The 288,358-nt window shown below is 43.0% G+C and overlaps 3 protein-coding genes across 13 annotated transcripts; all 3 read right to left on the minus strand.

Moving 5' to 3' along the window:
• Positions 1–15,067: 15,067 nt before the first annotated feature.
• Positions 15,068–56,885, minus strand: LOC130284475 (lipopolysaccharide-induced tumor necrosis factor-alpha factor homolog). The gene is made up of 6 exons (XM_056534862.1): positions 56,725–56,885; positions 33,034–33,125; positions 24,390–24,473; positions 18,718–18,783; positions 18,455–18,605; positions 15,068–17,174 (listed from the first exon to the last, which is right to left on the minus strand). Exons 2-6 carry the CDS (start codon positions 33,110–33,112, stop codon positions 17,066–17,068), a joined length of 489 nt encoding a protein of 162 aa, XP_056390837.1. The 5' UTR covers positions 33,113–33,125; positions 56,725–56,885; the 3' UTR covers positions 15,068–17,065.
• A 192-nt stretch (positions 56,886–57,077) lies between these two features.
• On the minus strand, positions 57,078–171,779 carry LOC130284734 (lipopolysaccharide-induced tumor necrosis factor-alpha factor homolog). 11 transcript variants are annotated; one of them, XM_056535414.1, is made up of 11 exons: positions 171,721–171,772; positions 103,337–103,399; positions 88,547–88,732; positions 86,999–87,111; positions 86,403–86,480; positions 84,768–84,911; positions 81,478–81,560; positions 66,316–66,384; positions 65,595–65,711; positions 59,390–59,516; positions 57,078–57,673 (listed from the first exon to the last, which is right to left on the minus strand). In XM_056535414.1, exons 7-11 carry the CDS (start codon positions 81,542–81,544, stop codon positions 57,565–57,567), a joined length of 489 nt encoding a protein of 162 aa, XP_056391389.1. In that variant the 5' UTR covers positions 81,545–81,560; positions 84,768–84,911; positions 86,403–86,480; positions 86,999–87,111; positions 88,547–88,732; positions 103,337–103,399; positions 171,721–171,772; the 3' UTR covers positions 57,078–57,564. The 11 variants fall into 11 exon arrangements, 10 of the variants coding, with proteins under 10 accessions (XP_056391389.1, XP_056391391.1, XP_056391398.1 ...); XM_056535416.1 differs by lacking the exon at positions 86,403–86,480 and having other exon boundaries at positions 88,590–88,732; XM_056535423.1 differs by lacking the exon at positions 86,403–86,480 and having other exon boundaries at positions 65,595–65,687.
• A 619-nt stretch (positions 171,780–172,398) lies between these two features.
• LOC130284735 (lipopolysaccharide-induced tumor necrosis factor-alpha factor homolog) lies at positions 172,399–213,428 on the minus strand. The gene is made up of 5 exons (XM_056535424.1): positions 213,350–213,428; positions 177,302–177,373; positions 175,170–175,229; positions 174,457–174,619; positions 172,399–172,599 (listed from the first exon to the last, which is right to left on the minus strand). Exons 2-5 carry the CDS (start codon positions 177,354–177,356, stop codon positions 172,491–172,493), a joined length of 387 nt encoding a protein of 128 aa, XP_056391399.1. The 5' UTR covers positions 177,357–177,373; positions 213,350–213,428; the 3' UTR covers positions 172,399–172,490.
• Between the last annotated feature and the right edge of the window lie 74,930 nt (positions 213,429–288,358).

A 288,358-nucleotide genomic window follows, 5' to 3' on the forward strand; every position in this document is an offset into this window, starting at 1 on the left:
CTTTTACCCTTTTTAAAAATGTAAAATATTTGGGAAAAGAAGAATTTTAGGTAAAAAAAATATTTTTTTTTACATATGCAAAAGTCGTGAAACACCTGTGGGGTTATTAAGGTTCACTTAACCCCTTGTTACATTCCCCGAGGGGTCTAGTTTCCAAAATATGCCATGTGGGTTTTTTTTTTTTTTGCTGTCGAGGCACCATAGGGGCTTCCTAAATGCGGCATGCCCCCAGAGCAAAATTTGCTTTCAAAAAGCCAGATGTGACTCCTTCTCTTCTGAGACCTGTAGTGCGCCAGCAGAGCTTTTTTCACCCCCATATGGGGTGTTTTCTGAATCGGGAGAAATTGGGCTTCAAATTTTGAGGGGTATTTTCTGCTATTACCCTTTTTTGAAAATGTAAAACTTTTGGGAAACCAAGCATTTTAGGAAAAATTTTTTTTTTTTTTTTTTTTTACATATGCAAAAGTCAGATTATTAAGGTTCAGTTTACCACTTGTTATGTTCCCCGAGGGGTCTAGTTTCCAAAATGGTATGCCATGTGTTTTTTTTTTTGCTGTTCTGGCACCATAGGGGCTTCCTAAAGGTGACATGCCCCCCAAAAACCACTTGTCGCTCCTTCCCTTCTGAGCCCTCTACTGTGCCCGCCGAACAATTAACATAGACATATGAGATATGTGCTTACTCGAGAAAAATGGAGTTTCAAATACAAGTAAAAGTTTTCTCCTTTTTACCCCTTGCAAAAATTCAAAAATTGGGTCTACAAGAACATGCGAGTGTAAAAAATGAAGATTGTGAATTTTTTCCTTCACTTTGCTTCTATTCCTGTGAAACACCTAAAGGGTTAAAACGCTGACTGAATGTCGTTTTGAATACTTTGGGGGGGGGTGCAGTTTTTATAATGGGGTAATTTGTGGGGTATTTCTAATATGAAGACCCTTCAAATCCACTTCAAACCTTAACTGGTCCCTGAAAAAAAGCGAGTTTCAAAATTTTGTGAAAAATTGGAAAATTGCTGCTGAACTTTTTAAGCCCTCTGGTGTCTTCCAAAAGTAAAAACTCATACATTTTATGATGCAAACATAAAGTAGACATATTGTATATGTGAATAAAATATATATTTTTTTTTTGGAATATCCATTTTGCTTACAAGCAGAGAGCTTCAAAGTTAGAAAAATGCAAAATTTTCTAATTTTTCATCAAATTTGGGGATTTTTCACCAAGAAAGGATGAAAGTTACCATAAAATTTTACCACTATGTTAAAGTAGAATATGTCACGAAAAAACAATCTCGGAACCAGAATGAAAACTAAAAGCATTCCAGAGTTATTAATGTTTAAAGTGACAGTGGACAGAATTGCAAAAAATGGCCGAGTCATTAAGGTGAAAAAGGGCTCAGTCCTTAAGGGGTTAAAATTAGGTGCGTCTTATATGCCAGAGCGTCTTATATGACGAAAAATACAGTATAATATAATCATTACAAAATGTCTCTAATATGGGGGTACAATTTTTTGGGAATGGGCTGTCATGGGGTACTCAGGCAAAAAAGGTTGAGAACCACTGCTCTAGTGCACCCAAAGAGCACGTTACAGTCACATATGAGGTATTTCCTTACTCGAGATAAAATTAATTACAATTTTTTTTTTTTTCCTTTTATCCATTGTAAAAATGAAAAGAATGGGACTACAATAACATTTTAGTGTAAAAAATGTAGTGTAAAAAGAGATTTTGATTTTTCTCCTCCATTCTCCGAGAATCGGAATCCACACGAACCGGCTGCCCAGTCAGGCCAGTCTGCGATACGGAGCCTAGCGCATCAGGGGCTTCCGTCCCAGGTTCCCGATCTCAGCGGAGCGGTGAGTGGTGCAGAAGCACTAAAAACTTATCTGATAATCATCTTTGTCTCCTTCTTTGGATTACAAATATCGGTGCAAAAGCACCAAAACTATATCTGACAATATCTATTTTGTGCCTCTGTGGATTACAACATCTATGTATGAACAATACTAAATATTTGTCCACAAAACTCACAGAGGACTACATACAAGCCAATTTTTGGGTGACTGCTATGTGAATTTTATGCATTTATTAGCTTTATTTATTTATTTATTTAACTGTTTTAATCTACTAGTAGATCCCTAGCAGGGGCCCTGCTTGGACTACTTATTAACCCCTTAAGGACGCAGGGTTTTTCAGTTTATGCATTTTCATTTTTTCCTCATCACCTTCTAAAAATCATAACGCTTTCAATTTTGCACATAAAATTCCATATGATGGCTTATTTTTTGCGCCACCAATTCTACTTTGCAGTGACATTAGTCATAGAGATGAGCGAACTTACAGTAAATTCAATTCGTCACGAACTTCTCGGCTCGGCAGTTGCTGACTTATCCTGCATAAATTAGTTCAGCTTTCAGGTGCTCCGATGGGCTGGAAAAGGTGGATACAGTCCTAGGAGAGAGTCTCCTAGGACTGTATCCACCTTTTCCAGCCCACGGGAGCACCTGTAAACTGAACTAATTTATGCAGGAAAAGTCATCAACTGCCGAGCCGAGAAGTTTGTGACGAATTGAATTTACTGTAAGTTCGCTCATCTCTAATTAGCAGTGGCGTTGCTAGGGTTGGTGTCACCCGGTGCGGTAGAAAATGGTGTCACCCCATACCTCCCCCCAGTAATAATCAGATATACCAGTTGCCACAGAATGGGAAAGTGTTAAAGAAGTTTTCACCATTTAAATATACAGCTCCCAGAATTACTTAAAGGGGTACTCCACTGGAAAACATTTACTTTTATATCAACTGGTGCCAGAAAGTTAAACAGATTTTTAAATTACTTCTATTTAAAATCTTAATACTTACAGTACTTATAAGCTGGTGTATGCTCCACAGGAAGTTGCGTAGTTCTTTCCAATCTGACCACAGTGCTATTTGCTGACACCTCTGTCCATGTCAGGAACTGTCCAGAGCAGGATAGGTTTGCTATGGAGATTTGCTCCTACTATGGACAGTTCTTGACATGGACAGAGGTGTCAGCACAGAGCACTTTGGTCAGACAGAAAAGAAATTAAAAAAGAAAATAACTTCCTGTGAATCGCTTATACAGCAGCTAATAAGTACTGGAAGGATTAAGATTTTTAAATCTGTTTAACAAATCTGTTTAACTTTGTAGCACCAGTTGATTAAAAAAAATGTTTTCCAGTAGAGTACCCCTTTATGCAGTGGTGAGGTTATGCTGGGAGTTGTAATTTCACTGACCATAACTGTAGAACTGACAAGCGACTACAGCTCTGATAGGACATAGTGAGGAGAATACGCAATGATATCAGTGACTACAGGTGACGTCTTCTCTATAGTGAGGAGAATACACAATGATATCAGTGATTACAGGTGACGTCTTCTTTATAGTCTTCCCTTATCTAATTCAGATGGTACATACCGCCTGGTCCAGCTAAAACTTCTGTCTGTAGAATGTGATGCCCAGACGTTTCCTCACTATGTCAGCGCATTCTCATCCTCTATATGAAAACAATTATTATTATAAACCTGCCAGACACAGTATCCTCTAAATATAATACTACTATACTCTTTGATTATAAACCTTCCATACACCATACCCACTGAATATAATACTACCACACACTGTACATTCTGAATATAATACCAACACATACTGTACCCTCTGAATATAAATCTGCCACATACTGTACCCCTGAATATAATACTATCACATACTGTACCCTCTGAATATAATACTACCATATACTGTACCCTCTGAATATAAATATGCCACTTGCTGTACCCCTGAATATAATACTATCACATACTGTACCCCTGAATATAATACTATCACATACTGTACCCTCTGAATATAATACCAACACATACTGTACACTCTGAATATATTACTACCACCCACTGCGCCCTCTGAATATAATACTTAGAGATGAGCAAACTACAGTAAATTCAACTCGTCACAAACTTCTCGGCTCGGCAGTTGATGTGTTTTCCTGCATAAATTAGTTCAGCTTTCAGGTGCTCCCGTGGGCTGGAAAAGGTGGATATTGTCCTAGGAGAATCTTTCCTATGAATGTATCCACCTTTTCCAGCCCACCGGAGCACCTGAAGGCTGAACTAATTTACGCAGGATAAGTCATCAACTGCTGAGCCGACAAGTTCGTGACGAATCAAATTTACTGTAAGTTCGCTCATCTCTAATAATACTACCACAAACTGCGCCCTCTGAATATAATACTACCACCCACTGTGCCCTCTGAATATAACACTACCACAAACTGCGCCCTCTGAATATAATACTACCACAAACTGCGCCCTCTGAATATAACGTTGCCATACAGTGCACCCTCTGAATATAATACCACAACCGCAGTAACACCCCTCAACATCCGTTAGCTGATGCTATTACCACGGGAGGGGGGTATTGGTGGTGTTGCTAGTGGATGATTGGGGTGCTACTACTGGGGGGGGGGTGTTGCTGAAGGATGATGAGGGTGCTACTGGCCATCCCCCCTGGCAGTATCACCCCCATCATCCATCGGCAGGATCATCCTCCTGGCAGGAGCACCGCCATCATCCACCATCAGGATCTGCTGATGGAGGTGCTGCTGGGGGGGGGGGGGGTAGTTGGCGGATGATGAGGGTGCTACTGCCAGGGGGGGGGGGAAGCATTAGGTAGGCAGCAGTTCCCCCACATTAGGTAGGTAGCAGTTTCCCCACATTAGGTAGCATCTTTTCCCCACATTAGGCAGCATAGATTCCCCACATTTGGTACCAGTTTCCCCACATTAGGTAGGTACCAGTTACCCCACATTAGGTAGCAATTTCCCCATATTAGGTAGCACAGATTCCCCACATTAGGTAGCAGTTTCCCCACATTCGGTAGCACAGATTCCCAACATTAGCTAGCATAGACTCCCCACATTAGGTAGCATAGACTCCGCACATTAGGTATCATAGACTCCGCACATTAGGTAGCATATACTCCGCACATTAGGTAGCATAGACTCCCCACATTAGGTAGCATAGACTCCCCACATTAGGCCGCAGGTTCCCTTGCAGGTTCCCCACAATGCGTCAAAGTCTCCCCACACACACACACACACGCACACACACACAAAAAAAAAATACACATACAACACAGAGAGACACACACACAAACACACACAGTCAGAGAGACACACACTCACAGACAGACACACAGAGTCACACAGTCACACACACACAGAGTCACACACACACACAGAGTCACACAAACACACAGTCACACACAGAGTCACACAAATACACAGAGTCACACACACACTCAGAGAGTCACACAAACACACACAGTCACACACACACACAGAGTCACACACAGAGTCACACACACACACAGAGTCACACAAACACACACACACACACACACACACACAAACATAGATAGAGACAGACACACACACTCACCCATCCAGCGCAGCGATCCTTCTCACCGGGCGCAATGCGAGTGACGTAACTGACGTCCCCCTGCGCGGCCATGCGGTGTGACGTCAGGCCGGCGCAGACGTGGGAGCGGAGGCCGGGCACAGTACTGGTGAAGGTGAGGGGGGGGGCGTGATGACGGACGGGCGCACTGAAAGGGGGGGGGGTTGCTGACGGACGGGCGCACTGAAAGGGGGGGGGGGGGTTGCTAACGGACGGGCGCACCGCACACACAGCACAGGGTCTTGGTGTCACCCCATTAGGTTGGTGTCACCCGGTGCGGGCCGCACCCCCCGCACCCGGGTCGCAACGCCACTGCTAATTAGTCATTTTACCCAAAAATCCACAGCGAAAAGGAAAAAAATTCAAAAAATTCCCCCCAAAATTTCATTTTGTAAATTTTGGGGGCTTCTGTTTCTACGCAGTGCATTTTTCGGTAAAAATAAAACCTTATCTTTATTCTGTAGGTCCATACAGTTAAAATGGTACCCTACTTATATAGGTTGGATATTGTCGTACTTCGGGAAAAAAAATCATAATTACAAGCAGGAAAATGTATATGTTAAAAATTCTCATCTTCTAACCCCTGTAACTTTTTTATTTTTCCGCGTACGGGCCGGTATGACTCCTTTTTCGTGCCGTGTTCTGAAGTTTTTATCGGTACCATTTTTGTATTGATTGGACTTTTAGATTACTTTTTATTCATTTTTTCATGATATAAAAAGTTACCAAAAATGCACTATTTTGGACTTTGGAATTTTTTTTGCTAGCACGCCATTGACCGTGCGATTTAATTAACGATATATTTTTATAGTTCGGACATTTTCGCACGCAGCGATACCACATATGTTTATTTTTATTTACACAGTTTTTTTTAATGGAAAAATGGGGGGGTGATTCAAACTTTTATTAGGGAAGGGGTTAAATGACCTTTGTTAACTTTTTTTTTCACTTTTTTTTTGCAGTGTTATAGCAACCATAGGGATGCCCTACGTCTTTAAGGAGTTAAACTGTGTAATAATAAACATTTATTTTTATATATTGCTAGTATTCTATACAATTTAATACCACATTTCACATACACTTTGTTTACTCAAATATACACCTTGAGGTCTGCATTCATTCATTCTATTTTATTGTTTCCATTTTTGACATACGTGAAACCTCAGTATATATTCAGAAATATATTCAGAAATATATTCAGAAACCTCGGTATATATTCATCATATATTAGTGTGAGCCCCCAACCTCCTATTTATTGATAAAGTAGAATATGTCGCGAAAAAAAATATCTTGGAATCAAATTTATAAGTAAAAGCATCCCAGAGTTATTAATACATAAAGTGATAGAGGTCAGATTTGCAAAAAATGCTCCCGTCCTTAGGGTTATAATGGGCTCCGTCCCCAAGGGGTTAAGAACAAAAGAAAAAAACCTTAGCCATTTAAATATGTATATACTGATCATGTTCCCCTATTCCTGACCAAGCATATGTTTTTTAAATTTTTTTTATATAGTTTCTTTTTAGAATTTACACACTATTACTAGAGATGAGCGAACTTACAGTAAATTTGATGCGTCACGAACTTCTCGGCTCGGCAGTTGATGACTTTTCCTGCGTAAATTAGTTCAGCCTTCAGGTGCTCCGGTGGGCTGGAAAAGGTGGATACATTCCTAGGAAAGAGTCTCCAGCCCACCGGAGCACCTGAAAGCTGAACTCATTTATGCAGGAAAAGTCATCAACTGCCGAGCCGAGAAGTTCGTGACGAATCGAATTTACTGTAAGTTCGCTCATCTCTAACTATTACTATTGACACTTACCGCAGAGCTCATCTGAGTCTGCTGACCTGCAGGGATAATTGATTGCTGTATATATAGTAATTGGGAAGACAGGGGAAGACTCTATGGGGGACATTTATCAATGTTTGCTTATGTATTCCTTTTTTTTAGTTCTTTTCTCTTCTTACTATTTTCTTTGCTTATGTGCGACTTATTTATCAACTGGTTTCAGCCTGTTGATACATTTTTTTCACATTAGCAATTTGGTAGTGGCTTTTTCTGCTGCTTTTTCGTGATGTCACGACTACGCCCCCATGTGACGTCACCCCCGCTATGCAAGTCTACGGGAGGGGGCGTGACGGCTGTCACGCCACCTCCCATAGACCTGCATAGCGGGGGCGGGGGGTGATGTCACACGGGGCGGAGATGTGATGTCACGATACTCTGGCCCTGTGCACCGTGGCGTGCAGCTCAAACAGGTGGGTGGCGAATACAAGATTGCAGGGGTCCCCAACAGTGGGACCCCCGCGGTGAGACCTCTTACCCCCTATCCTTTGGAAAGGAGATAAGATGTCTCAGGGCCAGAGTACCCCTATAAAGTGGACCTGTTGCCAACCCAAAATAGTTTAGATTTTACTTTCATTAGATTGCTTAGGGTGACCTGATCACACACATTTTTAACAGTTTCTTGATATACCTTTCCATTCCTGAGATATGAGGGTTTATAATTTGTCTGACAATTCAAGAATCAGTCAGATGGGTGTGAACTAAATTTTAATAATGAGAATGATCAGGTGATAGGTGGGATTATACAGTCAGGAGGTGTGAATGTTGTACATTGAGGAGCATGTATGCCTAATACATACCCCCTGACTGCATAATATTTCCGAAGCAGAAGGGTGTATCAAGAAACTGTAAAAAGGTGTGTGATCAGGGCACCCTAAGCTATCTAACCCATATAAGGACCAAGGGCATACCTGTACTCTGCTTTTAGCAGCCAGGACATGCCGTTAATGCCCAGGGCTGGTGCAAGGATTTTTGCCGCCCTAGGCTAAAGTAAATTTTGCCTCCCCCTTGACCCCGCCCACTGGCTCCGCCCTTTGATGCACCCAACCTTACTACTGGGGTGACACACTGTAACAAACCTCCTCCTCATGTAATCTCCTTACTACTGGGGTGACACACTGTAACAAACCTCCTCATCATGTAGTCACCTTACTACTGGGGTGACACACTGTAACAAACCTCCTCCTCGTGTAATCTCCTTACTACTGGGGGGACACACTGTAACAAACCCCCTCTTCATTTAACCCCTTAAGGACCGAGCCCTTTTTCACCTTAAGGACCGGAGCGTTTTTTGCAATTCTGACCACTGTCACTTTAAACATTAATAACTCTGGAATGCTTTTAGTTATCATTCTGATTCCGAGATTCTTTTTTCGTGACATATTCTACTTTAACTTAGTGGTAAAATTTTATGGTAACTTGCATCCTTTCTTGGTGAAAAATCACCAAATTTGATGAAAAAAATGAAAATTTTGCATTTTTCTAACTTTGAAGCTCTCTGCTTGTAAGGAAAATGGATATTCAAAATATATTTTTTTTGGTTTCACATATACAATATGTCTACTTTATGTTTGCATCATAAAATCTATGAGTTTTTACTTTTGGAAGACACCAGAGGGCTTCAAAGTTCAGCAGCAATTTTGAAATTTTTCACAAAATTTTCAAACTCGCTATTTTTCATGGACCAGTTCACGTTTGAAGTGGATTTGAAGGGCCTTCATATTAGAAATGCCCCATAAAAGACCCCATTATAAAAACTGCACCCCCTAAAGTATTCAAAATGACATTCAGTAAGTGTATTAACCCTTTAGGTGTTTCACAGGAATAGCAGCAAAGTGAAGGAGAAAATTCAAAATCTTCATTTTTTACACTCGCATTTTCTTGTAGACCCAATTTTTGAATTTTTGAAAGGGGTAAAAAGGAGAAAATTTTTACTTGTATTTGAAACCCAATTTTTCTCGAGTAAGGACATACCTCATATGTCTATGTTAATTGTTCACCGGGCGCAGTAGAGGGCTCAGAAGGGAAGGAGCGACAAATGGTTTTTGGGGGGCATGTCACCTTTAGGAAGCCCCTATGGTGCCAGGACAGCAAAAAAACACACATGGCATACCATTTTGGAAACTAGACTCCTCAGGGAACGTAACAAGGGGTAAAGTGAACCTTAATACCCCACAGGTGTTTCACGACTTTAGCATATGTAAAAAAAAGTATTTTTTTTTACCTAAAATGCTTGGTTTCCCAAAAATTTAACATTTTTAAAAAGTGTAATAGCAGAAAATACCCCCCAAAATTTGAAACCCAATTTCTCCCGATTCAGAAAACACCCCATATGGGGTGAAAATTGCTCTGCTGGCGCACTACAGGTCTCAGAAGAGAAGGAGTCACATTTGGCATTTTGAAAGCAAATTTTGCTCTGGGGGCATGCCGCATTTAGGAAGCCCCTATGGTGCCAGAACAGCAAAAAAAAAAAAAACACATGGCATACCATTTTGGAAACTAGACCCCTCGGGGAACGTAACAAGGGGTAATGTGAACCTTAATACCCTACAGGTGTTTCACGACTTTTGCATATGTGAACATTTTTTATTTTTTTTTACCTAAAATGCTTGGTTTCCCAAAATCTTTACATTTTTAAAAAGGGTAATAGCAGAAAACACCCCCCAAAATTTGAAGCCCAATTTCTCCCGATTCAGAAAACACCCCATATGGGGGTGAAAAGTGCTCTGCTGGCGCACTACAGGTCTCAGAAGAGAAGGAGTCACGTTTGGCTTTTTGAAAGCAAATTTTGCTCTGGGGGCATGCCGCATTTAGGAAGCCCCTATGGTGCCAGGACAGCAAAAAAAAAAAACACATGGCATACCATTTTGGAAACTAGACCCCTCGGGGAACGTAACAAGGGGTTAAGTGAACCTTTATACCCCACAGGTGTTTCATGACTTTTGTATATGTAAAAAAAAAATTTTTTTTTACCTAAAATGCTTGTTTTCCCAAAAATTTTACATTTTTAAAAAGGGTAATAGCAAAAAATACCCCACAAAATTTGAAGCCCAATTTCTCCCGAGTACGGCGATACCCCATATGTGGCCCTAAACTGTTGCCTTGAAATACGACAGGGCTCCAAAGTGAGAGTGCCATGCGCATTTGAGGCCTAAATTAGGGATTGCATAGGGGTGGACATAGGGGTATTCTACGCCAGTGATTCCCAAACAGGGTGCCTCCAGCTGTTGTAAAACTCCCAGCATGCCTGGACAGTCAGTGGCTATCTGGCAATACTGGGAGTAGTTGTTTTGCAACAGCTGGAGGCTCCGTTCTGGAAACAGTGGCATACCAGACGTTTTTCATTTTTATTGGGGAGGGGAGGGGGGCTGTGTAGGGGTATGTGTATATGTAGTGTTTTTTACTTTTTTTTTTTTTTTTTGTGGTAGTGTAGAGTAGTGTTTTTAGGGTACAGTCACACGGGCGGGGGTTCACTGTAGTTTCTCGCTGGCAGTTTGAGCTGCGGCAGAAAATTTGACGCAGCTCAAACTTGCAGCCGGATACTTACTGTAATCCTCCGCCCATGTGAGTGTACCCTGTACGTTCACATTGGGGGGGGGGGGGGAGAAACATCCAGCTGTTGCAAAACTACAACTCCAAGCATGTACGGTCTATCAGTGCATGCTGGGAGTTGTAGTTTTGCAACAGCTGGAGACACACAGGTTGTGAAACACCGAGTTTGGTAACAAACTCAGTGTTTTGCAACCAGTGTGCCTTCAGCTGTTGCAAAAGCTACAACCCCCAGCATGTACGGACAGCAGAAGGGCATGCTGGGTCTTGTAGTTATGCAACAGCCGGAGGCATACTACATTGGCTGGGGATTGTAGTTATGCAACAGCTGGAGACACACTGGTTTACTACTTAACTCAGTGTGCCTTCAGCTGTTGCAAAACTACAACTCTCAGCAGTCACCGACAGCCAACGGGCATGCTGGGAGTTGTAGTTATGCAACCACCAGATGCACCACTACAACTCCCAGCATGCACTTTAGCTGATTGTGCAAGCTGGGAGTTGTAGTTATACAACAGCTGAAGGTACACTTTTACATAGAAAGAATGTGCCTTCAGCTGTTGCAAAACTACAAGTCCCATCATGCCCATAAGGGCATGCTGGGAGTTGTGGTGGTCTGCCTCCTGCTGTTGCATAACTACAGCTCCCAGCATGCCCTTGTTGCATGCTGGGAGCTGTTGCTAAGCAACAGCAGGAGGCTGTCACTCACCTCCTGCTGCTGCTCCACGATGCCGTCGCACAGGTCAGTCCCTCGTCGTCTCCGCCGCCGCCGCTGCTCCTGGGGCCCCGATCCCAACAGGGACGCCGGGGATCGGGGTCCCCAGCACCGGGGGTCGTCTTCCCGCACCCGCTCACTTCCTCCGGAAGAGGGGCGGAGCGGGTTGCGGGAGTGACACCCGCAGCAGGCGCCCTGATTGGTCGGCCGGTAATCCGGCCGACGAATCAGGGCGATCGTGAGGTGGCACCAGTGCCACCTCACCCCTGCTGGCAATGGCTGTTCGGGGCCGTCTCTGACGGCCCCGATCAGCCAGTAATTCCGGGTCATCGGGTCACTGGAGACCCGATTGACCCGGAATCTGCCGTAGATCGCTGGACTGAATTGTCCAGCGATCTGCGGCAATCGCCGACATGGGGGGACATAATGACCCCCCTGGGCGATATGCCGGGATGCCTGCTGAACGATTTCAGCAGGCATCCGGCTCCGGCTCCCCTCCGGCTAGCGGTGGGGGCCGGAAATGCTCAGGGCGTATCCATACGCCCTCGGTCCTTAAGGACTTGGAAACGGGGGCGTATGGATACGCCCTATGTCCTTAAGGGGTTAATCTCCTTACTACTGGGGTGACACACTGTAACAAACCTCCTCATCATGTAATCACCTTACTACTGGGGTGACACACTGTAACAAACCCCCTACTCGTGTAATCTCCTTACGACTGGGGTGACACACTGTAACAAACCTCCTCCTCATGTATTATCCTTACTACTGGGTTTACACACTAACAAACCCCCTTCTCAGCCGACAATATCACACATAGAGGGATTAGATCAATGTTTCCCAACCAGGGTGCCTCCAGCTGTTGCAAAACTACAACTCCCAGCATGCTCGGACAGCCAAAGGCTGTCTGGGCATGCTGGGAGTTATAGTTTTGCAACATCTGGAGGCACCTTGGTTGGGAAAAACTAATATAGAGGTATATACCAGCTGTATACCATATAAGTGATTCAAATTATATTTAGGGTCTCACAATCTTTTCTGGTCAGCGTCGTCCTATTTCCTTTTCTTCTCCATCCGGCTCAGACCACCATGATGTCTTCTTCCAGCCAAAACTTCTTTTCTTCAGCATCTGTGGGACAAACATGTTAGACCCTGCATTTTTCTCCCTCCTTCCCCAGTGGCATTTCATTGACCCCCCCACCCCCTCCTCCCCCTGTACCATTTCATTAACCCCTCCATCCCCCTCCCCTTGCAATTTCATCAATTTCACAGAATATATACACCCACATATACATAGATTCACTTGCTCACATATATAGGCACATACATAGAGATACACACACACACACATATATATACACATCATACAGACACACTGACCTACAACACTTACATATATACACACAGTCGCTTATACTAAGGGCCCAGCCATACCTCTCTGCACAAGCACATACAAAGAGATACACACACACACACACACACACACATATATACACATCATACAGACACACTGACATACAATCACTCACATATATACACAGTCACTTACACTAAGGCCCCAGCCATCCCTCTCTGCACAGGCACATACATAGAGATACACACACACACACACACACATATATACATACACACACACTGACATACAATCACTCACATATATTTACAGTTACTTACAGTAGCTTCTCTCTGCCTGCTCTGCTCCTGTCATCTCCGTGTGGAGAGGAGCAGAGAAATAGCTGATAATGACAGGGTGAGTGGCGCCCCCTTCCTGCAGGGAGGGCACAGCACCCTCCATTAAACTCCAACTCCCCAGCAACGGATCCTTTTTACTGCACCTGTCACCCTGAGTCTGTAGCTCCTTTTGTGAGGAAGCCCCCTTTTACCCCCATGTGTGCACGGGGGGGGGGGTTTGCTGGTGGAGGATGAGACCATGGGAAGCGCGGCTGCAGTGTTACAGTGTGGGATAAGCTGTGGCACCGGGTCGGCGCTCTAGGATATAGGACAAACCGGGCTTGTTAATGCCAGACATTAATGGTTGTTAATGCCAGACATTGCTGATCAGGCCAATGGCCAGTATTAACCCATTAGACACCACAATCAAAGTGGATTGCGGCGACTAAATGCAGAAATTAACATTGCTGGTTAGATCAGGGAGCTGATTGGAACATCCATGGCAAAATTGCGGAGTCCCATTTAGCTGAGTGGACATAGGAGGGCCCTTAGCTGCCTCCTCGTCATCTGATCGGTGTTCTACAGCATCATCTAGCTAGCTGAGCCAAAGCTTAGCATTGAACAGTATGCCATTGCAAGATTGCATGTTATAGCCCCCTATGGAAACTAAAAAAAAACTAAAATCGTTAAAAAAAAGTGTTAATAAATGTGAATTAACCCTTTCCCTAATAAAAGTTTTAATCACTCCCCTTTTCCTATTTTTTCCCTAAATAAAATAAACAAAAATAAACATAAACATATGTGGTATTGCCGCATGTGTAAATATCCAAACGATTATAATATAATGTTAATAAAATTGCACGGCCGATGGTGTACACGTAAAAAAAGTCCAAAATTGCGCACATTAGATGGGACTTTTTGATCACTTTTTTAGGCATGAAGTGACCAAAACAAAGGTGGTACTGATAAAAACTACAGTTCGCGGCACAAAAAATTAGCCTCATACAGCCGTGCATGTGGAAAAATAAAGTTATAGCAGTCAGAAGAGGACAATTTTAAACATACTAATTTTGTAGTTATATATTAACTTATATATAAGTAGTAAAATAAAATAAAACATATATAAATTGGGTATCCATGTAATTGTATGTACCTAAAGAATTAAAGATAAGTTGTCATTTTGTACCAAAAAGTGCACTGCATAAAAAAACAGAAGACCCAAAGAGTTACAAAATGACATTTTTCATGCAGTTTTCACACCAACCACTACAACCACTAACAACAGTTAGGCTAGGTTCAGACTACGGAATCTGAGTGCAGCCAGCGCCGGCTGAATCATTCGGCGCTTGGACCGCGCGGACACCGCAGTCTCCAATAGACTGCAATGTGTTCCGCATGGATTTCCGCCTGAAGAAAGAGCACCGCCTTTCTTCAGGCGGAAATTTCCAAGCGGATTGTCCGTTCACAAATTCCGCTTCACAAATTCCAAAGTGTGAATTTGTGAACGGAAAATCATTCACTACACTATACATTTTAGAAAGCGGAATTTCCGCCTGCAATTTCAAAGCAAAATTGCAGGCGGAAATTCCGTAGTCTGAACCTAGCCTTAGATTCCTTTTCTGTAGAGACAACTTTTCAGCAGTCATCTCATCATCACATTCAGGATTACAATGGAAGGTAACCTCAATTGTATAACTGGAGGCAGATAACACAGAACCTAGTACTGATAATAGGAGATGAACACCTCTGTGCACAGTGACCTCTACACCTAGAAAACACCCTCAAAGAAATAAGTGAGCCATCTCCAGACACCAGTTTCATATGGTCCTTTTATTTGCCATAAAGCATATATCTGAACTGCTGTAAACAGAACAGCTACTGAGGTAAAACGAATGCCACAATAATCATGTACAGTAGAAAGAATAAAAATAAAATCTACAATATGCAGGTAAAAATAGATTTGAAAATAATGTTTATTATGTGTTTTTAATAATTCTAAAAGATTTATATACACAATACATTTCCTTTACAGAGTTCATGACATATGTTACTTGTTTTCCCTATGATATAACCATTTGTCTTATGTCATTACTTGTTAGTTCTCCTGGAAATGTTTGAATGGTGTCAATTATTATTTTTTATGGAGAATGTATTTACTAAAACAGACATTTTAGGTACAGTACATATTAGTTTTGCTTATGTTAATTTTTTGAAGTTACAGCGTCATTTAAAGTTAATTACAAACACCCTAATACAGTAAAAAATAATATATATGTATTTATTTATTCAGAAATGACTTATTTCTATTTTCTTAGCATCACTCGGAAGCATACCACCCATCATTTCAGATGATCAGACAGGAAAACACCCGGCTCATGCTCCCCTTTTCATGAATAACAATACTCATATATATAGTAATATATACATAAAAGTTTAGGTGAATATAGAATCTTAAATGCTATTGTTAAAGTTAATGATGTAGTATTCGATAATGAAGTTAAGAATCGACAATGTAGTTAATATATTCATAAAGATCTGTTGATCAATGATAATATAGGGACTAGTGTTGCTCGCGAATATTCGCAATGCGAATTTTATTCACGAATATCGCATATTCGCGAATTCGCGAATATAGCACTATATATTCGTAATTACGAATATTCGTTTTTTTTTTCCACAGTACACATCACAGTGATCACCCCTCTCTGCTTCCAGCTTGTGTGGTGTAAAGAAGGCTCTAATACTACTGTGTGAGACTGGCGTGCAAATTTTCGCATATGCAAATTTTTGTATATGCTAATTTTCGCATATGCTAATTTTCGCATACGGGAATTTTCGTATATGCGAAAATAAAACGGGAATATTACGAATATGCGAATTTAGCGAATATATGACGAATATTCGTCCATATATTTGCGAAATATCGCAAATTCAAATATGGCCTATGCCGCTCAACACTAATAGGGACTCTAAAAGGAGAGAGTCAGTGTCATAGTCCAGACAAGACTAGTATGCTAAATTGTGCCTAGTCCAGGGCCTAAGTATAGTGCATGGCACTGGGATTTACAAGATAACCGAACAACCCCTGTGATATGCACATGCCCATCAGGCGTTACACTTCACATAACCTAGGATTTGTTTTGTTCTCTTGAATGGGACAACGCTGCAGTACCTTGCATTGCTGCTACTTAAAGCATGGTGATGGATTTTCTGAGCATATGTAAACCTTAAAGAGGCTGTGGCACTCGTATGAATGCTGGGGACACTTCAAACAGATGATCCACATGGGTGCTGGGAGTCAGACCCAGGATTAGAAAAACAGAGCAGATTTTCTCCAAAAAACAGCACCACAACTGTCCTCAGGTTGTGTGTGGTATTGCAGCTCAGTTCCAATAAAATTAATGAAACTGAGTTGTAATACAACACACACCCCAAGGACAGGTGTGGTTCTGTTTTTGGAATGAGTTAGCTCTGTTTTTCTATTCCTCGATATCCCCTTAAAGCCCTCGATATCCCCTTAAAGCCCAGATAAACACTTTAATACTTCAGACACTACCCCCATTGTGCATGATAACTGCAGGTTGAACACTGTGACAGGTTCTCATAATTTAAGAAATACCTGAGTAACTGGAAGCCTTGCTTTTCCTTCACCCAAGTCAGTAATTAGTAGGGCATCTTATAGGTCCTTCAATTGAAAGAGGGTCCCTCAAATTATAGAGGTATTCCATTAAATGTTACACTTTATTACATGCATTCTTAAGCAATGATATCATGTTGTATTTATTTATTTCATTTACATCTGGCTACTTTAATGCCTATAAACGCTTGTATTTGTAGATGAGGTTTTTACAGTTGGGACAGTAATGGTTCACGTCTTTGCAACTTTTGATACAGCAAGGTATTAGGAAGCAACCTAACACACATCTGAAACAAAGAAGATAAAGTGACCTTAAAACATATAAATCTTCATTTAAATCCACATTTGAGGTCTATTCACATGAACGGTATCCTGCGCAGATTTTAAGCGCATCAAATATGCACAGGATGCTGTACGTGTGAATACACCCCTAAACATCTATTAACAATTACGTTTGAAATCATACAGAGGTTGAAATCATCCCTTTTCATTACTTTTAGTCTAATGTGTATTGGCACCTTAAATGGGTTCTCCGGTGGAAAACATTTTTTTTTAAATCAACTGGAGCCAGAAAGTTAAACAGATTTGTTAAATACTTCTCTTTAAAATCTTAACCCTTCCAGTACTTATCAGCTGCTGTATACTAAAAAGGAAGTTCTTTTCTTTTTGAATTTATTTTCAGTCTGACCACAGTGCTCTCTGCTGACACCTCTGTTCATGTCAGGAACTGTCCAGAGTAGGAGAGGTTTGCTGTGGGGATTTGCTCCTGCTCTGGACAGTTCCTGACATGAACAGAGGTGTCAACAGAGAGCACTGTGGTCAGACAGAAAAGAAATTAAAATAAGTTGATTTAAAAAAAAAAAAATTCCACTGAAGTACCCCTTTAAGATAAGTGTTAGGTGAACTGTATAGGGAGTCACTTTCCTTCCGTCTCAGTGTGAAGTTGGCATAGGCACATGTGCTGTATACTTTTTAGATCCTCATAGACGTATAAAAAAAATAAAGATGGCTCCTATGTTTGAGTGTATAATTAACTGGGTGTTCCTATATGGACATTATATTTTCCATTAAACTTAGAAAGTAGCATGCATGTCAGTGCCCCAGATGTCTTCAGAACCAAAGGGCATTTCTAGTGTTATTTGACAAAGCTTATCAGTGTTTTACATACATAACAACATGTGACTAAATTTCCTTCAATAAAAACTCGCTAGTCACCAAGCCTTATCACTTGTACAGCAACATGTGATTATATTACAGTGTGCATTAAAGGGATACTCCCACCCTAGACATCTTATCCCCTATCCTTTGGAGGGGACGGGCGTGACATCCCACGGGGGCGGAGTCCTGACGTCACGGACTTCCGTTCCCAGAGTCGCGACTCAGACCCTCCAGCGGTTCCGGTGTGAACACAGGTGGGTGCTGCATGCAATAATGTGGGGGTCCCCAGCAGCGGGACCCCCGCGATCAGACATCTTATCCCCTATCCTTTGGATAGGGGATAAGATGTCTAGGGTGGGAGTACCCCTTTAACTATTGTACTGCCATACAGATTAACTAAACTACTTACCCAAAGAAAAACAAAAGGCAGCATAAGAGGGTAGTTAAGCAGCCAGATTTGTGTTCAATGGTTGTTGTGCATGGCAGGTTGCAGGCAGGGCACACAGCCAGTCCTGGGCTATCTGTCAAGTCAGTCTTGAAAATGATTTGAGGAACAATAACTGTTTAGGATGTAAAATTACAATTTAGTAACATTTACTGTAAAAAATCAGATGTTTTTTTTATAAGCAATAGATCAGGGTTTGTGTTTATATTTGTGTAGTACAGACTTACCGGGTTGTGTCTGCATTCCCGTTTCATTGTATGGTGGTGGTGGGGGGAAAACCGCTGGATTCCAGCCTTTGACAGAGATACAGAATGTCACGTGTCTTGTTATAATCAATGCTAAAGAAATGACTGAATCATCAGCCAACCCCAAAGTTTACTGTTGTGTGAAAGAGGTGTAACACAATTATGCAGTAGCCTTAAAGGGGCACTCCCATGGAAAACTTTATTTTTTAATCAACTGGTGCCAGAAAGTTAAACAGATTTGTAAATTACTTCTATTAAAAATTCTTAATCCTTCCAGTACTTATTAACAGCTGTATATTACAGGAGGAAATTCTTTTCTTTTGGATTTCTTTTCTGTCATGATTAAAGTGCTCTTTGCTGACACCTCTGTCCATTTTAGGAACTGTCCAGAGCAGCATATGCTTCCTCCTGCTCATGACAGTTCCTGACATGGACAGAGGTGTCAGCAGAGAGCACTGTGGTCGTGACAGAAAATAAATCCAAAAGAAAAGAATTTCCTCTGTAGTATACAGCCGCTAATAAGAACTGGAAGGATTAAGATTTTTTTTTAATAGAAGTAATTTACAAATCTATTTAACTTTCTGGCATCAGTTGATTTGAACAAAAAAAAAAAAAAAAAAGTTTTCCACCGGAGTACCCCTTTAAAGTGGACCTGTCAGCAGGAAAACAGGTGTAAAGCCCATGGCTAGAGGATGATTCGAGGCATACCTTTTTATATTTCCATATTACCTCACAGACCCTTTTTGTCTTTTTGCTAATTTGTAAATGAAGATCAAATCCCAGGGGTTGTTCCCAGTAAAGTGAAAGCCTAGGCAAGTCCAGCCCTTATCCTCTTGTTAACCACCTCTGTACCCGTTTGTATGAGTCTACTCTATTATACTGACATCTTCTAGATAAAGAAAACATGGGCTTACCTGGGCCCTTACTGTGCTGGGATACTCCCCTGGGCACTACATTTACATATTAACAAAAAGTCTTCTATCTTATCAATAGAGAGAACTAGTGAAATACAAAAGGCATGCCCATAATCATAACTATCCCTATCTAACATGGGCTTATTTACACCCGTTTTCCTACTGACTTGTCGGCTTTATGCAGAGCCAGATTAATGTAATTGCTCATGGAGCTCCTAAACACTACTCGAGTGCAGTGAGGGGCCAATTAATACTATTAACCAAACCCCAGGGCCGTAGCCTGGGGTAAAAAAAAAAAACCTCTATAAACAACCCTTGAATCAAAACTTTTAATTTGTTACTAATATAAAATGTAATTCCCAACAAAAAGGTGTGTTAAAACTGATGCCGGAGTTGGTCAGGATGTAAAAATGAAACGTATTAAGGAGTAAATATCTCCCTTAATGAAAATGCATGGCCCTGTAGTTGCCGCAATAATGCTTGACCGATCCAGTTATCACTTATAAAACTTCTCTATTGCCAGCCCCTACATGTTTCGCCTTAACAACGGGGTTCTCAAGAGGCAATAGTGGCAATGGCTGCTCAAAAATGGCGGTGGGAGTATTTATAACCATCCGTAGTGACGTCACATTTGGTTGCCCATCTACAAGGTCCAATGGTGTTGTCCATTACAAAATACCTGAAAGAACATACCAATCAGGTACTAACGACAGTACCTATCACCTGTGCCCGTATCTCAATGCTCCAATGAAATGCTGCTCCTGTGTCTGCATCAGTATTGATCAACCGGTCATATCCCTGCATCATCTTCTTGCGCCGTTTCAAAGCGCCGCTGTCATATATCGGCGCTGGGAAACTTAAACTCCGCCAGCTCATACTCACCCTAATACGCAGACACCGATTTGTAAATTACTTCTATTAAAAAATCTTAATCCTTCCAGTACGTTTTAGGGGCTGTATACTACAAAGGAAATGTTTTTCTTTTTGGATTTCTCTTATGTCACGACCACAGTGCTCTCTGTCTCTGCTGACCTCAGCTGTCCATTTCAGAAACTGTCCAGGGCAGCATATGTTTGCTATGGGGTTTTTCTCCTGCTCTGGACAGTTCTTAAAATGGACAGCAGATGTCAGCAGAGAGCACTGTGGTCATGACATAAGAGAAATCCAAAAAGATAAACATTTCCTCTGTGGTATACAGCCGATAAAAAGTACTGGAAGGATTATGATTTTTAATAGAAGTAATTTACAAATCTGTTTAACTTTCTGGCACCATTGAGCTAAAAAAAAAGAAAAAAAAAATTCCACGGGAGTACCCCTTTAATGACTGTTTAACTTAATGCCTCATTAGCCATCTATCCTCACGTGATATAAACATAGGAGGAATCAGAAGGGTAAGATAGGATAATAAGGAGACCTATCAGAACACATATGACAGCATACATTTTCAGTAAATAAGTTCAGATATTCATGTATATCAAGCACTGTAAGATGTTACATTTAGCTCAACTTGAGTTTGCTGCATTCAACGATCTCAATGTATCAAACTCTTATGTATGTAAACCAACTACCAGCTATTACCACATTGGACACTATTTATTTATATACTCCTTAATACGTTTCATTTTTATATCCTGACCGACTCCGGCATCAGTTTTAATACACCTTTTTGTTGGGAATTACATTTTATATTAGTAACACATTAAAAGTTATGTTTTAGGGGTTGTTTATAGAGGTTTTTTTTATTTTTACCCCAGGCTACGGCCCTGGAGTTTGGTTAATAGTGCTCATGGAGCTGTATCTCAAGAACCCTAAAAAAAAAAATAGGCCTAGTCACAGGATTGATTCGGAGAGCAAAGAAAAGATTGGCGCTCCGCTCAGGGATGCAGCACACATACATCCTAGATTCCTAAGCAAGCACAGCTCTTTTATCTTTGTGTGTGCCTTTAAAGGGGTACTCCGCCCCTAGACATCTTATCCCCTCTCCTATTCCCTATCCAAAGGAAAAGGGAAAAGATGTCTGACCTCGGGGTCCGCCACTGGGGACCCCTGTGATCTCGGCTGCGGCACCCCAGACATCCGGTGCAGGGAGCGAACTTCAGGCGGAGGCTTGTGACGTCATGGCCAAGCCCTGCTCATGACATCACGGCCATGCCCCCTCAATGCAAGTCTATTCGAGGGGGCGTGGATAGGGGATAAGATGTCTAGGGGCAGAGTACCCCTTTAAGTTGCATACAGAGTTAAAACACAAGGCTGCAGCAACTTACAGGCAGAGGCGAACTGGCAGGTCGGGCACTTGGGCACTGTCTGAGGGCCTGGGCTAGAGAGGTGACCTGCCTTTCCCAAGTTCTTTTTTTTTTTCTTCTTTCTTTTTAGTGATATCACAGTGGCCTGTTCTGTCGGCACATCTACTTTGATGTTGGTTCACACATGGGTAGGCACACAGGGGCCCCACGATCCTCTATTGCAAAGAGGCCCCATGAGTTGTAAGTCAATCCCTGCTTCTGGGTAGGCAGCGTTTGTATCACACATTGCTTACACCAACAGGTGATTGAGGAAGATGACCACCAGGGATCTGAGCGACAGCAGGACTTCGAGGAGCTACTGGGAATCACAGTTGAGTATTGTCTTTTTTTCATGTCAACATGAAATGAGAGCCTTATAGTGTATGGGAGTATGTACTATATAGGAGCACAGTAGGGGGCCATTGTACTACTTAGGAGTATTGAGGGCGCCTTATAATTTATAGGAGCACGAAGGGGGCCTTATACTATACAGGAGCAATTAAGGGGCCTTATACTACATAGGAGCACAGAAGGGGGCCAACTGTACTATTTAGGAGCACAGAGAGTGCTTTATAATTTATAGGAGCACATAGGGAGGCCGTATATTATACAGGAGCAATGAAGGGGTCTTATACTATATAGGGCACAGAGGCGGCGTTATACTATTGGGAGCACAGAGGGGGCATCATTATATATGTAAGCATGGGGGGGGGTCTTATACTTATGGAGCAGGTAATACAGATGGGAGCATGGAGGGGTCTTGCACTATATGGGGCAGTGTAATACAGATGGGAAGTCTGTATAGAGGTGAGGATTGTGCTGGAGCAAGGAGCCTAAAATGTGTGCTCTGCAGATTTTGTGGAGAAGAGTCCTAGCCAGGAGAAGTCTTCATGATGGACAGATTGAAAAGAAAAGCAAAAGTGACTTCTAGGTGTCCCAGCATTTGGACCCCCTGCGATCAGAAACTTATCCCCACATATTTCCTTTAAGTGAAGAAAAATCAGCAATTCTGTCCGTTGGTATTTCTTTTTACATTTACGCCATTGACCGTGCAGTTTTATTAACATTACATTTTCATAGTTCGGACAATTATGCACGCAGTGTTACCAAATATGTTTATTTTTGTAAACTTTATTTGAAAAAGGGGGTGGGGAGAAGGGGGCGATTTAAACTTTAATTTAGGGGGAGCGCTTTTTTTTTTTTTACGTTTATTGACTTATTTTTTACAAATAAATGTTTATATTTTTGTCCCCATAGGGCAGTGTTTTACAGTGTCTCTCCAGTTGTTGCAAAACTACAACTCCCAGCATGCCCAGACAGCCAAGGGCTGTAGGGCATGTTCGGAGTTGTAGTTTTGTAAAAGCTGGAGAGACACAGATGTACTTTTTTACTTCTGGACACTGATCAATGCTATTCTATAGAAGCCTTTAGCACAGCACTGATCAGCGTTATGGGCGCTCCATTACTACAGGCTGCTAAGGCCTGCATTATTGGAGCACTGATCAGACAGGACAGACGAAGGTAAGGACATCCGCCCGTCCTCTCAGCTGATCGGGACCCCACAAGTCCTCCGATCAGCTTCACTGAGCTACCGCAGATTCTTTTCGGCATTTTAGACGCTGCGATCAACTTTGATTGTGGCGCCCAAAGGGATAATGCTGAACATCACATGGATCAGTGATGTCTGGCATTAGCCAGTATGAAGTGAGCTCAGCTCCTGAGCTCTCTTCATACGCCCGCCACACGGTGGTCAGCCGTATAATGGTTATGTCCCCTCTTCCCAGCGCTCGGAACTGCTTGGAGGAGTAACAGTGGGCCCGTAATGGAGGGCCTGGACCGCGCTGCATGAGACTGGGGGGGGTGTAGGGGGGTGTTACCTGGAGCAGGGAACAGGGAAAATAAGGCAGTGTAGCGGTGTGAGGTGCCTGTGTGCAGTTCTTCAACTCACACCAGAGATTGTAAGTTGAAATCCACGCCCCTATTTTAGGCCACACACACTGACATTATTGGCAGGAAATCCCCTTAACCGAAAAGACCAAAAGGGGCATTTTCAGCCGATGATTTTCGGTGGCCGAAATTTCGGTGCAACCCTGATATTATAATATATATATATATATATATATATATATATATATATATATATATTGCACAATTTTAACACAGCTGCGACTTGGGGTGGCGTTACAAAGTGGTATTCTGAAGTAATTTACAGTTTTTTGCTTATTTGTGGTAAAAAAAAATGGTATTCAAAGGTGATGTATTGTTTTTTTGCTTATGTGAGCCAAATTTATGAACCCCCTGTGATAGTATGATAAATGTGTCATACATAAACAAAACTAAAGAAAAAGAATGACTACAGAACTCACTTACCAAAGCAGCGATGATAAATGTCCCTGCAAAAGTATACCTGTCAAGAAGAGATTTTATATTTCTTTATTGTATGTTTTGTATATCATACCTGCTGCTTGATACTGGTAGTTTCCATCTTGAGCTGCATATGGCGGAGCTGTCAAATTTAGGGGTTCTGAAGCAGGATTCTGAGCTAAGCAGAATAAAAAAAAAGGATATTTGTTTATGTTAAAATATAGATTTCTCTGTATTCTCTTTTAAAAGTAGTCTGTCAGTATACCTATCCTGCCTATCACAGGAACAACTAAGTATTACTTTGCTTTATGCTTTTTACCACAGCATTTCAAAGCCCTGCCACCAGGTAAAGTGTCCAGGAGGCTGTCTCCCCAGCTCCCCGCATGGTCAGCTTCATAGACAGGTCTCTCCTTATGTGCAAAGCAAGTAGAGACCTATCAATCACGATGAGTTGGTGGTTGGAGGGGGGGGAGGCACCAACACAAACACTTCTCTGGTGCACCGGCTTGGCTATGTACAATGTGCTCTACTCTTTTGTAAAATTCTCTTGATGCTTCCTTGAAACTATTAATATACAGACTGATTATCACAGCGAGCGCTCCGGTCTCTACCTCCGGACCGGAGCGCCCGCTGCCTCTGTCCTACGTGCTGGGGTCCCGGGATCTCCCGGTCAAAAGCACTGACCGGGAGCGCGGGTCTCTCTGTAGCAGTCTCTCTGCTAGCGTGGCGGCTAGTCCCCACTCACGCGCCGCGTCCCTGTTCATCTCACTTGCTCCTTGCGCGGCGTTCCCTGCTTCTGGGTCGCGTCCCGCGCGGCCCCGCTCTCTAGGTCGCACGTGCGCTGGCTTCAGTAAATTTAAAGGGCCAGCGCACCGGTAATTGGTGCGCTGGTTCCTCACCTCCCACTGTGATTTCCCAATATAAGGCACCTGCCCCTTCCTGCCCTCGCCGGATCTTTGTGCCTTGTGCCTCTGAGAATGCGTTCCCTACTGTGATTATTGCCTTGCCAGTTGCCGAACCCCTTGCTACCATTTACTCGCCTGTGAACCCTTGCTGCCTGCCCGGACCTCTGCTACGTCCGACTACGATCTTGCCTGCTCCCTGTGTTCCACGCCATATCAGCTACCAGAGAGGTTGAGTTGCTACTGGGGGACACGACCTGGTGGTTACCGTCGCAACAAGTCCATCCCGCCTTGCGGTGGGCTCTGGTGAAAACCAGTAACCACTCAGAACCGGTCCTCTGGTACAACCCGCGCCATCGCCTCTCTGGTTCAGAGGATCCACCACCAGTCCTGCTGGTACGTGACACTGATTTTGTTTCTGACAAGATACAATCCTGTTCCTAACACAAAATATAACAGCTATACAAGATATCTATGCGTTAATAATTTACATAAGTCAACACCCATTAGTCTGTTTTAGAATACAGTGACCCCTCGACCTACGATGGCCCCCACATATGATAATTTCAACATGCGATGGCCTCTCAGAGGCCATTGCATGTTGAAGGCAGCATCAACATGATGCTTTTTTTTATGTCGGGCCATCGCATAAACGGCTATCCGGCAGCGCTGACTGCTTCAGCTGCCACCGGATAGCCGTTTACGGTGCCCCGTGAGTTCCGGTGATGGTCACTTACCTGTCCCCGGGGCTCCGGCGTATCCTCTTCGGGATCCTCTGCATCGTCGGCGCTCTCCATCGTCGTCAACTTTCTCTAACAGTGGTCTACAACCGGCTGTCCGGGCATGCTGGGTGTTGTAGTTTTGCAACATCTGGAGGTCCGCAGGGTGTAGACCACTGTCCTATACTTTACATTGCACGGATCCCTCAACATACGATGGTTTCAACAAACGATGGTCCGTTTGGAACGGATTACCATCGTATGTTGAGAAACCACTATATTATTTGGCTCGCAGCAAACAGTCAGATTGGTCAGGGCAGCCACTACAAGGGAGATAATAATGCTGCATATGGCAATTTAAAGGGGTATTCCGGCTTTATACATCTTATCCAAAGGATAGGGGATAAGGTGTATAAAGCTGGAATACCCCTTTAATCTAAATTTGCATTGATCTGAGTCCACAAGATTGGCAGGCAGATATACTAGTCTATAAGGCATATTAACTGATGTACATACAGTTCAATATTTAGTGAGCTTTATAACCATCTAAATGTACCTGCCCTTTTTAATGGAAACATGAGAAAACTATCAATGGTCAGTAACTCTCTGCAAACTATTAGGAGTTACAGTACAGGACAAATGTATGCTAAAAGTTACTTTCCATGTTTAGTTTTCTTCCAATGCTAAGAAACTTGATTTTTGGAAGATATTATGAATCCTGCTGCCTACTTTGTGCCCACTTTTGTTTTTTAGCCACACTTTTATTAGCACTAAAGACTTCAACTACAGGTCTAAGGTTTCTCTTTTTCCATGATGTTTTGAGGGAAACTGAGATTTTCCTTTTGTGTCTCCAAGTAATTGTAAGTAATTGTAAGTAACCCTATGGCATAAAGGAAAAAAAAATCTGTTATTGACTTATAGTGTAAAGTATACCATAGTATGGTAGCATACGGTACATTTTTCTATATACCAGAACATCTTTCCTTATAAACTATTGGGCACTGCCAAGTAAGAGACTTATAGGTGGCAGGCATGATTAAAATCACTGCTTACAGGCATGATTGCCTCTTGTATATTTTGTGCAATTAAAGAATTCAGTAGATGAAGATTAATTTATAAAAACCCAGGGCACAAAGCCCGGGGCACAAAATCCCCTTCTTAACCCCTTAAGGACCGAGCCCTTTTTTGCAATTCTGACCACTGTCACTTTATGCAATAATAACTCTGGGATGCTTTTACTGTTTATTCTGATTCTGAGATTGTTTTTTTCGTGACATATTCTTATTTAACATAGTGGTAAACTTTCATCGTTACTTGCATCCTTTCTTGGTGAAAAATTCCAAAATGCCATGAAAATTTAGAATTTTTCAAGCTTTGAAGCTCTCTACTTGTAAGGAAAATGGATATTCCAAATAAACTTTATATTGATTCCCAAATACAATATGTCTACTTTATGTTGGCATCAGAAAGTAAACAAGTTTTTACTTTTTGAAGACATTAGAGGACTTCAAAGTGTAACATCAATTCTCAAAATTTTTAAATCTGAATTTTTCAGTGACCAGTTAAATTTAAAGTGGATTTGCCTGGCCTTTCTGTGAGAAATACCCCATAAATGACCCCATTATAGAAACTACACCCCTCAAAGTATTCAAAATGACATTCAGAAAGTTTATTAACCGTTTAGGTGTTTCACACGCAAATTAGAATTTGATTCCTCATACAGATCAATGGGATTACATACAATCCCATTGATCTGCGTGCTCTGCGCTCGATTGATAATAGCTGGCCACGGCGATCGCGCTAGCATGTCGGCTATTAACGCTGGCCCCCAGCTACAGGAATCAGCTGGGGGCCAGCCTGTACCACGCGGGCTCGAGTCGAGAGGCCGCGTCATACCCCAGTAACGGCCATTGGATGAGCATAGACGTCCATGGTCGTTATCGGGTTAAAGCTGATGAGAGACTCATGAATAGCGACCTCCTGCCCAGGGACATAGGCCTCCCAAAATTTGGGAGGGAAATGCCGCATTATCAGCATGATGCAAACATTTCCGAATGGCCTCAAACCATGGACGTGCCATGGCCATACTGTAGAGCGGGGTCTGGTAGAGGACGTCCCTGACACTGGGCTTTTAAACTAGACCCATATGCAGCACAAGGCCCCAAAAGGTCCTCATTTCGGCTGCATTGACTGGATACCACTCATTGGGTAAAAGGAGCCCGGGTTTGCGGCGACGAACGGTTGGGCATACAGGTTCGTCTGGTCAACCATCAGATTGACAAAGTCGTCACTGAAAAAAAAACAAATAGTTCATTTCAGTGAACCCAACAATGTCAATCTTGATTCCCGAGTTGCCAGCAAACACAGAAATCACGTGCTTGTGGTCCGCTGGCTGAGTCCAAACAAGTTTGCTGGTACGGGGCACCAGTAAGCTTGGCTGGGGGGGCTTGACTAGTATGTGCTCCAGGGGGAATCATACTAACATGGGGCACAGGGTCAGGAGCATAGGAGGATTGCAGCGTCTCCGCCGCTTGGTGGCTCATCATCAGAACTAGATGATGAGGAGGACGAGGAAATAAGGAAGCTGGGGTCATCTTTGTCCTCTGTGGCGCTTTCAGAGTCTGAGGCTAGTAAGGCATATGCTTCCTCCGCTGAAAACGCCCTGCGGGCCATTTCCCTGCTCTAATGGGGGGTGAAGTGTATATATAAGTGGGGGGAAAATTTTATTGGTGTGTGTGCTGCGTGTAGTGTGGTGCGAGACTTCCTACCCTAACCTAACTAACTAACCCACCCTAAGAACTAAAATATAAAAATATTAAATAAAACTAATCTCAAAAAAGAGAAAAAAAAAAAAAAAGACTTCCAGCAAAAAAAAACCTGCGGCAAAAAAAAGCGTTTACCTAATCAATGGTGTGCACACTGATTAGCACTTGGTGGCGGCAGGGGGTGCAGAAGTCAGTGGGGGGTCTGGCCACTCAGCCAAGAACAGTGGCTAGTGGCAGGTATACAGACCCCCACACAAAAATCCCGAAAAATAAGATTAAACAAACTATTAAAACTCAGAAAAAAAAGCACCCGCCTGAACCCAAAAAAAAAACGCTGATCAGTGATAAAAAAAAAAGAAATCAATTGGGAGCAGACCGCAGCGACCCTGTAGGCCCAGGGTCACGCAGCTAAAGGTGCTGCGGACCTGCGGACACCTACAGATGGTACGCTAAAAATAAATACATTTTTATTTTTAAATAAATTGTTTTTTCCCCAAATTTTACATTTTTACAAGGGGTAATAGGAGGAAATGTCCCCCAAAATTTGTAACCCCATCTCTTCTGAGTATGGAAATACCCCATGTGTGGACATCAAGTGCACTGCGGGCGAACTACAATGCTCAGAAGAGTCACATTTGGCTTTTGGAAAGCAAATTTTGCTGAAATGGTTTTTGGGGGGCATGTCACATTTATGAAGCCCCTATGGGGCCAAAACAGCAAAAAAACAAACACATGGCATACTAGTTTGGAAACTACACCCCTCAAGGAACGTAACAAGGTTTACAGTGAGCCTTAACACCCCTCAGGTGTTTGATGACTTTTCATTAAATAATAACTCTCATTAAAACACATTTTTGCTATTGCACTCCTTATGATAAATAAAAAAATCTTTCTAATATACTTTGTTTAAAAAAGATGAAGTTTTCTATGTTTTATTTGTGCTTAAAAAAGCTCAAGAGCACATTTTTCCCCCATCTCTTACACAGACTTTGGACTGAAGCCCAAACACAGGAAGTGTAGCCTGGAGTGCTGAGGGGGGGGGGGGGGGTGTCCCGCCTCATCCAATCGTAGCTCCACTCACACTTAACTGCCATATGCTGTTGGTTGGACACCCCCCCCCCCCCCCCTCAGCACTCCAGGCTGCACTTCCTGTGTTTGGGCTTCGGTCCAAAGTCTGTGTATGAGATTGGGAAAAATGTGCTCTTGAGCTTTTTTAAGTACAAATAAAACATAGAAAACTTCATTTTTTTAAACAAAGTATATTAGAAAGATTTTTCATTCACCATAAGGAGTGCAATAGCAGACATTTGTTTTAATGAGAGTTACCATTTAAAGTCGGATGTGTAAATGAAAAAATAAATGTTTTCACTAAAATGCAGTTTTTCCCCAAATTTTACAAGGGGTAATAGGAGGAAATGCCCCCCAAAATTTGTAACCCCATTTCTTCTGAGTATGGAAATACCCCATGTGTGGATGTCAAGTGATCTGCTGGCGCACTGCAATGCTCAGAAGAAGAGGAGCGCAATTGAGCATTTGGAGAGAGAATTTGCTTGGAATAGAAGTCGGGGGCCTTGTGCGTTTACAAAGCCCCCCGTGGTGCCAGAACAGTGGACCCCCCCCCCACATTTGACCCCATTTTGGAAACTACACCCCTCACAGAATTTAATAAAGGGTGCAGTGAGCATTTACACCCCCTGGCATTTGACAGATCTTTGGAACAGTGGGCTGAGCAAATGAAAAATTACATTTTTAGTTTTCACAGACCACTGTTTCAAAAATCTGTCAGACACCTGTGGGGCGTAAATGCTCACTTTACCCCTTATTAAATTACGTACGTCATGCGCCGCGCCGTGCAGCGCATAGCAACGATGCAGGGGACGCACACCGGAGGCCTGAAGCAGCGCGGACCCGACCCCGGCAACAGGTAATTATGCAACCGGGGATGGGGGGAGGCAACGGGGCAGCGGCGCCGGCAATGAGTGCCGCTGCCCCTTCTCTCCCCCTGGCTGTCGGCGCCGCTTCTCTCCCCCTGGCGCCGGCACAGATAGTCAGGGGGACAGAACGGGCAGCGGCGCCGATAGCCAAGGGGAGAGAAGGGCCGGCATCAGGGCTCTAGACCCCAGGAAAGGCAGGGGGAGAGAAGCGGGCAGTGACGGCCTCTCTCCCCCTGCCTTTCCTGGGGGTGTATCGGCGTATGACACGCACATAGACTTTAGGCTAAAAATTTTAGCCTAAAAAGTGCGTGTTATACGCCGATAAATACGGTATGTACCAATTTATGATAAAGCTTAGAATACTACTTTGGCTTTGGGTTAAAAATATTTGTTATTGCAATAATCTCATACTAAAAAACTTTAACCCCTTAACGACGCAGGACGTATATTTCCGTCCTGCGCCGGCTCCCGCGATATGAAGAGCTGACCGCCGCTGACCGCCGCTTCTAAAGTGAAACTGAAAGTGACCCGGCTGCTCAGTCGGGCTGTTCGGGACCGCCGCGGCGTCCCGAACAGCTGACCGGGCAACGGGAGGGCCCTTACCTACCTCCCCGGTGTCCGATCGACGAATGACTGCTCCGTGCCTGAGATCCAGGCAGGAGCAGTCAAGCGCCGATAATGCTGATCACAGGCGTGTTAATACACGCCAGTGATCAGCATAGGAGATCAGTGTGTGGGACCTATAACACTGCAAAAAAAAAGTTAAAAAAAAGGGTTAATAAAGGTCATTTAACCCCTTCCCTAATAAAAGTTTGAATCACCCCCCTTTTCCCATAAAAAAAATAAAAGTGTAAAAAAAAAAAAATAAACATATGTGGTATCGCCGCGTGCGTAAATGTCCGAACTATAAAAATGTATCATTAATTAAGCCGTACGGTCAATGGCGTACGCGCAAAAAAATTCCAAAGTCCAAAAAAGCGTATTTTGGTCACTTTTTACAACATTAAAAAATGAATAAAAAGTGATCAAAAAGTCCGATCAAAACAAAAATCATACCGATAAAAACTTCAGATCACGGCGCAAAAAATGAGTCCTCATACTGCCCCGTATGTGGAAAAATAAAAAAGTTATAGGGGTCAGAAGATGACATTTTTAAACGTATACATTTTCCTGCATGTAGTTATGATTTTTTCCAGAAGTGCGACAAAATCAAACCTATATAAGTAGGGTATCATTTTAACCGTATGGACCTACAGAATAATGATAAGGTGTAATTTTTACCGAAATATGCACTGCGTAGAAAAGGAAGCCCCCAAAAGTTACAAAATGGCGTTTTTTTCGATTTTGTCGCACAATGATTTTTTTTTCCGTTTCGCCGTGCATTTTTGGGTAAAATGACTAATGTCACTGCAAATTAGAATTGGCGACGCAAAAAATAAGCTATAATATGGATTTTTAGGTGGAAAATTGAAAGGGTTATGATTTTTAAAAGGTAAGGAGGAAAAAACGAAAGTGCAAAAACGGAAAAACCCTGAGTCCTTAAGGGGTTAATAAACTAATCAGTCATTCCATCATTACCAGAGGACAGGGGTTAGATGCAGAGTGGAGCTCAATTCTGCAGCATAGAATCAGCATAGATCATCAGAAATGGGGGGGCATTTCCTATGAAGATTCAAGCTGGATGTCACTGGGGAACCAGGGCTTGAGAACACTCCACGTGCACCAAGCTCCTGCATTAGCAACTGGTGCCAGAAAGTTTAGCAGATTTGTAAATTACTTCTATTAAAAAAATCTTAATCCTTCCAGTATTTATTAGCTGTTGAATACTACTAAGGAATTTTTTTTTTTTTGGAACACAGAGCTCTCTGCTGATATCATGACCAGAGAGCTCTCTGCTGACATCTCTGTCCATTTTAGGAACTGTCCAGAGCAGCATATGTTTTCTATGGGGATTTTCTCCCACTCTGGACAGTTCTTAAAATGAACAGAGATGTCAGCAGAGAGCACTGTGGTCATGATGTCAGCAGAGAGCTCTGTGTTCCAAAAAGAAAATAATTTCCTCTGTAGTATTCAGCAGCTAATATGTACTGAAAGGATTAAGATTTTTTTTATAGAAGTAATTTACAAATCTATTTAACTTTCTGGCACCAGTTGATAAAAAAAAAAAAAAAAAAGGTTTCCACAGGAGTACCGCTTTAAAGGAAAAGAGCAAAATTGGCCAAATGGAGCCACAATCTGGGAACAGTGAATACAGTTGTCATCAGCATCGCCCGCACTACAACCCTATACCAATAAATATAACAGATTCCTTTAAGCCTGTTTATTTTTCCTGCCTTAGTTCAGCACATTGACTTTAGTAAATATGCCTTTTACAGCATGGACTTTTACATAAAAGATATATACATAAAGAACAAATACCTGTTTGTGGAATTTGAGATGAGTTATCCATAGTAATGGTTGTTGCTGGAGCTGCGAACGGCTTTCCTTCAGACGACATGTTTACAAAGATACTGGGGACAAAATGTAATTATTAAATGAGGGGGCATTTCTTTAAAGGTTAACTAAGCAATGACTTAACAAAACAGAATGGAATTTATTATCAGATCTAAAAGAGGAGAAATAGAGCAACCACCCAATCCTCTAATGAGATAGGAGGTGAGCTTTAGACTTGTCCTCACCACAGACAAAGCAACTAAACTAGGTTTATGGATCAAAGCTGTACCCTAATCCAGAACAGCGAACCACAAACAACCTATATAGTGACTTTTTTAGACTACTTTGCAACTATTTCATATGGGCACTGTCTTTTCATACAGCTTACCTTAATTTCATTGCTTTTGTGATGTGTAAATAACATTTGTAAGGCTATAACACTGCTGTCGGACTCTGCTATTTGGAGCTCCGTCTCCGCTATTCGGAGCTCCGTCTGCCACTCTGTCAGAATGACGGGAGTTTATCAGAAAAAAAATAGTGCATGCTGTAATTTTTTCTCAACGGACCCTGAACCGAATGGATGCCAATGGCAGTGTGAAAGCACCCAGTCACTTAATTTAATAAAAATGCTCAATAGTCTTAGCCACTAGGTGTCTCACTTCTCCGCAATCTGCTATCCACTGCCTGTTATGTCAGTATGTCTATAGTAACAGAGTGACCAAGACTGAACACAGGAAGTAGGGGTTCTGCCTAACTTGTGCTATGCAGTAGTAGTATTATGTGTGCATGCATAATGGGCCTTTCTGCCTACTCTAGAGTATTCACATGGTATTCAAGGTAAAATTGAGGCAGCTGTTTATTAGCAGCTGTTCATTGCTTAGTGTAACCCATTCCTTGCTGTGCTGCTTGCTTGTTTGTTTCTTTCCTTTCTGCTCATATAGAGGGACATTTATCAATGTTTGCTTATGTATTCTTTTTTTTAGTAATTTTTTCCTTACTTTTTTTTTGCTTATGTGCGACGTATTTATCAACTGCTTTCAGCCTGTTGATAATTTTCTTTCACGTAAGCAATTTTTCCTTTTTTACTTTGGTAGTAGCTTTTTCTGCTCCATGTTTGAGCTGGAGTAAATTTAGTCAATTTTTAACGCTGTTGCGACTTTTTTTTGCGCAGTTGCGACTGTCGCAGTTAATAAATACCTGACTACCCATAGTCCATTTTAAAATTATTACTACATAGTAAATTTTAGGAAAACTTGCTTTTCTCGCTTTCCAGTCAAAATGTCGCACGAAAAATCGTGTAGTCGCAGTTGCGACAATTTTGCGACAATTATAGTAAAGAAAACCTGACTAAACCCGTTGATAAATGTCCATAATAGTACCTTGCAACTGCAGTGCATTATAGACTCCTTTCTTCCCCTTACATGCCATTTATAGTATTGTGTTGTGCAAGTCATTCCCCATGTTTTAAAAACCTTTTGCAACAACAGTTACGCTTAAAGCATTTGTATAGAGATACCTTTGTCAAATAAGTAATAAATCACATGGAATTAGTTATGTGCAGCTACAACTGGAGGATTTACGAAGAATTGAATTTCCCTTCATACAAATGCCCCTCCTATTTTCCTTGATTCATAGATTAGGCTAAAAGGATACCAGGATCTCGTCACTGTAATTACTACCCAGGAAGGGAGGGGCAAGGTTGTGTGGGTGATGTACTTTTTGCAAGCATAACAAATAAAAGAACAAATCACTACCTGATACATTTACACACACACACACACACACAGTATATGGTAAAGACATATACATGTAAATAACAGGAATAGTTCAAAACAAAAAATGATAAGGAGATAACCTAGTGTTAATGAGGGGGAGGGCTTAGAATTTTTCCAGGTATTAAAACACAAAACGAATTTCTTCCAAAAACAGCACCACCTCTGTCATCAGGTTCTGTGTGGTATTTTTGTCTCCCTTCTATTGAGGTAAAAGAAGCCAATATATGTAATACCACACAAAACCTGAGGACAGGAGTGGTGCTGTTTTTGAAAGAAATTAGCTCTGTGTCTCTTTCCCTGGATAACCCCTTTAAGCTACTAACTGAAGACAGAGAGCATTGGTTCAGGGGAGAGGAGCACCAGGGCCCCAGACCCTATTAAAGGGGTTGTGCGCTGCCCTGCAGTTCGGAGCTCCGCTCACAGCGTCCGGAAGTTCATTACTCCGAACGCTGTGTGCTGGCTTCCCTGTTCGCAGCCGCCGGGCGTGACGTCACGCCCGGCGGCTGCGAACACGGAAGCCCGCACACAGCGTTCGGAGTAATGAACTTCCGGACGCTGTGAGCGGAGCTCTGAACTGCAGGGCAGCGCACAACCCCTTTAAACTTAGCTAGACATCTTCTATTCTTGTATTCTACTAGTGAGAAAGGCAAAACATAATTTACTAATTTCTTGTATTTAGTAAGGGTCAAAGGTCTCGGAACCATCCACCTGAGAGCAATCACCTTTCTTACCAGAAACAGCACCCCCCACCCATATGAAGGTGCGCACCTGGTGGGTCCATGTTTTGTCTGACATAACAACAAATAAACAAATGATTGAATAAAGAGGTAGGCCCAAAAATATGTTGTGGTCTCCCGGTACCGTATTGCATACCATACCTTGGTTAGGGGCCCCCAAAGTCAGAGTTCCTAGTAACTGTGGGGTTCTGCTTCTTTAGTCATCCCCTAGTCACCCCTCCAATAGTTAATATATTGCCAATTTAAATGTAAATACTGTATAGAAAGTGTATACTTACCTTGCATAGTGTCGCAGGACCTGCGGGTCATGTGACTGTGGTTTAGTCTCTATGGTAGGTAAAAGGACCTTTGGAGGTTCTGGGTCAGGTGATACCCACAATGCCTTGTAAAGCTGATTGACAGATGGTGTGGACCAATCCTAAAACGTCCAGCCCCTGCCCATATAAGGGAGCTGCAGCCAATAGACGCTCTCTTGGGTTCCGGATCGTTGGAGAGTCAAGATCTGTGCAACTTACAACGACAAATACTGGGCCAAAGCCTGCCGGCCTTGACCTGAAACGAAACAGTGAGTTCTTACAACTTCCCAGCTTATGCTATCGAGACCTCTGGACCTAAACATAACCCTAAATCCAGCAGATCTGCGCATATTAAATCCTACTAAGCTAAAGAACTTACAAAAGTCCCAACCATACGTCAATCTCAGCTAAGCTGTACATAGACTTTGTTATAAAGACTGTTCCTGTATTCACATGTTACAGAAAATCTTCAGTAAAGTTTACGCAAGTTTTCAGCGAAGCTCTGGTTGTGGACAATACTTTATTCTGCATCTACCTATCGCTCTTGGGAAGGTTGGCGATAGGCCAAGCATCATAGTATTAACCCTCACCCTGGCGGCAAGACTGACAAGAGTTAATTATAACCGTGATATACCTTACAGCAACACCCCAACTGCCATACACCCCCCCCCCCAAGGCACCACAATGCCACCACAATGCCAAAAGCCCCCTCGGGGTGTATAGCACCTATGACAAGCATCTGAGGCAGGATGACCTGTTCTAGTCAATCTAATGGGCGTAATATAATGTGATAAATCATATACCATTTGATCAGTTTGTTCTTCGCAGCAGGTGAAACACTGGTGTGTGAGGAAATCATCTCCCCCAGTCCTCTCCTGAAATAGAAGGTATGTATGATCGCAAATACTGTTCAGCTGGTAGAGGAGACCAAGAAATCTTGGTCCAAATAAGGTGTGTATAGAGAAAAGGACACCTCTAGGGCCCTATTATTTCAAAACCCCTATCAACTGGTAGTCAGAGTTAGGAGGCCCAATGCCTGGGAACCGATCATTGAGTGTGTACCTTAATTGTAGGTATTTAAAGAAGGCTTCTCCAGGGATAGCATAATCTGCCTGAATTTGGAGAAATGAGTCAAGTGTACCCATAAGGTGAGAGAAACTTGGGTTGTGTCACAAAGGGAGATCATCTGATTAAGAATGGATGTTTGGTCGCCATCCATACCTGGATAGTCAATTTATGTAAAGGGAGAAATTCCCACCACCAGCAGGAGAGCCCTCCAGTAAAGGGCATAAAGATGGCAGATAAACCAAGCAAGCAAAGTCTTGTTCTGCCTCAGGCATAGGGTCCAACATTACCTAATGATGGATGTACTGGAGTCACTCTGACAAATAGTAAAGGGGAGGTAAGGTAGGGTCGCTCGTAATGACAGTTTGGGGGGTTGTAAGGTGGAGAGACACACATTAGGTCTATTAGAACCCCAAATAAAAGGGACTGGGCACTATCAAAGAAGGACTTCGTAAACGGGACCAAAGAGTGTTTAAGAACATACAGAGGAGCGGGGATAGCAGACACCCCTGGCTTGTGCTATGTTCCAAGGAAGAATGGTACGGAGCAGATGTCGTTGACCAATACCCGAGCTTTAGAACTACCATATAAATTGGATAACCATTCCATAATATTAGGATCAAACCCCAATCTATGAAGGACCTCCAGCAAATAAATCCACTCAACCCTTTAGATGCAGCAAAGGCCAAAAGCTATCTGTACTCTCCTGATGTTGTTGGAGGTAGAATTTCTGAATGTATTATAGAAAGCATAACATGATTCAACGTATTGGCTAAAATTTTTGTCAATATCTTGTATTATAAATTAAGCAAGGATATAGATGAGTATGGCCCACACTACAAAGGGTCTTTATCTGGTTTCAAAATTATGACTATGGCAGCGTTGTATAGGGAATCTGAAAGAGCCCCCACAAAATGCTACACAGAGTACATATCTCTAAGGATCAGGAGGGGATTATCTGAGTACTGAAGGTATATCTCCAAAGGGAGGCCATCAGGAAGGTGCCAAAAATAGCCTCCTTAGTCTTGTTAAAGGGGTACTACAGTGAAAAATTTTTTTATTTTTTTTTAAATCAACTGGTGCCCAAAAAGTGTACATTTTAGTCCTTCCAGTACATATTAGCTGCTGAACACTACAGTGGAAATTCTGTTCTTATTGGAACACAGTGCTCTCTGCTGAATCACGAGGACAGTGCTCTCTGCTGACATCTTTGTCCATTTTAGGAACTGACCAGAGCAGCATATGTTTGCTATGGGGATTTTCTCCTACACTGGACAGTTCTTAAAATGGACCGAGATGGCAGCAGAGAGCACTGTGCTCCTGATGTCAGCAGAGAGCTCTGTATTCCAAAAAGAAAAGAATTTCCTCTGTAGTATTCAGCAGCTAATAAGTACTGGAAGAATTAAGATTTTTTAATAGAAGTAAGTTACAAATCTATTTAACTTTCTGGCACCAGTTGATTAAAAAAAAAAAAAGGTTTTCATCGGAGTACCCCTTTAACCTCTTAAGGACGCAGGGCATCCCGGCATATCGCACAGGGGGGTCACAATTCAGTCCAGCGATCTGCGGCTATTCCGGGTCAATCGGGTCTCCAGTGACCCGGTGACGCGGAATTACTGGCTGTTCGGGGCAGTCTCTGATGTCCCCGAACAGCCAGAGCCTGCAGGGGTGAGGTGGCACTGGTGCCACCTCACGATCGCCCTGATTCGTCGGCCGGATTACCGGCCGACCAATCAGGGCGCTTGCTGCGGGTGTCACTCCCGCACCCGCTCCGCCCCTCTTCCGGAGGGCGTGAGCGGGAAGACGACCCCGGGTGCTGGGGACCCCGATCCCCGGCGTCCATGTTGGGATCGGGGCCCCAGGAGCGACGGCGGCGGCGAGGGACAGTCCTGCGATGGAGCAGCAGCAGGAGGTGAGTTACAGCCTCCTGCTGTTGCTTAGCAACAGCTCCCAGCATGCAAAAAGGGCATGCTGGGAGCTGTAGTTATGCAACAGCAGGAGGCAGATCACCACAACTCCCAGCATACCCTTATGGGCATGCTGGGACTTATGGTTTTGCAACAGCTGGAGGCACATTTTTTCTATGGAAAAGTGTACCTTCAGCTGTTGTATAACTACAACTCCCAGCTTGCACAAACAGCTAAAGTGCATGCTGGGAGTTGTAGTGGTGCATCTGCTGGTTGCATAACTACAACTCCCAGCATGCCCGTTGGCTGTCGGTGACTGCTGAGAGTTGTAGTTTTGCAACAGCTGAAGGCACACTGGTTGTGAAACACTGAGTAAGGTCACAAACTCAGTGATACATAACCAGTGTGCCTACAGCTGTTGCAAAACTAAAACTCTCAGCATGTACAGTCTGTCAGCGCATGCTGGGAGTTGTAGTTTTGCAACAGCTGGATGTCCCCCCCAATGTGAATGTACAGGGTACACTCACATGGGCGGAGGCTTACAGTAAGTATCAGGCTGCAAGTTTGAGCTGCAGCAAATTTTCTGCAACAGCTCAAACTGCCAGCGAGAAACTACTGTGAACCCCCGCCCGTGCGACTGTACCCTAAAAACACCACACTACACTACGACAAAAAATAAAATGAAAAGTAAAAAACACTACATATACACATACCCCTACACAGCCCCCCTCCCCTCCCCTCCAGCCGTTGACTGTCCAGGCATGCTGGGAGTTTTACAACAGCTGGAGGCACCCTGTTTGGGAATCACTGGCGTGGAATACCCCTATGTCCACCCCTATGCAATCCCTAATTTAGGCCTCAAATGCGCATGGCGCTCTCACTTTGGAGCCCTGTCGTATTTCAAGGCAACAGTTAAGGGTCACATATGGGGTATCTCCGTACTCGGGAGAAATTGTGTTACAAATTTTGGGGGGTATTTTCTGCTTTTACCCTTTTTAAAAATGTAAAGTTTTTGGGAAAAGAAGCATTTTAGGTAAAAAATGTTTTTATATATATTTTTTTTTTACATATGCAATAGTCGTGAAACGCCTGTAGGGTATTAAGGTTCACATTACCCCTTGTTACGTTCCCTGAGGGGTCTAGTTTCCAAAATGGTATGCCATGTGGTTTTTTTTTTTGCTGTCCTGGCACCATAGGGGCTTCCTAAATGCGGCATGCCCCCAGAGCAAAATTTCCTTCAAAAAAGCCAAATGTGACTCCTTCTCTTCCGAGACCTGTAGTGCGCCAGCAGAGCACTTTTCACCCCCATATGGGGTGTTTTCTGAATCGGGAGAAATTGGGCTTAAAATTTTGGGGGGTATTTTCTGCTATTACCCTTTTAAAAATGTAAAACTTTAGGGAAACCAAGCATTTTAGGTAAAAAAATTTTTTTTTTTTTACATATGCAAAAGTCGTGAATCACCTGTGGGGTATTAAGGTTCACATTACCCCTTGTTACGTTCCCCGAGGGGTCTAGTTTCCAAAATGGTATGCCATGTGGGGTTTTTTGCTGTTCTGGCACCATAGGGGCTTCCTAAAGGTGACATGCCCCCCAAAAACCATTTGATGCTCCTTCCCTTCTGAGCCCTCTACTGCGCCCGCCGAACAATTAACATAGACATATGAGGTATGTGCTTACTCGAGAGAAATTGGGTTTCAAATACAAGTAAAAATTTTCTCCTTTTTACCCCTTGCAAAAATTCAAAAATTGGGTCTACAAGAACATGCGAGTGTAAAAAATGAAGATTGTGAATTTTCTCCTTCACTTTGCTGCTATTCCTGTGAAACCCGTAAAGGGTTAAAACGCTTACTGAATGTCATTTTGAATACTTTGGGGGTGCAGTTTTTATAATGGGGTCATTTATGGGGTATTTCTAATATGAAGACCCTTCAAATCTACTTCAAACCTGAACTGGTCCCTGAAAAAAGAGAGTTTCAAAATTTTGTGAAAAATTGGAAAATTGCTGCGGAACTTTGAAGCCCTCTGGTGTCTTCCAAAAGTAAAAACTCATCAATTTTATGAGGCAAACATAAAGTAGACATATTGTATATGTGAATAAAAAAAAAATATTTGGAATATCCATTTTCCTTACAAGCAGAGAGCTTCAAAGTTAGAAAAATGCAAAATTTTCAAATTTTATCAAATTTGGGGATTTTTCACCAAGAAAGGATGCAAGTTACCAAAAAATTTTACCACTAAGTTAAAGTAGAATATGTCACGAAAAAACAATCTCGGAATCAGAATGAGAACTAAAAGCATCCCAGAGTTATTAATGTTTAAAGTGACAGTGGTCAGATTTGCAAAAAATGGCCGAGTCCTTAAGGTGAAAAAGGGCTCAGTCCTTAAGGGGTTAAGTGTAATGTCCAATTGAATTATCTAACAGTATTTGTCATAAAGGTAGGAAATTGTACAGCACCCAGGTAGAAACTAAGCTGGTTAGCATCATATTGTACCAGTAAAGCATGTGTGTGTGTGTATATGTGTGTGTATATATATATATATGTGTGTGTGTGTGTGGTGTGTGTATATATATATGTGTGTGGTGTGTGTGGTGTGTGGTGTGTGGTGTGTGTGTGTGTTGAACTGAAAAGCTGTTTATTTTAAATTTTTTAATTTTACACTCATTTTTTCACTGAGCACCAACATGTTTTGAAGGACAACTGTTTGAGCACAGACAACCCTCAAGTAGTTTCAAGCATGCTGGGTAGACCATTGAGTATGCAACACCTTTCCCTCTTAGTATAGTTTTAATGGCAGCAAAGCTGTCCCTCCTTCATTGTCGATCAGAAGAAAAATCTGGAAAGATGGATACCATGGTATGTAATATTTTGCAGCCAGAGTGCAGACTGTAGAATCAGGTCACTGATTTTATTTACTTTCAACCCCCCAGAGAACCAGTGACGTAAATGTACATCAGGGTACCCACTTATGCTTGCATTTAATCAGTTAGACGCCGTGATAAATGTTCATCATAGCATCTAATACAGTTACAGCTACACATCAGACCACCCACATGCCTTCTTCCTACTCTCAGAGGATCTTTTAGTATGGTGTGACAAGCTAGACAAGTAGATCACCATTTGTACTGATCAGTGTATGTCAATGCACAGCACTGAAGAGTAATAGTAATCAAAAGATTGTTATAAATAGTCCCCTGTTGGGGACACACACACACAAAAAAAAAAAAAAAAAAGTGCAATTTCACAAATAAATTATCTAAAATAAAATCTTATTTGGTATCGCTGTGTGAGGATATATTGTTGATGATCACAGATGGTGAACAGCGTAAATGTAAAAAATTAAAATAAAATACCAAAAAAGTTCAAAAGTGCCGATTTTAGATCACATCCCAGAATTTTTTTTATAAAAACTAAAATTTAAAAAAAAGTCACATATACATAAAAACTACAAATCATTGCCTAAAATACGAGCCCACATTTAGCCCAGTTTACGGAAAAATAATGTTTTAGGGTATCAAATAGGGCAATTTTAAGCATACTAATTTTCTTAAACTTTTTTTTTATTTATTTTTTTAAATAGTACAGTAAAAGGACAAGCATATTAACATTAATATTGTTTTAATCAACCATAAATTGCCCTGCTTAAAAATGAAACCTTTCATTTTATCATAAAAATTATAGAGATGTCTATACAAAGTGAAATCGGTTGCTCAAAAAAACAGGCCGCTGTATCGGTCTGTGGATGGAAAAATAAAAGAAGTATGCCTTGTAAAAGGAGAAAAAGCGAAAAATGCTAAAATTTAAAAAACTATCCTCAAGGCCAAAATAGGCTGTGTCCATAAGGGTTAAAAATGTAAAAAAAAGTGTTTGTTTTTTATAAATTTTTAGTTGTTTATTATTCTCATTTCAAACAGGAAAACAAAAGGTTTTTTGTTTTTTTTATTTAGTTACACAATAATTCTGCACACTAAGGCAGGGGACACATTTTTGAATTTCAGACCGGAATTCAGTTTAGAAATTTCGGTGCAGCAGAATGCTATTGCAGACAATGGGATTCCGCTGCACAGTGCACGCTGCAGAGTTTTCAAAACAGATTTTCCAGCCGGAAAATTCAATCCAAAAATTTCCACTCCACAGACATCGCCATCTATGGGGATGCCATTGTCAGTGCGGTCCTATCGCTGACTAATTCAGTCAGCTCTGGCCGCACTTGTTATCTCCGGCCAGCCTTGCAGCTGTTATCTCAAAAGCTTTATGATATCTTGCCAGAAATGTTAATGATTAACAGTATAACATGCTAACATTGCTTGAAGAGGACAGGCTTTTGCAGCATACTTCACACCCTGTATACAAACCTTCCATGCTTCTGGCCTTTTAACAGCACCATTCTACTTGCTACCTGCCACTACCCCTGGTACCCTCAGAAGTTACCCCCTCAACAAACTGTACCAAACAGGAAGTGCCCTAGATGATAACAGTGCTCCTCCTTTGTACCCATGTGGTAACAGCCCCTTCTTTGTGTCCACATACAGTAATAGTGCCCTCTTACTGACTCTAAACAGTAATCATGCTGTGGCACAGAAAAAGTACCACCTTAATGCCGGTCACAGTAATAGCACCCCCTGCTGCCATTACACAGTAATAATTCTACTTTGTGTCCTCACAGTAATAGGGCACCTTACGGCTTCTATACAGTAACGTTATTCTGGTGCTTTCCTAAAATTTATAAAAATTAAATTGTTCCAAAGTAACAGTGCCCCCACACAGAAAAAGTTCCCTCTTATTGCCTCTCCATATTGATGCCCCCACATAATTAGGGTGTCGTTATACAGTTAATGTGCCCCTGGGTGCAGGGATGTTACTCTATCACACTGGCCTGCTTTGAGTCTTGTAGGAAGCAAACCTAAAGTGCCTGTGGCCTACAAGGGTATGGTGGGCCAGGCAGCCAATGACCCAGTACTTGTCATACAATTCAACTACATCTCCATCCTAAGAACATGGATGTAGTAAAAGACGGGCAAGGGCCAATTGTTACCATACAATGAGTAGGTCCCACCATTTAATTGGAAAAGGAAAAAACGAGGTGCGCTCCTAGTGGAGGATTATTACGATAGAGCAAGGTATGCGCAAAGATTTCGCACCTTACCGTGGATGGTTGTGCTGAGGGCACAACGTCTGTATTCGCCTGTAGACTCGCTGGAGCTTGTAGTCCTGATACGTGGGAGGAAGCCTCTGCGTCCTTCACCGTGACCGCCAGGTAGCGATGTAGTCAAGTAGAAAACAGTAAAAAAAAAATTGGAACGCATGAGCAGGCGCCAAAATCTCAAGAACGACCAATATGCCAAAAGTATTCCTTCAAAACAATTTGGCTTTTATTGGCAATAGAAGGGTGCCCCCTTCTATTGCCAATAAAAGCCAAATTGTTTTGAAGGAATACTTTTGGCATATTGGTCGTTCTTGGGATTTTGGCGCCCGCTCATGCTTTCCAATTTTTTTCCTATTTTCCACCATTTAATTGGGGCTAGGGCTTCTGCTGTATTATATTTAGAAATTCACAGGATATTCTGTGAAGAATATTTTTATGGTGTGCAGGCAGGTGCTATAAAATAAAATTGCTATACATATTTTTCTTGCTTCCCTGCCACCGTGGTATCATAGTGCTCCAGTGCCACACTTTCAGGGTTAGGCTCGGCCCGTTGAATTGTCCACTAAGTGACAACCAGTCCTTTCTTGATCCTTCCACACCCCAACAGAGCCTGTCCATTAATGTTAACTGCATTAATTGTGATACCGACGGGAGAAATACTTATTTAGGGTACATTCACACATGCATATTTTCTGCTACAGATTTGCTTCAGCAGATTTTGCTGCCCACTAAAGTCAATCAGTGTGAACAAAGTTATTTGGAATCACCCCTTTGGTTTTTATTTTATGTGCAAATGTTCTTTTTAACTTAGAAGATACACACATATAGCAGTTCTGTATTTTTGTTCTGTTAACATATAATGCTGCAATTAAACAGATCAGATTATAAGGCAGGAACTGGATTTGTGGAATACATTGGTGTTTATGACATGATTACTGATTGTGAATGTTTTGAACATATAGATGAGTGGTCTTCAACCTGCGGACCTCCAGATGTTGCAAAACTACAACTCCCAGCATGCCCGGACAGCCGTTGGCTGTCCGGGCATGCTGGGAGTTGTAGTTTTGCAACATTTGGAGGTCAGCAGGTTGAAGACCACTGATATAGATTATATTATCTCTAAAATATATCCTTATATTTAGCTTTTACATTACCATTAGTTGCTCATTTATAATTATTAAAAACTCCCATTATTCATTCGCTATATTACAACAAAATATAAGAGAATTGTTACAAGGAATGAATTACAAAAAGATTTGCACCTGCTGTATTCCAGATCTTCCTGCTGGATCCAAGTTGGCTTCTGAATAAACTGTGCAGTCAAACTTACATACCATAAAGCAATGGAGAGACAAGTCAAAGTCTAACCTCCTAATCAAATGACTTAATACAGAATGGAAAGAGTCATTCGGTATGATGCGTTTTATTACAGTGCTATCACAGGTCATGCTTTGGCCACTATGGTAGCTAGGGTGGTGAATGGAATTTTAAAGTTAAAGGTTGTATGGCTTTTTGGGGGCATGCAGCATGTTTTGCTAAAGCACATGCCCCATTGGTTTCTACAGGCAAAACTAAATAAATAAAGTTGCTCCCTTTAAAAAGGGACCCTGTCAGCACTTTCATGTGGCCTGAACCATGTGTCACTGGGGTGGTCTCTATGGGTATCTGCCTGCCTTCATGGATAAAGCTCTCTATAATGTGGTAGCTTGGGGGCGTAGGGTGTAGGTGGTGTAGCTGTGCAGTGATGAAAGGGTGATGGATTAACCCTTAACTGTCGTGATGCCAGGGTGCGGGTTCTTCCTCAGTGTATATATATCCTACCGCCACCCGTCCCAGAAACGATAGGGAGGAATAAAGGATTGTCCACAACGGGAGGTTTAGTAAACTGTAGATAACTTTACTGAAGCTTTTATGCAGGTTGATAAGGCAAACAGTCTATACAGAAGAGTAGTGTCAGGATCCGGGTACTGTGAGGATACTGGTGGTGGATCCTCTGTGTCAGTGGGGTGATGACGTGGGCCGTACCAGGGGAACGGAGTCTAAGGGGTTACTGGTATTCACCAGAGCCCGCCGCAAAGCGGGATGGACTTGCTGCGGCAGGTAACCCCCAGGTCGTTCCACTCGATAGCGACTTAACCCCGACTGACTGCTGAGATAGGCGCGGTACAAGGGATTAGGCAAGAGCAAGGTCGGACGTAGCAGAAGGTCAGGGCAGGCAGCAAGGATCGTAGTCAGGGGCAACGGCAGGAGGTCTGGAACACTGGCTTGGGACATACAAGGAACGCATTCACTGGCACAATGGCAACAAGATCCGGCAATACAGTGAAGGGGAAGTGAGGTGATACAGACCAGTGCACAGGTGAATTCACTAATTTGGGCCAGGCGCCAATCAGCGGTGCGCTGGCCCTTTAAATCGCAGAGAGCCGGCGCGTGCCGGGACTGAACAGATGGGGAACGGGTATGGTAAGCAGGCTGGGATGCGAACCGCGAGCGGGCGCGTCCCACATCGCGGATCGCATCCCTGCTAGGGATACTATCGCAGCGCTCCCGGTCAGCGGGTCCGACCGGGGCACTGCGAGCAGGCAAACGCTGCGAGCGCTCCGGAGAGGAGCGGGGACCCGGAGCGCTCGGCGTAACAAGTAGTCTGTAAGTTCCTCACAGTTGGTTGGGACCTTGTAGTATATAAGCTCTGAGTCTGGAATTACGCTGTTCCGCTGGATTTAGGGGAATTGTTTAGGTCCAGCAGTCATGCAGGATTAACAGGATTTAGATTTGGTAAACTCATGGTTAGTAAGTTACAGCAGTGATAGGCTTCAGGCCTAGGCCTCTCTTTAGATTTGTGCTGAGCTCCGCTCGCTGTCATATCTCAGGGAAAAGAGAGCGAGAGATTGGTTACAACTCGCCATGTACTATGGAGAGGGGCAGGCTTAGAGCTTATTGGTTCCCACCAGCTGTCAGTCCTTTCACAAAGCTTTATGGTACATCATGTGACCACATCATGTGCCTTGTAAGGTCCTTAAGCTTAACTTAACATTAGACTTAGTAGTCATGTGACCTAAGGTCCTGGAAGTACTATACATATAATAAAATATATACACATCAAACGCAATAAAATTAAAGGAGGAAGAGGTGACAAGGGGTTATCCCACCAGGATGATCATACCGGAACTCTGACTTTGGGGACTTGGCACACAAGGTACGGTACCAGTACACCACAATAACACTCAGTGAAGGGTGTATAAATCAATTATGGTGGGGTGGGGAAAAGCTGCTGAGGACCCCCTCATGGATTAGCTGGCACAAAAGTGATGACAGGTTTCCTTTAAGGATGGCTGGACATCAAGCAGAAAATATCCACTAAAGAAGGAGAGAAGGCTGCTTTTCATACACATGACAAATGTAACCCAGGATGAAAACTCTTTGTATACTTTTGTCCAACAGAATGGGAAGTTATATTATACAGGTTTACCTTTTATTTGTATCAGATGTATGACACAAAGTAGTGTGGAAAAATCCTCTGGTACAGGTTTCTAAGGGTCAAAGGACACTTGATATAGGTGTGTCAGCTTTACACAAGTACGGCTACCAGGGAAGCAGGCGAAGCATCTGTCATGGGGCCCCCCCCTCCACTCAGATAAGGTAAGGCGTAGCTAGTGATAACTAAAGTACAGAGAGGACAAATAGATGCAGATCTGTCAGAGACTAAAACATGAGGAAGAGACACAGGAGACAAAGTGGGGACCAAAATAAATTATAATGAGGTGAAGCCCTATTGTCCCATAGCTACTTGTTACTCCAGTGCTGAAACTCTGTAATGGCCCAGGAAGGGGATGAATGGCCCTGCTATCAAACCTGCCTTTAGTCCTATAAAAAGCCAGGACCAATAACAGGACCTACAAATTCCTTGACTAGCTAAGTCTCACAAGGAAGTTTAACTATTTCCTGGATTACCCATTTTTCACCCAGCTTTTCCTGGAATGAGATATGCACCTCCTGAAACCTGGTATCCAAATACAAAAATGTACCTTGGGGAAATATAGCAATCCCCGACAACCGTTCCTGTCTTACTTTCACATGGGCTGTTTATTAACTTAGGTGCAGACATTTTTACAATAAAAGACAATAGGAAACTTATGCAACATTCTGTAAATGTAAAATTGCATTTACATGGGCCAATGATGACATCTAGATAGGGAACAGAGAAATAGGTGGAGCAACAAGAGAAACAAATGCACCATAAAGCGCACACCCAAATATTTTAGGATTATAGCAGTCTTTATTACATGATTACAAAAAACAAAAAGCCAAAACAGACAGGACATTTTAACACATTTAAAAAGGCCTAAACACCATTCCACAATGGGGAGGAGCCCCTAGGGCACATGTACTGTCCGTATCTAATGCACTATCCCAAATGGCCCAACACCAACTTATCCAAAACAATACATATACTCTTCCCAGAGGAAAGAGGAATAAATAAAACCTGTAGAATATCAGTCCTATGTACTAGTGTGGTGACACAGAGTTGACACAGTTCCTGTAGGGAATTTATTGCACTGAATCCCAGGTTTTATCCGATTATGTCCAGGACCCCGGTCCTGGAACATTTCCAGACACTGGTTGAAAAAGTTGTATAATAGCTCTAAAAATACACCTCCGGTCAAACACAATTTATGCTATCGGGAGAGAATGGCCCTACAGGAACTGGTGGAAAGCAGGGCCGGGCATGAGATGGATAACGGCTGATGTCACGTCACTATATTCCGTGATACCTCATGATAAGGCAATTCTTTCTTTGAGATGGTTTTTGACTACCTATGCCTCATACTCCGGTGATCTGCAGGAATACATTATACTAGTGGTAGATTATCTTTTGAAACACAATTTTTTTATGTTTGATAAATGTTACTTCCTGCAGATCACCGGAGCTTCTATGGGAGCCAAATTCTCACCATCCCTTGCGAATATTTACAGGGCGTGGTGGGAAAAAGAATCTGTTCTCCCATAGCAACGCCTTTGCGGACCACATAGTCTGGTATGGCCGGTACATAGACGACCTCCTGTTTATCGGGGGGGTCGTCTATGCCGGCAATACATGAGTTTGATGCTTTTCTCAATGACAATCCCTATGAGCTCAAATTTACAATAAATTGTGAATATGAGGAAATTTGTTTTCTAGATCTAACACTGAGTGGTAACTTGGAACAGGCCAAAGTTGTCACCAGGACATTTCGCAAGGAGCTGGCAGCTAATTCTATATTGCAGGCCGAGTCATGTCACCCGCCCCATGTAATTTTTAATCTCCCTGTTGGAGAAATGATAAGAGCTAAACGTAACTGTTCTTCTGAAATCTTATTTGAAAAAGAGGCTGGTGACATCACTAATCGCCTATTAGCCAGGGGCTATAAAAAAATGGACCATGGAGAGGGCTAAAAACATTGCTAGACTTAAAAATAGAAACACTCATCTATGGGGAAAACTCCAGTATTGTCCATAAGAACACCAACAAACAATTGGTTTTCTCCACTACCTATAGTCAGAATTATAGGGCAGTTTGCAACATAGTACATAAATATATTCCCATGCTTTCTAATGATAATCAATATGCAAAAGTGTTTGAAAACGGGTACAAATGTGTTGCTAGACGAGCCAAAACAATAGGACAATCTGTTTCCCCGAGTTTCTATATTTCTAAAACATCATCTACCAGAACATGGCTAGACACTAATGGCAGTTTCAAATATGGACATAATAAATGTATTGTTTGTGGTATTATGAAGAACAGTAAAAAACTTTCACTTCCATGGTTACTAAACAACAATACAATATTAAACATTTTATTAACTGTAATACGGCGAATGTCATATATTTATTAACCTGTGAAAAATGCCACATACAATATGTGGGATGCGCCACAAATGCTCTTAAGGTTCGGATTAGGAAGCATCTGTCAGATATCCCACATTTTTTGTCCCGTCATGTTTCCATGGCCACCAAACATTGCGTTGAGAAACACGGGGGAGATTTCTCCTCCTGGTCTCTCCTCGGCATTGAAAAAATTACTAACCCTATGAGGGGAGGGGGTGTCAGGCAGAAGTTATTGGACAGGGAAGTTTTCTGGATAATAGAGCTCCAAACTAGATATCCGAACGGTATGAACCTAAGACAAGATGTCATTCTCCACTATTAATGTCTTCAATTTAATTCAATTAATTTTTCATATTTACATGTGTATTATTTTTGTATTTGTTTTTTGTTATAGAAGACATTTATTGTGGACGAATTTTATATATATTTTGGATGTTCTAAATAGATTTTGTCTAATTTATACTGGAAATTACAGATGTGTCCTACGAGTTTATACCCCCCCCTTTCTGATTTTGACGTGTATTATTATTATTATTATTATTACATGTTCACATTTTTCTTCTTTTTTTTATATTAGTCCTGTTTGTTCGTGCGCTCCCATTTATTTATTTTTCCACTGATAGAATGTATACATTTATTTATATACCCTTTTGATTTATTTATTTTTCCACTGATAGAATGTATACATTTATTTATATACCCTTTTGTATATTCATTCAAATAATTATATTCCTTTTCTATTTCTCCTCCTTATTCCCAGTTTTCTTTCTCTCTCTTATATGTAGCGCACATGGGCATACTATCCCCGGATTTTCCCGAATATGGACATCTGGAATATTTTCCTGATATTATTCAGCTTGAGGAAAAAAGTAAAAATTATACAAACAATATTTTTTCATATGCTCATGTGCGATATCGGAAAAGACAGAAGAAAACAGAGGGAACGTTCAAATCCAATATCCAGATCGACTTCTCAAGTATGGAAGATAACATACAAAACCATGTTGTTTGATATAGAAATATTTCTTTTTTTATATATATTTTATATTTAAGGTGTTTATATCCATGTTTACATAGCAGGGTCTGGTGGTATTAACCCTGTGGGGCAAGGTGTTAACCCCCGATTTGTCGTGACGCCAGGATGTGGTTGTTTTCTGTTTAAAGGTCCTGCCGACAACCAACCCAGAAAAGACAGGCAATAAAACAATGTCCACAGCAGGAATTGTGCAAATAACTGGAACTTTTACTTAAACTTCTTACGGCACAGTCTTTACAGTTAAGCAGTTTCTTTAGAGGCAAACAGGATGCAGGATACCTCGCAGGCTTGCAGGGACTTCTAGTACTGAGATTTATGCAGGCCACTGTGCTACTAATTGTATACTTGAGTTGAGTAGTAGTCACTAGAATTGTAGATAGAGCTTGATAACTCACATTTTTTAGTGGCTGCAGGTTCCTTAGGCTTTGGCCTAGATAAGATGAATTTAGTAGTATATGCTGATTGTGCTTGCTTGAGTGCCAGGAACAAGAGAGAAGAGAGAGAATTTAGAGACTACAGCCCCTTATATACTAGGGGGGCTGGACTAATCCCATTGGTTGTGAAGCCTGGAGGTCCTGTACTCTGGGAACATCACATGACAGCATCACATGACCCAGGAAGGTCCTATACATTTTATACATTTGTACAACCTTTATACATACTGAACATTATGTACAATACACTTATCAGTTATTGCTTCAGATAAATTCATTGTAAGGGGTGAAGCCCTGCAGGAGAGCCCTATGGACTGCAGGGACTCTTCCTGAGGGGACTTAAGGCAGCAACAGGACAAGGTCCTGTACCGGGACACCACACTAGTATACCAATTAGACACTGGGAGATAGTGGAGCCAGGGACAGCAAATAGAAGTTATGTGCTTGAACAAGTGCCCTCCTGAAACCCATTAGAAAACTGTGAAGCATGTATGTATAAGTTGCACCTATGGCTATCAGGTACCACCCACTGCTAATTAGACAGCATAATATAATATTATATATATTATATAATATATATAATCCACTGATGTGTACTGTTTCCTTACAGTTGAAAATGAAGGTCTCCCAGAATTTTTAGAATAGATAAAGAAGCATAGGGAACCTTTTAAAACTTTGCTTTTATTGTCACACTTTAAAATTGTTAAACACTTGTGGTACTTCCAATTATGTTTCTGCCATCATGCACTACCTTTAGCCACCTTCAATATTGCACCTATAATGTTATTGCCACACTATAGTCCATATATTGCACTGGGCCGTATTTACACTATAAGGTGAGTCCATTTTTTCATAGGATCCTCTAACATCAGTATTATTTCTTGTTTTCAATAGTCTATGTAATATTCCATTGTACTCAATAGGTGATTATACCAACTTTCAAAGTGCATTCAGTGCCCAGTGCATAAAGTGCTATTAGTGTCCATATGCGTTTAACCCCTTCCCGCAGAATGTCATATATAAACGCCGGGTTGTGCAGTGCGTTCGCGCATCCCGGCGTTTATAAATGACATTCAGTTAACCCGGCGATGCGCAGCATCGCACGGGTTAACTGGCAGAAGTCCCACTGTTTCCAGCAGGGGACAACTTCTGCTTCACCCCCAGGACCATCCATTGATGGTCCTGGTCAGTGATCACTGTGATTTGGTCCCTGTGGACCAATCACAGTGATCTGGGGTGAAAGTTCAGATCCCCCTGCGACATGGGGGGGGGAACATCAGGGGACCGGCGGCCTTACCTGGCGGGACAGAGGAGCAGCGACGGGACCGGCAGGTAAGTATATGGTCCTCAGAAGCAGCAGTGAAGATCTCTAGGAGTCTGAAAACTACAACTCCCAGCATGCCTAGACAGCCTTTGGCTGTCTGGGCATGCTGGGAGTTGTAGTTTTGCAACATCTGGAGGGCCCCAGTTTGGAGACCATTGTATAATGGTCTCCAATCTGTGCTCTTCCAGCTGTTGCAAAACTACAACTCCCAGTATGCACTGACTGTCCAGGCATGCTGGGAGTTTTAGTTCAGCAACATCTGGCCCTTCAGATGTTGCCGAACTACAACTCCCAGCATGCCCTTCAGCTGTCTGGGCATGCTAGGAGTTGTAGTTTTGCAACAACTGGAGACACACTGGTTGTGAAACATTGTCTGTTTCTAACTCAGTGTTTACTAACCTGTGTGCCTCCAGCTGTTGCAAAACTATAACTCCCAGCATGCACTAACAGACCATGCATGCTGGGAGTTGTGGTTTTGCAACAGCTGGTGCACCCCCCCCCCCCCCTGTGAATGTACAGGGTACATTCACATGGGCGAGGCTTTTACAGTGGGTTTCTCGCATCTTGAGAGGCAGCAAATTTTGCGCCGGGAAGCTCGCTGTAATCCCCCGCCCATGTGACTGTACCCTAAAAACACTACACTACACTAACACAAAATAAAATAAAAAGTTAAAAACACTACATATACACATACCCCTACACAGCCCCCCTCCCCCAATAAGAACGTCCGGTACGCCACTGTTTCCAAAGCAGAGCCTCCAGCTGTTGAAAAACAACAACTCCCAGTATTGCTGGACAGCCGTTGACTGTCCACGCATGCTGGGAGTTTTGCAACAGCTGGAGGCACCCTGTTTGGGAATCACTGGCGTAGAATACCCCTATGTCCACCCCTATGCAAATCCCTAATTTAGGCCTCAAATGCACACGGCGCTCTCACTTTGGAGCCCTGTCGTATTTCAAGGCAACAGTTTAGGGCGACATATGGGGTATCGCCGTACTCGGGAGAAATTGCGTTACAAGGTTTGGGGGGGGGGGGGCTTTTTCTTCTTTAACCCTTCATGAAAAGGAAATGTTGGGGTCTACACCAGAATGTTAGTGTAAAAAAATTTAATTTTTTACACTAACATGCTGATGTTGCCCTATACTTTTCATTTTCACAAGAGGTAAAAGGGAAAAAAGCCCCTCAAAATTTGTAACGCAATTTCTCCCGACTACAGAGATACCCCATATGTGAGTGCAAAGTGCTCTGGGGGCGCACAACAAGGCCCAGAAGGGAGAGAGCACCATGTACATTTGAGGTGATTTGCACAGGGGTGGCTGATTGTTACAGCCGTTTTGACAAACGCAAAAAAAACTAAACCCCACGTGACCCCATTTCGGAAACGACACCCCTCACGGAATGTAATGAGGGGTGTAGTGAGAATTTACCCCCCCCCACAGGTGTCTGACGGATCTTTGGAACAGTGGTCCGTGAAAATGAAAACTTGTACAGCCCACTGTTCCAAACATCTGTCAAACACCAGTGGGGGGCAAATGCTCACTGTACCCCTTGTTACGTTCCTCACGGGGTCTCGTTTCCAAAATGGTATGCCATGTGTTTTTTTTTTGCTGTTCTGGCACCATAGGGGCTTCCTAAATGCGATATGCCCCCCGAGCAAAATTTGCTCTCAAAAAGCCAAATATGACTCCTCTTCTGAGCATTGTAGTTCGCCCATAGTGCACTTCAGGTCAACTTATGGGGTACCTCCATACTCAGAAGAGAAGGGGTTACAAATATTGGGGGGTATTTCCTGCTATCAACCCTTGCAAAAATGTGAAATTTGGGGGGAAACACATTTTAGTGAAAAAAAATAATTTTTTTTTACATATGCAAAAGTCGTGAAACACCTGTGGGGTATTAAGGCTCACTTTATTCCTTGTTATGTTCCTCAAGGGGTCTAGTTTCCAAAATGGTATGCCATGTGAGGGTTTTTTGCTGTTCTGGCACCATAGGGGCTTCCTAAATGCAACATGCCCCCCAAAAACCATTTCAGAAAAACATACTCTCCAAAATTCCCTTATCGCTCTTTCCCTTCTGAGCCCTCTACTGCGCCCACCGAACAATTTACATAGACATATGATGTATGTGCTTACTCGAGAGAAATCGGGCTACAAATATAAATGTACATTTTCTCCTTTTACCCCTTGTAAAAATTCAAAAATTGGGTCTACAAGAACATGAGAGTGTAAAAAATGAAGATTGTGAATTTTCTCTTTCACTTTGCTTCTATTCCTGTGAAACACCTAAAGGGTTAAAATGATGACTGAATGTCATTTTGAATACTTTTGGGGGTGCAGTTTTTATAATGGGGTCTTTTGTAGGGTATTTCTAATATGAAGACCCTTCAAATCCACTTCAAACCTGAACTGGTCCCTGAAAAATAGTGAGTTTGAAAATTTTGTGAAAAATTGGAAAATTGCTGCTGAACTTTGAAGCCCTCTGGTGTCTTCCAAAAGTAAAAACTTGTCACGTTTATGATGCAGACATAAAGTAGACATATTGTATATGTGAATAAAAAATGTTTTTATTTGTAATAAACATTTTCTTTACAAGCAGAGAGCTTCAAAGTTAGAAAAATGCAAAATTTTCAAATTTTTCATCAAATTTTAGGATTTTTCACAAGGAAAGGATGCAAGTTACCACAAAAATTTACCACCATGTTAAAGTAGAATATGTCACGAAAAAACAATCTCGGAATCAGAATGATAACTAAAAGCATTCCAGAGTTATTAATGTTTAAAGTGACAGTGGTCAGATGTGCAAAAAACGCTCTGGTCCTTAAGGCCAAAATGGGCTTGGTCCTGAAGGGGTTAATATGCGTTTTTTTTTTTTACAATCATCTATATCCATGTGCGTTTTATGTGCGTATCTAGCAGTATTAATGTCCACATATGTTTCCAGCAGCATTGGTGGTTGTCCCTTCTATTTAGATTTTTACTGTCACTGGGTTATTGCACATATTACACACTGCACATTTTCTCAACTTGTTGCCATTCACTGAGTTATTGCACATTATTTATATTGCACATATAGTACTTATCTGTTTCCAGGCTTTCAGGTAGTTTGGTGCCTTTCATTGGGTAGGAGTCTTTTCCTGTGCAGATAGGTACCGGTCCAACGTGTTTCTTCTTGCGATTCTTCAGGGACCTCTTTCTGGTTACTGCGCTCCTTGCATCTCCGTTTTTTATGCGGCTCTGACAGCGGCCGTACTTCAAATGACTTTTTAGATCTAACTCCTCCTATTCCGCTTTCACTTTTTCTTCCTGGTCCAATCACCGTCTTTTACATCAGGGCTTACCCATTCTGTGTGCTTGATGACTGTGACCGGATCTTCCAGGTGTGTTGGAATAGGGAGTTTTGTTAGTAGAATATGGCACTCCTGATCAACGTAGGTGCACAAGTAGGATCCCACTCCTTAAATTCCTAGAACAATGAGACTTGGCACTCAAATATTGCAATTAAGATGATTTATTTCATATGCAAGCCATAAGGTAAATAGATAACGTTTCGGTCAAACACTGACCATCAGATCCAGGATTGCTGCGGAGAATGGAGACATCGGCCTGTAGCCGTGAGGTTGGATGCGACACCCGTCGCTGTACGAGTTGTCTCGTACAGCGACGGCTGTCGCATCCAACCTCACGGCTACAGGCAACAACTTTGCTCTTGGTCTGCCAAGACATGTAGAATGCTAGGTCAAACATCAATTTGGAGATTCCTAGTCACATGATAACTCCTTTTATAGATAAAGTAATATGTACTTTGCACATCCAGATAACAGAAACACTGTTGGTACACAAAAAGGGTACTGAATGAAATATATACATAGATGCATTCTGGGAGGGATTACTTCCTTCCTCTGTAGCATTACTGTGTGGTTAATGACTAACTTTTTTTGCAACTCAGTAGTATCCCCCCTGTAAGGTGATTGGTTCATAATCCTTATAGTTAATGTAAACACTGAATTACAGTTGAGGTCCACATTGTTGGCACCTCTAAATATCAGGTACACCATGCAACATATCTGCCAAAATATATAATAACTCACAAGACAGAAAAACAAGCACCGACTTCTCCTGGCTCGTACTCCTGATCGGCAGAGGCTTTTTTTCCCCCTTCTTCTTCAAAGTGACAGGTACACTTACATTCTGGCTACAACAGATAAAGTTTATCGAGAAGTCTACTACTTAAGGAACAGTGAAGAACCTTCTAGGACATTGTGAAAATAAGAAAGAAAAAGAAAAGAAAAAAAAAAAAAGGAAAAAAAAATTAAAAAGAGAATCCTATGAAAAGTTGATTTGAAATGTTGCAAAGAAACCATAGACAACATTGAAAGAGCTGACTCAGGGACATTTTCTGCTAAGAACAAGCCAGAACATTAAAAAACTTATTGTTCTTTTATTTACATGACCAAAAAAAGGGAAAGTGCAGTATACAAAGGAAAGTGCAAAATCCTTTGCAGCTCTTTCATCAATCTGTTAATATATTTATACTTTAAACATTCCATTTACAACAGGTTATATACATATTCACCAGAAACCCCCCAAGTGACACTTAGTGCTTAGGCTTTAAAATATATAAATAAATTCTAATAGGCTATAGATAAACAAACACTTATTTACATAAATAAAAAGCTACACAGCTGTCTGGATTGGAGTGTGAATGTGGGAGATTCGTAGGATAGTTTGGATATGAAGAGTGCTGTAGAAGTGACATTAATGTGAAGAAATTCTTACAAAAACCATCATAGGTGTCCATAGCCATTAAATCCTTTAATTAAAGTGCTTTGAGTCTAAGTAAGGTTTGTGTTTAGTTTGTGTTTATAACGTGAAAGTGTCCAAAACATTTTATTGTGTTTCATTCAGGCTTCAGTTTTTGAGAACTTTTGCTAGAGCCTTTTGTACTTGAAGAGGTGACATTCGCAACGTGGGCAAAAATGATCCACATCTTTCGTAGCGTTCATACAGAAGGGAATCAAGCAGCATCCAGCCACGAGCCTAGGGCCAGATCAAAGCCATGATTATTTATTGTAGCATCATTAAACTAAGATATACCATCCAACTGGTCAACTCATACATTTTCTATAGAAGATGGATGGTAGGAAAAAAAAAAACAACACATGGTCCATCTTGTCTGCTCTTATATTTCTTTTTATTTTTATCTTAAGATATATGTAGATTTGTCTCAGACATGCCTAAATTCACTTGCTCTGGATTTACCAACCACATCTTCTGGAAGTTGCAAACATTTACCATATAAAAAAAACTGAATAGAAAAAGATTATCTATAAGTGAAATGAACAGGGTTACGAAACATTTGCTATTTAACTTCCTTTTTACTTCCTAATGCATGGTACTTTTACATTCTAGATGAAAATCCCTCTTTAGACAGCCTTATTTTTGCATCTGTATTACAGCTGCAAATCCTAACCCAACTGCCGGTCTAATTGAAGTTATCATAGATCTCTATGATGTCTTCAGTTTAGGTCTCCAGTCCCATGGGTGGGACAAAATTCTAGTTCTATGGTTGGGTGGCCATATTGTGCATGTGGAATATCAGCCTTCAGGCAACCGTGCTAATGATGTCACACCACTCCATTCATGTCTATGGAAGGGGGTGTGGTGGCTGTGTACTTCTACTACACAGCTGTCACGCCCCTTACATAGACATGAATGGAGGGGGCGTGGCGTGATGTCATGACCACGGCTGCCCGAAGCTAGTGTTCTGAACATAAATCTTATCCCTTATCCTTTGGATCCTTTAAGGTGCTTATACACCTTAGACTAAAGTAGTCTGAAATCACCGACTTTGGTGCATACGACTAACTGTCTTAAAGGGGTACTCCGGTGGAAAACTTTTTTTTAACTGGTGCCAGAAAGTTAAACAGATTTGTAAATAATTTCTATTAAAAAAATCTTAATCCTTCCAGTACTTATTAGCTGCTGAATACTACAGAGGAAACTTTTCTTTTTGGAACACAGAGCTCTCTGCTGACATCTCTGTCCATTTTAAGAACTGTCCAGACTAGGAAAAAATCCCCAAAGCATACATATGCTGCTCTGGACAGCTCCTAAAATGGACAGAGATGTCAGCAGAGAGCACTGTGCTCATGATGTCAGCAGAGAGCACTGTGTTCAAAAAAGAAAATAATTTCCTCTGTAGTATTCAGCAGCTAATAAGTCCTGGAAGGGTTAAGATTTTTTAATAGAAGTAATTTAGAAAATCTGTTTAACTTTCTGGCACCAGTTTATTAATTAAGTGTATGGTGGCCTTCTGACTTTCCACCAACAGATAAGGTTGGTGGGGAGAATCTTCAGGTATGTTGGATTTTCACCACCCAACCCTATTGTTCTGTAAGAGATAAGTGGATGCCAGAGCTGTCAGGCTGCAGCTTACCCCCTAGAGAAAACAATGTTTAGCTGTTCAGGTGTATGGGTAGGTCAGGAAAATTCATGTTCAACCCACGGTTATTAAATGTATATTGCTGTATTTGAGGTGCTAAGGTCTCTTAACTGCTGGATATGAGTGGTTACACAACAAGGATTTGAATTGTTTCTGACCTCTGCCAATGCTTTGTTATATTGACTATCTGTGCTTCTAACATACATGTCTGGTCCTTTAAAACGAAAGATTTTAAAACATTTTAACCAATATGCATTCAAAACTGGATTTTATATAATTATAATCATTTATTGAGATAAATATAAACTCACCCCAAAAACATAATTGCTACACATAAAAGCCAGGTAAGAAGTCCTGAATGGAAGGTAACTCTTGTCACTACATTCTCATGGCATGAAGGACATGTTGCGGGGCTTGGGGAATCAACCAGACACCTACCTATGAGAATTTCCAGCCAAATATTAGTACATTGGAAGTTAGAGCAGTAGACAAAAAAGTCTAGTAAGTTTGTTTTTTCTATACCCCAGTCAAATGCAAGGGAGAACTAAGAGGTATCTCCTAGTATTGGAAGACCTCTTTCTTGGCATTTTAAAACCAAACATTCGATTACAATAAAAAATATCTGTGTAGACTAGTGAGAGCTCACTGAATACTGATCTTGAAGTTCCATGGGGATCTGTAAATCCTTATGCACCAAGCTCCATCCAGTGGCAGGGAGGCAATATTATCATAACTAGTTGGTTGTGTCAAGGGAACCAGTGCATGTGGTGCTCCAAAATCTATTAGAAATCTGGACTAATAAAGATTAAATTATAAGTACAAAACATTAACCTCTTTACTGTCATAGGTGAAATAATAAAGGGTAAAAATATATTGTGCTTCCACTAAAACACCATTGTACACCAAAGATAATAAATAGTAACAACTATTATAGACCACCACCAATAATAGATAATTTTAACCACTTCATTACCCTAGATACTAAATTCTAACTACTAAGCCATGCTAGACCCCTAGGGAACCTCCAGGAATTCTTACTAACTTCTAAAGCACCCTGTATGAAAATGTGTAATGCAATGCTAGGTAGACAAGTTGGCAAACTGAGTATAACTGAGGGGTGAAGGGAGGGAAGATTTTAGTTTTTGTTGTGGGCATATATTAAAGTCCAGCATTAACTCCATTTGTTATATCCAATGATGATCTTGCTGCAATGTAAAACATTATACAACAAATTGATAGTAATGTCAGAAAATTATTATTGGAAGACAAATGAGGCCAATATTACGCTTTACCGTTACCTCTCTTTTTGTGTGGTCAACCTTTCTCATACAAACTAGGTAGGGTTCATACTGCTATATTTGCCTCCGAGGCACGGATACGTGGGGAGACTTTTAGAATGACAGGCCGACATATCCGTGCTCAGACAGGCATGGACCCAATTTATTTAAATGGCCAGCTAGTCAGCTAGTCACTGTGTTTGGGTAATTTATCAAATGTATCATAATTTTGCCACAGACTGAGAATCTCAGCATTTTTAAATTTGAGCCAAAACTCGGTTACACTTAGAAAATGACCCAAACATGATAACTAGCTGATTATTCGGCCATTAAAATGGATGAGGCCCGTGCCTGCCTGAGCATAGATACTTCAGCATGTCCTTTTGACAGTTTCCTCCACATATCTGTGCCTTGAAGGCACAACTCATGGTCTGAAAGAAGCCTTAAAGAAGCACTCCCATTTTTTTTGTATGCCCAGCACGAAGGTGCCAGGTTTACTCATGTCAGCAGGTCTATCTTTAAAATAAAAAAACACAAAACATGTTATGTTGTTATTTGCTTGTTATGATGCATTTCCGATCGCTTTGAATTCCTTTGCTGTAGACTGGAAGTCAATATTGAGAAGAGGCTAAATGAGCCAGTCTACAGCAGAGACACTGTAGATTAGGACCTGGTCATGTGGGCATTCACTGGGACAGTAAAAAGCAAATAACAAGGCACTTTGAAAGATGTACCTCCTGACATCAGCAAGCAAGGAACACAAAAAAACTAAATAAAATGCCAGAAAGGTAAACAGATTTTTTAATTAAACATTGACCAACCCCTCAAGACTAGTATCAGTTGCCTGATACATGGATGAATATTGGAATAATTTTATAGATTGGATCGTGCTTCAATTCTAGGATGCAAAATTATAAAAATATTTTATTAAAATATAAAATATCAAATACTACAATTTATCCTCATGGCACAGGGCCCTTGTGCCGATGAAAAATAGTATATAAAATACAATTAGAACATATTATTAAATTGAAAACATACACCGATAGCTAGCATTAATAAAATATTCGCAAATTAATGTCATGATTATCCGGCATCTGGTGATCCAGAAATAAAGTCCCGTATATTGAATGGGTTTCCAGAATAGTAGATGTATGGAGAATGGAATAGAGTTACCAGCTTGATGAAAGTGCCAACATAGCGTCACCTGAGGATAGAAGGTGAGATCCGCAACCTTTGGATGGTGCAAGACGCTGGCATGCGTCACCGTGGCGGTCTGCCTGCCATAGTCCAGTTTGAATAGAAGCCTCTTCCAAGATGTTTTGCTGTAGATGGTATCGAGAGATGTATTGGTGCAGACCTTGTGGTATCCTGATGGCGTGTGACATCACAGGCGCTGGGCAATGCTGCCTGGAAGTTTGATTCAGATTAGAACTGCTGGTTTAGCCAAGATATACAAGGCTGGATCAGAATCTTCCGGTAAGTAGTTGGGTATCAGTGGTGTAAATATAACTTAAATACACCTAGATGTGTTTCAGGGCTCTCATATGATAGACACGGCCCTTTCCTCAGTAGGCATATAATATTTTTTGGAGCTACAGATCCTGTATATATTCTTCCAGTCATAATCAAATAAATTACACAAAGATGTTGCTTGGGATGAACAGAAAATTTGGCACGGATCCTTGCAAAAATGCTTGATTTGTAAGACCCAACCTGGCATCTGGATCAGCCGATCGTTAAATAGGTGCTTGCGGGGTTTTGCCGCATCATGTGTATAAGCATATAAAATGGAAATAGCAGAAAGATTACAGACATCATAGACTAGTAATTATGCTATACTGTATTTAATTGATGAAACTACACAACAGTATGGGGATAAGAAAATAAAAATGCAAATAAGAATGAAATAAAAATAAAAAGAATAATGAAACAAAATAATTAAAAAAAATGAAAATAAGGTGACAAAATAAATCAATACGAATAAAAATATGAAAATAAACATGAAAGTGGAAGAAAAATAAAAATATAAATAAAAAATAGTAGAAATAGGATAACGTTAGAATATAACATAATGATCAATGCTAGATTACCTAATAACCCTACACATTTATAGTACATAACTTAAATACTTCTACAACCTTACATATTTTACAGTACAAATCTAGGATGAATAGAAACAACTCACATATTACATATAGCTTCCTTGAATAAAAATCTTGATGCAATGTATATGAAGAGTATTTAAGTTATGTACTATAAATGTGTAGGGTTATTCGTTAATCTAGCATTGATCATTGTTATCTTATATTCTAACGTTATCCTATATCTACTCTTTATTTTTATCTTTATTTCCACTTTCCCGTTTATTTTCGTATTTTTATTCGTATCGATTTATTGATATATTCATTTTTATTTTATTGTCAATTATTATTTACATTTTTATTTTCTTCTCATCCCCATACTGTTGTGTAGTTTCATCAATTAAATACAGTATAGTATAATTACCGTATTTATCGGGGTATAACACGCACCCTCATTTTACCAAGGATATTTGGGTAAAAAAAAAAAAAAGTGTGTGCATGCGTATACCCCGATACACCCCCAGGAAAGGCAGGGGGGAGAGGGGCCGTCGCTGCCCACTTCTCTCCCCCTGCCTTTCCTGGGGTCTAGAGCCCTGCTGCCGCCGATTCTCTCCCGCTGGCTATCTGCGCCGCTGCCCGTTCTCTCCCCTGACTATCGGTGCCGGCACCCCATTGCCGGCGCCAATAGCCAGGGGGAAGAGAAGCGGCGCCGGCAATGGGGCAGCGGCGCCGATAGCCAGGGGGAGAGAAGGGGCAGCGGCACCCATTGCCGGCCCCATCCCGGTTGTATAATTACCTGTTGCCAGGGTCAGGTCCGCGCTGCTTAAGGCCTCCGGTGTGCGTCCCATGAGTCGTTGCTATGCACTGCACGGCGCGGTGCAATGACGAGTGACGTCATTGCATCTCGCAGCGCATAGCAACGATGCATGGGACGCACACCGGAGGCCTGAAGCAGCACGGACCCGACCCCGGAAAAAGGTAATTATACAACCGGGGATGGGGGAGGCAACGGGGCAGCGGCGCCGGCAATGGGTGCCGCTGCCCCTTCTCTCCTCCTGTCTGTCGGCACCGCTGCCCCATTGCCGGCGCCGTTTCTTTCCCCCTGGCTATCAGCGCCGGCAATGGGGCAGCGGCACCGGTAGTCAGTGTGAGAGAACGGGCAGCGGCACCGATAGCCAGGGGGAGAGAAGCGCCAGCAGCAGGGCTCTAGACCCCAGGACAGGCAGGGGCAGAGAAGCCGGCAGCGGTGGCGGTCTCTACACCTGCAAAGCCGCTGCAGTTCATTGATTTAAAGCGCCCGCTTTAAATCATTGAACTGCAGCAGCTTATCGGCGTATAACACACACATAGACTTTAGGTTAAAAATGTTAGCCTAAAAAGTGCGTGTTATACGCCGATAAATACGGTACTAGTCTATGATGTCTGTAATCTTGCTGCTATTTCCATTTTATATGCTTATACACATGATGTGGCAAAAACCCGCAAGCACCTATTTAACGATCGGCTGATCCAGATGCCAGGTCGGTTCTTACAAATCAAGCATTTTGGCCAGAAACCGTTCCAAATTTTCTGTTCATCCCAAGCAACATCTTTGTGTAATTTATTTGATTATGACCGGAAGAATATATAAAGGATCTGTAGCTCCAAAAAAAATTTATATGCCTACTGAGGTAAGGGCCGTGTCTAACATATGAGAGCCCTGAAACACGTCTAGGTGTATTTAAGTTATATTTACACCACTGATACCCAACTACTTACCGGAAGATTCTGATCCAGCCTTGTATATCTTGGGCTAAACCAGCAGTTCAAATCAGAATCAAACTTCCAGGCAGCATTGCCCAGCGCCTGTGACGTCACACCCATCAGGATACCACGAGGTCTGCACCAATACATTGCTCGATACCATCTACTGCGAAACATCTGGGAAGCGGCTTCTATTCAAACTGGTCTGAGGCAGGCAGACCGCAGCGGTGACGCATGCCAGCGTCTTGCACCATCCAAGGGTTGCGGACCTCACCTTCTATCCTCAGGTGACGCTATGTTGGCACTTTCATCAAGCTGGTAACTATATTCTATTCTCCATACATCTACTATTCTGGAAACCCATTCAATATAAGGGACTTTAGTTTATTTCTGGATCACCAGATGCCGGATAATCAAGTGACATTAATTTGTGAATATTTTATTAATCCTAGCTATTGGTGTATGTTTTCAATTTATTAATATGTTCTAATTGTATTTTATATACTATTCTTCATCGGCACAAGGGCCCTGTGCCATGAGGATAAATTGTAGTATTTGATATTTTACATTTTTTAATAAAATATTTTTATAATTTTGCATCCTATAATTGAAGCACGATCCAGTCTATAATATTATTCCAATATTCATCCATGTTTCAGGCAACTGATACTAGTCTTGAGGGGTTGATTATTGTTTAATTTTACTATTTCAAACCTCCAACACCAGGTGTAGGTGTACAACCTCCTTACCTCGGCTTGAGCTACACATCCCCCCCTTTTGTTTCTATACCCAGAAGTGATTTACAAATCTATTAAAAAATCTTAATCCTTCCAGTACGTAGCTGCTGCATGCTCCAGAAGAAGTTCTTTTCTTTATGAATTTCCTTTCTTTCTGACCACAGTGCTCTCTGCTGACACCTCTGTTTATGTCAGGAAGTGTCCAGAGCAGGAGAGGTTTACTATGGGGATTTGCAGAGAGCACTGTGGTCAGACAAAGAAAATTCAAAAAGAAAAGAACTTCCTGTGGAGCATACAGCAGCTGATAAGTACTGGATGGATTAAGATTTTTAATTGGAAGTAATTTACAGATGTTTATAACTTTCTGGCACCAGTTGATTTTAATAAAAAAAAAAAAAAAAAAGAAGTTCGCCAGCAGAGTACCCCCTTTAAAGGGTACTCCACTGGCCAGTGTTCCAGCTGCATTTGGAACATTTAGTTCTGAACGCTGTGCTCGCACTGCGGGGGTTGGCCATGCCCCCTCCCATAGACTTAAATTGAGGCACGAGGGGGCGTGGCCGACCCCTGCAGTGCGAGCACAGCAATCTGAATTAAATGTTCCAAGCACAGCCCGAACACAGGCCAGTGGAGAACCCCTTTAAGGAACAAGACACAAGTTCAAAAGGTGGCACTTACCAATCGGATGTGTTCCGGTCTCCACAATGCAAACAGGAACCGGTTGGTGATAGATCACTTTAGGTTGACACGGAGTGACAATGTGAGAAATAGCTAAGCAATAACAAAAGTAGGTGGCTGGAAGATTAATGCATATAAAATTTCAGATACATGGAAGCAATCTAAGCAAAATGTACAGGTAAGAGATTACATCATACATCAGTCTGGCGCTTCTGTGGCTGTCCATGTGGCAGACTTAGAAATCAAGCAAGCTCCAAAATGGTGTTGATTTTAAAATATAATTCATGCTGGTTATGGCTGTAAATTTTAGTAAATCTGGTGGGTTGCATTGCCCCTGCCCCCTTTGTTGTAAAGCCCCATCAACTTAAAAAAAAAAAAAAAAAAAAAATGTCTGGCAGGCATTGGGGGTCATAAAAAGGGCACACTAGGTTTGGCCTGGCAAGTTCCCTCAGGTGCCATAAGTCCAGGAGTATTTTTCTCCAAATCAAAAGTACAATTATACATATGAACACGATAGGAAAAACAGGGATTATGTTTTACAAAAGACATGGGCCTCATTAATTCTAATGTCCTTAGTGTAGTCAGCTAGAGACTGCCATCAGGTCATTTTCCAAACTTATTTAAATGTTATCTCTTAATGCCAATTTCCTGTGATTTTTCAGTATTAGTATGTCAATTTTATACAGAACCATATACAACAAAGTAAATGAAATCTTCTTACCTTGTGGATGTGTCATAGTGGGCACTGGCTGCAGGCAGTATTGTGGAGTAGACAAGTATGGAGTAATTGCTGAAATTGAATTCCAGTAAAAGTAGTTCATTTGCTAACATTTAGGATTAATTTTAAAATAGAAAAGCATTTACACATCATCACACAGGACAATTTATGGAAAGTGGTCATTCTGCAGAGGTCACCGGAATCAGATCATTGGGAGGTAGGCAGGAATACCCATAAAAAATGCGGGGACATCTGACACAATCTATATGCAAATAATGTATCACAAATAAGCAAAGGAATCATATATAGTCAGTATTGCCACTAATCAGAGTGCAAGTACAAATAACCCCCAAATCTATCTAGGTGCTTCTATGCTATTTGGCACTATATATAAAAAGGGTTGACAGGTAGTTATGACAATGGAGAGCCCATTGAGGAAGTAGCCGAAACAGCTGTAGGGGTTGCGGAGGCCTACTGATACAGTCCCACATGGGTAAGACTATTATGCTATGTTACAGCAATAAGACTTTGTTATAACAAACTGTCAACTCTTTTATGTATAGTGCCGAATAGCAAAGAAACACCTAGATAGATTTGGGGCGATTTGTATTTGCACTCTGAATAGTGGCAATACTGACTATATGTGATTCCTTTGCTTATTTGTGATACATTATTTGCATATAGATTGTGTCAGATGTCCCCACATTTATGGATATTCCTACCTTAAAAAATTTTTAATATGATTGTTGGTGCAATATTTTGGAATAAAGTTTGTGATAATTTGGAATCATTACTCTAGGGAGTGTTTTCTGTGTACAATGTTATATATCTAGAGGATTATATTACTATAGCAGAGTAGAGGACAGCTTGGTAGAGATGCATAGTCAGCATACCTGTCCTGTGAGACCTTTGTGTCTAATACCTACATCTAAGTAGTGTACTATTTTGTACCTGTTAATCTGTCAAGGGCCTACATACTGTGAAAGACCAAGCAAAAGTACTCAGCGGCTGGTGTTCTAGACAAATACTGTTTTTAGCGTAGTGAAGCGTATTGTACTCCTCTCATATACGCACTAAGTATGTCAGGCAGAGAAGTGCCAGGACGTGCACAGGGAGAGGCTTAAATTCATCAGGCGCAGGTCTCAGCAGACTAGGGGCGAGTGGCAGCAGGAGTTGCAGCGAGAGGCCTGAGCTCCCAGTATCAGCTAGCGGTCGTGTCTCGACCAGCAACCCATCTGCCGTCATCGATTGGTTAACATGGTCATCCACTTCACCACAAGTGACATCTGATACCTCCAGTAGACAGTCGGTGGGTTCCTAAGACACGGCATGGCCCGGGAGCCGTCCCTGTCCTCCCATTGTCTCTGTCCTATGCTGTTCCCTCCCCTATAGAAGTATATTATGCTGTGGGTTCAGCTCCACTATTCACTGAGGACGATCTAATAGAGGACAGTCAGCAGCTACTGTCCAGCCAAGAAGGGGAGGAGACATGCGCCGCTTCCTCCGCTAGGCGGGCAAGTAGTGATGAGGACAGTGGGGCGGTGTTGCCAGGGTTCAGGTTCCTGAAGCAGACACTGTTGAGGAACCTGGAGGAGGACATCAGTGACGTGCACACACTACTTGATGATCATTAAGCCGATCGCAATTGGGAGCCTAGTGCAGAAGGCGCTTCATTATCATCAGAGAAGAGAGTTGCATGTTGCCCGTGAGGCAGCAGGTGAGCCAGCAAGGTGGTAGCATGGTTGGCAGTCAGCATGATGGCAGAAGTGGAAATTCTGGAGCCAAAACGTGCCCATGGGAGACCACCTGCTTCGCGGCAGCCTACCTTCTCGGAAGGTAGTGGAACAGGGGTTCCTGGAGACGGCTGCAGTAGCAGTCAATAAGTGTGGACTGTTGGTGGGAAAAATCAGCTGTTGGCACCATGGCCCTGCGTCAACATATGCTTCACCACCATAAAGTGGCCTGGGAGAACCGTGGCTCCGCTGTAGTGGTTCAGCCTGCTGCATCACCCAGTGGCACGCTGCTCCCTCTGTTAGCCAGCCAAGGCTCCACCACCTAGGCCAAAGGGAGCTGTGTGTCATACCCATATTCTGTCGTTCCAGATGCTCCTGTTCCTCCTACTTTTAGTCAGTCATTCCACCAACAAATCCATCGGTGAAGCCATGTCCAAGAGAATAGTATTGCCCACTCATCCAATGGCGAAGAAGCAGAATGTGCTCCTGTCCAAGTTGCTGGTGCTGCAGTCCATCCCTTTTCATGTGGTGGATTCTGCACCTTTCAGGTGACTGACAACGGGAAGAACATCTTGCCTGCGCTGCGACTGGGAAGGCTGAGCCATGCGTCCTGCATGGCACACATGTTCAATCTGGTTGTGAAGCAGTTCCTGAAGTATTCCCCCCATTTGCAAGACATCCCAACAATGGGAAGGAAACTTTGCATGCACTTCAGCCACTCGTATACCATAAAAGGGACACCATCCTTGAGCTGCAGTGTCTGAATGGTATCCCCCAACATAGTCTGATTTGTGACGTTGCCACACATTGGATTTCCACCTTCCATATGTTAAACTGACTGTAAGAACAGAGAAAAGCCACAGATTTTTTGATCAAGCTGATAGGGGTAATCTTGTGTGTAACTTCAATGTGAACCAGTGGCAGCTCATACGCGACACCTGCTGTTTGCTCAGGCCCTTTGAGGAAGCCACATCAGTAAATTGCCAGGATTACGGCGTGAACAAAGTCATTCCACTGCTCCATTTCTTAAAACAGGTGTTGGAAATGGATGGCTGGTCAGGGCACTGGAGACGTGGCGCCTACATCGCACGGCCACATGAGGAGGGGGGGGTGCACAGTGGAGCACAGTTTAGGTTTCACCAAATGGGTGGTTTTTCTAGTAATTGACAGGAGAGGAGGAGCCGGAGATGCCAGAGGAGCTAGAGGGTTATGAGGAAGGCGAGACAGAGGTCCCAGACACCGTGGCAGTATGCAGTGGAGATGGAGGCAGGGAGTCCCTCCGAGTCACTTGCACAGATAGCATGATGCATGTTCACTTGTTTGCGTAGTGACGACAATTGTTTGCGTTTTTTTCTTCCACCCCCATTGAGGGGGAAGACAAAGTGACCTACTACAAAGGCATCCTATGTAGTCAGTTGGCCAATGCCTATGGGTGCCATCGTCCATCCTTTCGAAGGTCTGAATCGGGGGACCCCCTGCACTCGCCTTCCACTGCCATGGCTGCTGGGGAGGGGTGGGGTGGCAGGAGCAGTACCATCGCCATCAGAAGCTTGAGTCTACAGTCGCTGATGAGTACCTTTCTTTACCCGCATAGTGAAGCAACTCATCAGCAGCAGGTACACCTGGAGCCGGACCTGAACCAGCAGGTGGTGGCATACCTTGACATGCCCATGCAAACACACCTTGAAGATCCGCTGGACTTCTGGGCAGCCAAACTTGATTTGTGGCCGCAACTAGCAGAGTTTGCCCTGGAAAAGCTGTCCTGCCCGACCAGTAGTGTGCCATCAGAGTGGGTGTTAAGTGCATCGGGGGCCATAGTCACCCCTAGGAGAACTCGTCTGTCCACGGAAAATGTAGAGAGACTGACCTTTGTGAAGATGAATCAGGCATGGATCAGCCAGGATTTCAAACCACCAATGCCTGATGCATGAGAGTAGATTGACCTTGGTGCCACACCAATATGGATAGTGCCAAACAGATTTAAGGCGCTGCTCCCCAGTTACAAACATTCCTCCGCATTAGACCTTTTTTACCCACCTTTGTCATCGGCTACTGGTATTGCCACCCACCGCACCACTCTGTCACCGGGTCACGTTCAGGACTCCTGATGCTGCTGCTTTCACCTCCAGGCTGTCTCATTCAGCCACTATATGGTCTCATCTCATGCTTCACCCAACTCCAGGCTGTGTCATTCAGCCAATATAGTTTACTGATGCTGCTGGGACTGGGCCTAAAAAATGTTATGGTAGCACTAGCTACCATAAATCTTCAATTTAAATTTCAAAAATGTCTCTTTTAATCTTGGGGATTGTGAAGCCTTAGTGTCTGCTCATGCTACTGCCAGCTCCAGGCTGTGTCATTCAGCAACTATATGGTCTCCTCATGCTGCCAACACCTCCAGGCTGTGCCATTCATCCAATATGTTTTACTGATGCTTCAGCCACCTCCAGGTCTGTGTCATTCAGAAACTACATGGTTTAGTGATGCTGCTGGGCCTAGGACTATTACCTATGTATATTTATGGTAGCACTAGGTACCATACATCTTCAATGGAAATTTCAAAATTCATCTTTTAAAAATAGGGGGACATTTATCAATGTTTGCTTATGTTTTAATTTTATTTTTTCTTACCATTTTTTTGCATTTTTTATTTTTTTGCTTTGGTAGTTTTTTCTGCTCCATGTCTCAGCTGGAGTAAAGTTTTTTCATGCCATGCGACTTTCGCACTTGATAAATCTCTGACCACTGCAAGTCAAAAATCACTTTTTGCTATGGTAAGCAAGATTTTCATTTTTTGCTTAGGACACTGCACAAAAAGTTGCAGAAAAAAAAAGTTGCACTTTTTTTGCGACACTTTTAAGCAAAAAAAAAAAAAATTATTAAAATCTACTAAATGCTTTGATAAATGTCCCCCTTAGAGATTGTGAGGCCCTATTGTCTCCTCATCTGCCGCCAACTCCAGGCTGTGCCATTCAGACACTATATGGTCTCCTCATGCTTCAGTCAACTCCAGGCTGTGCCATTCAGCCAATATATGGTTTACTGATGCTGCTGGGCCTAAAAAAAATTTTATGGTAGCAGTAGCTACCATAAATCTTGAATTTAAATTTCAAAATTTATCTTTTAACCCTTTAAAGGGGTTATCCAGCATAAGGTTATTTTAGTACATACCTGGCAGACAGTAATGGACATGCTTAGGAAGGATCTGCGCTTGTCTTGGGCTATGCTGTGAGATTACCATAACACTGTGGCTAGCTTTCTGTGAACTTGTATTTCCTGTTTTCAGTTTTCTTGTTTGCCTACAAATCCCATGAAAACCATTTTCCTTCTTCCCACACATCAGCTACCCCACCCATTGAAACAAATGAGCTGCAGACCTGTGGTCTTCAATCAGGATGCCTATAGCTGTTGCATTAGTTGCAGATTGATCCCTCCACCCATTGAAGCAGACAGGCTCCCTGTCATCAGCTGACTAGTGAGTCAGGTCTCAACAGCATTGCAAGCTGCGAAAAATCCAAAACCGCAGTAATTTTGTATGCCGTTAAAAAAAAATATTGGGGTGAAAATCACATAAGAATTGTGAGAAAACCGTCACACAGGTAAAGACACTATATTATGAACTACACTAACTTTACAGCCCCTGTAGCATAGTCAAATTAAAAAAAATTCCTGGAATACCCCTTTAAGGACTCAGCCCATTTGGGCCTTAAAGGAGAACTCTAGACCATAAAAATTGTCCCCCATAGTGGCAGCAGTAAAAAAATAAATATGTACATACCTTCCTCCGCTCCCCAAGGGGCCTCTGGTAACCGTCTCCGGTCTCCGCCGCAATCCACTTCCTTGTTGACGGTGGTCGGATGAATCAGCCAATCACCAGCCGCAGCGCAGTCCGACGATAGTGTGTCGGCCGGCGATAGCGTGAGCGCTAATGCGCATAGCATTGACCCGAGAGGTCGGTTACATCCCCTTCCCGCCCCATACAGTTCTATGAGAGAGCTGCCTCCTCACCTCTCCCATAGAGTTACGCAGCCCCGTGCAGGAGATCGCAGGGGCCCCAGCGGTCGGACCCCCCCCCCCCCCCTCTCGATCCAGCACTTATCCCCTAGGATAAGTGTTTTCTACTGCAGATGTCCTTTAAGCATATATAAACATATGAAACAGTTGGTGAGCTACACCACCCGACAAATAGAGCGAGGTCCCAGCAGCTTTCAGAGGAGATATGCGATCTGGGTAACAGTACAGCGATGCAAAGAGACGTTCTTCCTAATGCTTGCAGACTGGCACGGACATGCGTCCGACCTGAAAAGTTAATCTGCGGCTCCGGAGATTACTGCTTGTCGCGATCTGATCTTGCTGCAGGATAGCACAAATGTGCATCCGGCCGTAATGGAAGTGGCTGTAGTTGGTAGCAGTAAGGAGTGGTGGCGTCCTCGTGCAGAGGATTGCGCATGTGGTACCTAAGTAGTAAGGTTCCAGCAGTTTCAAGTGAAAAAAATTATTTTTGTTGGTAAAAATATCTTAAAGTTCATATGCAGGTGGTCTAATAGTATTGGGGTATACAGCAATGCCAAATGCATTTTGGGGGTCCCCTTCCTCATTAGCGGTGTGTAGTAGCTACTTTTTTTTATTGTTATTTTTTTAACTCTATTAGTACATTTAGTAGTGTATGCATACTTAGAGGGCTGTATCCAGTCATGTAAAGTCTCAGTTTTTTGGCACAAGGGGTATTGTGCAGCACAGGGACCTCGGTATACATCAGGGGTCTCAAACTGGCGGCCCTCCAAAACTTCAACTCCAAGCAAATGGCTGTCTGAGCATGTCCAGGCATGCTGAGAGTTGAAGCTTTGCAACATCTGGAGGGCCGCCAGTTTGAGACCCCTGGTATCTGTTGTATTTTATAGTGTGAGCCACCCACAACCCAATGTCTTTAGACTTATTTTGTGTCTAGAAAATGCGCAAAAAAAAAAAAAAAAAAAGTGCAAGCAGGGTTTATTTGTGCCTTTTGGTTTACACATTTCGGCTTATTTTGAGTTGCAATCCACATGATAGGGAAGGGTTTTATGAACTGCGCCTTTTTGTGAAAAGGCGCAAAGCCACTGAAAAGTCTCTAAAAGCTACACCAGCCCAGACTTCGCTTTGAAGAGAGAAATTTCAGAAAATGTGACCTGCACAAAATTTATCAAATGCTCTGTGACCATTTAATAAATTTGGTGCTCCTATACATCACCAGCACACAAAAAAGGTGTAGAAAAATGCTTCACTTATACCTACAGTGATAAATGCCGACCAAATTACACATTAATAAAAATCAGACATGTTCACTAGTTTTCTATAGTCAGCTGCTATTATTTTACTGCCCAGCTCCTGATAATTGTTCCCTGCTTTCCAATGAAAAAAAGTGTTTTTAAAAATGTATTCTCTACAGTTTCCTGTATCCCTTCTGCGTCACTATTATTATTATTTTTTATTATTATTGGTACTGTGGTGGTGGCGGCAGGGTGTGTGGTGCAGGGCAGATGTTTTTACCCTAGGGGAAGATTATATTAACTCCTTGTGTTCGTGATGCCAGGGCGTGGTTAAGCCTTAACCACCCGAAGGTATACTGCTGGATCCTGGGCTAGGCACACACCAACGGCAAGTTACGGAAAACAGTAGCTTTTCTGGAGGGTAGACAGGTGTTACAGTCTATACAGTTCAGCCAGGGCCCAAGGAGGTGACCAGTGACACAGAGACCTTATAGGTTTGCTGGGACTTGTAGTAGACAGGATAATTTAGTGCAGGCCACGCTGAGTAGACAGAAGACTTGACTGACAGGACAGTGACTTTAGCTTACTTGCACTTGACTCGAGGCCTCCACTGCTCTGGACACACACTATAGGCACAACTTTACTAAACTGGACCTCAGCACAAAGAGAGAGAGAGAAGCTAGCTCCACCCAGGGCTTCTATGGGGGAGACTAGCTAGTCACTAGTGTGGTGTCCCGGTACAGAACATAGTTCTGTACAGTCCTTAAGTCCCCACAGGAAGAGTTCCTAAGGTCCACAGGGCTCTCCTGCAGGGTTACCCCTAGGTTATATGGTGTTTAATGCATTGTATATTCACTATGTACATTTATTGTATGTGTTCTACTGAGAATGCCATTATGTATGAAGTTGTACAGATTGTATAAAATGTATAGGACCTTCCTTGGTCATGTGACCTGTAGTCATATGATTTACCCAGAGTTCCAATGGCACAGGTACCCCAGGCAACCAGCTACCAATGGGCTTTAGTCAAGCCCCCTAGTATATAAAGGGGCTGTAGTCTGTATATTCATTCTCTTAGTTCCTGGCATTGAAGAAAGCACAAAGTCCTGTACTTTCCAAGTTCATCTCAGCTAGGCCAAAGCCTAAAGACCAGAAGCCACTTCTGAACTTTAAGTCAAAACTACTTCTACAAATCAAGTGACTACTACCCAGCTAAAGTAAAACTAGTAGCACAGTGGCCTGCTGCATTATCACAATAACTATAAGTCCAAGCAAGCCTGAGAGGTTACCTGTGCCCCGGTTACCCCTGTGGAAAGTGCCTAATTGTAAAGACTGTTATCCACCTATTCTAAGTAAAAGTTCAAGTTGCTTAAAATCCTTGCTGTGGACCATCATTCATTGCATGCTGTTTTTGGGCTGGTTGTCGGCGGTGCCCTATATCAAAACAACCACATCCTGGCGTCATGAACTCTGGGGTTAACAACATCTTGCCCCCGGGGTTAATCCCGCTACCTACACTTCAACACCCCGTGGTCACCACACTAGTGTCACGATGCCGGCTGGCAGGTAGTGGATCCTCTGTGCCAGAGAGGGATTGGCGTGGACCGTGCTAGTGGATCGGTTCTAAGTCACTACTGGTTTCCACCAGAGCCCGCCGCAAAGCGGGATGGTCTTGCTGCGGCGGTAGTGACCAGGTCGTATCCACTAGCAACGGCTCAACCTCTCTGACTGCTGAAGATAGGCGCGGTACAAGGGAGTAGACAGAAGCAAGGTCGGACGTAGCAGAAGGTCGGGGCAGGCAGCAAGGATCGTAGTCGGGGGCAACGGCAGGAGGTCTGGAACACAGGCTAGGAACACACAAGGAAACGCTTTCACTGGCACAATGGCAACAAGATCCGGCGAGGGAGTGAAGGGGAAGTGAGGTATAAATAGGGAGTGCACAGGTGAACACACTAATTGGAACCACTGCGCCAATCAGCGGCGCAGTGGCCCTTTAAATCGCAGAGACCCGGCGAGCGCGCGCCCTAGGGAGCGGGGCCGCGCGCGCCGGGACAGGACAGACGGAGAGCGAGTCAGGTACGGGAGCCGGGATGCGCATCGCGAGCGGGCGCTACCCGCATCGCGAATCGCATCCCGGCTGGAGACGGTATCGCAGCGCACCGGGTCAGTAGAGCTGCCCGGAGCGCTGCGGTAGCGAGAGAGAAGCGAGCGCTCCGGGGAGGAGCGGGGACCCGGAGCGCTCGGCGTAACAGTACCCCCCCCCCCTTGGGTCTCCCCCTCTTCTTAGAGCCTGAGAACCTGAGGAGCAGACTTTTGTCTAGGATGTTGTCCTCAGGTTCCCAGGATCTCTCTTCAGGTCCACAGCCCTCCCAATCCACCAAAAAGAACCTTTTTCCTCTGACCGTCTTGGAGGCCAGTATCTCTTTCACTGAGAAGACGTCAGAAGAACCGGAGACAGGAGTGGGAGAAACTAATTTGGGAGAGAAACGGTTGATGATGAGTGGTTTAAGAAGAGAGACATGAAAGGCATTAGGAATACGGAGAGAAGGAGGAAGAAGAAGTTTGTAAGAGACAGGATTAATTTGGCACAAGACTTTGAAAGGACCAAGATAGCGTGGACCCAGTTTGTAACTGGGGACACGAAAGCGGACATATTTAGCGGAGAGCCATACCTTGTCTCCGGGAGCAAAAATGGGGGGAGCTCTTCTTTTCTTATCGGCAAACTTTTTCATGCGAGATGAAGCCTGTAAAAGAGAATCTTGGGTCTCTTTCCATATGGTGGAAAGATCACGAGTCACTTCATCTACAGCGGGCAAACCAGAGGGCAAGGGAGTAGGGAGGGGGGGGAAGAGGGTGACGGCCGTACACCACGAAAAATGGGGATTTGGAGGAAGATTCAGAGACTCTAAAGTTATACGAGAATTTGGCCCATGGTAGAAGATCTGCCCAATCATCCTGGCGGGAGGAAACAAAATGTCGTAAATAATCACCCAAGACCTGGTTAATTCTTTCTACTTGTCCATTGGATTGAGGATGATATGCAGAAGAAAAGTTTAATTTAATCTTGAGTTGTTTACAGAGAGCCCTCCAGAATTTTGACACGAATTGGACGCCTCTATCCGAGACGATCTGTGTGGGCAACCCGTGAAGACGAAAAATGTGTACAAAAAATTGTTTAGCCAACTGAGGCGCTGAAGGAAGACCAGGAAGAGGGATGAAATGTGCCATCTTGGAGAATCGATCAACGACCACCCAAACAACAGTGTTGCCACGGGATGGGGGTAGGTCTGTAATAAAATCCATACCAATCAGAGACCAAGGCTGTTCGGGGACAGGCAGAGGATGAAGAAAACCAGCGGGCTTCTGGCGAGGAGTCTTATCCCGGGCACAGACAGTGCAGGCTCGCACAAAGTCCACGACATCCGTCTCCAGAGTCGGCCACCAATAGAAGCGAGAGATGAGTTGCACAGATTTCTTGATGCCTGCATGACCTGCGAGATGGGAGGAGTGACCCCATTTGAGGATTCCGAGGCGTTGGCGTGGAGAGACGAAGGTCTTTCCTGGAGGAGTTTGCCTGATGGAGGCTGGAGAAGTGGAAATCAGGCAGTCAGGAGGAATGATGTGTTGCGGAGAGAGTTCAACTTCCGAGGCATCCGAGGAACGAGAGAGAGCATCGGCCCTAATGTTCTTATCGGCAGGCCGAAAGTGAATTTCAAAATTAAATCGGGCAAAGAACAGAGACCACCTGGCCTGGCGAGGATTCAGCCGTTGGGCAGACTGGAGATAGGAGAGGTTCTTGTGATCGGTGTAAATAATAACTGGAAATCTTGATCCCTCCAGCAGATGCCTCCATTCCTCAAGTGCTAATTTAATGGCTAGAAGCTCTCGATCCCCGATGGAGTAGTTCCTCTCCGCCGGAGAGAAGGTCCTAGAAAAAAAACCACAAGTAACAGCATGCCCGGAAGAATTTTTTTGTAGAAGGACCGCTCCAGCTCCTACAGAGGAGGCATCAACCTCCAATAGGAAGGGTTTAGATGGGTCAGGTCTGGAGAGCACGGGAGCCGAAGAAAAGGCAGACTTGAGCCGTTTAAAGGCGTCTTCCGCTTGAGGAGGCCAAGACTTGGGATTGGCATTTTTTTTGGTTAAAGCCACGATAGGGGCCACAACGGTAGAAAAATGTGGAATAAATTGCCTGTAATAATTGGCGAACCCCAAAAAACGTTGGATAGCACGGAGTCCGGAGGGGCGTGGCCAATCTAAGACGGCAGAGAGTTTGTCTGGATCCATTTGTAGTCCCTGGCCAGAGACCAAGTATCCTAGGAAAGGAAGAGATTGGCATTCAAACAGACATTTCTCTATCTTGGCATAAAGTTGATTGTCACGAAGTCTCTGAAGAACCATACGGACATGCTGGCGGTGTTCTTCTAGATTGGCAGAAAAAATCAGGATATCGTCCAGATATACAACAACACAGGAGTATAAGAGATCACGAAAAATTTCATTAACAAAGTCTTGGAAGACGGCAGGGGCGTTGCACAGGCCAAAGGGCATGACCAGATACTCAAAGTGTCCATCTCTAGTGTTAAATGCCGTTTTCCATTCATCCCCCTCTCTGATGCGGATGAGATTATAAGCACCTCTTAAGTCCAGTTTGGTAAAGATGTGGGCACCTTGGAGGCGATCAAAGAGTTCAGAGATGAGGGGTAGGGGGTAGCGGTTCTTTACCGTGATTTTATTAAGACCGCGGTAGTCAATGCAAGGACGTAGAGAGCCATCTTTTTTGGACACAAAGAAAAATCCGGCTCCGGCAGGAGAGGAGGATTTACGGATAAAGCCTTTTTTTAAATTTTCCTGGATGTACTCCGACATAGCAAGAGTCTCTGGGGCGGACAGAGGATAGATTCTGCCCCGGGGTGGAGTAGTGCCCGGGAGGAGGTCAATAGGACAATCATAAGGCCTGTGAGGAGGTAGAGTCTCAGCTTGTTTTTTGCAAAAAACATCCGCAAAGTCCATATAGGCCTTAGGGAGACCGGTTACAGGGGGAACCACAGAGTCACGGCAAGGGGTACTGGGAACCGGTTTTAGGCAGTCCTTGAAACAAGAGGGCCCCCAACTCTTGATCTCCCCAGTGGACCAATCCAGGGTTGGGGAATGGAGTTGAAGCCAGGGTAGTCCAAGGAGGATTTCGGAAGTGCAATTGGGGAGGACCAAAAATTCAATCTTCTCGTGATGAGGTCCGATGCACATTAGAAGGGGCTCCATGCGGAAACGTATGGTACAGTCCAATCTTTCATTGTTTACACAATTGATGTAGAGGGGTCTGGCGAGACTGGTCACTGGGATGTTGAACCTGTTGACGAGAGAGGCCAAAACAAAATTTCCTGCAGATCCGGAATCCAAGAAGGCCATAGTAGAGAAGGAGAAGGCAGAGGCAGATATCCGCACAGGCACAGTAAGACGTGGAGAAGCAGAGTAGACATCAAGGACTGTCTCACCTTTGTGCGGAGTCAGCGTACGTCTTTCCAGGCGGGGAGGATGGATAGGACAATCCTTCAGGAAGTGTTCGGTACTGGCACAGTACAGGCAGAGATTCTCCATGCGGCGTCGTGTCCTCTCTTGAGGTGTCAGGCGAGACCGGTCGACCTGCATAGCCTCCACGGCGGGAGGCACAGGAACGGATTGCAGGGGACCAGAGGAGAGAGGAGCCGGGGAGAAAAAACGCCTTGTGCGAACAAAGTCCATATCCTGGCGGAGCTCCTGACGCCTTTCGGAAAAACGCATGTCAATGCGAGTGGCAAGATGGATGAGTTCATGTAGGTTAGCAGGGATTTCTCGTGCGGCCAGAACATCTTTAATGTTGCTGGATAGGCCTTTTTTAAAGGTCGCGCAGAGGGCCTCATTATTCCAGGATAATTCTGAAGCAAGAGTACGGAATTGTACGGCGTACTCGCCAACGGAAGAATTACCCTGGACCAGGTTCAACAGGGCAGTCTCAGCAGAAGAGGCTCGGGCAGGTTCCTCAAAGACACTTCGAATTTCCGAGAAGAAGGAGTGTATAGAGGCAGTGACGGGGTCATTGCGGTCCCAGAGCGGTGTGGCCCATGACAGAGCTTTTCCAGACAGAAGGCTGACTACGAAAGCCACCTTAGACCTTTCAGTAGGAAACTGGTCCGACATCATCTCCAAGTGCAGGGAACATTGGGAAAGAAAGCCACGGCAGAATTTAGAGTCCCCATCAAATTTATCCGGCAAGGATAGTCGTAGACCAGAAGCGGCCACTCGCTGCGGAGGAGGTGCAGGAGCTGGCGGAGGAGATGATTGCTGAAGCTGTGGTAGTAGCTGCTGTAGCATCACGGTCAGTTGAGACAGCTGTTGGCCTTGTTGCGCTATCTGTTGTGACTGCTGGGCGACCACCGTGGTGAGGTCGGCGACAACTGGCAGAGGAACTTCAGCGGGATCCATGGCCGGATCTACTGTCACGATGCCGGCTGGCAGGTAGTGGATCCTCTGTGCCAGAGAGGGATTGGCGTGGACCGTGCTAGTGGATCGGTTCTAAGTCACTACTGGTTTTCACCAGAGCCCGCCGCAAAGCGGGATGGTCTTGCTGCGGCGGTAGTGACCAGGTCGTATCCACTAGCAACGGCTCAACCTCTCTGACTGCTGAAGATAGGCGCGGTACAAGGGAGTAGACAGAAGCAAGGTCGGACGTAGCAGAAGGTCGGGGCAGGCAGCAAGGATCGTAGTCGGGGGCAACGGCAGGAGGTCTGGAACACAGGCTAGGAACACACAAGGAAACGCTTTCACTGGCACAATGGCAACAAGATCCGGCGAGGGAGTGAAGGGGAAGTGAGGTATAAATAGGGAGTGCACAGGTGAACACACTAATTGGAACCACTGCGCCAATCAGCGGCGCAGTGGCCCTTTAAATCGCAGAGACCCGGCGCGCGCGCGCCCTAGGGAGCGGGGCCGCGCGCGCCGGGACAGGACAGACGGAGAGCGAGTCAGGTACGGGAGCCGGGATGCGCATCGCGAGCGGGCGCTACCCGCATCGCGAATCGCATCCCGGCTGGAGACGGTATCGCAGCGCACCGGGTCAGTAGAGCTGCCCGGAGTGCTGCGGTAGCGAGAGAGAAGCGAGCGCTCCGGGGAGGAGCGGGGACCCGGAGCGCTCGGCGTAACAACTAGTACCTCCTGGGTAACTATCACATGGCACATTTAATTAAAGGTACAATACACAATATAATACATAACCTATTTACGTGGGGAAAATAACTGCAGGGGGCCCTGGGGACACTGAAGGACACTGCCTGACAGGGCAGGGCAGGTACTGGGCCACCACAGTACCGTACGAAATTCCTTTAAAAAAAATAAAAAAATAAAAATAAAAAACACAGGGAAACTGCCAAAGGGCAAAAAAAAAAAAAAAAAAAAAAAAAAAAAATGCATTTCTCACAGAAAGGAAAAAAAAATTAAAAAAGAAAAAGGCTAAATAAAACACCAGAACAAAACCCTCAGTGGAATGCTAGCCATACAGAGACAGGCCTCATGCATACCACTTGGTTCACTTGACTGCAAACATTTGTCACTATTAGATTTTTGGACTTTGGGGGGGAAATTATCAAGGGTGGTGTAGGTGAATTTTTCTACACCTTTATCTTGTGTGGTTGTAAAGTATACGTACACCTTGTTTAAATGGTTTCATGGCATATGATAAATACTGGGCTGGTTGACATTTTTTATTTTTAAGTGACCCTTCAGAACACCACTGTGTATGGTTTCACCTATGTTGCACCAAAATGTGCAACTTTTTACAAATACTGTCCACAGACAGGTCTGGGCTGGTGTAGATTTGCAAAAAATTGAGGGCATTGCGACAAAATGCACATTAAATCTCACATGATTAAGTCATGACCACTGCAAAAACAGACTGTGGCATTTTTAGGACTGGAATTTTCCTTCTAATGCAAATTAACTGGAGCAGTTACAATATCCTATCAAATAATTCTCTTCATTTTTGACCTGTACTAGTAAAAAAAAAGCTGTAATAAATGGGTAGTTACAGGCAAAAAAAATTTTTTTGTATTTTCTGTATATACAACTTACATATATGGAAACCAAAATGTTCTAGGAGACAGCTACTAACCCAACCTATCTATACATCATATTCAAATAGTAATAACTAATACCTGGAGGCTGGTAGGCTGGAGGTTCATCATCCATATTAGCTGTGCTTGGGATCTTCTTGTCAAACATTTTTTAACATTATCAACTAAACAAAAAAAAAAAATACCTCAGGTTCACTTTAAAAATAGTAAGCATGTATAAGTGGCTCCTGCCATATGTGATTTAAATCAACTCCATTATCATAAAAGACAAAAGTTAAATATGCTAGAGACAATCTAGGTCTCTGAACCTACAAAATATTTGAATGGCCACATATCATAACTGGTAAAATAGCCATATTAGATTGTATAACATTTTTTTAACATCTAAGCAACCACGAAAAAGGCTAATGAAAATACCACAAATGTGGCCACAGTGTCTCGCTTTAAAAAGTCATGCATTAAAGGGGTTCTCCACTGCCCTGCCTTCCGGAGCTCCGCTGGCACCGTCCGGAAGTTCATTTCTCTGAACGCTGTGTGCGGGCTTCCGTGTTTGAGGCCGCCACCCCGTGACGTCACGCCCGCCCCCTCAACGAAAGTCTATGGGAAGGAGGTGTGACAGCATCACTAGGGGGTGGCCTCGAACACGGAAGCCAACACACAGCGTTCAGAGTAATAAAACTTCCAGACGCTGCGAGCGGAGCTCCGGAAGGCAGGGCAGTGGAGAACCCCTTTAAAGGGTTACTCCACCCTCAGCTGTCACACCCCCTTCTTAAGACATGAATTAGGGGGGGATGTGGCGTGACCTCAAGAACACGGAAGCTCTGAGCTATTGTGCTCAGAATGCTGGGGCACCGGCCCATCTATTGCGGGGGTCCCAGCGGCCGGACCCCAACAATCAGACATCTTATCCCCTATCCTTTGGATAGAAGATAACGGGGGATATTTATCAAAGGATTTCCGACTAGTTTTTCGCCATCTAAATTTGTTGCACAGAAAGTCGCAGTTTAAATATGTGCGACTTTTGCGCTAGAGGATTTTTAGAACATGATGCATTCTAGTTTATTTCAGACGGAAAAATGCATCGGTGCTGAATCAATAGCGACAAATTGCATCGGCTGAAAGTACGCCGGAATGTCAGACCATGCTGGAACAGGTTTAAATGAGTTGTGCGCTGCCCTGCCTTTCGGAGCTCCGCACGCAGCTTCATGAAGTTTATTACTCCGAACGCTGTGTGCGGGATTCAGTGTTCGCGGCCACCGGGCGTGACATCACGCCCAGCCCCCTCATCGCGTCGCGGTCGCGCACCCTTCCCATAGGCTTTCGTTAATGGCGGGCGTCAAACACGGAGGCCCGCACACAGTGTTCGGAGTAATGAACTTCCGGACGCTGCGTGCGGAGCTCTGAAAGGCAGGGCAGCGCACAACCCCTTTAAACAAACACAGTCTAAACCATAGATCCTGAAGTCTGTGCACAGAATTTATCAAGAGCCGTGCGCCTTTTGATAAATTAGGTGCCCAATAGACTAGCCTAACCCTCTGTAGTTTGGTCTATATTGATGCTGGACATAGACAGCTTTGATAAATCTCCCCCAACATGTTTGGGGGCAAAGTATCCCCTTAACAATGGAATTTTTTGTGTGTTTTAACAGAAAAATAGTATACCCTTACATTGTATGCTTACAATGCTAATCAATAGTCAATAACAACCAAAGTTAACCCCTTAAGGACTCAGCCCATTTTGGCCTTAAGGACTCAGACAATTAAATTTTTACGTTTTCATTTTTTCCTCCTCGCCTTCTAAAAATCATAACTCTTTTATATTTTCATCCACAGACTAGTATGAGGGCTTGTTTTTTGCGCGACCAGTTGTCCTTTGTAATGACATCACTCATTATATCATAAAATGTATGGCGCAACCAAAAAACACTATTTTTGTGGGGAAATTAAAACGAAAAACGCAATTTTGCTAATTTTGGAAGGTTTCGTTTTCACGCCGTACAATTTATGGTAAAAATGACGTGTGTTCTTTATTCTGAGGGTCAATACGATTAAAATGATACCCATTATTACATACTTTTATATTATTGTTGCACTTAAAAAAAAAATCAAACTTTTTAACCAAATTAGTACGTTTATAATCCCGTTATTTTGATGACCTCTAACTTTTTTATTTTTCCGTATAAGCGGCGGTATGGGGGCTCATTTTTTGCGCCATGATCTGTACTTTTTTTTGATACCACATTTGCATATAAAAAACTTTTAATTCATTTTTTATAATTTTTTTTAATAAAATGTATTAAAAAAAAGTAGGAATTTTGGACTTTTTTTTTTTCGTTCACGCCGTTCACCGTACGGGATCATTAACATTTTATTTTAATAGTTCGGACATTTACGCACGCGGCGATACCAAATATGTCTATAAAAAAAAATTTACGCTTTTTGGGGGTAAAATAGGAAAAAACGGACGTTTAACTTTTTTATTGGGGGAGGGGATTTTTCACTTTTTTTTTACTTTTACTTTTACATTTTTCTACATTTTTTTTTATTGCTATGAATAGTCCCCATAGGGGACTATTCATAGCAATACCATGATTGCTAATACTGATCTGTTCTATGTATAGGACATAGAACAGATCAGTATTGTCGGCTATCTTCTGCTCTGGTCTGCTCGATCACAGACCAGAGCAGGAGACGCCGGGAGCCGGACGGAGGAAGGAGAGGGGACCTCCGTGCGGCGTTATGAATGATCGGATCCCCGCAGCAGCGCTGCGGGCGATCCGATCATTCATTCAAATCGCGCACTGCTGCAGATGCCGGGATCTGTATTGATCCCGGCACCTGAGGGGTTAACGGCGGACGCCCGCGAGATCGCGGGCGTCGGCCATTGCCGGCAGGTCCCTGGCTGCGATCAGCAGCCGGGATCAGCCGCGCATGACACGGGCATCGCTCCGATGCCCGCGGTTATGCACAGGATGTAAATGTACGTCCTGGTGCGTTAAGTACCACCTCACCAGGACGTACATTTACGTCCTGCGTCCTTAAGGGGTTAAAGAGCAGATTGCATTTTTTTTTATAATATAGACCAATTGAGTTTCTGTGTGCCACAATACAGGATCTGCACATACAGCTTGGCCATATGCAAAGCAAGACAGGAATGCAAATAAATACATAAACTTACATTTATGCTACAAAAGTATTACATGAGGTTTCTACTAGGATGGGCTATAAAGACTTCATCTAATCTTTCTTTCCCACAAAATGTAATAAAAAAACTTTTAGTATTATAAACAAACATGCAACTGAAAGTTATTAATATTTGTGAAGGTTAAAAAATAAATAAATTCTAGAGAATGTAGAAATTAACAACCAAACCTTTCCATGTACATTCAGTTCCTCAAATGGCACCCTTCTGACTTGCAAGGCTTTACACAGGTGAATGAAAGCATCTAGGGTTTTAAGGGTGTATTCAGTTTTCTTAAAGCAGTTTTCGAACACAAAACCAGGAATGGATCATTACTGGAACAGAGGGCACATACGGGGTTATCCAGGATTAGAAAAACATACCTACGATATACATATATATATACACCCCGCCCCCCACATTGGTACAATGTGATTTTACAATCTCCCTGTCTGCATTAGGCTCTGTTCACATGGGCGTAAAACGTGTGGAATGTTCACACAACAGGTGCAGACATTCTGCACATCTGACTAAGCGGTGGCTACTAGGACCGCTCGTAAACGTGTCGTCTCATAGACGGCAATGCATTCCCTTGCAGTATCCGCAAAAACATTGAACATGTTCAATGTTTTTGCTGATGCCGGAATCAGGAATTTCTGCGCCAGAAACATCTGGGGCAGAAATTACGCCATGTGAACAGTGCCATAAAATTTCTAGTGTATAATAGGTAGAGTCGTGATTTTCTAATGAATATGTGTCTTTTTGCACTCTTTTCCTAGTTTTGTATATTGCTCCTTCAATATACATGTTAGAGATGAGCGAAGTTACAGTAATTCGATTCCTCACGAACTTCTGGGCCCGGCGGTTGCTGACTTTATCCTGCATAAATAAGTTCAGCTTTCAGGTGCTCCGGTGGGCTGGAGACTCTCTCCTAGTACTGTATAAACCTTTTCCAGCCCACCGGAGCACCTGAAAGCTGAACTCATTTATGCAGGCTAAAGTCAGAAACTGCCGAGCTGAGAAGTTCAGGACGAATCAAATTACTGTAACTTCGCTCATCTCTAATATATTTTCTATAACCAGTTTATCTCAAATACAATAATGAACATCGCTAACCACTGCAGATATATTTCATTAATGTTTCTTTTTTTGTGTCTGTACTTTACAAAATGTTTCTTGTTGCATCCATACATGCTACTGGTTCACACTTAATTACAGTGTTATCGCTTATCCACATTTTGTAATTATTTTGATACACTAATGTTATTATATAGTTGGTTTTTTTCTAAATGTGATTACACTGTAATGAGATTTCCTGCATTTCTTTCATTTTTGCACTGTTTTGATTTGGTTAATGATTTGTGTTTTAAAGGGGTTGTCCGCTGCCCTGCCTTTCGGAGCTCGCAGCGTCCGGAAGTTCATTACTCCAAACGCTGTGTGCGGGCTTCCGTGTTCATGCCTGCCCCCTCAATGAAAGTCAATGGGAAGGGGGCGTGACCACTGACGTCACGAGGGGGCGGGCGTGAACACGGAAGCCCGCACACAGTGTTCGGAGTAATGAACTTCCGGACGCTGCGAGCGGAGCTCCGAAAGGCAGGGCAGCAGACAACCCCTTTAATCTTGACTAGAGATGTCGCTAATTGTTCGCCGGCTAACAGTTCCCAGCAAATTTAGCATGTTCGCGTTCGCATCACCGGGCGAACATATATGAAGTTCAATCTGCCCCCTATACTTTAACATTGCAGTAAACTTTGACCCTGTGAGTCAGAGTCAGCAGACACATTACAGCCAATCAGCAGCAATCCCTCCCTTCCAGACCCTCCTACCTCTTGCACGGACGCCATTTTACCCTCATTCAGCATGCTGCAGGCTTAGGAAGTGGAGGGTTAGAGAAGCTGCTCCTGCTGTATAGGGAAAGCGATAGCTAGGTTGCTGCTAGGTGGTGTATTCAGGGTCCAGTTTACTTCTAAAGCACTAGTGTAACATCTGCTTTAAGGACAGCACTCAAAAAAGCCCTTTTTAGGGCTGAAAAATATCAGTCCTGGTTGGGAGGGAATCGCTGGTTAAAAGAGGTACTCCAGAATCAAACTTAAGTTCCTTCAAGCAACTAACTACTACAGTATTCAAAGGGCTGAAAGATATAAGTCCGTGTGTCTTGCAAGTTGCAACAGCTGGAGGCACCCTGATTGGGAGGGAACCACTGGTTAAAGGGGTACTCCAGTATAAAACTTAAGTTCCTTCAAGCAGCTAACTACTACAGTATTCAAAGGGCTGAAATATATCAGTCCGTGTGTTTTGCAACAGCTGGAGGCACCCTAGTTGGGGACCACTGCAAAAAAGGGGAACTCCACTGGCAAGCTTTTTTGCTCATTGGGTGTGACATCACATTAGGTGTGACAGTTGTGCAAATAAAAAAAAAAACCTTTTTTGGCTGTTAAATAAAATCAGTCGTCACTGTCAGTTCACGTCACAGTTGCCAGTTTTTTGAAGGTGTTGATGATGACGATGTGTCCGTGGATGCCACGTGGGTGCCCGCTAGAAGAGAAGAAGAGGGGGAAAGTTCAGATGGGGAGACAGAGAGGAGACGAGTTGGAAGCAGGGGGAGGTCGTCGCAAGGAGCTAGTGGCACAGTCAGAAAGCATGCATCAGCACCCGGGGTCAGCGAGACGGGACGCCAATCAATGCATGCTGTTGCCACCACCAGAATGCTGTCATCGCAGAGCTCAGCAGTGTGGCATTTTTTTTGTGTGTCTGCCTCTGACAACAGCGAAGCCATTTGCAACCTGTGCCAGAAGAAACTGAGTCGTGGGAAGTCCAACACCCACCTAGGCACAACTGCTTTGCGAAGGCACTTGATGTCACATCACAAACGCCTATGGGATCAACACATCAGTACAAGCAGCACACAAAGTCAAAGCCGCCATCCTCCTCCTGGTCCAGCATCTTCAGCCAGGTTAACCACTGCTGCCCTCTTTGCCCCCTCTCAACCATCCGCCTCTCCGTCTCTCACCTTGAGCAGTTCCTGCTCATCTGCCCACAGTCAGGTGTCTGTCAAGGAGATGTTTGAGCGCAAAAAGACAATGTCTCAAATTCACCCCCTAGCCCAACGTCTGACAGCTGGCTTGTCGGAACTGCTAGCCAGCCACCTTTTACCATACAAGCTGGTGGAGTCTGAGGCCTTTGAAAAATTTTTAGCCATTGGGACACCACGGTGGAAGGTATCCGGCCGAAATTTTGTTTGCACAAAAGGCAATCCCCAACCTTTACTCCATTGTGCAAAAGGAAATTATGGCATGTCTGGCACACAGTGTAGGGGCAAGGGTCCATCTGACCACTGATACCTGGTCTGCAAAGCATGGTCAGGGCAGGTATATCACCTACACTGCGCATTGGGTAAACCTGGTGACGGCTGCCAAGCATGGAATGCGTGGCTCTGCAGAGGAGTTGGTGACACCGCCACGACTTGCAGGCAGGCCTGCTGCCACCTCCTCTACTCCTCCTACTCCATCCTCTTCCATAACATCCTCGGCCGAGTCCTCTTCCACTGCTGCATCTTTCTCCACATGACCGGCACCCCCCAGCTGCTATTTTACATCCCGGATACGGCAGTGTCACGCCATCTTGGGGTTGACTTGCCTCAAAGCGGAGAGTCACACTGCACCAGTGCTCCTGTCGGCCCTGAACGCACAGGTGGGCCAGTGGCTGACTCTGCACCAACTGGAGATCGGCAAGGTGGTTTGTGACAATGGAACAAATTTGTTGGCGGCATTGAGGTTGGGCAAGTTGACACATGCATGGAATCTTATTGACATCGACATCACTAATGTTGACCCGATTATGATACTGGTGTTTTTGTAAGGGTTAAATTGCACTCTTTTTCCTGGAGTTCACCTGGACATGGTAAGCAGTTTTTCCCCAAAAAAGGAAACTCAATACCTGAAACACATCACATAACTTCTGTTGATCTTACCTGATGTCTGTTTTTACTGCAATAAACTTCTGAGAATGCTTACATGTCTCCTAGCTGGAATTCTTGCCTTGTGATTGCATAATGCAGCAGAATACAATTCAAATCAATAGAACTCTGCTGCTGTGGAATTTCTATGTGAAATTCTTCTGCGCTATTTGGTATGGAAATTCTGCCATGTGAACATACCTTTAAGAAATGGAGCTTATTAACCCCTTAAGGACCCAGGACGTACTAGAACGTCCTGGCACCCTGGGCTTTAAGGACCCAGGACGTACTAGTACGTCCTGGTGTTTCTCCGGTCTCTGCCGCGCCCCGGGCAGAGATCGGAAGCGGATGCCTGCTGAAATGCTTCAGCAGGCATCCAGGGCAAACGCCGAGGGGGGCCATGTAGGCCCCCCATGTCGGCGATCGCCGCAAATCGCAAGGGAAATCGCCCTTGCGATCTGCGGCGATACCGGGCTGATCGGGTCTCTGGGACCCGACCGCCCGGTAATTTCGCATGATCCCGGCTGTCACAGACAGCCAGGACCATGCTAACGTATAGGAGCGAGGTGGCAAGCCGGCCACCTCCTCCTATACCCTGCGATCTGTCGGTTACTTAACCGACCAATCGCAGGGGAGGGGGGCGGTTACTTCCTCCCGTCCTGCCCGGCCCCTTGAAGTCCGGAGAGGACGGGAGGAAGACCGGAGGACGCGGCGGGGGACGGGGGAGTGCTGGGGACCGGCCCCGGTACTTACCTCGTCCCTGAAGACCCGGATCCCGGCGAGGAAGATGGCGGCGGCAGCGACAGGTGAGTAGATCTTCAGCCGCGGTCGGGCCCTTTACAGCAATGCACGTCGCCGTAAAGCGACATGCATTGCTGTAATGGGACCCTGTAAACTACAACTCCCAGCATGCCCAGACAGCCCTTGGCGTCTGGGCATGCTGGGAGTTGCAGTTTTGCAACATCTGGAGGTCCACAGTTTGGAGACCACTGTGCCCTTCCAGATGTTGCAAAACTACACATCCTCAGCATGTCCTTACTGTCCAGGCATGCTGGGAGTTGTAGTTCTGTAACATCTGGCCCTTCAGATGTTGCAGAACTACAACTCCCAGCATGCCTGGACAGTTTTGGCATACTGGGAGTTGTAGTTCTGCAACATCTGGAGGGCTGCAGCTTGGACACCACTACACAGTGGTCCCCAAACTGTTCTCCTCCAGCTGTTGCGTAACCACTACTCCCAATATGCCCTTCGGCTGCCTGGGCATGCTGGGAGTTGGGGTTTTGCAACAACTGGAGGCACACTGGTTGGGAAACATTGTCTGTTTCCTAACTCAGTGTTTCCCAACCCGTGTGCCTCCAGCTGTTGCAAAACTATAACTGCCAGCATGCACTGATAGACTGTGCATGCTGGGAGTTGTAGTTTTGCACCAGCTGGAGGCCCCCCCCCTGTGAATGTACAGGGTACATTCACATGGGCAGGGGGCTTACAGTGAGTATCAGGCTGCAAGTTTGCGATGCAGCAAATTTTGCGCGGCAGCTCAAACTCGTAGCGGGAAACTCGCTGTAATCCCCTGCCCGCGTGACTGTACCCTAAAAACACTACACTACACTAACACAAAATAAAATAAAAAGTAAAAAACACTACATATACACATACCCCTACACAGCCCCCCTCCCCTCCCCAATAAAAATGAAAATGTCTGGTACACCACTGTTTCCAAAATGGAGCCTCCAGCTGTTGCAAAACAACAACTCCCAGTATTGCCGGACAGCCGTTGACTGTACAAGCATGCTGGGAGTTTTGCAACAGCTGGAGGCACCCTGTTTGGGAATCGCTGGCGTAGAATACCCCTATGTCCACCCCTATGCAAATCCCTAATTCAGGCCTCAAATGCACATGGCGCTCTCACTTCGGAGCCCTGTCGTATTTCAAGGATACAGTTTAGGGTCACATATGGGGTATCGCCGTACTCGGCAGAAATTGCCTAACAAATTTTGGGGGGCTTTTTCTCCTTTCACCCCTTATGAAAAGGGGAAGTTGGGGTCTACACCAGCATGTTGGTGTAAAAAAAGAATTTTTTTACACTAACATGCTGGTGTTGCCCTATACTTTTCATTTTGACAAGAGGTAAAGGGGAAAAAAGCCCCCCAAAATTTGTAATGCAGTTTCTCCTGACTACGGAAATACCCCATATGTGGGCGCAAACTGCTCTGGGGGCGCACAACAAGGCCCAGAAGGGAGAGTGCGCCATGTACATTTGAGGTGATTTGCACAGGGGTGGCTGATTGTTACAGCGGTTTTGACAAACGCAAAAAAGAAAAAAAAAAACACATTTGACCCCATTTCGGAAACTACACCCCTCACGGAATGTAATGAGGGGTGCAGTGAGAATTTACCCCCCCCCCCACTGGTGTCTGACAGATCTTTGGAACAGTGGGCTGTGCAAATAAAATATTTTGTACAGCCCACTGTTCCAAAGATCTGACAGACACCAGTGGGGGGTAAATGCTCACTGTACCCCTTGTTACGTTCCTCAAGGGGTCTAGTTTCCAAAATGGTATGCCATGGGGGGTTATTTTGTTGTTCTGGCACCATAGGGGCTTCCTAAATGCGACATGCCCCCGAGCAAAATTTGCTCTCAAAAAGCCAAATATGACTCCTTCTCTTCTGAGCATTGTAGTTTGCCCGTAATGCACTTCATGCCAACTTATGGGGTACCTCCATACTCAGAAGAGATGGGGTTACAAATTTTGGGGGGTATTTTCTGCTATTAACCCTTGCAAAAATGTGAAATTTGGGGGGAAACACACATTTTAGTGAAAATTTTTTATTTATTTTTTACATATGCAAAAGTCGTGAAACACCTGTGGGGTATTAAGGCTCACTTAATTCCTTGTTACGTTCCTCATGGGGTCTAGTTTCCAAAATGGTATGGCATGTGTTTTTTTTTTTGCTGTTCTGGCACCATAGGGGCTTCCTAAATGCAACATGCCCCCCAAAAACCATTTCTGAAAAACGTACTCTCCAAAATCCCCTTGTGGCTCCTTCGCTTCTGAGCCCTCTACTGCGCCCGCTGAACACTTTTCATGGACATATGAGGTATGTGCTTACTCGAGAGAAATTGGGCTACAAACATAAGTATAAATTTTCTCCTTTTACCCCTTGTAAAAATTCAAAAATTGGGTCTACAAGAACATGCGAGTGTAAAAAATGAAGATTGTGAATTTTCTCCTTCACTTTGCTTCTATTCCTGTGAAACACCTAAAGGGTTAAAACGCTGACTGAATGTCATTTTTAATACTTTGGGGGGTGCGGTTTTTATAATGGGGTCATTTGTGGGGTATTTCTAATATGAAGACCCTTCAAATCCACTTCAAACCTGAACTGGTCCCTGAAAAATAGTGAGTTTGAAAATTTTGTGAAAAATTGGAAAATTGCTGCTGAACTTTGAAGCCCTCTGGTGTCTTCCAAAAGTAAAAACACGTCAATTTTATGATGCAAACATAAAGTAGACATATTGTATATGTGAATAAAATAAAATAAATATTTGGAATATCCATTTTCCTTACAAGCAGAGAGCTTCAAAGTTAGAAAAATGCTAAATTTTCAAATTTTTCATCAAATTTTGGGATTTTTCACCAAGAAAGGATGCAAGTTACCACAAAATTTTACCACTATGTTAAAGTAGAATATGTCACGAAAAAACAATCTTGGAATCAGATTGATAAGTAAAAGCATCCCAGAGTTATTAATGTTTAAAGTGACAGTGGTCAGATGTTCAAAAAATGGCCGGGTCCTAAGGTGTAAAATGGCTGGGTCCTTAAGGGGTTAATATACTGGGTCTCGCACTAGAGACAGGTGCTATATAGCCAAGTGGGAAGCTTCTTCTCCTAATGCATAGTTATATATGCCGGGGGGAAATGAGCGCACTGAAAACTATTACTAGTGATGAGCGAGCGTCATTGCCCATATTCAAATTTGCGATATTTCATGAATATATAGATGAATATTGGTCTTATATTTGCGAATTTCATGCATTCGTTATATTCGCATATGCCAATATTCGCATATTCACATATTCGAGGAAGAAAACAGTGAGGGGATGGGCAACTTTACTATTGTTTGCTAGGGATGTTGTTGATAACCTCTGACAAGTGTATTCGCATCATTCTAATTGGCCCACAAGTGAAAAGAAGGAATATGCAAATATTCACATGTGAATATATTTGCGAATTTGCGATATTCGCGATAAAAATTAGAAATGCGAATATTCGCGCCCAACACTAGCTATTACTATTGTGCACAGTGCCGAATTATAGTCATTTTTCATAAAAGCTCTAAAGTTATACCTTATCACTTACCCCTCCCGCTTAAAGTGGTATTCCGCCCTTAGACATCTTATCCCCTATCTTATCCTCTATCATGTTCAGAACTCTGCGGCACCAGCTCGAGGACCACTGCTGGGACCACGCGATCAGATATCTTATCCTCTACCCATTGGATAGGGCATAAGATGTCTAAGGGCAGAATACCCCTTTGGGTTTATTCACACTTACAGTATTCTGCCCAAATTTGATGTGCAGATTTGATGTGCAATATTTCAAGCTGTGTTCAATCATTCAGTTTACATTGAAATCTGCAGCAGAAAATCCTGCACATCAAATCTGCACAGAATACTGTACGTGTGAATAGACCATTAAGGCTGTGTCCTGGCATTTTCAGCTGTGGGTTGGTTGCATTTGTTGTTTTTTCACATTACTTCTGAGAAATCCCTGACTCACATGATCCCCGACTCAAAGAATCACATGACATCTAATAAGAAAAATTTGAGCCCAAAAAAAGCATGTATTTTGGAAACACTGCATAACCAAAGCATAAAGCATGCTGCAGTTTTAGGCTGAAAACACACACAGTGGGGGAGAGTTATCAAAACTTGTAAGAGAAAAAGTGGACTAGTTGGCCAACCAATCAGATTATTTAATTAATTTCTAAAAAGCCTCTGAAAATTGAAAAAACAATCTAATCTGGCCAACTTTTCATCTGCACAGGTTTTGATAAATCTTTTCCAGTGTTCGGGTATGTTCACACGAGTGGATCCCCAGTGCGCTGCAGATCTGCGGCTGAAGGACCGCTGTATGCTGCCTTTACAGGTGCCTGCTTGGAGCGGCAATCCGCTGCTACGAGCAGACACACTGCGATATGCAAGTTGCTGTGCGCATGTGCAGTATACTCGCCTAGCTCATAGAGCAGGGGGGAGCGGCCGTGATGTGTGTGAGTCTTCAGTGTGTCTGCTTGTAGCGGCATATTGCTGCTCCGAGCAGGCACCTGAAAAATTAGCATACAGCAGTCCTTCAGCGGCAGATCCGCAGCGTAATCCGAGCTGGGGATCCGCTGGTGTGAACGTACCCTTATTGTGAAAAAAAAAACGCTCCAAAAGTTTCACAACTGCTGCATGCCGTTCTTGAGGTAAAACACTACAACCAGATTTTATCTAGGAGGGAAACATATTATGATATACATGATACACCATACACACATGATGGCGGAGATTTATCAAAACCTGTGCAGAGGAAAAGTTGTCCAGTTGCTCATAGCAACCAATCAGATCGATTCTTTCATTTTTCACAGGCCTTCATGAAAATGAAAGAAGCAAGCTGATTGGTTGCTATGGGCAACTGGGCAAGTTTTCCTCTGCACAGGTTTTGATAAATCTCCCCCATGGCTTTTAGTGCGTGTGTTTTTACCTCTTAGGCTCAGCAGCAGCTTTTCAAAATCACAGCATGATCAGGTATAGTGTTTTTTTTTTCATATTGTGGCATTATTCCTTCCATAGACTTCTATGGGTGGGAAAAAAACGTGAGAAATACCTTGTGTGGATAGATATTGGGGGAGATTTATGAAAACCTGTGCAGAGAAAAACTTGAATCATATTGCTTCTTTTATTTTTAGAGGCCTTTTAACCCCTTAAAGGGGTTCTCCGGTGCTTACACGTCTTATCCCCTATCCAAAGGATAGGGGATAAGATGCCTGATCGCGGGAGTCCCGCAGCTGGGGACGCCCGTGATCATGAACGTGGCACCCCGTTTGTACAGGGCCGGCGGCGTGTGACGTCATGCCTCCGCCCCCGTGTGACGTCACGCTCCGCCCCTCAATGCAAGCCTACGGGAGGGGGCGTGATAGCTATCACGCCCCCTCCCGTAGGCTTGCATTGAGGGGCGGAGCGTGATGTCACACGGGGGTGGAGGCGTGACGTCACACGCCGCCAGCCCTGTAGTCGCCCGTAATCAGACCCAGAGCGAACACGCTCTGGGGACTGATTACAAACTGGGTGCCGCGTGCATGATCACGGGCATCCCCAGCTGCGGGACTCCCGAGATCAGGCATCTTATCCCCTATGCTTTGGATAGGGGATAAGATGTGTAAGCACCGGAAAACCCCTTTAAGGATGCACTCTTTTTCAGTTTTTGCATTTTCGTTTTTTCCTCCTTACCTTTTAAAAATCATAACCCTTTCAATTTTCCACCTAAAAATCCATATTATGACTTATTTTTTGCATCACCAATTCTACTTTGCAGTGACATTAGTCATTTTACGCAAAAATCCATGGCGAAAAATCATTGTGCAACAAAATCGAAGAAAAAACGCCATTTTGTAACTTTTGGAGGCTTCTGTTTCTACGCAGGGCATATTTCGGTAAAAAAAATGACACCTTATCATTATTCTGTAGGTCCATACGGTTAAAATGGTACCCTACTTATATAGGTTTAATTTTGTCGTACTTCTGGAAAAAATCATAACTACATGCAGGAAAATTTATACGTTTAAAAATGTCCTCTTCTGACCCCTATATCTTTTTTCTATTTTTCCACGTACAGGGCAGTATTTTTGGTACCATTTGGTACCATATTGGTACTGTTTTTGTTTTGATCCGACTTTTTGATCACTTTTTATTTATTTTTTAATGGTATAAAAAGTTACCAAAAATACGCTTTTTGGATTTTGGAATTTTTTTACGTGTACGGTAAATATGGTTTCATTAACTATATATTTTAATGTGTGTGATACGGACCGTTGCCCGTCCCACTCCCCCACCCCCCTTGTTCCTGTCCGCCCGCCCGCACTTCCACGAGAACGCTAACCTGGTTTGGTTGAAATAAAGAAGTTCCTCGTTGGTTAAAAGACCCAGTGAAAGCTCCATTCTTTTTACATTTTGCTGTTTGAATATATTTTTATAGTTTGGACATTTACACACGCGGCGATACCACATATGTTTATTTTTATTTACACTGTTTTATTTTTTTAATGGGAAAAGGGGGGTGATTCAAGCTTTTATTGGGGAAGGGGTTAAATGATTTTTATTAACACTTTTTTTTTTTACTTTTTTTGCAATGTTATAGCTCCCATAGGGGCCTATAACATTACATTCACTGATCTTTTACACAGATCACTGGCGTGTATTAACATTCCTGTGATCAGTGTTATCAGCGCTTGACTGCTCCTGCCCGGATCTCAGGCACGGAGCAGTCATTTGCCAATCGGACACCGAGGAGGCAGGTAGGGTCCCTCCCGGTGTCTTGTAAGCTGTTCGGGACGCCGCGATTTCACCGTGGTGGTCCCGAACAGCCCTACTGAGCAGCCGGGATAGTTTCACTTTCGCTTCAGACGCAGTGATCGCCGCATCTGAAGGGTTAATATTATGCGCAGGTCCCGGCCGTTGATGGCTGTCAGGACCGCCGCAATATGACGTGGGGTCACCGCGTGACCCCGCGGCATATGGCAGTTGCCGGCGCAGGATGTAAATATACATCCTTTGTCGTTAAGGGGTTAAAAAAGTATAAGATTAGTTGCTATAAGCAAGTTTTCATAAATCTCCCCCATTGATGTTTTTCTGGCATGTAATGAAAAAAACGCAGGGCAAAATTATTATTATTTATTTATATAGCTTTCTTGGTTCCAGGGCACTTTACATTTGATAAAGATTAAAATACATAGTACAAACACATGAACAATGAAAGTGACACAGATTAAATTGTAGAAAAATATAGAGGGGGGGGGCCCTTACAAGCTACGAGGAGAGGGAAAAGAAATAGTAGGCGAGGGGGGCAGCTGGTCATCAGTGAGCAAGTGGGAAAGTAGCCATTCATTGCCAGTATAGCCAGTGCAGTGGCAGCTGGATAATTGAAGGTCATAGGCTTCTTTAAAGAGACGGGTCTTCAGGTGGGTGAGAGCTGGATATGTCGTGAGTAGTGAGTTCAAGTGTATGGGGGATGCTCAGGAGAAAGGAACAAAGATAACATGAGGAGCGGTATAGGGAGATCAGGTCAGAGATGTATGGGGAGGACAGGTTGTGGATGGCCTTGTATGCCGTGGTAAACAATTTAAAATAAATTAGTTGGGCAATGGGTAATCAGTGAAGAGATTGGCACAGGGGAGAGGTAGAGAAGCATGGTGAGAGGTGGATTAATCAAGCAGCAGAGTTGAGGAATGAGGATGGATTGGAGGCGAGAAAGAGTGTTCAATGATAATAATTAATAATAAGGCCACAGAGAAGGATGTTGCAATAGTCCAAGTGAGAGATTATAAGGGCATGTACAAGTAGTGTAGGCATTGCGTCATAGTTTAGGAATAAGCACATTTTTAGATGTTTTTGAGGTGAAGGTGACAGGAGGTGGTAAGGGTCTTGATGTGTGGTTTTGTTAAGGATTGACTGAGGTGAGGCATTAATATATGAGTGACCGCTGCTTCTTATCGCTGAGGGCCGGCACAAGAGATTCACACCAGACACAGGATGTTGGTATAATATCTCCTTTCTCAGCATACTCAAAGGAGCTGCCCCTAAGGAGTTCTGTGTATTACAGGAAGTAAATTTGGTTTTTGACATTGTACAAAGAAGGAGGGTGAATTATGACATCACAATTAGCATATTACATTCTGATTGGTTGTTTAAATATATTGTGTCTGTATATATTAGCATATCTAGTGTCCATTAATTTCTTTCTTGGCCAAAGTTCATTTATGCAGCCCTCCCACTCTAATACCGGAAAATTCCAGTTCTTTGCCCTTCTTATACAATCTGCATCTTCCTCAGATGTTTTGACTTCCATCTTGGGCCGTCTGGCATTGATCCAAGGTTATTCAGTCACTAGCAGTTTGCAAACTCAGGAAAGTGGTGCATAGTTCAACAAATATCTTTTTCCTTCAGCATTAGAAATGACATATAAATATCCCAGAATTAGTATATATATTGATCGGCAGTCAGAATCATTTTGGTCACCTTGACAGTTTCAAAGACAGCGCACCTAAGGTAACCGACTCGTGGGATCTGTGGGACTGGGGAGAAAGGGGAGCCATTGACTGTAATTGATAGATCAATATGGGGGGGAGCAGGATGGGGGGGAAATAATAATTTTCTTCATGTTGAGTTTGAGAAAGCATAAGGAGAAGAAGGAAGACATAGTTGACAGACAATCTGGGATTTGGGATAAGAGGGAGGTGATATCAGGGCCAGAGAGGTAGATTTCTATAATCTGTCCCAGGCCAAAGGGTATTGATAGAAAAGAGAAGGAGCCCCAGGACAAAGCCTTGGGGGACTCCAAAAGTGAGGGTGAGGTGAGGAGGTAGCTTGTGGGTGGGAGATACTGAATGTGTGCTTGGTATGGATGAGGAGATCCAGAAGAGGATTTTGTGACACCTGGGGATGAGAGATTTTGTAGCAGGAGAGAGTGGTCAACTGTGTCAAAGGCAGACGAGAGGTCAAGGAGGAGCACAGAATATTGTCGTGAGGCTTTGGTAGTCAGCATATCATTGGCCAGGTTGGTGAGGGTGATTTCGGTAGAGTGTGGAGAAGGAAGACAGCTTATAGGTGGTTGAAGAGTGAGTTGGATTCAAGGTAGGGGGACAATTCAAGGTAAACATGTTGTCCAAGAAGTTTTGAGTAAAAAGGGGAGAAGCAAGATGGGGCAGTAGCTTGACAAAGAGGATGGGTCGAGAGATTTTTTTTGAGTATGGATGAGATGGTTGCATGTTTAAATGGGGAAGTGTGAAAAATGTCAGTGTTTAATGATAGATTGAAGAGATGGGTTATGGCAGGGATTAATACTGTAGTCAGGTTGGGAATGAGGTGGGATAGGATTGGGTCAAGGGCACGGGTGGTGAGGTGCGATGAGGAAAGTAGTTTAGATAGCTTGTCTTCAATAATGGTGGAAAAGTGAGTCATGGGGGAAGAGCACTGGGTGAGTGTTAAGATGGGTTCTGTGGATTGTAGGTTAAAGCTTTCCCTGATTGTGTCCATCTTGTGTTTGAATTATTTAGCAAAATTGTCTGTTGAGATGACAGATGTGGGGGGTGGCAGCCAGGGCCAGATTAATAGCATCATGGACCTGGTGCTGAGGATTTTGATAGGCCTAAAACTGGCCACTACCCCATAGCTGGGTTGCGGCCAATTTCTGGTTGCAGTGCGACTCTATTTATTACATTTTGTGTGACATCGTATGATACAGTGGGACACAGGTAAGCGCAAGGAAGGCTCCATACCCTCCCTACATGCTGCCGGCCACTTCCCCGCTGTGCTGCCTAGGTCCAATAATGAAATCCTGGGATTCAGGATTCCTGAACAGGGTAACCCTGACATCACTTCTTCTTCACTACATTTATAAGAGACATATTATCTGATTGGCGTTGTCTTCTTTTCTTTTCTTCTCCATCCGACACAGACCTCCATGACGACTTTTCCCAGCCAAAACTCATCTCTTCAGCATATGCAGAACAAACATGTTAGATGCCGCATTTTTCCAGTGCCCTCCTTCTATCTCGTCATCTGTATGTACCTTGGTGTCTGACACAGTAAAAGTGGGTAGTATTACTGTCCCCCGTTAAATAGGTATATCCCCCACAATTGGCAGGTAGTTACACCATTAGGTAGGTATGTGCCACAGTAGTTAGATAGTTCCCTTATTTTGTAGCCCTGCCCCCATATGTAGATATGTCCTCAGGTAGGGAGTCCCTCCACAACAAGTAAATACATCCTTAGGTAGGTAGATAGACCCCCCAAGTAGGTAAATATGATAGATAGATGGGTAGGTTCTTAGCTAAGTAGGTAGGTAGCTATCTAGGTGGGTTGTTAACTAGTTAGGTAGATAGCCAGGTAGTTAGCAAGGTAGGTAGCTAGCTAGTTAGGCATATAACAAAAAAGATGAATGGTGCACAGTGCTAGACTTCAAGTCTTTGGGTGCTCAGTCCTCAAGACCCGACCACGGTCACTATATCCAAAACAACAATGGAAGACGGCACACCAGAAGGGAAAGTGAAAAAATACAAGTGTCATGCTTGAGAAAGACTTCATTGTGGAGTTGAAATGTTGCATGCATCTCTATTTGATGGGTGAAAAAACATTTGTGTTTTTTCACTATCCCTTCTGGAGGTAGTTTACTAGGTAGGTAGCCAGGTTGATAGGTTGCTATGTAGCTAGTTAGGTATCTAACTAGATAGGTAGTTAGACCTGTAGGTATGTAGCTAGGAAGGTTCCCAGGTAGGTCAGTAGCCAGGTAGGTAGCCATCTAGGTAAGTTATTACCTAACTAGATAGATAGCCAGGCAGGTAGGTAACTAGCTAGGTAGTTAGACAACAAGGTGGTAGAAAGATAGCCAGGTAGGTAGGTAGCTAGGTAGGTAGCTAGCTAGCTAGGTAGGTGAATAGCCAGGTAAGCAGGTTGGTAGGTAGAAAACCAGGTGAGTAGGAGGGTAGGTAGGTAGGTAGGTAGACAGCTGTATAGGTGGCTAGCTAGGTAGACATACAGATAGGCTGGTTGGTGGTTCAGTACGTAGACAGCCAGCTAGGTAGGTAGGCAGGCAGACAGCCAGAGCCAGGTGGGTAAGAAGGTAGATGGGTAGCCATTTAGGTAGGTAGACAGCTAGTAAGGTATGTAGGTAGGTAGACAACCAGGTAGGAAGCTATCTAGGTAGGTTGTTACCCAGCTATTAAGAGAGCAAGGTATGTAGGTAGATAGGTAGGTAGGCTGTTAAGTAGGTAGGTAGCCAGGTAAGTAGCCAGCCAGGTAGGTAAGTTGCTATGTTGCTAGTTAGGTAGCCCGGTAGGTAGCTAGGTAGGTAGACAGACAGGTAGGTATGTAGCTAAGAAAGTTGCCAGGTAGATTGGTAGCCAGGTAGGTAGATATCTAGGTAAGTTATTACCAAACTAGCGTTTGGTAATAACTTACCTCCATGGCCGGAGGAAGCACGATCACCGTGCGAAACGGAGCTTGGTCGCCATCCTGTGTCCCCCCACTACCCTCTTCCCATGTAACATATTTGTGAGTATGAAATAAAAGAAGATTTATTCAGCTGGTTGCGGGGAGTTGCCGATCATTTTCCTGCTTCTTTGAAACGTTTTCATGTACTATTGTCAATCAGAGCACCACCTCAAGCATTCCTAGTCCAAGTCTGCCATTTCATCATTGTTCTACACTCAAATAGGGAAGCAGTGCCGTGCTGGCTATCTACGAACTGTATTACCAAACTAGGTAGATAGCCAGGCAGGCAGGTAGCTAGCTAGGTAGTTAGACAGCCAGGTAGGTAGAAAGATAGTCAGCTAGGTAGGTAGCTAGCTAGGTAGGTGGCTAGCCAGGTAAGTAGGTTGGTAGGTAAAAAGCCAGGTAGGTAGGAAGGTAGACAGCCAGGTAGGCAGCTAGCTAGGTAGATAGCCAGGTATGTAGAATGATGGTTAGGTACACAGATAGCCAGCCAGGTAGGTAGGTAGATAGCCAGCTGGGTAGGTAAGTAAACAGCAGGTGGATGGGAAGGTAATTAGACAGCCAGGTGAGTGGGCAAGCAGCTAGGTAGATAGCCAGTTGGGTGGGTGGATAGGTAGTTAGACAGCAAGGTGGGTGGGGGCAGGTAGACAGCCAGGTGGTGGGCCATCAAGTAGTTAGACAGCAAGGTGGGCCAATGGACAGCCACCTTGGGTTGGTCGACAGGTAGTTAGACAGCCAGATAGCTGGGTGCTCAGATGGGCAGGTAGTTAGACAGCCATGTGTTTGGGTGGGCAGGTAGTTGGACAGCCAGATGGGTGGGTGGGCAGTCAGGTAGTTAGACAGACAAGTGGGCAGCTCCATCAGCCCCTACATTAATTCTGCCCTGGTGGCTGCTGGGGACAGAGAAGGGAGTTGAAAATGTTAGGCTTTGTTCAAGAGTTGAATGACTGCACAGAAAATTCCTGTGTAAACATTCCACTGACACCAGGCAGGCAGAACATGACGGCCCTAGGACCGCTTGAAAATGTGTCGTCTCATAGACGGCAATGCATTTGCGGACAGAAAGAATAGACATGACTATTCTTTCTGTGGATGCCAGAATCCCAATTTCCACACCAGAAACATCTGGTGCGAAAATTCTGACATGTGAACAGTGCAGCAGAATCCCATTGTGAACATGGCCTTAAAGAGTTGCCTGGGGTTGGGGGAAAGTGATGGTAGTGAAGTGGTTCTGTTTAGCAGAAGTGGTTCAGATTAGAAGGTGAGCAGAGCATGTTTGTATGCTGTGAAGACAATGTAAGGGTTATGGTCAGATACATGGAGGGGATGTCAGGGAAGAGGAAGTGTAGGTGCCAGGTAATGAGGTGGTCAATGAAGGTGGTTACAGGGCCTGGTGGTGGGTAGATGGGGAGAGGTGAATAAACAGTTGTCTGATAACAGCAGGCCAATGTCACCACAGCGTTTATTACCAGGGCAGGGGTGTGGGGAAAATTGAAGACTCCCGAAGGAGAGGGGAGCAGGAGAGAGAGTGTCTGAGGGTCAGCCATGTTTCTGAGGCCTAGAAAGGATAGATTGTGCTCAGGAAAGAGCGAGGGTTTCACAGTGTGCCTGAGAGAGGGATAGGGAGGGGAGGAGTTGGGTGGATGTGTAAGAAGTATGATGGGTTGTGTACTATTGGGTTGTGGTTGGTGACAGGAAGGTGCCATTATAGATGGGGTTTGGTGAGGGGGCCCAGGGTTAGGAAGATTTCCCCAGCAGCAAGGAGAAGCAGAGATAGATTGTAGGTGTAAATAGCAACATTTTTGAGAAAGGTCTGATTATTTTAAAACAAATGTTTTGAGGTATGGGAAGGGGACAGCAGAAAGAGACAGAGTAGTTGGGAGAAGAGATGGAGAGATAAACAGATTGTTACCTGGAGTCTGGATTTGGGGGAGATCAGTGAGTTTGAGGAAAAGGGTAGTCAGAATGATTGGTAAAAAAAAAACAACTATTTTGTATAGGGGAGTGTGAGAGAAGAGTATGGGTATGGAGCAGTTACCTTCACTCCGTTCAATTCTGGTATTAAAGGGGTACTCTGGTAGCCTAAGGCTGATGTTACACAGTTTTTGGGAAAATGCTACAATTTTTTATTCTGGTTTTTTTTTTTTAAATAACAAATAGTGGTGGATATGTAAGGAATAGGAAATATAAAGGAATAACTACTTCTCTCAGTAAACGCTGTTTTAAAAGAAAAATACTACTTCTTTTAGAAGAAGAGAGGGTAAAAAGAAAGGAGTTTGATTGCAGAATCCGACTACCCAGGGTTTGTTTCTTGTCTATTTCCATAAAGACAAGTAGGTCTGCAAAGGAGCAGTAGATACCAAGTGGCTGGTAAAATTGGTTCACCTTTTTAAGATGCATTTTTGTTAAGATGGTGCTAGCCAAAAGGGTAGAGATCTATCCGTCTGTCTAATTATCTTCATAAAGCAAAAAAAAAAATCCTTATTGATTCACAACTATAACGTTCAAAGGTAAGTACTTAAATCTGCCATTATGTACATAGGTATCGCTGCACTTACCATAATGGTGAAGCTCCATTTTATTCTAGAGACAAGTATATCATAAGGGCCTCCGGATTATACCTTCACATCAAGAAAAGAAGGCAACAACTTTTAGTCCATTGTTATTATGTAAAATGATGCACAAGTAATGATGTGTTAGTAATGAGGTTGTTAGTTGTAACCACTAGATGGCAGTACTTTACTGACAATTCAAGTCAATGTCACATTAAAAACAACAACCCTGATATATGAAATCTAAATCTGTGAATTACATTAATTTATACATTTCCAGTTGATTCTCATGAATTCCTGAGAATGTGGAAACCGAAGATGAACTGTGTTGCTTCTGTCAGTTTTGTAATTTCACTGGAAAACATTTTCTAATATAAAGTTGCAAAATTTTGTGATATTAACAGACAAACATTTTATTGCAGCCTTTAAAGTCTTCCAATAATAAATGGTAATGTATATGAGTGCTAGATATAGTGTCAGATATCACATCATCTAGAACCTAATCATCATCTAATCACTTAAAGGAAAAATGTCAGCTTGCTCCCCCCGCACTAACCAGCGGTATTGGCTGGTAGTGCGGGGGACGCTGATCAGTTTGATGCTTACCGTGTCCGCCCGACGTTGGGCCGTAATCTTCTCTTTTAGGTATATGCTAATTAGGTGCTAACTGGCACTCTGACGTCAGCGTTTTTGTCCACAGCGCCGCCCAGCTCATCAATATTCCTCCCTTCCCTCCGCCTCTCCCTCTTCTCCCCGCTCTGTAATGAAGAGGGAGAGGCGGAGGGAAGGGAGGAATATTTTTTTTCTGTTGAAATATAACGGTGTATGATTTATAAATAAACACTGTTATATAGTTTGCACACAAGCACACACACATACACATTTCCCCCGCCAAATATTTGGAGGCCTACATACCACTCAGGGAGCTCTCTGTAGATAAGTCTCTTATCAGTTTTAAGGGGATACTCATCTTCCACCAGTATATTCCCTCGAAGCGGGAGCGGTATGGCGTGAAACTCTACAAACTTTGTGAGAGTACCTCCGGGTACACTTACAAGTTTAGAGTATATGAGGGATGGGATTCCCGTATTGAACCCCCAGAATGTCCCCCCACTCTGGGTGTTAGCGGGAAAATCATTTGGGACCCTGTGCACCCATTGCTGGATAAGGGTTACCACGTGTACGTGGACAACTTTTATACCAGCATCCCTCTGTGCACATCCCTTGCCGCCAGATCCACGTCCGCTTGTGGGACCGTGCAGAAGAACCAGAGAGGCCTCTCTCTAAATTTTCTGCAGACACCTATGCCCGAGTCCCGTGCCCTTACCCATGAAAACCTGTTGTTGACCAGGTATAATGATAAGAGGGACGTCCTTATGCTGACCACAATTCATGGTAACGGCAGCTCACCTGTCCCTGTGCGAGGTACCACAACAATTGTCCTCAAGCCTGATTGTATTCTGGACTACAATCAGCATCTCTCTGATCAAGTCCAAAAGCCATACATGGCCATGCGGAAAACACGGGTATGGTACAAAAAAGTTGCAGTCTACTTGGTACAGGTTGCCATGTACAACTCTTTTGTATGTCCCAGTATGCTGGCAACACAGGGACATTCCTCCAGTTCCAAGAGGAAGTCCTAAAGGCCCTGATCTTTGCTGACCGGGAAAGAGCAGGCCGGAGTTCCCAAGGAACTGAAGTTATAGGTGCCAGGATCGTCCCAGGCCAACACTTTCCAGGTGAGGTCCTCAACACAGGAAAGAAGGGACGATCCCAGAAAAAATGCAGAGTGTGTCACAAAAGGGGGATACGGAAGGACACTACCGCCACTCAATGTGACACTTGCCACGATCATCCGGGCCTCTGCATTAAAAACTGCTTCAGGGAGTATCACATTTCCGTGGAGTACTAAATTTTCCCTTTCCCATTTAAATTTTCCACAATTTGACCCCAATGTACCAATCCAGAGTATATTCCAAATTTTAACCCCATAAACCACTAAATTTCCCAAAAAACTGAAAAAAAAAACCTGATAAGACCTCTGGGGGTATTTTTCAAACAATGGGTCATGGGTCACTGAGTCACTAGCATCGGGGGGGTTTTATGTTGCCTCAAATGTGCAGCTCTCTCTCTCCACCTGAGCGGTGTGCGCATTTGAGGCAACAGGTAAGGGACGGCCATACACATCACATTCCCAGAATGATGATTCCGAGCATAGGGTTTGGGTGGGCATATTTTTTTGTTTTGGCTATGCTCTGGGTCATCATTCTGGGAACATAACCTATTTTGTCATTTTACGGCCTACTGTACCCCACTTTACCAACTCAGTTTACCCCATGTAACGTTCCTTGAGGGGGGGTCCCGCTGTTCTGGCTCCATAGTAGCTCAGTAAATGCTCAAGGCCCCTGACTGCGCTCTTGCTCTACCGAGACCTGGTGTGCACCTGCAGAGCAGTTTACGTCCTAATATGAGGTATGTCCTTACTCCAAAGAAATGTATTTACACATTTACTGTGACATTTTCTCCTATTTCAACTTGTGAAAATGAAAAATTTCAGCATTTCAGTGTAAAAAATAAAAAATTTTCTTTTCACGTCCCATTTTAATGAACATTTATCAAACACTTATGGGGTGTTAAGGCTAACTGTACTGCTTGTTACGTTCCTTGAGGGGTGTAGTTTCCAAAATAGTATGCCATGTGGGTTTTTATTTTTATTTTTTTGCTGTCCTGGCACCATAGGGGCTTCCTAAATGGGACATGCCCCCAAAAACCATTTCAGCTAAATTTGCTTTCCAAAAGCCAAATGTGACTCTTCTATACCATACTCAGAAGAGAAGGGCTTACAAATTTTGGGGGGAATTTTCTCCTATTATCCCTTGTAATAATATAAAATTTGGGGGAAAACCAGCATTTTGGTGAAAAAAAAATTCATTTACACATCCGACCTTAACGAAAAGTTGTGAAACGCCTGTGGGGTGTTAAGGCTCACTGTACCACTTGTTACATTTTATTTTTATTTTTTTTGCTATACTGGCACCATAGGGGCGGCTTCCTAAATTTGACATGCCCCCCAAAAACCATTTCAGAAAAGCTCACTCTCTCCTTTTACCCCTTGTAAGATTTCAAAAACTGGGTCTACAAGAACATGCGAGTGTAAAAAATTAAGATATTGAATTTTCTCCTTCACTTTGACGCTATTCCTGTGAAACACCTAAAGGGTTAACACACTTTCTGAATGTCATTTTGAATACTTTGAGTGGTGCAGTTTTTATAATGGGGTCATTTGTGGGGTATTTCTAATATGAAGGCCCTTCAAATCCACTTCAAAACTGAACTGATTTAGAATTTTTTTAAAAAAATTTGGAAAATTGCTGCTGAACTTTGATGTCTTCCGAGAGTAAAAACATGTCAACTTTATGATGCAGACATACAGTAGACATATTGTATATGAGAATCAATATATAATTTATTTGGTATGTCTATTTTCCTTAAAAGCAGAGAGTTTCAAAGTTAAAGAAATGATACAAGTATCGACAAAAATTTACCACTGACAAAAAGTAGAATATGTAATGAAAAAACAATATCGGAATCAGAAAGAAAAGCAAACGCATTCCAGAGTTATTAATGCTTAAAGTGACAGTGGTCAGATATGCAAAAAATGCTCTGGTCCTTAACCTGTTAAGGACCAAGGGTGTAAACTTACGCCCCTAGTCCCGCTCCCGTGATATAACGTGGGGTTACACGGTATAACCCTTTAGCTGCGCGGCTAAAAGTGAAAGTGAAATGTGCCGGTTAGCTCAGGGAGCTGTTCGGGATCACCATGGAATAATCGCGGCATCCCAAACAGCTGTACTACAGGAGGAAGGTCTCTTACCTTCCTTCCTACAGTCCGATCGCCGAATGAATGCTTCAAGCCTGAGATCAATCGCCGAAAACACTGATTGATGCATTCCTATGGAGATGCATCAATCAGTGGTAAAGTACATGCAATATTATAGCCCCCCCTGGGGGCTATAATATGGAATAAGAAAAGTGTGAAAAAATCATTAAGCCTTTCAATGATACCTTCCCCAATAAAAGTTTGAATCACCTAGCATTTCCAAGAATAAAAAAAAAACCAGTGTAAATAAAAATAAACATATGTGGTATCGCAACGTGCGGAAATGTCCGAATTATAAAAATATACCGCTTTATAAACCGCACGTTCAATGGCGTACGCACAAAAAAAATTCCAAAGTCCAAAATAGCGTATTTTTGGTCACTTTTTATATCATGAAAAGATGAATAAAAAGCGATCAAAAAGTCCGATCAATGTAAAAATAGTACCGACAAAAACTTCAGATCACGGCGCAAAAAATGAGCCCTCATAACCCCCTGAACACGGAAAAATAAAAAAGTTATAGGGCTCAGAAAATGACAATTTTAAACGTATACATTTTCCTGCATGTATTTATGATTTTTTTTTCAGTAGTAATACAAAATCAAACCTATACAAGTAGGGAATCATTTTAACTGTATGGACCTAGAGAATAAAGAAAAGGTGTAGTTTTTAACGAAAAATGTACTACGTAGAAACTGAAGCCCCCAAAATTTGCAAAATGGCATTTTTTTTTTCAATTTTGTCGCACAATGATTTTTTCTCCGTTTCTCCGTAGATTTTTGGGTACAATGAGTGATGTCATTACAACGTAGAATTGGTGGCGCAAAAAATACGCCATAATACAGATTTTTAGGTGCAAAATTGAAAGAGTTATGATTTTTTAAAGGTAAGGAGGAAAAAACGAAAGTGCAAAAAACGAAAAACACCTGGTCCTTAAGGGGTTAACCCCTTAACGACGCAGGACGTATATTTACGTCCTGCGCCGGCTCCCGCGATATGAAGCGGGATCGCGCCGCGATCCCGCATCATATCGCGTCGGTCCCGGTACTCATCAACGGCCGGGACCCGCGGCTAATACCACACATCGCCGATCGCGGCAATGTGCGGTATTTACCCTTTAGAAGCGGCGGTCAAAGCTGACCGCCGCTTCTAAAGTGAAAGTGAAAGTGTCCAGAACAGCTTGTAGGACACCGGGAGGGCCCTTACCTGCCTCCTCGGTGTCCGATCGGCAAATGACTGCTCCGTGCCTGAGATTCAGGCAGGAGCAGTCAAGCACCGATAACACTGATCACAGGCATGTTAATACACGCCTGTGATCAGGATGAGAGATCAGTGTGTGCAGTGTTATAGGTCCCTATGGGACCTATAACACTGCAAAAAAAAAGTAAAAAAAAAAGTGTTAATAAAGGTCATTTAACCCCTTCCCTAATAAAAGTTTGAATCTCCCCCCTTTTCCTATAAAAAAAAATAAAACAGTGTAAAAAAAAATAAAATTAAACATATGTGGTATCGCCGCATGCGTAAATGTCCGAACTATAAAAATATATCATTAATTAAACCGCACGGTCAATGGCGTACGCGCAAAAAAATTCCAAAGTCAAAAAAATTTTCTGTCACTTTTTATACCATTAAAAAATGAATAAAAAGTGATCAAAAAGTCCGATCAAAACAAAAATCATACCGATAAAAACTTTAGATCACGGCGCAAAAAATGAGTCCTCATACCGCCCTGTATGTGGAAAAATAAAAAAAAGTTATAGGGGTCAGAAGATAACATTTTTAAACGTATACATTTTCCTGCATGAAGTTATGATTTTTTTCCAGAAGTGCGACAAAATCAAACCTATATAAGTAGGGTATCATTTTAATCGTATGGACCTACAGAATAATGATAAGATGTAATTTTTACCGAAATATGCACTGGGTAGAAACGGAAGCCCCCAAAAGTTACAAAATGGCGTTTTTTCTTCGATTTTGTCGCACAATGATTTTTTTTCCTGTTTCTCCGTGCATTTTTGGGTAAAATGACTAATGTCACTGCAAAGTAGAATTGGCGACGCAAAAAATAAGCCATAATATGGATTTTTAGGTGGAAAATTGAAAGGGTTATGATTTTTTAAAGGTAAGGAGGAAAAAAGGAAAGTGCAAAAACTGAAAAACCCTGAGTCCTTAAGGGGTTAAAGGGGTACTCCGTCGGAAAACTTTTTTTTTTTTATTCAACTGGTGCCAGAAAGTTAAACAGATTTGTGAATTGCTTCTATTAAAAAAATCTTAATCCTTCCAGTACTTATTAGCTGCTAAATACTACAGAGGAAATTATTATTTTTTTGGAACACAGTGCTCTCTGCTGACATCACGAGCACAGTGCTCTCTGCTGACATCTCTGTCCATTTTAGGAACTGTCCAGAGCAGCATATGTTTGCTATGGGGATTTTCTCCTACTCAGGACAGTTCTTAAAAATGGACAGAGATGTCAGCAAAGAGCATTGTGTTTGTGATGACAGCAGAGAGCTCTGTGTTCCAAAAAGAAAATAATTTCCTCTGTAGTATTCAGCAGCTAATTATTACTGGAAGGATTAAGATTTTTTAATAGAAGAAAGTTACAAATCTGTTTAACTTTCTGGCACCAGTTGATTTAAAAAAAAAAAGTTTTCCACAGGAGTACCCCTTTTAAGGTGCAAATGGGCTTGTTCCTTAAAGGGTTAACTTTTTTACCTTTTTTTTTCTTTTTTACATTTTTCAGGTAGTACTACTACTCCCAGCATGGAACAGACTTTTCCTTGCTGGAAGTAGTAGTACCTGTACTAATAGACAGATTGCCCCAGGTGTCCCTTTTGACACCCAATGCGATCGTCCTTTATGTTGCAGAGATACGGAGTGGCTTTCTCCTGTGCTCGCATCTCTGCTCTGTACTTCGGGCCGGCCAGTGATGTGAATAGAATTCACATCACTGATTCATATTTTCTGCCCAAAGTGGTGATCGGCCGGAAGGTGGCAGCCAATCACCACTCTCAGCGGGAAATATGAATCAGTGATGTGAATTTCTCTTCAGAAGGATGAAGGACGATCGCAGCGGGTGTCAGGAGTGACACCCGCTATGATGTGTCCTTAACTCCAGGTACTACTGGTCCCAACATAGAGCACACTCAGCTCCATGCTGGGAGCTGTAGTACCTGCATTAATAGACAGATCGCAACAGGTGTCAGAAGTGACACCCACTGCAATCTGTCTATTAATCCAGGTACTACAACTACCAGCATGGAGCAGAGTGTGCTCCATGTTGGGAGCAGTAGTATCTGCAGTTAAGGACAGATCACAGCGGGTGTCACTCCTGACACCTGCTGCGATCATCCTGTATAATGTATAGATGCGGGCGGTACGGCCGCTCTTCTCTGGTCCCCTGGACTGTAGTATACGCCGTATATATATATACCTATTCATATTTCCTGAACAGAGGTATGATTGGCTGGAACCATCAGGCCAATCACAGCTTTCTGCGGGAAATATGAATCTGTGATGTGAAGAACTTCACATTGCAGAATACAGTGCAGGGTACAAGAGAAGAGCGGCCATGCCGCCCGCTTCTATACTTTGTATAGGAGGATCGCAACGGGTGTCAGAAGTGACAATCTGTTTATTAGTACAGGTACTACTTCTCCCATCATGGAACAGTCTGTTTCATGCTGGGAGTAGTAGTACTACCTAAAAATGTAAAAAATAAAGAAGAAAAAGTAATAAAAAGTTAAAAACACACACACACTTTATTAAACACATTATTAAAATACATTACTAATAAAAAAAAGTTTAACAAAATTAATTATAAAAAATATATTATTTTTACATTTAAATGGCCCCTTTCTAAAATTTTTATATTGCCGGCTACAATTTTAGTTCCCTGTCGCCCACATAAATTGATCCCTGTCTAAAAATTAATAAAATTTCTGTTATAAAAAATATAAATTTCATGAAATACAATTTTTTCCATCCCTACTGTATCTTTATTTTATTTTTTTAATGGTACCCTACGAAAGGTATCTCTATCCCTTTTTTGAATCGCTAAAGTCCAAAAAAGAATAAAAGCCTCCTGCAAAAACGCCACGATTTCAGGGAAAAAAACGCCATAGGTTCAACATTAGGTTCAACATAGGTTCAACGTTCTACGATTTTGGAAAACTGCCAAGGAGCAGTAAAATGCCAAAAAGGAGTGAAAAAATGGCAAAAGAATTTGAAAAAGCGCCAAACTGAAAAACGCAAAGTGGAAAAGGAATTTTTCGATTTCTCATTGTATTACAGCTAACAACTAGTCGCAGCATTTTTTTTTCACTTAAAAAAACGCCACGGGCCGTTTTGGCGGGTTTTTTTTTGGGCAAAACACACAAAAATCCCAGGTAGAAACTTAGCCTAATAGTACCCCTTTAATAAGACTCAGCAACATTGCTTGGACGGGATATGCCACAGCAAGTATTTGCTTATAAAAAATACACTCTATGTATATTAAAGGGGTACTCCAATCTCTGACAATGTATCCCCTATCCACAATTTTTTTATTATTATTTCTCTGCTGTTTTCTGAATAGGCTTCTCTCTAAAGTACTCCAAAAGCATTAAAAAAACAAACAATATACAGTATGGTTTAAAAAAAAAAGGCAAAAAGAATGCTTATAAAAAACATTTTGAAAAATTCATGAAACACGTGGCATTTTTTACAAATGCTGGAAAAAAGCTGAGAATAAGCAGTTTGCTAACCTTACACCAGCACATTTTGAGTCACAGGGATTAGTGCAGCAGTTTGATCCTGTTTTCAAGTTTACGCTTGTGTCTGGTTCAATCCATTCACACCAACCATCACGGGCACACTACCACCCATACACTTACACCATAGTGTGCCCAGGGATCAAGGACTGCGGTGATACTATAGACTTGGCTAGGTTTACTATTAGCCAAGATAGGCCCTACACCACTACTCTACTCTACCCTGTGGTAACCACGTAAGATACAAGAACAAAAATAAGTACGGTATATGTATTATCGGAATTTCTTCCGTATTAAAAGTGTATTCAGCCCTTCGCCATCTTATCCCCCATCCAAAGGATAAGATGTCTGATTGCGATCTCCGTGTAGCACCCAGCATTCTGTGCCGGGTGCTGTTCCAGTCTCGGACCGCTGGGTTTCCGAGATGGAGATGTGACGTCATGCCACGCCCCCTCGTGATGTCACGCCACGCCCCCTCCATTTATATCTATGGATAGGGGATAAGATGTCTAAAGTCATATTACCCCTTTAAAGAGAACCTGTTACCTTTATGCAGATGTCTATTTTAGTGCATAGTTATATATACCTGTCAAAATATCAATTCTTGGTATCCCTTTTTTATAACTCTGTTACGCCAGGTTCACATGTCAAAAAATGTCCGCACAGAAAACACATGCAGACATTTGATCAATCCAGCAGGAGCAAGGCCCGCTCAGAAATGCGCCGTCTGATAGACGGCAATGCATTTCCTTGCTGACGCCGCAGAAAGAATACACACTAGACTCTGCTACAGCAGAATGTCCATGCAGAATATTCTGTGCGTACATTCTGCACAAATTCAGCCATGTGAACATACACTTATAGATTCACAGGGCAACATTCCTCTATAACTCCTCTAAGTATAATATACCTTGTGTGTGGAGCAGGAGCCACAGACTATTGGAACACTATACAACAGTTTTTAGTATCAGGTATATGGAATATGAATCTGTGCATCTCCCTCATCATAATGGAGGTTTGATAGTGGGTTAAAGGGATACTCCATTGAAAAGAATTTTTTTAAAATCAACTAGTGCCAGAACGTTAAACAGATTTGTAAATGACTTCTATTAAAAAATATTACTCCTTCCAGTTTTTTTCAGCTGCTGTATGCTCCAGAGGAAGTTCTTTTCTTTTAAAATTTCTTCTCTGTCTGTCTCAGGAATTGTTGTGGTGAGCAGGGGTGTTGCTATAGTGTAGCAGGGCCTGGTGGTATTTACCCTTTGCGGTAAGGTGTTATTAACCCCTGATTATTTGTGACGCCAGGATGTGGTTATTCCGGTATGGTAACCGCCGTCAACCAACCCAAGAACAGTTTGTAATAAAGGAATGTCCACAGCAGGAATTATGCAAGAACTGGAACTTTTAAAGCCACAGAGAAGTGCAGGACCTCTACCCCAGCGAAGGTGCACAACTGCACTTGGGGTTGAGGGTTCCCTGCTATAACCACATTCATGTACATATAAGCCGTTTTCTTTGTTTAGGCTTATACTAATGCACCGTTTTATCTTGCTGGGTAGCATTAAGGTTTCACCGGCTATATATGAACCAACCAGGGTGGGGCTTGTACCCTGCCTCCCCCTCCCATTGTATGTGTGCCTAGTCCACACTGGAGGTAACTGAGGAGCAGTCTGCAAGTCGGATCTAAGGCCATTGTAATTTGGTTTCAGGCTTTACTTATCTGGCAAGGTAGGTAGTTTAGTGTTAGGTCCCGCACCATTTGAGAAACCTTGGCGTGGTGTGCGGGCTGAGGTATGTCCTTCATATAAGGATATACTGGCTAATGTCTAAATTTTACATCAGTTTTGAGGGTTAGCTAATGTCATTGTTTACATCTACCACAGGAGTGAACCCATATTGTGGTCCACAAGCGCAGGTCCTCCACTCCAATGTAGGTGCATAACTGTACTTTGGTTTGGAGCACCTCCTATCACCATAGACCACATTAATGTAACTGGAACTTTTACTTGTAATTCTTAAGAAACAGTTTTTACAGTCAGGCAGTTTCTCTAGAGGCAACCGGGACACAGGATACCTCGCAGGCTTGCTGGGATGTGTAGTATAAAGAATATCTATGCAGGCCACTGTGCTACTAATATTATTCTTGAGTTTAGTAGTAGTCACTAGAGTTGTAGATAGAGCTTGATAACTCACCTTTTGAAGTGGCTGCAGGTTCTTTAGGCTTTGGCCTAGATGAGATGAATTTAGATAGTACAGGTATTGTGCTTGGCTTAAATACAGGAGATAACAGAGAGAGTTTAGAGACTACAGCCCCTTATATACTAAGGAGGCTGCACTAAAGCCCATTGGTTGTAAAGCCTGTGGGTCCTGTACCCAAGGAACTCTGGGTATGTCACATGACAGTGTTTCACATGACTAACACTTCTGCACACATTTGTACAAACTTTATACATATTGACAATGCATGCAAAATATTTACAATGCATTTATATAAGACAATAGAAGGTGAGCAAATGGCTGAACCATGCAGGAGAGCCCTATGGACTGCAGGGACTCTTCCTGAGGGGACTTGGGGAGGGTACACAACCATGTCCTGTACCGGGACACCACACTGTCAAGAGCAGGAGAAAATCCCCATAGCAAACCTATCCTGCTCTTGACAGTTCCTGAGACAGACAGAGGTGTCAGCAGAGATCACTGTGGTCAGACAGAAAAGAAATGAACTTCCTGTGGAACATACAGCAGCTGAAAGGTACTGGAAGGGTTAAGATTGTTTCATAAAAGTAATTTACAAATCTGTTTAACTTTCTGGCACCAGTTGATTTTAAAAAAAAAGTTTTTTTCACCAAAGTACCCCTTTGACAAACACTTCACATTAATAAATGAAACCCATCATCACATGACAGCTGACATTGATCACAAGTCATTTTTTCATGCAAATGTTAACCTCATGAGTTTTGGTTCTCTAATTTACAAAGTCAAACATTGGTCCTTCCCTTAATCCCACACGTAATATATAACTATTAAATGACAGCAATGTCATGTGAACATACTGTATGCCCCATGGGATTAAGTTTATTTTTACAGTTTAACTTTTTACCTCTTTTGCACAATTAAATCTCTTTTCAAGTGTTGATCCTATTAGGCCATACAGGTACATACACTGCTCAAAAAAAATAAACACTTTGGTGGAAAACTTTTTTTTTTTAGCAACTGGTGCCAGAAAGTTAAACAGATTTGTAAATTACTTCTATTAAAAAATATTAATCCTTCCAGTAATTTTTAGGGAATGTATACTACAGAGGAAATGCTTTTCTTTAGAATTTTTCTTCTGTCACGACCACAGTGCTCTCTGCTGACCTCAGCTGTCAATTTTAGAACTGTCCAGAGCAGCATATGTTTGCTATGGGGATTTTCTCCTGCTCTGGACCATTCCTAAAATGGACAGCAGAGGTCAACAGAGAGCACTGTGGTCGTCACGGAAGAGAAATCCAAAAAGAAAAGCATTTCCTCTGTAGTATACAGCTGCTAATAAGTACTGGAAGGATTAATATGTTTTAATAGAAGTAATTTACAAATCTGTTTAACTTTCTGGCACCAGCTGATAAAAAAAAAAAGTTTTCCACTGGAGTACCCCTTTAAACAACACAATGTAACTCCAAGCAATCACACTTCTGTGAAATCACACTGTCCACTCAGGAAACAACACTGACAATCAATGTCACATGCTGGTGTGCAAATGGAACAGACAGTGGAAATTATAGGCAATTAGAAAGACACCCCCCAATAAAGGAGTGCCTGCCCGCTATCTCACCCATAGTCTGTGAAAAAAATATTTTAAAACACAGGACATGAAAAACAAGAGCCCTTTAGTTCAAAGAGGAAGGAAGGAGGAAATATCACCATAAATATTACAACCATTCCTGACTAGAGATGAGCGAATCGAAGCTGATGAACCCGAATTCATTATGAATTTCATGAAATTTTCGATTTGCAACGAATGCGAATATCGCGCAAATCGCTTCATTAAACTCCATTTACTGCGGTCCAGGCTCCATGGCATCTATAATGGCGGATCCACATGTCAGTACATGGGGCAAGGAATGCTGGGAAGGGAAGTAGGAGGGACAACCCTGAATCACATGCAGGATGCAGCCTATCAGCAGCCAGTCACCCCTGTGATGTCACAGCCCTATATATTCAACAGTAATTTTGTGTCTCGTCATATGATTCATTACACTGCATAGAGATAGGACGGACATCGCTGTGTGTGTGTTACATAGAGAAGCTCATTCCAGCAGCGTTTCACATCCTAGTAACATCAGCGTTCTGGTGGACAGAGAACAGTGTTTTTTTCACTGAAAATTATTTTAACTGCAGCCATTAAAGGAAAGCTGTCAGCTTTCTCCCCCCTCACTAAATAGCGATACTGGCTGATAGCGCGGGGGACACTGATCAGTTTGATGCTTACTGTGCCTGGATCCGCCTGGCCATTCTGCCGATATCTTCATTTTCCCCTATAAGTTAATGAAGTGCTAAGTGGCACAGGCGGGGAAACTTGCACTCTGACGTCACTGCCGCCAGCCGCAGCACCGCCCAGCTCATCAATATTCCTCCCCTCCCTCCGCCTCTCCCTCTTCATTACAGAGCTGGGAGAAGAGGGAGAGGTGGAGGGAGGGGAGGAATATTGATGAGCTGGGCGGCGCTGCAGCCGGCAGCAGTGACGTCAGAGTGCCAGTTAACGCCAGTACCGCTGGTTAGTGCGGGGGGAGCAAGCTGATAGTTTTCCTTTAACTTTCCAGTCACTTTCTTCAGCATTGAATTACAGAGAGGGGCAGAGAAAACTGTGTGTTGCATTTGTTACATTTAAACATTTAAATTGTGTTACATTTAAAGGGTAGCTCCCACCATCATGATTTTTTTTTTTCTGTCCCTGCCTATTGCCCTTCTATCCCTAACACCCTCCCTGCCTTTATTTATTTTTTTTACTATTTTTAAAATGGCATTTAGTCTGCCTGGTAGTGTGCTCACTACCAGGCAGACTTCCCCAGCAGGCACCACGTCACTGATGCCTGCTGGGGGGGGACTTCCGCCCTTAGTTCTCCCAACAGGGTGCCTCCAGCTGTTTCACCACTACAACTCCCAGCATGCCCTGACATCTATTGGCTGTCAGGGCATGCTGGGAGTTGTAGTGGTAAAACAACTGGAGGCACCCAGGACAGGAGTTTCATGGGGGAAGGAGTGAGCCAGGAGCCGATGCGGGAGGGACGGATGCGGGAGAGACTCTTCCTGCCGCTCGGTAAGTAAACCCAAACAACCCCCCCCCCCCCCCCCGTACCTTGCAGCAGCGCCCCCCATCCTCCCCCGTACCTTGCAGCAGCGCCCCCCATCCCGCTCGTACCTTGCAGCAGCGCCCCCCATCCCCCTACACCTTGCAGCAGCGCCCCCCATCCCCCCCCGTACCTTAGAGCAGCACTCCACGCACCTTGCTGTAGCAGCCAACCCCCCCGCGCCGCCCGCACCTTGCAGCAGGGCCGTCAGCCGATGCGGAGCCCTGGCTGTTACTGCGCCTGCGCAAAATTTCGACTGATGCCCTGCCGGAATCAGTCGGAATTTTGCTGTGACGTCACTCTGCACTGCATTCGGCCACTAGGAGGGCGCCCCCTAGTGGCCGAATTTCAAATTGCTTTTAAAACGTTTTAAAAGCATTTTTTTTAATAAAAGTATATTAGAGATATGTTGTAGTACTTGAGTACTACAACATATCAAAAAAATTTTTTCATGACAGTGCCCATATAAACAAGCTGCCTTAACTTAATAAACCTTAGCAGAGGTGGCAGGAATAATTTTTCACCGCAATTCTGTGTCTTTGTTCCACAACAAATCATCTGCTGGTTATACTAGTCTGTAGATGGTATAATACGCAGCTGTCCATTCCTAATAGTCTCTGACAGAGTGCCTTTTGTGTTTAGTACACAGCTTTTTTGTGCTCCAGCACTGTTGTGTACTTCTGGTGTTGTGCAAAAACATGTTTGTTTTTTTAAGCGTACTGTTCCGCATTTTCTGCCCTCATAAGTGCATACCATATACCTACATCTAAGTGTACTATTTTGTACCTGTTAATCTGTCAAGCGCCTACATACTGTGAAAGGACAGCCAAAAGTAATCACCGGCCGGTGTTTTAAAAAAATTACAGAGTTTTTAGGCGCATTGTAGCGCATTTTTCTGCCCTCGTAAGTGCATACCACATGCGTACATCTAAGTAGTGTACTATTTTAAACCTGTTAATCTGTCAAGGGCCTACATACTGTGAAAGACCAAGCAAAAGTAATCACCGGCTGGTGTTTTACTAAAATACGTTTTTTAAGCATTCTGCACCGCATTTTTCTGCCCTCGTAAGTGCATACCACATACGTACGTCTAAGTAGTGTACTATTTTAAACCTGTTAAAGGGGTATTCCAGGAAAAAATGTTTTTAAATATATCAACTGGCTCCACAAAGTTAAACAGATTTGTAAATTACTTAATTACTTAAAATTACTTAATTACTAAACATTTTTAATCCTTTCAGTACTTATGAGCTTCTGAATTTAAGGTTGTTCTTTTCTGTCTAAGTGCTCTCTGATGACACCTGTCTTGGTAACCGCCCAGTTTAGAAGAGGTTTGCTATGGGGATTTGCTTCTAAACTGGGCGTTCCCGAGACAGGTGTCACCAGAGAGGACTTAGACAGAAAAGAACAACCTTAACTTCAGAAGCTCATAAGTACTGAAAGGATTAAGATTTTTTTAACCCCATAAGGACCGATGGTTTTTCCGTTTTTGCATTTTCGTTTTTTCCTCCTTGTCTTTAAAAAACCATAACTCTTTCAATTTTTCAATATAGAATATATAACCAATCCTCAAGGATTCTACCCCAAAAGGTACATAATGATTTACAAATAAAATATCATAGGATTGTTTCAATTGACAGTTTTATTGTACATATAAAATAACAAAATAAAAAATTATAAAAATGCACTAACAATATTCTAACAATATTCTGGCACAATATATAAAAGGTGAGGAAAATGTAATGTCCAATGACTTGGTGATCTTGTGATTTAAATAAGATCTACCAAAGAATCCTGGTCTATGAAGGTTATTATGAATAAGGGTTATTATAAGTCCTCTCCTGGGTAGTTAATATTGTAGTCTCTGCAATAAATAGTCTCTGCAGTTATAATCTCTGCAATAGATAGTGTGGCAGAAAATGTAGCAGAAGAATGTAACATATATGTTGTTACTATTAGCTGAAATGTTACAGATTCTTTGCTGAGCTCAATAGGAACACTGCTGGTAATTTATTATTTCACCCGCTCTTATGGGACTCTGTGTGCGATGACTGTTAGGAAGATGGATTTTAACAAGGATACGCTTGGCAGGGCGTTTCCCGTGATCTCCGCGTTAAAGTTGTTACAAGTTGGGTAGCGCTGGATGGTATGGCGTCCCTCGTGGTGATGGATGAATGGAGTCCCGGGCGGGTGGACAGGTGGGTCTCCCCCAGCAGGTTCGAGCTTGTCAGAATGAAGATCCAGAGCGGACTCAGGCTGTAGTTTTGACGGTCACTGTCTTTTTCAATAATACACAGGTATTTGTGCTAGATTCACACTCTATAGATATTAAGCAGTGTGATAGTGCTTAGATATTTGTCCTTCTTTTGCTAAATAAGGCACGACCCTTTCTTCAGTAGGGATTAAAACAAACATATAGGTATATATATCTTTCAATTTTGCACCTAAAAATCCATATGATGGCTTATTTTTTGTGCCACCAATTCTACCTTGTAATGACATCAGTCATTTTACCCAAAAATCTACAGCGAAATGGAAAAAAAAATCATTGTGAGACAAAATTGAAAAAAAAAAACCCAGCTGTTTTGTACCTTTTGGGGGCTTCCGTTTCTACGTAGTAAATTTTTCTGTAAAAATGACACCTTATCTTTATTCTGTAGGTCCATACGATTAAAATGATACCCTACTTATATAGGTTTAATTTTGTCGTACTTCTGGAAAAAATCATAACTACATGCAGGAAAATGTATACGTTTAAAAATGTCATCTTCTGACCCCTATAACTTTTTTTATTTTTGCGCATATGGGGCGGTATGAGGGCTCATTTTTTGCGCAGTGATCTGAAGTTTTTAGCGGTACCATTTTTGCATTGATAGGACTTATTTTATTCATTTTTTGATGATATAAAAAGTGACCAAAAATGCACTATTTTGGACTTTGGAATTTTTTTGCGTGTACGCCATTGACCGTGCGGTTTCATTAAAGATATATTTTTATAATTCGGACATTTCCGCACGCGGCAAAACCATATATGTTTATTTTTATTTTATTTACACTGTTTTTTTTTATGGGAAAAGGGGGGTGATTCAAACTTTTAATAGGGAAGGGGTTAAATGATCTTTATTCACTTTTTTTTTTCACTTTTTTTTTGCAGTGTTATAGCTCCCATAAGGGACCTATAACACTGCACACACTGATCTTTTACATTGATCACTGGTTTCTCATAAGAAACCAGTGATCGATGATTCTGCCGCTTGACTGCTCATGCCTGGATCTCAGGCACTGAGCAGTCATTCGGCGATCGGACAGCGAGGAGGCAGGTAGGGACCCTCCTGCTGTCCTGCTGGCATACTTTCACTTTCACTTTAGACACGGCGTTCAACTTTGAACGCCGCGTCTAAGGGGTTAATAGCGTGCGGCACCGCGATCAATGCCGTGCACTATTAGCCACGGGTCCCGGCCTTGTTAGAGGCCGGGCCCGACCCGCTATGACGCGAGGCCACGCCGTGGCCCCGCGTTATAGATCGGGAGCGGACACATGACGTTCCAGTACGTCATGTGTACTTAAGGAGTTAAGGATTATTTATAGATTATATTATTCCCCCATTTTTCTTGAAGGGATAGGCTGCAGACAAGACTTGACCTGCCCAAAATGTCTGGAGGATAAAGCTAATTTTATTCATCTGATATGGAGCTGTATAAAGGTGAGGGGCTGCTGGGGACAGATAGAAGACTATTTGGGTATAACATTTAAACAAAGAATAAATTTGGAAATTGGGTCGGCAATTTTAAGTATGATAAAGGGAATTTAAATGATCTATTTTTGAAAGTAGCAACCCTTGATAAATATTTGATAGTACAGAAATAGTTTGATCATAATCCTCCACACATAGAACAGTGGATATGTTTGGTGGAGAGAGTCAAAAGTTATGAAGGATTTAGAATAAGGAAGTCAAAGAAGAAGCAAAGAGAATTTGATGGAGTAAGTGGTAGGATGGTTGGAGAAGCTAAGCAGGGTATATGGGGTATGGGCAGTGATTAGTAGTAAATAGGGAATCTGTCAATATCCTCTTTTACCTTTTTTTATTAATTTTTTTTTTCTTCCTCCACACAGCTTGGGGGGGGGGGGAGGGAAAAGATCATGAGATGGTTACTATGTTTGTGTGGTATTTGTATGCCTATAAAATGTAATGCTAAACGGGTACTCCCATGGAAAACTTTATTTTTTAAATCAGCTGGTGCCAGAAAGTTAAACAGATTAATGGTTTTCTTTTTGGAACACAGAGCTCTCTGCTGACATAATGACCACAGTGCTCTCTGCTGACATCTCTGTCCATTTTAGGAACAGTCCAGAGCAGCATATGTTTACTATGGGGATTTTGTCCTACTCTGGACAGTTCTTAAAATGGACAGATATGTCAGCAGAGAGCATGGTGGTCATGATGTCAGCAGAGAGCTCTGTGTTCCAAAAAGAAAACCATTTCCTCTGTCATATTCAGTAGCTAATAAGTACTGGAAGGATTAATATTTTTAATAGAAACAATTTACAAATCTGTTTAACTTTCTGGCACCAGTTGATTTAAAAAAAAAAAAAAAAAAAAAGGTTTCCACTGGAGTACCCCTTTAACCCCTTAAGGACCGGGGGTTTTTCCGTTTTTGCATTTTCGTTTTTTGCTCCTTGCCTTTAAAAAATCATAACTCTTTCAATTTTGCACCTAAAAATCCATATGATGGCTTATTTTTTGCGCCACCAATTCTAATTTGTAATGACGTCAGTCATTTTGACCAAAAATCTACGGTGAAACGGAAAAAAAATCATTGTGCGACAAAATTGAAAAAAAACCGCAGTTTTGTAACTGTTTCCGTTTCTACGTAGTACATTTTTCGGTAAAAATGACACCTTATCTTTATTCTGTAGGTCCATACGATTAAAATGATACCCTACTTATATAGATTTGATTTTTTCGGACTTCTGGAAAAAATCATAACTACATGCAGGAAAATTAATACGTTTAAAATTGTCATCTTCTGACCCCTATAACTTTTTTCTTTTTCCGTGTATGGGGCGGTATGAGGGCTCATTTTTTGCGCCGTGATCTGAAGTTTTTAACGGTACAATTTTTGCATTGATAGGACTTATTGATCGCTTTTTATTCATTTTTAAATGATATAAAAAGTGACCAAAAATGCACTATTTTGGACTTTGGAATTTTTTTGCGCGCACGCCATTGACCGAGCGGTTTAATTAATGATATATTTTTATAATTCGGACATTTCCGCACGCGGTGATACCATATATGTTCATTTTTCTTTTTATTTACACTGTGTTTTTTTTTTTATTGGAAAAGGGGGGTGATTCAAACTTTTAATAGGGGAGGAGTTAAATGATCTTTATTCACTTTTTTTTTTCACTTTTTTTTTGCAGTGTTATAGGTCCCATAGGGACCTATAACACTGCACACACTGATCTTCTCTGCTGATCACTGGTTTCTCATAAGAAACCAGTGATCAACGATTCTGCCGCATGACTGCTCATGCTTGGATCTCAGGCACTGAGCAGTCATTCGGCGATCGGACAGCGAGGAGGCAGGTAGGGGCCCTCCCGTTGTCCTGTCAGCTGTTCGGGATGCCGCGATTAGCCGCGGCTATCCCGAACAGCCCGACTGAGCTAGCCGGCCACTTTCGGTTTCACTTTTAGCTTTTCACTTTTCGCGATCGGCACTGCGCGCTATTAGAGGCGGGTCCCGGCTTCACTATGACGCCGGGCCCGCCGTGATATGATGCCGGGTTACTGTGTAACCCCGCGTTATATCAGGAGAGCAGGTCCAAGGGCGTACCTGTACGCCCTTGGTCCTTAAGGGGTTAAAGTAGAATACGTCCCGAAAAAACAATCTTGGAATCAAATTCATAAGTAAAAGCATCCCAGAGTTATTAATGCTTAAAGTGACAGTGGTCAGATGTTCAAAAAATGCTCTGGTCCTTAAGGTGAAAATGGGCTTGGTCCCCAAGGGGATAAAATCCTGCTATTCTGTCTTCTCCTGTCTATTAGTTTGTTTGGGGCACTCACTTTGAGTCCCTGATTAGTTAGCCTTTCTTTAGAGGGGTACACCGGTGAAAACCTTTTTTCTTTTAAATCAACTGGTGGCAGAAAGTTAAACATATTTGTAAATTACTTCTATTAAAAAATCTTAATCCTTCCAGTACTTATTAGCTGCTGAATGCTACAGAGGAAATTCCTTTCTTTTTGGAACACTGATGATATCACGAGCACAGTGCTCTCTGCTGACATCTCTGTCCATTTTAACAACCATGCATAGCAGATGTATGCTAAGGGCAGCATGGTGGCTCAGTGGTTAGCACTGCTGCCTTGCAGTGCTGGGGACTTGGGTTCAAATCCCACTAAGGACAACAATAAATAAAGCATTATTATTATTATTATAATAATGTCAGCAGAGAGAACTGTGCTCGTGATGTCATCAGAGAGCATTCCAAAAAGAAAAGAATTTCCTTTGTAGTATTCAGCAGCTAATAAGTACAGGAAGGATTAAGATTTTTTAATAGAAGTAATTTACAAATATGTTTAACTTTCTGCCACCAGTTGATTTAAAAGAAAAAAGGTTTTCACCGGAGTATCCCTTTAAAGATCCCTGGCTTTTGCAGCTAATGCTTATTATAGTGCATGCACTATGGTGGTGGGGGGGGGGGGTTATCAAAACCTGTGCAGAGGAAAAGTTGACCAGTTGACCATAGAAACTTATTAGATTGCTTCTTTTATTTTTCAGACTTTTTAACCCCTTTAGGACCAAGCCCATTTTCACCTTAAAGGAGTACTCCGGAGCGCTGGTACTTAAAAAAAAAATCTGATAGCTCTTTCAAAGACCTTTCCAACGATACATCATTTGTCAAATTTGGCCCAGCCATTCTCTTGTAATTGCCACCTGTAGCAGTAAGCAGCCATGTCATAAGAACTACATTTCCCATGACTCCCTGCGCCAGCTTCCTGTTAGCTGCTGCTCTCTCCTCCCCCCCTCCCCCCCAGGAAATTGTAATAAATTATAACAAAGTGATGCCCACAGCTCCTTCCCTTGTGGTTATCTCCTCCCATCCTCCCCCTCCCAGCTCATCAGCCCTCTCCATGTGCCCACTAGCCCACTGATCCATGTGTCCACTAGCCCACTGATCCATGTGCCCACTAGCCCACTGATCCATGTGCCCACTAGCCCACTGATCCACCCATCCATGTGCCCACTAGCCCACTGATCCATGTGCCCACTAGCGCAGTGCTTCCCAACCATGGTGCCTCCAGCTGTTGCAAAACTACAACTTCCAGCATGCCCGGACAGCCGAAGGCTGTCCGGGCATGCTGGGAGTTGTAGTTTCGCAACAGCTGGAGGCACCATGGTTGGGAAACACTGCACTAGCGGTGTCACAAGAATGCCGCAGCACTACGCAAATAGCGTAGGGCTAACATAGGCAGCGGTAGGAGCCTAGTGTTAGCCCTACGCTATTTGCATAGTACTGCGCATGCGCAGAATAAATTAACTTTGGGGGAGTAGCCGACTCCGGGCTGGGAGGCCGGCACAGCCTGCAGTGACTCATGGGAGCGATGAGTCACTGGGCAAAGATGGTGCCGGATCGTGAAGAAAACGCGGTTGAGCGTCATCAAAGGACCCAGCTTCCGGCCAGATGGAAAAGCGAGGAGAAGTCCAGGAAGAAGCCGACATGGACAGCGTGAGTATATTACAATGTGATATAACTTTTATTAGTGCTTCATTTCCCCCATAAACAGGTTGCGTCGGAGTACTCCTTTAAGGAACAGAGCGTTTTTTGCACATCTGACCACAGTCACTTTAAGCATTAATAACTCTGGGATGCTTTTACTTTTCACTCTGATTCCAAGATAGTTTTTTCGTGACATATTCTACTTTATTTTAGTGGAAAATTTTTGACCATACTTGCATAATTTCTTGGTGAAAAATTCCAAAATTTGATGAAAAAATTGAAAATGTAGCATTTTTCTAACTTTGAAGCTCTCTGCTTGTAAGGAAAATAGACAGACCAAATAAATTCACATATACAATATGTTTACTTTATGTTTACAGACACATGTGACCCCATTTTGGAAACTACACCTCTCACAGAAATTAATAAGGGGTACAGTGAGCATTTATACCCCACTGGTGTTTGACAGATCTATGTAAAAATTTACCCCTCCCATAGACTTGCATTGAGGGGGTGTAGCCGTGACATCACAAGCGGGGCTTAGCCATGATGTCACGAGCGGGATGTGGCCGTGATGTCACAAGCCTCCGCCCTGCATCGCAAGTCATCTGGCACGGAGCAAAGTTTACTCCGTGCACCAGATGTCTGGGGTGCCACAGCCGAGATCGTGGGGTTCCCCAGCAGCGGCGATCAGACATCTTATCCTCTATCCTTTGGATAAGGGATAAGATGTCTAAGGGCAGAGTACCCCTTTAATAAATTCTGTAAAAAAAATTAATAAAACTAGCAAAAATTGGCAACAGAGAGATCGATTGGAAGAGAAAGTAAAAAGAACCCATAATGTTATTCACCTACATAAATAATAGGAAAGTTAAACCTGAAAATGTTCACCCCTTAAGATATAATCTGGGTGTAATGGTGGAGGAGGATGAGGAAAAGGCCAATCTACTAAATGCCTTCTTCTCTACTGTATTTACACAGGAAAATCCAATGACAGATAACAGGGGAAGGGATGATGCAAATTCTCCAGCAAATATTGACTGTTTAACCCAACAAGAAGTGCGGTGCAAACATTAAAACACGCAAATCACTGGGCCCAGATGGCATCCATCCCAGAGTTTTGCAGGAATTAGGTACCGTGCTAGACAGACCCTTATTTCTTATTTTTAAAGATTCTATAATTACATACATACAGGTTATTGATAGGACAGGACTGGCATATGGCAAATGTGGTACCAACATTCAAAAAGGGGTTAAAAGTGATCCTGGAAACTATAGGCCTACAAGTTTAACATCTGTTGTGGGTAAGATTTTTGAGGGTTTTCTGAGGCATGCTATTCTGGAATATCTTAACGAAAATAACCTAATAACACATCACCAACATGCGTTCATGCGGGATCGGTCCTGTCAGAGAATTCTGATGAGCTTCTGATGAGGTCAGGTGTAGATTGGACCGAGGTGAAGCTGTGGATGTTGTATATTTGGACTTTTCTAAGGCCTTTAATACAGTGCCGCACAAAAAGTTAGTTCATAAAATGCGGATGCTGGGACAAGGAGAGGATTTATGTAAATGAGTTAACAACTGGCTCAGTGACAGGAAGCAGACGGTGGAGCTTACTCTTGTTGGGTGACAGTTACTAGTGGGGTACCACAGGATTCAGTACTGGGTCTACTTATTTTTAATATGTTTATAAATAACCTTGTAGAGGGATTACAGAGTAGAATTTAAATATTTGCAGATGACACTTAACTGGGTAAGGTGATCACTTCAGAGGGGTCTGGGGAAGATGGAGGCTTGGGTACAAACATTGAAAATTAAATTTAATGTGGATAAATGTAAGGTTATGCATTTGGACCATAAAACCAAAATGTGCAATTATGTGGTAAATAATAAGACATTAGATAAAACTACTACTGAAAAGGACTTGGGGGTACTGGTGGACAGTAAACTCAAACTTTAGTGATCAGTGGCAGGTAGCTGCTGACAAGGCTAACAAAGTCATGGAATGTATCAAGAGAGGCATAGAAGCACATGACAAGGACATAGTTTTGCCTCTGTATAATTCAATAGTCAGTCTGCAAATAGAGTATTGTGTTCAATTTTGGGCAACTGTATAAAAGAATGACATGGCTGTACTGGAGAGGGTGCAGAGAAGGGCGACAAGGATAATTGATGGTATGGGAGGATTACAGGACCTAGACAGGTTATCAAGCTTGTTTTTTTTTTAGTTTGGAGAACAGTTGTCTAAGGGGCAATCTGATCACAATGTACAAATATATGAATGGACAGTAGAGATACCTTTCTAGTGATCTTTTTATATCTAGGCCGGTGACCATGACAAGGGGGCATCCTCTACGTCTAGAGGAAGGAAGGTTTCACCATCATCACAGACGGAGATTCTTTACTGTAAAAGCAGTAAGACTATGTAATAACATTACAGGTTATCTTTACTAGATTCATGGGGATAAAACGTATATTCAGGAATTTATTCTGATCGCCATATTGATTTCGGGAGGGAATTTCTCCTCTGTCATGGGGCAACTAGCATCGGACTCATGCCGTTTTTTTTTCTTTTTGCCTTTTTGCCTTTTTTTTTTCAACCTTACAAACTATATTACTATGTTACTTTGTTGGGTGGCTGGTAGTAAGCTACTTGTTTAGAAAATGCACATTTCTATAAAGCTAGCAGAATTTATTTATTTATTTATTTATTTATTTATTTTGCCTGGCTGTGAAGGCTGTATTTCTTTTTTTGCTGATAATTAAAACCAGGGGAAACCCTATTTAAACCTTTGCAGCTATATGCCTGTTTCTATGGAGCTAATCTCCCACACCAGATGGTGGTGATAAACGTGGGTCTAGCAGAGGGACTAAAACATTTTTACATAGACAATAAAGATTTCCAAAATAACTTCTTTTCATGTTAAAACTAGATTTGTCTTCCGCTGATAACCATAGATTTTATCACAACAGGAGGCTCCTAATATAATGCAATCTTTCTCTTTATAAAACTCTCAGCAGCGAAACAGTTAATACAGTGAAAAGAAAAAACTTTAGAATGCAGCCAAACATGACTAGATAGGTAGCCAATCACTGGAGACCCTAGTCCATAAATGGCCTGTCTGTGAGGTAATCTTCCTCTTTCTCGCTGCTCTCAGCAAAAGATACGTATTGCATTGTACTTTGTTCATTGATATATTATTGTTGATATTGCTCTGTGTATATATATATATATATATATATATATATATATATATACTCTCATATATACATATATATTAAATTTTCTCTACTTCACCATCTTTTCACCAACACCTGTGACTATTACCTTTATCTCTACTACCACCTTCCATTTTTCTCCCCCTCCCGTTTCCCCTCCCCCTCCATTTTCATTCTCCTGCATTCATTCCCCCCCCCCCCAAATAATTACATTCCTTATCACCACTGTGTCCCCTTATTGTTCCGGTCCTTAATACAGAAATACCGCTTATCCCGAACTTTGGGGACTCTCGCGTTCATCTCCTTCACCAGCTCGCGCTTCCTACTCTCAGCGCTTGTATTCTCGGCTGTCGTGAGACCTCGCTCTCAGTCAGTGAACGGAGTCTCCTCACACAGCCGTCAGCGTTCTCCTCAGCTGTTCGCGCTCTGTCAGAACTTCCTCACAGTTGTCAGTGCTTGCTCACCGCTTGCCATTTGTACCAAAACTGAAGGCTTGCTCACTACTTGTACCACCAACAAATTGGTATTAATAGGAAATTACCCTATTAGCTTTAACCCTATCATTACCATAGTCCTATTATTAACACAGACTGCCACCTAATATAATTATAATCCACTCTGCTTATTTATATCCTATAATGGATAATACCTCACCTAGCAATATGGATGTTAACCCCTCAGAGCCTGATAATTTTGACCCTAGGACACAAGACCGTATCCAATCTATGGTGAACATGTCTGTGTCTAAATCAATTAATACCGCAATGTCATCTGCCATCTCAGTACTAAATGACACGGTTGCCAGGTCCATCTCTTTGGTTATGGCGCACAATAAATCAAATGTTTTCTCAACACCCTCGGATCAATATTGGTCCGCAGAGGAAACTACTGCTCATTTAGCAAGGGGTCATAAACAAGCCGGTAAACGCTTAAAGAAGCAACACTTCTGTACCTACAACAGTAAAACCCGTAAGCATAAATCAGTACCTGAAACCAGGATAGGTCAGGCTCATTATAGAATGCAAAAAAAGGGGGGTGCAAGTGCAGCTCACAATTGGTGTATAAATACTACCTGAGGTCAACAGGGCATGCAACTATACCACAGTTGCAAAAATAATAAAATATGTAAAAAAGAAATATATTGCCCGGACCTTCCAAGGTAGTGTATTTTAATTATATGAATGATAGAAAACTGGGTCGTACTCCAATAATAATTCAATGGTTATTTATTAAAAATGTATAGTGCATTATTCCTCACAGGGCCCTTGTGAGAAGAAACACATATAATAGATATACAAAATTACATATATAAAATTAAAATATAGAAATATTATAAAAATGTGTCACTGGCATATAGAATAGCTCTATGCTGATGGATTCATATATCGTCTTTAGAGTATTGTAAAGGTATAGATGTCCTTTTATATGGTAATTAAAGTGGATACTCTGTTACCGGTCCTGGGTGATGTGGCTGTGTCAGCTCCCGTGCCCGGATGGCGGTCAACGGTCCTAGATAGTGCTGTGGCTTTGTCTTTCAAGATCCAGGTGTTTATGCGGTGTTGGTCGTCCCAGGCTAGTGGCACTGGCAGGTGCCGATGGTGATTCGCCGGGAGGCCGTGCGCTGGCAGGCGCTGTTGGAAATTTGTCAGGAGACCAAGCGCTGGCAGGCGCTGATGGTATCAATCTCCTCACCGCTGGACTTGGAAGCCGGAGACTACACGCTGGGTAGATGGAGCTTGCCTCGTGTAGATGGCGTGTGACGTCAGCTTGAGCCGGAGCTGACCAGGTAAAATCAGGACCGGACACTAGTCTAGGTCGACTAATGCGTGAGGAATCCACAATGTGATGGATTTGCTCCGTAAACTAGAGCTTGGATTCATAAAGAGCATAAATGCCAGTGTACAAAATCAGTGCATAAGACTAGACGCGTTTCAGGGTTCTCAGATACGACCCTTTCCTCAGTAGTCATAATGGTTAAAAGCAATATTTGTCTATTTATAGGAGTACGAATCCCATAATTCAACAGTGTTCTAAGTGGTAACAGAAACATGAAATGGATGATCAAAATAAGGAATTACCTAGAGAGCAAAAGTGAATGTGAATACCGTCAGAGGACGGAAATTAGATAATATGTATGGGTGAAACTGACTGAACTTTGTATCTGATTACAATTTAGTATCTTTCCCACAATAACGATGAAGATAATAATGATAGAATTAAAATGTATATAAAAATAAAAATAGGAATAAGAATAAGAATAAAACAAAGATGAGGGTGTAGTTCCAGATGGAAATAAAAACAAAAATATAATTAAAATCTAATGAAAAAGGTAAAAATAAAAAATAAATAAAATAAAGGATGATAGATAATAAGTGAAAACTGATAAATAAATAAAAAGAGGATTGGATGAATTACATAAATAAATGGATGATGGTAGAATGGATACAGAATGTAAAGGAAAAAGAGATATACGAAAATAAAAATAGAAATAAAAATAAAAATAAAAATAAAAATGAAATAAAAATAGAAATAAATATAAGTGTAAATGAAAAGAAATGAATAAAAATAAAATTAAAAATTAAAAGTGGAATAAAGATAAAGATAATGATAATGATAATAATAATAATCATGAAAATGAAAAGAGTAAAAATGGAAATAATATATAATGAATAAAGTGGTGGAAAATAAAATAAAAATAAATAAAAATAAATAAAAATAAAAATGAAAATAAAAATGAAAATAAAAATAAAAATAAAGATAGAAATAAGGTGTCAGAGTAGAGGATGGAGTCAGTCCATGGGGCACCCCCCAAAACACTACAGGGGTGATCCCATGGGCCAAGTGCGTCCCCTACAAAAATCCAAATAGTTCAAAACTGGAGTTGAGTCCCCCTGGTTCTAAAGTTGCAAATTCAAAGATCTTCTTACTTTCAGCCTTAGACATCTTAAGCAGATGACTGCCACCACGCCAGTCCTGTTTGACTTATTGGAAACCAGTGAAGGAGAGAGAAGACATATCGCTATTATGAATGGTAGAAAAGTGAGCTGATAACGGATGTTTTAAGTTCTTATTTTTGATGTTATTGAGGTGTTCAGCTATCCTCATCTTAAGGGCCCTTTTGGTACGACCCACATATTGCTTTTTACAGCCGCATTCTATTATGTATAGTACCCCTTTTGAATTACAAGTAATTAATTCTTCTATTCTCCATTTGAACGTATTAGTTTTAGAACAAATTTCCAAAACTTTCTTGGGGCCCTTAATTTTTATACAATTGGCACATATTCCACACCTCACAAATCCCTTTGTATTTAACCAAGTGGTGTTCTGTTTCCTTGGGGGAGCTTTTATAGATGGAGCAACTATGAGGCTCAAATTTGGGGCCCGAGTGTATACTATCGGAGGACGTGATGGTAAGAGTGCCCCCACCTCACGATCTTGTTGTAACAAATGCCAATGTTTCCGTATTATTTTCTCTACTTTTTTATAAGAATTATTAAAGGGAATTACCAGTTTTCCTCCAAAATCGGCTTCTTTTTTTTCTTTAGTGTTTTCAAAAAAAGTGGTTCTGTCTAATGATTTAATCTTTTCTAGAGATTCTTCCAGGAGCTGATCGGGATAGTGTTTCTCCTTAAATTGACTTGTAAGGAGGTTGGCCTCGACCAAAAATTGGTCATCTGAGGTACAATTCCTTTTTAACCTGCGATATTGTCCCTTTGGGACGTTCATTAGCCACCTAGGTAGGTGGCAACTCGAAAACCCTATGTAGCTATTTTTAGCCGTTGGTTTATAGTATGTTTTGCAAGTAAGACCATCCCGATCAGCGCTGATAACAATATCCAAAAAATTAATGGATTCCCTACTAATGGTGGATGTGAAGTGTAAATTATATTCTTGTGTGTTCAAACCTAAAATGAAGTGCTCTAAACTAATCTTGTCACCCTCCCAAATTAAAATAATATCATCAATGTACCGCTTCCAGAGCACCAGGCCTGCGCCAAGATGGGGTATGATGTTACTTTCCTCCCAGGCTGCCATAAAGAGATTGGCATAACTTGGCGCAAACCTGGTGCCCATAGAGGTACCAATTAATTGTAAATAATAATCCCCTTCAAAGTAAAAGTAATTGTGTGTCAAAATGAATCGGATGGCTGAAGTGATAAAATTAATCTGTGGTGATTTAATGTGCCCATGTTTCAAAAAGTGTTCGACTGCTGCTATCCCTAAGTCGTGTCGGATAATCGTATAAAGTGAAGAGACATCCAAAGTGGCTAATATATATTTGTTAGACCACTCAAATTTTTCAATAATATCAACAACTTGTGTGGTGTCTTTAAGGTATGTGTGGGTTTTTTGCACAAATGGTTGGAGGAATCTGTCTACATATTGAGACAGGTTCGAGGTGATTGAGCCTATCCCTGACACAATGGGGCGTCCAGGGGGATTGATCAGGCACTTGTGAGTCTTTGGGAGACAGTAAAAAATCGGCAAGCGGTCTGGGGTCCCTAATATGAATTGATGTTCCTTCTCATTGAGGATACCATCTTCCACTGCCTCCTTACATAATAAATGTAATTGTTGACTGAATTCCTGAGTGGGATCATGTTTTAGTTTTTGGTATGTATTAGAATCATTTAACTGTTTATTGCATTCTTGTATGTAATCTGTAGTGTTAAGGATGACAACTGCACCCCCTTTATCAGCGGGGCGGATTGTAACTGTGTCTAATAGTTGTAATTCTTTCAAAGCTACTCTCTCTTTCTGAGAAATGTTATCCTTCGGGTATTTCGTCTTTTGGATTTTTCTCAAATCATTTTCTACTAATTTTTTAAAAGTGGTAACGTCAGGGCCCATAAGATGTTTAGGATAGAACCATGATTTAGGTCTACACTCAGTATGTATATACTCGGTCTCAGTTGTTGATCGTTGTAACGGAGTTTTTAAAAAATGTTTTTTTAAACAGATATTACGAATGTATTTTTCCAAACCAATATAGGTCTGGAACTTGTCCAGTGTGTGGGATGGGGCATATTTTAATCCCTTGTTCAAAAGGGTTTCTTGTGCCAAAGTTAATGTGTGATTGCTCAAATTTATGATGGGTGTATTCCCTGGTGGGGTTTGACTATTTTTTGTGGGGGTAGAATGACATGGTCTAGTTCTATATCTTCTACGTAACCTCTTTTTTTGTTTGGGGTCCCTAGTGTTTGTTGTGTGGGAGGGACTTGATGTACTTCTGCTGATATTGTATGGGTTTTTAATGGGACTTTGATTGGTTGGGTTATTTGTTGTTTTGGTTGGTATCTGTTTTGATAAGGTTGATGTTTGTAATAATTTGGACGGAAATTGTGGGGACTGTTTGTGCGATTTGTGTATGATCTGTAATTGTTTCCCTGAGGGGGATTCCTGTAGTGTAATTCCTCCCTTGAATGGTATGGTTTCTTGTAATGTGGGTTTGCCTCTAAAAAATCACCACTCTCCAATAAAGGGGCGTAGTGGTTCCTCACAGGCACATTGTATTGATCATTATGTGTGGTAATATTTTGTTTTTGGGTCTGCCAATGTAATTTCTTATTTTTTCTATTCATTATTTCCATCTCTAATTTATCTAATTTTTTACAAATATATTCCTGTTGTTTGAAATACTCTGCGTTCTGTTCGAACTTGTCTAATTCAATTTTTAACTGGCTTATTTGTAAGTCACAGTTATTTAGAAGTTCATGTCTACGTTCTATGACAAGTTGGACCAGACCCCTAGAGTATTCCTTTAAGGTTTTATTCCATTTATTGTTAAAAGTCTCTCCTTCAAGGTCACCTGCGGGAGTTTTTGATAAAGTAAGTCCTTTAGGAACAATGTCTAATTCTAACAAATGAGACAAACTTTTGATCTCCCATTGATTCCTTAGACGCTTGGACATAATCAACTCCAATTTTTTGAACATCTGGATTAATGCTAAATTATTTTGTTCACTAGATGATTCAAATTGTGAATTATTAAATTTATATTTATCAATAGATTCTTTTTTGCTCTCTAGGTGTGTCCATATATTCATACTGGGAATTATAATTGGAGCACGTTCACTATTAAGGTATATAAAGTCAGAAGAAAGAAAAAAAGGGGGGTGCAAGTGCAGCTCACAATTGGTGTATAAATACTACCTGAGGTCAACAGGGCATGCAACTATACCACAGTTGCAAAAATAATAAAATATGTAAAAAAGAAATATATTGCCCGGACCTTCCAAGGTAGTGTATTTTAATTATATGAATGATAGAAAACTGGGTCGTACTCCAATAATAATTCAATGGTTATTTATTAAAAATGTATAGTGCATTATTCCTCACAGGGCCCTTGTGAGAAGAAACACATATAATAGATATACAAAATTACATATATAAAATTAAAATATAGAAATATTATAAAAATGTGTCACTGGCATATAGAATAGCTCTATGCTGATGGATTCATATATCGTCTTTAGAGTATTGTAAAGGTATAGATGTCCTTTTATATGGTAATTAAAGTGGATACTCTGTTACCGGTCCTGGGTGATGTGGCTGTGTCAGCTCCCGTGCCCGGATGGCGGTCAACGGTCCTAGATAGTGCTGTGGCTTTGTCTTTCAAGATCCAGGTGTTTATGCGGTGTTGGTCGTCCCAGGCTAGTGGCACTGGCAGGTGCCGATGGTGATTCGCCGGGAGGCCGTGCGCTGGCAGGCGCTGTTGGAAATTTGTCAGGAGACCAAGCGCTGGCAGGCGCTGATGGTATCAATCTCCTCACCGCTGGACTTGGAAGCCGGAGACTACACGCTGGGTAGATGGAGCTTGCCTCGTGTAGATGGCGTGTGACGTCAGCTTGAGCCGGAGCTGACCAGGTAAAATCAGGACCGGACACTAGTCTAGGTCGACTAATGCGTGAGGAATCCACAATGTGATGGATTTGCTCCGTAAACTAGAGCTTGGATTCATAAAGAGCATAAATGCCAGTGTACAAAATCAGTGCATAAGACTAGACGCGTTTCAGGGTTCTCAGATACGACCCTTTCCTCAGTAGTCATAATGGTTAAAAGCAATATTTGTCTATTTATAGGAGTACGAATCCCATAATTCAACAGTGTTCTAAGTGGTAACAGAAACATGAAATGGATGATCAAAATAAGGAATTACCTAGAGAGCAAAAGTGAATGTGAATACCGTCAGAGGACGGAAATTAGATAATATGTATGGGTGAAACTGACTGAACTTTGTATCTGATTACAATTTAGTATCTTTCCCACAATAACGATGAAGATAATAATGATAGAATTAAAATGTATATAAAAATAAAAATAAGAATAAGAATAAAACAAAGATGAGGGTGTAGTTCCAGATGGAAATAAAAACAAAAATATAATTAAAATCTAATGAAAAAGGTAAAAATAAAAAATAAATAAAATAAAGGATGATAGATAATAAGTGAAAACTGATAAATAAATAAAAAGGGGATTGGATGAATTACATAAATAAATGGATGATGGTAGAATGGATACAGAATGTAAAGGAAAAAGAGATATACGAAAATAAAAATAGAAATAAAAATAAAAATAAAAATGAAATAAAAATAGAAATAAATATAAGTGTAAATGAAAAGAAATGAATAAAAATAAAATTAAAAATTAAAAGTGGAATAAAAATAAAGATAATGATAATGATAATAATAATAATCATGAAAATGAAAAGAGTAAAAATGGAAATAATATATAATGAATAAAGTGGTGGAAAATAAAATAAAAATAAATAAAAATAAATAAAAATAAAAATAAAAATGAAAATAAAAATGAAAATAAAAATATCTTTATTTTTATTTTCATTTTTATTTTCATTTTTATTTTTATTTTTATTTATTTTTATTTTATTTTCCACCACTTTATTCATTATATATTATTTCCATTTTTACTCTTTTCATTTTCATGATTATTATTATTATCATTATCATTATCTTTATTTTTATTCCACTTTTAATTTTTAATTTTATTTTTATTCATTTCTTTTCATTTACACTTATATTTATTTCTATTTTTATTTCATTTTTATTTTTATTTTTATTTTTATTTCTATTTTTATTTTCGTATATCTCTTTTTCCTTTACATTCTGTATCCATTCTACCATCATCCATTTATTTATGTAATTCATCCAATCCCCTTTTTATTTATTTATCAGTTTTCACTTATTATCTATCATCCTTTATTTTATTTATTTTTTATTTTTACCTTTTTCATTAGATTTTAATTATATTTTTGTTTTTATTTCCATCTGGAACTACACCCTCATCTTTGTTTTATTCTTATTCTTATTCTTATTTTTATTTTTATATACATTTTAATTCTATCATTATTATCTTCATCGTTATTGTGGGAAAGATACTAAATTGTAATCAGATACAAAGTTCAGTCAGTTTCACCCATACATATTATCTAATTTCCGTCCTCTGACGGTATTCACATTCACTTTTGCTCTCTAGGTAATTCCTTATTTTGATCATCCATTTCATGTTTCTGTTACCACTTAGAACACTGTTGAATTATGGGATTCGTACTCCTATAAATAGACAAATATTGCTTTTAACCATTATGACTACTGAGGAAAGGGTCGTATCTGAGAACCCTGAAACGCGTCTAGTCTTATGCACTGATTTTGTACACTGGCATTTATGCTCTTTATGAATCCAAGCTCTAGTTTACGGAGCAAATCCATCACATTGTGGATTCCTCACGCATTAGTCGACCTAGACTAGTGTCCGGTCCTGATTTTACCTGGTCAGCTCCGGCTCAAGCTGACGTCACACGCCATCTACACGAGGCAAGCTCCATCTACCCAGCGTGTAGTCTCCGGCTTCCAAGTCCAGCGGTGAGGAGATTGATACCATCAGCGCCTGCCAGCGCTTGGTCTCCTGACAAATTTCCAACAGCGCCTGCCAGCGCACGGCCTCCCGGCGAATCACCATCGGCACCTGCCAGTGCCACTAGCCTGGGACGACCAACACCGCATAAACACCTGGATCTTGAAAGACAAAGCCACAGCACTATCTAGGACCGTTGACCGCCATCCGGGCACGGGAGCTGACACAGCCACATCACCCAGGACCGGTAACAGAGTATCCACTTTAATTACCATATAAAAGGACATCTATACCTTTACAATACTCTAAAGACGATATATGAATCCATCAGCATAGAGCTATTCTATATGCCAGTGACACATTTTTATAATATTTCTATATTTTAATTTTATATATGTAATTTTGTATATCTATTATATGTGTTTCTTCTCACAAGGGCCCTGTGAGGAATAATGCACTATACATTTTTAATAAATAACCATTGAATTATTATTGGAGTACGACCCAGTTTTCTATCATTCATATAATTAAAATACACTACCTTGGAAGGTCCGGGCAATATATTTCTTTTTTACATATTTTATTATTTTTGCAACTGTGGTATAGTTGCATGCCCTGTTGACCTCAGGTAGTATTTATACACCAATTGTGAGCTGCACTTGCACCCCCCTTTTTTTCTTTCTTCTGACTTTATATACCTTAATAGTGAACGTGCTCCAATTATAATTCCCAGTATGAATATATGGACACACCTAGAGAGCAAAAAAGAATCTATTGATAAATATAAATTTAATAATTCACAATTTGAATCATCTAGTGAACAAAATAATTTAGCATTAATCCAGATGTTCAAAAAATTGGAGTTGATTATGTCCAAGCGTCTAAGGAATCAATGGGAGATCAAAAGTTTGTCTCATTTGTTAGAATTAGACATTGTTCCTAAAGGACTTACTTTATCAAAAACTCCCGCAGGTGACCTTGAAGGAGAGACTTTTAACAATAAATGGAATAAAACCTTAAAGGAATACTCTAGGGGTCTGGTCCAACTTGTCATAGAACGTAGACATGAACTTCTAAATAACTGTGACTTACAAATAAGCCAGTTAAAAATTGAATTAGACAAGTTCGAACAGAACGCAGAGTATTTCAAACAACAGGAATATATTTGTAAAAAATTAGATAAATTAGAGATGGAAATAATGAATAGAAAAAATAAGAAATTACATTGGCAGACCCAAAAACAAAATATTACCACACATAATGATCAATACAATGTGCCTGTGAGGAACCACTACGCCCCTTTATTGGAGAGTGGTGATTTTTTAGAGGCAAACCCACATTACAAGAAACCATACCATTCAAGGGAGGAATTACACTACAGGAATCCCCCTCAGGGAAACAATTACAGATCATACACAAATCGCACAAACAGTCCCCACAATTTCCGTCCAAATTATTACAAACATCAACCTTATCAAAACAGATACCAACCAAAACAACAAATAACCCAACCAATCAAAGTCCCATTAAAAACCCATACAATATCAGCAGAAGTACATCAAGTCCCTCCCACACAACAAACACTAGGGACCCCAAACAAAAAAAGAGGTTACGTAGAAGATATAGAACTAGACCATGTCATTCTACCCCCACAAAAAATAGTCAAACCCCACCAGGGAATACACCCATCATAAATTTGAGCAATCACACATTAACTTTGGCACAAGAAACCCTTTTGAACAAGGGATTAAAATATGCCCCATCCCACACACTGGACAAGTTCCAGACCTATATTGGTTTGGAAAAATACATTCGTAATATCTGTTTAAAAAAACATTTTTTAAAAACTCCGTTACAACGATCAACAACTGAGACCGAGTATATACATACTGAGTGTAGACCTAAATCATGGTTCTATCCTAAACATCTTATGGGCCCTGACGTTACCACTTTTAAAAAATTAGTAGAAAATGATTTGAGAAAAATCCAAAAGACGAAATACCCGAAGGATAACATTTCTCAGAAAGAGAGAGTAGCTTTGAAAGAATTACAACTATTAGACACAGTTACAATCCGCCCCGCTGATAAAGGGGGTGCAGTTGTCATCCTTAACACTACAGATTACATACAAGAATGCAATAAACAGTTAAATGATTCTAATACATACCAAAAACTAAAACATGATCCCACTCAGGAATTCAGTCAACAATTACATTTATTATGTAAGGAGGCAGTGGAAGATGGTATCCTCAATGAGAAGGAACATCAATTCATATTAGGGACCCCAGACCGCTTGCCGATTTTTTACTGTCTCCCAAAGACTCACAAGTGCCTGATCAATCCCCCTGGACGCCCCATTGTGTCAGGGATAGGCTCAATCACCTCGAACCTGTCTCAATATGTAGACAGATTCCTCCAACCATTTGTGCAAAAAACCCACACATACCTTAAAGACACCACACAAGTTGTTGATATTATTGAAAAATTTGAGTGGTCTAACAAATATATATTAGCCACTTTGGATGTCTCTTCACTTTATACGATTATCCGACACGACTTAGGGATAGCAGCAGTCGAACACTTTTTGAAACATGGGCACATTAAATCACCACAGATTAATTTTATCACTTCAGCCATCCGATTCATTTTGACACACAATTACTTTTACTTTGAAGGGGATTATTATTTACAATTAATTGGTACCGCTATGGGCACCAGGTTTGCGTCAAGTTATGCCAATCTCTTTATGGCAGCCTGGGAGGAAAGTAACATCATACCCCATCTTGGCGCAGGCCTGGTGCTCTGGAAGCGGTACATTGATGATATTATTTTAATTTGGGAGGGTGACAAGATTAGTTTAGAGCACTTCATTTTAGGTTTGAACACACAAGAATATAATTTACACTTCACATCCACCATTAGTAGGGAATCCATTAATTTTTTGGATATTGTTATCAGCGCTGATCGGGATGGTCTTACTTGCAAAACATACTATAAACCAACGGCTAAAAATAGCTACATAGGGTTTTCGAGTTGCCACCTACCTAGGTGGCTAATGAACGTCCCAAAGGGACAATATCGCAGGTTAAAAAGGAATTGTACCTCAGATGACCAATTTTTGGTCGAGGCCAACCTCCTTACAAGTCAATTTAAGGAGAAACACTATCCCGATCAGCTCCTGGAAGAATCTCTAGAAAAGATTAAATCATTAGACAGAACCACTTTTTTTGAAAACACTAAAGAAAAAAAAGAAGCCGATTTTGGAGGAAAACTGGTAATTCCCTTTAATAATTCTTATAAAAAAGTAGAGAAAATAATACGGAAACATTGGCATTTGTTACAACAAGATCGTGAGGTGGGGGCACTCTTACCATCACGTCCTCCGATAGTATACACTCGGGCCCCAAATTTGAGCCTCATAGTTGCTCCATCTATAAAAGCTCCCCCAAGGAAACAGAACACCACTCGGTTAAATACAAAGGGATTTGTGAGGTGTGGAATATGTGCCAATTGTATAAAAATTAAGGGCCCCAAGAAAGTTTTGGAAATTTGTTCTAAAACTAATACGTTCAAATGGAGAATAGAAGAATTAATTACTTGTAATTCAAAAGGGGTACTATACATAATAGAATGCGGCTGTAAAAAGCAATATGTGGGTCGTACCAAAAGGGCCCTTAAGATGAGGATAGCTGAACACCTCAATAACATCAAAAATAAGAACTTAAAACATCCGTTATCAGCTCACTTTTCTACCATTCATAATAGCGATATGTCTTCTCTCTCCTTCACTGGTTTCCAATTAGTCAAACAGGACTGGCGTGGTGGCAGTCATCTGCTTAAGATGTCTAAGGCTGAAAGTAAGAAGATCTTTGAATTTGCAACTTTAGAACCAGGGGGACTCAACTCCAGTTTTGAACTATTTGGATTTTTGTAGGGGACGCACTTGGCCCATGGGATCACCCCTGTAGTGTTTTGGGGGGTGCCCCATGGACTGACTCCATCCTCTACTCTGACACCTTATTTCTATCTTTATTTTTATTTTTATTTTCATTTTTATTTTCATTTTTATTTTTATTTTTATTTATTTTTATTTATTTTTATTTTATTTTCCACCACTTTATTCATTATATATTATTTCCATTTTTACTCTTTTCATTTTCATGATTATTATTATTATCATTATCATTATCTTTATTTTTATTCCACTTTTAATTTTTAATTTTATTTTTATTCATTTCTTTTCATTTACACTTATATTTATTTCTATTTTTATTTCATTTTTATTTTTATTTTTATTTCTATTTTTATTTTCGTATATCTCTTTTTCCTTTACATTCTGTATCCATTCTACCATCATCCATTTATTTATGTAATTCATCCAATCCCCTTTTTATTTATTTATCAGTTTTCACTTATTATCTATCATCCTTTATTTTATTTATTTTTTATTTTTACCTTTTTCATTAGATTTTAATTATATTTTTGTTTTTATTTCCATCTGGAACTACACCCTCATCTTTGTTTTATTCTTATTCTTATTCTTATTTTTATTTTTATATACATTTTAATTCTATCATTATTATCTTCATCGTTATTGTGGGAAAGATACTAAATTGTAATCAGATACAAAGTTCAGTCAGTTTCACCCATACATATTATCTAATTTCCGTCCTCTGACGGTATTCACATTCACTTTTGCTCTCTAGGTAATTCCTTATTTTGATCATCCATTTCATGTTTCTGTTACCACTTAGAACACTGTTGAATTATGGGATTCGTACTCCTATAAATAGACAAATATTGCTTTTAACCATTATGACTACTGAGGAAAGGGTCGTATCTGAGAACCCTGAAACGCGTCTAGTCTTATGCACTGATTTTGTACACTGGCATTTATGCTCTTTATGAATCCAAGCTCTAGTTTACGGAGCAAATCCATCACATTGTGGATTCCTCACGCATTAGTCGACCTAGACTAGTGTCCGGTCCTGATTTTACCTGGTCAGCTCCGGCTCAAGCTGACGTCACACGCCATCTACACGAGGCAAGCTCCATCTACCCAGCGTGTAGTCTCCGGCTTCCAAGTCCAGCGGTGAGGAGATTGATACCATCAGCGCCTGCCAGCGCTTGGTCTCCTGACAAATTTCCAACAGCGCCTGCCAGCGCACGGCCTCCCGGCGAATCACCATCGGCACCTGCCAGTGCCACTAGCCTGGGACGACCAACACCGCATAAACACCTGGATCTTGAAAGACAAAGCCACAGCACTATCTAGGACCGTTGACCGCCATCCGGGCACGGGAGCTGACACAGCCACATCACCCAGGACCGGTAACAGAGTATCCACTTTAATTACCATATAAAAGGACATCTATACCTTTACAATACTCTAAAGACGATATATGAATCCATCAGCATAGAGCTATTCTATATGCCAGTGACACATTTTTATAATATTTCTATATTTTAATTTTATATATGTAATTTTGTATATCTATTATATGTGTTTCTTCTCACAAGGGCCCTGTGAGGAATAATGCACTATACATTTTTAATAAATAACCATTGAATTATTATTGGAGTACGACCCAGTTTTCTATCATTCATATAATTAAAATACACTACCTTGGAAGGTCCGGGCAATATATTTCTTTTTTACATCATTATAGAATGCCACCTAATCCCAGTGGCCCTGAAATCTGTGCTACTAGTTCACAGCCCAGACCCTCTGTCCGAGAGGAAGTGTCTAATATTCAGACTCAGAAAGCCCAAAAAAGGGCGAAACCGGACTCATATTTGACCCGCCATCTATCTAATGAGATGGAGGATATCGGTTCTGAGGAAGGCTAAATAATTGATCCTCCTGCTGGGTCCTCATGGCTGGGTCCAAAGGGCCATATGTTTCTTCAGTAATGGTAACGCTGCAATGACCGCCGAACGGCGAAGAACAATTTTGATGAAATTAGATCCCCAGCTAACTAATTTAGCCACTGCAGAATTTGGATTTTCCACCGAAGGTCTCTTATTTGGTGACGGATTCGTCAAAGAAATAGGAAAGTTCGTAGGAATATTTACATCTCTAGACAAGGCCCAAAATTCACTAAGAAAAGTCTTCCCGGGTAGAGTTTTTGGCAGGGCTGGAAAAGGAAGGAGCCGCTTTTCCATCTAGAGGATACTTCAAAGGCTCCTACAATCAAGAGAGACCACAGAATCCCACCTCTACTTATCAAGCATCGCCTTTCTTCCCATCTTGAACCAGACCTTGGAGGGCAAGAGGAAACAGAGGATTTCCCAGGACCAGACCTTCCTCAGGTAAGTCCAATTCCCCTATCTTCTTCCCTTCTTCCTCTAGGGGGAAGACTCCAATATTTTTCCCAAGCTTGGCCTTCAATAACCTCAGATTCATGGGTACTGAACACAATATCAGGTTATGTGATAGAATTCATTTCTCCCCCCATTCAATTTTCTCCACCCCATCCCATTTATTTCTCCACCCAAGACAAGGATCTTGTCAATCAAGAATTGATGGAACTATCTTCAAAAAATGCCATCATTCAAGTACCCCTTCAATCCCCAGGCTTTCTCAGCAACATCTTTCTAGTAAAAAAGAAAGATGGGGGATACAGACCTGTAATCAATTTACAATACCTCAACAACTTCGTAGTATACCACCATTTCAAAATGGAGGGTATTCATCTCCTCAGAGACCTTCTTCTCCTAAACAATTGGCTAGTAAAAGTAGATCTGAAAGATGCCTATCTTACAATCCCCATTCATCCATCTCACCAACCTTACCTTCAATTTCTATGGCGGAATCAAAAATTTACCTGCCTCCCATTCAGCCTTTCATCGGCCCCCTGGTGCTTCACCAAAATCTTGAAACCAATAATATCACTACTGAGGAGCAGAGGTGTTTATCTTATCATTTACTTAGACAACATCCTCATCATGGCTCAATCAAAAATCCTGATCCAACGACATCTTCAATGGACATTATCCCTTCTAACCAATTTGGAATTTTCTATCAATCTAAAGAAATCAGTCTTGACCCCTTCAAGGGAGGTAGAATTTCTAGGTTTTTCCATCAATACTCAGACAACCACTCTGAGAAAGAAAGAAATCCGCTCTACTCTGAACAAAGATCAAATATCTCAAAAAAATATTGCTCGCATTGTGGGTCTTCTATCTGCTTCCATACAAGCAATTTTCCCAACCCCCTTACATTACAGGGCCCTTCAACGCCTCAAGATTCAACATCTGAGGGAAGGCCTCACTAAACGCTTTCACTGGGCCCTATGGCAACAAGATCCGGCAAGGACAGGAAGGGGAAGTGGGTTTTTATGTGCTAGCAGATGTAGATACTGATTGGGCCAGGCACCAAATAATGGGGCACTGGCCCTTTCAATTTCAGAGAGCTGGGCCGCGTGTGCCGGGACAGAACAGCAGGAGGACGGAGCAGGTGAGGAGATTGGGATGCGACCCGCGGACGGGCGCGTCCCGCTACGCGGATCGCATCCCCGCCGGTGATAACAGTGCAGCGCTCCCGGTCAGCGGGTCTGACCGGGGCGCTGCACACAGAAGAACGCCGCGAGCGCTCCGGGGAGGAGCAGGGACCCGGAGCGCTCGGTGTAACAGTACCCCCCCCCTCTTTTTGGAGCCCAGGAACCTATGGATGAGCTCCTTGTCGAGGATATTGTCCTAGGGCTCCCAAGACCTTTCTTTGGGGCCACAATTCTCCCAGTCAACGAGAATTTTTTTTTTACCTCTGACCACCTTGGAGGCGAGGATTTCTTTTACCGTGAAGACATTAGAGGAGCCAGAGACAGGAGCAGGAGTGGGGACCTTGGGGGAAAAGCGGTTAAGAATGAGAGGTTTGAGAAGGGAAACATGAAAGGAGTTAGGAATACGAAGAGAAGGAGGAAGATGAAGCTTGTAAGAGACAGAATTGATTTGACTTTTGACTTTAAATGGACCAAGGTAACGTGGACCCAGCTTGTAGCTAGGAACACGAAACCGGATATATTTGGCAGAGAGCCACACTTTGTCCCCAGGAGCGAAGACAGGAGGAGTTCTTCTCTTCTTATCTGCATGTCTCTTCATATGAGACGAAGCCAGTAGGAGCGACTTTTGAGTCTCCTTCCAGAAAACAGAGAAGTCCCGGGTTACTTCATCTACAGCAGGAACTCCAGAAGAAGTGGGAATGGGGAGGGGGGGGGCAGAGGGTGACGGCCATACACCACAAAGAAAGGGGATTTGGCAGAGGATTCCGAATTTTTGAAATTGTACAAGAATGCAGCCCAGGGCAGAAGGTCGACCCAATCGTCTTGGCGGGAGGAGACAAAATATCGCAAGTAGTCACCAAGAATGTGGTTTACTCTCTCTACTTGTCCATTGGATTGGGGGTGATAGGAGGACAAGAAATTTAATTTGATTTTTAATTGGTTACAGAGAGCTCTCCAAAATTTCGACACAAATTGAATGCCTCTATCCGAGACGATATGCGTGGGAAGCCCGTGAAGGCGAAAAATGTGCAGAAAAAATTGCTTCGCCAACTGTGGCGCAGAAGGAAGACCTGGAAGCGGAATGAAGTGAGCCATTTTGGAAAAACGATCAACGAGGCATCGTTTGTGACAAGAAGGACCCCAACTTTTGATCTCCCCGGTGGTCCAGTCAAGGGTAGGAGCATGACGTTGGAGCCACGGCAGGCCGAGAAGAACTTCAGAGGTGCAATTGGGCAGAACAAAAAATTCTATTTTTTCATGGTGCAATCCACTGCTCATAGGCAGGGGTTCTGTGCGATAGCGCACAGTGTAATTAAATTTTTCTCCGTTAACAGAAGAGATATAGAGTGGTTTGACAAGACGGGTTATTGGGATGCTGAACCTATTAACAAAAGAGGACAAAATAAAATTTCCTGCAGAACCTGAGTCCAAGAAGGCCACTGCTGAGAAGGAGGAATTGGCGGAAGGAGAAATCCGCACAGGCACAGTCAGACGTGGAGAGGCAGAATTCACACCAAGAGTCGTCTCACCCTTGTGAAGTATTTGAGTGCGTTTCTCCTGACGCGGAGGGCGGATAGGACAGTCTTTTAGGAAGTGTTCGGTACTAGCACAGTACAGGCACAGATTCTCATTACGGCGGCGCGTCCTCTCTTGTAGGGTCAGGCGGGACCGATCCATTTGCATAGCCTCCTCGGCGGAAGGCACAGGAACAGATTGCAAAGGACTTTGGAAGAGTGGAGCTGGGGAGAGAAATCGCCTGGTGCGAACAAGAACCTTTTCCTGTCGAAGTTCCTGGCGTCTTTCAGAGAAACGCATGTCGATGCGGGTGGCCAAATGGATAAGTTCAGACAGATTTGCAGGAATTTCTCGTGCGGCCAGGACATCTTTGATATTACTGGATAAGCCTTTCTTGAAGATCGCGCAGAGGGCCTCATTGTTCCAGAATAGCTCAGAGGCGAGGGTACGGAACTGGATGGCGTATTCGCCTACAGAAGAACTCCCTTGGACGAGGTTCAGCAAAGCAGTCTCGGCTGAGGAGGCCCGGGCTGGCTCCTCAAAGATGCTACGCACTTCTGAGAAGAAGGACTGGATAGCAGCGGTGGCGGGATCGTTGCGGTCCCAGAGCGGTGTGGCCCATGACAAGGCCTTACCAGACAGGAGCCTGACCACGAAAGCCACCTTAGACCGTTCAGTGGGGAATTGGTCCGACATCATCTCCAGGTGTAGGGAACACTGGGACAGGAATCCACGGCACTGTTTAGAGTCCCCATCAAACTTGTCCGGTAGAGACAGGCGGAAGCTGGGAACAGCCACTCGCTGCGGAGGAGATGCAGGAGCTGGCGGAGGAGATGATTGATGAAGTTGTGGCAGAAGCTGTTGCAGCATGACGATCAGTTGAGTCAGCTGCTGTCCTTGTTGCGCGATCTGTTGTGATTGCTGGGCGACCACCGTGGTTAGGTCAGCGACACTAGGCAGCGGGACCTCATCGGGATCCATGGCCGGATCTACTGTCAGGATCCGGACTGGTATGCGGAGAGGATACTGGTGGTGGATCCTCTGTGTCAGTGAGGTGATGGCGTGGGCCGTACCAGGGGAACGGAGTCTAAGGGTTACTGGTTTTCACCAGAGCAAAGCGGGATGGACTTGCAGCGGCAGGTAACCCCCAGGTCGTTCCTCCCGATAGCGACTCAACCCCAACTGACAGCTGAGACAGGTGCGGCACACAAGGACAAGGCAAGAGCAAGGTCGGACGTAGCAGAAGGTCAGGGCAGGCAGCAAGAGTCGTAGTCAGGGGCAACAGCAGAAGGTCTGGGTACACAGGCTTGGGAACACATTAAACACTTTCACAGGGCACTAAGGCAACAAGTTCCGGAAAGGACAGGAAGGGGAAGTGGGTTTTTATGTGTTAGCAGATGTAGGTACTGATTGGGCCAGGCACCAATTAATGGTGCACTGGCCCTTTAAATTCCAGAGAGCCGGCGCACGCGCACCCTAGAGAGCGGGGCCGCGCGCGCCGGGACAGAACAGCAGGAGGACGGGGCAGGTGAGGAGATTGGGATGCGATCCGCAGGTGGGCGCGTCCCGCTACGTGGATCGCATCCCCGCCGGTGATAACAGTGCAGCGCTCCTGGTCAGCGGGTATGACTGGGGCGCTGCACACAGAAGAACGCCGCGAGCGCTCTGGGGAGGAGCAGGGACCCGGAGCGCTCGGCGTAACACAGACTTGGAATGGCAAAGCAATCTTCAATTGCAACCCAGATCTGATCATAGAATCACACGCCAGTCTTTTAGGCTGGGGAGCACGTTGTGGACCCCTATCCACAGGAGGAAAATGGGCGGAACAAGAAAGTTCCCTTCACATCAATGCATTGGAATTATTAGCAGGTTTCTTTGCCATCAAGAGCTTTGCAAAATTCAGATCGCATTGCTGCATTTTACTACGCTTGGACAATATATCAGCAGTCCAATACATAAACAAATTGGGAGGTACCACTTCGAAAATGATCTCAGATATTACAATCAATATCTGGAATTTCTGTTTCGACAGGAATATTATTCTGAAAGCGGAATACTTACCTGGCCTATCCAAGGATGTTGCCGACTGGAACTCTTGCTACCTATCAGACCACAGCGACTGGACATTAGATCCTTCCATTTTCTCATTAATAAATTCCCATTGGGGTCCTTTATACATGGACCTATTTGCTTCTCGACTGAACCGGCAATTACCTCTGTTCTTCAGTTGGCGTCCGGATCCAGAAGCTTTAGGAGTAGATGCATTCCTACAGATTTGGCCAGACACGACCCTCTACGCTTTTCCTCCATTTGCCTTGATTCCTAGAGTGTTATCTCAAGTCATCTACCAGAAATCTATAATAGTCCTGATAGCCCCCCATTGGCCATCCCAATCTTGGCTCCCCCAGATCCTATCTCTCCTCATAGATTTTCCACTTCTCCTTCCCAATCATTCATCCATCCTCCTAGACCCATCAGGGAATCATCACCCTGGTCAGGATCCGGAGTGGTATGCGGGTTAGACACAGGTAGTGGATCCTCTGTCAGTGAGGTGATGGCGTGGGAAGTACCAGGGGAACGGAATCTAAGGGGTTACTGGTTTTCACCAGAGCCCGCCGCAAAGCGGGATGGACTTGCAGCGGCAGGTAACCCCCAGGTCGTTCCACCCGATAGCGACTCAACCTCACTGACTGCTGAGTCAGGCGCGGTACAGAAGGACTAGGCAAAAGGCAAGGTCAGACGTAGCAGAAGGTCAGGGCAGGCAGCAACGGTTTGTAGTCAAGGGCAACGGCAAGGGTCTGGATACACAGGCAAAGGACACACGGGAACGCTTTCACTGGCACAAGGCAACAAGATCCGGCAGGGACAGGAAGGGGAAGTGGGTTTTTATAGTGTTGGTAGTGCTTGGAACTAATTGGAACTTTAAATCTGAGAGACCCGGTGCACGCGCCCTAGAGAGCGTGGCCGCTCGCGCCGGGACTGAGCAGGAGGACGGGGCAGGTGAGAGACATGGGGCGCGATCCGAGAACGGGCACGTCCCGTGCCTCGGATCGCGTCCCCTCCGATGACACGGGAGCAGCGTTCGCGGTCAGCGGTGCCGACCGGAGCGCTGCATGTAGAGGCACGCCGCGAGCGCTCCGGGGAGGCAGCGGGACTCGGAGCGCTTGGCGTGACAACCCTCTTGTTCTTTCTGGAGGCCTCAATCTGATGGCTTGCCTCATATCGAGTCAACAACCCCTAATATCGAAATTTCGCTATCAGCTAAGGATATCTTGTCCGAAGCCTGGGCTCCGGGCACCAGAAAGGCTTACAGATCAGCCTGGCGACTTTCGATTCATTGGTGCTCTCAACGACACCTGGATCCCTATAACTCATCTATCTCAAATATCATAAATTTTTATTTATCTGAAGCCTTTGATTCTGGCAAAGCTTATAGGACTATTAATTTATATAGATCTGCCATCTCCTCAGAACATAATCTCATTAATTCACTCCCCATTGGTAAACATCCTCTCATATGTAGATTACTCAAAGGCATTTGTTTCAAAAGACCCCCTCTTCCTAAATATCGTTCTACCTGGGACGTCTCCCTTATCCTCAATTTATTCTCTTCTTGGGAAGACAACGACATGCTTTCATTAAAATTCCTCTCTTATAAACTAACGGTACTCCTATGCTTAATTTCAATCAAAAGAATATCCAGCAAGCACTTAAGATATTGGGAATTTGGATTCCGGCCGACTTGCGGTTTTGTATAAATTAAACTATGTCCCTTTAGTAGCATATTTACAGAATCAATGTGCAAAGTAGTCTACTAATTTATTCTCCTGGTTCGGTAGATGTGCTTTATTTAAAATGACTATTCTGCCAAGGATTCTGTATGTCCTTCAATGTATTCCAATAAAATTATCAAAGTCTTTTTTTAAGTCCTTGACAGACATACAGAATAATTTTATTTGGAAAGGAAGAAAACCCCGATTAAGAAAGGCGACATTGTGTAGACTGAAGGAGAGAGGAGGAGTGGGACTCCCGGACTTAAGAGGATATTATGTTGCAGTTCACTTAGGTCGAGTCATTGATTGGTGTTGCCATAAAAAACAAAGCGTTGGGTACCTATTGAACAATCTTTGACATCAACTCCATTAAACTGTTTACCATGGTTGACAAGTGTAGTAAAGAAAGATCCGAAAAAACATTCAACTATAGGTGCTACACTATCAGTCTGTGATGATTCGATGGTAAGAAAAAGGTTGTTACCTAAGAATTCACAGATGACACCTATACTTGGCAACCCAGCATTTCCTCCAGGAATAGAGGACTTGATTTTTCATCAGTGGATGGAGAGAGGAAAGTTTAGAGTAGGCCATTTTAGAGCAGGGTTGGATCAAGATGAGTGGAAGGTAGATGATCAAATGGAACAATTGGTCCCTTTGGGTTTTTGGAGAAATTTTCAGCTGAGGAATTTTTTTAGAAGGTTGCCTAAACCAATTTGGTACACTAAGGGATTAACGAAGTTGGAGGAAATGTGTAGTTCTAATGAACCTGTAAAACATGTACTCTCTAAGATATATAGAATATGGTTGGAAGGTGAAGAAGTGAGTCATCCCTCGTTTGTACTGAAATGGGAGACAGATTTGGATTTACATCTCTCAGCTGAACAGTGGAAAAACATTTTTTGCTTAGCACATGAATCCTCAGTGAATGTGCATATGCAAGAAGCAAATTACTAAATCCTCACAAGATGGTATCAGGTACCAAGATTATTTAGAGATAGTAGACGAACAGAATGTGAGGGGAAATGCTGGAGTTGTGGGGAAGAAAAAGGAACTATCTTGCATATTTTTTGGTCATGCCCGCGATTGAAGAAGTTCTGGGAAAGGGTGTATGTGACTATTGTAAAAATTATAGAGAAGAGTAATTCTATAATTGATTATTGTAAATTAGGTGTTAGAAAATAATTTAGATTACTATGAAAAGTATGGGGAGACAACATTTGATTTTTTTTTTTCTTTTGTTTTTGTATATATGTATTTGTATTTTGATTTGTGATTGTTTTGTGGATTAATTATTTTTTTTGGAAGTGTGTGTTGGTTATATATGTTGAAAAATTTAAAATAAAGAAAAAAAAAAAAAAGAGTATCCGATGTTAAGGCTCTGGACATTTCTTCCAGATCCTTTACTCCCCAAGGAGTAACATTCAAGATCTTACGCTGTACGAAAACTAATATTCAATCAGTTTTTTATCCGGCTTTTCTCCAACATCCCAAATTATGCCTAGTCAGATGTCTTAAATCTTACGAATCCAAGACCTTTTCTCTTAGATCCTCTATTAACTCTCAACTTCTCATTTCTTTCCGAAAACCACACCTTCCTGTGTCTTCTCCTACCTTGGCTAGATGGGTCAGACACACCATGTCTCTAGCAGGTATTGACATTTCTCAATTCGGTGCTCACTGCTTAAGAAGTGCTATGTCCACAAAAACTATCCAAACAGGTGGCTCACTTTCCGATCTTCTGAAGGCCGCAGACTGGTCTTCAGAATCTACTTTTAAAGCCTTTTATTTTAGACCAGAATCTCACATATCTATGTCAGTTTTATAATTAATAATATAGCTTTAAACTTGCATTATTTTAGGAGCCTCCTGTTGTGATAAAATTTAGTGATAAGATTTTCCTAGTTATTATGATGGAAAATGTAGATTTTATAAACAACAGGAGGCGAGTAATATCCCTCCCTGATTCCCTACCCTACTATCACTCTCTTTATTTTTATTTTTCAGCATACTGATGGAATCTACAAAGCATCACATCCACGGATTAAAGTCTAAGTTCTTCGACATTCCTTCACTACTGTTCCGAATACCTCTTGAGAAGTCATCAAAGTATTCGAAAGTCTTCAATTTCTACTTATGAACTTTATGGTTTATCTTACATGCATCGAGAAAGAGGAAGATTACCTCACAGACAGGCCCTTTATGGACTAGGGTCTCCAGTGATTGGCTACCTATCTAGTCATGTTTTGCTACATTCTTTTTTTTTCCACTGTATTAACTGTTTCGCTACTGAGAGTTTTATAAAGAGAAAGATTGCATTATATTACTCGCCTCCTGTTGTTTATAAAATCTATATTTTCCGTCATAATAACTAGGAAAATCTTCAATTTTGCATCAGAGATGGCTAGCAAGAACAGTGAATTGTTGAAATTGTGGCCAGACATGTGAAAAGAATTGTTTTTCATGTAATACAAGCAAGATCCTTCCTTGTTAACAACTCATCTGTCTGGGAAACAGAGTGAGTTTTCACCTTGATAATGCCCATAGGATGTAAATAGGTCTATGGGAAAGGGTTGTCTTGATGGGGTACAGCTTTAATAGAAGTGTCTCTCTATGTCTTTCGGCAAAAAACAATAGAACACTATCATTGAGAGGAAATCCAGTTTGAACTGGGGAGATCAGGTAAATATAGGAAACAGGTGTAAAAAATAAATTAAAACTATGGGAATAAAAATAAAAACAGCAATAAAGAATAAAAAATCTCAAACTACAACTCCAAATGATATTTATCATAATAATAATACTTATTATTATAATTATTATTATACAAAAAAGTTAACTCCAGCAAACAATTTTTGGAGTGCAGCATGCAAATTAAAAATGGGAATTTCAGTTGAAAATTACTGGCAATGGGATTCTGCTGCAAAGTGCATACAACAGAATTTCAGCGGCAGATATTCCGTTTCTGAAATTCTGCTGCAAAAAAGAATGAGCTCGATGATTCCTTAGGCGAAATCTGGGGAAAAGACATAGGGAAAGATTTATCAAAACCTGTCCAGAGAAAAAGTTGCTGAGTTGCCCATAGCAACCAATCAGATCGCTTCTTTAATTTTTAAAAAGGCCTGGGAAAAGTGAAAGAAGCGATCTGATTGGTTGCTAAGGGCAACTTTTTCTCTTCACAGGTTTTGATAAATCTTCCCCATTGTTGTCTGTGGGGACGCAATGTCCACATGGTCATAGCATCGACAGATTCAGTCAGTGCTTGGCACCTTCGGAGTCTCCGGACAGAATGTCCCCATCTGGAAATTCTATAGTGGGAACCTAGCCCAATAATAAAGATAATAAATACAATAACCCTTGGCCTCAGCCCAGAGAACCCTTTCTGAAAAAACTTCACTAAAATTTTACTTTAAATATATTACTAAAATGTTACAAAAATTATTGAAAATAATAAAGCCTAGATTTATGGGGATAGAACGTTGATCCAGGGATTTATTCTGATCACCATATTGGGGTCGAGAAGGAATTTTTGTCATAGGTCAACTGGCATCGGCCTCATAGAGCCTTCCTCTGGATCAACCAAGTAGGGATTTAGATTGAACGCGATGGAATCATGTCTTTTTTGCAATCTCACAAACTATGTTACTTTGCTGAGTGGCTGGTAGTAAGCTACTTGTTTAGACAGGGAGGATTTCTAAGTTAGCAGGATTTATTTATTTATTTTATTTTATTTTTTTTATTTATTTTACCTGACTGTGAAGGCTGTATTTCTTTGTTTCCTGAGAAATAAAAACAGGAGAAACTCTGTTTAAACCTTTGCAGCTACATGCCTGTCTCTATGGAGCTAATCTCCCACATTAGCTAAAGAGAAGTTTTAGTACTTGATTGGTCATCATCTTCTGCTTCATTCCTGACTACCATCACCATCATCCATTTGTGCCGTCATCCATTTTATCATCATCTGGTCCCTGTTTTTTTCATACATTGTCATACATTCTGGATCTTCTGTAAGTCCTGAGGTATCTTACTGGAAGTTAGCACTCAGGAATGGCAACTGTTACACCAGTTCTGCCATCTTATGACCAGATATTGTTGATAAACTTGGGTCCAGTACAAGGACTAAATATTTTTTAGATTTTAATATTTTATCAGAGATGGCTAGCAATAACAATGAATTGTTGAAATTGCGGCCAGACATGTGAAATTAATTGTTGTTCATGTAATACAAGCGAGATCCTTCCTTGATAACAACTCTTCTGTCTTGAAAACAGAGGGAGTTTCCCCTTTGATAATGTCCATATAACTTAAATAGGTCTATGGAAAAGGGTTGTCTTGATGGGGTACGGCTTTAATAGAAGTGTCTCTCTATGTCTTTCTGCAAAAATCTATAGAACACCATCATTGAGTGGAAATCCAGTGTAAACTGAGGACACTAGGTAAATATAGGAAACAGATAGAATAAACTAAAACCACAAACCAAAATTATATATCAGTCCTCATGAGGGGGCGGGGCTATGATGCCACGAGCTACCGGCGCTGGCTCCAGCGTTCAGAACAGTTAGTTCCATATGCTGAGCAGCAGAGTACCCCTTTAAGTTGGAAATTCCGGTGCAGCAGAATCCCATTACTGGAAATGGTATTCCGCTGCACAGTACACACTATGGAATTTCAGCAGCGGATATTCCGCTTTTGAAATTCTGCTGCCAAAAGAATTAGCTCAGTCATTTCATAGGCGTAATCTGTGGGGACGGCAAAGACATGTGGGAACTGCAATGTTCATAAGGTCCTAGCTCCAACACATTCAATCAGTGCTGGGTGCCCTCAGAATCTCCGGACAGAATGTCTCCATCCAGAAATTCAAAAATTCCATAGTGGTAACCTAGCCTTATAATAAAGATAACCTGCATTCTACCAGTATCTTGAATAGAGATATTCCAGAAAAATCTGTCTCAGAAACTTTATTTTGTAATCACTTAAGGTTCTTGGTAACTCAAAACTCCTCAAATGAGACCTGGCTTCATGCTCAGTTACACAGCAAGATAAAGTCGCAAAGGTCAATGCACCTTCATTTGAATTTAGCTTTGGACTGGCTTCATCTAGATTGAAATATGGTTTGCACAATGCTGTGGAGGAATTCTAGACCATTCCTCCAAGTAAGTGTGCTTTAGTATGTCAATATTTTGTTTTTCAAAACTGTATTTATTTAACATTTTTACAAACTTTCAAGGGAAGGGAAACAGAAAAGGGAAGGGGAGAGTACAGTAGGACAATAAAGCGCAGAGGGTAGAGAGATTACTAAAGCCGTATTGTGGAGGACATCTGGCCTCCATTGCCATTGTCACTCTAGATCCAGACAGGGGGAAAGAAACACAGACATGCAATAGAACCATCCCATGGATCCATATAACACTAGAGGTGAACCCAGATTAACAGAAACAAACAGGTAAGGGGAGGAGGAGGGAAAGAGGGTTGGGCACTCAGAGGAGCACGAACACATGCAAGTACACCATGAAGATAAGGGCTAAGTAGTTTGTCAATATTCGTTGAATGTCTTGCATCTTGATCTCTGTCATACTGTAAAAATATACATGGCTCCTTAGGCTAATGATGCCCAAAACTCAATATTTTGAGGGGGAGGAATTTTATATTTTATTAATGTGTATTGAATATAGGATTATTTATTGTTAGTTCACTGGGCATTATCCCAAATGCAAACAGCTAACTCCACCCCCTCTAGCCACGCCACTGCTGAATATCGCTCTGGCCAGTGAACAGAGCACTAAAGGATTTCCTCCCCATACATTTATATAAACGGCTAACCCCACCCACAACTAGCTGTGCTACGGCTATGTAGTGCTGCCACTGACATACAACAAGTATTAGAGATCGCACACCAGCGATCCTCGCCCCATCTCTCCGGCGCCTCGTACATAACAGCACCTACGCCAACAGCCAAGGTGCGCTAGTCCCAGGCGTATGCCATCACTATAGTTACAATACAAGTCACTCAAAACACTTACTAGGAAAGATACACTGGCCCTATTTTAAAGAAAAACTATTGTGCTTTTAAAGCTTTGCTGATATGTATTAATACATGTTTTAATGCCTACACTTGTTTTAATGCAAATTGGTACATTTTGGATTTTTTTTTTATTTTAACAAAAACCCTGAATTGTCTGTGAATACCCTAATTGATGTGACCTTTACCAGACACTGCAAGGGTATTTCAGTGTCTCACTGTTACCTTTAAGCACCCTACCTGAGGAAGGGTCCTGTTTGGACCAGAAACGCGTTGTTTTAGTGCAATAAAAAACCTTTTGGACTTGTAACTGTGTCCAAATTTCTACCTTGGTGAACCAGCGCCCAGCAAAAGCTCAAGTTTGTTTTTCCTGAGTTGTTGCAGCACCTAACATCATTTTACTTTGGGGTGATTTACTGCTGCCCTTACATCGTGCTTATAAGTAATTTTTATGGCCCACCTAAATTTTCCCAACACCACCTAGATATTTTAACAATGATTCTGGGAAAATGGCCACATAAGGCAAAAGTGGAACTTTTGAGCACAAATGCGTGATACTATGTTTGGAGGGAAACACAACAACAAAACCCTAACTCAACTGTGAAGCTTGGTGGAGAGAGGGTTATGGCTTGGGGCTGCTTTGCTGCCTCAGGGCCTGGACATTTTGTTATTGAAGGAACAATAAATCTTAAGTTGTGTCAGAGCTCTGATCTTAAGCCTGTTTGGTGGGGGTGATTGCTGCTAAAGGGGATCTATTGTTTATTTATGTTTTCAATAAAAGACATGGACAGCACAACTGTTTGTGTGATATTAGTTTAGGTAGATTGTGACTTCGATAACAATTGGTGTTGAGCAAACCAACAGTAAACGCAACCCAACCTAAACCTCATGCCTCAGCCGTTGATTGCTTTAGTCTGTCCCTACATTAGTGCCACTTTCAGACTAGGTTTTCACACAGCTTTTTTCTGTTGTTTTTCTTTGTTTTGTTTTTTTTAAACTGCCAATACAGTTTTTAAGCCAGAAGTGTATTCTAAAGGAATAGTAAATATAAAGGAAGTACTTATACTTCTCTTTCCTGCTTGATCCACCTCTGACTTTGCCTGAAAAACTGTTGACAGTTATCCAAAAAGAGAGAACGCCAGAAAAAAACCTGTGTGAAAACTTAGCCTCAAAGTGCTCACAGAGCCTGGATAAGGATGACAATCTTAGGTCTCCTAGGACTATATCCATCTTTTCCAGGCAATTTAAGCAGTTTGTGCTAATTTATGCAGGCTAAAGCAATCAATGGTCGAACCATGAGGTTCGGGTTTGACCACATTTACTGTAGGTTTTCTCAACGCTCATAACAATCATAACAATCATACCATGTTTTATTATTTTTTAAAGGGGTACTCAACTTTAAAAAATGTGTTTTCCACTGAACTTGTGCCATAAAGTTTAACAGATTTGTAAATTACATCTATATAATAATCTTAATCTGTCCAGTAATTATCAGCTGCTGTATACTACAGAGGAATTTCTTTCCAGTACTCACAGTGCACTGTTCTTTGCAGTACTCACAGTGCTCACTGTTGACAGCTCTGACCATGTCAGGGACTGTCCAGAGCAGGAGAGTTTTCTATGGGGCTTTGCTTCTACTCTGGACAGTTCCTGACACAGACAGAGGTGGCGGCAGAGAGCACTGTGGTCAGACTGGAATGAACTGCATGACTTCCTCTGGAGCATACAGTAGCTGATAAGTACTAGAAGGATTAAGAATTTTGAATAGAGATAATTTACACATGTTTAACTTTCTAGCACCTGTTAATTTGAAAAAAAACATATCAAAAACATTTCCAAGACATTTCCAAAAGTTTTCCTTACTTTTGCTTACAACTATACATGCATGCAATAAGTACATTTTTCTTTTCTTAGCTTAGAAAATAAAAACAGCCTAACCTATAGAAAAACATATATATTGTTACCTGGAGGGAGATTATAATTATACCAGTATATCTGTGCAATGGTACATGACAAGTAATTATATGTCTGAGTAGAAAGGAACATTTTGTGCTTTATCTGTTGTCTGGTTGGTTTCGATTTCTCAGTAGTCACAGAATCCAGATCTCGTATATGTACTAGTAATCTGGTCTAGCACTGTTTTATGGCACAACAAAACCATAATGAATAATTTCTTCCCTTTTCACAGTGTTCCAGTTTGTTCCAGTCTCACATTTGCAAAAGGACAGATACAAAGAATATAAAAATGATAAGGGAAACATATCTGCTGCTCAGCTTTTTTGTGCTACGGTTATGTTGCTAAATCTATTGATAGACTAGTGTTCCTAGTGTGTAATGTATCATTAGTTGGATGCTTCTTCTATTTCATGGCCTATACACCAATAGTACTTAAACTCTATAATCCATAGTTCCTACATATACCCTATCCACATTATAGGGGAAAAGTGTCTGATCATGGAGGCTGACCACTGGGATCCCACCCTTACGATCTTAAGTACAGGACCCATCAACTTACTTGTCCTAGGTGCGCTCCGCCCCCACCTTCCTGGATGAGTACAAGTCACCTCCTGCAGCAATGTTCCCCCTCAGCGGGACATCACTTCTGCTCATCTCCAGAGTGTGCAGAGAACAGGTTAGTAGCCCAGGCCCATACAGGAGATTGAAGGGGGGGGGTCTCAGTGGTTGCACCCATCCACTCCCCAACCCCACCTCCCCAGCAATCAGAGGATAAATTCAGTTACACAAAGTACCCTATTTACACGTAAATATAACCCCCCCCCCCCCCTCTTGAGTGGCGTCAGAATGCAAAAATTTTTATGTAAAGCTTAAAGGGGTACTCCCCTGGAAAATATATATATTTTTAAATAAACTGGTGCCAGAAAGTTAAACAGATTTGTAAATTACTTCTATTTAAAAATCTTAATCCTTCCACTACTTATCAGCTTCTGTCTGCTGCACAGTTCTTTTCTTTTTTGAATTTCCTTTCTGTCCACAGTGCTCTCTGCTGACACCTCTGTCCATTTTAGGAACTGTCCAGAGCAGGATAGGTTTGCTATGGGGATTTTCTCCTACTCTGGACAGTACCTAAAATGGACAGAGGTGTCAGCAGAGAGCACTGTGGTCAGACAGAAAGGAAATTCAAAAAGAAAAGAACTTCCTGTGGAACATACAGAAGCTGATAAGTACTGGAAGGGTTAAGATTTTTAAATAGAAGTGATTTACAAATCTGTTTAACTTTCTAGCACCAGTTGATTTAAAAAAAAAAATGTTTTTCAGTGGAGTACCACTTTAACCCCCAGAAAAGACACAGGGAGTACAGGTATGACCTGGGTGCCTGGGTCTTAGTGCTTCAGGATGTACATGTACATCCTGCATCCCACCACAGTTATAAAGCGAGTGCAGGAGCTGCGATCGCATCAAAGACCCCAAGTCCCAGCTGCTATTAGCAGACAGTGACCTTCCGGTAATGGCGGAGATCAGTGATCGCGCTGATGTCCACCATTAACCCCTCAGGTGCTGTGATCAATATTGATCATGGCATCTGCAGCAATGCAGCAGTTTTGGTGGCTGATCTGATCACCCATGGAACAGCTGCAGGGATCAGATCAGCTAAGATGGCAGCCAGAGGCCTCCTGCTGTCATCCTGGGGTCTTCTTTTCTGGTCTGCCTTTGAGCAAATAAGAGAAGTAGATCTCAGATATGCATAGCACTGATCAGTATTTGCAATCTAACGATTGCGATAAATAGTCCCCTGTGGGGACTAAAAAAGTTAAAAAAAAAAAAAAAAGTTAAAAAAAAGTTAATAAAAGTGAATAAGCCCTTCCTTCCCCCAATGAAAAATAAATTCCCCTCTTTTTCCATTTCCGAAAAGAAGAATAAGAAAATAAATCACCATACTTGGTATCACCGCATGCAGAAATGTCCGATCTATAAAAATATTATGTTAATGATCCTGTACCGTGAACGTCGTAAATGTAAAAAAATACCAAAGTCCAAAAATACTGATTTTTAATCATCATATATCAGAAACAAATGAATAAAAAGTGATAAAAAAAAACAAAAAAAAAACATCAAAACAAAAATGGTACTGATAAAAACTACAGATCGTGTCGCAGGGGTCAGAAGAGGACAATTTTAAATGTATTTATTTTGTTTATTAAAGTTTGACTTTGTAAAGTAGTACAATAATAGAAAATCTATATAAATTGGGTATTGTTTTAATGGCCTTGAGCTAAAGAATAAAGAGAACATATCATTTTTACCATAAAGTGCACTGCGTAAAAACCAACCCCCCCCCCCCCCAAATTTGCTAAATTGCTGTTTACTTTTCAATATTCACACAAATAATACTTTTTTTATTTTCACCGTACATTTTATGGTAAAATGAAAGGTGTTATTACAAAGTACAATTGGTCACACAAAAAACAAGCCCTCATTAGGGTCTGTGGATGAAAAAAGAAAAAAGGCTGTTAGAAGGCCAGGAAATTTAAAGCGAAAAAACACAAAAATGAAAATTCCCTGTGTCCTCAAGGCCAAAATGGGCTGAGTCCTTAAAGGAAATCTGTCATCAGTGATGACAACAGTACTTACCTTGTTCCGTTCCGTGCAGTCGTTATCCGGCAATCCTGTTCGGAATCTTTAGCTCCAGTCCAGACTTGGACCATAGGAGGAGCTAAGTGACGCTGTTGTTTGCTAGCAGTGGGACCCATCAGAGAACAGCAGTGGCGATGTCACTAAGCTCCGCCCATGCTCCAAGTCAGGCCCGGAGCCTAAGATACCGAAAAGGATTTCCGAAGAACTACAGCACGGAATGGGACGAGGTAAGTACTGTTGTCATCAGTGTCAACTGCGCTATCTGTCTGTTCCGACAGGTTACTGCAGGTGACACTAATGACAGATTTCCTTTAACCCCTTAAGGACGCAGGACGTAAATGTACGTCCTGGTGCGGTGGTACTTAACGCACCAGGATGTACATTTACGTCCTAAGCATAACCGCGGGCATCGGAGCGATGCCCGTGTCATGCGCGGCTGATCCCAGCTGCTGATCGCAGCCAGGGACCCGCCGGCAATGGCCGACGCCCGCGATCTCGCGGGCGTCCGCCATTAACCCCTCAGGTGCCGGGATCAATACAGATCCCGGCATCTGCGGCAGTGCGCGATTTGAATGAATGATCGGATCGCCCGCAGCGCTGCTGCGGGGATCCGATCATTCATAACGCCGCACGGAGGTCCCATAGAACAGATCAGTATTAGCAATCATGGTATTGCTATGAATAGTCCCCTATGGGGACTATTCAAGTGTAAAAAAAAATGTAAAAAAATGTAAAAGTAAAAAAAAAGTGAAAAATCCCCTCCCCCAATAAAAAAGTAAAACGTCCGTTTTTTCCTATTTTACCCCCAAAAAGCGTAATTTTTTTTTTATAGACATATTTGGTATCGCCGCGTGCGTAAATGTCCGAACTATTAAAATAAAATGTTAATGATCCCGTACGGTTAACGGCGTGAACGAAAAAAAATAAGTCCCAAATTCCTACTTTTTAATACATTTTATTAAAAAAAAAATTATAAAAAATTTATTAAAAGTTTTTTATATGCAAATGTGGTATCAAAAAAAAGTACAGATCATGGCGCAAAAAATGAGCCCCCATACCGTTTATACGGAAAAATAAAAAAGTTATAGGTCATCAAAATAAAGGGATTATAAACGTACTAATTTGGTTAAAAAGTTTGTGATTTTTTTTAAGCGCAACAATAATATAAAAGTATGTAATAATGGGTATCATTTTAATTGTATTGACCCTCAGAATAAAGAACACACGTCATTTTTACCATAAATTGTACGGCGTGAAAACGAAACCTTCCAAAATTAGCAAAATTGCGTTTTTCGTTTTAATTTCCCCACAAAAATAGTGTTTTTTGGTTGCGCCATACATTTTATGATATAATGAGTGATGTCATTACAAAGGACAACTGGTCGCGCAAAAAACAAGCCCTCATACTAGTCTGTGGATGAAAATATAAAAGAGTTATGATTTTTAGAAGGCGAGGAGGAAAAAATGAAAACTTAAAAATTAAATTGTCTGAGTCCTTAAGGCCAAAATGGGCTGAGTCCTTAAGGGGTTAAGGGGTTATCACTGAGCCAAAATAAAAATAACACTGCAGCCATACTTGGTCTCTGATAATTTCCAGACTTTTTTTTTTTCCTTTGGCTGTATGCAGCCTTGATCTCCTGGACACTACAACAAACCCAGAAATAATGTGCAAATGGAAGCACACCGAGGGTATTCAATTAATGCAAAAATATAACAATCTTTATTAGGAGCACATGATTGACATAGCAGAAAAAACAACAATAATAACAGACACAGAAAAATAAATTAAAACCACTTAAAAAGGCCCATAACGGGCCACACCACACAAATGAGACATGGTATATGTCTCATCCGGACCAGGGCTAAAACAATGTGGCTCACCTACCAAAATAAGAATAATTGCAGTACAAAATGCCCCCGTCTGACCTAAATCACACAAACTAACCGTAAACCGCAAATATCACCCATATGCTCGGTCCGAAAAACCTACACTCCACACTCCTGATGAAGTCACTCAGTGACGGAACGCGTGGAGGTTTTTCGGACCGGGCATATGGGTGATATTTGCTCCCACTTCATGCAGGCTTTGCCTCCTATCTGACCTCACATATTAAATTCTTGCTGGCATCTTTAGCTCATTTATATTTTTTATAAATATTGGTTGCTTGGCACTTTATTCCCAGATGAACCGCATGTCATTGTCTGATATCTATTGTGATACCTCTATATATAGGTTCAATTTGCACATGACACTTTACGGTTAGTTTGTGTGATTTAGGTCAGACGGGGGCGTTTTCTACTGCAATTATTCTTATTTTGGTAGGTGAGCCACATTGTTTTAGCCCTGGTCCGGATGAGACATATACCATGTCTCATTTGTGTGGTGTGGCCCGTTATGGGCCTTTTTAAGTGGTTTTAATTTATTTTTCTGTCTGTTATTATTGTTGTTTTTTCTGCTATGTCAATCATGTGCTCCTAATAAAGATTGTTATATTTTTGCATTAATTGAATACCCTCGGTGTGCTTCCATTTGTACATTATTTCCAGGTTCATTTATATCTTTCTAGCTGAGCCCCCCCACCTTTCTTTCTTGAATATTGATCTCCTGGACAGGCATCTGCTGTCCTCCTGAACTCTGTGGGCGTTCCCAGGCAGTGATGATGCTTGCCTTTACTGCTGTAAACTTTCTGCCTCCTAGTGACCAGGAACAGCCAATCATCTACAGTCTCCCCTCCTACAACTCTCCTTACTGTTCACCTCGGAGATACACAAAGCAGAGGGAAACATAACTACGTACACATCTCAACTACCCACACACACACTAACACAGCTTGGCCCCTACAAAACCCCTACACACAAAGCCGAACACACTAAGCTCTGCTGGACACACACAAACACACAGCTTCAGTATATGGCTCCGTCTAACACCCCCCCCCAACCCTCACACTAGTACATCATTATGAAGAGAGTTGTCTTTGTAGGAGATAGTAGACACTGCTATATATATATATCCTGGAAACTGGATATATACTGGACAGGAGAGTTGCCTCAGTCAGTTTACAGAGAGAGAGGGAGAGCAGTGTGAGAGAGAATATGGGGACCCCTAGTGGCCAATGTTTAAAGGGGGGATTTCAATGGTGAAATTGCCAAAAGAATAATGTAAGTATATTGGAGATGCACTTATATTCACAGGCAGTAAAAAAAAATTATTTATTTTTTTAAATCATGACCGTGCCTATTAAATAGCCACAATAAAGAAGCTCTCTTATCCACTGCATACAAGTGCTACCACCCTTTCCTTTGAATTGTATGATGATAGTAGCTGCACAGAATAAGGGAATGAGTCAGAGCACTACTTTTCTTCCTGTAAGTGAGGTCCCAAATGGAGGACCCACTACTTTATCACGCTTTCATGGCACATATGTGTAGGAACTCCGGCTAGGACTACACAAATTTATGATTGTGGACCTGAGGAAGGCGCCAGCGAGCACCGAAACGCGTTGTCCTGTTTTTACTTCTTGACTTCTTTTTTCAATAAAAGTTAGTCCTGCATAAGTGCTGGCTCATACCGTTTCTTGACTTTGACTATCGCCATCTGACAGTAGCGCTCTCAAAATACCCCCCATTTTTACTCCTCCTACTTTGCCTATACACACTATTTTTTTGTGAGAAAAGAAATGCCAGAAAAAGTATATCATGGAGGGGAAAAGTAAGGGGGCTGTTTTTTGTGGCATTTTCTTTAGACAAAAAAAAACCTAGAACAAAGCTTGTGTCTGTTGGCAGCCTAAAATGTATCAGTGGGTATTATAAAGGCATAATGAATTACTATAATTTATGGCTAGTACTGTTTTACGTGTGTTTTATTAGTCAATAAAAAGGGAAATTGCCCATAAAAGAATACAACTGAATTATGGTGCAAAAAAATGGACAACAACCTCTGCATAAAACAGTGTCATAGTGTGCATGAACATACAAGAAAAGCTGCTCCACAGTTGTTATTTTATTTAGAAAAAAGTTTGATCATCTTTAAAATAGAATCCAAAGTATACTCACAGTAATCTTATACTTATTTTTATATTAAAGGGGTACTCCTGTGGAAACCTTTTTATTTTATTTATTTTTTAATCAACTGGTGCCAGAAAGTTAAACAGATTTGTAAATTACGTCTATTTAAAAATCTTAATTCTTCCAGTACTTATTAGCTGCTGAATACTACAGAGGAAATTCTTTCTTTTTGGAACACAGAACTCTCTGCTGACATCACGAGCACAGTGCTCTCTGCTGACATCTCTGTCCATTTTAGGAACTGTCCAGAGCAGCATATGTTTGCTCTGGGGATTTTCTCCTACTCTGGACAGTTCTTAAAATGGACAGAGATGTCAGCAGAGAGCACTGTGCTCGTGATGTCAGCAGAGAGCTCTGTGTTCCAAAAAGAAAACCATTTCCTCTGTAGTATTCAGCAGCTAATAAGTACTGGAAGGATTAAGATTTTTTTTATAGATGTAATTTACAAATCTGTTTAACTTTCTGGCACCAGTTGATTTAAAAAAAAAAAAGTTTTACAGCGGAGTACCCCTTTAACTATAAGGCCAGGTTCACCGCAAATAACTGCTTGTGCATTTCTGGCACTCCCATACAAATAAATACACTGATAGCTGGGGTACCATTCCGGAGATAGCAGTTGTACCCCTACAATCAGATACTTATCTCCTATCCTGTGGGTAGGAGAACATCATTTTCACCAGACAACCCCTTTAACCCCTTAAGGACTCAGCCCATTTTGGCCTTAAGGACTCAGACAATTTAATTTTTACGTTTTCATTTTTTCCTCCTCGCCTTCTAAAAATCATAACTCTTTTATATTTTCATCCACAGACTAGTATGAGGGCTTGTTTTTTGCGCGACCAGTTGTCCTTTGTAATGACATTACTCATTATATCATAAAATGTATGGCGCAACCAAAAAACACTATTTTTGTGGGGAAATTAAAACGAAAAACGCAATTTTGCTAATTTTGGAAGGTTTTGTTTTCACGCCGTACAATTTATGGTAAAAATGACATGTGTTCTTTATTTTGAGGGTCAATACGATTAAAATGATACCCATTATTACGTACTTTTATATTATTGTTGCGCTTAAAAAAAATCACAAACTTTTTAACCAAATTAGTACGTTTATAATCCCTTTATTTTGATGACCTCTAACTTTTTTATTTTTCCGTATAAGTGGCGGTATGGGGGCTCATTTTTTGCGCCATGATCTGTACTTTTTTTTGATACCACATTTGCATATAAAAAACTTTTAAGAAATTTTTTATAATTTTTTTTTTAATAAAATGTATTAAAAAAGTAGGAATTTTGGACTTTTTTAATTTTTTTTCGTTCACGCCGTTCACCGTACGGGATCATTAACATTTTATTTTAATAGTTCGGACATTTACGCACGCGGCGATACCAAATATGTCTATAAAAAATGTTTTTTACGCTTTTTGGGCGTAAAATAGGAAAAAACGGACGTTTTACTTTTTTATTGGGGGAGGAGATTTTTCACTTTTTTTTTACTTTTACTTTTACATTTTTTTACATTTTTTTTTACACTTGAATAGTCCCCATAGGGGACTATTCATAGCAATACCATGATTGCTAATACTGATCTGTTCTATGTATAGGACATAGAACAGATCAGTATTATCGGTCATCTCCTGCTCTGGTCTGCTCGATCACAGACCAGAGCAGGAGACGCCGGGAGCCGCACGGAGGAAGGAGAGGGGACCTCCGTGCGGCGTTATGAATGATCGGATCCCCGCAGCAGCGCTGCGGGCGATCCGATCGTTCATTTAAATGGCGAACTGCCGCAGATGCCGGGATCTGTATTGATCCCGGCACCTGAGGGGTTAATGGCGGACGCCCGCGAGATCGCGGGCGTCGGCCATTGCCGGCGGGTCCCTGGCTGCGATCAGCAGCCGGGATCAGCTGCGCATGACACGGGCATCGCTCCGATGCCCGCGGTTATGCATAGGACGTAAATGTACGTCCTGGTGCGTTAAGTACCACCTCACCAGGACGTACATTTACGTCCTGCGTCCTTAAGGGGTTAAAGGGTACCTCTCATCAAATAAACTTTTTATATATTTTAGATTAATGAATGTTGAATAACTTTCCAATAGCATGTTAATGAAAAATATGCTTCTTTCTATTTTTCCCGATCAGTCCTGTCAGCAAGCATTTCTGACTCATGCTGGAGTCCTAAACACTCAGAGCTGCCAGCCTGCTTTGTTCACAGCCAAAAAGGCTGTGAACAAAGCAGGCTGGCAGCTCTGAGTGTTCTCCTTTGTGAACAAAGCAGACTGGCAGCTCGTAGTGTTTAGGACTCCAGCATGAGTCTGAAATGCTTGCTGCCAGGACTGGTAGGGAGACCCCTAGTGGTCATTTCTTCAAAGTGGAAAATTAAATAGAAAGAAGCATATTTTTTAATAACATGCAATTGTGAAGTTATTCTGCATACATTAATCTATAATATATCAAAAGTTTTTTTGATGAGAGGTACCCTTTAATAAGTGCCCCATTGATTTCAATGCAAAGTACAAACCATCGATTGAATGGTGCGCTCTTGTCAGCACATTTTCAGTATGTAAAAAACACACATAGTTTACACACCTATTATTGGCCAAATGCTTCCAATGAAATTAAGGGGAGCTTTAAAAATAATTCTAACATATGCTAAATTAGAGTTAAATACATACACAAAAAATAAGCTTCTAACAGGCTTCTCAAAACATCTGCACATAAAAAAAGCCTCTAAAATACTTGGAGATTTTAGAAGTGTTTCTCCCTTGAAATACATGTGTACTTTTCTTCTTTTCTTTTAGGCAGGGGGAATTTAGCAAAGGAACATATACATCAATAGAGCCCTTTCATTTCTAAGTGCTCAGAGATCCTGTGGTTTGTGGTTTGGCATCAGCTCCCTCAGCTTATTCCTGTAACAGGTATAACAAATGGAACCTGATCTGCTATGGTGACAGTGTGATTGCCTAATACGTACATAGACCCACCTAGTTACTTTGTAGACATGACCTGACTTGCTTCTTGTGTAAGAGCGCAGTGAATTACCTTAGCTACTCTGTCCTGAATCTCATAGCCAGAAGAGACTGTTGCTTAAAGAGGATGTGTCAGTTCTCTACACCTGACTTTTTTTTAAACTTAAAGGGGTACTCTGCAGGGGGGGGGGGGGGGGGGGGGGATATATATATATATTTTTTTTTATTTTTTTATTTTTTATTAACTGGTGGCAGAAAGTTAAACAGATTTTTAAATTGCTTCTATTTAGAAATCTTAATCCTTCCAGTACTTAGGAATTTACTTTCTTTCTGACCACAGTGCTCTCTGCTGACACCTCTGTCCATGTCATCAACTGTCCAGAGCAGGAGACGTTCCTGGCATGGACAGAGGTGTCAGCAGAGAGCACTGTGGTCAGACAGAAAAGAAATTCAAAAAGAAAAGAACTTCCTGGGGGACATACAGCAGCTTTTAAGTGCTGGAAGGATTAAAGTTTTTGCATAGAAGTAATTTACAAATCTGTTTAACTTTCTGGCACCAGTTAAATTTAAAGTAGTTTTTCACAGGAGTACCCCTTTAACTGCATAAGTTCCTGTCAACAAGTTGCCGAGCCCATTCTTGACTTTGCACTGTTGTGTTTCAGATGTGTAGTGTTTCTATACATTGAGCCTGCTTGGGAGTTGGAAAGAAACTAGATCACTGGCCCTCATTTACTAAAAGTGCTGGGTTATTAGTGTGGAATGTTGTTTTTAGACTTATGTTTTTAGACTTTACTATGGGGGCACACATCTTTTTCTTGATGGGAATTTACAGCAATATATTTACAGCATTTTGGGTGAATTCAATAATAAATAGGTTGGGCTTTGAGGACATGCCCCATTTTAGGCCTCTTTCACACTATGAAATAGTTCCGTTTAGGAACTTCCTTCACCAGTTCCGTCACTATATCAGCGAAACCCGGCCGTTACAAAACCCCTGACGGCCGTGACTAAATCGCATTGCAGCCTATGGGGTTTTGTAACTGCCCGTTTGCACCCGTATATGCCCGTAATTCATTACTGGCGTTATACAGTGACGGGACATCGTGGTGGAAAAATTACTGCATGCAGATTTTGGCCATTTATAAAAGTACTAGCTGAGTACCCGGTGTTGCCCGGTTTGTCCTTCCTCATCCTTGTTGGGGAGAAAAATCAACAAAGGAGGAAGCTTTTTATTTCATATTCCATCCCCATACACAGTGGTCCCTCAACATACAATGGTAATTCGTTCCAAATGAACCATCATTTGTTGAAACCATCGTATGTTGAGGGATCCGTGCAATGTTAAATATAGGAAGGTATACTCACCTGTCCCCACCGCTCCGGACAGACACCGCTGCCATGGATGTCGCCCACCATCGCTGTCGCCGCGCCCCTGTGGTGTCCCTGCCGCTCCAGAGCTTCTCCGCTGCCCGGGATCGTCGTTCCTTGTCGCCGTCATCACGTCGCTATGCACGCCGCTCCTATTGGATGATGGGGCGGTGTGTGCGGCGACGTGATGACGATGATGGAGAGCGACGGCGATGCAGCGGAGCGCGAAGAGGACGGTCCGGAGCGCCGGGGACAGGTAAGAGACCATCACCGGAGCACACGGGGCACTGTAAATGGCTATCTGGCAGCAGCTGAAGCAGTCTGCGCTGCCGGATTGCCGTTTACGCGATGGCCCCGACATACAAAAGCATCGTTTATTGATGCTGCCTTCAACATGGTATGGCCTCTGAGAGGCCATCGTATGTTGAAATTATCGTATGTCGGGGCCATCGCAGGTCGGGGGGTCACTGTATTGTTGTCATATCCCAACCCCATATCCCGTCCTCATACCCCCACCTCCTATCCCAACCTCCTATCCCGACCTCCTAGCCCGACCTCCTATTCCATCCTCCTATCCCGCCCTCCTATCTCGACCTCCTATCCTGACCTCCTATCCCGCCCTCCTATCTCCACCTCCTATCTCCACCTCCTAACTCGACCTCCTAACTCGACCTCCTATCTCCACCTCCTATCCCGTCCTCATATCCCGTCCTCCTATCCCAACCTGCATGAGACTTTAAACAAAAACCCTGACCCTCACAAATGGGGGTAGTTAAGGGTTAAATTAACTATCCTATATTTTAAGTGAACATATAAGTAACATGTGACCAAGTATTGTTGATCTCCAGCCGTTTGGAAGTTATGCAGGAACATATATTTCCCATAGACTTGTATGGACTTTAAACAAAAACCCTGACCCTGGCAAATGGGGGTGGGTAAGGGTTAAATCACCTATCCTATGGTTGTTGTTGACATATAAGTAACATGTGTGCCAAGTTTCATGTTAATATCTTTAGCCGTTTGGACGTGATTGTGGAACATACATACACACACACACACATTGAGTTTTATATATTTAGATAAAAGGGCATGGTTGATCTACTGCAAGAGAGGTATTACAGGATACAGTATTAATACTTAAAAAGGTCACTTTAATGTCAAAAATATAAGATTTAATAGACACATTACAGATATGTCACAGACATGAAATATTGGAGTTTTAGAACAGAAATAAAAATAGACATGTATGTTAAAATTCTGTACAGCTTCTCAAAAATATATAGACATAAGATACTAAAAGTGTAATGAATCATTGTGGAGTGTTGGAAGGGGCGAAAACTTGCTCCAGCTTGTCCCTTAGTAACCCCAACTACAGTGGGATGACTGCCCCCATAAGGGTGATCGCACTTAATAACCTGACCTGATGTGCCCTACAATGTCCCTATCTCCTTTCACCATTGCATTGCACAGATTGGCAGACCAACTATATGAAGAGAAACTGCAGAAATAGGTATAGTCTATCAGTCTCTTCATATAGGTGTGGACTCCTTATACTAATCATATAGGTGTACTTTATTATATAAAAGTCTGTTCACATAGCCTATATAAAGAGATTTCTACATAGAGAACGTACACCTGTATAAAGGGGGGACATTTACAAATGGTGTGAATGGTGTGAACTCTTAACTATTTTAGAGCACAAAAGTTGCTGAAATGGTTGCAGACATATGCCAAATTTATCAAATTGATAGGCTTTGATAAATTTCGCTAATGCAACTTCGAAAAAGAAAAGAATGCAGATTTTGTGTGGACATGCGACCTTTGGGTGAAAAGTCGCAGATACCCTGACTCAAAAGTTGCACAGAAAATGTAGGGCAAGGGTGAATTGACCTGAGAAACCTGGGATCGTGTGTCAGTTTTGCAACAATTTTGATACATGCGCACGGCACAGAGTGTTCTAAATGGGTAAAAATCATGAAAATATTTCTAAAGCAATTGTCGCACAAAAAGTTGCACAGACCCATGCGACATTTTGTGCGACACACATAGAGAAAAAAGCTGCTTAAAAAGCTTTCCAAATGTCTTGATAAATATCCCCAAAGATAAATATCCCCTCTCTCTCTCTTTCATATATATATATATATATATATATATATATATATATATATATATCAGTCAAATAGATGCCTGCAATCTCTCTTGGTGTAGTCAGCACATCTATACATACTGTATAAATAGATTGCAGGACGGCACTGATTGGCATGAGGCTCCTGGCAGTGCCCCAACTCTTGTATATCTGTCTGTGATGTGAGGAGGTTTCATTCTTTGGTGCTAAGAGAAGGAGGAGCATCTGGCATTGGGATCTTGAGAAGGGGTGAACAATATGCCAAGTGCCACGCCTGTCCTCAGGTAGTGTGTGGTATTACAAGTCGGCTCCATTCACTTCAGTGTAACTGAGCTGTAATACTACACACAAACTGAGGACTTTTACAAGCAGCTATGTTTTTCTACTCCTGGATGACCCGTGTTAAACATATTTTCTCATTTCCAATATTCAAGCATTTTACTCACCCTCTAAATCTACTGACACCATTCCTAGCTCTCTACCTAAAAAGCGACCATGACAGAGTGCCCTGTTGACAACACCACAAGCACATGCCCAGCTTACCCCTAGAACCAAGGCTAAATGCCATAAACATTCTTATTTCCAACTTTATAGTAATTTTGAAACATATATGTACACGGTACAGGGAAAGAAAATTGCCAAAAATATCTGGCAAATATCTGATAAACATGTCATTGTCTACCTCAGTAGTTGGTCCTTAGAGTGGCAATATAGATCCACAGGCACTATGGGGGAGATTTATCAAAGCCTGTGCAGAGGAAGAGTGGTGCAGTTGCCCATAGCAACCAATCAGATTGCTTCTTTCATTTTCCACAGGCCTCTAAAGAGGCCTGTGGAAAATGAAAGAAGCAATCTGACTGGTTGCTATGGGCAACTGCACCACTCTTCCTCTGCACAGGTTTTGATAAAGCTCCCCCTATGTGTACCAACGTGAGGAGCCAAATTCTCCACAATGATTTTATCCTATTAAAAAACTACTATTAGTGCCCGGTTCCTTGTGATTTAGCAGAGCCACAATAAGAAACTTGACAAATGGGGAGATTTATCAAAATTTGTGCAAAGGAAAAGTTGCCCAGTTGCCCATAGCAACCAATCAGATCGCTTTCATTTTCAACAAAGCCTCTGCAAAATGAAAGAAGCAATCTGATTGGTTGCTATGGGCAACTGGGCATTTTTACCTCTGCACAGGTTTTGATAAATCTCCCCCAATATTGTTGCCGATAATTCCTAAACGTCAGATAAAAGCTCCAAATGAACACATAAAGCATTAACAAAGAGGAACAACTCAGTACAATTGAACATTTAATATAAAATCTGCATTGTATAAGATTAGTAAATCAGATCACATTCACAGGAGCTCAAATAAGGTGATAATTCATATGCTGAATATAACTTGTTGCTGTAAAACCTTATAATAGAAGGTATTTTTCTTGCACAGTTTAGGGATCGTACTCAAAGCCTTTTGTATTTTGATAGGTGATGATTGCAGTTGGGACAAAAATGGTCCACATCCTTACAGCCGTCCACACAGAAAGGAATGAGGCAGCATCCAAGCCAGCAACTATGGAAGAAGACACAATCAAAAGGTCATACAAAAAAAACACGTTGCCCAGGTTTTGGATTCTTTGTATCTCAGAACAATCCATCTTGGTTCCTTCTTATGATGGCTGTGAACATGTACAGTGATCCCTCAAATTACAATGGCCTCAACATACAATAGTTTCAACATACAATGGTCTTTTCTGGACCATTGTAAGTTGAAACCAGACTCAACATACAATGTACAGACAGTCCAGATCTGTGATACCTGTCAATGGCCGGAAGAACTGACCAATCAGAATGGGCATTCACTGGTAAAACCCCTGTATTACTGAAGCGTATGCACTGACTGGTGTCTGGTAGCACCCCCTACAGTACAGGGAGGTATTACATGTTCTGTACTCTTTACCTGTATTACTGAAGCGTATGCACTGACTGGTGTCTGGTAGCACCCCCTACAGTACAGGGAGGTATTACATGTTCTGTACTCTTTACCTGTATTACTGAAGTGTATGCACTGACTGGTGTCTGGTAGCGCCCCCTACAGTACAGGGAGGTATTACATGTTCTGTACACTTTACCTGTGCCAGGGTTACCTGCTCCTCTGGACACCAGGTGAGGGCGACTCCATGTTACTTTTTTAGGACACTGTGTGTACTGTACAGGACCCTGAAGAAGCTCCTGTCCTCTACATAGACCAGTGTTTCCCAAGCAGGGAGCCCCCAGCTGTTGTAAAACTACAACTCCCAGCATGCCCGGACAGCCTTTGGCTGTCCGGGCATGCTGGGAGTTGTAGTTTTGCAACAGCTGGAGGCTCCATGCTTTGGAAACACTGACATAGACAGTGATTTACAGCTCCCAGCAGATCTTTCTTTCTTTTATATGTAAGGATTTGCTTTATCTGTATTAGTTATCTACCTATTTTTCTTTAATTCTTACGTTTTCCTATTTTTGGATGACATTTTGGTGCCTTTAGAACCAATTACCAGGTTTCCATAGAGTTATGGTCTCAACATACAATGGTTTCAACATACAATGGTCGTCCTGGAACCAATTAATATTGTAACTTGAGGGACCACTGTATTACTTATTGTTATATAGTGGTCCATCATCTGAGGATGCCTAGCCTTTAGTGACCTACAGAACAAATGTAACAAGGCTAAATCAGGGGAGACACTATAGGGACTGCAGGGATATCCCTCATAGCCAGTCCCTGGTGCCTGAGGAGGCCCAAATGCCCTTCTGCTCCTTAAGCCTGGGTTCACACTAAGTAGACATTTTTGCATTGCAGACATACCATAGATACATGTCAAAAGTTTGGATTGGTGATGGTCTTGGTGCCGAGATCCCAACATTTTCTAAAACTTTCGGGAAGTTCAGCTCAGCACTGTCTCCTCTCCCTCTGTCTCCTCTCTGAAGAAGGTGGGCTCATAGGAATTCTATAGAACCTATCTGCTGCAGTAGGGACAATAAGGAGTGCTTCTTCCTACTTGTTTTAGCTATCAGTAAGGGGTCTTATGACCCAGACCCCAACCCATCAAAACCCATGTCAGTTTTTTTTTTAGGTGACAGTAACACTTTAAGGGGATAAAGACACTGTGCAGGTTTGGGGCATTTTCATATTTTGTATATATATATATATATATATATATGTGTGTGTATATATATATATATATATATAATATATATATATATATATATATATATATAAATTTCTAAAGGGGTGGAAGTTGGAAGTCTTAATAACTCTGCCAAAACTAACAGCAACAGGAATAGACTTGTATGTGAAACACTAATCTTAGCAAACTGCCCCCAATCATATTTTTCCCTACTAATGCAGAATTTAATATTATAGTTTGCTTCCTTTTTAAATGCTTACCCAATCAGTAACAGGATGCCAAAGATAAGCCAGGTTAGGAGCCCAGAGTTATATTCTACACGTGTCACTATGTTCTGGCGACAGACAGGACAGGTACATGAGGTTGGCGTGTCAGCAAATGAGGACATGATCACTGTTGTAGTTACAGCAGGAGCCACAATTACTGCAAAAGGGAAGGGAAAACAGATAAACAAATAAAATAAAAAAAGGAACAAAAAGAATAATTGCAGTAAGTTAAGAGTGGTAATAATAGAGCTTGGTCCAGTTACATTCACATATTATCAGCAAGGGCACCGTCACATATATGCAGTGATACAGCGAGTGCCTTATTTGTTTTTACTTTTCCTAGTATTGGTGTTTTTTTTTTTATATAGAAGTCATTGATATATATATATATATATATATATATATATATATATATATATATATAAAATAAAACAGCAGCACACAGAGGTAACTTGGTGCAAAAAAAGGTGATTTATTCCATCCTCAGCAAAAATTTATCAGGCGCAACGTTTCGGTAGTCTCACACCACCATCTTCAGGCTTTCAGGTGGTGTGAGACTACCGAAGCGTTGCACCTGATACATTTTTACTGAGGATGGAATAAATCACCTTTTTTTGCCCCAAGTTACTCCTGCTTGCTGCGGTTTTATCTTTTGTATTGAAGTTGGAGTCCTTTACCAAGTCTCCTATATAATAGTTACACTTTACCTGTGGGCTGTGCCCCTCCAGCTGCGTATGGTGGTGGGGCTGGATAAGCTTCTCCATAACCTGAACAAGAAGGTAAAAAAGGAAAGTTTTAAGAAGACTGGACATTTGTAGATGCGTGCATTTATCAATATTGATCAAACTAATTCATAAACACTTGCACTCAGCTTCAGAGTATTTTCTCATAAGAAGGGATCATATCTATAGCAATTTTATAATGCACGTCGCCCATTAAGTTCTTAACATCTTAAAGATGTCTTTCTTGACAGTCCAAAAATCTAGGTTATGTATGTATTACATGTATAAAAATAATTTATAATTATGTCATAATTTCACTTGATAGCGACCTCTTAGACTAAACTCAAGTGTAGAAAAATGATGCTGAATTTACATGAAGATTTCATAGATTTATGCATGGATTAGCCTTATTTAGCCTGCGTTTGGCTACCTGATGTAGTTTATATGCAGATTCTTGGCAGATCTTTTTGGGGTTTATATTCTTTACTTTTGCTACAATGTGGTTTTTAAATCTGCATCAGAAAAATCTGGAATTCCAATGAAATCAATGGGACAGAAATCTCTCAAGATTTTTAGCAGCAGGATCTGTGTGAGATTTTTGTCATGTAAACATAACTGTAACATCTGCACTCCGGCCAGACACGCTGGCCGTGAGCGCTCTCTTGTCATGTCCCCACTGCTGGCGGGGCTAGGATTCGCATCGTGGGACATGCCTGCATACGAATCCCAGCCCGTCTCTCACCTCCCTGGTATTCCTGTCCTCGCAGCTCCAGCTCGTGTGCCCCCGCCTCCTAGGGCGTGCGTGCCGGAGCTCTTACATTTTAAGAGCCAGTGCTCATTTAATTAAGTGTTTACACCTGCACCCTGTCTTTAATTATCAGCTCCTCCCTTTGTTCCCTGCTGGATCTTTGTTGCCTCTGTGTACCTGTTCCTTGTTCCGTTACCTGACCCTGCACCTGTGCCGCCTGCCCTGACCTACTGCTACCTTGGCCACATCTTGCCAGTTTCCCTTTGTGCCATGCCACATCCCAGCAACCTGTGTGGATGAGTAGTGCCAGGGGTAGCGACCTGGGTGCCGCCTGCCGCAGCAAGACCATCCCGCTTTGCGGCAGGCTCTGGTGAAAACCAGCGACACCTTAGACTCCGCTCCCTGACAAGGCTCACGTCATCATCCACACAGGCCCAGTGGATCCACCACTTGCCGTGACCCGTTACAATAACCTTAAAGAGTTTGTTCAGGTTTACATTTAGACATGACGGTTTTTGATTGTTCCCCTTATTATTCCCATGGATTCTGCATGGAACAGCCACGGGATAGCCTGAATAGCAAGTGGATAAATGGTACATTAACAGTACATTCATAGCAGAAATCCAGGTAACAGCCTTGTATATTTGCAGTGGATCCTCTTGTACAGTACAGTTAGGATTAGTCATAGGTAAATCTGTGTCATGGGAACATAATGTACCCAGACTCTAGACGATTAGGCTTGAAAAGTTTACAATTGATGGGCTTTTGTCTTTTCTCTAAATTATCAATCATGAAAATAGACCATTGCTATGAGAAACTAATTTTAAATTGCAAACAATTTCTTATTTTTATATGGAGTATTTCTCCATAACAGTCATATGTAAATATTTGCCATAATTGTGGAACATTATGCATAGTGCACCAAAAAGAACAGTAAAATGTGCCTTGCCTGTCACGGGGCATTACTTATCAACGTGGCTTAAAATGCCCCACCATGGTGATGAGTGTCTCATTGGTAGGGATCTGACAACTTGAAGCCAGCAATTCTGAGATGAGGCCTGGGTGCCCCTGGGTTAATGGAACACATGCAGAGCTCAGCTACCTTCATAATTTGAATAAATCTGTAGCACACATGTACAACCACTTTTTCCTTCATCCAGGGAGGCATGGAACTCCCACTCTTATAATCAGTGTGGGGGGGGGGGGGCGTAGTCTTTGATTAAAGGTAGGTCTAATAGCTGCAAAGCCAATATGTTAGCCCTCTACTACAAGTCACAACTTTACAAAGAGTGATTCTTACCATAAAAATGTATGGCATATATTACAGCTTAATTTAACAGAATAACATATAAAATATTGTTAAACTTACCTGGTTGTGGGTATGATGGAGCCGTTGATGGGTACCCCTTATCTGGCTGATACATGATAATTTATTTTTCACCTACATTGATAGAGAAAATTTAGAATTTGAAAAGAATTATCATCCATGATGTTATTTTAAGACAAATAAATATTTTCTAACTAATTTAGACTAGTTACTAAACTTTACTGTATATGAATGTAAAGCATAGGTGTTTTTTAAAACACACATAGGCCTGTAACAATGTCAGGGGGACATCCTTTACATCTAGCTCAAAAATAGGTTTTACTATTATGGATGGGCATGCTTTACTGTGAGAGCAGTGAGAATATGGAACTCTCTGCCACACAATGTTATAATGGTTGATTCTATGAGTGTACCTCTAGTGATATTCTTACAAATAGGTATCGTGCAGCACTGTGTAAAGCAGGGGTCTCAAACTCCCAGCCCGCGGGCCATTTGCAGCCCGCAGAATGAAAGTTTGTGGTCCGCACCAGGTATGTGTAATTTGTATTGCCCGACGCCCGGGACATGCAGTTCCGGGGTGCGGGGAAGGTAACTTCTTCGGGCATTTAGCTCTGCTTCGGGTAAGCAGCGCTAAATGCCGGAAGGCTTCACTTACCCTGCCCTCCTCCTCTCGGTTTCCGGTTGGCCGGCTGGCCCGAGTCTGATGAAGGACATCGCACATGTGACATCCCTCCGCAGACCCGCACAGGAGGACGTCAGTGACGTCACTCGTCAGGCTGCTGCCGGCGAGGAGAAGCGCAGCGCAGAACAAGTAAGCGTGTCTGTGTGCATGTGTGTCTGTCTGTGTGTATGAGAGTCGGGGGGGGGGGGACGGGGGGACGACGACGACGACAATGCTACCTAATGTGGGGAACCTGCTTCTACCTAATGTGGGGAACTTGCTTCTACCTAATGTGGGGAACCTGCTTCTACCTAATGTAGGGAACCTGCTACTACCTAATGTAGGGAACCTGCTACTACCTAATGTGGGGGACCTGCTTCTACCTAATGTGGGGAACCTGCTTCTACATAATGTGGGGAACCTGCTACTACCAAATATGGGGAACCTGCTTCTACCAAATGTGGGGAATCTGCTTCTACCTAATGTGGGGAACCTGCTTCTACCTAATGTGGGGAACCTGCTTCTACCTAATGTGGGGAACCTGCTACTACCTAATGTGGGAAACCTGCTTCTACCTAATGTGGGAAACCTGCTACTACCTAATGTGTGGAACCTGCTTCTGCCTAATGGGGGAACCTGCTTCTACCTAATGGCGGAACCTGCTTCTACCTAATGTGGGGAACCTGCTACTACCTAATGTGGGGAACCTGCTACTACCTAATGTGGGGAACCTGCTACTACCTATTGTGGGGAACCTGCTACTACCTAATGTGAGGAACCAGAAGTAGCACCCCCATCATCCGTCAGCTCATGCCATTAACACACAGGGGTAGGGGGAATGGGGGGGTTGCTGGTGGAGGATGAGGGGCGCATGATGGGGGCATTATATGTAAGGGGCGCATGATGGGGGCATTATATGTAAGGGACGCATGCGGCCCAGCCTCACCCAGCTGCTATCCCCTAGATAATTTGAGTATGAGACCCCTGGTGTAAAGTGAATGTTGTAATGCATTACAAAATCTGTTCCTAAATACCTAAAAGTTTTCTTTTCTCCTAGTTTTCCGCCACTCTCAGCACTATATCACTTTGCAGTATGAGACAGACCTTTCCCCTATGTGCCTGTGGTGCCTTGGTGGGGTATGTAGGGTAGTTGTGGTGTTGCTGTTCTAGATTATAAAGGGCGCTGTTAACCCTTGTCACTCATGACGCCAGGGTGAGGGTTAAATACTGTAATGTTGCTAGGGCCTATCGCCACCCTTCCCAAGAGCGATAGGTGAGTGCAAAATAAATGGATTGTCCACAACCACTGTGAACTGAAAACTTGCAGGAACTTTTACTGAAGATTTTCTGAAGCAGGCAATAGCAATAACAGTCCAGATAACAAAGTCTATTTGTAGTTGAGCAGCGATTGACAGTTGGTTGAGATCAGATAAGCTTTAGGAAGATTCCGTTGCAAAGATCCGCTGAGTTTAGGTCCAGTGATCTTGCGGAGAGTAGCGGGGAATTATATCTATATAACCGCTGTGGTATAGGCCGAGGCCGCAAGGCTTTGGCCTAGTAAATGTACTTGAAAGTTGCGGAGGTCCTACCTCATTCAGTGTCAGCAACCCAAGAGATCGATCAATGGCCGCAGCTCCCTTATATGGGCAGGGGCTGGCCGTTTTGAATTGGTCCAAAACAACTGTCACTCACCGTTACACGGCATTATGGGAAAACACGTGACTCAAGAACCACCTAAGGTCCATAGATTTCTGAACCAAGTCACATGACCCGCAGGTCCTGCGACGCTAAACAAGTGAGTAACACAATATACATATTTACAATGATAATATTTATAAATATCAAGTTACTAAGGCGTGACTAGGGGCTAACTAGGGAAGCGGACCCCGACAGTCCTAGGGACTCTGACTTTGGGGACCCCCCTAACCAAGGCACAGTATGAAATACGGTGCCGGGACACCACATGCCCATAGCATCATTCTTATAGCACATAAGCCACTTACCACCAGTGAACTTGGCCTGCCCCCGGGCACACGCACATACACACACCTTATGCAGCAACTAAGCAGCAAATTACTGGATAAGACATTATGCTGCCCAAGCTTTTTGTGCCTTTCCATAACAGATCCCAAGATCCTTAGTTGAGTTGGGTCTACATATTTGTGAGGCTGGAAGTAGAAACAAGACAGAGACCCAACCAAGAAAGATAGGATTCTCTGTCACATGGTGCTGGTATCATAGGGGGTGTTGAGAAGCCAGAGCAGTAAACTGAACTAATTCCTCTAGAGAAGGAAAAATTGACTGTGTTGCAACATGATTCATTGTAATATTGAAGCCTATGAGTCGCTGGAGTGTTTCTATGACACTACATTACAATCCATTACATTCTATTGCATCGTCAAAACTTCGTAACTCTGTAGTTTACCTTATTGTGTCACAAAAAAAGAAAAAAAGTGGACTTCTATGGAAGTGATCTTCTCAAAGAAAATTGCCACAAAGCATAATATATGATGGACTGAAAATCTAAAGTTTTCCAGAGAGGTTTAACTGTTTTTGATGCCATAAGTAGGATGTTATCAAGATGTAGATATATTAAAACCTGCGCAGAGGAAAAATGCAGCAGTTGCCCATAGAAACCAATCAGATTGCTCCTTTTATTTTTCTTAGTAAAATGGAGAGTTGGTCAGGTTTTTTTCAATTCTGGCGCAGTGAGACAGAATTCTGGCGCAATGAAACAAAACATGTTGGGTTTACAATAGTAAATAAGGGCCGTAATGTTTGATATGATAGTTCTAAGGGTAGGCTCATACACATAGCTAATAACCCCAAGGTTTTTAACCCCTTAAAAGTGTATTCCCAAATAGACCCCTTAAAAGTATATTCCCAATTAGACAGACCTGACAGAATAACTAATGTGCAGTTAAAAGGACACCTGGGAAATAGTGATCATAATATAATACATTATAACTTGTTCTTCAATAAGGGAATCTCTCGAGGGGCCACAAAAACTATGAACTTTAGGAAGGCAAAGTTTGATCAGCTCAGAGAAGCCCTTGACAATATAAAATGGGATATATATTGTCCTCATAAACAGGAATACTGACACTAAATGGGAGACTTTTAAAGATATCTTAAATTATCACTGTAATAAATATATACCTTATGGGAATAAAAGGGTCAGAAATAAAAGAAAACCAATATGGACGAAGAAAAACATTAAAGGGGCAATAAATGAGAAAAATAAAGCATTTAAAATACTAAAACAGGACAGCAGTGAAGAAGCATTAAAAAGCTATAGAGAAAAATGTAAAATATGTAAAAAAACAAATAAAAGCCGCAAAAATAAATACAGAAAGACTCATCGCCAAAGAGGGTAAAACTAACCCCAAAATGTTCTTTAACTATATTAATAGCAAAAAGGTCAAAAATTTAATTGTGGGCCCCTTAAAAAATGATGAGGAAGAAATTATAAACGGGGATCAGGAAAAAGCAAATATATTAAACAAATTCTACTCCACTGTATTCACCGAGGAAAATGAAATACCAGGTGAAATACAGTGTGATAAGGTAAACTACACAGTACAGGTCACCTGTCTAACCCAGGAAGAAGTACAGTGCCGCCTACAAAAAATCAAAACAGACAAATCACCAGGTCCGGATGGCATTCACCCCCGTGTTCTAAAGGAATTAAGTAATGTTATAGACAGACCCCTATTTTTAATATTCCGGGACTCTATAGCAACAGGGACTGTTCCCCTGGACTGGCGCATGGCAAATGTGGTGCCAATATTTAAAAAGGGAACAAAAGTTGACCCCGGGAATTAAAGACCTGTTCGTTTAACCTCTGTTGTATGTAAATTGTTTGAGGGCTTTCTAAGAGATGCTATTTTGGAATATCTTCATACAAATAAATGTATGACTCCATATCAGCATGGCTTTATGAGGGATCGGTCCTGTCAAACTAACCTGATCAGCTTCTATGAGGAGGTTAGCTCCAGACTGGACCTGGGGGAATCTCTGGATGTCGTATAGCTGGATTTTTCCAAAGCATTTGATACGGTGCCACATAAAACGTTGGTTCATAAAATGAGAAGTATCGGGCTGGGGGACAATGTGTGTAAGTGGGTAAGTAACTGGCTCAGTGATAGGAAACAGAGGGTGGTTATTAGTGGTACTTATTCTGATTGGGTGACTGTTACTAGTGCGGTACCACAGGGATCCGTCTTGGGTCCTGTTCTGTTTAATATATTTATTAATGACCTTGTAGAGGGGTTGAATAGTAAAGTAACAATCTTTGCAGATGATACTAAACTCTGTAAAGCGGTAAACACAATAGAGGACAGTGCATTATTACAAATGGATCAGGATAGGTTGGAGGTTTGGGCTGGGAAGTGGCAAATGAGGTTCAACAATGATAAATGTAAGGTAATGCACATGGGGAGGAAAAATTCTGGGCTGGGATTATGTATTAAATGGGAGAACACTTGGGACGACTGACATAGGAAAGGACTTAGGAGTCTTAGTTAACAGTAAATTTAGCTGAAGAAGGCTTAGGGGCAACCTAATAACTATGTATAAATATATCAGGGGGCCATACAGAGATCTCTCCCATGATCTATTTATACCAAGGACTGTATCTATAACAAGGGGGCATCCTCTACGTTTAGAGGAAAGAAGGTTTGTACACCTGCACAGACGTGGGTTCTTTACTGTAAGAGCAGTGAGACTGTGGAATTCTCTCCCGGAGGAGGTGGTCATGGTGAAGAGTTCAAAACGGGTCTGGATGCATTTTTGGAGAGTAATAACATTACAGGTTATGGATACTAGATTTATAGGGACAGAACGTTGATCCAGGGATTTATTCTGACTGCCATTTAGAGTCGGGAAGGAATTTTTACCTCTAGTATGAGTTTTTTTTTTGCCTTCCTCTGGATCAACTCAGTAGGGATATAGGTTGAACTTGAAGGACTCTGGTCTTTTTTCAACCTCATGAACTATGTTACTATGTCTATATCCTGCACAGCTGCCAGCGTTTAAAAAACAAACAAATTTGGACTTAGCCACAGGGGACTACTACTAATTGTTGCTGTGCTTCTTCAGCCTGCCAAAGCAGACTGGAGAAGCAGAGCACCATTGGGATGGCACAGAGACAGCTTGAGAAAGAGGCTTTTGTAAGTTTTGGAACCACTGTCAATGCACATTCCAAACAACAGGGGCAGATTTTGCATCAGGACCTAGACACTTTAAGCTATGTTTCTGGACTAAAGATGCATCTGTATTATTTGTCAACAATTTGGAAGTTATTGGTGAGTCTGCATACAGCTATCCCATTGGAAGTAAACTTGGAAAAAGTACCTTAAAGAAGTTATCCATGCTTTTAAAATGATGGTTTTCCACTGGACAGGACATGAATGATAGGTTGGCAGAGGGCTTGCTCCTGGCATACCCTCAAATCAGTGAATGGGACAATGCTACAGTTTCTTGCACTGTTGCTTCTACAGTAAGTACGGCAATTGTAACAACAAGAATAAATGGAAAAAAAATGAAGAGGCCTCAGAACTCACACAAGCACCGTAACCTCTTCAAACAGCTGATAAAGCTGATAATGATATTACCTTTGCCAATCTAATATTGATAGCCTGTCTGGAGGGTAGGTCATTGATTTTAAACGTTCAGAAAACCCCTTTATCTTCCATTTGTATTACATAATTCACACACTGCTCTCTATACTCGTTCCCTCATACAGACTGCTCCATATACCCCTCTCTCAGACAGTGTATTCCCTATTTCTATTCTCTCACATAGGCTGCTCCCTATGCCTATTCTTTTAGACTGTTCTCTATGCCACCATCTCTTGCACATACCATTCCCTATGATACTGTCATTGACACTCCTACCCCTCACACTTCTCCTTCCTATAACTACCACTGTTAGACACAGGCCACTAACCATGATCATCTCTATTACTCACAATGCGCTCCATGACTCTCTTTTGCAATTGAAATGTTACCTCTGACCCAGAATGGTACCAATAAAACCTACAGTTTATCCTGAAAAACACAAGCTTACACACCTCTGTTGACAGAAAAATATTAAAAAAAAAAGTTATATATCTCAGGATATAGAGATGTAAATGAAAAAAATAAAATAAAATATATATATATATATATATATATATATATATATATATATATAAATATTTGGTGTCCCCGTAACCATACTGTCCCACAAAATAAAAATAAAATTGGCATGCAATTTATACCAAATGGTGAACTATATAACAAAATCCAAAAAACTATTAAGGATATTGTGGTGTGTTGGAGTACTTAGATGGTAAGAGACTGTTCACATCATGTTATGGCCACAGGTATACATCAGGATACCATCAAAATGGTATTCCAACTGTAGCGTGCCCACAGCATAAGCATAGGGTTTGATAGATCAAATATAGTTATGACACATTTGATCTGTTTTATGTTATTATACATTTTATTTGTTGGACACACAGGTGTGGTAGACTGGGATTTTCTGTTCCAAATACACTGCTCAAGAAAATAAAGGGAACACTAAGATAACACATCCTAGATCTGGATAAATTAACTTATTGTATGAAATACTTTCGTCTTTACATAGTTGAATGTGCTGACAACAATGACACAAAATGCAATGGAAATCAAATTTGTCAACTCATGGAGGTCTGCATATGGAGTCACACTCAAAATCAAAGTGGAAAACCACACGTCTCCTGATGTACTGGCCTGTCTCCTGGTAGCGCCTCCATGCTCTGGACACTACGCTGACTGACATAGCAAACCTTCTTGCCACAGCTAGCATTGATGTGCCATCCTGGATGAGCTGCACTACCTGAGCCACTTGTGTGGGCTGTAGACTCTGTCTCATGTTACCGCTAGAGTGAAAGCAGCGCCAGCATTCAAAAGTGACCAAAACATCAGCCAGGAAGCATAGGAACTGAGAAGTGGTCTGTGGTCACAACCTGCAGAACCACTCCTTTATTGAGGGTGTCTTGCTAATTGCCTATAATTTACACCTGTTGTCTGTTCCATTTGCACAACAGCATGTGAAATTGATTGTCAATCAGTGTTCTTCCTGAGTGGACAGTGGGATTTCACAGAAGTGTGATTGTCTTGGAGTTACATTGTGTTGTTTAAGTATTCCCTTTATTTTTTTGAGCAGTGTATATGCAGGGGTGTGGAAATTTGAAAAAAAAAAAAACTACTTGTCCAAGGTACTAAAGCAGAACACAATCTACTTGTCCTGGTAGATGAAATAATTTCAACCAAAATAGTACGATCCCCCCCCACTAGACCACCAGGGATGGATATAAGATCCTTTAGACACTGCTGTCAACTTAGACAGCGGTGATCTAATGGTTTAATAGCCGGCCATAGCGATCGCAGCATGCCGGGCTATTAGCGGCGGGAGAGCTGTAGCTCCTTTTACGCCCGAGGCAAGCCCAGAAAATTGCCCCCCCATCTGACCCCTATAACACCAATTTCTCCATATACAGGGATGTATGAGGGTAATCTTATGTGCCATGATCTGTAGTTTTTATCAGAGCTTTTATTAGGAAAGGGGCTTATTCACATATATACTCACTTTTTAAAATATTTTAATTACTATTTTTCAGTCTTCATAGGGACTTATATATGGAGTCTTTTGATTGGATAACAGTGAACGCCGCTATGTTACAGGGCGGGGGGGGGGGGGTTCTGCTTCTCCAGTTTGTGTGGTGCATTTTATTTACTCTAATTTATGTGTCAGAAAATGCTGGAAGTTGCATTTAGTTAGTAGATAACTACAACACCCAGCATGCCCGGATACAGCCTATGGTTGTGTGGGTGTTGCATCATGTTGCACTGTATAGTAGTACAGTTAAGGTTATTGTGTAACATGCTGGGAGTTGTAGTTTTGGTTTGTGTCAGCTGCAGAGCCATAGTCTGTGTGAAGGAATACTGGGAATTGCAGTTAGTAACTACAACACCCAGCATGCCCTGATGCAGCCTATGGCTATGCAGCTGACCCGAACCAAAACTACAACTCCCAGCATGTTACACTTTATAGTTCTACAGTTTAGGTTATGGTGCAACATGCTGGGAGTTGTAGTTTTGGTTCGGGTGTGTTTGCGTGAATCCATGGGGCTCTTGGTTGGCGGGCGAGTATGAAGAGGGTGGGATTCTGGGGGTGCACTATAGTGCGGGTGGCCAGAAGCCACTATAAATAAAAAATAAAAAATTAGATAGCACAACTGGCAGCAGCACTTGTCAGTCCGCCCCTGTACAAAACATACATACATACATAAACAAATCATACATACACCGGCCACTGCCCCCTATATTATACAGTATATACATACATCATACATAGACACATCATACATACATACACCAGCCACTGCCCCCTATATTATACAGTATATACATACATCATACATAGACATCATACATACATACACCAGCCACTGCCCCCTATATTATACAGTATATACATACATCATACATAGACACATCATACATACATACACCGGCCACTGCCCCTATATTATACATAACATATACACACACACAGACACATCATACATATACATACACCGGCCACTGCCCCCTATATCATACATTACATACATACATCATACATACACCCGCCGCTGCTTCCCCATCATACATTACATACACACATAAACAGACATCATACATACACTCAAACCATACATATACACCATACACATAAACCATACACATACACCATACACATATACCATACATATACACCATACAAATACACCATACATATGCACACATCATACATACACCCGCCGCTGATACACCCCCCCTAATTATTCATTACATACATAAATAACCACCCTTCCGGCCGCCTGCATGCTCGGCCTCCTCACCTGAGCTTCACACCCCCCGCTCTACATTACACAAGAAGCAGGGGGAGAGCGAGGACGAACACAGCTCCGTACATAGCTCCTCCCACACACACAGATCCATCCCCCTCCCCCTGCTCTGTCTCCTCAGGACCTCATCTACCACGGGGAGGCTGCAAGTTTGCACAGGGAAAACACAGAGAAGGGGGGGGGGAGGGGAGAGAGGACGTCCGTGCACAGCTCCTGACCTACATAATGACTGCTACGGTATGTGTGAGGAGGACAGACTGCACTGCACGGGGAGGATTTCTGTGAGTGAGGAGGACAGACTGGGGCACGGGGTGGGTTCTCTGAGCAGCGGCCCCGGCTACTGAAATCAGCTGGGGGCCGACGCCCCCTCCATACACCCTGAGCGCCGGTGTGAGGTGCAGACTTGCATCTGCTCCTGCGCCTCACACCAGCATTAAAGAAAAATAAGAGGGAAGTCGCTCCGGCCCTGCTAGCCCGATACAGGGCTAAATCTATGAACAATTCACCTGCCCGGTGCCCAAAACTACTTGTCCCGGGCGTCGGGCGATAGGATTCCCACATCCCTGATATGACATACCTTTTTGACGATATTCCAAAATATCTCTGAGGCATATGGCCAAAAAAGTTATGTGAACTGATGTATTTGGTAGAAAGACTCCATCAAATCTCTATGGTTCGGGGCCCCTATTTATATGAACTCATCACTTTGTATCCCTGGTTAAGGTATACCAGAGAAGATGGGAAACTTGGGGACAGTAATGTTGCTTAGTTCCATATTGGTGTATTTAACATACTCAACATTTGATGCCTAGGTTTTTCTTCACAAGTGGTGTTTTATAAAGCTTTTCTGTAATGAAAGAAAAGCAGCTCCAGTAGCGCTATAGAAAATCACAGAAGAAAAACCTTAACATGAGGTGATAAGATTTTTATTTTGATAAGGGTCTGCTTTTTTCAAGTAGCTGTATCACACGTAGGTTGTATCTAGTGCTGTATCTTAGCCCTATTCACTTAAAGGGGTACTCCAGCCCTAAGAAATCTTAACCACTATCCAAAGGATAGGAGATAAGATGTCTGATCGCGGAGGTCCCGCCACTGGGGACCCCCGCAATCTCTCATGCAGATACCCACCTGTGGCAGCTATGGTGACCCTTCAGACACGGAGTGACTATCGCTCTGTACAGCTGCCACAGGTGGGTGTCCAGCGGCAGGACCCCCACGATCAGACATCTTATCCCCTATCCTTTGCATAGGGGATAAGATGTCTTAGGGCCGGAGTACCCCCTTAACCCCTTAAGGACCCATGACGTACGCGTACGTCATGACACCCTGGTACTTAAGGACCCATGACGTACGCGTACGTCTTGGAGAATTCCGGTCCCCGCAGGGCACCGGGCGGGGATCGGACTGGGATGCCTGCTGAAATCATTCAGCAGGCATCCCGTGCAAACGCCCAGGGGGGTTATTAGACCCCCCATGTCGGCGATTGCAAAAAAAATGCAAGCGAATTCACACTTGTGAATTGGTGCGATTCCGGTGATGTGGGTCACTGGTGACCAGCTGACCCGGAGATACAAGGTGATCGGGGGTGTAGGATACACCCCCAATCACCTCTTGTATCTTTGGGGAGGTGGCGATTTTGTCACCCCCCAGGATCGCTGCTATAGCAGCTGGCAGGGGAGGGGTTAACCGCATCCTCCTGCAGCTCCCGCGGCTGGCTGGGTTCAGTCAGCGGTCAGAGCTGCTGGAGGAAGACCGGCACCCCACCTCTGCGTAGATCGGAGCCCCCACAAAAGGAAAAAGCCCCCCATAGATCAGGGAAAGAATACAGCCCAGGGAAAGGTAGGGTAAAAAGTTAAAAAAAAGTTAAAAAAAAGTAAAAATGTTCCACAGCACTTTTTTTTCTCTCCCCCCCCCCCATACAGTTTATAGTTACACCAATCACACACAGTACATACTCACAACACTTTCCAGGTGAAGTCCCCCACACTGGAAAGAAGGGACGAACCCAGAAAAGATGCAGAGTGTGTTAAAAGAGGGGGATACGGAATACCACCACTCAATGTGACACTTGCCCCGATCATCCGGGCCTCTGCATTAAGGATTGCTTCAGGGAGTATCACACTTCCATGGAGTACTACATTTTCCCTTCCCATTTTAATTTTCCATGCTTTGACCCCAATGTACCAAGTCCAGAGTACATTCCAAGTTTTAATACCATAAACCACTAAAATGCCCAAAATAATGTTTCATCTGAAAAAAATAAAAAATTTAACTGATAAGACCTGTGGGGGTATTTAAAAAAAAAATGGGTCATGGGTCACTGAGTCACTATCATCGGGGCCTTTTTATGTTGCCTCAAATGCGCAGCGCTCTCTCTCCACCTGAGCGGGGTGCGCATTTGAGGCAACAGGTTAGGGACGGCCACACACATCACATTCCCAGAATGATGATTCAGAGCATAGGGTTTGAGGTGGGCATATTTTGAAGTTTTGGCTATGCTCTGGGTCATCATTCTGGGAACATAATCTGTTTTATAATTTTATGTCCCACTGTACCCCTTGTTAGTAATTAGTGTACCCCATATAATGCCCCTTGAGGGGGGGTCCCACTGTTCTGGCTCCATAGGAGAAAGCCAAAGCTCAGGGACCCTAACTGATCTCCGGCACCTCTCAGACCGGTGTGCATGCTGTTTACGCCCAAACATGAGGTATGTCCTTACTCCAAAGAAATGTATTTACAAACTTACGGTGACATTTTCTCCTTTTACCACTTGTGAAAATGAAAAATTTGGGGTAACCCCAGCATTTTAGTGTAAAAAAAATCACATTTTTCATTTTCACATCCCACTTCATGAATATTTATCAAACACCTGTGGGGGGTTAAGGCTCACTGTACCCCTTGTTACATTCCTTGAGGGGTGTAGTTTCCAAAATAGTATGCCATGTGTTTTTTTTTTGCTGTCCTGGCACCATAGGGACTTCCTAAATGCGATATGCCCCCCTCCCCCCCATTTCAGCTAAATTTGCAAATGTGACTCCTTTTCTTCTGAGCATTGTAGTGCACCAGCAGAGCACTTGACGTCAACACATGGGGTATTTCCATACTCAGCAGAGATGGGGTTACAAAATAAAAAATTAATCATTTACACATCCAACTTTAACAAAAAGTCGTGAAACACCTGTGGGGTGTTAAGGCTCACTGTACCCCTTGATACATTCCTTGAGGGGGTGTAGTTTCCAAAATAGTATGCCATGTGTTTTTTTGTTTTGTTTTTTTTTGCTGTCCTGGCACCATAGGGGCTTTCTAAATGGGACATGCCCTCCAAAACCATTTCAGCAAAAATTGCTTTGCAAAAGCCAAATGTGACTCCTTCTCTTCTGAGCATTGTAGTGTGCCAGCAGTGCACTTGACGTCCACATATGTGGTGTTTCCATACTCAGAAGAGATGGGGTTACAAATTTTGGGGGGCATTTTCTCCTATTACCCCTTGTAAAAATGTAACATTTTGGGGTAAACTAGCATTTTTGTGGGGAAAAAAAATCATTTACACATCCAACTTTAACGAAAAGTTGTGAAACACCTGTGGGGTGTTAAGGCTCACTGGACCCCTTGTTACGTGCCTTGAGGGGTTTAGTTTCCAAAATAGTATGCCATGTGTTTTTTTTTGCTGTTCTGGCACCATAGTGGCTTCCTAAATGTGACATGCCCCCCCAAAAACCATTTCAGAAAAACTCACTCTCCAAAATCCCACTGTGGCTCCTTCCCTTCTGAGCTCTCTACTGTGCCCGCCGAACACTTGACATACACATATGAGGTTTTTCCTTACTCGAGAGAAATTGGGTTACACATTTTAGGAAGATGTCTCTCCTTTTACCCCTTGTAAAAATTCTGAAACTGGGTCTACAAGAACATGCGAGTGTAAAAAATGAAGATTTTGAATTTTCTCCTTCAATTTGCTGCTATTCCTGTGAAACACCTAAAGGGTTAACAAACCTTTTGAATACTTTGAGGGGTGCAGTTTTTATAATGGGGTAATTTGTGGGGTATTTCTAATATAAAGGCTTTCAAATCCACTTCAAAACAGAACTGGTCCCTGAAAAATTTCGATTTTCAAAATTTTGTGAAAAATTGGAAAATTGCTGCTATACTTTGAAGCCCTCTGATGTCTTCCAAAAGTAAAAACATGTCAACTTTATGATGCAATCATAAAGTAGACATGTTGTATATGTGAATCAATATATAATTTATTTGGAATATTCATTTTTCTTATAAGGAGAGAACTTCAAAGTAAAAAAAAAATGCAACATTTTTAATTTTTTCATCAAATTTTGGAATTTTTCACCAAGAAATTATGCAAGTATCGACAAAATTTTACTGCTAACATAAAGTAGAATATGTCACGAAAAAATAATCTTGGAATCAGAATGAAAGGTAAAAGCATCCCAGAGTTATTAATGCTTAAAGTGAAAGTGGTCAGATGTGCAAAAAATGGCCTGGTCCTACAGTGAAAATTGGCTGGGTCCTTAAGGGGTTAAAAGGGGCTGAATTGCAATACCAAACAATCTATGGACAGAAGAAGTATCATTTCTGTGGAGGAAAAAAGCAGATCCGTGTAATCTTAGAGAATTCAATTTAACCCCTTAATAACCTGCACGTAAAATTATAACTTGTCCCCAAAAAAACAATTGAGGTCATGTTTTTACTTTATTACTATTTTAAAATAATTCTGAAATCTTGCAGTTTTTATTCTCTTCACTAGGCCTAATGATAGCCTGACACTTCCTGTTCTGTACAGATAACTTTTCAGCAGTCTCCTCCCTATCATTCCATGCAGATTTGCAGTGAAAATTGACACCAGTATATAGATAAGATTGAACCAGGCAGTCGGGCTCTAGTCTATTGTTTCCTAAACCTGTGTGCCTGCTGTTCAGCATATCTTTAAATGCTTTTTAGAAAGCTCAGGCCACATGGCTGCCCCCTTAATAATGAACAACATTTTTTTTTTTTTTTTTATAAAAATGTGCATTTAGAAAATAGAAACATATTTATAAACAATAACATGTTTCAGTATTTGGCTTTGATCAATAAATACATTTTTTTCAAAGTCAACACATTTCCCTTAAATGGGCACTGTCACCAACCTTATTTTTTGATATGTTGTAGTACTTATGTACTACAACATATCTCTAATATACTTTTATTTTTTTTATTTTTTTATCAAAAAGGTTTAATTTACATTTAAAAACCGACTACTGAAAAAGGACTGATTTTGGAGTGGCAATCAGTCCTTTTTCAGTTAGGCTGCACTCGCTCCCTGCCTGTCAATCAGACAGGCGGGAGCGAGCGCATTGGCTCCCCGGCCACTGGCTGGGAGGCCACTCCTCCCGCACATCGCCGCCGCCGGCTGGGATGGTGGGAGCTACCCTTTAAAGCAAAACTGACAGGTAGGTCCGCCTATATTGCTAGCTTTTTCTAATCATAGTTAGATATAAAGCTTCATATAGTTGTTACCTATTGCACAAAGCCAGAATCTGCTTGTTTTCTCAGAACTTTATTTCCTTGGTGACCTTTATCTCTGGGAGTGAGGCTCTAAATGTCCCTTAAATGACTTTACAGAATGAGGAAATTCCATTGTAGTTAAGGTTTGACTAATTATTCTGTATAATGGAATGTGCAAACAAATAAAAAGTCAACAAAGTGACAGATACTTCTCTGTAAAACAACATTTGCATGTAGGTGCCCCTATTTTAAAACAAAGTCTTTCCTGTTCTATTCTTCCACATAAAACCTGAGTAACCCTCACTGCTCCTCTACATGGTGGCCTGGCTGGCAAACAGTGCATAGCACATAACGAGGAGGGCTGTTATGCCCAGAAGCTGCATTAACATGCTGAATTAGATGTAAATGTAAAAAAAAAAAAGAAGTCCAAAATGTTTTTTTTGGTCACATCACATTCCAATTTTTCTTTTTTATAAAAGTGGTACCTTAAAAAAACCTACAGATTATGGTGCAAAATGAAAACTGAATATGGAAAAATAGAAAAGTTATAGCAATTTTACACTTACTTATTTTGTAAAACGAATTTTGTTAGGATGTTAGAATAAAAAAAAAAAAAAAAAAACAGTACAGTAATAGAAAAGCATTTAGTTTGTTCCCATTATTCTGAGTTCACTTCTTGTGTTATATGGATCTATTGGATTGTTTCATGCCAGTTTTCCCTCCTCCCTGTTTGGGTCTAGAGTGACAGAAGTAATGGAGGCTGGATGCCCTCCATTATACGGCTTTGGTAATCCCTCTACCCTCCCCACTGTATTGTCCTACTGAACCCGACCCTTCCCCTTAACTGTTAAAAATGTTTGTAAAATGTTCAAAAAATACATAAAAAAAGGATAAGCATCTAAACATGAGTACCATTTAAATCTTATTGACCCACAGAATAAAGAAAACATGTAATTTTTAATGTAAATTGTATAGTTTGAAAAACGAAACCCTCTAAAATTAGCAAAATTCCGGATTCTTTTCAATTTCCCCACACAAATAATATTTTTTGGGGTTTGCCATACATTTTATGGTAAAATAAGTGATCTCCTTACAAAGTACAATTGGTCACAGAAAAAAACAAACCCTCACATGGGTTTGAGTTGTAGCTCTAACAGAGCAAAGAGAAAAAAAACAAGAAATGCAAAAATGAAATTGGTTGTGTCCTTAAAGCTAAAATGGGCTGTGTTTAAGCATTACTGTTATTAAAAATAACTTTTGATATGTCGATTAGATTAACTGGGAAAGCAGGCGACATTGCGCCATGTCTATGCAGAAAAATAGACATATTTTTTGGGGAGCTGGGGAGCGGAGCACAATGCCACCCCCTTCCCAGGCTAATAACTCGCAATTGCAGCACTCTCACTCTGTTTCACATGTCAGTAGTTGTTTTTAATGACAGTAACCATTTAAAAAAATATTATATTATATTTTATTTATATATATATATATATATATATATATATATATATATATATATATATACTTTTTAATTTAATGTAACTTATTGAGAAAAGGATTCCATTGTATTGCATACTGCAGCATCAGATTTTAGCATCCATTAACGTATATGGTATAAAATGTACACCTTAAATGGAAACAAAAATGCAGAGTATATCTAACCTAAAATATAAAAAGGAGTGTAGATTTACACCAAGCATGATGAAAACTGTGTGATTTAGCTAGGGAGATGTTTCTAAATAAGTCCAGTGATGGGCCGGATTGTCTTTTTGTTAAGATGCCAGGTGGAAGTTCATTGGGGAGCTCCCTAGTCATGTCAAGAGTAAAAAGAGAAGCCTGAAGAAAAACTTTGCCTTATTACCTTCCAAAGAAAAATTACCATCCTTGTGGTGGTTATTTAAGGGGTACTCCACTGGCCAGTGTTCGGAACATTTAGTTCCAAACACTGTGTACATGTTGCAGGGGTTGGCCATGCCCCCTCATGATGTTAGGCCCCATACCCTCAATACAAGTCTATGGGAGGGGGCGTGGTGTGACATCACGAGAGAGCGTGCAGCGCGCACACACAGCTTTCGGAACTAAATGTTCTGAATGCTGGCCAGTGGAGTACCCCTTTTATTTCATTTTGACGCGCTTCCGAGGTATCGGCTAGTGCCACCTCCTTCTTCAGGCAGAAGAAGTCGCAATAAAATATAAATATAGGAATACCTCCCGTGTATCTCCTTGGTGGTTTCGTCCGGTCCGATCCCCTAAGGTGACCCGTGGAAGTGGGGCTGACTAGCGGTAAAAGATCCTGACACGTGGACTAGGTGCACCTATACACATCAACGTGGAGGGGGGGTATGTGGTTAAGTCGACATCCCCCCACTGTGGAGTAAGTTACCTAACAGCTTATATGTGAATGGATCATATTATCCTTTGAGCGCTGGTATATATATCTTTATTATATCATGGGAAATTTATAATCATAAAATATAGTAGAATAGTAAAAATAACAAGTACAAAAAAATATCCCAGCTATACTATATTTACTTCTTCCCCAATTTTTCCAACTTGTCATAAAATAAAAAATAAACAAAAACAGCTTAACTTCCCTAACAGATACATAAAGAGTCATAGTTTTTATTTTTTACGTTATTACATATTTTACTGATTAAATTGGGTCTGTTATTAAAAAAAAAAAATGGGTAGTTTAGTTTTTATATATCATTGGGAAAAACCCTGCCTATATTTCCATATATCATTTGAATGTCTGCTATGTCAAACTATATTCTCCTTGTAATTCAACTGAAATGAAATGTTATTTATATAGATGCGCATGTTAAAGTCATATAACTTTGCAATGTGTACAAGTGTACTTTTTGAGTCCACAACATGTTTGTCTTAGCTTTTCCCCCAGGCAGAAAGTCCAGTAGTTCTTATTACACAAGATGACACCAGTTTGCTGGGCACAACATATTACTTTTAACTTCACACTCCTCCAACACCTCAGTGTGCAGTGGGTCATTGTCCCTGATGGCAGAGGTGCACACACCTTGATCATCTACATTTACTGCTTCTCTAACCATGTGACCTTAAGGTCTCTCAAAACATCACCTCCCTGCAGCTCACACAGGAAACAAGGGGAGGGGCTGATTGTAGTTTTTTCAGCTGGATTTTCAGAGACTGTTTATGGGAGTTGTGGGGGGGGGGTCCCTAAAACAAGTAAAAATTAGGCTCAGTAGTGTGTGTGGCCTCCACATGCCTGTATGACCTCCCTACAACACCTGGGCATGCTCCTGACGAGGTGGTGGATGGTCTCCTGAGGGATGTCCTCCTAGACCTGGACTAAAGAATCCGCCAACTCCAGGACAGTCTGTGGTGCAACGTGGCATTGGTGGATGGAGCAAGACATGATGTCCCAGATGTGCTCAATCGGATTCAGGTCTACGGAACAGGCGGGCCAGTCCATAGCATCAATGCCTTCCTCTTGCAGGAACTGCTGACACACTCCATCCACATAAGGTCTAGCATTGTCTTGCATTAGGAGGAACCCAGGGTCAACCGCACCAGCATAGGTCACACAAGGGGTCTGAGGATCTCATCTCGGTACCTAATGGCAGTCAGGCTACTTCTAGCAAGCACATGAAGGGCTGTGCAGCCCCCCAAAGAAATGCCATCCCACACCATAACTGACCCCCTGCCAAACAGGTCATGCTGGAGGATGTTGCAGGCAGTAGAACATTCTCCACTGCGTCTCCAGACTCTGTCACGTCTGTCACATGTGCTCAGCGTGAACCTGCTTTCATCTGTGAGGAGCACAGGGTGCCAGTGGCGAATTTGTTAATCTTGGTGTTCGCTGGCAAATGCCAAACGTCCTGTTTGAGTGGACACATGCACATTTGTGGCCTGCTGGAGGTCATTTTGCAGGGCTCTGGTAGTGCTCCTCCTTGCACAAAGGTGGAGGTAGCAGTCCTACTGCTGGGTTGTTGCCCTCCTACAGCCTCCTCCAGGTCTCCTGATGTACTGGCCTGTCTCCTGGTAGCGCCTCCATGCTCTGAACACTATACTGACACAGCAAACCTTCTTGCCACAGCTTGCATTGATGTGCCATCCTGAATGAGCTGCACTACCTGAGCCACTTTTGTGGGTTGTAGACTCCATCTCATGCTACCACTAGAGTGAAAGCACCGCCAGCCTTCAAAAGTGACCAAAATATCAGCCAAGAAGCATAGGAACTGAAAAGTAGTCTGTGGACACCACCTGCAGAACCACTCCTTTATTGGGGGTGTCTATCATTTCCACCTGTTGTCTGTTCCATTTGCACAACAGCATGTGAAATTGATTGTCAATTAGTGTTGCTTCCTGAGGGGACAGTGTGATTTCACAGACGTGTGATTGACTTGGAGTTACACTGTGTTGTTTGTGTTCCCTTAATGTTTTTTGAGCAGTACATATATATATATATATATATATATATATATATAAAACTCAACGTGTGTGTGTGTGTGTGTATGTATGTATGTGTGTATGTTCCACAAAAACTTTCAAACGGCTAAAGATATTAACATTAAACTTGGCACACATGTTACTTATATGTCAGCAACAAACATAGGATAGGTGATTTAACCCTTATTCACCCGCATTTGCCAGGGGCGGGGTTTATGTTTAAAGTCCCATGCAAGTCAATGGGAAATATATGTTACAGCATAACTTCCAAACGGCTGGAGACATTTAGATAATACTTGGTCACATGTTACTTATATGTCCACTTAAAATATAGGATAGTTAATTTAACCCTTAACTACCCCCATTTGTGAGGGTCGGGGTTTTTATTTAAAGTCCCATGCAAATCAATGGGAAATGTATGTTCCGATATAATTTCCGTAAGGCTGGAGCTATTTCAATACCTGGTACACATATTATGGGTTGGGATAGGAGGACAGGATGGGAGGTCGGGATAGGAGGTTGGGATAGGAGGTCTGGATAGGAGGTCAGGGAGGAGGTCGGGATAGGAGGACGGGATATGAGGACGGGATAGGAGGTCTGGATAAGAGGTTGAGATATGAGGACGGGAAAGGAGGATGGGAAAGGAGGATGGGATAGGAGGACGGGATAGGAGGATGGGATAGGAGGTCGGGATAGGAGGTATGGATAGGAGGACGGTATAGGAGGTCAGGACAGGAGGTACGGGTCGGGATATGAGGACGGGATGGGAGGTCAGGATAGGAGGTCGGGATAGGAGGTCGGGAAAGGAGATCGGGATAGGAGGTCAGGTAGGAGGTCGGAATAGGAGGACTGGATAGGAGGACGGGATATGAGGTCGAGATATGAGGACGGGAAAGGAGGTTGGGAAAGGAGATCGGAATAGGAGGTCAGGTAGGAGGTCGGGATAGGAGGACTGGATAGGAGGACGGGATAGGAGGACGGGATAGGAGGTCGAGATAGGAGGTTGAGAAAGGAGGACAGGATAGGAGGACGGGATAGGAGGTCGAGATAGGAGGTTGAGAAAGGAGGACAGGATAGGAGGTCGGGATAGGAGCTCGAGATTGGAGGACAGGATGGGAGGTGGGGATAGGAGGACTGGATAGGAGGACGGAATAGGAGGTCGAGATAGGAGGACGGGATAGGAGGATGGGATAGGAGGATGGGACAGGAAGACAGGATAGGAGGTCGGCATAAGAGGTCTGGATAGGAGGATGGGACAGGAGGATGGTATAGGAGGGCGGGACAGGAGGTCGAGATAGGAGGACGGGATTGGAGGTCGGGATGTGGGGTTGGGATATGACAACAATATATGAAGATGGGATATGAAGTCAAAAGCTTCCTCCTTTGTTTATTTTCCTCCCCAACAAGGATTAGGAAGGAAAACCGGGCAACGCCGGGTACTCAGCTGGTATATATATATATATATATATATATATATATATATATATATATATATATATAGTCATGGCCGTAAATGTTGGTACCCCTGAAATTTTTCAAGAAAATTAAGTATTTCTCACAGAAAAGGTTTGTAGTAACACAGTTTTGCTATACTCATGTTTATTCCCTCTGTGTGTATTTGAGCTAAACCAAAAAAAAAAAGAAGGAAAAAAAGCAAATTGGACATAATGTCACACCAAACTCCAAAAGTGGGCTGGGCAAAATTATTGCCACCCTTTCAAAATTGTGGAAAAATAAGATTGTTTCAGGCATGTGATGCTCCTTTAAACTCACCTGGGGCAAATAACAGGTGTGGGCAATATAAAAATCACACCTGAAAGCAGATAAAAAGGAGAGAAGTTCACTTAATATTTGCATTGTGTGTCTGTGTGTGCCACACTAACCATGGACAACAGAAAGAGAAGAGGAGAACTGTCTGTGGAATTGTGGGAAAACATCAACAATCTCAAGGTTATAAGTCCATCTCCAGAGATCTAGATTTTCCTTGGTCCGCAGTGCGCAACATTATCAAGAAGTTTGCAACCCATGACACATTACTTTACTGAGAGAGTAGTGGATGCCTGGAATAGCCTTCCTGCAGAAGTGGTCAATGTAAATACAGTGAAGGAGTTTAAACATGCACAGGATAAGCATAAGGCTATATCCTTCATATAAGATAGGGCCAGGGACTATTCATAGGATTCAGATTATTGGGCAGACTAGATGGGCCAAATGGTTCTAATCTGACGACACATTCTATGTTTCTATGACACTGTAGCTAATCTCCGTGTGCGCGGACGGAAGAGAAAAATTGATGAAAGGTGTCAACGCAGGATAGTCCGAATGGTGGATAAGCAGCCCCAAACAAGTTCCAAAGATATTCAAGCAGGCTCAGGGACCATCAGTGTCAGCGCGACATTTAAAAGCTATGGCAGGAGACCCAGGAGGACCCCATTGCTGACACAGAGACATAAAAAAGCATGACTACATTTTGCCAAAATGAACTTGAGTAAGCCAAAATCCTTCTGGGAAAACATCTTGTGGACAGATGAGAACAAGATAGAGCTTTTTGGTAAAGCACATCATTCTACGGTTTACTGAAAATGGAATGAGGCCTACAAAGAAAAGAACACAGTACCTACAGTGAAATATGGTGGCGGTTCAATGATGTTTTGGGGTTGTTTTGCTTCCTCTGGCACTGGGTGCCTTGAATGTGTGCAAGGCATCATGAAATCCCAGTGTCAGAAAGCTGGGTTTACGTCTGAGATCTTGGGTCTTCCAGCAGGACAATGACCCCAAACATACGTCAAAAAGCACCCAGAAATGGATGACAACAAAGTGCTGGAGAGTTCTGAAGTGGCCAGCAATGAGTCCAGATCCAAATCCCATTGAACCACCTGTGGAGAGATCTTTAAATTGTTGTTGAGAAAAGGTGCCCTTCCAATAAGAGAGACCTGGAGCAGTTTGCAAATGAAGAGTGGTCCAACAATCCGACTGAGAGGTGTAAGAAGCTTATTGATGGTTATAGGAAGTGACTGATTTCAGCAATTTTTTCCATAGGGTGTGCAACCAAATATTAAGTTAAAGGACATCTGCAGCGTGATTAACACTTATCCCCTATCCACAGGATAGGGGATAAGTGTTTGATCGCGGGGGGTCCGACCGCTGGGACCCCCTGTGATCTCCTGTACGGGGCCGCGGCTGTCCCGTGCAGGGGGCATGCCAGCCGCAGCATGACGTTGCAGACGGCATGCCTCCTCCATACATCTCTATGGGAGAGGCGGGGAGGCAGCGTTCGTGACTCCCCGTCTCCCCCATAGAACTGTATGGGGACGGGGAGGAGACGGGGTGTCACCGTCGACCTCTAGGTCGATGCTATGTCACCATGAGCGCTAATGGCGGCGCCCCGTTAGGGAGATCGAGGGGGGTCCCAGCGGTCGGACCCCCCGCAATAAAAGGGGAAAGGGGAAAAGTGTCATACCGCTGCAGTTGCCCTTTAACCCCTTAAGGACTGAGCCCTTTTTCACCTTAAGGACTCGGCCATTTTTTGCAAATCTGACCACTGTCGCTTTAAACATTAATAACTCTGGAATGCTTTTAGTTATCATTCTGATTCCAAGATTGTTTTTTCGTGACATATTCTACTTTACCATAGTGGTAAAAATTTGTGGTAACTTGCATCCTTTCTTGGTGAAAAATCCCAAAATTTGATGAAAAATTAGAAAATTTTGCATTTTTCTAACTTTGAAGCTCTCTGCTTGTAAGGAAAATGGATATTCCAAATATTTTTTTTTTTATTCACATATACAATATGTCGACTTTATGTTTGCATCATAAAATTGATGAGTTTTTACTTTTGGAAGACACCAGAGGGCTTCAAAGTTCCACAGCAATTTTCAAAATTTTTAACAAAATTTTGAAACTCGCTTTTTTTCAGGGACCAGTTCAGGTTTGAAGGGTCTTCATATTAGAAATACCCCATAAATTACCCCATTATAAAAACTGCACCCCCCAAAGTATTCAAAATGACATTCAGTAAGCGTTTTAACCCTTTAGGGGTTTCACAGGAATAGCAGCAAAGTGAAGGAGAAAATTCACAATCTTCATTTTTTACACTCGCATGTTCTTGTAGACCCAATTTTTGAATTTTTGCAAGGGGTAAAAAGGAGAAAATTTTTACTTGTATTTGAAACCCAATTTCTCTTGAGTAAGGACATACCTCATATGTCTATGTTAATTGTTTGGCGGGCGCAGTAGTGGGCTCAGAAGGGAAGGAGCGTCAAATGGTTTTTAGGGGGCATGTCACCTTTAGGAAGCCCCTATGGTGCCAGAACAGCAAAAAAAAAACACATGGCATACCATTTTGGAAACTAGACCCCTCGGGGTAAAGTGAACCTTAATACCCCATGCTTGGTTTCCCAAAAGTTTTACATTTTTAAAAAGGGTAATAGCAGAAAATACCCCCCAAAATTTGAAGTCCAATTTCTCCTGATTCAGAAAACACCCGATATGGGGGTGAAAAGTGCTCTGCTGGCGCACTCATTTAGGAAGCCCCTATGGTGCCAGGACAGCAAAAAAAAAAAACACATGGCATACCATTTTGGAAACTAGACCCCTCAGGGAACGTAATAAGGGGTAAAGTGAACCTTAATACCCTACAGGTGTTTCACGGCTTTTGCATTTGTAAAAAAAAATAAAAAAATTTACCTAAAATGCTTGGTTTCCCAAAAAATGTACATTTTTACAAAGGGTTAAAGCAGAAAATACCCCCCAAAATTTGAAGCCCAATTTCTCCCGATTCAGAAAACACCCCATATGGGGGTGAAAAGTGCTCTGCTGGCGCACTACAGGTCTCAGAAGAGAAGGAGTCACATTTGGCTTTTTGAAAGCAAATTTTGCTCTGGGGGCATGCCGCATTTAGGAAGCCCCTATGGTGCCAGGACAGCAAAAAAAAAAAACACATGGTATACTATTTTGGAAACTAGAGCCCTCGGGGAATGAAACAAGGGGTTAAGTGAACCTTAATACCCCACAGGCGTTTCACGACTATTGCATATGTAAAAAAAAAATAAAAATTTTTTTACCTAAAATGCTTCTTTTCCCAAAAATTTTACATTTAAAAAAAGGGTAAAAGCAGAAAATACCCCCCAACATTTGTAACACAATTTCTTCCGAGTACGGAGATACCCCATATGTGACCCTAAACTGTTGCCTTGAAATACGACAGGGCTCCAAAGTGAGAGCGCCATGCGCATGTGAGGCCTAAATTAGGGATTGCATAGGGGTGGACATAGAGGTATTCTACGCCAGTGATTCCCAAACAGGGGGCCTCCAGCTGTTGTAAAACTCCCAGCATGCCTAGACAGTCAACGGCTATCTGGCAATACTGGGAGTAGTTGTTTTGCAACAGCTGGAGGCTCCGTTTTGGAAACCGTGGCGTTTTTAATTTTTATTGGGGAGGGGAGGGGGGATGTGTAGGGGTAAGTGTATATGTAGTCTTTTTTTACTTTTTATTTTATTTTTTGTGGTAGTGTAGTGTTTTTAGGGTACAGTCGCACAGGCGGGGGTTCACAGTAGTTTCTCGCTGGCAGTTTGAGCTGTTGCAGAAAATTTGCCGCAGCTCAAACTTGCAGCCCGATACTGGCTGTAAACCTCCGCCCATGTGAGTGTACCCTCTACATTCACATTGGGGGGGGGGGGACATCCAGCTGTTGCAAAACTACAACTCCCAGCATGCGCTGACAGACTGTACAAGCTGAGAGTTTTCGTTTTGCAACAGCTGTAGGCACACTGGTTATGTATCATTGAGTTTGTGACCTTACTCAGTGTTTCAAAACCAGTGTGCCTCCAGCTGTTGCAAAACTACAACTCCCAGCATGTACGGTGCATGGGGTAAGGTGACTGCTGGGAGTTGTAGTTTGCAACAGCTGGAGGCACACCGGTCGTGAAACACTGAGTTAGTTAAAAAAAAAACTGAGTTTCACAACCAGTGTGCCTTCAGCTGTTGCAAAACTACAACTCTCAGCAGAGTCACCGACAGCCAATGGGCATGCTGGGAGTTGTAGTTATGCAACCAGCAAATGCACCACTACAACTCCCAGCATGCACTTTAGCTGTTTGTGCAAGCTGGGAGTTGTAGTTATACAACAGCTGAAGGTACACTTTTCCATAGAAAAAATGTGCCTCCAGCTGTTGCAAAACCATAAGTCCCAGCATGCCCAGAAGGGAATGCTGGGAGTTGTGGTGGTCTTCCTCCTGCTGTTGCATAACTACAGCTCCCAGCATGCCCTTTTTGCATGCTGGGAGCTGTTGCTAAGCAACAGCAGGAGGCTGTCACTCACCTCCTGCTGCTGCTCAGGGAACAGGTCAGTCCCGCCGCCGCCGTCGCTCCTGGGGCCCCGATCCCAACAGGGATGCCGGGGATCAGGGTCCCCAGCACCCGGGGTCGTCTTCCCGCACCCGCTCACGTCCTCCGGAAGAGGGGCGGAGCGGGTGCGGGAGTGACACCCGCAGCAGGTGCCCTGATTGGTCGGCCGGTAATCCGGCCGACGAATCAGGGCGATCGTGAGGTGGCACCAGTGCCACCTCACCCCTGCTGGCTCTGGCTGTTTGGGGCCGTCAGAGATGGCCCCTATCAGCCAGTAATTCCGGGTCACCGGTTCACTGGAGACCCGATTGACCCGGAATCGCCGCAGATCGCTGGACTGAATTGTCCAGCGATCTGCGGCCATCGCCGACATGGGGGGGCATAATGACCCTGGGTGATATGCCAGGATGCCTGCTGAATGATTTCAGCAGGCATCCGGCTCCGGTCCCCAATCGGCTAGCGGTGGGGACCGGAATTCCCACGGGTGTATGGATACGCCCTGCGTCCTTAAGAGGTTAAGGGTGGCAATAATTTTGTCCAGCCCATTTTTGGAGTTTGGTGTGACATTATGTCCAATTTGCTTTTTTCCTCCCTTTTTTGGTTTAGTTCCAATACATACAAAGTGCATGGCAAAACATGTGTTACTGCAATCCTTTTCTGTGAGAAATACTTCATTTTCTTGAAAAATTTCAGGGGTGCCAACATTTACAGCCATGACTCTATATATACATTTATTTTTTAACTTTTGGCTGGATATCTCCTCTAAATACATGTACATTTCTATGAGATTTCAGTTCTCTTTCTTTTTTTCTTCACAGCATTATGTAGTTTGTGTTGAAATTCTGCAATCTTTTTCTGGTGTGAACAAGAAGCAGATAGATCATATAGAGCTACAGTATAGATATGCAAAATAAATATGGTATGCCGATATTTGCTGTTGCAAGGATAAACTTCTGTATGAATGGGAGTTTCAACTTCCCTATCTGCCCACGCTCTTAGTCACGCAAACACAAAAATGCTTTTCACCCATGCACATGTGATTTATAGTATAGGTTTACAACATACAATAACCATGCAACAAAGCCATTATTTTGTTGCATGTTTATATAAATTACAGCCTAAATGCCATGTCAACTATAAAACCACTAGTCCAAACAAATGAAGAAATTATAGCAATACTTCACATGACAACATGAAGGATATATTCTGAGAACAGAGGTCTCGGGTTGTAGTTATAACTATTGGGTAGGGCCTGTGGCCTTCACTGTTATGCTTGTTGTAGGCTGGGTGCATACTGAATTTTGTGTTTAAATATTAAAGTACATGTTTGTATACTCTTGAAAAGGATAAAAATGTATATGATAAATAGATAGTAAAGCCAGATTCTGTTGTCTGCCACATAGCAGAATCCGTTTCCATTTGACTTACATTATAAAAAACAAACGTATTGCAACACTCTATTAGCAGACTAGTATGCTCTGTTTTATAAAAATCCTTGTATTTCCAATGGAATAACAATTCTGGAGCATCATTTCTTACAGCTCTGTGTTTGCCATTCCTCTGTAATACAGACATGTATGGTTAAATTGCCAATTATATATTACTTCAACAGCCAAGCTAACAGAATTGCGTTGCTAGATAACAAATGCTTTAGGACCTGGCCCAAGGGTGTCAGAGAGGGCATGGAGAGGGAACCAAAACTAATACACTGCCAAACTGGATCTCTAGCATATGGCCCCATTTCTGATCTGTTCACCAAGAAGTTGTAGGTCTCACAATTTCGTTCTCAATTTTTAAACCTCAGGTAAGACATTTCTCTACTAAAAATATTGTACACAAAATCTGCAAAAGAGCGATTTAGACAAATACCCTTTTTTTTCACTGTTTGTATTTAAACTGATGCAAAAGATTCCACTGAAGAGTTATGGTATTTACTTATATAGTATGGCACCATCTAGTATCCAGAGTGTATAGCAGTGTGCATGTCCACCTAAAGACACAGACACTTTCTGCACAGACAGCTTTCTACACAGTCATACTATAAATAAGTTAAAGGGTACTCCGGTGCTTAGACATCTTATCCCCTATCCAAAGGATAGGGGATAAGATGCCTGATCGCAGGAGTCCCGCCGCTAGGGACCCCGGGATCTTGCACGCGGCACCCCGTTTGTAATCAGTCCCCGGAGCGTGTTCGCTCCGGGTCTGATTACGGCCGACCACAAGGCCGGCGGCGTGTGACGTCACGCTCTGCCCCTCAATGCAAGCCTACGGGAGGGGCTTCCTTTTAGCAGCATTTACTGATGCATTTGAAAGGGGACATCAGGGCAGACATACCCCACAGATAAGGGTGACATTTTACATACTCCTATCCTACACTTCCCCTGGTCTGTGAGGCGTACACAAAATGGCCATTGCCTGTATCTGGTTAGCATGTCTGCCATGAAGTCCTCCTTTCCAATTGATGAATAAATGCTCTTAAATAGGAAGTCCTATGTGTGCCATTGTTTCTCAACTTATATTATCATTATGTAGAAAAGAGTCTGTGCTTATAGTGTCTGTTTGTCTCCATCACCACTCGGATCACTAGGTAGACGTGCACATTATTATGCACTCTAGACACAAGATGTTGCCATACTCTATAGGTAAACACCATAACTCTTCAGTGGACTTTTAAAAACCACAAATACAAACATGTAAAGAAAAAAAAAAAAAAGGTCTTTATTTAAATAAACATTCTTTGTGGCATATCCACTGTAATCTAGCATTTTCCAATGTACTATTAAAAAAAAACTATATATGTTTATTGGACATTGGCACATATAATGTGGACATCATTTGCAGGGATGGGAGTGCTAAAAATGTATATTAGCATTGAAATTTTATTTATTTTTTTGTATCATTAGTTAGGTACCATAGGATAAAATGAAATTATATCTGACAGATTCACTTTAGAATGTGAATTTAGATTCAAATAGAAAATTATCTTAAATTCTTATTTCTTTTTGCATTCTCAAGCTAATTTCCCTTAATGTGCATGATATTGGCTGCTGTCCATTTACTTAAAGCAATTATTGCTAAGATGTCAAGTATCATCAGTATTCATAATGTTAGTTGCTCAGTGTAAGTTAGCATAATGATTTAGGCTTGACTGACTTGCTAGGCTATCCCCAAGGGTGTGTTAACACATTGCAAACGCACCTTACAAATATGAGCATCGCAGGTTACATGTACTTTTTCAATTTATTATTTTATTGGTCCAATACACTTAGAATGAAGTAACTTTCAAAAAATTTCCATTGACTTTATTCTATCATTTTGGGGGGTAACCTACACAAGTTAATAGGCTCCCCCCTACCAATGCACAGACTCGCTGGAATTATGTAGTGGCGCATACCTCTAAGCTAGCAGAGGTTTTAACAGCAATTTAAGCTGGTTTGCCAGCATAAACTGCCATAAATCTGGTGAGGCAACCAGCCCGCTTCACCCACAACCACGCCTTTTTTCCAATAGGGCACACCCCTTTGGCAAGCCCCGCTGAAAACTGCAAAAAATCACACAACATCTGCAGTTAGTGCAAAAATTGTGCAAAATAATCACATCACAATTAATAACTACCCCCCCCCCTTGTTTATACAGCTCTTCTGCAGACCTATGTGTCCATGTGGTTACAGACTGTAGTCAATATGTGTCATCCTGCCGTCATTATATGTTGTTTGATCCTGTCCTGTTGAGCCCATATTTATTCATACATTTGTAAAGGGTTGTATGAATACCATATGAAAGGAAAAAACTAAAAACAACTCAACAACGAGGGCACTTTATGTTGTTATCTTTCCCCATTACTAAGCTATCTATATTTTTAATAATAGATTAGGATGAACTTCCTCTACAAAGGAAATGGTCTCTGTGTCTGAAAAATGTCCAGCACACATTAAACATCATCTCTACATTAATAAAGGATCATTTCACATCTTATACAGCTGCAATGATTCGTTAACCATTTTCAAACTATTGCAGTTATACTATAAATATACTCAATAAACAGGTAAAACAGAATAGCTTATATATTAAACTGAATAGTTTTACTATATGGTAAAACTTATTTTATGGCTGGCTTAAGATACAGGTCCACGTATTACGCTTATCCTCACTTACTGGTTTGAGGGTTATCCTTTTCAAGATTAATAGGTTTGCATGTTAGGTAACAGGTTCAATGTATATACCATGAAACCTGTTCCGCCACATTCACATTTATCAGCCCATTCAGCACAGTTGCCATCTGGCATGGCTGCACCACATAATAATATGATACACAGGTCCAGCATTGTACACCTTTTTAACCTATAGGGCACTGGATGGTACCCTGGATGCAACAGAACCAACTTGTTACATGCAATGTTTCCATCTGGGACAGATCTGGATTTCTCAACATATGTGTGCAGAGCTTTACAGTGGCGTGTAATGGATAACTGGTTGGCATATACTTTTAAAATTAAACTCCCTTTTCTGGTGCTGGTTCATAACCTTAGGGCAGGAGGGCTGGCAGAGTATTGGTTCATGTCAACACTCTCCATTCCTTGCAAAAGTTAAGGGCAGCATGACTTATTGGTTCACTGGTGGTCCACTTTTGTTATGTCGCAAAACCTGGGGAGAGAGGAATCCTGACGGTAATGCTCACCAAAAATTGAGATGGGGCATGCAAATACCCTTTTGTCCCTATTTTATTTGTAGAACTGCTTCTAAAGAATGTATAAACTTCATTAACCCCTTAAGGACTGAGCCCTTTTTCACCTTAAGGACTCGGCCATTTTTTGCAAATCTGACCACTGTCACTTTAAACATTAATAACTCTGGAATGCTTTTAGTTATCATTCTGATTCCGAGATTGTTTTTTTGTGACATATTCTACTTTAACGTAGTGGTAAAATTTTTTGGTAACTTGCATCCTTTCTTGGTGAAAAATCCCCAAATTTGATGAAAAATTTGAAAATTTTGCATTTTTCTAACTTTGAAGCTCTCTGCTTGTAAGGAAAATGGATATTCCAAATAATTTTTTTTTTATTCACATATACAATATGTCTACTTTATATTTGCATCATAAAATTGATGAGTTTTTACTTTTGGAAGACACCAGAGGGCTTCAAAGTTCCGCAGCAATTTTCCAATTTTTCACAAAATTTTGAAACTCGCTTTTTTTTCAGGGACCAGTTCAGGTTTGAAGTGGATTTGAAGGGTCTTCATATTAGAAATACCCCATAAATGACCCCATTATAAAAACTGCACCCCCCAAAGTATTCAAAATGACATTCAGTCAGCGTTTTAACCCTTTACGGGTTTCACAGGAATAGCAGCAAAGTGAAGGAGAAAATTCACAATCTTCATTTTTTACACTCGCATGTTCTTGTAGACCCAATTTTTGAATTTTTGCAAGGGGTAAAAAGGAGAAAATTTTTACTTGTATTTGAAACCCAATTTCTCTCGAGTAAGCACATACCTCATATGTCTATGTAAAGTGTTCGGCGGGCGCAGTAGAGGGCTCAGAAGGGAAGGAGCGTCAAATGGTTTTTGGGGGGCATGTCACCTTTAGGAAGCCCCTATGGTGCCAGAACAGCAAAAACCCCCACATGGCATACCATTTTGGAAACTAGACCCCTCGGGGAACGTAACAAGGGGTAATGTGAACCTTAATACCCCACAGGTGATTCACGACTTTTGCATATGTAAAAAAAAAAAAAATTTTTACCTAAAATGCTTGGTTTCCCTAAAGTTTTACATTTTTAAAAAGGGTAATAGCAGAAAATACCCCCCAAAATTTGAAGCCCAATTTCTCCCGATTCAGAGAACACCCCATATGGGGGTGAAAAGTGCTCTGCTGGCGCACTACAGGTCTCAGAAGAGAAGGAGTCACATTTGGCTTTTTTGAAGGAAATTTTGCTCTGGGGGCATGCCACCTTTAGGAAGCCCCTATGGTGCCAGGAGAGCAAAAAAAAAAACACATGGCATACCATTTTGGAAACTAGACCCCTCAGGGAACGTAACAAGGGGTAAAGTGAACCTTAATACCCTACAGGTGTTTCACGACTTTTGCATATGTAAAAAAAAATAAAAAAATGTACCTAAAATGCTTGGTTTCCCAAAAAATTTACATTTATACAAAGGGTTAAAGCAGAAAATACCCCCCAAAATTTGAAGCCCAATTTCTCCCGATTCAGAAAACACCCCATATGGGGGTGAAAAGTGCTCTGCTGGCGCACTACAGGTCTCAGAAGAGAAGGAGTCACATTTGGCTTTTTGAAAGCAAATTTTGCTCTGGGGGCATGCCGCATTTAGGAAGCCCCTATGGTGCCAGGACCGCAAAAAAAGCCCACATGGCATACCATTTTGGAAAATAGAGCCCTCGGGGAATGTAACAAGGGGTTAAGTGAACCTTAATACCCCACAGGCGTTTCACAACTATTGCATATGTAAAAAAAATAAAAAAAATTTACCTAAAATGCTTCTTTTCCCAAAAACTTTACATTTTTAAAAAGGGTAAATGCAGAAAATAACCCCCAAAATTTGAAGCCCAATTTCTCCCGAGTACGGCGATACCCCATATGTGACCCTTAACTGTTGCCTTGAAATACGACAGGGCTCCAAAGTGAGAGCGCCATGCGCATTTGAGGCCTAAATTAGGGATTGCATAGGGGTGGACATAGGGGTATTCTACGCCAGTGATTCCCAAACAGGGTGCCTCCAGCTGTTGCAAAACTCCCAGCATACCTGGACAGTCAACGGCTGTCCGACAATACTGGGAGTTGTTTTTTTGCAACAGCTGGAGGCTCCGTTTTGGAAACCGTGGCGTACCAGACCTTTTTCATTTTTATTGGGGAGGGGAGGGGGGCTGTGTAGGGGTATGTGTATATGTAGTGTTTTTTTACTTTTTATTTTATTTTTTGTGGTAGTGTAGTGTAGTGTTTTTAGGGTACAGCCGCACGGGCGGGGGTTCACAGTAGTTTCTCGCTGGCAGTTTGAGCTGTTGCAGAAAATTTGCTGCAGCTCAAACTTGCAGCCCGATACTTACTGTAAGCCTCCGCCCATGTGAGTGTACCCTGTACAATCACATTTGGGGGGGGGGGGGATATCCAGCTGTTACAAAACTACAACTCCCAGCATGCGCTGACAGACTGTACATGCTGAGAGTTTTAGTTTTGCAACAGCTGTAGGCACACTGGTTATGTATCACGGAATTTGTGACCTTACTCAGTGTTTCAAAACCAGTGTGCCTCCAGCTGTTGCAAAACTACAACTCCCAGCATGTACGGTGCATGGTGTAAGGTGACTGCTGGGAGTTGTAGTTTGCAACAGCAGGAGGCACACCGGTCGTGAAACACTGAGTTAGGTAAAAAAAAAAACTCTAAGTTTCACAACCAGTGTGCCTTCAGCTGTTGCAAAACTACAACTCTCAGCAGTCACCGACAGCCAACGGGCATGCTGGGAGTTGTAGTTATGCAACCAGCAGATGCACCACTACAACTTCCAGCATGCACTTTAGCTGTTTGTGCAAGCTGGGAGTTGTAGTTTATACAACAGCTGAAGGTACACTTTTCCATAGAAAAAAATGTGCCTCCAGCTGTTGCAAAACCATAAGTCCCAGCATGCCCATAAGGGAATGCTGGGAGTTGTGGTGGTCTGCCTCCTGCTGTTACATAACTACAGCTCCCAGCATGCCCTTTTTGCATGCTGGGAGCTGTTGCTAAGAAACAGCAGGAGGCTGTCACTCACCTCCTGCTGCTGCTTCATCACAGGATTGTCCCTCGCCGTCGCCGTCGCTCCTGGGGCCCCGATCCCAACATTGACGCCGGGGATCGGGGTCCCCAGCACCCGGGGTCGTCTTCCCGCACCCGCTCACGCCCTCCGGAAGAGGGGCGGTGCGGGTGCGGGAGTGACACCCGCAGCAGGCGCCCTGATTGGTCGGCCGGTAATCCGGCCGACGAATCAGGGCGATCGTCAGGTGGCACCAGTGCCACCTCACCCCTGCAGGCTCTGGCTGTTCGGGGCCGTCAGAGACGGCCCCGAACAGCCAGTAATTCCGGGTCACCGGGTCACTGGAGACCCGATTGACCCGGAATCGCCGCAGATCGCTAGACTGAATTGTCCAGCGATCTGCGGTGATCGCCGACATGGGGGGGCATAATGACCCCCCTGGGCGATATGCCGGGATGCCTGCTGAACGATTTCAGCAGGCATCCGGCTCCGGTCCCCAACCGGCTAGCGGTGGGGACCGGAATTCCCACGGGCGTATGGATACGCCCTGCGTCCTTAAGGACTCGGGATGCAGGGCGTATCCATACGCCCTGCGTCCTTAAGAGGTTAAAAAGTGGTCATGTTCTCAAGACAGGCCCTTCAACCAATATATTGTTAAGCATTCAGAAATGTTCAGCAGCCCCATTGAGAATTAACAAATCAGTGGTCGTGCAGGGATCGTCCTCACCATTCATTCACCATTCAATTATGTCTCATTCTTGGGATTGGCAGGAGTCCCAATGGTTGAACCCCCATTGATATACTTCATGAGATGGGAAGACCCCTTTAAGAAAACAGTGCTCCAATTTTACAAAATCTGGCATATTTTATGCCAGTCTGTGTTAATGAAGATTTCTCCCAATAACTTTGGCGAACTCAAATCCATACTTGTTATAAGCAGGTGTAAATTTGCCCCAAAATCTGCACTATTATGTAGCTTTTTTTCATTTGGTTGAAACCAAGTCTCAGTGAAGGTCACAACCATTTTATTGGTTCAAAAATGTCTCATGGGACCCTTGCCACCAATACATCCATATGCCCTAACAGTGAATATCACACGTATAAATAGAAGAAATGTACAAATCTGTTTAACTTTTCACTGGAGTACCCCTTTAAAGACCTTTAAAGGATAATGACCAGGCGTTTGTTGTGTTATAGTTTACTGCCCACATAAACTAGGCATACCATAAAACTATGTATGCATATGCATTCCTGAATTTCACTTCCATCATTTGTGACATTTGCTTTATGTTTTATTGCTCATGCAGACTTATACAGATGGTAGTATTGTTTTTATCATTCATTGTTTCACCTTCTTGTGAATTGTTTATACCTATTGTGTTCCAAATTTAAAAAGAACCTGTCATACCGGTCCTGGGACCCTTACATACTGGCCATGGGACCTGACAGGTGAGGAGAATAGCATTCTGGTTCTGCTCTAAGTAAGATTGCCCTGCCCTTTCTAATCATTGATGGGGATCCGAACACTCAGACCCCGGCCGATCATAACTTTCTACACATCTCTGTGGCATGTCAAAAGTTTTATTAAATGACAGGCACATTTTAAGATCCAAGACCTCAAACCATTTAAAAGTTGCACATTCTTTGCACCCAGGCATTAAAGAGGCACTCCACTGGCCAGCATTCAGAAGTAAATGTTCCGATGGTTCGCGCTGCAGGGGTCGACCACACCCCTTGTGACATCACGGCATTCCCCCTCTCAATGCAAGTCTATGGGAGGGGGCATGATGGCCGTCACACCCCCTCCCATAGTCTTGCATTGAGGGGTATGGCTGTGAAGTCACGAGGGGCGTGGCCGATCCCAGCAGCGCAAAAACAGCATTCGGGACATTTGCTTCTGAACGCTGGCCAGTGGAGTACCCCTTTAATTAATAAAATGAATTGAAATGAAAGATGTGCATGTAAACATTATCATAATTTACTTTTTGGATTGAAAAATGCTGTAGAAAACACCCCCAAAAATTTTGCTAAAACAAACTGTATATGAATCCCGCCTTAATATATATATATATATATATATATATATATATATATATATATTCAGCCATGACATAATCTCTTAACCGTAACAAATTAGCTGCAATCACAAACCTTTTTATTTAATGGCATAAGAACGGAGCAGAAATATAAGGTTTGCAACTACTAACATATGACATTTCCACTGCTTACATGAAATTCAGTAATCTAACAAGTTACAAGGTGACAAAGCTATGTAGTATAATAATAATGCAAATAATAGTAATGAATAACCACAAGACACACGGACACAGCCATATGCTTCCATGCCTATGAAGGGTACAGCAAATAAAGAATGGCAAAAAATGTTTGTGGATTATTCATAAGAAAAAGGAAGTTAAGACTATATAGTGTAAAAGTTAGAATAAATATTAACTACCGTAAAAGTCTTCAAAACATGAGAGAGCAACTCACCAGCAGACGCTTCAGGAACTGCAGCTCAGAAAGGACTGGCTGATCTTTGTGAGCAACTAATGTAAGAATGGGAGGGAGTGTGGTTTGCTTTAATGAGAACTCACTCTCACTGGATTACAGCCCATAGTGAACTCTGTAATTCTCATAGTCATTGCAGGAAGGACACTGGTTAGCTGTTAAAGTAGCACATGATTTATTTCAATCACATGTCTTCTTATACTATAACCTTATAATTATTTTGGAGGAAACTATTAACTGTGATTTAAAAAATGTACAACTGGTATCGAAATAACCTAGAATAAAATAGAAGATATATGAATAATTAAAATTGGGCAGTAAACTCTGACCCTAATATCACTGGGGAACACTTTACCCCATCCCCAAGCAGCATCTTATCACATTCTAGGGAATGCTTAGGGTAAGTGTAGGTATAGCATTCTAAAATTCCACATTCTGGCCAAGATTTGTCCACTGCTTTACCTGTCCCTATGCTAAACATCTTTGGGCAGACAAATCGGTTTGCAATTTCAGCAGCTAAAGTGATAGCACTTGCTGCTGTCTACAGAGTCCCCGCCAGGTTCCAAGGAATACCAGGGTTCTATAGTGGTGGAATGCTGTATTATGATGTAAGAGTATTACAAAATTATTTATTATGAATATTGACTTAAAGGAGGTTTCTGGGACTTTTTGATTGTTGCCCATCCACATCACCAGTTGCTGATCACCCCCACTGATCAGCAGTTAGGCACCTGCATTATAGAGTAAATGGGGCCAGAAGACCTGTGTCATTTATTGTATAGTGGTGGCACTGGGTAACTGTAGCTTGCCGCCCATTCAGTTCTGCTAAGCTGCAGTTACTCACTACTATACAATAAACAGTACACCCTGCCAATTAGTCATCAATATGCTATCCTGTGGAAAATCCCAGTACTGGAAAATCCCTTTAAAACGGGGTTCAGTAAGTTCAGCTGAGATGTATATTTGACAGAAAACAATGTTCCATCCAGAATTGTGACAGAGGCACTTTCACAGATGGGAACATACTCTTGAAGCATGCTTGAAGTTTCAGGTAACTGTTCAGGATAAACTGTTCTGTGAGTACATGAGGATTAACACTATTTCTGGTCATTAGATAACCAGACATAGTGCAGGCTCCATGTCTAATTTTCAGTTGTCCCTGAGCTAGTGGGTGGAATTTAGTCTTTATAATGTCTCCCATAGAAAGCACACACACATAGAAAGCAAGCAGCAACATACAGGAAATTATGGAGCAGTACTGAGTAATGTAAGCTGCAAATTAATCATTAGGGTTAGATCGAATGCTGACTACAAGCTATCTCCAGCCATCCCATCTCCCTCTTCCCCACTCCCCTATCCATGAACTCTTATTGGCAGCATGTAAATGTCCTTCAGTAAGCTTATAGGCTATCCTTCTTCAAAAATCTATATTACAAAGTTTATTTTATTTGCTTATACTATCACTGTTACCTCCTTGGTTTAACTTGATGGACATGTGCCTTTTTTCAACCGTATTAACTACATCCTATGAAATAAGTATTGAACACGCTTCCATTTTTCTCACTAAATATATTTCCAAAAGTGCGTTTGCCATAAAAATATCACCAGGTTTTGTTAACAACTCAAGTAACCATACATACAAATAAACCAGTTATGTGTAATAATGTAAATTGACACAGAGAAAAGGTATTGAACACATATAGAAAGGGAGGTGCAAAATGGCATGGAAAGCCAAGACAAAGGAATTAGCAGGTACTGTTGTCTCAAAGAAAACAGTAGTTAGTGAGAAAAATGTTACTCCCCCTATATGTACCGTAACTATGTAACTATATTGATGTATGCAACCTCTGTTGAAAGGACAGTGCCTGTTTAAACTGGCAGCTGCTTATGTCATAGCATAAAAAATCACCTGTTTAAATCCCGTGGACCCCTGCCAGTCTCTGTTTGCATAGTTGTAGTAGTTTGTATAGCTGCCTCAACAACTTGCCACTTCAGAAACAGACACCATTGGGGAATCATGGTACCTGCTACATTGGAACAGTAAAGGAATTTAAAGGGGGATGAGGTGCTGTTTTGTTATTGTAAGGAAAAATAAGCTAGTTTGCTTTTATTGAAAAGTAATCTATCACAAGTGTAATGAAGCAAGATTTACTCAACAATGCAAAGCACATGCACCAGAAGTCACAGGATATAAGTCTGGTTAAATACTATACCATAGCCATATTGGGACACTAAACCCAAGCTGTGTAAGAACATGTTAGTGGTTTGGTGTGACAATATGAGGTGTTATACAGGAATACAAAAACAGAGGTATTTTTTCCCCAAAAACAACACTACACATTTCCTAGGGTTGTGTTTGGTAGTACATCTTGGCTCCATTCACTTTAATGGAACTGAGCTGCAATACCACACACAACCTGGGTATAAGGGTAGTGTTTTTATTTTTATTTTTTATAAAGAAATCAGTTGTAATTTTCTGTTCCTGGATAACCGTTGTGATTACTCACTCTTGCAGATAGGTGCAGTTGCAGAATAGAGGCATGGAAACAGGACTTTTCAAATCAAAGTTCAATATTTTATTCACACTTAGCAAACAGCAAACAGTCTTAAAACTAAAAAAAAGTCCACCTGCATTCCTTAGGTGTTTGTTCACACCTGAGTCCATGCCATGTGGCATCAAGCAAGTCTTTTCCAAGCCTCCAGGCACTCTGCTCACCAGCTTCCACACTCCACAAAGAAGATCTCAAAACTCAGCTTTCTGGCAGTGTGAACTGCAACATGCAAATTCCCCTCAGCTGGTGGAGTAGCCTGCCTTTAAGGCCAACAAAAGGCGGCCTGGATTGTGGGGAATGGCCCCCACTCATCACTTGACCATTCCCAGTAAGAGCCGTCCTGGATTGGCTTTCAAGCCATACTACAGCAACAGTGTCAGTCTGCATCGCAGCACAGACACTGGACAATTATCGGCTCTTACTCCAGGAGCCTTGGTGACACATACCGACCATCAACCACAATGCCCTTCACCTTCTCACATACCCCCCCTTTTGTTCAACCCTTGGCTTGGCACATCCACTTAAGGGGGGAATGATCCGTCAAAAGACAAAACTTCCTCCCCAACAGATAACAGCGGAGAGACTCGAGTACCCACTTAATGGCCAGGCACTCTCTCTCCACGATACTATACCTGGTCTTGGCCGGGTCTGTTTGCGGCTGAGAAAGACGGGATGCTCTTCCTCGTTGACTTTCGTTGACTTTCTGGGAGACGACAGCACCAAGACCTACCTCAGAGGCATCGATCTGTAACACAAATTCCCTTTTAAAGTCGGGTGTCACAAACACCAGAGATCCACAGAGGGCCGACTTCAAAGCGGAAAAAGCCTCCTCTGCCTATTCGTTCCAACGCACCATTATGGACTTGCGTCCCTTCAGGAGGTCTGTTAAGGGAGCAGCCACCATAGCAAAATAGGGGATGAATCTCATATAGTAACCCACCATTCCCAGAAACGACTTCACCTGTCCGAATGGCCTCTATTTTGTTTACCTGGGGTTTGACAACTCCACGCCCAATGACATACCCCAGGTTCTTGGTCTCTTCTAACCCTATGGCACACTTTTTGGGGTTAGCAGTTAACCCGGCCTTCCTAAGGGAGTCTACCACTGCCTGCACTTTTGGAAGGTGACTTTCCCAGTCTGTACTGTGAATGATGATATCGTCCAGATAGGCTGAGGCATACCAACGATGTGGCCGGAGTACAATATCCATTAGCCTTTAAAACGTAGCGGAAGTGCCATGTAGACCAAAGGGTAACACCTTGTAGGTACCCTTGATGGCAGCCTCCATCAAGGGTACCTTCCTGTACCCTTTGGTGAGGTCCAAAACAGAAAAATACCGAGCCTGTCTTAGCTTCTCAATAAGCTCATCAACTCGGGGCATGGGAGATGCATCAAACTTGGAAACCTCATTAAGTTTGTGGAAATCGTTTCAGAACCGCAACGTACTGTCTGGCTTGGGCATTAAGACTATTGGACTGGCCCACTCACTTTTCGACTCCTTGATGACATCGAATTTTAACATCTGTTATACTTCTTCTGAGTTGGCTTGTCGCCACGACTTAGGTAACCGGTATGGTTTCAACCGTATTTTTACCCGGGGTTCAGTGACAATGTCATAGCGGATGACAGAAGTACGTCCAGGAAGGTCTGAGAACACATCAGTGTTGCTACTGACGAACTCCCTGGCCTCCTGAGTCTGTGCAGAGGAAAGGCTGTCAGCAATTTTCACTGTGGCAACTTCTTCCCTCGCACCAGACTGAGGGATGGGAAACTCCACCCCTAACAAACCTGGCCGGGGGCTGTGAGCCACACTAGTCTCCCTATCTTTCCGAGGTTTCAACAAGTTTACATGGTACACTTGCTCTGGCTTCCTTCGCCTGGGATGGTGTACCCTGTACGTCACCTCCCCTACCTTTTCAATCACTTCGTAGGGACCTTGCCACCTAGCCAAAAACTTACTGTCGACCGTTGGCACCAGAACCAAAACCTGATCCCCCGGGTTAAAATTCCGAACCCGAGCCTGGCGATTATAGACTCTACTCTGGGCTTGCTGAGCTGCCTCCATATGTTCCCTAACTAAGGGCAACACTGTTTTTATCCGCTCTTGTAACTGAGGGACATACTCAACCACACTTTTGTGCATCGTGGGCTGTTGTTCCCACGCCTCTTTGGCTAAGTCTAACAGACCATGCAGATGTCTGCCGTACAGCAGTTCAAAGGGCGAGAACCCAGTAGAGGCCTGGTGCACTTCTCGCACTGCGAACATGAGATAGGGCAGCAAAAGATCCCAATTCTTCCCATCTCTAGCCACCACCTGCTTTAACATATTTTTTTGATTAAACTTTTCTACCAGGCCGTCCATCTGTGGGTGATACACGGAGGTCCGTAGCTGTTTCACCTGCAGTAATTTACTGAGCTCTTTCATTACCTTTGACATAAACGGGGTGCCCTGGTCAGTCAACACCTCTTTAGGTAAATTCAGGTAGAAGAAACAGGCATGGTCGCACATCTACATATTGCATTTTGATCTAATTGCTTCTCAGCATAAATTTCTCAGCATTTTTTTTTGTTTGAACATGTGTCTGCACTCTTCCCCACCCCCTCAGCCCAACCCTATATAAGTAGTAGTTAGCTACACAAGGGCCATTTCTTTCCTAGCAGCCTCCCAGTCTGACTGGGAGAGCATGGTAAGTGAGCTGTAGCACCCTGGTGTGGTGTGGTGCTGTGCGGCGTCCGTTGCTACCGTGGCACCGTGTCTGTGGGGAGGTGCGACCTATAGACTGGTTTGAGTGGCATTGGTGCCACTCTGCCAGTGGGTCGTTCCCCCCTGTGGGCACTGGTGTCGCGGCGGTGGTGGTCGCCGCCCAGTGCTACGCCATTTTATGCTAGGGACGTTAGGGACCCACTCGAAATAGGTGGCCTTGACGTGGCGAGTGGGCTTTGTACTTTTTGATCAAAACGTATACTAACAACCTGTTAGTTTTTGAAATTATGCTGAGAAGCAATTAGATCATTATACAAGATTGTAGATGTGCGACCATGTCTGTTTCTTCTACCTGAATTCACCTCTTTAGGTAAGCCCACGGGGGAAAACATCTCCATTAGCTCCTTAGCTATGAGTTTGGCCGAGGTATGTTGCAGAGGTAGTGCCTCGGGATACCAAGTCGCATAGTCCAGGACTACCAGGATGTGTTGGTGCCCCTAGCAGATTTCGGCAACGGGCCTACAAGGTCCATAGCGATCCGTTCAAACGGAACCTCGATAATCGGGAGGGGGGACCAGGGGACTACGGTAATGTGACTGGGGGCTAGTTAATTGGCATGTTGGGCAAGATTCACAATACCTTTCGACCTCCTTATACACGCTGGGCCAGTAAAAACTCTGCAAAATTCGGTCCTGCGTCTTCTGCTGGCCCAGGTGCCCCCCCAGAACATGTTGGTGGGCTAATTCTAACACAAGCCTCCGATATGCTTTAGGCACCACCAATTGTTCCACACTCTTACCCGATACCTGGTTTACCCGATACAGCATCCCTTGGTGGACCACAAAACGGGGGTATACAGTCTTGGCTCCCGGTTGTTGTGGTGCACCTTCTACAATTAATACATTTTCCCAGGCCCAAGATAGAGTCGGGTCCTGGTGCTGTGCTGTACCAAAATTTTCTCCTGAGACATTGAGGTCTGACAACTCTGGTCCTAATGGCAGTTCCTCCACATCTCCCACCATTACACTCAGTGGAGACGAAAACTCTTCTTCCACCGTAGTGGTCACCGCAACTGCTGTCCCTTCTGACTCAGGTTCCCAGGGTTCTGGGGTCACTCCTGAGTATGGCCAGTCTATTGGGGACACCCCTGCCGAGTTTGGGGGACTCCTGTCTGAGGCGCAAAGACACGAACCCTGGAAAGTTTCTCCCAATTATCAACTCACGTGGCAACTTCGTGGCAACGGCCATCTCATGAGTCCACTGGCTGGTCGTCGTTGACAAAGTTACCAGGGCAGTAGGATAGTCTTTCAAGTCCCCTTGAATGCACACCACACCCGCTTTTCGGCCTGTATACTCGGTTGGCGGTACCAGGTCGGATCTCACCAGTGTCACCATGCTACCGTACGGTGTCCCTTTTTAGGACATCGTCAGTCGTCAGACGTAACTCCGTCCTCCGTCAGGTGAAACGGTGTCCCGCCTCCTCCCTTGGACCAATCGCCATCAGTCATCAGCCGCAACTCCATGCTCCCTCAGGTGAAACGGCATCTCGCCGCCTTCCTCTGACCAATCACCATCAGTCGTCAGCCAGAACTCCGTCCTCCGTCATGTGAAACGGCGTCCCGCCTCCTCCCTCACACCAATCGCCGTCCTCCTTCAGCCACAACTCCATCCTCCCTCATCCGAAACTCTTTTGTCCAAAATGCCGTCATGTCTCAGACGATTTTCCCTCAGACGCAACTTCCTGCTGCATAGCAGAGCTGACACTGCACAGCATTGTATAGCAGAGTTGAAACTGTGAAACTTGGATGTGTCTACTACAGACACTACATGTGCTACAGAGTCTGTATAGCAGAGCTGACACTGAATTGCGTGTACAGCAGAACTGGCTCTGCTACACAGCAGGAAAGTTTTTCGTCTGAGGGATGATGGAGTTTCAGATGAGAGACTTTAGGATGACAAAGGAGGGAGGAGGGGGTTGCGGCTGACGCCTGATGGAGATTGACCCGAGGGAGGAGGCATAACGCCATTTCATCTGATGGAGGACGGAGTTACGTCTGACGACTGACGATGTCCTAAAATGGACACCGTACTACCAGAATCTATCAGGGCCACCCCGACACTATCTTCCACCCTCATCTGGCAGAGATGACCAGAGTACGCTGCCCTGGGAACACCGGTAGCACACAGTCTCTGGGCGTACATGGCCGGATGGAGAGCATAGTTCATGTCCATGGGCTCTTCCCGCTGGGGACAATTGGCCCTAACATGTCCCGGTTGTTGACACCCCCAACAGAGCAACAGGGCGGGGCCTTTGGGAAACACCTCTCAGGGATTTTTAGGGATTTCTAGCCACCTGGGCAAGGGTGGGGACCTCCTGGGTTTCACCGCCCCCTCCCGCAGTTTCATGGTGGCCTCGAACCTTTCCACCAGGTCCACTATCCCAAGTGCGTTGCCAGGGGTTACCTGGCCAATCCAGCTTTGGAGGGAATGAGGCAAAGCCCTCCAGAATATATCGGCCAGGAGATGGTCCAGCATAGCATGGGGACTTAGCACCTCTGGCTGCAGTCATTTTTGCAAGCGGTGTAACAGGTCGTAATACTGCGGCCTGGCAGGCTCAGCTGGCTTGTATTCCCACTGATGAACCCGCTGGGCCCGGACCAACACATTCACCCCCAGTCTGGCCAAAATCTCCCCCTTGACGACCTCGCAGTCAACAGCCTGGTCGTTGGGCAAGTCGAAGTATGCCTGCTGTGGCCAAGATGTCAGGAACGGAGCGATGACCTCGGCCCACTTTCCTCAGGGTAACTTCTCCCTCGTGGCCACTTTCTCGAAGACTGCCAGGTAGGTCTCAACGTCATCTGAGGGGTTCGCCAACTGTACAGGTTTCCGGGAGTCAGGGGCATTCTGGGTTGTCACTGCAGCTTGTAGCGCCATAATATGCTGTAGTAACAGCTGGTTGGTTTCCTGCTGGTGCATGTTGGACTTTTGCTGTTGCTTGGTGGACTCCTGCTGATGCTTGTTGGTTTCCTGCTGGAGCCTGTTGGTCTCCCGCTGTTGCAAGTTGGCCTCTATGAGCGCTTTTATAACAGCCTCCATTTTGGCAACACTGTGGTCTCTGGAACACTACTTTGCCTTGACTCACTGGAGAACACACTCCCGCCGTACTGACTTGTCGTCATTTGTCGACAGGATCGTTGCCTCTAGCAACAACTCCGACAGGTTATCCCAGGCTCAGTTCTTAGCAACAGCGAACAGCGTGCTGCAATTCAATCACTGACCTCACTGCCTTGCCTGCAACCTCCACCAAATGTGATGACTCACTCTTGCAGATAGGTGCGGGTGCAGTATAGAGGCACGGAAACAGGACTTTCCAAATCAAAGTTTAGTGTTTTATTCACATTTGGCAAACAGCAAACAGTCTTAAATGCAGATAAAAGAAAAAGTAACAAAAGTCCACCTGCGTTCCTTAGGTGTCTGTTAACACCTGAGTCCATGCCATGTGGCATCAAGCAAGTCTTTTCCAAGCCTCCAGGCACTCTGCTCACCAGCTTCCACACTCCACAAGGTAGATCTCAGCACTCAGCTCTCTGGCAATGTGAGCTGCAACATGAAAATCTCCCTCAGCTGGTGGAGCAGCCTGCCTTTAAGGCCAACAAAAGGTGGCCTGGATTGTGGGGAATGCCCCCCCACCCAACACTTGACCATTCCCAGTAAGAGCCATCAACCACAATGCCCTTCACCTTCTCTTACCCTTTTAAGCATCGATATCCCCTTAAGGGAGAACAGTGGTATACATTCCTTTGTAATGAAATGCATAATTTAAAGGTACTGTTAATAGGTAAGTTGTGGATGCTAGAAACCAGTGCTTCCGTATTTCTAGAACAATGCATTATATCCAGTATCTAATTTAGGGCACATTTACTCTTGTACTTTTTGCAGTATTATAATGTTAAACCAGAAAGCTAAGCAAGGAGAACACATTATTAGAGTCTCTGATGAAAGGACAGTGGCATTTTGTGACAAAGTAAATTTGATGCTGAATGTCTAGTATTCCAGAATACTCCAGTGAAAACTATTAAAAAATATATATATATATCGCGGTGGGACGGTCCAAGCTATTTGACCGCCGGCGGAGCCAAATTTGCGAGCTAAGTGCCTCACTATTTCATAGTTTCACATTTGCATCTATTACACCATAGCTGTATAGCTCTCCATATTTTAACTGCATATTCATGTTTCACCTATATCCTTGTGCTGGCAGTGTGCTGCTGCATTGTTCTGTTGCTGTATATCTAGGCTAGTAGCATGCACCTGCAGGCCAGGTCCATATAATAGTTTGGTATCAACTAAAGTGCTGGCTGAGTTATTCTTTGTCTGTATTGCACATACGGGGGAGTGGCTACCTCCATGTTGGCCTTGCACCCCACCCACCTCTATCAGGTGTGTATATAAGGTGTCTTGGATGTTCCAGACCCTGCCATGCTTACTGAACTGTTCACACAGAGGCATATTCACAGTGTAGGGTCCGTCCCAATGGGGCCACCTTATCGCGGTGGGACGGTCCAAGCTATTTGACCGCCGGCGGAGACAAATTTGCAAGCTTAGTGCCTCACTATTTCATAATTTCACATTTGCATCTATTACACTATAGCTGTATAGCTCTCCAAATTTTAACTGCATATTCATGTTTCACCTATATCCTTGTGCTGGCAGTGTGCTGCTGCATTGTTCTGTTGCTATATATATATATATATATATATATATATATATATATATATATATATATATATATCAAATGGCTCCAGAAAGTTAAACAGATTTGTAAATTATTTCTATTAAAAAATATAATTCCTTCCAGTAATTATCAGCTGCTGTATACTACAGAGGTAGTTTAGTTATTGACCACACTACTCTCTGCTGACACATCTGTCCATGTCAGGAACTATCTAGCTTAGAAGAAAATCCCCATAGTGGACCTCTTCTGCTCCTCTGACAGTTCCTGACATGGACAGAGGTGTCAGCAGAGAGCTCTGTGGTTAGACTAAAAAAAGAACAACTCAACTTCCTCTGGAGCATACAGCAGCTGATCAGTACTGAAAGGATTAAGATTTTTTAACAGAAGTAATTTACAAATCTGTTTAACTCTCTGGCACCAGTTGATTTGAAATTTTATTTATTTTGAATTATATTTATTTGAATTTTATTTATTTTTGTGACTCTGGTGTCCTTGGATTTTCTTAATTTATGATAGCTTTGTGGCATTATAGAATGTTTCCACAAGTTCAGTTAAAAAAAAAGTGCACAAGTGGTGCACAAGATTTACTCCTTTACTTTGTATATACTGTATAATGCACTAGTTCTACAGACATAAATTCTTTGTTTTGGGAGGTGGGAACTCTTTTTTTTATATTTACACCAAGGCCATGAGCCTTTAGCTATGCCCCCTGTGTATAAACTTTTTTTTTGTATCCCCTTATAAAATACATGTTTCTCTGTTTTCTACTTGTTTTATAACAATGTATAATTACATTTCTATAAAATATGTTTCTACAAAACAAAGCCAAAGAAGTTATGGTTATCACTGTTAGTCCTGGTTGGAGCTATGTCAGGCTAAGGGTAATACCCTTTTGGTATGAAGATGAAGGCTGATAGTTGGGATAGGTATGAGTAAATTCTGTAGGTACTGCAAAACAAAGTTAGATTAAATAATGCTGTGATTGGTGTAGATGGATAAGAAAGTCTCTGTGCAAATATAAAATGACTTTTCATAACTTAAGATTTATTTGCTCCCTCTTTAGTGTTGACGTAAGGACAGGAATAAACTACTGACCTTGGTAAAATCTGTAGCTTTTGTGTATGACGCACAATGTGTAATGAGTTACATATGCTCCTTGACCACCTCTGTACTAGTCATAACTGCCAACAATAAAGTATATGAAGGCTCATTATTTCCGTCGCACCCATTGTTAAGACGTGTACAGGGCCATGCCTTCTTTATACACATGCACTACATGGAAAATGCTATACATAGTGGCATAAAACTTACATAAAATGTTTCAGTCTAAGCAGTACTGATGACTTTCCAGTATGTTACTATGTAGGTCACTCTGCCAACTATTGAAGAATGTGACATGGAAATCACCTGTTGTCTGTTACAATACTAGCCTTGTTTAACAATAGCTTCCTACACAAAGCTGATACCTGTATACAAATGTTAGCTTAGTGTAACACATTACCACTGGAGACTTGGGGTAAAATAATCTTCAGTTATTTACATACAGTGGTGGGTAAGGTTGGAAAAGAAAAGAGCCCATCAAGTTCAACCTATAACCCTACTGTGTTGATCCAGAGGAAGGCAACAAAAACCTTATGAGGCTGATGCCAATTGCCTGATACCAAGGAGGAAAAGTTCCCTCAAATAATTTTGCCATGATAGATGCTAACCTTACAGGCCTATATCTTTGGCTCCTTTTTGACCCTTTTTAAAAACTGGCATCACATTTGCTAAGTCCAGTCCTGTGTGACAAACCTGGTGACATAGAGGGGAATTTATCAACCCTTTTACCCGAGTTTTTCTGTGTAAATTTGTCGCAAAAAAGTCGCTACTGCGACACCGTGACTTTTCATGCAACAATCATCTATGCGAGCAAGAAGAGCAAGTTTTGTTTTTTTGACTACGGTACGCGGGTTTGAAAACTTTACTTGGTTTAGTCAGGTATTTATTAACTGCGACAGTCGCAATGGCTGTAAAAATTTACAAAATTTACTCCAGCTCCAACATGGAGCAGGAAAAGCTACTGCCGCCCGGGCTCCGACATACTTTCTTCCCGCTACCCTCACTTCCCTACAGGGACACTGCAGTGATTTACATCCCCCCCTCTCACCTGCCAGCGCCACACAACTCCCATCTCTCTGCTAACTGTTGCAAGACTACAAGTCTGAACAAGCATGCCCTTACAGTGAGGACACGCTGTGAGTTGTAGTCCTGTAGCAGCGGGAGCTGAGCAGCGCGGGCGGGAGACAAGGGGGGGGGGATATCAGTGTCCCCGTGAGGGTAGCTGGGAGGCCGTATGAGGAGCCCGGGTGGCTGCACTGTAATGTCAGCCCGGGCTCCTTACATATACCGGCGCCGCAGACTCCTAAATCCCCTGCTGTCATTTCACATTTCCCACAGGGTCCTGTGATTGGCCAGGACCAGAAGCCAATCACAGGACCCGACCGGAACAGTGACATGATTAGGGGATATAGGAGTCTGTCGGGGGGGGGGTCCGTCAGCATATACTCACCCATCCCCCCCCCCCCGGCCTTCACCTGCGCTGTGCCTGTCCGCCGAAAACCACCCCCCCCCCCCCCCCGGCCTTCACCTGCGCTGTGCCCGGCCTCCGCTCCCACGTCTTCGGTTGCGCCGGCCTCCGCTCCCATGTCCCTCCGTCAGTGACGTCACTCGCAGGGCGCCCGGAGAGAAGGATCGCTGCGCTGGATGGGTGAGTGTGTGTGTCTGTCTCTATTTCTGTGTCTCTGTCTGTGTGTGACTGTGTGTGACTCTGTGAGTGTTTGTGTGTGTGACTGTCTGTGTGTGACTCAGTGTGTGTGACTGTGTGTGTGTGTGTGTGTGTGACTCTCTGTGTGTGTGTGCCCGGGCTCCCTTTGCAGGACTACAACTCCCAGCATGCCCTTAGTGTAAGGACATGCTCGGTGTTTTAGTTGTGCAGTGCAGGGGAATGACAAGCTTGTCCCCTGCCCCCAGCTGTAGGACTACAACTCCCAGCATGTCCTTACTGTAAGGGCATGCTGGGAGTTGTAGTCCTGCAGCTGGGGCAGGGGACAAGCTTGTCACTTGCCAACACATCTCCTGCACCACACAACTACAACTCCCAGCATGTCCTTACTGTAAGGGCATGCTGGGAGTTGTAGTCATGCGGGGCGGGAGATGTGCGAGCAGGTGATAATAAATGTACTAACCCATTTTTATTATTTTTTTATTCTCATTTCAGATCCGTGTATCCTGTGGACTCCTTCGGATTCGGTGGACTACGTCGATGACCAGCGTTTTTCATTGTTTGATTTTAATAAAATGGTTAACGAGGGCTTGTGGGGGAGCGTTTTTTGTAATAATTTTTTTTTAAACCTGTTGTGTTTGTTCGTTACTTTACTTGACAGGCTTAGTTGTGGAAGCTGTCTTATAGACGGAGTCCATTACTGAGCTGCGCTTAGCGTTAGCCACAAAAACAGCTAGCGCTAACCCCCAATTATTACCCCGTTACCCAACGTCACAGGGGTGCCGGGAAGAGCCGGTACAACAAGCCCGGAGCATCAAAAATGGTGCTTCTGGGCCTAGGTGGTAACAGGCTGGCGTTATTTAGGCTGGGGAGGGCCAGTAACAATGGTCCTCGCCCACCCTGGTAATGTCAGGCTGTTACTGTTTGGTTGGTATTTGGCTGAGAATAAAAATAGGGGGCACCCTATGCGTTTTTTTTAAATAAATAATTAAATATAAAAAAAAACACATAGGGTCCCCCCTATTTTTATTCTCAGCCAAATACCAACCAAACAGTAACAGCCTGACGTTACCAGGATGGGCGAGGACCATTGTTACTGGCCCTCCCCAGCCTAAATAACGCCAGCCTATTATCGCCTAGGCCCAGGAGCGCCATTTTTGATGCTCCGGGCCTGTTGGTACCGGCTCTTCCCGGCCCCCCTGTGGTGTTGGGTACCGGGGTAATAATTGGGGGTTAGTGCTAGCTGTTTTTGTGGCTAACGCTAAGCCCGGCTTAGTAATGGACTCCATCTGTAAGACAGCTTCCACTACTAAGCCTGTCCAGTAAGTAAAAAAAAAAATAACAGGTTTAAAAAAAATGTTATTACAAAAAAAAACACTCCCCCACAAGCCCTCATTAACCATTTTATTAACATCAAGCAAAGAAAAACTCTGGTCGTCGAAGTAGTCCACCGAATCCGAAGGAGTCCACAGGATACACGGATCTGAAAATGAGTAAGTACATTTAGGGAGAAAAAACTGTGTTAAAAAATTGTAATAAACACACACACATATATACACACACACACACATTTTTTTTCAAAGCTGCATAGTGGTGTTCTGTAGTCATCATTTGGTTTTTGCTTATGTGTGCTAAAAAAATGGTATTTAAAAGGGATTTCTTGGTTTTTGCTCATATAAGCCAAATTTATCAACCCCCTGTGATAGTATTATAAATATGTCATACATAAGCAAAAAAATTGCAAGAAAAAAATGACTACAGAACTTGCTTACCAAAGCAACGATGATAAATGTCCCCGATAATCTTTAAATGTTAGAAATAACTGTACTTAGTTTCTACAGAACTCAGGAGTGGATGCCATCTGGGCCTATTGACCCTTGTTTAAACAAGAAGAAGAAAAATGAAAAGCACCAAAAGAAAGAGATGTAAGCAAAAAAGTGCATGACTGTGAATATGTTCCTCATAATATGTGAAACTACGGTACATGCACTGTGAGGGGGAAAGGAATTCAATTAACACAATATTTGGTTTGAGGGAGTGATTTATGAACTAGAGCTATGTACAGGAGTGTCCTTGTGGCCTTCAGTGCATGGGCACAACATGACAAACACTTAGAAAAATAATTAATACACACAGATTCAGTATCATACATCGGCTCAAAGGGGTTGTCCAGTGAAAAATTACTTATCCCCTATCCACAGGAAAGGGGATCAGTGTCTGATCATGGAAGGGTCCAACTTCGGGTGCCCCCTACAATCTCCAAAATGGTGCCCCTCGCTCTCAGAGAGAGTGAGTGTTGTAGACGACACACACTCAATTAACTTCTCTAGAAGCCCTAAAGATACTTAGATACTCCCTTAGAAGTGAATGGAGCGCATGCTATCTATAGCTTGCACTCTCTTTGGGAGCTGGGGCCCATTCTTTAGATCGCAGGGTGTCCCAGTGCTCGGACCACCAGATACTTATCTCCTATCCTGTGATAGGGGATAAGTTATTTTTACTGGGCAGCCTCTGTAATAAACATTCTCAGTTAAAGGAGAATGCCAGCCAAATAGCTGCACATGATTTAAATAGCTGCACATGATAAAGTAATATAACTTTGCAATATGTAGTGTAATCTTTGCTGAGCACATACCCTGTTTCTCTCAGCTTTTTCTCCAGGCAGGAGGTCCAGGAGATCTTATCACACTGATGACTACCGTAGAAGACTTCACTCTCCCTTCTCCTCAGCTCAGAGATCTGAGCGCTTCAGTGTGCTGTGTTTCAGTGTCCCTGATTGGCTGGAGGGCAACACACCACCTTCCCTGCTCACTCTCCCTGCAGATCACACAGGAAACAAGCCAAGTGTGTGTAGTTTTCAAAGTCTGTTTATGGGCGCTATGGGGGTCTGATTTTGAAACAAATCAGCTGGGATGACTTGTGGATTAATGGTGAGGTTATATATATATATATATATATATATATATATATATAAATATATATATATATATATATAACTTAATTAAAGGGGTATTACAGGAAAAAACTTTTTATATATATCAACTGGCTCCAGAAAGTTAAACAGATTTGTAAATTACTTCTATTAAAAAATCTTAATCCTTTCAGTACTTCTGAGCTTCTGAAGTTAAGGTTGTTCTTTTCTGTCTAAGTCCTCTCTGATGACACCTGTCTCGGGAAATGCCCAGTTTAGAAGCAAATCCCCATAGCAAATCTCTTTTAAACTGGGCGTTTCCCGAGACAGGTGTCATCAGAGAGCACTTAAACAGAAAAGAACAACCTTAACTTCAGAAGCTCATAAGTACTGAAAGGATTAAGATTTTTTAATAGAAGTAATTTACAAATCTGTTTAACTTTCTGGAGGCAGTTGATATATATAAAAAAAAGTTTTTTCCTGGAATACCCCTTTAAGTTGTTGTTTTTTACCACTTTTGGCTGGATATGTCCTTTAACCCCTTAAGGACTAAGCCCATTTTTGTTTTTGCACTTTCGTTCTTTCCTCCTCCCCTTCTAAAAATGATAACGCTTTCAATTTTGCACCTACAGACCCATATAGGGGCTGCTTTTTTTTTTGCATCAAAATTGTACTTTACAAGTTTCTATGCAGTGCACTTTTTGGTAAAATTGAAACCTTATCATTGTTCTGTAGGTCCATACGATTACAAAGACAGTCAATTTATGTAGGTTTTATTTTATTTTACCACTTTAAAAAAAATTACATGCACTAAAAATGTGTATGTTTAAAATTGTCATCTTCTGACCCCTATAACTTTTTTTTATTTTTCTGCATACAGGGATATATAAAGGGCTAATTTTTTTGTGCCGTGGTTGGTAGTTTTTATCATTATCATTTTTGATGGAATTTTTTGATCATTTTTAACGGTGTATGAAGTGACCAAAAATGCACAATTTTAGATTTATTTTTTTTATGTGTACGCCATCGACCATGTGGTTTAACGATGGCGTACTCATAATAGTTCAGACATTTACACATGTGGTGATATCATATACGTTTATTTTTGATTACATAATTTTATTTAAAAAATGTGAAGTGGGGGTGATTCAAACTTTTATAACTTTAATGAACTTTTTTTTTACACTTTTTACTTTTTTTTTTTTGTCCCTATAGGGGCTATAACATGCAATCTTTAGATTGCATACACTGATCAATGTTATTCCATAGAACAGCATTGATTAGTGTTATCGGTGCTCCGCTGCTCCAGCCTGCAGAGTCTGGCTGGGGACATCAGAGCATTGATCATACAGTGAAGAGGCAGGAACGGGCCCTCCCGCTGATCTGGGCATCGTGATTTCACCGCTATGGTCCCGATCAGCTCTTTAGAGTTTAAAAGTTGATTGCACCATCTAAAGGGTTCATTCTGGGCATCGACCCGATCGGCGATGTCCGGCATTAACCTTGGGTCCTGGCTGCTGATAGCAGCCAGGACCCACCGCGTATGAGACACGCTCAACAAATACGCCCTTAATGGGGCAATGCAGCGGGCCCTAACATTATTTTCTTTTGAACAAATAAATGATAAATTGCAGAGGTTCAGTATGCTATATAGCAATATATAGATCTGGCTTTGTAAGCTTACTAAATAGATGAAATGAAGTCACAAATACACAGTTCTAGATGTTATTTAGGTGTTATTTGATACAAGTATTTCACTACTAATTCTCAGCTCTAACCCCAAGACATATAACTAAGTAATATAGTGTTATCACAACTTCTACTGCCTTTAGCATACTTTTGCATGATTCACCCCTGACAGGAATTTGTGTAATTCTTTCATTTCCAATGTGGTATTGTCTCCAGCTCTCGATTCATTCCTCTCTCTTGGGACAATGTATCATCCTCATCCACATTTTCAAGCCATATGTGGCACCACATAATGCCCCACATTTTCACATGTGGAAAAATGGAACAGCCAAACTGAAAAATGGTTTCAAACAAACCACTTTTTGATGATGACCTCATTGTATGCTGCCTCGTATCTGCAAGCGTACCTTTGTGCTTTCCCTTTGTTCAAAAGTATTATTAATATTGTTATTACTAATTGGTAGGATGTGATGTGAACACGGACTAAGATTCACAAAACTCAGGCAAGACAGAATACAATCTGAACATGGGTCTAAGCAAGGACCACTTAATATATGTGTGGTAAGCTTGTGGGGGAAGTAGGGTATGGGGAGTGTAGCTGTGCGGTTATTAAAGGGTGCTTGTTAACCCTTGCTATTTGTGACGCCAGGGTGGGGGCTCCGCAATAAAGCTTTTCCTACCGCCGCCCTTCCCAGGAACGATAGGGAGGTAGATGATACAAGGTTTGGGATAGATAATAATGGATTGTCCACAACCGGAAAGCTTCTGTAAACAGCGTTAACTTTTACTGAAGATTTTCTGAACACTTCATTAACACAACAGTCTCTTATCATAACAACAGCTTCCTTTGGCTATTGACAATGGTCGGGACTTTAGCTTTAAGAGTCTTTTAGTCTATTGCACTGTTCCACTGGATTTAGGGGAATTAGTTGCGGTCCAGTAGTCACTTTAGCATTAGCAGGAATTAGATTAGAACTCACGATTTTGGTTCTGCTGAGGCCATAGGTTTTGAGGCCTAGCGTGTCTTTGAAAGTTGCGTAGCACACCGTCCTGGTAGTCCGGCATCCACGAGAGCAGCAACCCAAGAGAGAGATAATTGGACACAGCTCCCTTATATGGGCAGGGGCTGGACTAACGCTAATTGGTCCAAATGGATGTCAATCACCATAACAGAGATTTGTGGGTAACACGTGACCCAAGGACCTCCTAAGGTCCTGCAACATACCATAGAGGTTACTAGCATGGTCACATGACCAAAGGTCCTGCGACGCTAAACAAGGTAAGTACTATACATTTCTATATTTCTATAGAATATAGCAATAATTATTAAATATATACATTTATTAATATTAAAGTTATATTTAAGGAGAGGCGACTAGGGGCTGTCCCACCTGAGGAACCCTACCTGAACATAGTTACTCTGACTTTGGGGACCTCTACTCTAGGTACTGGATGCAATACGGTACCGGGACACCAGATATGCAGTGAAAGAATACTAAAACCCGAAAAGGTACTAAACAAGGCAGGCTAAAATCCAGATAACAAAAACATAGACAGGACAAACAACTATGGTCAAAACTTGTGTTTTGTGTGAGGAGCTTGTGAGCTGTGAGAGAAAAGCAGTGAAGATTCTTAGTCACAACTGAGCACATAGCTGCTGTTTTTCTTCTGAATATCTAATCACTGACTGCTGCCATTCAGAGCACAACATGATTTATTGCTGAAGGAAGGATAGTCTGAAAGAAAAGACATGTACAGTGTGTGTGAGCTGCAGTGTAAGCATGCACACAGATAGTGAAAGCAGTTGGCTGGCAGCCATTACACAAGCTTCACTGATTTCTGGGAGTTCTAGTCTGTGCAGCGAACAAGGAAAAAGTATTTAGGAGATATCAGGGGCCAAAGGAGCAGCCAAAACCACATGGATCACTACAGGGGACACAGAACAGGTATCGCGGTGGCTCTGGGGCATTTTTATTTTTCTTAACTTCTCTCTGATAATGTGAGAGTTAAAGGGGTACTCTAGCGAAGTTACCACAGAAACTGTTCAGCCAAAATCAGCATGTTTGAACAGGCCCTAAAGAAGAAAATACCAAAACACAGAAAAAAGGACATTACACAAAGTTTTTATTTTTGTTCCTGACATTCTTTAACACAAAGAAGGAGGAATCTATACTGCATGCCAGTTTTCTGGCATAAAATGTTGCTCAATTTTGCACAAGCCTCATTTTGCTTAAAAAAAAACAAAAAAAAACATTTGTGACTTGCGACTATGTTTTGTGCAAAAGCTGAGAGCGTTGTCCAGATATAGCTGGAGGAAGCATGCAGCTCCCTGTGATCTCCCTGTGAGCTTATAATGGCGATGTTCTCCTGTTTCTATCTACAGATGAGAGTTCTGACCACAACAGATCAATACTTTTGACCTGTCCCTGCAATCTGTCAAAAGTCTTTTTAATTAATATTAAATTTGACTTACACTGTTAAAGTTAAATTTACTTTGATGGGTTAATTTCATGTACTGAACCAGTAAGAGAAGTGAATATGTTTGTACTGGAAGTGAGACTCACAGATAGTAAACCCTAGGTGAAGTCAGAAGGCAAAACCGGTTGAGCACCTTTTGTGAATAGTTGTGTTACTATAAACTGTTATGCATGCTTTGATTTTGTAAATAAAATATTAACTCTTGTTTGTGATGCAATACCTGGAGGGCATATGCAGGAAACTGTTGATGATGTAATTGGGCTTAGTAATATATGCGGGAACAGTAGGGGCCAAATACTATATGGAGGCACAGAGGGGTCCTAATACCACATGGTGGCACATAGAGGACCTATGCCATATGGGGGACATAGAAAGGGCCTCATACCACTTGGAGATACTGAAGTTGCCTAATATCAAATGGGGGCACAGAAGGGGCTAATACCACATGGGGGTACAGAGAGGAACCTATACTATATAAGGGTACAGAGGTGGCCTAAAACTAAATGGGGGTACAGAGAGAGCTTAACACTATATAGCGGCATAGAGAGGACCTAATAATAAATGGGAACACAGAAGGAGCCTAATACCATATGGGGGCTCAAAAATGGTCTAGCACCACATGGGCATAAACAGGGGGCCTTATGCTATATGGAGGCACAGAGGGGTCCTGATATCTTAAGGGGTCCTACCTACAGGGTGCAAGCTACCTTTAGGTCAGCCCTACCTGCAAGGTGAAAGCTATCTTTAAGGGGGCACTACCTAAAGGGGGGAACTATCTATAGTGGAGGAGGCCAATTAACTTAAAGATCCTACCTACAGGGGACATGCTACCTTCAAGGGATCTTATATACAGGGACAAAGTACATATGGGGAGGGAGAACTACCTTCAGGGGGGTCCTACCTACAAGGTGCAAACTGCCTCTAGGAGGGGTTCTACCTGAAGGGAGTAAACTTCCTTCAAGAGCTCCTACTTACAGTGGGAAAACTTCCTACAGGGGAGTCCTACCCACAGAGGCAAACTTTGTACAAGGAATCCTTTGTAGAGAGGCAAAATTATTTTTAGCTATATTTTGTCTTTTGTAGAAAATTATTTGGCAGGGGTAGTCTGAGGTCAGTTGCAGCTCTAGCTTTCATGTTTTGCAGAGGCACACTGGGTGCCAAGACAAAAATTATGGAAGTTGGAAAATGTTATGCACAGGAGCGAATGCTGCAGCCTCGATCTACTTAAACAAGTAGATATCCAATAAAAACAGCACCTCCAGGAATACGTAGAAAAGAAATCGGGGTGCCCGCATATTCTGAACCTCGGTCCACTGGTTCCTCAATGTATAGAAAAATATAGAAACAGCACACCACAGGTAGACTTCAAAGGAAAGGTGAATTTATTCCATGATGTGAGAGACTACGTTCTCAAGCCAGCATGAGGCTGGAGAAACGTAGTCTCTCACATCATGGAATAAATTCACCTTTCCTTTGAAGTCTACCTGTGGTGTGCTGCTTCTATATTATTCTATACTTAAACAAGTAGAAATTGGTGTACTGTGTTAACAAGCAAGAGACTGCAGCAAAAATTTGATCAACGTTTAGGCAAACCGTTTGTCTAGGGCAGTGGGGATATATACAAGGTTAACGGGGGCACAAATATCTTGTTTTAAGAGTTTCTAGGGTATGAAGCGCTTACCTAACACAGGTCCTCTACCAACTCTAGATTAACGTCTAGAGTCACATACAAGAGCACATCCCCTCCACATAAAAAAGATCTACATACATATGTAAAATTGTTGCCATATTACCTCAGTGATGAGATATTACCTCCATAAAGTGAGCAGATATTATGTCCATATAGTGATGAGATATTACCTCCATACTGTTACTGAACTCAGACTCCATATACACAGAAAGATATAACAAATTATAATACTACATAATACTTCAATAATACCATGACCACTATCGCTACCACTATACTTGATATAAGGGATTACAGTGCAGTTATATTAAGTGAATCATAGGTGTCATCTTCTCTGATAACTTGGAAGCTGTTATGGTCATGGCAGGTGGTGGATCCTCTGGGCCTGTGTGGATGATGCCGTTCCAGGGAGCAGAGTCTAAGGTCGCTCCCCCTGGCATGACTCATCCACACAGGTAGCTGGGAGGTGGTGTGGCACATAAGGAGACTGGCAGGACGTGGCAAGAGGGCAGTAGGTCAGGGCAGGAACACAGGTGCAGGGTAGGAAGGTAGCAAGGAACAGGTACACAGTAACTGAGACACAGAACTTTCACTATGGCAATAGACCAGAGATCCAGCAGGGAACCAAGGGAGGAGTTGATATTTAAGGACCAGGGTGCAGGTGTAGGCACTTGACTAAATGAGCACTGGCCCTTTAAGAGTGAGAGCTCCAGTGCACGTGCGCCCTAGGAGGCGGGGGGGGGGGCATGCGCACCGGGGCTGCAAGGACAGGGAGGTGAGTGACAGGCTGGGATTCGCATGCGGGCGCGTCCCACAATGCAAATCCAAGCCCCGCCGGCAGCGGGGACATGACAGAGCGCTCACGGCCAGCGTGTCTGGCCGGAGCGCGGATGCCACAGAAGCAGTGCCTTTCTCTAATTCACTTTCATTCACTTTCCCTTTCATTTTCCATCCAGCCCAAATGGCGATGATGATTTATTTCAGGGAACCAACATCTTAGGCTTCTAACTTTTCCAGGAACCTCCTAAAGTTTTTTCCCAAAATATTGAGCTAAACCGTAATAATGCTCCCCTTAGTGTCCTGCACAGTAAAATGTGTAGGTAAGTGGTTTGGCGGAAGATGTAGGTGGGAAGACAGGTCACCCCAGGTTTTCCCCATTAGGTAGGTGCCCCCAGTATGCAGTTTCCCCCAGTCGAGAGGTCCTCCTTGTAGGTAGGTCCCCCTGTAGGTAGTTGACCTCTATATGTAGGTCTAACTTAGGTAGTGTCTGTCCTGTAGTTAGTTTGGTTCTGTAGGTAGTGTGCCCCAGTAGGTAGGACCCCCTGATTGTAATTTTCCCCCTGTAGGTAGTCTTCATCCTGTAGGTAGGACCTCCCCCCCCCCTTGTAGGTACTGTGACCCCTGTAGATAGGACCTTTCTTCTGCCAAGATTTAAAAAAACACAGACTTCCCTTGCCAATATTGTGTTTTTTTTCCTCCTGAACAATAAGTGGCATGCCACTTTGAAATCAATGTGAAAGCCCAAAAACAACTTGCTGTGCACAGAATCTTTGAATAAACATGCCAAAAATGTGACAGCTCAAGAAACAATTGAAAAAAAAACAACACAGAAATACAATTGGTTATTTGGATTGTTTTACTTATGGTTTTCCTCTGTGTTAGCTAGGCAGCTATTTTGAAAAAACAGAGACAAAATGACACAGCATTTTCCTAGCTAAAGCTTTTTTTTCACAGAGTGCCAAAGTTAGTGTCGTATTCTATTTTACACATGCCATGCCTTTTGTGATGTCATTGAAAAAAAAAAGGGGCGGCGGGGGCTGCTTTCATGCCAATTACAACAAAAAATGTGCATGTAAAATAACATACACCAATAAATCTTACACTGTCTGAACATAGGCTAATAACGGAAGTGAGAAATCACAGAATTTAAAGCCCAGCCCAATGGACAATGGTGGCATGCACATGCATGTGTCTATGATAAGGCAAAATCTATAAACTACACTTCTGTTGTTATTGAGCCCTTGACAGAGGCGTAACTTGTACCTTTCGGGCCCCGATGCAAAATCTGCAAAAGGGCCCCATATGCCAAATTTAATATTGGTCTCATATGAGGCAGTTGTGCTTTAGGGCCCCCTTAGGCACCAGGGCCCCGGTGCGACTGCTACCTCTGCTACCTCTATAGTTATGCCCCTGGCCCTTGGTAAGATTATTGTAGTGTGTTCTCTTCATTGTGTTTCAAACTTTGCAATAACACAGGGAGCGATGCCAAGTGTGAGCTCTAAGTACTCATGACAAATGGAGTTTCCCACAAACTTAAATTATGCAAATGACTTGTCCTGGCTGCTGTGCTTCCTGATTTCTTCATAACAATGTTGATGCTTGGAGAAAGTTGCACAATATTTGATTACATCACTCTGTAAGGTCCAGATGACATTTACATTGCAGTTTGGTTAATATAAGATTTTCTTTTTATGAAGGAGTAGATGTTTTGTACTTTAAAAATACAAAGCCGGGGTAAAGCCAGGGAGTAACGTGTGCTGTAGATATAACTGGGAGAAGTACGCACAAGTTCTTCACTCCCCAGCTCGGCGCTCAGTCATGATGCAGGTGACAAGCTCAATAGATTATAATGGAGCCCGTCTCCCGCAATGAGCACTGAGCTCAGGAGTGATGAATGCTGGGTGCTTTACCTGAATGTGGGGGAGATTTATCAAAATCTGTGCAGAGTAAAAGTTTTCCAGTTCCCATAACAACCAATTAGATTGCTTATTTCATTCTTAAAAAAGCCTCTGAAAAATAAAATCTGATGGGTTGTGATGGGCAACCGCACCACTTTTTCTTTGCACAGATTTTGAAAAATCTTCCCCTATATCTACAGATTGGTGGCAGCTTTTACTTGTATGAGTGTGCAAGCATACAGGTGAAAGAGGTGCCCGCTCACCTGGGGATCTGGGACAAGTGTCCTGGATCCCCATTAGCGTCCAAGCCTAAGCTAGACTTGGGGCTAAAGAGGCCACCCCTGGGACTTCAGCTCCCATAGTTTCCCCTCTAGCGATGCCACTTCCCAGGACACTACCATACACATTAGATGGTTGGCTGGTCCTAGCAAACTTGAGGGGTTCATCAAACATTTCTCTAAAGTGCATGGGCAGCTTTTAAGGAAACTCCTTGGGTTTATAGAAATAAAAAGTTCTACAACTTTCTAATATACAGGGCTGGCAATGTTCACCCATTGAACTTTCGGCAGTTTTTTGAGCTGTAAGACCATTTAAAAATGCCCCAGAAAAGACTGAGATACACTCCTGAAAAACTATTTTAGAACATTGTCACATTGTAGAACAAACTTTGGGAGAGGTTTATCTATATCTGTGCAAAGGAAAAGTTGTCCATAGGAACCAATCAGATTTCTTCTTTCATTTTGCAGAGGCCTTGTTAAAAATGAACGAAGAAATCTGATTGGTTGCCATAGGCAACTGGGCAACTTTTCCTCTGTACAGGTTTTGATAAAATATGGACCAAAATATAGGATGTGAATCCAGCCCCAAACTCTTTTTCCACACACAGTATTTTAACTGCTCCAAAAATTGATTAACGGCAATTAAAAGGGCTGAACAAATTGTGCAAAAATAGTCTCATGCAAAAAATGTCTGGAAATAAGGACCAAAAACGAATTGGGAACATAGCCTTAGCCCTATGCGAAATTGCCTTTTCGTGCTTTTCCCCCATTTTTATTGTCAGGCTCCCAATGTATTATTTAAATGAAAACTGTGATTTATGAGCATAAATTAAAATAATTGGGTCCCACAGTGGAGCACCCCAGTATGAACATTTACCACCTCCATGTGAAAGTTAAGACAATAACATATTTTCACATTAAAAATTATTCAACCAAACCAAGTGTGTTTTTTATGTTTAGGAATAATGTACCAAACAGCTAAGCACCGATATGTTAACCCAGATCAGACACCTGGTTGTCTAGTGCAGTTAGGATGTGTATCCATGATGCTATAGCACAGTAAGGGGTTAATGCCTGAATCCCTGGTGGTCTAGTGCAGTGGGAGGGTCAATACTAGTATTCCTGGTGGTTGAGTTCAGTAAAGAGGTTAACTTAAATTGGTGTCCAACAGATTCTGTCAAAAGTATCCATTGTTTGGATAGGAAAAATAGCACTGCATGCTGAGTTATTCTTCCTGTCAAATATGACAGAATCTTTGAGTCTTATGATAGTAGTGTGAATAGGTCTTTACATATATGGTGTGAGCTATTAACATTATTGTGATTGAAATGGGGCCACCATGACGACCTTCAGCAGTATGTTCAGGCATATGATATGATAATTTTGGCCCCCACCCTGTCATGCATCATCACTCACTTTTGATTCTTAGGGGGTGAGTAAAGTGGTTGGCTGCAAGCCCCCCCCCCCCCCCTAATGGTAGAACCGCCTCTGCTTATAATTATCATCATTAGAGATAAGCAAATTTTTTGAAAGATTCGATTTGACCGATTTTCCGAATTTTCCGAAAAAATTTGGTTCGGTCCGAATTTATTTGTGCTAAATCTGTATTAAAAAATGGCAATTTCTGGCCTACATAGAGCCTCAATAGGGGTGTCAAACACTTTGCCTTGCTGTAACATGCATAGGGTTTGTGCTGGGTTAGTGAAATAATACTGTTATTCAGTACAGCATGCAGATTAGAGGCATCGCTATTAGAATCACTGACAGAGCCTGGAGGTGGCATCAGTTTGAAGAGACCATATAGTGGCTGAATGACACAGCGTGGAGGTGGCGGCAGCATGAGGAGACCATGTAGTGGCTGAATTACCCAGCATGGAGGTGGTAAAAGCCTGACGAGACCATAGGGCATCAAAATTGAAAAGATTAAAGATATTTTTTAACATTTAAATTAAAGATTTCAAATAGATGATCCTAATGATCCTATTTAATGTGCCAGAAGCATGAGGAGACCACATGGCGGTACAGTGACACAGCCTGGAGGTGGTGGAAGCATGAGGAGACCATATAGTGGCTGAATTACACAGCCTGTAGTTGGCAGCAGCATAAGGAGACCATATAGTGGCTAAATGACATCCTGGAGTTGGCGGCAGCATGAGGAGACCATATAGTGGCTGAATGACACAGCCTGGAGATGGCGAAGGCATGAGAAGACCATATAGTTGCAGAATGAGACAGCCTGGAGCTGGCATCAGTATGAGGAGAACATATGGTGGCAGTATGAGACAGCCTGGAGGTGGCATCAGCAGCAACAGGAGTCCTGAAAGTAACCTGGTGACATAGCGGGGTGGTGGGTGGCAATACCAGTACCCGGTGACAAAGGTGGGTGAAAAAAAGGAGAACTTGGCATCAGACGTGTGGCATCAGGCGGGTGGCAGGATCAGGCAGGTAGGCAGAAGAAAACGGTCTCTTTTGTAAAAGTGTTAGTGTGCATAAGTAAGTATTGAGGATATGCATTACGAAAACATAACTTTTAATAATATTCTTAGGGTAAAATATATGTAGCCAATTTTTTTTTTTAAATCAAACAAAAGGAAAGGTGTGCAAAAAACACCATGTGCCACCTACACCACCAATGTGATGCAAAGACCTCTAAAAGGTGGAAGGGAACAACATATGGTTTATTGTAACTGGTGGGGGTAAAAACTTCCCCTGTAAGGCCCTACTCTCGCATTATTATTTCCCTTCTTAGCAAGTGATACTCTCCCTAAAATGGGTGGCCCCACACAGGAACCTCTCCCTTTTTCCACCGGCAAACACTGCCATTTCCCAGGGTTTTTAGGTGTAAATAGGGAGAGGTTCCTGTGTGGGGCCGCCCTTTTAAAGACAAGTAACACTTTCCTCAAAAAGGTATAAGGGAACAACACATTGTCCATTTTAGCAGGTGGGGGTATAAAATTCCCCTGTGAGGCCCTACTCCCGCCCTACTAATTCCCTTCTTGGCAAGTGTTACTCGCCCTAAAAAGGGCGGCCCCACACAGGAAACTATCCCTATTTCCACCTAAGAACCCTGTGAAATGACAGTGTTTGTAGGTGGAACTAGGCAGAGGTTCCTGTCTGGGGCTGCCCTTGTTAGCGTGAGTAACACTTGCCAAGAAGGGAATTATTAATGTGAGAATAGGGCCTTACAGGGTAAGTTTTTACCCCCCACTGGTTACAATGGACCATACGTTGTTCCCTTCGACCTTTTAGAAGTCTTTGCATCACATCAATACTTGTTGGTGTAGGTCAGTGGTTCTCAACCTTTTTGGCGACTGTACCCCCAAGGCTGAAAGTATGTCCGCGGGGTACCCCCTCGCGCGGAACTTGCACACAAGGGGTACCTGTGGAAAAAAAGGCGTGTTCTTACCTTCATACTAATCCATTCCCCCTCCATCTTAATCTCCTTGTGCTATTATTCCCCCTCCATCTTAATCCCCTTGTGCTATTATTCCCCCCTCCCTCTTAATCCCCTTGTGCCATTATTATCCAATATGGCAAAAGGGAATCAGAGGGAAGGTTGAATAATGGCACAAGGGGATTAAGATGGAGGGGGAATAATAGCACAAGGGGATTAAGATGGAGGGGGGATAATAGCACAAGGGGAATAATCAACCCCCCATCTTAATCTCTTGTGCCATTATTCCCCCCCTCCATCTTAATCCCCTTGTGCCATTATTCCCCCCTCCATATTAATCCCCTTGTGCCATTCCCCATTCCTCTGATTCCCTTTTGCCATATCGGATAATAATGGCACAAGGGGATTAAGTTGGAGGGGGGGGGGGAAGTGGCAAAAGGGGATCAGAGGGAGGGGGGAATAATGACACAAGGGGATTAATATGGAGGGGGGGGTTGATTATTCTTAATCCTTTTATGCCATTATTCCCCGCTTCCTCTGATCCCCTTTTGCCATATCGGATAATAATGGCACAAGGGGATTAATATAGAGGGGCGAATAATAGCACAAGGGGATTAAGATGGAGGGGGAGAGGGATAATGGTGGAGGGGGGATGTGGAGTAATAAAGCACAAGGCATTAAAATGTCATGCCTTGTGCTTTATTGCTCCTCACTCCCCCCCCCTCCGCCATTACCCCTCTCCCCTTCCATCTTAATCTCTTGTGCCATTTAGCCCCCCGCCTCCATCTCAATCCCTTTGTGCTATTATTACCCCCTCCCTCTGATCCCCTTTTGCCATTTTTCCCCCTCCATCTTAATCCCCTTATGCCATTATTATCCGATATAACAAAAGAGGATCAGAGGGAGGGGGGAATAATGGCACAAGGGGATTAAGATGGAGGGGTGGGGGGATGGTGCAAGAGATTAAGATGGAAGGGGAGAGGGATAATGGCGGATGGGGGGATGAGGGGGGATGGGGAGTAATAAAGCACAAGGCATTACATTTTAATGCCTTGTGCTTTATTACTCACCTTCCCCCCTCCGCCATTATCCCTTTCCCCCTCCATCTTAATGCCTTGTGCTTTATTACTCCTCGTCCCCCCCCCCTCATCCCCCCTCCGCCATTAAAGCACAAGGAATCAAAATTTACTCCCCTTCCCCCCTCCGCCATTATCCCTCTCCTCCTCCATCTTAAAGGACAACTGTAGTGGAACATTTTCATATATTCCCATGCCCGGGCCTAAAAAATAAACTCATACATACCTTCCTACGAGCCCCCGTTGGTCCGGCACAGGCCTTACGATCCGGCAGTGCTGACCTCCTTCCATTTCCTGGGGACAAGGACGCCGCAGAGCCGTTGGCGTATCACCGGCCGTAGCGATGTCCCACCCCGGCCTGTGATAGGCTGAGCCCACTGTCATGTAAGAAGCCGGCCAGAGCTCCTTACATGACAGTCGACTCAGCCTATCACCGACTGGGGTGGGGCATCGCTACGGCCGGTGATACGCCGACGGCTCTGCGGCGTCCACAGGAAGTGGAATGACGTCAGCACTGCCTGACCGCGAGGCCTGTGCCGGACCAACGGGGGCTCGTAGGAAGGTATGTATGAGTTTATTTTGTTAATTTTTGAGGCCCGTGCATGGGCATATATAAAAGTGTTCCACTACAGTTGTCCTTTAATGCCTTGTGCTCCGTCCAATATATCCCACCTCCGTCCAATACATCCCCCCTCTGTTCAATACATTCCCCCCTCTGACCCACACAGTTGTTATTAACTTTTTTTTAACGTTCTACCTGGCCTCCTGCGGGACCGTTTGCTGCTATTTCATGCAGCGCATTCCATTCGGCAGGGTCGCATTGACGTGTGACGTCCTCCTGCGCTGTGCGGCAACTCTGCGCAACGTCAGGGGAGGTCACACGTCTCCCCGGCAACCACGCAGCTCACTCACAGTAGCTGTGGCCGCAGCTCAGGCCGCACTACTGTACAGTGAGCTGCTGCAGGTATGCGATGTCAAATACTGGCCAATGCATGGCCGGTATTTGACAGGTTGGGAACCCAGGGTGTAGTTGGCACATGGTGTTTTTTGCACACCTTTCCTTTTGTTTGATTTCAAAAATTCTTTGGGTTCATATATTTTATCCTGAGAAAAGTTTTAGCTAATGCATATCCTCAATGCTTACTTGTGGACTGATGTCAAAGAATGTCTGCAACTGGGGAACAGCAACTTAAATATGTTTTGCACTATCCATATTTGTGCAGTGTTGGTGTGGCACCATGGTCAATCTACTCTGATGCATCAGGCATTGGTGGGTGGAAATCCTGGCTGATCCATGCCTGATTCATCTTCACAAAGTTCAGTCTCTCCACATTTTCCATGGACAGACGAGTTCTCCTTGGGGTTAATATGGCCCCCGCCGCACTAAACACCCGCTCTATGGCACACTACTGGCTGGGAAGGGCAGCTTTTCCAGGGCAAACTCTGCTAGTTACGGCCACAAATCAAGTTTGGCTGCCCAGAAGTCCAGCAGATCTTCAAGGTGTGTTGGCATGGGCAAGTCAAGATATGCCACCACCTGCTAGTTCAGGTCCTGCTCTAGGTCTACCTGCTGCTGATGAGTTGCTTCACTATGCGGGTGAAAAAAAGGTACTCATCAGCGACTGTAGACTCAGGCTACTGCTGATGGAGCTGGTACTGCTCCTGCCACCCCACCCCTCCCCAGCAGCCATGGCAGTGGAAGGTGAGCGCAGAGGGCCCCCCAAGTCAGACCTGCGAGGGGATGGACGATGGCGCAGATAGGCATCGGCCAACTGACTACGTAGGATGTCTCTGCAGTAGGTCAGTTTTTCCTCCCTCTCAGTGAGTATAAAAAAGGCCCCCATTTTGTGCCAGTAGCGAGGGTCCAATTAGGTAGAGATCCAGAAGTCATCCCGCTGCTGAATGATGATAATTCGGCTGTCACTACGCAAGCAAGTGAGCATGCATCGTTCCATTTGTGCAAGTGACTCGGAGGGACTCCCTTCCGTCATCTCCATCTCCTCTGTCTCACCTTCCTCATAACCCTCTAGCTGCTCCTGCTCCTCCTCTCCTGTCAGATGACTAGAAAAACTGCCCATCTCTCAAAATCTAAACTGTGCTCCACTGTGCCCCTCCCCCAGTTCAGCCCCCACAGTGCTCATGTGGCTGTGAGATGTGGGCACCACGTCTCCAGTGCCCTGACCAGCCATCGTTTCCAAAACGTGTTGTAGTAAATGAAGCAGAGGAATGACATAGTTGATCCCGTAATCCTGGTGACTGACTAATAATGTGGGTTCATCAATGGGCCTGAGCAAACGGCAGGTGTCACGAATGAGCTGCCACTGGTTGATATTGAAGTTACACAGGGGAGTCCCCCTATCCGCTTGGATCATCAAGAAATCGGTGATGGCTTTTCTCTGTTCGTATAGTCGGTCCAACATATGGAGGGTGGAATTCCAACATGTGGAAACGTCGCAAATCAGACTATGTTGGGGGATACTGTTCTGATGCTGCAGCTCAAGGAGGGTGTGCTTTGCAGTGTACGAGTGGCTGAAGTTACATAGTTAGTATGGTTGAAAAAAGACATACGTCCATCAAGTCCAACCAGGGGACTGTAGGGAAGGATGTAAGGGGATAAGGGAAAGGGATGTAGTTTTATAATTCAGCATAAGCATTAATGTTATTTTGTTCCAGGAATGTATCTAACCCTGCTTTAAAGCTGTTAATTGTTCCTGCTGTGACCAGTTCCTGAGGTAGACCGTTCCATAAATTTACAGTCCTCACGGTAAAGAAGGCGTGCCGCCCCTTTAGACTAAACCTTTTCTTCTCCAGACGGAGGGAGTGCCCCCTCGTCCTTTGGGGGGGTTTAACCTGGAACAGTTTTTCTCCATATTTTTTGTATGGGCCATTTATATACTTATATACGTTTATCATATCCCCCCTTAAACGTCTCTTCTCAAGACTAAACAATTGCAACTCCTTTAATCGCTCCTCATAGCTAAGATGTTCCATGCCCCATATTAGTTTAGTCGCGCGTCTCTGCACCCTTTCCAACTCCGCAGTGTCCCTTTTATGAACAGGCGACCAAAACTGAACAGCATATTCCAGGTGAGGCCGTACCAATGCTTTATAAAGGGGGAGTATTATGTCCCTTCCCCTCGAGTCCATGCCTCTTTTTATACATGACAATATCCTGCCGGCTATTTTGTAGTCTGTGATCTACAAGTACACCCAGATCCTTCTCTACCAGTGACTCTGCCAGTTTAATACCCCCTAAGACATACGACGCATGCAGGTTATTAGTACCCAGATGCATAACTTTACATTTATCCACATTGAACCTCATTTGCCAAGTGGATGCCCAGACACTTAGTCTATCCAAGTCATCTTGTAACTTATGCACATCCTCTATAGACTGTACCGTGCTACAAAGCTTGGTGTCATCTGCAAAGATAGAAACAGAGCTGTTAATACCATCCTTTATATCATTGATAAATAAATTAAAAAGCAGCGGGCCCAGTACTGAACCTTGGGGTACACCACTAATAACCGGGGACCAATCAGAGTACGAATCATTGACCACCACTCTCTGGGTACGATCCATGAGCCAGTGTTCAATCCAGTTACAAACTAAAGTTTCCAAGCCCAAGGACCTTAACTTACCTGTCATACGTCTATGAGGGACAGTATCAAACGCTTTAGCAAAATCCAGAAACACTATCTCCACAGCCATTCCTCTGTCAAGGCTTCTACTCACCTCTTCATAAAAGCAAATTAGATTGGTTTGACAACTTCTATCCTTAGTAAACCCATGCTGGCTATCACTTATAATACTATTATCCCCTATGTATTCCTGTATGTAATCCCTTATAAGTCCTTCAAACAATTTACCCACAATGCACGTTAGACTTACCGGTCTATAATTGCCTGGCGAAGACCTAGAGCCCTTCTTGAAGATTGGTACCACATTAGCCTTGCGCCAGTCCCTTGGCACAATACCAGACACCAGAGAATCTCTAAATATCATGAACAAGGGTACAGATATTACTGAACTTACCTCTCTAAGAACTCTTGGGTGTAGTCCATCCGGCCCTGGAGATTTGCTTACATTTACTTTACTTAACTTACCTTGTACCATCTCTACATTAAGCCAGTTCAATACATTATATGATGTGTTACCAGCACTGACCTGACCAATGTCAGCTCCTTCTTCCATAGTATATACAGAACTAAAGAACCCATTCAGTAGCTCCGCCTTCTCTTTATCGCCCGTGACAACCTCCCCATTATCATTATTAAGGGGTCCTACATGCTCTGTCCTTGGTTTTTTTTGTATTTATATATCTAAAAAAATATTTAGGATTAGTTTTGCTTTCTTTGGCCACCTGTCTCTCATTTTGAATTTTTGCTGTTTTTATTACATTTTTACAGATTTTATTAAGCTCCTTGTACTGTTTAAATGTTATAGCTGACCCATCAGATTTGTATTTTTTGAAGGCTATTTTTTTGTTGTTTATTGCTCTTTTAACCTCATTTGTCAGCCATGTAGGATTTAGTTTTAATCATTTATATTTGTTCCCCTTTGGTATATATTTAGCTGTATAGTTATTTAGAGTTGATTTAAAGATGTCCCATTTACCTTCTGCATCAGCATTTGAGAACACCTCCCCCCAGTCTATGTCCTGTAGTGCAGATCTCAACCCAGGGAAGTTTGCCTTTTTAAAGTTATATGTTTTTGCTTTCCCCGTCTGTCTTTGTTTTCTACATTTTAAGTCAAAAGTAACTATATTGTGGTCGCTATTACCAAGGTTTTCCCTCACAGTTACATTACCAACCAGCTCTGCGTTGTTGGAAATGATCAGATCCAACAAGGCATCACTTCTTGTTGGGTCCTCCACAAACTGGCCCATAAAATTATCCTGCAATAAATTTAGGAATTTTCTCCCCTTTGTAGTTTTAGCCAACCCCCGGCCCTAATCTATATCTGGATAGTTAAAATCTCCCATTATTACCACTGTACCTGCCCGGGCGGCCCTCTCTATTTGTTTATACAGCCGACCTTCTATCTCTTCAGTGATATTAGGGGGTCTGTAAATTACACCAAATATTATTTTTTCAGTATTTCCCTCCTTTTGTAATTCTACCCACAATGATTCCACATCCTCAGAATCATCACACACTATGGCATCGTTCACACTGACTTTCATACCACTTCTTACATACAGACAGACTCCACCACCTTTTCTGTTCATTCTATCCTTGCGAAACAAGGTAAACCCCTGAAGATTGACAGCCCAGTCATGCGAGGAGTCCAGCCATGTCTCAGTGACCCCAACTATATCAATATGTTCCTCCAGTATCAAGGCCTCAAGCTCCCCCATTTTATTTGCTAGGCTTCTGGCATTTGTGAACATACACTTTACATTTCCATTAAGTTTTACACATATAGTCTCACTAATGGGATTTTCAGAGTTATTGGGGTTAATGTCATTTTTTGAGTTATAAGGGCTAATTGTACTATTTAAGTTATTGGGGCTAATGGGATTTTTTGAGTTATTGGGTCTAACGTTATTATTTAAGTTATTGGGGCTAATGGGATTTTTTGCGTTATTGCGTCTAACGTTGTTATTTAAGTTATTGGGGCTAACGGTATTTTTTGAGTTAATGGGGCTTATTGTAGTTATTGAGTTATTGGGGCTAATGGAATTTTTTGAATTATTGGGATTACAATTTTTCGGGCTACATTTATTTTTACAGCTGGTTTGTAACGCATGAATCTCCTTATCCACTGTTCTTAACCTCCCCCCACAGGACTCCTCTCCACCCGCCATTATGTCCTGACCCCTCTCTAACCTATCCATCCCACTGTCTGCTTTCTTTGCTTTATTATCCTCCCCCCACTCACCTAGTTTAAATACTCAGCCACCCCTTCCAGGATTCTCTCCCCCAGCACAGCGGACCCCCTTCCATTCAGGTGCAAATTATCCGTAGAATAGAGTTTGTACCCCAATGAAAAGTCAGCCCAGTGCTCTAAAAACCCAAACCCTTCCCCCTCACACCACGACTTAAGCCATGCATTTAACTCCCTAAGCTCCCGCTGTCTTTCCTGCGATGCGCATGGCACAGGAAGTATTCCAGAGAACACAACCTTAGAGGTCCTTCCCTTCAGCTTGGCACCTAGTTCCTTGTAATTATTCTTCAAGGACCTCCACCTACCATGTATTCTGTCGTTGGTTCCCACATGGACCACGACAGCTGGGTCATCCCCAGCCCCCCCTAGTAATTTGTCCACCCTTTCCACCACATGCCGAACCCTGGCACCAGGGAGACAGCAAACCATTCGGTTGAGGTGGTCTTGGCGACAAATTATTCTATCCGTCTTCCTGATTATAGAGTCCCCTACCACAACTAACTGTCTTGGCCTACCTGCGTTACCATCCCCCACACTACTAGTTGAGCTGTTCCCCCGGCTGTTAGGGAGACCAGTATCCACTAGGGTTGCCATCTCTAATACTGAGGCCCTCGCATCATCGCCCAACTTGGCAATTTTACTTGGGAGATCAGAAGCAGAAGTGACCTTCCTTTTCCTTGCCCCCTTTCCAGTCCCTCAAACTACATTAACCCAGCTCCCTACTTGGGCCTCCTGGCTAGTTTCTCCAACCTCCCTTTCTACCCCACTAACTGCTTGCTCTGTAAGATTATCAATCGCCCTCAATGTTGCATTTTGCTCCTCTAGATCTCTAATACGAGCTTCCAGGTGGGCAACATGCTCACATTTGTCACAGCGGTATTCACCCTGAAACTGCTGCTCCAGAGATGTATACATGTGGCACAATGTGCACTGAAGAAAACCTCCAATCCTGCTGTCCATATCCTTGGTGACAAACAGCTGTTATTAACTATAAAGAAAAACTACTTTTATCAAGGGAGTGTAATACGTACAGTTACAGTGGGTCCTGCTTACAACTCCTGCTTTCTAAACTTCTGCTTATAAAACTTCTCAAATGTAACACTTAATAATACCACACTTTAGAATACAGACCCAGCTTCAGCTAGACTCAGTCAGAGCAAAGTGCATGCAAAGTTTCCTTCCCATTGTTAGGATGTCTTGCAGATGGGGGGGAACACTTCAGGAACCTCTTGACAACCAGATTGAACATAGTTACATAGTTAGTACGGTCGAAAAAAGACATATGTCCATCAAGTTCAACCAGGGAATTAAGGGGTAGGGGTGTGGCGCGATATTGGGGAAGGGATGAGATTTTATATTTCTTCATAAGCATTAATCTTATTTTGTTCCAGGAATGTATCTAATCCTGTTTTAAAGCTGTTAATTGTTCCTGCTGTGACCAGTTCCTGAGGTAGACTGTTCCATAAGTTCACAGTTCTCATGGTAAAGAAGGCGTGTCGCCCCTTGAGACTAAACTTTTTCTTCTCCAGACGGAGGGAGTGCCCCCTCGTCCTTTGGGGGGGTTTAACCTGGAACAGTTTTTCTCCATATTTTTTGTATGGGCCATTAATATACTTATATACGTTTATCATATCCCCCCTTAAACGTCTCTTCTCAAGACTAAACAATTGTAACTCCTTTAATCGCTCCTCATAGCTAAGATGTTCCATTCCCCATATTAGTTTGCATGTGTGCAATGCAGGGCGCATGTCCCAGGCTTCTTTGTCACAGCGCAGACAAGATGTTCTTCCCGTTGTTGGTCACCATGGTTCCCATTTCCAGTTTTCGTGGAGTAAGCCATGATTCGATTTCTTGATGAATGACTTTTAGCAGTTCCTCCCCTGTGTGACTCCGTTCACCAAGGCAAACCATGTGAAGAACAGCGTGACACCTCTGTGCCCTGTACACATGATATGCTGGAGGGGCACTGAGACTTGCAGTGGAGGTTGAGAACACGGTGGAGGATGAGGAGGCAGAGTCGCACACGGTCACATGACCAACGGCCTGAGAGCGTGGAAGCGGAAGCAGTGTGACCTGTGCAAGTTGCTGTTGTAGCTGTGCAGGAACCACATTTACCCAGTGGGCCGTAAAGGACATGTATTGTCCCTAACCGTAGTTAGAGCTCCACACGTCGGCACTGCCGTGCACTTTGGTACACACCAACAGGCTCAAGGACTGGCCCACCTTCTGTTCCACAAAATTGTGCAGGGCTGGTACTGCCTTCTTCACAAAGAAATGACAGCTTGGGACTCTCCACCTCGGCTCGGCACAAGCCATCAGTTCTCTGAAAGGTGCAGAGTCCACTACTTGAAAAGGGAGGGACTGCAGCACCAGCAACTTGGACAGGAGCACATTCAGCTTCTGCACAGTTGGATGAGAGGGTGCATACTGTTTTCTCTTGGACATAGCTTTGCCGATGGATTTCTGGTGGAGTGACAGACTCGAAGTAGGAGGAGCAAGAGCATCTGGAGCGACAGAAGGTGGGTATGACACACAGCTCCCTTCGGCTGAGGTGGTGGAGCCTTGGCTGGCTGAAAGAGGGAGTGGCGTGCCACTGGGTTATGCAGCAGGCTGGACCACCACATCGGAGCCATGGTTCTCCCAGGCCGCTTTATGGTGACGCTGCATATGTTGACGCAGGGCCGTGGTGCCAACCTTGGGACCCTTGCCATGCTTCACCTTCTGCCAACACATCTTGCATGTGGCCAGGTTAACATCTTCCGGATGCTTGATGAAAAACTGCCACACCGCTGAGTAGCTGATTTTCCCACCAACAGTCTGCACTGATTGACTGCTACCGCCGCCAACTCCAGGAACCCCTGTTCCACTACCTCCCAGGAAGGTAGGCTGCCATGAAGCAGGTGGTCTACCTGCAGCACGTTTGACTCCAGACTTTCCCCTTCTGCCACCATGCTGACTGCCAACCATGCTACCACCTTGCTGGCTTAGCTGCCGGCTCATGGGCAACCTGCAAGTCTTCTCCTGATGATGATGAAGCCCCTTCTGCACCCGTCTCCCAAGTGCGATCGGCTTTATCATCATCGAGTTGTGTCTGCACATCACTGATATCCTCTTCAGGTTCCTCAAAAGTGTCTGCTTCAGGAGCCTGAACGCTCGCAACGCCACCTCCCACGCCACTCTCCTCATCACTAATTGCCTGCCTAGCAGAGGTAGCGGTGGGTGTCTCCTCCACTTCTTGGCTGGGCAGTAGCTGATGACTGTCCTCTAGTATATCGTCCTCACTAAATAGTGGAGCTGAACCCACAGCATTAGATACTTCTGAGGGGGAGGGAACAGCATAGGACAGAAGCAATGGGAGGACAGGGACTGCTCCCAGGCCATGCCAACTGAGGGTTGTGTCTGAGGGACCCACCAACTGTTGAATGGGGGTGTCAGATGTCACTGGTGATGAAGTGGATGACCGTGTTAAACAATCAATGACGGCAGATGGGTCGCTGGTCAAGACACGACCGCTGGCTGATACCGTGAGCTATGGCCTCTCGCTGCGACTTCTGCTGCCACTCGCCCCCTAATCTGCTGCGACCTGTGCCTGGTGAATTTAGGCCTCTGCACTCCTCTGTGCACATCCTGGCACTTCTCTGCCTGACATACTTAGTGCGCATATGAGGGGAGTACAATATGCTCCACTACCCTTAAATCAGTATTTGTCTACAACATCAGCAGGTGTGTACTTTTGGCTGGCCTTTCACAGTATCTAGGCCCTTAAGACTTTAACAGGAACAAAATGGTACACCACTTAGTTGTACGTAAGTGGTATGCACTTATGAGGGGAGGACAATGTGCTCCAGTAAACTTAAAACAGTATTTGTCTACAGAACCAGCAGGTGTGTACTTTTGCCTGGCCTTTCACAGCATTTAGGCCCTTAAGACTTTAACAGTAACAACATGGTACACCACTTAGATGTACGTATGTGGTTTGCACTTAATAGAGGACAATATGCTTTTAGTGCTCTGCTTACCCTAACTGACTGGCTACAATTAGCTTTTCAGTTGTTGTACACACCAGTGCTGCAGCACACTTTCTGCTTTTCTGTGCAACTCACTGCTCTCTGTCCCTCTCTGCAATAGAACACTGATGTGACTGTGAGGTGAATTGCTGCTGTAAAAATGCTTTTCTCTGCAACACACACTGCTGTCTGTCCCTCTCTCAGTGTAATAGAATGCTGATGTGACTGGCTGCAAGATGGCTGCCGATTTCATAGGGCTGTGACATCACAGGGGTGGCTTGCTGCTGATAGGCTGCATGTGATTCAGGGTCATTCCGCCGACCCTTGTTCCCGCCTTCCCAGGATTCCTCTCCCCGTGTACTCACATGTGGATCCGCCATTTCAGATGCCCGGCCCCTGGAGCCTGGACCTCACTAAATGGAGTTTAATTAAGCGATTCGCGCAATCGAATCACAACGATATTCGAATTTCCTGAAATTCGAAACAAATTCGGATTCATCAGATTCGATTCGCTCATCCCTAATCATCATATACAAGAGTGAGCTCAGCTGCAATAATAATCCTGGGGTGCCACTATGTGTATCAATGCACATACACTATATCCAGAAGAAAGAAATACACCATACTGCGCACACCCATTAATATGTTATGATAAAAAATATATATATTTTATTGCATATTACAAATCCAATACACATTAGACAATACACTTAAAAATCACAAAGGCCTATAACAGAACAGGAAGGGGGGGGGGGCATAGATACCTCTAGGTCTCTAAGGGCCATCAAAACTGGTGCAGAGGAAAAGTCGACCGGTTGCCCATAACAACCAATCAGATCGCTTTTTTCATTTTTAAGAGGCTCCTGAAAAATAAAAGAAGCGATCTGATTGGTTGCTATGGGCAACTGGTCGACTTTTCCTCAGCACAGGCCTTGAGAAATCTCCCCCAATGTTTGTGTGTATATGTGTATGTTCCAGCATCACTTCCAAACGGCTAAAGATATTTCGATAAAACTTGGTACACATGTTACTTATATGTCAACTACAAACATAATATAGATAATTTAACCCTAATCTACCTCCATTTGCGAGGGTCGGGTTTTTTGTTTAAAGTTCCATGCAAGACTATGGGAAATATATGTTCCAGCATAACTTCCAAATGGCTGGAGATATTTTGATGAAATTTGGTCACATGGTGCTTTTATGTCAAATAAAAATATATGATAGTTAAATTAACCCTACCCTATCCCCTTACATGAAGGATGGGGTTTTTGTCTTAAGTCCCATGCAAGTATATAGGACTTCCAATACCTTACTCCACAAGCTCTGCTTTGCATCTCCTGATGAGTGTATCAGCCCGGCCACACCCCGCAGGCATGCCACCCCCATGTCACAAAGCCACACCGAACATTTAAGACACACCCCTTTTATTTGATATCCTTTTTGTGCATTGGCTGGCTTGCAAGTCATGTCCACTTCCACACAATCCTTCCTACAATCTCTTCATCACAACTCAGCCCCACCTGAGGACAGGATATGAGGATGAGATATAAGGCGAGGATATGAGCTCAGGATATGAGACCGGATATGAGGTCAGGATAAGAGTTCAGGATATGAGGATGGGATATGAGGTCGGGATATAAGGGAAGGATATGAAGACAGGATATGAGGACGGGATATGAGGCTGAATATAAGGTCAAGATATGAGTTTGGGATATGAGGATGAGATATAAGGCCAGGATATGAGGTCGGGATATGGGGTTGGGATATGAAGAGGGGATATGAGGTTGGCATATGAGGAGGGGATATGAGGTGGGAATATGAGGAGGGGATATGAGGTCGGGATATATGGACTGGATATGAGGTCAGGATATGAGGTTGGGATATAAGGACTGGATATGAGGATGGGATATGAAGACAAGTACTTCCTCCCCCACAAGGATTAGGTAGGAAAAACCAGGCAACGCCGAGTACTTAGCTAGTATGTATACATATATATATAGTCTTTATTAATATAAAAAAGAAATGTATATAAATATCATGCATAATTGTTATCATGGCTGGGAACAGGAAGATTTTGCTAGAATTGAGTTTGTATATTCTGGTTGTCAACTATGAGAATGTCTCCATCTTGTGGCTGTATTAAAACAACCTTTTGAAATGCTGTGCTTCCATATAAACTTTCCAGAATTTCTCAATTTACCAGTTTAATGAATTAAAAAATAAGCATGTGGAGTATACGGTGATGTGTCTGCAGTATGAAATGCAGCTTATAGCAGCCTTTATTTTGTTTACAGCACAACAATAAAAGGGTTAAAAAAAAACTTTGCCTACTAACACGACATTAAAGATAAACATGTATTTGAATATTCCAGAACTAGGGCATTCTTACCATAGAGGCAGTCCATGTAGCGTTTACGGGGCCTTGGAGAAAGGGGGCCCTGCATGGTTGTTATTTCTCATTTCTGTTTATAGAATTTGTGCAGAACTGACCTCTTAAGAGAATTAGAAAGGCAGAATATCTGTTATCTGTTTTGTCTTGATATGATATCAGTTTAATTTATGTTATCTGCAACTGTGTATATGGATGTGGTATTTGTATGCCCTGTTAAGGGTTAATAATTGTTTCTATACCAGTAAGGGGTTAATTGCTGCTATATGTATGTTTCCTGTTCCCTTGTTTGTATGCCTGATGAAGCGCTAAGGCGCAAAACGCGTTGCATGTTGGGGATAAAACGATTTGCACATCTACCTGCCATATGTGGCCTCTCTGCGCCCGAAGGTTTCCACATAATTCTGGAGGTTGTTGGTTCTTGTTGCTCTTTAGAGAATTGTCTTTATTAGCAAACATGAGGTTGGTGAATTGGCTCATTAACAGTGTAATAGAAGCAGTGGAAAACCTATTTATAACACAAATCATGCTCTGGTCTGAGCCGCTGGTTGAAGACGTTTTGGTTAAAAAGGAGTTATGAACAGGAGTAGAAAGCAGGAGTTGGAGGTCCAGAAAAGGTACTGGTAGTGGGGGACTCTATTATTAGGGGAACAGACAGGGTGATCTGTCACAAAGATAGGAATTTCTAAACACTGTTTTGTCTGCCTGGCACTCCAGGTTGGCACATTGAAGATCGGGTGGACAGATTGCTGGATGGGGCTATAGATAACCCAGCGGTTATGGTGCACATTGGCAAGGTAAAAGGTGGCACACTACTGGCCAGGTAGGACAGCTTTTCCATGGAAAACTCTGCTAGTTGCAGTCACAAATCAAGTTTGGCTGCCCAGAAGTCCAGCGGATCTTCAAGGTGTGTTGGCATGGGCATGTCAAGGTATTCCACCACCTGCTGGTTTAGGTCCTGCTCCAGGTCTACCTGCTGATGATGAGTTGCTTCACTATGCAGGTGAAGAAAGCTACTCATCAGCGAATGCAGACTCAGGCTGCTGCTGATGGATCTGGTACTGCTCCTGCCACCCCTCCCCTCCCCAGCAGCCATGGCAGTGGAAGGTGAGCGCAGGGGGTCCCCCGATTCTGACCTTCGAGAGGATGAACGATGGCGCCATTAGGCATCGGCAACTGACTACATAGGATGCCTCTGTAGTAGGTCAGTTTTTCCTCCCTCTCAGTGGGTGTAAAAAAGGCCCCTATTTTGTGGCGTTAGAGAGGGTCTAATAAGGTGGGGATCCAAAAGTCATCCAGCTGCCGAATGGTGAAAATGGGGCTGTTACTACACAAGCAAGTGAGCATGCATCGTGCCATTTGTGCAAGTGACTCGGAGGGACTCCCTGCTTCCATCTCCACTGCATACTGCCATGGTGTGTCTGGGTCCTCTGTTTTGCCTTCCTCATAACCCTCTAGCTCCTCTGGCTGCTCCTGCTCCTCCTCTCCTGTCAGATTACTAGAAAAACCTAAACTGTTCTCCACTGTGCCGTTCCCCCTCCTCTTCCAGTTCAGCCCGCACAGGGCTCATGTGGTCATGAGATGTAGGCGCCATGTCTCCAGTGGCCTGACCAGCCATTGTTTCCAACACGTGTTGTAAGAAATGAAGCAGTGGAATGACATTGTTCATCCCGTAAACCTGACGACTTACTAGTAATGTGGCTTCCTCAAAGGGCCTGAGCAAACGGCAGGTGTCATGTATGAGCTGCCACTGGTTTAGATTGAAGTTACACAGGGGAGTACCCCTATCCACTTGGATCATCAAGAAATCGGTGATAGCTTTTCTCTGTTCATACAGTCAGTCCAACATATGGAGGGTGGAATTCCAATGTGTGGCAACATCACAAATCAGACTATGTTGGGGGATAACGTTCTGATGCTGCAGCTCAAGGAGGGTGTGCTTTGCGGTGTACGAGTGGCTGATGTGCATGCAACGTTTCCTTCCCATTGTTAAGATGTCTTGCAAATGGGGGGAACCGGTTCACAACCAGATTGAACACATGTGCCATGCAGGGCATATGGCTCAGTGTCACGCTCCGTCCGCATGCACCATCCGCGAGCGCGTTGTTCCCCTGTCTCCAGCTGCGGGCAGGGCTGGGATTCGCATCGCGGGACGCACCCGCATGGGAATCCCAGCCCATCACTCACCTCTCTCTCCTGCCTGACACCAGTCTATAAAGTCCATGCACCTCCCACACCTCCCTGCCGGATGTTCAGTGCCCCTAGCCTGAGATTAAGCATTCCATATTGCCTGTTTGCCTTACCCGTGTATCCAGACCTTCCCGCTACATTATTTGACTTTGCACGTTTGCAGCCTAACTTGATCTTTTGCTATGTTTGACTACGCTACTGCCTTATCCTTCAGCACCTCGTCTAGCCCAGCTACCTATGTGTTCGAGCCGTGTTGGGGGTAGCGACCTGGGTGTCACCTGCCCCAGCAAGCCCATCCTGCCTTGCGGTGTGCTCCGGTGAAGACCAGCGGCACCCTAGACTCCGCTACCCAATACGGTCCGAGTCATCAGCCACACAGGTTAGGGGATCCACATCCAGCTCTGTTACAGCAAGAACCGGCCATGGATCCTGCTGGGGTTCCTCTGCATCCGGAACTCGCTTCCACCGTGGCGCTCCAGTCACAGCAGTTGGCCCAGCAGGCACAGCAGCTGAGCAAGTTGTCCGCCATGATGCAGCAGTTACTCACTGCACAACAACAACTGCCACAACCACAGCCTAATCCTGCTCCGGTGTCACCTCCCATTCCAGTCATCTTCGGATCTAAACTCCGCCTGTCTCTTTCTGAGAAATATGAGGGGGTATCCCAAGTACTGTCATGGTTGTGTAACTCATGGCGGATCAGTTCCCTACGGAACGAGCAAAGGTGGCCTTCATCCTCAGTCTTTTAACTGTAAAGGATTTGGCCTGGGCAACTCCGCTTTGGGATCGCAGTGATGCTCTCACAACCAATCTCCAGGTATTTCTGACAGAATTTCGGGGTGTCTTCAAAGAACCTGCTCAAGCTTCCTCCGCTGAGACAGCATTGCTGAGTCTATCTCAGGGCAACTCCTCTGTAGGCGAGTATGCCATTCAATTTCGTAACCTGGCATCGGAGTTATCATGGAATAATGAAGCTCTTTGCGCCACCTTCAAGAGAGGATTATCAAGTGAAATCAATAAGTCCTCGCTGCCCGGGAATTGCCATCTAACCTGAATGAACTTATACACTTGGCATCGCGGATTGATATCTGTTTCTCAGCAACGTGAGGAACGCCAGGAAAGGGAGTCTGCATGACCTCAGCGCTTTCCTCGTCTGGCACCTGTCTTCCAGCAACCACTGCAACCTTCTTCCTTGCCTCCCGCAGTGGAGGCTATGCAAGTGGATTGGTCTTGCCTGACCCTGCAGGAAATAACCCACCGACGAAGAGAATATGTCTATACTGCGCCAGTGCAGAGCACTTCCTCAAAGATTGTCCTCTGTGTCCTCAATCACAGGGAAATGCTCGCACCTAGGGTTTGTGGGAGAGGCCTCCCTAGGTGTGAATACCACCTCTCCACGCTTAAATTTGACTGTCCAGCTTTTCCTACCCTCCAAAGAGATCATCTTCGTTCTTGCCTTTCTGGACTCTGGCTCTGCGGGAAACTTTATTGATGCCTCCCTAGTGCATAGGTATAGTGCCAGTGTCCCGCCTGTTTAAGCCTTTGTACATCTCTACATTCAATGGTGAAAGACTGTACTGTGCTACATCTCACAGAACCGTTGTCTATGCAGGTCAGAGTCCTGCATAAGGAGAACTTGTCCTTCTATGCTCTCCCTCATTTTACTTCTCCTCTCTTGCTTGGCCTACCTTGGTTACAACTCCATGCTCCGCAGCTGGATTGGAAAACTGGAGAAGTTCTTTGCTGGGGTTCACATTGCAACAACCATTGTGTCTAAATTAGAACCCTCATCTTGTCCTCTACCTGGTATGCCTTTGTTCCTTCAGGACTATGCTGATGTCTTCAGTGAGAAGCAAGCTGAAGTGTTACCATCACATCGCCCTTACGATTGTCCTACTGATTTGCTACCTGGCACCACTCCTCCCAGGGGCAGAATCTACCCTTTGTCTGTTCTTGAAACTCTGGCCATGTCTAGTTACATCCAGGAGAATCTTCAGAAGAGATTTATCAGGAAGTCCTCTTCTCCTGCTGGAGCTGTTTTTTACTTCGTGGAAAGAAAAGACGGGTCTTTGCGACCTTGCATCGACTATCGAGGCTTGAATAAAATTACAATAAAGAACCGCTACCCACTTCCTTTAATCTCGGAGTTGTTTGATCATCTGCGTGGTGCCAAAATATTCTCTAAATTGGATCTTCGTGGGGCCTATAATTAGATTCGTATATGAGGAGGGAACGAATGGAAGACTGCATTTAAAGGGGTACTCCGGTGGTCAACGTGTTTTTCCGTTTTTGACTTGATCCTATTTGTTTTGTTTCATTTCTATTCTTGTTGTTTAGCCTACTCTATTTCCGTTCTTTGTTGTCTTTTTATCCCCCACTTTGTTTTCCTATCTTTGCTTCTATTTCCTGTTTCTTGCTGTGCTGAAAACTACAAATCCCAGCATGCCACATGCCTTGCTGGTTTGGGGCGGCTCCTTCTTTTTTTTGCTTGTTTGTTCCGCCCTTTACCAATCCTACTATTTTCCCGGGTCAGCCCCCTTATACACAGCACACTAATATAATCAGCCTTGGTTGGGATACACTTGCATACACACACAAAAGGGACTACAACTCCCTGCATGTGCCATTCAGAAGTCTTCAGTCTGTGGTATAACACCAGCATGCTGCCTCTGTAGTCTCCTGGGGGTTGTAGTTCACCACACCTCTGTAGGGCGTACACCAGTGTTTCCCAACCAGAATGCCTCCAGGTGTTGCAAAACTACAACTCCCAGCAAGCCCTGAAAGCCTTTGGGCATGCTAGGAGCTGTAGTTTTGCAACAGCTGGAGGCACACTGGTTTGTAAACAATAGCATACACACACACAACAGGGACTACAACTCCCAGCATGTGTCATTCAGGAGTCCCCCCCTCCCCCTTCACATATAGGACACTTCACGGACATTTTGAGTATCTAGTGATGCCATTCAGACTCTGCAGTCTACCAGGAGTTCGTCAATGATATTTTTCGTGACCTCCTAAACTCCTGTGTTGTTGTCTATTTGGATGACATACTCATCTATTTGCCCAATATCCAGTCACATACACTTAAAGGGGTACTACCGTGGAAATTTTTTTTTTAATCAACTGGTGCCAGAAAGTTAAACAGATTTGTAAATTACTTCTATTAACAAATCTTAATCCTCCCAGTACTTTTTAGGGGCTGTATACTACAGAGGAAATGTTTATCTTTTTGATTTCTCTTAAGTCTTAACCACAGTGCTCTCTGCTGACCTCTGTTGTCCATTTTAGGACAGTTCTCTGGATAGTTCCTAAAATGAACAGCAGAGGTCAGCAGAGAGCACCGTGGTCGTGACATAAGAGAAATCCAAAAAGATAAACATTTCCTCTGTATTACACAGCCTCTAAAAAGTACTGGAAGGATTAAGATTTTTTTTATAGAAGTAATTTACAAATCTGTTTAACTTTCTGGCACCTGATGATTAAAAAAAAAAAAAAAAGTTTACCACAGTAGTACCCCTTTAAATACTGGCCCTTTAAATGTAAGAGCTCCATCGCGCGCACGCCCTAGGAGGCAGGGGTACATGCTCTGGGGCTGCGGGAACAAAAAGACCAGGGAGGTGAGTGACGGGCCGGGATTCGCATGCGGGCGTGTCCTCCTCTGACGTTTCTGCAGCTGAGGCAACACACAGCTCTCTGCTCCTCTCTGCAAAACAATGCTGTCCACAGTGACTGAGGGGTTAATTGATGCAGTAAGAATTAATTTCTGTGCAAAAACGCTGTTGGGACTAAGAAGTGAAACACTGCTGCAAAAAGCTTTTCTGTATAACACACACAGGCTGACCGTCCTATCTCTCTGCAGTGAAAGAGCCGGAAAATGGCTGCTGAATATTTAGGGCTGTGACATCACAGGCGTGACTGGCTGCTGATAGGCTGCATCCTGCATGTGATTCAGGGTCATCCTGCCTACTTGCCTTCCCAGCATTCCTTGCCCCATGTACTGACATGTGGATCCGCCATTTTAGATGCCCTGGGGCCTGGGCCACAATAAATGGAGTTTAATGAAGGGATTCGCGCAATAGAATCGCGGCGATATTTGCATTCATTGCTAATCCAATATTTAATGAAATTAGTAATGAATTTGAGTTTGTCAGCTTCGATTCACTCATCTCTAGTGAGGCTCTATGCATGTTTCAGTGAGGCTCTGTGCAGCTGTAATTGAAGCTCAGTGCAGAGAAACACTTCCTGGGTTTGTATCATCACAACAGAGTACAGAGTCCGGCACTGTCATTATGTATAACGTGATCCCTTCCTAACCAAGGATGCATAAGGTGTGGAGGAGTACGGGAAATGGCTGCTGGCGATGCTGCACGCATGAATTTCAAAGCAGGTAATAACTTCACCATACAAAGAAAAGAGTAACAAAGCATTCACCTGGTCAGCTGGCTGCTGCGAAGCTTCTCAGGTCACAGCAGGTCAGTAAACAAGCAGGGAAGTGGTAGATGGAAGTGGGGGGAATTCAGGCATCAGGCCACGGACCGTATTACACCATTAGGTGCTTCATCAGGCTGCTGAGTTTGGTCTCCTGCCAGGCCGGGAGGAGACCAAACTCAATGTATTAATTGTGGCAGGGAACAGAACAGAGCCACCTAGTGGCCATTTTTTCTATTACATTTTAAACATATTTTCGGTTCCCTGGTTGGACTTGATGGACGTGTGTCTTTTTTCAGCCATACTAACTATGTAACTATGTAAGATATTGATGGGTTAGAACAGATATTAAGTGATCAGAGGAAAGAAAATACGAAAGTGCATGTATGCTAATGCCAGAAGCCTTAATAATAAGATGGAGGAACTGGAACTATTAATGTTGGAGGAAGACTATGATGTAGTGGGGATAAGTGAGACATGGCTGAATGCGAGCTATGATTGGGCAGTTAATGTACAAGGTACAAGTAAGAGGGGTTTTCTATTATATGTAAAATCCGGTCCATTCTGCGCAAGGACATATGTAAGGAAAATGATCATATGAAGACTCTGTGGGTAGAAATAAGGGGAGGGGTAACAACAATAAATTATTGATTGAGGTTTGTTATAAGTCACCAAGTATAATAGAAGTAGCAGAAAAAATACTAAGACAAATAGATAGAATAGCAAAGAAGGGGGAAGTCATTATTATGAGGGATTTTAACTACTCTGACATAGACTGGGAATTTTATACCTGTAGGTCAGCAAGGGAAACTAGAGGTACACGGTCATTTTCGTAATAGTGACCACAACATAATATGTTTTAATTTAGCCTATAATAGGGAGGCTACTAGTGGGGCTACAAAAACAAAGTTCAGGAAGGCCAATTTGCACCAACTAAAGAGGAATTTAATTACATAGATTAGGATTGGAGAAAACCAATTTGGCTATCCAAAACAGTTAGGGATGCGATAAAAGCGTTCAGTATACTAAAACAAGAAGGTAGTGAAGAAACATTAAAAAAATAAAGTCTATAAAAAAGAAATACAACTAGCAAAAATTGCAACAGAGAACATATGCCATAGAAAGTTAAAAGAACTGCAAAATATTCTTCACCTACATAAATAATAAGAAACTTAAAACTGAAAATGTTGGCCCCTTAAGAAATAATTTGGGTGAAAAAATGCCTTTTTCTCCACTATATTTACACAGGAAAATCCAATGTTAGATAACAGGAAAAGGACAAAGTAAATTCTCCAGCAAATCTTGTCTGTTTAAGGGGGTACACTAGTGGAAAACATTTTTTTTTTTATCAACTGGTGCCATATTTGTAAATTACTTCTATTTATAAATGTTAATCCTTCCAGTACTTATCAGCTGCTGTATGCTCCACAGGAAGTTCTTTTCTTTTCTGTCTGACCACAGTGATCTCTGCTGACACCTATGTCCATGTCAAGAACTGTCCAGAGCAGGAGCAAATCCCCAAAACCTCTCCTGCTCTGGACACGGACAGAGGTGTCAGCAGAGAGCACATCCTGTAGTCCAGAGGAGTTCAGTGTGAACAGTGTGCGGGTGTGTCGCTGTTTGAGCTCCACAGACTTGCAGCAGAGAAGAGGAGAGCAGGTGTTTCATCAAGCCTTTCCCAGGAGTGTGGCAGGCTCCTCGGGAGGGCTTTCCTGCATGGACCCCCTGGCTTCTACCTCTCGTTCCCGCCTGGCGAGAGGGGGGAAGAAAATGTCTACAGCCGATTTCAAGGTCGGGGTGAGACGTTCCAGCAGGGCCCGCAGAAATGTGGAGCCCGCTCCCCCGTCCAAAGTGGAAGGATGAAAGGCTATTGGCAACAGCAGCGGACCTTCTGCTACTCCAGAACCCCAGCAATGGGGGGTGCGGGGTCCAAGAGAGTCCCTGGAAACCTATGGGTCACGGATCCAGGCCAAGATGGCAGAATACAAGGAGCTGGGCAGAAGACTTCCGAGTCTGAGAGAAGAACTGAAGTTCACATGTTACCAGGCTGAACATGCCTCAGGAGGTAAGAGGCAGACGTTTTCTGCTCAGGCACAGGCACTGAAAATAGAGGTGGCTGAGGTGAAGGAGGCCAGAAAGAACATTGCTGGGGGTGCAGGGTTCTTTAAATAAAAGTTATATAATGAAGACAGGTTTAAAGTGAGGCAAGCAGGTGCAGAAAGCCATGAAGACAGCAGTGAAGAGGAGGATGGAGGGGGAGGAAGGTGATGGAGAGTCAGGTGAAGGTGAAGTTGTGGAAAGTGAGGGGGATGTCATCCCTGGTGCAAGTAACCCCCTGCCCTCACAAGATAGCTACCCTGAGCCATATCAGGTGGCGCTACCTTCTAGTGATGGTGAGGATAGTGGTGAAGAGGACCTGGCCAGTGGGGGTTTGCTGAGAGCCATCATACAGCAGGAGTCACCTACCCTCTTGGATAATTTTGCCTTCGGTGAGGATCTGGGCAAAGATGATTTGGTGAAGAAAAGGAAGAAAAAGAAACAGAAGGTTCAAGAAACAGTGTCCTTTGTGTTTCGACCTTTCCAGCAGTCTGGGCCAGCTGCAAAGCTGGTCCAGGCTGCTGGGTCCCCCCAGCATGGGGGCTACAATATGGCGTCAAAGATGGCTGCGGACGCAATAGATGTGAAGCCCACCCATCCTGTCAGTAGGGAAGGGCAGGATGGGCTCATGGTGGGCAGCTCTGCAGGACCGCCCCAGGGTGGCGGGGGCATCTCCGAGCGCCAGAGGCCAGTTATGCTGCCATGTGCTCGGGGGGCGGTTCTCCGAGTGCAGTGGACATTACCGGCGTTGCAGGACACTCCCCTTGCATCGGCGGCAGAGAGCGGTGGGCCCAAGCGCTCGAGGGGGGGGGGGGCGGTCCTCCGAGTAGTATATGTTCTGTGGAGCCCGAAAGCTGGCACGGTGGGGATTCCCTGCATGTCAGAGAGTGTGGGTGGAGCTGGGGTGCGCCCGGTGGGGCATCTCCAGACTCCAGAAGGGACATCGCCCATGAAGGAGGAGGCGTTAGCATCAACCCCAGCTGCAGCTAAGTCAGCAAAGAACATTTTAAAACTAGCTATACTACAAGTCCCAGCCAGCCCAGAATCTATTAGGCAGGAAAAGAGTGGAGGATGTGAGAATGCTGAGTGTAGTAGTGTTGTGGATGAGAGGAGCGCATGTGGGAGTGTAAGTGGAGTGAATGATAGTGGGAGTAGTAGTGGTAAGAGTGGAAGGTCTGGTATGGATGGGAATAAAGATGCGAGTAGTGGTGTGAGTGGTTATGCTGATGGTTCTGGGTCTGGTCCGGCTGCCCCACTTGCAACAGCGCCTCCTGGAGGCTCTGTGTAGGGGCGACAGGTCGATCCAAGTAGAGGGGAGGGGTGAGGTCGACCTATCTTTCTGGATAGAGAGGCACGGTTTGGGGGCTTTCCGAGAGCGGAATGGGGAGGTGGTCTGGTCCCTCCCAACACCCAGGCAGGACAGTAACCATAGGAATGTGGTCTGTCTGATTTGGAGGATGTGTGTCCACCTCACGCAAAAGTGGTTGAGCTCCTCCTTCAGATGGAATTCAGGGCAAGTGACATCTTTGCCCTGATTCACCCCTACGGTTCGTCCGAGTTTGATGTCAGTTTCGTTCGGCCAGAGGGTCTCGAACTCTTCTGGTCAAACTACAAAGTGGCAAAGAATGAGCCCGGCTGGCGGGAATTCGCCATAAAGGCCATTTCCCGTCAGAACTCGGTCAAGAAATTGACCGTTTTGGCCCGTAAAGAGTCACTTTCTTGTTAGGACATCATGACCTGGCTCGGACGGTATGGGGATGTGACGGACATGCCCAAGAAAAACTTGGATGAGCACGGGATCTGGTCCGGGGCCTGGACATTTTCCGTCAAACTCAAGCGTTCAGGGAGTACGGTTGCCCACATTCCGTCAGCCGTCTTCCTTAGACGCGATAGGATCCAGGTCTTCTACCAGGGGCAACCTAAGGTCTGTCACAGGTGTGGCAGCCCCACCCACTTTAGCGCAGCCTGTACTGTGCAGGTCTGCGCTTTGTGTGGTGGGTCATCTGGCTGCATCCTGTCGGCAGATCCTGTGCCACCTGTGTGGTGTCTTCGGACACCCTTTCAGCCGTTGTCCTAGCGCCTTCGCCCGTGCAGTGACCGCTCCAGCTGAGGAGAGCTGTGAAGTTGCCTCGGCTGGGGAGGGTACGGGCAGGGATGGGGGCCCAACAGGGCTAGTGAGGAGGAAAAAGGGCCCTGCCAAACTAAGGCGGGAGGAAAATCGTAGAAGGAGTAGGGAGCTGGAGAGTGCCCAGTTGGTGGGGGTAGCATCAGACCCTGCTCCTGAAGCTGGCCCTGTAACTACTGAAGCCCTGGAGGAGAATGTGCTGGATGAGGAGACCAGGAGACTTCACAAAGAGGATGGCGATATGGCCGACCCGATTCCTCCCACTATGAAAGTGTGGATGAGGAGAGTGGGGTGAGGCCCAAAAAGAAAGTTAAGGGTGAAAGGAAAGGGAGAAAGAAGAAGTCAGAGCCCTCTGAAGCTTCTGGTACTACAGGCCAGGTCCAAAGCGGAAACCTGGCTGCCCCCCCTTCAATTGACCTGTCAAACCGGTACCTCGTCCTCGATACAATCTCCTCCCCCTCCTTGGAGGGGGAAGGTGAGGGCGAGGTGCCTAGGGAGAAAGAGCCTCTTGGGGGAACTGGGCCCTGTCCTGTCGAGGCACTTTCCTCGGAGGGCAGGGCTAGACCGGGGCCGGACGAAGATGGGGACCATATGGACCAATCAGAGTCTAAAAAAAGGTCCAAGGATGGTCCTGCCCTCTCGTTGTCTTCGGGGGATGAGGGGGCTAAAAAGAAGGGTAAACAAAAGTAAAGGGTGTGGCCATCTAATTTAATCACCCTGTATGGCAGCACTCACCCCATTGACACTAGCATCTATTAATTGTGCCAGCATAAAGTCTGATACAGATAGATTTGCAGCCTTTGATTTTCATAGAAACATAGAATGTGTCGGCAGATAAGAACCATTTGGCCCATCTAGTCTGCCCAATAATCTGAATACTATGAATAGTCCCTGGCCCTATCTTATATGAAGGATAGCCTTTTGCTTATCCCATGCATGTTTAAACTCCTTCACTGTATTTGCAGCGACCACTTCTGCAGGAGTCTCACCAGTGTTCTGTACAGCGGTATGAGCACTTCTCTCTTTCTACTGCTTATACCTCTCCCTATACATCCAAGCATTCTGCTAGCATTTCCTGCTGCTCTATTACATTGTCTTCCTACCTTTAAGTCTTCTGAAATAATTACTCCTAAATCCCTCTCCTCAGATACTGAGGTCAGGGCTGTGTCAAATAATCTATATTCCGCCTGAGGGTTTTTACGCCCCAGGTGCATTAACTTGCACTTTTCCACATTAAATTTCAGTTGCCAGAGTTCTGAACATTCTTCTAGTTTGCCTAAATCCTTTTCCATTTGGCGGATCCCTCCAGGAACATCAACCCTGTTACATATCTTTGTGTCATCAGCAAAAAGACATGCCTTACCATCGAGACCTTCTGTAATATCGCTAATGAAGATATTAAACAATATTGGTCCCAGTACAGATCCCTGAGGTATCCCACTGGTGACAAGACCTTGCTCTGCATATTCTCCATTGACTACAACCCTCTGTTGTCTGTTACTCAGCCACTGCCTAATCCACTCAACAATATTGGAGTCCAAGCTCAATGACTGTAGTTTATTGATAAGTCTTCTATGTGGGACAGTGTCAAAAGCCTTAATAAAATCTAGATATGCGATGTCTACTGCCCCTCCGCCATCTATTATTTTAGTCACCCAGTCAAAAAAATCAATAAGATATGTTTGACATGATCTCCCTGAAATAAACCCATGTTGTTTTTCATCTTGCAATCCATGGGATTTTAGATGCTCCACAATCCTATACTTTAGTAGGGTTTCCATAAATTTCCCCACTATTGATGTCAGACTTACTGGCCTATAGTTGCTTGATTCCTCCTTACTACTTTTCTTGTGAATGGGCACAACATTTGCTAATTTCCGATCTTCCGGGACGGCTCCTGTTACCATTGATTGGTTAAATAAATCTGTTAACGGTTTTGCTAGCTCCCCACTAAACTCTTAATAATTTTGGGTGTATCCCATCAGGCCCCTGTGATTTATTTGTCTTCACTTTAGAAAGCAAACGTAGAACCTCTTCCTCTGTAAAGACACATGCATCAAACGATTCCTTAGTTTTCCTCTCTAATGGAGGTCCTTTTCCTTCTTTTTCTACTGTAAAAACTGAACAGAAGTATTCATTAAGGCAGTCAGCTAGCCCCTTATTCTCTTCTACATACCTACCTTCCTTCCTTTGTTTTTAATTTATTTATTCCTTGTTTTGATTTCCTTTTTTCATTAATATATCTGAAGAATGTCTTTTTTCACAGTCTGAGCTAGTTTTTCTTTTGCATGTGCTTTAGAAGTTCTTATAACTTGCTTGGCCTCTTTCTGCCTAGTCTTGTAGATTTCTCTATCTTCATTGCTCTGGGTTGTTTTATAATTACTAAATGCTAGTTTTTTTGTTTTTAATGATTTTGGCCACTTCTGCTGAGTACCACAGTGGTCTCTTCCTTTTTCTGCTTTTACTGACAAGTCTAATGCAATTTTCTGTTGCCTTCAATAAAGCATCTTAAGTAGTCCCATTTCTCCTGAACTCCATGCAATTTGTTCCAGTCTGATAGGGACTCATTTATGAGTAATCTCATTTTTGAAAAGTCTGTTTTTCTAAAATCTAAAACTTTAGTTTTTGGGTGGTGTGACTCCTTCACTGTTCTTATATTAAACCACACTGATTGGTGATCACTAGATCCCAAGCTTTCGCCAACAACAACATCATGTATCAAATCCCCATTTGTGAATACCAAATCCAAAATCGCCTCCTTTTGTCGGCCGCGTTGAAGCCGGCATTTTCTTTTTACAGGAGACCAGGTTATCAGGTCTAGCCTCTCTGGTAAAAGCCAGAAGAGAGTGGAGACGCGGTCCCTCCCACTGGTCTCTTGCAGCTGAGCCGCATAGTGGGGTGGCGGTCCTTTTTACCACTCCTGTTGAGTGCCGACGGGTTATTGAATTAGAAATGGGGAGGTGCCTGATCTTAGATGTCTTCATGAAGGGACAAGAGCTCCGGCTCATTAACATCTACGCCCCACAAACTAAGCGGGGCCGTAAAGATCTCTTTATGAGGATTAAGCCCTTTCTTTTTACGATTCGGCAAGTGATCTTTGGAGGAGACTTCAATAATGTCACGAGGTCCCAAGATAGGAGAGGCTCTAATGGTCCGCTGACTTGCGATAGTGTGGCACTGATTAGCATAACTAGAGAAGCTCGCCTAGAGGACGCCCACATCCGGTAGCCCTCGGGCCACGCGGGTTTCTTCAGAGTCAGGTACCTTTACTGGATCTTTGTAGTTGTATGTCAGAGTGGTGGGAGATATTCAAGAAGCGGGTTGCGGGGTTCTTCCGCCAGCTCTCGAGCCTCAGGTCCCTGAACAGGTACCGCTTGTATCAGGGTCTGAGGAGGAAACTCGAGCTTCTCGTTTCGACTGGAGGTAGCCGAGAGGATATCTCCAGAGTGAAATCCTTGCTGATGAGGTGTTAAGTACGATAGGCACGCATCTTTGGTTTTTGAGAGGGATTTCGGGAAGTACCGCTCGCCCGACCCTTACAGAATTGTCAGTGAGTAGTAAAATCATTTCAGGACTGATAGTACAGGATCTCTGTATCGGTCCAGATCAGGGATCTTGCAGGTCGTCAGATCCTTCTACTCACACCTCTTGGGAAGGAAGGATCTAGATCGAGACAGGATGTCGGCTTTCCTGGCTGAAACCATTCCTGAGCCAGGGGTAGACCCCGCTCTTGATGTTTTGGCAGAAGAAATCAGGGAAGAGGAAGTGAGACTGGCGATCGAGGGGCTTGCCCCTAAGAAGTCGCCAGGTCCAGATGGCTTAACATCCGAGTGGTACAGGACCTTTAAGGAGTCTTTAGCTCCCCTCTTGACTGAGTTATTCAATGAGTGTCTCTCCTCGGGCACTCTGCCGAAGTCAATAGGTAAGCCCTGATTCTTCTCTCAAAAGGTAAAGATCCCAGCTGTATTGAGAATTGGAGGCCCATAGCTCTTTTCAATACGAACAGGAAGCTTCTGGCTAAGATACTGTTTAATTGGTTGGTGAAGTTTGCACCCCGGCTCCTTTCGGAGGCCCAGCACTGCACTGTTCCAGGCCGAAGCACCTTAAGTGCTGTCCTTAGTGTCAGGGAGGCAGTGGAGCGGAGTAGTGCTGGCTTCTGGAAGGGGTACTTGCTGTCCTTGGATCAGGCCAAAGCATTTGATCAGGTGAACCATGAGTACCTCTGGTTCGTCCTCCTGAAATATGGCTTACCGAGTACTTTTGTTAATTGGCTTAAGATCTTGTATGCAGGGGCAGAGAGTTTCCCGCTGGTGAACGGGTGGTCTGGCCGCTCTTTACAGGTGAGGTCCGGAGTCCGTCAGGGTTGTCCTTTGAGCCCGCTCTTATATGTGTTCGCGATCGAACCCTTCCTTAGGAGGCTGAGTCGCGGACCATTGGCGGGAGTCAGGATGAGTCTGGCAGAGCCGGCTGTTACCCAGAGAGTGGTAGCGTACGCTGACAATGTCACTATTTTCGTCTCTTCGAGAGAGGAGGTCGATGTGGTGATGTCGGAGGTGGACTGCTACTCAGAGGCATCCGGGTCTAAGATCAACCGGGATAAGTGTGAGAGTCTCTGGCTGGGAGGGGCCCCAAGAATCCAGGGCCCCAAGAATCAGCAAAAGTCTTAGGTATCACATTCGGCCAGGATGATCATCCCACCAAAAACTGGGATGGTAAGCTCCAGGATGCCATTCAGAAGGTGGACCAGTGGAAGGTTTGGTCTATGACCCTCAGGGAAAGGGTACTCTTGATCAAATGTACCTGCTCCCCTTGTTTATCTATCTGGGCAGCGTATGTATCTTGCCAGAGGCCTAATACACTAGGATCTACAGCCTGTTTTTCCAGATGTTATGGGGGAACAAGATGAACCTAGTCAAGAGGGAGGTTATGTACCACACGAGGAGACTAGGAGGTTTATCTATGGTAAACCCTGTGGTGTTCTTTACAAATACCTTCTTGAAAGCTAACGTCGCAAACCTCTGGAAAGAGAGGGCTTCTCCTTGGGTACTCTCCTGCAGGGAATGGTTTCGGCCTTTCTTCCAGGAATGGGAGAGAGGAGGGCAAGGACCTCCGTACGCCCCATGGATATCTTCCGGCTTACGCTACCCCGACTCTGAAGGCGATACGTCGGTGGGGTCTGGGAGTGTGGGAGATCAGGGTCCAGTCAAGGCAGTTCCTTGACAAACGGGTTCTTTTGACCCACTTCCAGAAGCCTCTGGCGCTCAGGGACTGCCCAAGTCAGGATCTGAGGGTGGGGTTGTACCTTTTAAAGATAAAAAGGATCCCCCAGAAGTTTTGGGACTTGGCCTGGCGCTGCTTTCAGGGGAAGCTATATGTAAGGGACAACCTGAAGTGCAGGAACTCTGATGACCGGGGATGTCCCCGAGAAGAGTGTGGGGACCACTTCCTGCTTCATTGTCCCTTTAATATAGGGGTCTACAGCCGGTTGGGTGCTTCCATCGGCTGGAGTCAACTTGCCGGCCTTACCTATCCGGAGTGGGCTTATGGGGCATTCAGGACCCTGGGTGGCCGAGATCGGGGCACTTTATTCTTAGTTAGCTTAGTAATTAGGTACTACACGTGGAATGCACAGTGTTTAGTATCGACCCAACAGGGACCCCCCTCGCGCGCAGGGGGGCCGGTGGTTACACCAGCATGCTCGCTCTCGCCTGTTTGATTGACAGGCGGGAGCGAGCACTGCAGTGACTGAATTTCGACTCATTGCCAGGCTTAAATGAGTCGAAATTCTGTAGTGACGTCACTGCCGAATGCATTCGGCCACTAGGAGGTCGACCCCTAGTGGCCGAATTTAAAAGTGATTTAAAACTGGTTTAGAATCACTTTTTTAAATTAAAGTAAAGCTTTTGAAGAGTGAATTTGTTTGGAATGGAAGTCAGGGGCCATGTGCGTTTACAAAGCCCCCCGTGGTGCTAGAACAGTGACCCCATTTTGGAAACTACACCACTCACAGAATTTAATAAGGGGTGCAGTGAGTATTTACACCCCACTGGCATTTGACAGATCTTTGGAACAGTGGGCTGAGCAAATGAAAAAAAAATTTTTTCATTTTCACTGACCACTGTTCCAAAAATCTATCAGACCTGTGGGGCGTAAATGCTCACTGTACCCCTTATTACATTACGTGAGGGGTGTAGTTTCCAAAATGGGGTCACATGTTGGGGGGGTTCACTGTTCTGGTACCATGGGGGCTTTGTAAACACATGTGGCCTTCAATTCCGGACAAATTTTCTCTTCAAAATCCCAATGGCGCTCCTTCTCTTCTGAGCATTGTAGTTCGCCCGCAGAGGACTTTACATCCACATATGGGGTATGTTCTTACTCAGAAGAAATGGGGCTACAAATTTTGGGGGGCTTTTTTCCTATTTTCCCTTGTGAAAATGAAAAATTTAGGGTAACACCAGCATTGAAAGTGAAACATTTTTTTTTTTTCATTTTTCCATCCAACTTTAATGAAAATTCGTCAAACACCTGTGGGGTGTTAAGGCTCACTATACCCCTTGTTACGTTCCGTGGGGGGTGTAGTTTCCAAAATGGGGTCACATGTGGGTATTTATTTTTTTGCGTTTATGTCAGAACCGCTGTAAAATCGGCCACCCTGTGCAAATCACCAATTTAGGCCTCAAATGTACATGGTGCGCTCTCACTCTTGAGCCTTGTTGTGCGCCCCCCCTCGAGCATTTTACGCCCACATATGGGGTATTTCCGTACTCAGGAGAAATTGCGTAACAAATGTTGGGGGTGTTTTTTTCCTTTTACCTCTTGTGAAAATAAAAAGTATGGGGCAACACCAGCATGTCAGTGTAAATTTTTTTTTTTACACTAACAGGCTGGTGTAACCCCCAACTTTTCCTTTTCATAAGGGGTAAAAGGAGAAAAAGCCCCCAAAATTTGTAGTGCAATTTCTCCCGAGTACATATGTGGCCCTAAACTGTTTCCTTGAAATACGACAGGGCTCCAAAGTGAGAGAGCGCCATGCGCATTTGAGGACCAAATTAGGGATTGCATAGGGGTGGACAGATTCTACGCCAGTGATTCCCAAACAGGGTGCCTCCAGCTGTTGCTAAAAACTCCAGCATGCCTGGACAGTCAGTGGCTGTCCGGAAATGCTGGGAGTTGTTGTTTTGCAACAGCTGGAGGCTCTGTTTTGGAAACACTGCTGTACAATAAATTTTTTATTTTTATTGTGGGGACAGTGTAAGGGGGTGTATATGTAGTGTTTTACCCTTTATTATGTGTTAGTGTAGTGTTTTTAGGGTACATTCACACTGGCGGCGGTTTACAGTGAGCTTACCGCTAGGAGTATGCGCTGTGTTGAAAAATTTGCCGCAGCTCATACTTGAAGCAGGAAACTTACTGTAAAATTGCCCATGTGAATGTACCCTGTAAGTTCACATGGGGGGGTGGGGGGGGGTGGGGGGGGGGGGAAACCTCCAGCTGTTTCAAAACTACAACTCCCAGCATGCACTGACAGACAGTGCATGCTGGGAGTTGTACTTTTGCAACAGCTGGAGGCACACTGGTTGGAAAACCTTCAGTTAGGTTCTGTTACCTAACTCAGTATTTACCAGCCAGTGTGCCTGCAGCTGTTGCAAAACTACAACACCCAGCATGTACTGATCGCCGAAGGGCATGCTGGGAGATGTAGTTATGCAACAGCTAGAGGTACGCAACTACAACTCCCAGCATGGCGAGACAGCTGTTTGGGCATGCTGGGATTTGCAGTTTTGCAACATCTGTAGGGCTACAATTTAGAGATCTCCAAACTGTGGACCTCCAGCTGTTGCAAAACTACGGATCCCAGCATGCCCAGACAGCTGTCTGGGCATGCTGGGAGTTGTAGTTTTGCAACATCTGAAGGGTTACAGTTTAGAGACCACCGTATAGTGGTCTCAAACTGTACCCTCCAGATGTTGCTCGGCAACTTACCGGCTTCCGTCAGATTCAGGGAGCCTGCCGCACGACATCGCTGGACTCCGATCTCCTCCACCGATGGTCTCCTCCGCCCGCGGGGTAAGTGGATGCTGGTGCCGGTCCTCTGTCGGTTCCCCGTTCTGCCCTGCCTATCGTGGGTGGGCAGAATGGGGAAATCGAAAGTAAAGCCCCCCGCCCCCGATCTGCTATTGGTGGTCGCGTCTAGACCACCAATAGCAGGGATAGGAGGGGTGGCACCGCTGCCACCTCACTCCTATCAGTTCAGGGGGATCGTGGGTGTCTTGGACAACCGTGATCCCTGTTATATTCCGGGTCACCATAGACCCGTATCACCCGGAATAGCCGCAAATCGCAAGTGTAAATTCACTGTGATCGCTGACATGGGGCGGTCTGATGATCCCCCCTGTGTATTTGCGCGGGGTGCCTGCTGATCGATATCAGCAGTCACCCCTGTTCAGTCCCCGCCCCCGGCGCGCGGCGTGGGACCGAAATTCCCACGGACGTATGAGTACGTGCCTGGTCCTTAAGGGGTTAAACAAAAACTTCAACCCTGGCAAATGGGGGTGAGTAAGGGTTAAATTACCTATACTATGTTTATTGTTGACATATAAGTAACATGTGTGCCAAGTTTCATGTTAATATCTTTAGCCGTTTTGACGTGATGATGGAACATACACACACACACACATATACACGCACACATTGAGTTTTATATATATACTAGCTGAGTACCCGGCGTTGCCCGGTTTTTCCTTCCAAATCCTTGTTGGGGAGGAAAATAAACAAAGGAGGAAGCTTTTGACTTCATATCCTGTCCTCAAATACTGTTGTCATATCCCAGCCCCATATCCCATGCTCCTATCCCGTTCTCCTATCTCGACCTACTATCCCGACCTACTATCCCGTCCTCCTATCTCGTCCCTCTATCCCGCCCGACCTCCTATCTCGACCTCCTATCCCGACCTCCTATCTCAACCTTATATCCCGACCCATAATATGTGTACCAGGTATTGAAATATCTCCAGCCGTATGGAAGTTATGTGGGAAGATACGATACATTTCCCATTGATTTGCATGGGACTTTAAACAAAAGCCCTGACCCTCACAAATGGGGGTAGTTTAGGGTTGAATTAACTATCCTAGCCGTTTGATGCTGGAACACACACACACACATTGAGATATATATATATATATATATATATATATATATATATATATATATATATATATACACATATACTAGCTGAGTACCCGGCGTTGCCCGGTTTTTCCTTCCTAATCCTTGTTGGGGAGGAAAATAAACAAAGGAGGAAGCTTTTGACTTCATATCCCGTCCTCATATATTGTTGTCATATCCTGACCTCCTATCCTGTCATCATATCCCAACCTCCTATCCCATCCTCCTATCCCGTCCTCCTTTCCCGTCCTCCTATCGTGTCCTCCTATCCCTGTCCTCCTATCGCGTCCACCTATCCCGGTCCTCCTATCCCGACCTATGTCGACCTCCTATCCCGTCCTCCTATCTCGATCTCCTCTCCCGACCTCATATCCCGACCCGTAATATGTTTACCAGTTATTGAAATATCTCCAGCCGTACGGAAGTTATGTGGGAACATACATTTCCCATTGATTTGCATGGGACTTTAAACAAAAACCCCGACCCTCAAAAATGGGGGTAGTTAAGGGTTAAATTAACTATCCTATATTTTAAGTGGACATATAAGTAACATGTGACAAAGTATTATCGAAATATCCCAAGCCGTTTGGAAGTTATGCAGTAACATATTTCCCATTGACTTGTATGGGACTTTAAATATAAACCCCGCCCCTGGCAAATGGGGGTGAGTAAGGGTTAAATCACCTATCCTATGTTTGTTGTTGACATATAAGTAACATGTGTGCCAAGTTTCATGTTAATATCTTTAGCCGTTTGGACGTGATGCTGCAACATACACACATACATACACATACACACGTTGAGTTTTATACCGTATATACTCGAGTATAAGCCGACCCGAGTATAAGCCGAGGCCCCTAATTTCAACCCAAAATCCGGGGGCGCCTCTTCTCCGCGCTTCGGGCCCAGAATAGAGGCGTTGCCTGGACGATGACGCAGAAGTACGTTGGTAATGAACGTACCTCTGCGTCGTCGTCAAGGCAATGTGACTATTCTGGGGCCGGGCCCGAAGCACTTAGAAGAGGCCTCCCCGGTGAAGATAGCAGCCCGGAACCACTATCCCACCGGACGACCTCCTCACCGGACAGTCCTGCAGCACCGGACCAGCGCCGAGCGGAGGCGAGTACAGTACAGAACTAAAGGGGGTGAGAGGGGGCTGGATGATGTCGAAGGCCGCAGTGGTCTTCAACCTGCGGACCTCCAGAGGTTTCAAAACTACAACTCCCAGCAAGCCCGGACAACCGATGGCTGCCCGGGCTTGCTGGGAGTTGTAGTTTTGAAACCTCTGGAGGTCCGCAGGTTGAAGACCACTGCGGGTGGGGAGTTCACTCGAGTATAAGCCGAGGGGGGTGTTTTCAGCACGAAAAATCGTGCTGAAAAACTCGGCTTATACTCGAGTATATACGGTATATAGATAGATATAGATAGATATATATCAATACTTTACTAAGGCATTTAATACTGTGCCACACAAAAGGTTAGTACATAAAATGAGGATGCTGGGACTAGGGGAAAATATATGTAAAATAGTTAGCAACTGGCTTAGGGTGGGTATCAATGGAACTTACTCTGGTTGGGTGACAGTTACTAGTGGGGTACCACAGAGATCAGTACTGGGCCACCTACTTTTCAATATGTTTATTAATGACCTTGTAGAAGGATTACAAAGTAGAATTTCTATATTTGCAGATGACACTAAACTAGGTAAGGTGATCATCACAGTGGAGGATAACAATATTACAGAGGGATCTGAGGAAGCTGGAGGCTTGGGTACAGACATGGCAAATACAATTTAATGTGGATACAATGTGGGCCATACAAACAAAATGATTACAATTATGTGGTAAGATATTGGGTAAAACTTCTTCCAAAAAGGACTTGGGGGTACTGGGTGGACAGTAAACTCTACTTTAGTGATCAGTGCCAGGCAGTGACTACCAAGGATAACAAAGTCATGAGATGTATTAAGTGAGGCATAGAGGCTCGTGACAAGGACATAGTTTTGCCTCTTTATAAATCATTAGTCAGACCACATATGGAGTATTGTGTCCAGTTCTGGGCACCTGTATACAAAAAGGACAGGGCTGAACTGGAGAAGGTGCAAAGGAGGGTGACAAAGATAATCAAAGTTATTGGGAGGATTATAAGACCAAGACAAGCTTGGGGTTATTTAGTTTGGTGAAAAGGTGTCTTACGGGCAATCTGATCACAAAGTACAAATATATATATATATATATATATATATATATATATATATATACAGCAAAGAGATCTTTCTAGTGATCTTTTTATACTTAGGCAGGTAACCATGACAAGGGAGCATCCTCTAGGTCTAGAGGAAAGAAGGTTTCCCCATTATCACAGAGGGAGATTATTTACTGTAAAAGCAGTGAGACCATGGAACTCTCTGCCACATGATGTTGTGCCTCAATAAACAAGTTCAAGGTTTAAGAAATCTCAAAGTTTTTCTGGATAAATATAATATTACAGGTTATGGATACTAGATTTATGTGGATAGAACAATGATCCAGGAAACATTGATCCAGCAATTAGCATCAAGCTTACTGTATGTTTTTTTTTTTTTTTTTTTGCCTTCCTCTGGATCAACACAATAGGGTTTTAGGTTGGACATGATAGACTCTGGTCTTTTTTTAAGCTTACAAACTTTGTTACTATGCTATAGGTTTTCCACAATATATAAAGGGAATACATCTGATAATGCAGGATAGACAAAAGGGTAGTTGCATTGCAGCTGTTATGTGACCCAGAAACAAAGGGGGAGATTTATCAAAGAATTTGGACAGTTTTTTCCAGTCTAAAATTATCTTACAGAAAGTCGCAGTAAATACGTGCAACTTTTTCACAACTTTTGTTTTAGAGGATTTTTAGAACATGATGCGTTCTAGTCTATTTTAGACAGAAAAATGCATTGGTGCTGAATTTATCAATAGTGACTTTTCAGCGAAAAGTCGCGTTGGCCGAAAGTACTCTGAAACTTCAGACCATGCTGGAGCAGGTTTAAATAGTCTAAACCGTAGATCCCGAAGTCTGTGCGCAGAATTTATCAAGAGCCATACGACTTTTGATAAATTAAGGGCACAATAGACCAGCCTAACCCTCTGTAGGTTGGTCTATATTGATGCGGGAAATAGACAACTTTGATAAATACCCCCAAAAGAGTATTGCTACTCAACTGTAATGGCGGTCTATGAGATATCTGCTATTTATACAATTAAATTTAGTCCTTAGCTATTTAGAGAGACCACAAAAATAATAAAGGATGCAGCACTCAAGCAAAAGGAATAGGGTATTGTGGTGCAAATGGGCACAAACCCTGATCCAGTAGCCAACAATCAACAAGAATGGACAAATCATTCACCTCCCAGCATCAAAAGGAATAATATGTATGAACATACAGAACATCACAGCACATATAGAATACTAGTATTCCCAGGAGTATCACAATAACACAACCAAATAAAGCAACAGGAATCATTTTGGTCAGGAAATGAAGAAAGGTCAGGAAATGAGGAAACACAGCATGTTTGAGAGGAAATCTGGAGGAGGATCAGTACTACAACCACCAATGAGCTGGCTCTCAAGATGCTGAATTCTATTCCTCCAGAACATTGAACATGTTTATTCATATGGCAAAATCCACAAGTAAAAGCCCATTGAAGTCAATGGGACATTTAAGCAAAAACTAAAGCTCTGCAATAAAAAAAAAACTATGATAATAATGAATTGTCAGTAATGACAGCTAGAGGGCAGAAGACAGCTGCAAGAAGATCCTGATTGAAAAGAAGGCTTCCACATGCCCCATAACTGTGGGATAAAGCTAAACAATCTGTCATAATAGATGCCGCTCAGTATATTAGTAAAAAAATATTAAACAAAACTCACTGTAAATAATACTTCATAGTGAGTCAGCTATTCTGAAACTTCTAGTTAATGATCATGACCCTTTCTTTTTCATGTCTTAATTTTTTCAGCCCACACACTTATGAGTGGATGTGTACCAGGTTGATAACATGATTATTATGGCATTATATGAAAGGCACAAAAAATGAAACACAAAGCAAATAAATTATTATATTACAGAAATGAATCAATCACACAATGTACAGCTCATATATCACACAGGTGACACTTGAACACATATATACAGTATGCCTTTAGGGGAATGCAACCAAAAACTTGCAAATGGCAACAAAAATATACACACTTCTTGGTTTTTGCATGTAGCCCCACTGCCACGCTGTAGCTTTAAGGAAAAATAATCAGGCAAAATAATGTAAGGTAAATGTAAGTGCTTGGTCACATTTGTGTGAGAGTTCTGTTTAGGGAGCTCTGCTAGTAGAATTCATTAAAACAGAGGGGCATGAGTTGTGACAAAAATACTGCAAGCACTTACCCTATGAAAGTGGCAATGCATCAGTGTATGCATCACTTCTAACTGGGGGGGGACACAGAATTTCCTCAAGGTCTGTGCTTAGATGTGGGGAACAGTGGGTGGCACAATATTTAATTGTTTACTGTGACATAATTTTAACTAATGTGAAGGGTCTCTGGTAGATGTTCATCTTTGTGTATCATTAGTACAATTCATTAGTTTTTTTTTTTTCATGTTATGGATATTTGACTGTCTCTTGTACTGTACACTGTGATATGCATTATTGTAGGATACTGAACTTTTTTTCCTAGTTGTCCCCTGAGGATCTTGGTACCTCACTGCGGAAAATGCATGGGACGTTTGTATTTGTGTGATACAGTAGAATCTCCCAATAGCGGACACTCACAGGAAATAAAAAAGTGTCCGCTATTGAGAGATGTCCCTTATTGGGAAAAAAGGCTCAACAATCTTCCTAAATGACAGAATACTGTACTGTACTCACTCCAGAGTGTAATCTGTATCTATCTATCTATCTATCTATATATATATATATATAAAACTCAACGTGTGTGTGTGTGTGTGTATGTATGTATGTGTGTATGTTCCAGCATCACGCCCAAACGGCTAAAGATATTAACATGAAACTTGGCACACGTTACTTATATGTCAACAACAAACATAGGATAGGTGATTTAACCCTTACCCACCTCTATTTGCCAGGGGCGGGGTTTATGTTTAAAGTCCCATACAAGTCTATGGGAAATATATATTACTGCATAACTTCAAAACGGCTGGAGAGATTTCGATAATACTTGGTCACATGTTACTTATATGTCCACTTAAAATATAGGAAAGTTAATTTAACCCTTAACTACCCCATTTGTGAGGGGCAGGGCTTTTGTTTAAAGTCCCATGCAAATCAATGGGAAATGTATGTTCCCACATAACTTCTGTACGGCTAGAGATATTTCAATACCTGGTACACATATTAGAGGTCGGGATAGGAGGACGGGATAGGAGGTCGCGATAGGAGGATGGGATAGGAGGTCGGGATAGGAGGTTGGGATAGATGGACTGGATAGGAGGACGGGATAGGAGATTGGGATAGGAGATTGGGATAGAAGGTCAGGATAGGAGGTCGAGATAGGAGCAGGGGATAGGAGGTCAGGATAGGAGGTCGAGATAGATGGATTGGATAGGAGGACGGGATAGGAGGTCGGGAGAGGAGGTCTGGATAGGAGGTCGAGATAAGGATAGGAGGACGGGATAGGAGGTCGAGATAGGAGGACGGGATAGGAGGTCTGAATAGGTGGCCGGGATAGGAGGTCTGAATAGGTGGCCGGGATAGGAGGTCGGGATAGGAGGACGGGATAGGAGGTCGGGATAGGAGGTCGGGATAGGAGGATGGGAGAGGAGGTCAAGATAGGAGGTCGAGATAGGAGGTCAAAATAGGAGGACGGGAAAGGAGGACGGGATAGGAGATCAGGATAGGAGATCAGGATAGGAGGTCAAGATAGGAGGACGGGATAGGAGGACGAGATAGGGGGACGGGATAGGGGGACGGGATAGGGGGACGGGATAGGGGGACGGGATAGGGGGACGGGATATGACAACAATATATGAGGACGGGATATGAAGTCAAAAGCTTCCTCCTTTGTTTATTTTCCTCCCCAACAAGGATTAGGAAGGAAAAACCGGGCAACGCCGGGTACTCAGCTAGTACATATATATAAAACTCAACCTGTGTGTGTATGTATGTGTGTATGTTCCACAAAAACTTCCAAACGGCTAAAGATATCAACATGAAACTTGGCACACATGTTACTTATATGTCAACAACAAACATAGGATAGGTGATTTAACCCTTACTCACCCCCATTTGCCAGGGGCGGGGTTTATGTTTAAAGTCCCATACAAGTTAATGGGAAATACATGTTACAGCATAACTTCCACATGGCTGGAGATATTTCGATAATACTTTGTCACATGTTACTTATATGTCCACTTAAAATATAGGATAGTTAATTTAACCCTTAACTACCCCCATTTGTGAGTGTCAGGGTTTTTGTTTAAAGCCCCATGCAAATCAATGGGAAATGTATGTTCTCACATAACTTCTGTACGGCTGGAGATATTTCAATACCTGGTACACATATTACGGGTCGGGATATGAGGACGGGATGGGAGGTCGAGATAGGAGGTCAAGATAGGAGGACAGGATGGTCGGGATAGGAGGTCGGGATAGGAAGACAGGATTTGAGGACGGGATAGGAGGTCGAGATAGGAGGACGGGATAGGAGGTTGAGATAGGAGGTCGGGATAGGAGGTCGAGATAGGAGGACGGGATAGGAGGTCCAGATAGGAGGACGGGATAGAAGGACGGGATAGGAGGTAGAGATAGGAGGACGGGATAGGAGGTGGATATAGGAGGACGGGATAGGAGGTCAATATAGGAGGACGGGATAGGAGGTTGACATAGGAGGATGGGATAGAAGGACTGGATAGGAGGTCGGGGTATGAGGACGGGATATAGGGTTGGGATATGACAACAATATATGGGGATGGGATTTGAAGTGAAAAGCTTCCTCCTTTATTGATTTTCCTCCCCAACAAGGATTAGGAAGGAAAAACCGGGCAACGCCGGGTACTCAGCTAGTCTATATATATAAAACTCAACGTGTGTGTGTATGTATGTATGTATGTATGTATGTTCCACAAAAACTTTCAAACGGCTAAAGATATTAACATGAAACTTGGCACACATGTTACTTATATGTCAACAACAAACATAGGATAGGTAATTTAACCCTTACTCACCCCCATTTGCCAGGGGCGGGGCTTATGTTTAAAGTCCCATGCAAGTCAATGGGAAATATATATTACTGCATAACTTCAAAACGGCTGGAGATATTTCGATAATACTTGGTCACATATTACTTATATGTCCACTTAAAATATAGGATAGTTAATTTTACCCTTAACTACCCCCATTCGTAAGGGTCAGGGTTTTTAAGTCCCATGCAAATCAATGGGAAATGTATGTTCCCATATAATTTCTGTACAGCTGGAGTTATTTCAATACCTGGTACATATATTACGAGTCGGGATATGAGGACGGGATGGGAGGTTGGGATAGGAGGTCGAGATAGGAGGACGGGATATGAGGACGAGATATGAGGTTGGGATACTAGGTCGGGTAGGAGGTTAGAATGGGAGGTCGGGATATGAGGACGGGATAGGAGGTCTGGATAGGAGGTTGGCATAGGAGGTCGAGACAGGAGGACAGGATAGGAGGTCAAGATAGGAGGTCGGGATAGGATGACGGGATAGGAGGTCGGCATAGGAGGTCGGGATAGGAGGTCGGGATAGGAGGACGGGATAGGAGGACGGGATAGGAGGACGGGATAGGAGGTCGGGATAGGAGGTCGGGATAGGAGGTCGGGATAGGAGGACGGGATAGGAGGTCGGGATAGGAGGACGGGATAGGAGGTCGGGATAGGAGGACGGGATAGGAGGACGGGATAGGAGGACGGGACAGGAGGACGGAATAGGAGGTCGGGATGTGGGGTTGGGATATGACAACAATATATGAGGACGGGATATGAAGTCAAAAGCTTCCTCCCCAAAAAGGATTTGGAAGGAAAAACCGGGCAACGCCGGGTACTCAGCTAGTATATATATAAAACTCAATGTGTGTGCATGTATGTGTGTGTGTGTATGTTCCAGCATCACGTCCAAACGGCTAAAGGTATGAACATGAAACTTGGCACACATGTTACTTATATGTCAACAACAAACATAGGATAGGCAATTTAACCCTTACTCACCCCCATTTGCCAGGGTCGGGGTTTTTGTTTAAAGTCCCATACAAGTCTATGGGAAATATATGTTACTGCATAACTTCCAAACAGCTGGAGATATTTCGATAATACTTGGTCACATATTACTTATATGTCCACTTAAAGTATAGGATAGTTAATTTAACCCTCAACTACTCCTATTTGTGAGCGTCTGGGTTTTTGTTTAAAGTCCCATGCAAATCAATGGGAAATGTATGTTCCCACATAACTTCTATACGGCTGGAGATATTTCAATACCTGGTACACATATTACGGGTCAGGATATGAGGTCAGAATAGGAGGACGGGATAGGAGGATGGAATAGGAGGACGGGATAGGAGGTCGGGATAGGAGGTCGAATAGGAGGACGGGAAAAGATGACGGGATAGGAGGTCGGGATAGGCAGTCGAGATAGGAGGAGGGCATATGAGGTCGGGATAGGAGGACGGGATAGGAGGTCGGGATATGAGAACGAGATATGGGCTTGGGATATAACAACAATATATGAGGATGGGATATGAAGTGAAAAGCTTCCTCTGTTGATTTTCCTCCACAACAAGGATTAGGAAGGAAAAAACGGGCAACGCCGGGTACTCAGCTAGTTACCTATAAAACATGATAAAAAGCAATATAACAGTAGAAACTCCAATGCCGTTTAATCTTCCCTTACCCCCCCCCCCCCCCCGTATGATTTCATCCCCACTTTTATATCCTGTCCCATCTTATTCCCCCGTACATTTTGCCAAAGTATCTCCCCCTTCCTTCCCGTACCACATCATTTCCACTTTTATCCCCCAGTGCCATTTAATTCCCCCTTTATTACCCTCTGTGTAAATTCATCACCCCCCTCTTTATGAAGTGCCACAGGGGGATAAAGCGGGAATAAAATGGCATAGGGGTTGGTAAAGAGGGGTTGATACATTTGCACAGAGGGCAATAAAGGGGGAATGAAATAGCACAAGAGGAATCAAGAGGAAATGATTTGGCAAAGGGGGTAATAATAGGGGGATGATTTGGCACAGTGGAAATAAAGTGGCACGGGGAATCAGGGGAGGAAAAAATGGTGAATGATGTGGCTGGCGGATGTACAGAAGCCGGAGACCACTGTTTAAACATCGGTCTTCTGCTTCTGTGCTGGGGCTTCGGCAGGGGGTGCAGCAGGGACCTGGGCCCCTTACTGGAGTATTGGCTGTACCCCCTGACAGCGGCCCTGTGTACAATGTAGGGCCAGCACCTAAGCCTGGTTGTCCCCTAATGGGAGTGTTTTGTCGCCGAATGGGAGTGCTTCGTGTTTTGTAAAATCTCCCATAGGCCCCGTTCACACTACGGAATTCTCGCGGCAGAATTCCGCGAGCGGAGATTCCGCCTGGCGGCCGCCGCCGGTTATAATTCGGCGCTAGGGCCGCAGGCACTGAGCCGTCACCATTGACGGCTATGCAGTGCTCGCGGAATACGCGCAAAGAATGAACAAGTTCTTTCCTTGCGCGGAACAATTTCAGTGGTGGAATTGTCCGCCGCGGAAATTCCGCAGTGTGAATGGGTCTCGCAGAGACCCATTCACACTAATATTAAGTTCACACTGCGGAATTCCACTCGCGGAGTTCCGCTCGAGGAATTCCGCGAGAATACCGTAGTGTGAACGTACCATTAGCGGACCCCTCCCAATAATGAACACCTCCCAATATGGGACAGTTTTTAGTATTCCAAAGCATTGCAGGTCTATGCTACCTGCTAGTTTTACACTGGCATGCAGCATATCAGGACAGGCCTCTGGCACATCCTGACAGGCAATAACCAGGGCAGACCTGGGGGTCCTTGTAAAGACCCCCGGCTGCCCAGGTAAGCAGCAGCACCCCGTAATCGTTGCAGGGTACTATAGGAGACAGAGGGAGCACCCTCCCTCTGTCAAAACTCCTTACAGCTTGCGGTCGCTTCTGACCGCGGATGTAAGGGTTAAACTGCCGGGACCAAAGTTTACTTCGGTCTCGGCATTGCGGCAGGGTCCAGGCTGTGTGTTACAGCCGAGTCCCTGCCCCGATCTCGTGGGTGCACTGGGCAGCACCCACGAGAACCATGGACAAGTATACACGTCCTAATGGCGGAACGTGCATCCTGCCTGGACGTGTATACACGTCCATGGTCCTTAAGGGGTTAACTACCCCATTTGTGAGGGTCGGGATTTTTGTTTAAAGTCACATGCAAAACAATGGGAAATGTATGTTCCCACATAACTTCAGTACGGCTGGAGATATTTCAATAATACCTGGTACACATATTACTTATATGTCAAATAAAAAGATTTCATAGTTAAATTAACCCTTATCTACACCCTTATATAAAAGATGGGTTTTTGCAAGTATATGGGACTTCCAGTACCTTACTTTACAAGCTCCGCTCTGCATCTCCTGGTGAATGTGTCACACCCCATCTCACAAAGATACGCCCACATTTTAATCCCCATCCCTTTTATTCTCTACCAATTTTGTGCATCGGTCTGGCTTGCAAATGACGCCCAATCCCACAAAGCCACGCCCCCTTCTATTTCCAGCTTACAGTATTTTCATCACAAATCAGTCCCACTTGACCTCCTATGCCGACCTCCTATCCCGTCCTCTTATCCAGACCCCTATCCTGTCCTCCTATCTCGACCTCATATCCCGACCTCATATGAGGTCGGAATATGAGGTCGAGATAGGAGAACAGGATAGGGGGTCGGGATATGAGGACGGGATAGGAGGTCGGCATAGGAGGTTAGGATAGGACAGGATATGAGGTCGAGATAGGAGGACCGGATAGGAGGTCGGGATATGAGGACGGGATATGAGGTCGAGGTAGGAGGACAGGATATGAGGATGGGATATGAGGTTGAGATATGATGACGGGATATGAGGTTGGGATTTGAGGACGGGATATGAAGTTGAGATATGAGGACGGGATATGAGGATGGGATATGACAACAATATAGGAGGACGGCATATGAAGTCAAAAGCTTCCTCCTTTGTTGATTTTCCTCCCCAACAAAGATTAGGAAGGAAAAACAGGGCAATGCCTGGTACTCAGCTAGTTTACAATAAAAAAAAGTTTGTGTTAGGCTGCATTCACACCTCTTTTTTTAGCCTACAGTTGCCGGGGAGGGGAAAACCAGGCACTCCCATACTCCAGCTGGACCGGCGCAGACAGTAATGGACATGCTTAGGAAGGATATGCGCTTGTCTTGGGGCTAAATGGCTATGTTGTGAGATTACCATAACACTGTGGCTAGCAAGTTGTGAACTGGTATTTCCTGTTTGAATTTTCTTTTTTTTGACTATAAATCCCACAATTCCATCTTCCTCCCACACATCAGCCACCCCACCCATTGAAACATAAATGAGCTGCATCCATTCAAAAGACCTGTGGTTTCCAATCAGGGTGCCTACAGCTGTTGCAGATTGAGCTCTCTCCCACCAAGCGATCCCTCCACCCATTGAAGCAGACAGGCTCCCTGTCATCAGCTGACTAGTCAGTCAGGTCTTGGCCGCATTGCAAGCTGGGAAAAATCTAAGACAACAGTCATTTTGAATGCTGGTAAAAATAAATATTGCAGTGAAAATCACAGAAGAATTGTGAGAAAACCATCACACACAGGTACAGACAATACATTATGAACTACACTAACTTTACAGCCCCTATAGAATAGTCAAATAAATAAAAAAATCCTGGAATACCCCTTTAATGCTCTGTGTCAAATATAACCATCACAGAAAATATGCACCTGATCTACAGCATCAAGTTAGGTGTATATATTTACACACACAGGATGTGCTGAGGTAAAATGCAGTTACTCGTTTGAAGTTTTGTTAAATAAATCCCATACCATGGATCTTACAACTGCGGATCCACAATTGTGGATCGGGTGGGTATGAATATACCCTAAGCGTACGTTCACAATGCAGTTTATTCCGAACGTACCCTTAAATGGGCACTTTCATTAAAACTCATTTTTTCTATTGCACTCCTTATGGTAAATAAAAAAAATCTTTCTAATGTACTTTGTTTTAAAAGAAAAATTAAGTTTTCTATGTTTTATTTGTGTTTAAAAAGCTGCCACTAGGTGTCTCCCTACTTGTCCAGAGCACATTTTCCCCAATCTCTTGCACAGACTTGGACTCATGCTGGCCTGGCAGAAGTCCAAAATCAAGAAATGCTGAGGGAGGTGTGTGCAGCCTTATCCAATCAGCGCTCATCTCACACACTGAACTGCTATGGGCTGTGTGTAGCAGAGTGAGGGAGGAAGTTCTCCCCTATATGGCTTCAGATGATGTCACGTCTTCTGGGTAACGCCCCTTCCCAGTCTGTGAATCTGACAGACTGAGCAGAAAATACAAAGCAATATCAGGGGGTGGTTTATCATGATGGGGCCAGTGAACTGGGAGGATTATAAAATTTAACAAGTTCATGAGAGGTACTCTTTAAAGGAAATCTGTCACCAGTGTCACCTGCACTAACCTGTCGGTACAGACAGATAGTGCAGGTGAGACTGACGACAACGGTACACACCTTATACAGTTCCGTGGCGGGGATCTTCGGTAATCTTCTCCTTTAGCTCTTCTCCGGGTTGGGGCACAGGCGGAGATTAGCAGCATCACCGATGCTGTTCTCCCACAGTGAGATTCAGCAGGGATGGGCATGGGGCGGAGCTTAGTGACATCACCGCTCCTGCTCCCTGCTGGGTCCTGCTATGAGAGAACAGCAGCCCCGCCCGTGCCCAAAGCCGGAGCAGAGCTAACGGAGAAGATTACCGAAGATACCCGCTATGGAACGGGACAAGGTGAGTACCGATTTCCTTTAAAGGGGTACTCCGGTGAAAAAAAAAAAATGTTTCAATCAACTGGTGCCAGAACGTTAAACAAATTTGTAAATTACTTCTATTTAACCCCTTAAGAACCGGTACGTCCTTGGTCCTGCTCCCATACCGGTACGTCCTTGGTCCTGCTCCCATGATATAACGCGAGGTTACACGGTAACCCCGCATCATATCATGGCGGGCCCGGCGACATAGTGAAGCCGGGACCCGCCGCTAATAGTACGCAGCGCCGATCGCGGCGCCGCGCGCTACTAACCCTTTAGCCGCGCGCTCAGGGCTGAGACGCACGGCTAAAAGCGAAAGTGAAACCATGCCGGTTAACTCAGTGGGCTGTTCGGGATAGCCGTGGCGAAATCGCGGCATCCCGAACCGCTTACAGGACAGCGGGAGGGCCCCTACCTGCCTCCTCGCTGTCCGATCGCCGAATGACTGCTCAGTGCCTGAGATCCAGGCATGAGCAGTCATGCGGCAGAATCATCGATCACTGGTTTCCTATGAGAAACCAGTGATCAATGATAAAGATCAGTGTGTGCAGTGTTATAGGTCCCTATGGGAGCTATAACACTGCAAAAAAAAAGTGGAAAAAAAAGTGAATGAATATCATTTAACCCCTCCCCTATTAAAAGTTTGAATCACCCCCCCTTTTCCCATAAAAAAACAGTAAA

Source organism: Hyla sarda, chromosome 8 (genome assembly GCF_029499605.1).
Source record: "Hyla sarda isolate aHylSar1 chromosome 8, aHylSar1.hap1, whole genome shotgun sequence".
NCBI classification, from domain to species: domain Eukaryota; kingdom Metazoa; phylum Chordata; class Amphibia; order Anura; family Hylidae; genus Hyla; species Hyla sarda.

Excerpts from the sequence above, each read along its gene's own strand:
- LOC130284475 (XM_056534862.1), bottom strand. The coding sequence starts at position 33,112 with ATGTCGTCTGAAGGAAAGCCGTTCGCAGCTCCAGCAACAACCATTACT. Across the intron at positions 24,474-33,033 it reads ATCTCAAATTCCACAAACAG|CTCAGAATCCTGCTTCAGAA; the intron begins GTATTTGTTCTT and ends TATTCTGCTTAG. Across the intron at positions 18,784-24,389 it reads CTACCAGTATCAAGCAGCAG|GCTGGAATCCAGCGGTTTTC; the intron begins GTATGATATACA and ends TCTCTGTCAAAG.
- LOC130284734 (XM_056535422.1), bottom strand. The coding sequence starts at position 81,544 with ATGTTTGACAAGAAGATCCCAAGCACAGCTAATATGGATGATGAACCT. Across the intron at positions 65,712-66,315 it reads CACTATGACACATCCACAAG|CCACCTACTTTTGTTATTGC; the intron begins GTAAGAAGATTT and ends TTAATCTTCCAG. Across the intron at positions 59,517-65,594 it reads GACCGGAACACATCCGATTG|GTAGGTGTCTGGTTGATTCC; the intron begins GTAAGTGCCACC and ends AAATTCTCATAG.
- LOC130284735 (XM_056535424.1), bottom strand. The coding sequence starts at position 177,356 with ATGTATCAGCCAGATAAGGGGTACCCATCAACGGCTCCATCATACCCA. Across the intron at positions 175,230-177,301 it reads TCCATCATACCCACAACCAG|GTTATGGAGAAGCTTATCCA; the intron begins GTAAGTTTAACA and ends CTTCTTGTTCAG. Across the intron at positions 174,620-175,169 it reads TGGAGGGGCACAGCCCACAG|TAATTGTGGCTCCTGCTGTA; the intron begins GTAAAGTGTAAC and ends TCCCTTTTGCAG.